We start from the raw sequence: 288,358 nt of genomic DNA on the forward strand, positions 1-288,358 counted from the left end.
ACTGAATTCAGGCAAGGGCCATAGGCAGTGAGAGCTGCCAGGCCTGTTGTGCATTGTTTCAGGCCTCTTGTGCACCGGCTGGCCCGTATGCACTGCACACGGGGCAGGCCGATGCACAACAGGCCTGTCAGCTTTCGCTGCCTACGACCCTGGCCTGAATTTAGTGCACACAGGACAATCCAGTGCACAAGAGGTCTGAAAGGGCAGTTTTCACTGCTGAGATCCTCTTTTGAGTGCGCCCGATTTCAGAACCACTCAGCAGGGTTGGGCCTAGCTCACCAGGCACTTCCGAGATCGGGCGCATTCAGGACTCCTCGTGTCACAGAACTGCGCCTCCAAGGAATTCCATGGAGTTTTTTTCAACTCTGTAGAATTCCGCAGAGTTAGACTCCGTCAACTCCGCACAGGCCTAGATTTATACTCAGAAACCCTACAAGTAGATTAGGAAGGGCTAGATAGGTCTAACTAGACTTACTTAAGAACAGCAGCAATTTCTGAGTTATGAGATTACTGGAAGTGGAGTCTTGACAGCAGTTAAGAGACGTACAAGGGGAAAAGCAGCAGACCCAGACTGGATTCCAAATGAGTTTATATGCTGATGCCTGAGGTAGTGATCCCGGCCTGGCTTAAGTTGTTTAATGCTATCTTGCGGGAGCGCTCACCTATACAAAGATCTTGGAATTCCACTGATTTTAAAACCTGGTAAAAATACCACACAGTGTCAGTCATATCGACTGATATCACTATTAAACCGTGATTATAAGGTCTTTACAAGTACCCTAGCTGTTCACTTAGGTAAAGTGGTAGGCAGCAAAATAAATGAGGATCAGAAGGGCTTTCTACCTGGGAGACATATGAGAAAATGATTCACTCCTTGAAAGGATCTCTCAACTTAGCTAAAACCCTAGGAGCCACCCTGACAGTTGTAACCCTTGACGTGGCCAAGACTTTTGACTGCATCAATTGGAAATACCTAGCTGGTGTGCTGAAGAATTTTGGAATAGGAGAAGAGTTCCTGAATGTATTGAGTAAGATTTATTGTATGCCATGTGCCCAGGTTTTGGTTAATGACATCCTCACCACACAATTTAAAACAGGAAGACGGACTAGGCAGGGTTGTCCTCTGTTACTCATTCACTTTGGCTTGTATATTGAGACTTTGATTCAAAGCCTGAGACTAAACAGGGAAATTAATCTGTTAGTGGTAGGTGATTTCTCTAGGAAAATAGCATTATATGCAGACAACTTGGTGTTTTACCCCTCAGATGCTGAGCATGCTATCCCGTTATTAATGGCAGAAGCAAAGCCGTTCGGGTGAGTTATCTGACTACAAGATAAATGAAGCAAAAACAGGGATAATGGTTTGGAATCAGGATTGGAAGCTAGTCAAACTTTGAGAGGGATGCAATATCTGCGACTTGGAGAAGGTTCCACTAATGAATATCGAGAAAGTGTATCAGGAGGTTGATAAGACCTTAACAAGATAGAAGAATTTTCTCCTTACTCTATATGGCCAAGTAAACCTGGTTAAAATAACTATTCATCCTAAATTAGCTTATCTGTTTGACAATATCCTGCTAAGCTTTGACAAGAAATTCCTTAGGAAGATACAGGGGTGAATCACATCTTTTATATGGGCTGGTAAAGGGATCAGGCTCTCCTGGAAGAAGTTGAGAAGGAAGGTGGGGAAAGGTAGATTGTGTCTTCCAGATATTCAATTGTTCTGTTGGGCCTACCAATTGAAGAACAACAGGATGCTCTTTCTTCAACCAGACAGGTCTTTAGTGATTCTTATGTACAGTGCTATGCTGATTAATTTTCAGTAGGAAGGCTTCTTGTATAAGTTTGGTACCCCCAAATTATTTAAAAAGGTGTGCCTGACATGCTTGAGGGCAGCGGCTAAAGTGTGATATAGGGTCAGGTCTCTTCTGGTAATTCTGTTTTATAGTAAGCTGTCACCAGTATGGGATTCTCCAGGGACCCCGGAATGCTTATTGGATCACTTGGCAAGGCCCCTAACGGGATGCAGAATAACCTACTGTGGATTAACTTTTCCTGGGACACCTCAAGGGAACTGACAAATGGGAAGCTTTCAAGGTTTAAGTTTTTTCAGCTGAGTGCACGGTTTACGACTCAAGGATGGACTGAGATTGAGTTGAGTCCTATGAAAAAGGATCTTCAGGAACCTAAGGCAAAAATAAAGTTCTTAACTATATTTTTCCAGGCTTCTTAAATGTGTCTAGATGACACTGCAATTGTATTCTTTTTGAGCACAGGAATCGCTTGCCAGATAGTCGGGATGAAAAGAACAGGGACAGATTCAGGACACACTACATGCAATTGTACTGTAAACTATGGTCACTAATAAAACCTATAAAACTGTTCTTGAATAGATATTTTAAACTATCTTAAACTCTCATTATTGTCTCCTATAAAGTTAACCTGTGATTAGTGAAGTTTGTCCTACAGCTTATTTTATACCTAACAGCCACCCCAAAGATCCAAAAACCAACAGTGGGCCCAGTAATAGGGTGGCATAATTATATGACTAGTGTTTAGAGAGGATATGCTGCCCCACTGGAAAAGTCAGTGGTGCATGGAAAGGTAGCCACAGGTGTGGAATGACAAACAGCACAGCAGTGCCTCCCAAAAATCTTTTCCAGTGGTACTTGAAGTGAGACTGGAGGGGTAGGAGTTTCAGAATATAAAAGTGACTTTAGTGACTGATAACAAAGCAGTTGTACATGTGATTTACAGATTGATGTCCAAGAATTAAAGTGTTCTGAGACTGCTGGGAGAGCTAGTTCTGATGAGGTTTGAATGGAACACTCTGTTTAAAGCAAGGCATTTGTTGGACTGGACAATGAGGTGGCTGACAAAATAGGCGAAGCTCTGTAGTTTGACCCCCAGACCAAACTAGAGAGGCTTAATTAAGAGTTCCAAAGGATTTCTGGGAGATTGCAATGTGGGAGCTATTCATCTGGTGGAAAACGATGAGGACATACAGGATGGGATGGACAGAGTTCTTATAGTCAAGTGAATTAAGATGGCAGAAAGAGGGCAGGGTTTGGAAGAGAGAAGAACTTATTTTATTAACTTTGCAATGGGTAACTGGTAAAGGTTTTGGTGCTGGTGACAGTTGGTAGGAAGATGGCAGGAATTGTGTTCTATGGGAAGATGTTGTGGGGGTATGATTCTTGTGGGGAGGAGCTGCCATGAAAGATTTCACAAGGATGGGCTAGGGGAAAAAGGTACAATGATGAAACTGAGAAAGCCAGTTATGTTAAGAGTGTTGAGGATTCCGGTGAACCAGGTAAGATTCCAAAGTGTATCTACTTGGGAAAGTATTCTGCTTGGGACACTGATCATGATATTGTTTTTTGGGGCATTCGGAGTATCAAAACTGGTGTGGACAAGAAGTGACTAGGGCTTAGATATTACGTGATATGCAACAAACAGTGATTGGGCCTTCAGTTAAGAAAGAGCAAGATGGATCAGAAAGGTAAAGGGGTGGTAATATGGTTGAAAAGTTCATGGTAGCAGAGGGGTTACTCAGAACACTGGCATTGCAGGGTTTTGAGGTAGTGTTGCTCAGGGATGGGCCATTGTTTTGACATGGGAATGAGGCAAGACATTTTGGTCAGGCATTGCCAGGAGTAATGAGATGATGTCTATCAGGTGAGGTGGAAACCTCTTGGAATTTGGGATGCATTTATTCAGGATTAGTGCAGTGACTGAAGGATACCATATGTGGATGAGTGTCCAAAAGCAGAAAGGTCTAGGGACATAGAAGGTTGATTGTATGTGGGGCACATGGGGCAGGGAGATTGCAGGATTTAGTATAGGTGTGAAAGTTGTTCTTTTATCCAACAGCTGATGATGACGAGAAAGGTAAAACAGCAAGTTTAGATAGGTGTGCATTAGATTGGACAATGGGCAGGTTAACAGGCCAGGAGAGTAACAGTGAGGTGGCTTGGTTTAGGTGAAGTGAGATGGGGGCAGTTGATGTCCATGCTTTAGGACAGAGGTCTTCAAACTGGGGGGCGGGCCCCCCTAGGCAGGCCTCAAGTGATCCCAGGGGGGGTGCCAAACACTGGCCAAAAGTAGCATTGTACAGATAACAGACCTTTGTTTTAAGCAGAAACCTGTTATTGCATTTTTAAAAAGGTAACAGTACTTAACTGCAATGTTTAAATAGGTCTAGACATATTTATTCATTGGCATCTTTGTAAAACAATTGTGAAAAATTCTGAGGGGGGCTCAATGATTTTTTTTTCTGAACGGGGGCGCAGCATTAAAAGTTTTGGAGACCACTGCTTTAGGATCTCAGAGGGAAATAGCTGCTACCTGATGCAGTGGTGTTGCACCTTTGGGAAAATTACTTGCTGCAGTCCACGTGGTTGGAACAGATTACCATGATGAAATAAGATATTGGTAGCTTGAGGGACAGGTAGGTTGGGATAGTTTTGTGCTGCACCCAGTTACTGCCAAGAAGAGTGTGCTGAGGGACCAAGAATCTTGCAGTGATAAACAGGGCATGGAAAGATGCCAAGAGGGGGTTTCTAAGGCTACAGTGGTTAAGGTGATCAGGCATAATGAGATAGTTTATGAGAGCCTGGTGGTGTGATGGCATGATGGGGTACACCTTTCATTGCTGAGGAACAAGTTATATTTAGAAACACTACAAAGGCATAGGAGTGGATGAATGAGTTGTGCAGCATGAGGAAGGGGGGCAGAAATAATACAGCAGAGGAGGGATTCACTGATGGTGTTTGATGAGGCAAAGTCAAAGAGATGGATAAGCCAGAGAAAGGGGGGCAGAGAAAGTAGGTGAGGAGAGAGGAAGAAAAAAAGAAATGAGAAGGTCCAGTTCAAGGATGGGCAGTCAACACAGCACAAATATTTTTATTTTTATTCATTGAACAATACAAAGAATGGTTTAAAAAGACGTACACTGTACAGTCTCTCTTATAGAATTGCATGAAACAAAATGACAGCTTAATACTTATACTTCTCACATGAGACAGTCCAACATAGAACAAGTTACATAGAGTCAGATCCACAGTGACCTTGGAAATCTTAAGTATCATTCCGGCATTATTGGGTGATCCTTAACCATCATATCTATTCTATAATATTTACACCAGAGACCCCAGATCTTGGCATATTTCCTTGGACAACCCCTAGTGTTATATGTGACCTTTTCTACGACCAGGTAGAGATCCACCTCCCTCCGCCCTTCCTCTAAAGTGGGAGTATCCAATGCTCCCCACTATTTGGCTAAACCATTCTTTGACACTACCAGACTGAGATTGCAAAAGAGAAGTTGGGCTCTCGGGATATCTACATCAGTAGGGTTACCAAGGAGTATGTGCTTGGGGTCCGCCGGTATGGGTGTATTGAGGATCTTGCCCAGCTCTTCCACAATTGCATTCCAATATGTACAGTGGGGCAATCCCAGAGTGTATGAAAGAATGAACCCCTATGTTTCCCACATTTCAAGCAATTTGCTGTCTCAGCCCTTCCAAATTTGTGTAGGCAATCCTGATCATAGCTGACCTATGAAGGATCTTGTATTGTATTAATCGGAGAATTAATTTAATCGCTACTTCCCTCAGCTCACCATGCATGTCTCAATTGTATGTACTTGAAATATTGTGCAGCACCGAGCTGATAGTCCTGCTGGAGGGAGCTGAAAGGAATTAGCCCTCCATTTTCAATAAGATCTCCCAGTTTGGAAATCCTGAGGAGGTCCCAAGCTTTATAGCCTTTCAATTTACCTATCTCCTTAAACCTTGCCCCTTACCACAGCGGGGTCTCCTGGGTGCATCTCTCCTCTCATCCCAGACATCTCCTTGTCTTTTTCCAAACTTCATTGACCACCCACATTACAGGTAGCAGTCTCATCACTCCTTTACTTCCATATATGTAATGGAAGTATGGTTTGTTGCAAAACTGGAGAAGTACCAGGAAATAGGTGGGATGGTCTTCAGGTTAGTATCCCCAATCATTAATGACAACTAAATAGGCTGCTCAGAAATATGCCCAGGTGTCAGGGAGGGCAATATCCCAATTTTATTGATTCCACTGTAGGGTTTGCATTGCTACTCTGGAATGGCCTCCATCCTATAGCAACCTACACAACTCCTCATTTATTTTCGAAAAAAATACTCATCTGGGATAGGATAATAATTATTTTGCAGTACGTATAGGGATTTTGGTCTGGTAATCATCTTGAAAATTGCTGCTAACCCCAGCAGTGTCAGTGGTAGCTTTTGCCACTGGTCAACATCTGCCTGGAACTCTACCAGCTCTCTGCGCAAGTTGCGGTCTTGTTCTCTAGGGTGACAAAGATGCCAAGATACTTAAATCTCTCCCTCGTGATCTGCAGTCTTCTAGGCAGATCTTCTAAGTCTTGTTCTTCTCTCAGTGGATAAATAGCAGATTTGACCCAGCTGATGGTGTACCCAGAATGAGCCCCGTAGTCATCAAACACCTGAATATCATTGGGATAGTCTCTCTTGGGGGGGTCACATAGAGAAGGGTATCATTTGTGTATAGCAAAATAGGTTCATCCTTGCTTGACTCTTTCTCTGCTCGTAAGCCCCTTATAACAGGGTGCGCCCTAAACAGACAGGCCAACGGTTCTAAGACTAAGGCATCTGGACCCGGGATAAAGAGCAGCTCTGTCTGGTACCTCGTCCAATGTGAAATTCAGTCAACAAACTCAATTTACTCTGACTGTGGCTATCTGGTCACTGTATTCCAATCTTATCTACTCACGAAATGTCGGCCCAAAACTGCACCTTGTGAGTACCCGCATCAAAAAGGGATTGACTACATGGAATGCTTCCTCCGTATCCAATGTGAGGACTACATGTGGATCTTTTCTAGTTCTGACTGTCTCTAACCAGTTGTACAACCTATGCAAGTTAAGTCTAGCAGATTTTCTTGGCATAAAGCCAGATTGGTCTTTGGGGATCAAAGGGGACATAACAGACACTAACCTCATAGCCAGTACATTTGCTAATATTTTAGTCTCCTCATTGAAAAGTGAGATTGGGTTATAGGAGCCACAATGCGTGACTGGTTTGCCTGGCTTGTGTATAAGAACAATTGTAGCCATCTGTAAGTCAGTTGGCAATCTCCCCTCCTGTCTGGCCACAATGCGTGACTGGTTTGCCTGGCTTCTGTATAAGAACAATTGTAGCCCTCTGCAAGTCAAGTGGCAATCTCCCCTTCTGTCTAGCCTCTTTATTCACTTGTAGAAGGTAGGGAGCAAGGGTTTGGGCATTTGCTCTTAAAGCTGGCATTCCATATGGCCTGGGACTATGCTCGACCTAAGTTGTGCAAACACCTCTGTTATCTCTGAGAGAGTGATGTATTTTTCCTGATTTTTACAGTCATCTAGTGGGTGGGGTGCCATTGGCATGGCCACCAAGTAGACCTCCATCTGAGGAGCTTCTGCTAGTGGAGGTGCCTCATAAAGTACTGCAAAATATTGAGCGAATGCTTGAGCAATCTCTATGTCGTTGTCATGGACTATATTAGCATCAACTACTATGCTATGCATCCAAAGTGTCTCTACCTCTTTATGCCGTAGCCATGCCAGCAATCTACCCGCCTTTACTCCTGCATCATGAGTCAATGCTGCATGGCCAGAATTTGTGCTCTAACTTCCTTATCTGCCGGAGCGCGATATTCCTACCGAAGGACTGCCAGGGTGTGGCAAGTCAGTGGGTCTAGTTCAGTAACAGTATGTTCTTGAATGGCTATCAGTCTCGGTTCTATGTCTTCCATTTCTTGTGTTCTTTTTTCTGTTTGTGTGCTATAATATTCTGGGCTCTATCCCACACATGAAAATCTTAAGCCATAATGTTGGGGATTGTTGGCATTGTTTAGGGGAACGGGAAGACGGAATGTGGGGCAGGCGATGTTTAGGGGTGGGGCTGGGTTAGTAGCATATTGTTAGAGGTCTGTTTTAGGTATATTAGCATGTACAGCTCAGACGAATGAGTTAAAGTTGCCTACCTTGCTCCCTATATAAGTGTCCTTTTGCAGACGACATAAAAGAGTAGTGTAATGTTCTTTTTTCAGTTTTTTAATGTTACTGTAAATTCTTTAGAGTGGGCCAGTGTGTACTACCTTACCATCCTTTTTCTCGCACTTTGGCTACCTTTATGAAGGGAGCAAATGAGAGCTACAATCCATTTTTCAGAATTTCAACTTGCCTATAAATTGTTACTGTAAGTGTTATTTTGTTATAATATGTCTTTCAAATATACTAAAATTGTACTGCATACATGGTGTTTTCAATTGGTATTTTCTGTTCTTAATTTGGTGGCATCATATTTACACTTTTTTATGAGCAGTGTTTGGGGGAAGTGTGTTTTTATGTGTAGAAACTTTCACAAGGCAACTCACTAAATCACACTCTCAGACTAAACCAATAAATCTCACTACTTAGGATCTATTTCGCTTTACTGAAACCCTCAGTTATAACGGCACAGTACCACTAATGCTCCATATTTCTTAACACTCACTTCATTACTCAAACAATCATTAGCAGACTCTATCACCATCACTGAAATCCTTGTTTGTGAGCATATTTTTCATTCAGCACCTCACTGATGCACAAACTATCTGGATTCCTTAGCATGCATGCTCACCTTCACCGAACTCCTAAACCACACTCCCAACATTATTCTACCTTTTCGTTCATGAATACTTCCCCTCTGTGACTCGTCTGCATAAGTCAACACTACACAGTCCCTTTTTTGTGAGGCTTTCTGCCTCTTTCATGGACAATAGATATTCGAGGATCCCAAGAGTGCCTGTATCTACACAGATGAGCACCCAAGATCAGACTTATACTTGCCCAAGGAGGGGTTCAGAAAGATCCTTTAAGTGACCAAATGACTTACTTGCCTTAGGTAGTGTGGAGGAGGCGTCTTTGGTGAACAAGCGTTGACAAACTTTAATTGGTCTGACTTGTCTTGTATCTCAAAGTATTCCTTTATTGATTGGCGAGTTCGTAATGGGAGAATGAAAGAATGAGTCAATAGATTGATGAATACGTGAGTGAGTGATTAGGTGACAGGATTGGCACATTTTTAAATATCTGGGTGCATGCATGGCTGAATGGAAGAAGAAATGCATGGAAGAGAGCAGTGAGCAGCATCAGTGGGGTGGGAGCTTCATGTCATCAGTGGTACCCTGGCTCGTCCCAAAACCATGCCCTTCGTAATCCATCATTTTGTCCATTCATCATGCCAGGCACTCACTCACCCGTTCATCTAGCATGCCCTCACATAATCAGCCAGACATCTTCCTATGTATTTACTCATCTGTTAATCCATTATTGCTCTCAGTCTCACACCGATTCACTCGTTCATCCACCTTTTGATTTTTTTTTCTCTCATTCCCTCACTCATCAGTCCACACATATACACACCCTCTCTCTTCACTGCTTTGGCATACTATTGAATATTGTATCGTACAGGAATTAATGTTAATTAACAGTTTCCCATTAGTGCCTTGTACACCCAGAATGAGAGGCTAATGTTATAAATTCCAAAATAAAGTTTTTATAGTATGAGTTTGCAAAAACCTATCCAGGGGAAGACTCTATTTGACATCTGCTGAAGAGCTGGCAGGGTTGCATACATTTTAAGGCCCCATTTTTGGAGCTCATAAATTGGATTTTGGGCATATAGTTGGATCTCCTGGTTGCTTCAGAATAAGACACGTCATGTTTGTGGGTTTAACTTTTTCTGCCTATCCTTTGTGGAAATCTCTGTTTGTCATTTCTGCTCTCTTGTTTTTGTAAATGCAAGGCCTCGGTGCACACTGTTCGAGTATGGCATGCACGGCCATTTATTCCACGTCAAGATGCATATAGACGTCTGTCTTCCAGACAATTGAGGAGATATGATATTTTCATGTTTGATATCTAATAGTTATGTGATAGAACTTACCTAATTACAGGCATATTTGTATGCTTAATGCACCAATCTCTACATATTCTGCTATTTTTGGGGCTTTTTTCACCAATAAATCTCTGCAGGTTGAACTACCAGTATTCATCCCAAAATTAATAATTCAGATATGTGCGGTAACAGATGTTACATATATAAATTTTTCAGCCCTCTCTCAATGAGATCTAACGTGTCTTTACATATTTATTTATTATTAGCGTTGTAGAGAGCTTCTCCTTGCCTTTCTGTTACTTCAATGCACTGAGCATATTTGAGTTCTTGAAGCACAATGGAAAGCACTTGAGGTGCTGAGACAGGAAACCTGCTGGCGCCATCTGTCTTATGTTCCTCTGCATAGAAGGATATCTGAGACTGTATTGAAAGTAGCTAAGTCAAGAAGTCTTGCATTTAAAAGTACAGGGGACTAGATGGGAGACAGTAACTTGGTATCTGACTGAAAAGTGAGATTGCTAAGAAGGAAGGGTGGGAGTGTGAGCGGCCTCGCTGCTCACAGCAGAAGGGGGAAGTGAAAGAAGTTGAAGATACAAATAGAAGCACTGATGCTTGGTTCTATCGCACTAGATGACATCATGTCCAGAAGTCACTCAGAGAACTTGGCAAAAAGACTCAGTTGATGGGTAGAGCGAGCAGAAGGGAGTGCAGGGCGCTGTGTCTCCAACACCTGAGGTCCTAGGGCCAATCTTTGGCAACTACTAGGCAACTGCATTGCAGATTTGAAAACTAACCTGCACATACCACTCGCAGGGTAGAGGGAGAGAAATAAAGGCCCAGATTTAAGAGGGCCTTGTGCCTCCTTTTGCCACATTAGGGTCATGTTTTTACGCTAATGTGGTCCAAAGAGGCCAAAATCGCAGTGCCAAATTGACAAAGAAGCGCAATGCATGCATTGTGCCACTTTGAAAACCCTTGCGCCACCTTATGCCTGTGCCAGGCATAATGTATGCAAGGGAGGCGTTCCCCCGTTAGAGGGACCAAAAAAATGGAGCAAAGAAATCTAAAAGATTTCTTTGCACCATTTCTTTTGGTATTTTTAACGCCTGCTCATAGCAGGCATTAAAAGGAGGCACAACATTGGTTAGAATCGGCCTCTATGTACTGTTCAGGGTTAGCGCCAAATTTTTGGCACTGTCCCTGAATAGTACATCAATAAGGAAAAAAATTCTGATGCAATTGCCTCCTACCCTGCAACATGGTGCCCCGTACTTTAAATACGGCACACACATAGTGGCAATTGGGGGGCACTATGGGGCACTAGGAAAGTGGCCCTGCACTGGGTGCAGCTCCACTTTTCTTAAATCTGCCTCAAACTTAATTGATCCCTTTGTATTTTGGCCCATTACTTTGCACCATCAACCCTTAGATTATTGAATAAAATCGATATACCAAGGGTTTACTTTTCATCTCTATCCCTCACCTCCTGAAATGATCTGACATATGGTGAAAATATCTTAGGTATAATACTGTGATACCCTGACCTGATACTTGCCTTGTCCTTTATGTTTTATTGAGAGATGTTGTAGGACCACCTACACCCAAGTCTGCAAAGCGGAATACCTCAGTTAATGTAACTTTACAAAATACTTTTGCTATGTCTCTGACATTCTTTTATGCAAAATAAAACCCTCTTTTTTTTCAGAATTCCAGTGTCAGCTCTTTCTTTACTCTAATAAGTACTGTGAGGAAAAGCTGACACACTAGGACATCTGCGTATATAGTAGCTACTTCTAGGGGGGTAGTTTCACTTATCTTTACTGTCCCAGGCCCTTTGACATTCTTCCAGTATGACCCAGGCAGAAACCTATGTGTGTGACCTTTTTCTGACCTGGTCACTCCAAAATCATCTTTGGTTCAGTGGCAATTAAAGATGTTTGTCTAAAACGCGCCCCTGAGGTCAAGCATGAATCATGAGCATTTGATTTGGACGACTCTCCTGTGGCAGCGAAGACATGAAACCCTGTTCTTCATAATTTTGAATGAGCCTGGTTGGTGACACTTCTTCACAGGCACACGGGTTCTAGCATGCATTCATGAGCTAACTAGTTGAATTATTGGGGTTATATTGCATTGTTTAGCCGCACCACAAAGGATATGATAGTGGCTGTAATCTATGAATTCCCGATGTAAACTGATTCGAGAATGAGATAACTTGGTGCAACAAGGCACAGCAGTGACATCCCTTAACACATTCCAGTATGTTATGTGTAGAATAGTGACACTGGTGCAGATTTGCAAAGCAGCACAGGTACTAGGATGATAGAAGGCATAGCATTGCTTCCTTACTCTTCATTAGAGACAAACTCCATGACTGCATAATTCATTTGGTAAAGATTTCCTGAAATGCATCTCATTATTAGGTGTTGTTGGTATAACAATAAAAAGGACATTCCAACCATGCCCTTTCACTTTGATGTCACACCCGGATCCAAGCATCTTGCAGGGTGGCTATTCAGATCTGCCATTGATCAATTCCCTCAACTCTCATGAATTTAGCCTTTTGATAGTTGTCTTCTAACTATTTATACGTGTACAGTCATTAGTGTTCTACTAAAAGGCATTGTCCAATAACTACTTCTAATGTAGCATGAATTATAATACTTCCACATGACTGTTAGTGGCTGTTAATGCTGTCACTAAGCCTAGTGAAAGCATCTAAACTGAATAAATTGCTCCTTGTATTTGTGGCTTCCGATGGTGCGATCTCTGTTTTTCTCTTCTTGAGAGGAGACATGAGTTGGAAGGATAATTTATGGTTAGAACAGATCAGCAAGTCCTTGTTCCCTAGATCACATATCTTCTAGAATGATGCACACTCACGGCAAAGACCAATTCTCAAAAGAGATATTTTAGTGGTAGAGTTTTATGTAATGTTCACTCCAGCTAAATCCCTCATTTTAATGTTCTACCATGCTATTTTTCTGATATTAATGGAGCTCTTCTCTTTTAGCCCCTTCTCAGGTACATGGGGAAATAGTGAATGGGACAAGGATTATCATTTTTCAGTGTTTAGACCATCTGACTCCCACTATTTTCCTACTTGTCCCTAGATCTAATCTTTCAGCAGTGGTATGGAATGAAAACAATGTAATCTATTCTGTATTAACCCTAGGTCCCACACAAGGGAGAGCACCTTTTGCATCACCCCAGTGTTACCTACCATGTTATATGGCAAAGCAGTCACCCCAATATTTTGCAGTCTTGATATAAAATCTGCATTCCCAAATACCATCAAACATGCTGTCAGATAGTACTAAAGTATGTTTGCATGTTGAATCAGTATTAACTTGAAATTGTGACAACCATGATATATGTTTTCTTATCACTGTTCTCAGAAGTTTAGTTAATCGCCTCAGTATTTTAGAACCGTACATCACTTGGATGATCACTAGTCAATTCTGGCTGGATGGGTCTAAGCATTTTATCATGTACAGTCTGAAAAACACGGACTAATGGCAGACCAATGTGTTGAAACACTGCTACTGATTGTTTAAATTTTCACCTGATCTCGCTTATTCATTCTTCGATTGTTTGCTCTGTCCCAGTTCCTCCTGTTGCTCACTTCTTTTTCTTTCAAGTAGACACTGTCTTTGGCTTTCTGATAACCCTCAACTGCCCGGCATGCAACTATCCGCAACCATCTAATTCTGGTATACATTTTTCTTAGATTACCAGGATATTTGTGTGTAATCTCATAGGCTCCCTTCCATGTCCACATGTCAGCAACTTAGTCACCATGTCATACTGGCTCTCATGTCATCACCTGTACATGAGCCAAGATTCAAATGCTCTCTTTAACATAGGGTGACCTCGGATTGTGACTCATGGGACAGGAGTGAGATTGGATGTGGTGTACTGCTAAATTAGATTCATATTTGTAGTCCTTTCACATATTGGTGGGCACTTCTATAGCTGATTTTACTTGACTTGCAGAAATAAAGCAGCTACACAATAGTGATAAGTTAGACCTGTCAGCCTTAGGGTGGTTGCTCACCCAAACGTTTTGCCCTCTTTGCCTCACTTTTGCTGATCTGTTTGTGTTGGCCTTAGGACTCTGGGCACTTTACCACTGTTAACAAGTGCTAAAGTGCATGTTGCCACTCCCCTAAAACATGGCTATATTGGTGTACCCACAATTGGTAGATTTAATTTACTTTTAAGCCCCTAGTAAAGTGCACTACATATGCCAGGACCTGTTACATTAATGCTGCTAGTAGGCCTGCAGCACTGATTGTGCAACCCACTTAAGTAGCCCTAGAAAAATGTGTAAGGACTGCCACTGTAGAACCAGTGTGTTCAGCTAGACTGCCATGTCGACTTGTTATCTATAACCCCTTGCTAAGCCTTAAACTCCCCTTTGATAAAATATGTCATCCCTGAGTTAAGTCCTAGGTAGCCCAGAGGACAGGCTGCTATGTGATTAAGAGGCAGGACATATACTCCTAAGTTTTACATGTTCTGGTAGAGAAACATTCCCAAGTTCGTTTCTCACTACTATATGGCATACCCCTCATATAGGTTAACATTGGGGATTCCTTATTACATTTAATAAAGTGTAATTAATGATTGAGAAGGAGTATACCTGTCATGTGTAGGACCTATTAAATTGTAATGAGAAATCCTCTTTAATGGTAAAGTCAGAGTTACTGTTACAAGTTTGAAAATGGCACTTTTAAAATGTTTGCATTTTCCTGCTCTTAGCTCTGTGTGCCTGTCTCCAATACACTGGGCTGGGCTGTCTGGACTGGCATGACAGCTGATTTCCTGCATTCCCTCTAGACAGCCTCACAGAAAAAAAGGGTAGGTGTGACTGAGTGGCCATCTGAATGTCGATGGGTTATCGTGGGTAGGAAAGGAGGGAGGAGCTGACGCACCTGAATAGATAGTCACCTACTCCCACATACAGGACTGCTTAACTCTCTAGTGAGTCGGCAACCAGAGCAGGAAGGGAGGACCTCTATGCACCACTTCAGTGACCCCTCTTTGAAGTCAACAACCACTTCAAAGGTACTACTGGGTATAAGAACCGGACATTTGACCCTATCAAACCAGAACCATGGACTGCTGCTCTGGAAGAATTGTTTTTCTGATGTGCTGCCCTGCTTCCTGCTGCTCTCTGCCCTGCTGAGGAAAGACTGGACCCATCTCACTTGAACTCACAGTGGCTCCAAGGGCTTGCTGGCTTGCCTCCTGTTCTTTTGAAAAGTCTCAGCGAAACAAAAGACTTCCAATACATCTGCTACAGCTCCTGGACTTGTCTTCAACCTGCTCTTTACCCCCAAGAGGCACCCCTCCAGTCCTGACCATGGCCTTTAAAAGTGGTTTTGTGGCTCCTGAAATCAAGATTTTGGGTTCTTCATGACTGCGAACAGGCGCGCACGCACCAGACCCGTGCTGCTTGCACGAAGAATCAGCGCAAGCAACCGCAAGTTCATTTCTTCGCACAGCCAGCATCACTGCTCGTGACCGTGAGGCTGCAGTTCAACCATCTGTGACGCCCAGCCAGCTCCTTGTGCTCGAGGACCACAGCCAGCAACGCTCTCCTTGCACCCAGCAAACTTGTCTGGGACTGAATCCGATCATGCTCCATCGTAGTTGGCCGGAACATTTGGAGATCACCTGGTCTAGTGCGACCAATTAGCCCTGTTTGGTACTGTATGCCTTTAAGCACTAAAGGGCAGTTTTATCTTTAACAAGTGATGGAAACGTGTAGATCTGGTGGATTCCACACCAACGTCACGATCTATATCCATGTGCTTACATACTTGCTTGTAGAATGTGCAATTAATGTTAGCCCGCAGCAGAGTATAAGTCTTTGTGTTCAGGTTATACTAGAAAATTACCATTTAACAATATAATAATTGGCAGTTGTGGGATTTTTTGCATAAATTCGGCCCTGACCTAGCACCTGGTAGACATTTTGCTGCTGGTGAAACTAAATTAGGATCTAAATTAACAGGAATGAGGGTGCCGGATGCAGACAGAAATATGACATGAAATTAAAATCATAGCTTCTTTTTTATGAAAGGCACATTTAACAGTGTGGTTTACTAGTTTTTTTATCTATATTTTTTTCAATAAGTAGCATCAAGCAAATCTAGTACATCATGATACATAAGTGTGCAGGAAGTTTACACTCCAAAATCTGTCCTTTGAAAAATAATTAAATCGGTATTTTAAGTGTAACACTCACCTGTCTGCTACAGTGAGGGAGTGAATGTTACATAAGCAGTGCTTAATTTGAGCTAGTGTTTTCAGGTGGCAAACCTGCATTGATTTTGGGGTATCAGCACTTATTTTTGCCCAACTATCTTTCATCCAGAGCAGGAGACCGAAAAACACAAAAGGAGAAGGGCTAAGGAAAAGACATAAAAACAGTGACAGTGGTAGAAAGTAGAGATAAAATGACCATGCAAGAGTCAGATAAAGGGGCAGTCGTGCCTGGTGGTGGACTAAGAGGTATGAGGTACAATCAAGACTATGTAGCCTTGGTATTCAGCACCCCAACCATCGAATGCGCCGGACATTGGCGTCTGTGCACAACCTTGGGCCTTGGCCCTTTTCGTTTTATAAGTTAAGCACTGCAAACAAGCTTCTATTCTACTAGTTATGAACTCTAAGTCAATACCTCATACATTCTGGAACACACCAATACCTGGCACACAAACCGACCACATCAGGAGGAACCTGATCACTTCCTAGCTCTGTTCACTTCCTTTGGAGACTTCTGTATTGAATTAAAAAATGAACACTTTAACAAGCTTTCTCAAAGAGTATGGAACTTGACCTCAAGTCTTCCATCAGAATAATCCTCTCAATATTATGACTTTGAATACTCTATTTGACTGAACGATTCAGCAACGCCCTAAACCCTACAACTACTTGAAGACAGGGTTTGCACTGACTTTGTATAAGTGCACTTTTCAATTTGTTACTTTTTAGTTTATTTCAATGTGATGGCATAGGTCTTTCCTTTTGCTATTGGAGTGAGGATATTGCAGCTCACTTTCAACGAAAACCATAAATGTACTCCTAGAAAATGCTTTGTTGCCCTTTCAGTTTATTATGTGCTACATAAAATCACTAATAAATGAAATAAAAATCAATCAAATCCCAATTCTCAGTGTTCCAAAATGTTTTTGAACTTCTTAGGAGAGCTCTTAAACTTCCAGCCTTTCCTTAGGACATGCGTTGGTCAATACCCATTGCCAACCTGCAATGTTTTAGAACATTAGCGCTCCCTACTCCTGTGTGGTATCTGTTTCTGCAATCATACGGACCATTCATCAAGGGCACCTGATATTCTTAGAACTATCAATTTCATGTAGTGATCTGCCTTTCACCACCTTACAACATGTAGTTTGTTTCACCCTTGCCATCCGCTGACCTCTATACGTTTCAACACCACCAGGTGATGTGTATAAACGTCCTTTCTTCAACCTTCCGCTTCAGATAGCAACAGTCTTTTACCAGCCCCATTTGTTAAATTTTAACACCCATGCTAAGAGCTTATGCACCTTGGGTCAAATGTACAAAAATTAGGAATTGAGATTTCCAAACTGCAATTCGGACCAAATTGCTATCAGGAAATCGCAATTCCTAATGTACTAAGGACTTATTCTTAAAATAGTGATCCTTAGTGGGGACACAGATTGACCTAACTCATGAATATTAATGAGAGAGGTTGCAATTTGTGATCCACTAGACATTGCTGCCATCAGAAGGAGGGTGCGCTGCTGCACCATGCCTCTTATTGCTTTTAAATAAAGCATTTTTTAAAGAAACGCAACCTGTTTTCCTTAATCTATTCCGTGCTGACGATGGCTCAGAGCAGTCCACAGTAATAGTCGGCATGTGCTGAAGACGGCTCCAAGCTGTCCTCGCACCCAACCATGGGAGAAGCGCTGGTGCCCCCCTAAGTGGGAGTCCCTTCAAAAGACCCCCACCAGGGATGGCAGCGGGTGCGCCTCCACCCCCACCCCAAACCCCCCAGCATCATCAGTGCGTGCACAGCATGCAGCTGAAATAACAAGCTGCTGGGGAGAGAGGATGAAATCAAGTCCTTCTCCCGAGGAGATGAAGGGGTTTAGTGGAAAGAGTTTTTCCTTTCCCCCTCTCTCTGTATGTATGGAATTCCTGCTCCACAATCGCAGGTGGGGCTGTGGTTGTGGATTAGGAATCCAATCCACTAGACCATCAGGGCTTTTTGTATTGTTTGGGAAGCGGCTCCATGGGCAAGGGTTACTTCCCTGGGGGTACTGTTTGCATCCATGCTTCAACCCCCACCCCCCTGGGAATTAGACTGGTTGTTGTTGTTGTTGTTTCTGGATGGTCTGCTTCTGGGGGGGGGGGAGGGAGGTCGATACTCACTGCACACCAGGGATTATATTTATAAGTTGTGGGGGGGAGCAACCACTTAGGCAAGGGTCGCTCCACTTGGGGGCAATATTAGCCCTTTATTTTGGCAAATATTTTGGCAGTTTTTGATTAACCAGATTAGCCAAATTTGTAGATCGATCTATCCCCAAGGGGGAGCAGAAAGCCACTGTACTCTAGGGATCATTTTTTGTGAATTTCATGGAGCGGTGCATTTGGAAAGAGTCGCTCCCCCTTTTTTGGCAAATATTTTGCCCTCTTCTGCCTCCCTTGGGGCAGATCAGTCATATTTTTAGGCCTATCTGCACCCAAGATAGGTTGACAGCCACTAGACACCAGAAATAAATCTTTGTGTAATTACAGGAGCAGCCCCTTTGGCAAGGGTTACTCCCCTTTTATTTTGGCAAATATTTTGTCACCTCTTGGGGGCAGATTGCCCATAAGTTTAGACCTATCTACCCTCAAGTGGGGCAGAAAGCCACTAGACACCAGGGAAATGAATATCTGTTTGTTGGGGTGCGGCCGCATGGCCAAGGATAGCTCCCCTTTTTTAAGGCAATGTTTTTGTCATTTTCTGTCCCCCCCTAACCGGGGGCAGATCTGCCTTTTGTTTTAGGTTCATCTGCCTGCAAGAGGGGCAGAAGTCCACTAGGCAGCAGGGAAAGTTTCTGTGTGTGTGTGTGTGTGTGTCTGTGTGTCGGTGTGTGAAGGGGAGTTCTGCTGATGGTATGTGTGTACTGGTGTTTGGCTTGCTGTGTGTGTACTGGCATTTGGTTGGTGGTGTGTGTGGACTGCCATTTGGCTGACGGTGTATTTGAACTAGGGATTTAGTTGGTGGTGTGTGTGGACTGGCTTCTATCTAACGATATGTGTGACAAGCATTTTGATGGTGGTGTGTGTGAAGTGGTGTTTGACTGGGGTAAAGGTCACTCCCCTCAATTTCATGCCTTTGGTTTGTGCTCCCCTCGAAGGCAGATTGGACATTTGAGATGCTGATCTGCCCCAAGGGCAAACTTCATAGTGTTTTATAATGTTAACTATTTTATTTCTTTTCATAATTTGTGATCCCAATGTTATATTTCTCCCTTTTATTCCAGTGCAAAGTTTTTCATTTCTTTGGTAGCAGCTGCTGCTTGAGGTTTCAGCACTGGTAGATCTGCAGTTTGTGGAGTTGCATGTGTTTGGTAAGAAAACATTTTTTGTAGTGTGTACTTCAAGTTCATATTCTTGCCCTGCATGAATGTGTTTTCTGGTGTAATAGTAGCAGCATATTTTGTTTCTGTTTTATCATGTCATATTCTCCTTGTATTTGTGCAAGATGTTTATTGTGTTGTTTTGTGTGTAGTTTTATTTTGTTTTTCCTTTCTAGTAGGATATTGTAGGTGCTTGCTGTGTCTGTGCAGAGTAGGTGCAGGTGATCCTCAGTCTAGCTGTCTCTAGCAAGCGAGTGGTATTGTTTTTGAGTATGTAGGTCTTTCACCTCTGAACCCAAGGAGATCACCTGCGGTGTCCCAGGGCTCGTCCCTCAGCCCCAAGCTCTTCAATGCATTTATGACCCCGCTGGCCAACATTGTCGGATCCCACAGTCTCAACATCAATTCCTACACAGGTGACACCCAACTTATCCTCTTACTCACCGATGACCCCTCCACCACCAGAACCAACTTCCACAGATGCATGACTAGCATCGCTGACTGGATGAAGAACAACTGCCTGCAGCTGAACACAGACAAGACAAAAGGGTTTATCTTTGGCAATAGCAGCAAAACATGAATCGTCTCCTGGTGGCTATTGGTCATAGGACCTGCACCCACTCCCTCCGACCATACCAGAATCCTCAGAATCATAATTTACAATAAGCTCACCATGAAATCATTGAATAATGTTGTCTCCTCTGCTTGCTTCCTCACTTTGTGCATGCTAATTAAAATCTTCAAGTGGCTGCCACTACACATGAGATGCACCATGACACAGGCCCTCATCACCAGCTGAGGGGACTACAGAAACACACTCTGTGTATGAATCACCACACATCTCCTACAGATACTTCAGACCATACAGAGCACTGCAGCTAGACTGATCCTTGGCCTTCCCCGACAAACCAACATCACACCCCTTCTCAGGCAACTCCACTGGCTCCCCATCCAGAAGAGATGCCAATTCAAGCTGCTGACCCATACACACAAGGCTCTACACAAGCAAGGACCTTCATATATTAACCACTGCCTGAACATCTACCAGCCGTCGAGAAGACTACACTCTGCCTCCCTTTTACTTGCCCATACTCCCTGCATCTACTGAAGCAAAAGTCAAGGATGCTCCTTCTCTGACATTGCAGCAAAAACCTGGAACAGCCTCCCAATTCACCTTCAGACTATCACCTCACTTCCGGAATTCCCAATGGCACTCAAGACCTAGCTGTTGAAAGTGCTGAACTCTGGGTTGCCCCAAACATGGTGCAGCCTGTGTTGCCCGCCTTAACTGTGTCACAGGGTGTACAGTGAATACTGGAAATGTTTTACCTATAAATTTCTTTCAATTGTTTATGGACAATTTATTTTTGAATGGGATTGTTGACCAGACTAATTTTTATACTAAATAGTATTTGAGGGACAAACTTAAGCCCCACGTTAGAGCTAGCCAGTAGACTCCTACAAATCTAGGTAAGTTGAAGCAGTTCATTTAACGTCGCTGTCTTCATATTGGTCTGCTAGTCCCTTGATGGCAACTGCTATATTTCCTGCAACAATGAGTCATGATTGGTGTTTGCTCCTGCTTCAGATGCTGCATTTTGTTGATAATCCTTCAGCACTGCCACAAAATCACCCTGATCATGACCCTGTCTTCAAGATTCGGCCTGTCCTCGATCATTTTGTAAATCACTTTTACAGAGATCTATGTTCCGGGGAACGAAATAGCCGTGGATGAGTCTTTGGTCCTGTTCAAGGGCCATTTGGTTTTTAGACAGTACATTCCTAATAAGAGGGCATGTTATGGAATTAAGATGTATATGTCTGTCTGAGAATAGGACTGGATATGGTTATAACGTTGGGGTGTATACTGGTAGGGATTGTTCTATTGACCCCCCTGGTTGTTTGTCCACCTTTGGAGTCTGTGAGAAAATTTTGCGGGAACTTGGTAGAATACTTTTTAACAAAGGTCTCCATTTATACACTGACAACTTCTACAACGATGTGCAATCATTCAATGAATTGTTTAAAGTGGACAGTGTTGCTAATGGCACATTTTGCTGTAACTTTAACGTTTACACTAAAGAACTTCTATGTGAAAAACTTCAGAGGGGACAGTGCAGTTTTTAGCTTAGTGATGAACTTCTAGCTGTGAAATTTGCAGGCAGGAGAGATGTCCACATGCTGACAACCATTCATGAAGAAAGTACTTTGCCTGTGAATGTTTGGGGTCAGGTTGCTGAAGCGTGCAAACCTTTATGAATTTTAGGATACAGTAAGCACATGGGTGGTGATGACAAAGTAGATCAGAGGTTGGAGCCTTACACTGCTGTTCATAAGGCTTACATTTGGTATAAGAAGTTGGCTATCCATTTGTTCCATTTAGCAACCTTCCATTTTTGTGTTGTAGTCAAGGATTGTTCTCCAGATTTAAAGATGACTTTTGTTCAGTGTCAGCAGTCTGTGACAGGTAGCCATGTTGAAGTGGAAGAGGCAAGTGTTCATGGAGTTTGAATGGTAGAGGATGTGGCCAGATTGAAAGATTGCCACTTTGCTGATTATATTCCTCCCATAACAAAAAAATCACTTTCCCTCTAGGAGATGTAGAGTCTGTGATCGAAGAGGCATGCAGAAGGAGAATCATATGTACTGCCCCAAGTGTAATTCTAATCCTGGGCTATGTGTGCCCGCATGATTTAAATTGTACCTTATGCAACAAACTTATTGAGATCAACCGTGAGCGTAAAAGTGAACTGTGTGGTCTGTCATTTTATATACTTTGTTCAGTTTCATAGTTGGCAGTAGTTTGATGTATTTCGTTTGACCTGTTGTGTTTGTAGTATTTGTTTTTTAAATGTGATCCCGGTGAGTGTGGACTGGCTCCTGGCTGGCAGTGTGCGTAGACTGGCATGTGGCTGGCTGTAAGTATGGACTGGCCCCTGGCTGGCAGTGTGTGTGGACTGATGCTTGGCATGTGGTGTGTGTGGAATGACATCTGGCTGGCAGTGTGTGTAGACTGGTGACTGCTTGTCGGTGTACATGGACTGGCGCTTGGCTGGAGGTGCATGGACTGGCGTTTGGCTGGTGATGTGAGTAGACTAACACTTGGCTGGCAATGTGCATGGAAGGCACTAGTCTGGCGGTGTGTGTGGACTAGCATTTGCCTGGCAGTGTGCATGGACTGCCGCTTGGTTGGCAGTGCGCTAGGCTGGTGATGTGCGTGGGCTGGCACTTGGCTGGTTTTGTGCGTGGACTGGCACTTAGGTGGCGGCGTGTGAGCTGGCATTTGGCTGGGTGTGTGTAGTGACTTGCTGCTAGTCACTACACACACATTACCAGCCAAACACCAGTCCATACACTCCATCAGCTGCCAGCTGGTCAGATTGCTGTGCCAGTCATGTGGGCATATGAAAGTGATGGGCCCTTGAATGAGGCTGTCTGTTGATATGAGTGTTGTAAAGTGCTGGGAGGATGAAAGGTGCATGAATGGCTTGTAAAGTGCTTGGTCCCTTGTCATGGCTTTACAGCCCACTAGCTGTGAGTCATTGGCTCAGTTTTTTACTTTAATTATTAACAGTCTATTTCAATTTTGTGAAATATCTTGCTAAGAAAATTTACATTTTGAACCTTTCACTCACCCTTTTGCCAAATCCAACTTGTATGTCTGTGTACTTGAGGAATAGATGGGCCATTTCCTGTCGGGCCTCTAAGCCTACCCACACAAGTGAGGTGCCATTTTTATCAGAACTCTTTGGGGAATGCTGGGTAAAAGGACGTTTGTGCCTCCCAACAGATTCCAGAGCTTTCCATTACAGAAATGCAAGAAAAATGTGTTTTTTAGTCAAAGCTTGAGGTTTGCAAAGGAGTCTGATTAATACACCCTGGTGAGAGCTATGCAAGTCACCCCATCCTGGATTCCTTTAGGTGTCTGCTTTTCAAAAAAGTATAGGTTTGGCAGGTTTCTCATGGTGCCTCCTGAGCCAAGGCCTATAATCCACAGATGGGCTCATTGTAAAAAACCAGAAGGGTCAGTTTTCAGTGGAAAAATGTGATGTGTATATGTTGGGTTTTGGGCTGTTTCATGTTGCATGCGCTAAGCCTACCCACAAAAGTAGTGTAACAATTTTATCAAAAGACTTAGGGAATGCTGGGTGGAAGGAAGTTTGTAGCTCCCACAGATTACAGGACTTTCCATCATGAGATGCGAGGAAAAAGTGTTTTTAGTCAAAGTTTGAGGTTTGCAAAGACTTCTAAGTAATGTAACCTGGTGAGAGCCACACGAGTCTCCCTTTGTTAGATTTCTCTAGGTGTCTAGTGTTCAAACATGTATAGGTCTGCAAGGTTTCTTCATGTGCTGGCTGAGCTAAAGCCCAAACTCTTCAGCTAGGAGCATTGCAAAAAAGGGCCGGTTTTCAGGTGAAAAATGTGATGTGTCCACATTGCATTTTAGGATGCTTCCTTTCTCACTGACATTAAGCGTACTCACACAAGTGAGGTACCATTTTTATCAGAAGGAGCGAATGTTGAGTTGAAGGAGGTTTGTGGCTCCCTGCAGATTCCAGAACTTTCCAACACACAAATGTGAAGGAAAAGTGTTTTTGTAATAGTTTGATGGTTGCAAAGGATTCTGGGTAACATAGCCTAGTGGGAGCCACATAGGTCACCCACCCTAGATTCCTCTAGGTGTCTAGTTTTCATAAAATGCATTAGGTTTCCCCAGTTACCATCTGAGCTAGGGACAAAATTTCACAGCTAGGCACATTGCCAAAAAAGGGCCAGTTTTTCATTGAAAAATGTGATGTGTCTATGTTGCATTCTGGGCCGTTTCCTGTTGCATGCCCTAGGCCTACCCACACAAGTGAGGTAGCATTTTCATCAAAAGATTTAAGGGATTGCTAGGTGGAAGGACGTCTGTGGCTCCCCTCAGATTCCAGAAGTTTTCATCACACAAATGTGAGAAAATGTCTTTTTTGTCAAAGTTTGAGGTTTGCAAAGTATCTGGATAGTACAACCTAAAGAAAGCCACATACATCACTCCATCCTGGATTCCTAAAGGGTTTTCGTTTTTAAAAATGAATAGGTTTGCTAGGTTTCCCTAGGTGCCGGCTGAGCTAGGGCCCAAAATGCACAGCTAGCCCCATTGCAAAAAAGGGTCCGTTATCTATGGAAAAATGTGATGTGTCCATGTTGTGTTTTGAATCTTTAAGGAAAACGGGATACGTTTACAAAAACAAAGAAAATTAAACTTTAATTTTCATTTTTTACGAGTAGGCAGTTATTTGAAAATATATTATTTTTACATTCTCAAAGGGAAAGTGGTCCCTTAGAATGGGCTACAACCTTCTTTGAGGAGATGGTAAAATATAAATGTTTTGCAACTGGAGTTTGGTTGCAAAACATTGATACATACCACTGAGAATCAGTATTTGGAATGTATGCCTGAAACGTGTTCCTTTGAAGCACTGGTTCACAATGCCAAATTGCGATTCAGTAACAAGTTACTGATCGCAGTTTGGCTTTTGTATGTTTAAAAATGCTTTTTTGCAGTCGCAAATGGCCCGATTCTGCTAATTGGGCCATTTGCTACCTCCACATAAGCTTTGTACATGTGGCCTTGTTACCTATATCATAAAGGGCCTGATTTAGTGTTAGGTGAGTAGAACACTCTCACAAATGTGCCAGGTATCCCGTCCGTTGTATTACAAGTGCTTTTCATCCTATGCCATTTTTAATAGGGTAGATGATCTGTCATGTTTGTGACAAGTGTCTCATGCTTCAAACTCCAAATCAGCCCCATAAGTTTATTTGTACACTCTTGTAGACAGGCCTTTGGTCACAGCAACACCTGTGAACAACATTGGAATGTTGGAGCTCCAGGCTTCTACTGGCCGAAAGTGGTGAATTAAATCCCACAGCACTCCATTGTTTTCAATGGATATCCCAACATTCTAATGTTCTAATGTTTGAGAAAGTTGTGATGCAAAGGGAAACTGAGTTAATCAGGTCTGGCTAAGGAGGACAGTAACAGATTTAAACCTAAACAACTATCCTAGTAGTATGAGAATTAGGTTGACCTCTTCTGCTTTTTTTTGTGATGCTTGTTGTTTATTGGTGTAACATTCACTTCCATTAATTTTTTTTTAACCTTTTTTGCTATGCGGAACCTATTTCGCCAAATATTGTGATAGAGTTGTGGATCTGGTTTTCGGTTGTTATGAAACACCACACAGAGATGAAAGAAGCCAATAAAACAATGTAATGAGGGTATATCGTTAGTTTCAATACTGGTGTCCTCTGCCTACATACTTGGCTCTGTACTATGACAGAGTGGTTGTGCTACATATATGGCTGCTGCCATTTACAGAAAAACTATAGGCTCATAAGGGTCGAGCACGCAAGCGCTCTGGTCCCTGTGGTAATCTCTCTGTGGGCTTTTAGCCACACTCATGTCACGCCCATCAGTTTTGTTGGTTTGTGGGCTTGCCTTTTAAAATTAGCTTGATTTCATTTGTGGAAGGCATGCATACGTCATGCCTTTTCCTGTGTTCAGCCGTCCTCAAGAGCACAGGTAAACTACTGAAAACATATGAGGCTCCATGTTTTCCGCATGGCTTCTGGACTACTTTTTCTTTTTTTTCCCACGCAGCGTGATCTCACTGAGCAGTGGTCGAGTACTTTGCATGATATTGACCCTGTTACATGATAATTGCATAACTTCTGATACGTTTGACTGTGAGCGAACATCTGTTTCCTTTGGTGTGCTCCTTCATACCGATACTCATGACATGGTGCTTTAAAATGGCTCGCTTATGTAAAACTGTATTACTTTTCATTTTCAATTTATGTGGCAAGAAAAGTCTGGTGAGTACTTTACAACGCTAATAACTCTAACTCGAACAAATGTTCCTTCCTTGCTTGCTTGTGCCCTAACCCCCTCACACTTCCCTGCATGGCCCGTCCATCCACACCCTCCTTCATCGCTGCTTTCCCTCTCCGTCCATCATTGCTTCTTTTATTTTGCATCTTCAGTGTTACAGGCACATGAATTTATGGGAGGGGCCAAATTATGATCTGTGGCAGATTTCATTGAATTTAATAATCTTCTTAATGTTTTTTATTTTGTTTCCTTTTTTGTTTAGCCATCAACCGAGTGTACATCGAATACCTTGTTTTGGTACTCAGTAAAGCATTGATAATGATTTTCTGCGAGAAAACATAATAATTGCATTTAAGATAGCACAAGAGTAAAAAAGACCTCTTTTTTAGTTATCAGAGCTTAATTCATGTGAAACTCGGTGTCCACATTATATTGAGTAATTCAAATTATTGTTTAATGTTGTAAACACTTTAATATAATTTAGTCATGGCCTGTGACGAAACAGCATGTGATAGCTTTTTAAATTTCTGCGATTTCGTCAGTTGTTGCTTAACATTCGGCCCTTGACCTCAGATAGCGAGAAATAAGTTCACTGCATGTCTGGTCTGAAGCTGAACAATCCCTCTCCAGAAACTGGATCAACTACACACACGAGTTAACACTCCCTTCATTGAAAATCCCATTAATGTATTTTTTGCCCGATTAATTGCTTTCATTGTTACAATGGAAGCAACAGACCATGTGGGTTGTGAAGCAGCTTGGCAATCTCCTATTGTGAGGCAGTAACATTAAAATAATACTTTGCATGCACTTTATTACTAGGCCTCATTCGGTGTTTGTCAATTAAAAAATGGCAATACTATTTTGAGCCATATATACCACATTGACAGTTATCAGACTGCCCGGATGCGTGCAGCATGTCACTCCTCTGTAAGAGTGCAGATAAATAGAAAATATGAATTTAGAGGAACTTTCTGGCCTTAGGATGAGAGAGCAGTTTGTTTTCAAACTACTTGCTGGCTTGCATCATTTGCAGAGTATCTGCGAACCAGTGAAAGTTTTAGGGTCCCAGACTAGCTTTAGGTAGTGCACTTTGGGGGCATGGAAATCTCAGAGAGAGGTATGGTAGAAGTCAGCGAAAGGCTGAAGTTTGGTGGCAGATAGTTTAGTTCTACTGGGGAAGTTGCAATCATCTACAAAAATTCGATCAAATGCCTTACCCAACCCATTGCTGTACCTGACAGTGAGAGTTTATTATTTTCCTTAGAAATCAGCGCTACGTTTACATTCTCTGGAGTTCTGATATATCGTCCTTCTGGTCCATATGGGAAGTTCCTACAGGCTCTCCCAGAACTGGTTGTGGATTTTGCATTCAGATACCCTAACTTGGGTGATTTCAATATCCATATAGACGCGGTTCATAATACAGCTAGTAAAACTCTTCTGATGTATCTGGCAGCCTTAGACCTTGCACAGTTGATCACTGGCCCTACTCATATCAAAGGTCACACTATTGACTTAGTGTTTAGTAACCTCAGAATTTTAGCTGCACAACCCCCCCTTCCCTTGGTCTGGTCGGATAATTTCTTAATTCCATTTAAGATCCAGCTTACATTATCTTCACCATCCTATTAACCACCTAGGAAACTGACTTTGCGTCAGTGGTCTAAACTTAATCGTAGGGATTGATTAGACACACTAAAACATACTTGTACTTTTCCAATAGAATCTTGTTCAGCAGAAAAATTTGGTAATTGGATTTCTAATTCTTTAGATATATTACCGACCAAGACAGTGGTCAAAAACATTGGTCAGAAGAAACCACCTTGATTTGCCCCACAGCTTCGTCATTTAAAAAAAGTGTGTAAAAAACTGGAGAGGAAATGGAGGAAAACTTACAATGATATCTACAAATCAGAATATAGAAAAGCGATTAGATCGTACCATATGGAAATTAAATCCCTGAAGGCAGCCTATTACGCCTCTAGAATAGAACAATCCTCCAACTCCACTAAGGAGATTTTCTCTATATTTAAGGAAATGACTCTGGAAACTGTTGCTACCAACCTAATGGAAGCATCCAAAGAACACAGCAATAATCTGGCGTGTTTTTTCCAAAAGAAAATCCTTAATATTCAGACAACTTTCCCTAATAAGCCAGTTCAAGAGCCTAAAAAGACATCTCATGCTGAATACCACCACCTTAGACCCACTCTCTCAGTCGTTCAGCCGATGACAGGAGAACTACTCGGAGATTATTTGTTAAGAATAAAATCAGGATCACCTTTGGATCCTGCTCCTCTATCCGTATTAGGTCAAGGTATGGATGTTATAGCTCTGATTCTAACTAGTATTCTTAACAACTCTTTCACAGTTGGTAAACTACCACAAACCTGGAAGCATGCTATTATCAAACCACTATTGAAAAAAACCTATGTTGAATGCATCTTTACTAAGCAATTATAGACCTATTGCTCTTCTTCCTATAGCATCCAAAATAGCTGAAAACATGTCAATAAACAAGTTACAGGTTTCTTGGAAGAACATAAGCTCCTACATCCCACCCAGCTGGGCTCCAGACCCCAACATAGCACGGAAACTGCCCTTTTGGCAGTGACAGAAGAAACTCGACAACGGTTAGATATGGGTGGCTATGCGGCAATCATTTTATTAGACTTCAGTGTGGCATTTGACACAGTGGATCGTAAAATCCTTCTTCAAAGAATGACCCAAGCGGGATTTGAAGGCACTATTTTTAATTGGCTCTCTTCCTTTTTGGAAGATAGGTCTTTCCAGGTTTTGGATAGGTCTTTCTTCTCGGACATCTATCCTCTTAACTGCAGGGCTCCTCAGGGCTCTTACCTGAGCCCCACTCTTTTTAACATTTATATGTCCCCTCTGGCAAAGATTGTCGAACCCTATGGTTTATCCTTTAAATCTTATGCTGACGATACTCCACAAGGGTATGAAAGCAGTCGCCGACTGGATGAGAGATAGCCGTCTGAAGCTCAACACCGACAAGACAGAAATCCTCATCCTCGGGACCTCCCCCTCAGCCTGGAACGACTCATGGTGGCCAACCTCCCTCGGAACCCCACCGACCACGCCCGCAACTTGAGATTCATCCTCGACTCCGCACTCTCCATGGACAGACAAGTCAACGCCGTCACCTCCTCCTGCTACAACACCCTCCGCACCCTCCGCAGGATCTACAAGTGGATCCCGACCGACACCAGGAAGACAGTAACCCACGCCCTCGTCAGCAGCAGACTGGACTACGGCAACGCACTCTAAGCAGGAATCCCAGCGAAACACCTACAACGCCTCCAACGCATCCAAAACGCCTCAGCCCGACTCATCACCAACGCACCCCGCCACAGCCACATCACCCCTCACCTCAAAGGACTCCACTGGCTCCCCGTCAACAAAAGGGTCACCTTCAAGCTCCTCACCCACGCACACAAGGCACTTCACAACGCCGGCCCCTCCTACCTCAACGACAGACTCAACTTCTACACTCCGAACCGCCAACTGCGCTCCGCGAGCCTCGCCCTCGCCAACGTCCCCTGCATCCAACGAACCACCTCCGGCGGCAGATCCTTCACCTACCTCGCCGCCAAGACCTGGAACACGCTCCCTACCTACCTCCGACATTCCCAAGACCTACTCGCCTTCAGAAGACTACTCAAGACCTGACTCTTCGAGCAGTAGCAATCCTCCCCCCCCCCCAGCGCCTTGGAACCCTAACGGGTAAGTAGTGCGCTCTATAAATATCTGTGATTGATTGATTGATACTCAGTTGGTTTAATCTTTTACCACCAATGTAAACTCTGATCAGGTCGTGCTATCTTCCTGTCTCTCAGACATTGGCAGTTGAATGTCAGACAGCAAGCTTAAACTAAATGATGAGAAAATGGAAGTAATGTTGGTCGGTAACTTTTCGCTATTTAAATTTCCCATTTCAATCCCAGAAGAACTGAATGAGCTTCCCCCTCCGAAGGAAACTATAAAAAGTTTAGGGGTATGGCTGGACTCTCGTCTATCAATGGAACAGCATGCAAAAAAACTGGTGGCCACCTGCTTCAATCTTCTAAGAATCCTTAGAAAATTTTTCAAATCTCTTCCCTTCCCCGCCAAAAGACTTATCATTCAGGCCCCTATACTATCTCGTCTTGACTATGGGAATGTCCTACTTGTGCACTGAGGAGATTGGAAAACGGGGCAGCCCGACTACACATGGACATCCCCAGAACTTTATTGGCCATACCAGCCTTAGCCTCCCTTCACTGGCTTCCTATCAAGCAAAGGATCAATTTGAAAGCTATGTGTTTGGTGCACCAAGCTCTTCATAATAAGGGTCTGGCTTTTCTCAAACAAATGATCACACCCTATATTCCTTGGAGATCCCTCAGATCCTCATCCACTGCCCTAATTAACACCTGTCGGGTTAAGAAAGTAAAATGGGGAGGTAGATCCTTCGCGTTTAGAGCAGCTAACATATGGAACTCCCTCCCCCTGGCACTCCGAATAGACAACTCCGAATTATCCTTTCAGGGTAAATTGAAGACTCTATTCTTTCCAGCATGAATTCCACTTTGGTTCTTCTGGCTCCTTTTTAGCTCTGGGAGGCCTTTGGGTAGCCATGTGCTTTATAAATCTATTAAACTAAACTAAACTAATTGCATGTTTGCCAATGCATTTAACTGCAAGCACACTTCTTTTTCCTTTTGTGTCTCTCCTTCACGCTTATGGCAGCCGTGGCATTTTGAATCGGCTTGTTTATGTCAACTGTTTTACTTTTCATTTTCAATTTAAGTGACAAGAAAAGTCCAGTTAGGAATTTACAACGCTAATATTTCTAATTCGAGCAAACGCCAGACCCATTGCATTGCAAATGCTTGTTTTCAGAATTCTTATTGCACATCATGGCATTTTTGGGAAATGTATCTGCAGAAAAGAACAAATCATAGTTTATGTTTACAATAGCTCATGGTTAAAAGGGGGATACAGATTTGGAAGCGAAGCGAAAACACATTAACACTGAAACATGGATAGTGTAAAGAATTTCAAAATGAAAATAATTCCTGGTCTTTTTATTTACAGCATTAAAATGGCTGAACAAATTGGTGCCATAAAATGATACTATTTTAAGGGAGTCCAATTTTTCGGATGCTTTATCTTTTTAATAACATATATGAAAAGTAAAAGATAGGCATGGGGTGCAATGTAGCCTGTCCCCTCAAACTCTAAACTTTGTCAGAAGCCCCATTTTCTGTATGCCTGAAAGTTTTTCACTGTCGCTGAGAAAGAGTTCGGTGAAACTACCAAGAGCAAACATGACATCAGCAGATATTTGATTGCAGATTGGCAGACAACAAGTTATGAAGAAACAGAGCAACAGGCCACTCAGGCGCCCAGTACAATTATGAAAAGAAAGCTATAAAGCAACATTTTTATTTGGCTTGGAAACTAGTAGTCTGGCCAAAGAGTGAGCACAGATGTCAGTTCACTGAGCACAAAGATCGGATTTTCAGATATTTAGACTTTGCTCAGGCCAGCTGGTTTTGACCGTTGTCTTATATCCACGATGTTAATTGGGTCAAAGATAAGGCAGAGCTCAGCAGATACAGTCAGGGTAAAACTCATTACTAAATTCAGATAAAAACATCGAAACCTCTATCAACTGGGGCCCTCATTATGTGTCCCCCGTTACATCTTCATAGAAGACACCAGGGCTGGAATTAGCAATTCTAGGTAGTATCTCGCTGTGAGTTCCCGAAGTTTACGAATTACTTCCCTGGAATGAGGAATGCATTCCAGCCTCGGAATACCTGGTGCAATTCAGTGTTTTCCCACCTGCAGCGGACCTAAATCTGCAAAATTTACCACCTTCTTGAGCAGGTGGGATATGCTGTGAACCCTTTTCTTGACTAAGGGGGTAGGATAAATGGGGTTTGAAGGTGTGGTGAGAGGGTAGTTTTTCCTCTTACTTCAAATGGGGTTGGGAAAACACAGAAGGGTGGGAATGGACCACTGCAGGAGCCTGAGCCCAGAATTCTCAAATTACAGGTCTGGGGTTTGCAGACATGAAAATGATGGACTCGGAGGTACTTGAAAAACCATAGTTGCTTAAAGGGGTATCTGCTCTGTCAGTCCTGCTCAATATATAATTAAGGACATAGCAGCATCCACTACTGCCCTGTGCTTTTCAGGAGTGCAAAACCACAGAGATAATGCACTTCTTATTGACCATGTAGTTGCGTGTACTTTCTATCAGTTTATCATCCCTGAAATTGAAAATGTGAGTTCTTTTTCTGCACCCCGCATTCTCTCACCATACTCAATGGATGTGCACGTCCCGCGGCTCTCTCATCATGCGCAATTATACACAACTCAACATTAACATGCAAGGAACCCAAGATGTCACCTTCGTCCTGATGAAGCAGAAAATGAAGGTTTTCATTTATTGACGCTTAAACGTAGTGCTGCAATAATCATGTGTGACTTTAACCAAACTAATAAAGATTGTACGGAGACAAAATGTGCCCTCAGAGTAGTTCGCCAACATTTATAAGCGTGCTTTATATAACGTGATGTATTAGAATTGCACTAATCCGACATAATCATAAACGTGTGCTACGATTTGCTTGCTTGAAATGTTTTAGCTTAGCATAACTTTAGTGGAGGCTTCGGCCTAGTTGCCTGGTCTCACGGTTTAGATGCTCGTATTTTTCCAATGTGCTAATAAACGTGTATTTTTGCTTGAAGCTGTACTTTTCCACTGAGATCGTTCACATGCTTATCTTAAGGTTTCGTGCCAGCCTGGCATACTTCTCTCTTTACTCCAAGGTCAATCTGCAGGTGCGGACAATGGAAGCTCTGAAAGTGAGTTAATTGGTATAAAATGTTGCAACTTGCGTACTCGTCTCCAAGGATAATGTATGCTTAAGTAAAAGCTTGAGAACTGTTGTTTTTGATTGGACAATTTGAAGTCAACCTATGAACCCTCCAATGGAAGACCCTACTGGATTTGAACTGTTGTCTATTTAAACCAGGTGCACGAGGAAAAAGTAGCCATTACCAGCCATTGCAGCCATTACTAGCCCGATACCCGCCATTTTGCAGAACATTGCAGTTATGGCCCACCTTGCTGCGACGCCATTTTGAAAGCGACTTTGATGCTTTCTCTAATCGAGAGAAAGAGACTTTAAATGATTCTTGCCCTAGAGACTTTAACTTTAATCCCTTGCATGAAGTAGTAGTTTTACCTTGCCGCCGTGAGGCAATTGCCCCGTCCACCTTGCCCCTTTGCCCCGTCCCATGCTGATCGAGAAACGGTACCTGTGAGACGAAGACTTCCTTGTATGCTGATCGTAATTGGTAAATATGAAAGAAATTGTACAATTGCATTGTGTTTCTTTTAGGTAACCAACTGCTGATTTTTGATAAGAGCCCTAGTTAGGAGTTTTTCTAAATTAATGTTGCTAAATTGTTTTTGCATGAAGTCCCACATGCCGATGCTAATTTGAGGTTAGATGAGGATTCCTTTTGTTGCACGATGCAATTTGAGACCTTGTTATGCTGACTAAATGTATGCAATTAGCTCATTACAGATTATAGTTTTAGTGATTTGCATTGCTATTATCGAATGCCTTGTTATTCAAATGCTGCATAGATTGCACCTGTTTCGCCGTATGGACAGCTATTAATGTTCATTTACGTTTATCATCTGGTGTTGAGACACATCTATATTGTGCTAGCTTTGTTAATATAGGGAAATAAATTCACTAACTTTGAATAAACTGGTGTGGTTATTTCCTGACTGAAAGGTCAGGGTTCGCCGAAATGTATTCTGGATTAATAGTTAAGTGTTATGTTGATCAAGGTATTGCTTATGTTCGTTATTGATTATTGATTTAATGAAATTGACCGATTAAGGGTTCCGAGGGTCCCACTTAGCCAAAAGATTCATCGGCCTAAAGAGCGTCCAAATACAGGTAAACTATTAGTACGGAACGCTCTATCAGTAGATGGTAGCAGAGGACGGTTTCGCCTTTTGGGACCCTGTACTCTTAAAGTACATGGTGTTGAATTAACGGTTACGCCCTTTGAGACCCCACTCGAGAAGTTGAATTAGATTTTTCTTGGATAAAACTGATTGGGAAAATGATGATGGGCTAGGTCCACCGCGACTTTCCCGGGATCTCGGAGCTTGCGAATGGAGAGAATGGAGGTGTGGAATCGGCGTTGGCGGTACTAGTGATGGTATGAGTGAAGTTAGGATTTTGCGCTTGCACAGCTTATTGCCACAGAGTGTGTGAAAAGGTTGCGAGGATTTTTCTTTTTCAGAGAATAGCGGAGGTGCGACTCCGAGTGTAGAAGTAGAGAAGTCGTTGAACTTCATAGAAGATAGCGGAGGTGCGACTCCGAGTGTGAGAGTAGGGAAGTCGTCGAACTTCATGTGCATGTGGCGCTTTGTGCATAAAAAGGTCCACGTGGTTGTTGTTGTTGAGACGGGCCCTGCGAGGTCAAGAGACTCCGGAGTATGTTGTTTTATGTTGTGGTCTGGGCGGTTTAGTAGGTTGATCGGGCGTGGTCAACGAGTCGGTACGTGTGTTAAGGGAGTGAAAGAAACTTCGACTTCGGGCTTTGACAAAATTCTAAGTGCACTAGAATAGATCATTGACAAGTTGAGAGTAGGTCTGCGGGTCAGATTTGCTTGCGAAAGTGGGGACCGAGAAAGATGGAATAACTGCTGAGGCTAGTGAAAAATCCCTAAGGTCCTGAAGCGGTTGTGTTACCCTTCCTGTAGTAAACCGACAGATCTGTTTTATATTTTTGGTAGCTCGCGATACATGCAAGAAGTTGTTACGAAAAGAGCTGAGTGAAGGAGGACTAGCCGCGAGGCTTTGTCAGCCGCAGTGTGTGTGAGTGTGACGTCACTAGGAGCCGCGCTGGGATAGGTTGGTTGCAGAGAAGGGTCGCGCACGGATTGGACGCAGTCCGTGGGGCTCGATTGGAAGGGGAAAGGCAAGCGAAGAGTATTCCGGGAATTAAAGTCACCTATTGATTACAAACTTTGTGAAATAAAAGACGAGAAAATGAAATTTTTTAAAGCATTAAAGAGTGCGATGAAGGGGGAGTCTTACATTAAAGCGAGCGTAGGAGAGGAGACGCCGCCCGAAGGCACACCAGCTTACACTGTAATGGAGGAAAAAGGGGTAGCTCCGTGCCTTTGGCTAAAGCAATGGCACAAGCTGACAGAGAAACATGGGAGCGTAGCGTTCCCGATCCACGGGACATTCAATATAAGGATTCTAGAGAATTTGAGATTCGCGATGTACGACATGAAGGTGCCTCCAAGGCCAGCCCAGTTTGAGGCTCTAGCAATTTGGGAACTAATGGCTAGACAGTAGCAGCAAAATAAGTTCGAGACCAGGATAAGGAAGGTAGAAAAGACACTAGCGGACGCTAGGTGGGATAATGCACAGAAGGTGTGGAGGTCAGATGTATTGCAGGGGATAAAATTGTTTCCCGCAATTACTAAGGAAGAAGAGGAGACAGGTAAGAAAGCTACCTGTAAGACAAACAGGAGGTGTTCCAGGATAGAGAGGACGAGGAAAAGTTGAGAAGAGAAGAGGAGTTAGAGGATGAGGAGTTAATAATGCAATTGCTGAACGACCGTCCACCACCTTATGCGGAGAGTGGACAAGGTCCAAGTACCAGTTCTGCCCCTCCGGCACCGGTACAGAACAGTGAAACTCAGAGTTCAGGAGCATCATCGGGGTCTAAGGACCCGAGTTTACTGTTCACCCCGCAGATACCGCAGGTGAGGAGAATATATCCAGATGTGCCCATGTTGAAACCAGCAGAAGATTATCAGCCGCAGATCCCAACATACTACAGCAGTGACAACAGTACGGGAATGATTCTAGATCCAACCGTAATGGGAGTACAGAATGGTCACAATCCAACATTGGTACAAGCTGAATCAACCCAGTTTCTGATGCCTCAAAAGCAGATGCAGGGGGGAAACGCACATGCTCAGATGACGGGGAGTCAGATGGGCATGCCGGCAATGATGACCCATAGTGTGGGAATGAACATGCCTCAGAACATGGGAAATAGACAAAACCCAGATGCGATATCGCTACCCATTACTGTAGGTCCACCGGTACCTCTGTACAGTCAGCCTAACTTAGGTATGAGCGGTCAGGGATCAATGCTGCAGAATGGGACCGAAAGGAGGTGCATAGAAAACACTCCAGGGATAACCCCTATAGCGGCTCAGCCAACTGGATCTGGATCCTTGATGGAGTTTAGTCCCATATGTGCTCAGTCAACACTGGTGAGGTCGAGTCCCCCACTGGTGATACCGCTGTCATCGAATACTGAAAAGTTGCCGCAACCATCAATGGCAGTCGATGTGAACGCTACACTTATGGGGTTGAATGCGCAACAGCTGACACAGTGGTTCAACAGTCTGAATTCCACACAAAGCTCAGCCAGTGGGAAGGGAGAAGACTATCTGAATAGGGTCAGGTTGAACATGGAAGCACAAGAATTGGTGGAAGGGACTATGGGTGTGAATAGGTTAGAGTCCTACTCGGAAGAAGAGCTGAGGTATCTATGTCCCAGGATTACGAGGGAAGTGAACAAAGTACATAAAAGCTTGCAGGAAATAGCTGACAAAAACGGGGTCGATATAGACAAGACAAAACACTTGAGCAGGAGCTATAGGTTGGATTTCGGGACCACAGATTTTGAACACATGAGGTCAGCAGGCATGAAGGCCCACCTTAGAGAGTTGTTGCATAGTGCACAAGTGTGGAGGTGCTTAGACAAATGGGAAAGCAGATGGGTAAAGAGAAAGGAAAAGAGGAAAGACAGTGTCTCAGAGCCCAACGAGAAAAGACCACAGAGTAGTGATGCAGTAACCATGTTACCAATGAGGGAGACAGCAGGGGGAAAGTTAATACATGTACCATGGCACAGAAGCGACATTCAGTCTTTTACGGATGATTTTCCCAAACTGAGAGAGAAACCGATTGAATGGTATCAGCAGACTGACAGGTTTGTGAAGCTTGCAAAATGTCTCTGGGAAGACCTGAACACTCTCTTTGAGATTGTGGTTCCGGCAGATTTGTGGGAGGATTGCAAAAGAGCTGTAGGTTGGCCGACAAGTGAACCAGAGAGAGACAGGGATACGGGTGCACCATCACCTATGGTGATGAGCCTGTACTATAAGGTGATTGAGCATTTGAAGACGAAGGTGGCCGCGAAAAATGTGGATTGGCAGAAGATCGATCGAACTGCCCAAGAGGCTAAAGAGTCGATTCATAGTTACTATGAGAGGTTGTTGAAGGCGTTTAAGAACTACAGCGGCACGGAAACAATAGAGGCGAAGGACATGCTTCATTTTGTGTTTAGATTTGTGGAAGGGCTGAGACCAGAGATAAGCCAGATGATAAAGTCGCATTTGATTTGTTGGCAGTCGAAACCTATTGATGAGGTGTTGAATTATGCGAAATACTGTAGCGACGAAATTGAAGTGAAACAGAAAAAGTTGAAGGAGAAAGTGATGATGATGCAACTTAAAGCAGCTCAGACAGGTCTGCAAGGTTTGCAAGGGTTGTAAGGGTTCCAACAGCAGGTACCGCAGCCGCAGCCGCAGTTGCAGGGAAACATGGCGTTTCAGCCACAGGCCAGAGGCAGAGGCAGAGGAGGTTTTGTGAATAATGGTCCGGATTTGAACACTGTTGTGAATGGTGTGCAGGCAATGAAGAAGGTGATGCCGTGTCACGTGTGCGGAATTGTCGGACATTGGAAACGCGAGTGCCCGATGGTGGTGCAGGAAGGTGCAAGTGCAGGTGTTGGTCAGCAAAACAATGATGTCAATGCATTTCAGACAATGAGGGGACCGAAAATGAGAGGTCCAAACCCAAATTTTCAGACCATAAATCAGTTGCAGGGATTACAGCCCATGCAGCCGCAGCAAATGCAGATGCCCCGTATGCAGATGACGCAAATGCAGCCAATGCAACAGCAGTTTCCCATGGTACCTAATCAGCAAATGCAAAGACCTTTGACACCAATGAGTCAGCAGCAAGTGATGGTTCATCCACAGGTCTCGGGTCAGGTAATGAGTACAAATGGCACCGTACAACAGTTCCCATTACACAGTGAGAGTGGAATAAACAATGTATGGGAGAGTGAAAGTTCAGGAGAGGAAGGAGATTGTGTGCTTGCAGCATCCTTGGAAGTTGATCAAAAGGGTCCGTACGTGGAGGGAAGAGTAATGGGTCATCGTGTCTCATTCCTGGTTGACACAGGAGCAACACGTTCAACTGTTAAGAGCATTGAAGTACCAAATTTGCACTCTCAGGGAGGACAGTTCAAGTGGTGGGAGTAGCAAACAGGTACCTGACGAACCCAATAACAGATCCGGTACCAGTCAGCATCGGTAACTATCAAGGGGTACATCAGTTTGTGGTATGTGACTCAAGCCCGATAGCACTGTTAGGGAGAGACTTGTTGTGCAAATTGGGTTGTTCGATTATGTGTTCGAACGAGGGAATAAAAATTCAGACGAGCAGTGATGGGGAAGAAGAGGACAGTGTAGAGGGGGATGAGATGGAAACTGTCGATGAAGAGTATCCTCTGATTTGCCTTTTCCCGATGATAACTGAAGAAGATATTCCAGCCGAATTACGGGAAACAGTCGGAAAGGAAGTGTGGGATATGACAGGGAAAGAGGTGGGATTGATGAAAGGAGTGGAACCAGTGAAAGTGACTGTAAAGCCCAATGCAACTTTTCCCCAGACCCCACAATACCACATGGCACAAGACACCCTCATGAAAGTTGCCCAACTTATTGACGAATTTGTAAAGCAGGGAGTACTGAAAGAAGTGTTGAGCAGTCCATGTAATTCACCAATCATGGGACTAATAAAGCCGAGTGGAAAGGTCCGAATTGTGCAGGACTTGAGGAAAATAAATGACATCATAGTCAAGTGTTGCCCTGTCGTACCAAATCCAGCTGTGATAATGTTTCAAGTCCCTTGCGATGCCGAGTGGTTCTCAGTTATCGACTTGTCACAAGCATTCTTTTCGGTGCCTCTTCATGAGGATAGCCAATTTCTCTTTTGTTTCAAATTCTTAGACAGAGTTTACAGTTGGTGTCGAATTCCTCAAGGGTTTTCTGAGTCACCGTCAATATTCAATCAGATTCTAAAGAAAGACTTGGAAGCATTAGAATTGCCATTCGAGTCAACCCTAGTACAGTACATTGATGACTTACTGATTGCATCAAAGACAGAAAGTGGCTGCACAGCCGATACCATTGCTCTGTTGAACCATTTAGGAAGGAATGGGCATAAGGTGTCTCCTTCCAAATTGCAGTTCTGTCAGAAGAAAGTGAAATACTTGGGTCACCAGATAGAGAAAGGGTCACGGAGAATAATGAAGGAAAGAATAACAAGTGTACTTCAAATGAGTCCACCAAAGACAAGGAGGGAGGTGAGGAAGTTTTTGGGAATGGTGGGCTACTGTCGCCAGTGGATTCCCAACTTCTCAACTCTAGCAAAGCCTTTACTGAAGCTGACCCAGAAGGATGCCTTGGATCAAATTGAGCTGAAAGGAGATGAGATGGATGCTTTTGTTGAATTGAAAGAATGCATGTGCAGGGCTCCAGCTTTAGGTATGCCTGACTACACAAAGCCTTTCACATTGTTTTGTCATGAACGTGATGCATGTTCTTTGTCTGTCTTGACTCAAGCCCATGGTGGCATAAATAGACCAGTAGCGTATTTTTCAGCTACTTTGGATCCGGTCGCAGCAGCACTTCCAGGGTGTTTGCGCGCCGTAGTAGCAGTTGGTATCAGCCTCACTCAGAGTGAAGGAATAGTGATGGGACACCCAGTAACAGTCATGGTCCCTCACTCAGTTGAGATACTTTTGACCCGCTCCCGGACGCAACACATGACTGGAGCAAGACTCACAAGGTATGAAACGATAATTCTGGGCTCACCGAATGTGCAGCTGAAAAGGTGCACTACGTTGAATCCAGCAACCTTGCTCCCTGGAGAAATTGCTGAAATTGAGAACGCTGAAGACGTCGAGCATGACTGCCTTCAGGTGACTGAATTTTGCACAAAACCTCGACCTGACATTAAGGATACTAAGCTTGATGAAAATGACCAAATTGTTTTCGTTGATGGTTCATGTCTAAGAGATGGGATGGGAATTTTGAAAGCAGGATATGCCGTATGTACTGTAACAGGTGTCTTGGAAGCGGGGTGGCTTCAAGGAGTCTATTCTGCACAAGTAGCAGAACTTGTAGCCCTTACAAGAGCATGTCAACTGTCTGCATTGATGAAAGTCACCATTTACACTGATAGTCAGTACGGGTTTGGGATTGTGCATGACTTTGGACAACTATGGTCACAGAGAGGTTTCCTGACTTCTTCAGGATCCCCAGTGAAAAACGGGGAGAGAATAAGGGAATTGTTACACGCCATTCAAATGCCAGCCGAAGTTGCAGTGGTAAAGTGTAGTGCTCATACAAAAGGACAGGACTATGTTTCTCTGGGAAATGCATATGCGGATCAAGTTGCAAGATTTTGTGCCTTGAACTGTATATTACTCAGAGATGAATGGAATTCGATAAGCGAACCAGAACTCGAACCAGCTGAAGCATTTGCCTTGAAGGTTGTAGATACAATAGATGAATTAAAAGCATTACAGAATAACGTCAGGGAGGATGAAAGAGAGTCCTGGATTAAATCACAATGTATAAAGAGACCAGATGAGTTATGGGTTTCAAATGAGGGAAAATGTGTTTTGCCAAATAGTCTCTTATCACAGCTTGCGCGGTTCTATCATGGGCAAGCTCACTTAGGGAGAGATGCCATGATAAGATTGTTCAAAACTGATTGGTTTAACCACAGATTTCGTCAAGCTGCAGAAGCAGTTTGCCATCGATGCATCACTTGCCAGCAGATGAACCCAGGAAAGGGAACAGTTGTGAACGCGAGCCACATTGGCAGGGCCAGTGGCCCGTTTAGTCGAATGCAGATAGATTTCATTGAGATGCCTGTGCATGGAGGTCTGAAGTATGTGTTGGTGATTGTGTGCATTTTTAGTCACTGGATTGAGGCATACCCCACACGTAGAAATGACAGCCTTACAGTTGCGAAACTATTGTTGAGGGAGTTGATACCACGTTTCGGATTCCCGATCTCTTTAGAATCAGATAGGGGAAGTCACTTCAATAACGAGGTGATAAAGTTACTTTGCAAAGCGCTGAACATTGAGCAAAAACTGCATTGTAGCTATCGCCCTGAAGCCTCAGGACTGGTGGAGCAGATGAATGGTACACTGAAATCAAGAATGGCGAAAATATGTGCATCGACAAATTTGAAATGGCCTGACGCATTGCCCTTAGTGCTAATGTCAATGAGAAACACCCCCGATAGAAAGACTGGATTGTCTCCGCACGAAATTCTCATGGGCAGGGCTATGAGACTTCCTGCAGTTCCTGCAAACGCGCTTTTGAATAGTACACATGATATGGTGTTAGACTACTGCAAGGGTCTGGCTGACGTGGTTCGCTCTTTCTCTCACCAGGTGGAAGCAACCACCTTGCCACCGATCCAAGGTCCAGGACACGCACTGAAAGCAGGTGACTGGGTCGTGGTAAAGAAGCACGTGAGGAAGTCATGTCTGGAACCCCGTTGGAAAGGCCCTTTCCAAGTGATCCTGATGACAACTACCGCTGTGAAGTGTGCGGGGGTTCCCAACTGGATTCACGCCAGTCACACAAAGAAAGTGTTGTGTCCCACAGATGAGGAAGTTGAAGCGCTAAAACTGCCAGTGCCTGATAGAACAGTGCTGAGTGCTGAGACAGAGCAAAACCGAACTGAAAGCGAACAGGCAGGAACGGAAGAGAGAGAGATATTCTCTGAGGACGAAGAGACCAACTCACTTGGGGAAGACCAAGGAGAAAGTTCAGACAGCGACGAAGCAGCTGAAGGTGACAAAGAGCCTGAAGCAGCTGAGGGTAGCAAAGAGCCTGAAGCAGCTGAAGGTGACAAGGAACCTGAAGCAGCCGAAAGTGATAAAGAGCCTGAAGAAAGTAACGGTGACGAAGGGCTCGAAAAAGGTGAAAAAGCAGGAGAGCCTGATCAGAGGAGGGCTTTCCCAGAAGCAGACGATACAGAAAAAGAAAAAGAGAACGTGATTGATTCCCCAGAAGGAGGGGACAAGGCAGAACAGAACGAAAAGGTTCAAGCTTCCTCAGAAAAGATCGCAGGTCCATCAAATGGACATGGTGCAAAGAGGAGACTAAGCATATCACCAATAAAACAAAGGACTAAAGAAAGTTTGAACGACGGAGAAAGGCCAAAAGTGAAAGAGAAAAGAAAAGAAGTAACTGTCGTGGTACCATCCCCGAGTGAAGAAAAAGACTTGACAAAAGTGGAAAGTACCAGCGAAGCAGAATCGAAAAGGAAAAGGATACCGAACAGAAGATATTCCGGTCCTGAATGGGCATATGTAGTTCATGACGATTGGACTAACGAGTTTGTATCTCTTAGCCTCGAGAACGAAGAAGAAGAGATACCAATAGAAAAGAAACGTTTCATGGACTCTGTCGATTGAAAGGGGTAATAAATGATATTGCTTGCTACAATCCAACGTGATACAAACAACCAGCTGAGACATTGCTAAACCAGATGAGACTTTTGCTGAACTGATAAAAGACTGAGTTATTGCAAATTTGAGACAAATGCTGCTAACCGATAAATGACTGGCCTCTTGGAGAAAACTGTGTGAACATTGCGCTCGTTCAGCTTTGTAACTGAATTGCTAAATAGTTTTTTTATAGGTGCTTCTAGCTCTCTGATTCTATACAGATCATGACGCAAAACAGTAGAAAGAAATATTGTAAATATGCGTGTATAGGCTTGATAATTGCATGTGTACTAATAATAATGGCAATAGTGCTTACAATGCATGGAAAGGGTGAGGATGAGAGAATTGATGCTTCTACTTTTGCTCCTGTTACTGTCACTGAACTAACTGCACTGAAAAGACTAGAATTAGATGAGAGACACTTGCATGATAAGAAAGAGCTTTCATATAATGTTTTCTATCGCTTGCTAACAGAATATGTTGAGACTATGGATGCGAAAGATTGTTATGTATGTACACAGATACCGACATCAGTAAAGGAAGGGGTGACTTATCACCACATGCCTCTTACATACGGGATTACATGTAGTATAGTAATGTCTAGATTTTATGGTCAAACTAACATACAGTATTTTTACTCAAATTATGATGTTACCTTTGCATATGTTCCTATAATAGCGCAGCTAAGCCAGATTGCTAAAGGTTGGGATGCTAAAATAATGAGGGAATTTTTCGAGCCAATGCAACCTTTTGAAATGGCTCACGCTCATAGGGAAAACCTTACCTGCTCGCTCTCTGCAGTAGAAATAAGCTTTTTAGATCGCACAGATGATAGAAGAGCACAAATGAAGGCGAAATTAGAAAAAGAGCTACATAAGAGGACTTCAGTAGACAATTATGATTTTGTCGCAATAAAGACACAAGGGAGAATAGCTTTAGATGCTTGGCATGTAGGGAAATTTTGTATATATCGAGGTGAATCTTATTATGACAACATTTTCGTAGGAGCGAGTGAGTGTAAACATACGTTTATCTTTAAGGCCAAATGGACATTCATGATGAACGGACTTGACCCTGTCATACCAGGTGTATATTACATTTGTGGGTATAATGCCTATTATCGTCTTCCAAAGGGATGGTGGGGGAGATGTTATTTGGGTATAGTGTTCCCAAAGGTTTATCAACTGGATGACCTATCGATGATTCAAAAGACATCTGGATCCCATCGTATCCAGAAAAGAGAGACCGCAGCTGCTGTGGTGGGAGATATATTTGGAGCCATGATTCCTTCATTAGGAGTTGTGTTGAATTCCATTAAAATAAGAAAATTGTCTACTATAGTGGATAACATGTTGACAAAGTTTTCAGGTGCTATAATCCTGATAGATGCTGAACTTGCAGTGGAAAGAGCTATGACTCTTCAAAACAGGCTTGCCTTAGACATTCTTTTAGCAAAGGATGGCGGCGTTTGCAAAATGCTTGGTGCACGACACTGTTGTACGTATATTCCAGACAATAGTGTGAAGATTAAAACTATGCTTGCTAATCTAACAAAAGAAAGTGCAGATTTGAAGGAACTGAAAGAACCAGGAGTGTGGGAGAAGGTTGGAAAAGGACTTGCTTCAGTGGGAAATTTGATTGGGGGCATTTGGAATGGAATATTGCTAAAAATAATACAGGGAATTCTAATAGTTCTAATTTGCATTTTTGGAATTTGGGGAATAAAAAGGGGAATAATAATGATAATGGAAAGAATTAAGAGGAGGAAGGAAGAGAAAATGATTAAAAGAATGGCAGAAGAATACAAAGCGAAAACTAGGGGAATTAAAAGGAAAAGAGAACTGACAGAATTTTAATGGAATAAAATTTGTGGGAATAGTTTGTGTGATGACAAGTAGTCATCAGAGGAGGGATTGATGAAGCAGAAAATGAAGGTTTTCATTTATTGACGCTTAAACGTAGTGCTGCAATAATCATGTGTGACTTTAACCAAACTAATAAAGATTGTACGGGGACAAAATGTGCCCTCAGAGTAGTTCGCCAACATTTATAAGCGTGCTTTATATAACGTGATGTATTAGAATTGCACTAATCCGACATAATCATAAACGTGTGCTACGATTTGCTTGCTTGAAATGTTTTAGCTTAGCATAACTTTAGTGGAGGCTTCGGCCTAGTTGCCTGGTCTCACGGTTTAGATGCTCGTATTTTTCCAATGTGCTAATAAACGTGTATTTTTGCTTGAAGCTGTACTTTTCCACTGAGATCGTTCACATGCTTATCTTAAGGTTTCGTGCCAGCCTGGCATACTTCTCTCTTTACTCCAAGGTCAATCTGCAGGTGCGGACAATGGAAGCTCTGAAAGTGAGTTAATTGGTATAAAATGTTGCAACTTGCGTACTCGTCTCCAAGGATAATGTATGCTTAAGTAAAAGCTTGAGAACTGTTGTTTTTGATTGGACAATTTGAAGTCAACCTATGAACCCTCCAATGGAAGACCCTACTGGATTTGAACTGTTGTCTATTTAAACCAGGTGCACGAGGAAAAAGTAGCCATTACCAGCCATTGCAGCCATTACTAGCCCGATACCCGCCATTTTGCAGAACATTGCAGTTATGGCCCACCTTGCTGCGACGCCATTTTGAAAGCGACTTTGATGCTTTCTCTAATCGAGAGAAAGAGACTTTAAATGATTCTTGCCCTAGAGACTTTAACTTTAATCCCTTGCATGAAGTAGTAGTTTTACCTTGCCGCCGTGAGGCAATTGCCCCGTCCACCTTGCCCCTTTGCCCCGTCCCATGCTGATCGAGAAACGGTACCTGTGAGACGAAGACTTCCTTGTATGCTGATCGTAATTGGTAAATATGAAAGAAATTGTACAATTGCATTGTGTTTCTTTTAGGTAACCAACTGCTGATTTTTGATAAGAGCCCTAGTTAGGAGTTTTTCTAAATTAATGTTGCTAAATTGTTTTTGCATGAAGTCCCACATGCCAATGCTAATTTGAGGTTAGATAAGGATTCCTTTTGTTGCACGATGCAATTTGAGACCTTGTTATGCTGACTAAATGTATGCAATTAGCTCATTACAGATTATAGTTTTAGTGATTTGCATTGCTATTATCGAATGCCTTGTTATTCAAATGCTGCATAGATTGCACCTGTTTCGCCGTTATGGACAGCTATTAATGTTCATTTACGTTTATCATCTGGTGTTGAGACACATCTATATTGTGCTAGCTTTGTTAATATAGGGAAATAAATTCACTAACTTTGAATAAACTGGTGTGGTTATTTCCTGACTGAAAGGTCAGGGTTCGCCGAAATGTATTCTGGATTAATAGTTAAGTGTTATGTTGATCAAGGTATTGCTTATGTTCGTTATTGATTATTGATTTAATGAAATTGACCGATTAAGGGTGCCGAGGGTCCCACTTAGCCAAAAGATTCATCGGCCTAAAGAGCGTCCAAATACAGGTAAACTATTAGTACGGAACGCTCTATCAGTCCAACCCTACTTCGATTTAATTGAATATTGGATAGGAAGTCAATTTATGATTCAAGGCGCTTTCTAGACTGAAAACAACCAAGGTGTTTAGATTTGAAAAGCCATATCTTCCAGTCTGTTTATGGTTTGGTGTGTTATCCATTTTTTGAACCCAGGTGCCATAACTATTAGATATTGAAAACGTATACAATCTTCTTCAGAAATACATTATTTTTATAAGAGTAGAATAACATTTATCAGTTTTATAATTTCCTCGTCCTGTGTGTGAGGGTCAATAGTATTGAGACTAAGAGGTATAAGATAATGGCGTGACTGTTAACATAGTACATCGAAATTGGCATAAGGAGCAGGTGTGCTGTTGTCTGATCAGGTCAATCCAACCTTCTCCTGTCGATAACACAGAGTAAAACTAAAGCAAAATACTTAAAGATAATGCAGTGTATGCGACGGCAAAGGGAGGGTTTTGTGCCACAGGGCATTCCTCTTCATAGACGCCATGGCCACTCTCAGCTGTTGAATTAGACATGAAGGGCAGCAGTGAGCATGCGTGCTCGAAAAGTCTTAATAATGGTGTGGCATAAATATCTAGTACAGATGGCACACGGCGGTCGAGCGTTCAGAGATGGGTATCCAGATTAGCTCCCATCAAGAAGTGTATTTCAAGGCAAAATTTGCACTTAAATATTCTAAAAAAACATACGTTTTGAAGGAGCACTCGATACAATCCAGTACTACCTTCACTATGGTAAGCAAGCCATAGTTTGGTGTTTATGCTCTGCAGGGAATCTGGCACGGCTGGGCATTTTCATAAAAATGCCCACAATATGTCAAGAATTGCCACTAGTATGTCAGAGGCGCATTTCATCAAACAAGAGATGATTAAAGATTAGATGACCCCTATTTCGAGATGCAAAAAGTCATTGACGGAGTCGAAGGTGTGACAGGGAACTTGAGTGACCGCGGTTGGGGGAGACAGATATGGCTGAAAGTCCAGGAAGTATGACAGGGATGGGGAATGATAGATAACAAGCGCTGGAAGCGTGACATGAATGCGGACGGTGATAGCAAGAGGTAGGGTGAGAGGATGGGGATGTTGATGGGGAAGCTGACAGGAACGGAAAGATGACACGGATGGGAAGAATGGATGACAGTGATTGAGAAGGTTGAGGGTGAAAAGGAGCGTGACATGGAGGGGGGCGGTGATAGGGTTTTCTCTGTGATGAGGGCTGGGTGTTGAAAAGTAAGCGCGATGGTGACAGGGACTTGTAAAGCGCCAGGGACTGGGAGTGTGACAGGGGGTGGGAGTATGACAGTGACTGGAGGGTGACAGGGACTGGGAGTGTGACAGTGACTGGAGGGTGACAGGGACTGGGAGTGTGACAGCGACTGGGAGTGTGACAGGGGCTGGAGGGTGACAGGGACTGGTAGTGTGACAGCGACTGGGATTGTGTCAGGGGCTGGGAGGGTGAGAGGGACTGGGAGTGTGACGGGCTGGGAGGGTGAGAGGGACTGGGATGGTGACAGGGAATGGGATGATGACTAGACTTTGGAGGGAATTATAGATGGGGAACATGATAGGCAAGGGGAAGGTAACAGGGACAGTGAGGGTGGCATGGAAGGGGTGCATGACAGGGACCGGAAATGTGACGGTGATGGGAAGGGTTAGAGGGTCGGGGCTGGCGACAGCAATGGGAGGGTTACAGGCACTGGGAGAGTGGCAGGGATTGGAAGGTGAGAGTAACAGGTAAGATGACAGTGATGGTGAGAGTGGGGAGAGTTAAAAGGATGACCGTGGTAGTAAGGGTGACATGGATGAGTAAGGTAACGGATTGGGACAGGAACAGGGTCTGGAAGGGTGACAGAGAAGGGAACAGCCATAGACATACGAAGGGGGACAGAATGGGAGAAGTGTCAGGAGGACAGGAAGGGTGATGGGACAGTAAGGGTGCAGTGAGTGGAAAAGTGGTGGAGGCAGGTTTCACAGGGATAAGGAGGGTGGAATAGAATGTGACAGGCACTGTAGAAATGCTGGCATGGGTATGATGAAGGGGGATGGGGAAACAGTGAGTGTGGAGAGAACTAGGATTGTGAGAGGGGGTGACAGGGATGGCAAAGGTGACACGGATCTTCATGGTTACAGGGACATGCAAAGTGACAAAGATTGGTAGAGGCTACAGTACGGTCACTCTCTGCTGACCTCGGTTTGATTCCTGCATGTCCAATATCACATCTCCTCTGAGAAGAAAAATTACCTGAGCGCTTCCTCTGTGACTGCCACCCCACCACTGCTAAAATGCCAACTTTTATCTCGAGGTATTGCACACACTTCTTCCCCCACCTCATTCAGTTTTCGCCTGTCCCTTATGCTCCTGGCCGCACCTCAGGAGCTACTCACCTGACTCCATACCATTGATTCCACCCACGTCTCTGTTGCACCTCATTCACCACTCACTAGCACCTACACTACTACACCCACCATAGCCACATCAAATCTTCCCCTACCTCTATCATTATCCATCTGCCCATAAAAACCACCACCAAGCCATCATTGCCAGTTAGAATGCCACATCCCTGCCCACACTCTAGGGACTGCTTAGTTGCCCCATGATTGTATGACAGAATATTGAGGAGAACAATATTTAAATACACAAATGTTGGCAAAAACATACTGTTGACAAAAATATTGTAATCCTATACAACTATTGAAATAAAAAAATAAAAACATAGACAATATTATGACTATGTTAACTATATACAGTACTGCACACATATAAATAAATAATTGACAAACCCAAATATTGTTATCAAATTAATTTAATAAATGTAACTTTATTAAATACTAATTTAAAACACTGTCATATCAAACTACACATTACAGTATATAATCGTATTCAACATTTTGACACAAAATAAAATATTTCTATTATAAAAAATACACTGAAGTAAAATTAAACTACATTAACATAAAATAACGTTAAAAACATTAAACTAACCAACACAAATAATATACTTATATATATATATATATATATATATATATATATACATTAACTAGACATGAATAACCTTTGGTAAATAGCCCCCTTAGTAAATACAGCTAGTTATGATTTTATGATTAGCTCAAGTAACTATAACTTGTGCCCTAAGGTAACTATAACTCGTGCTTCCCCACATGCGCTGTTTTTTTATCAATAATTTTACTGCAAATGTTACATTGATATTATCAATGAGGTTATAAAATATGTCATAAGCGATGTAATATGTGTGTAATTAGTAGTGCATTTGAAGGCGCGGGTTATAGTTATCTTAGGGGCTATATTTAAAAAATCAGTGGGGAGCCTTTGAGGAGCCCTTTGGGCCACAGGGATTACCACCACCACAGGGCTTCAGTTATTAATTAGGGTGGGGGTGGCCACATGGACCGTCCCAGGGACCACCACCTCTCCAGGGCTATATTTGAATCTTTGGGGGGCCATGCGGATCCCTCTGGCCCTGGGGACCACCACCTCGCCGGGGCTATTTTCTAAAACATGTTTTACTATAACATTTTGCCTAAGAAAGGTGGTGGTGCCTGGGGTGCAGGGAGGTATTTTTATTATGCATAGTTCTGAGGACGTGGTGGTCCCCAGGGCTTTATATGCCCTAGGTGCGGGGGCCACATTTGCCCCCTCCTATTTTTACCTGCAATGTCCCCAGGACCTGGTCCACTCTGGGGCTGAAGCATTTACAACACGGGAGACTCAGTTTTTTTTTAAAATCACAGCGAGATCCATGGATCCAGATGTGGATTTGTCAGTGATTTAAAAAAAATGCTTTTAAGCCTTGGGGGAGGTGTGAGTTCCAGGGGTACCCCTGGACCAATGCTAGTAGCGTAGTGTATGCTTACCCTGCTCTTTTTACTTTTTTAGGTTTAAGATCTTATTTATTGATTTTAAAGATTGAGAACAATACAATGTCACCCACCTATAACCATTGGCCGGTGGTGAGGGGAAATATGAAAGAGGAGGGATGGAGAGGATGGGGAGAGGCTCCCTGTGTTGACAATCTATTGTCATTATTCATAGGGTCCAGCCCAGGTGCTTATTATCAGGGAGTTGTTTGTCAGGGGTTGGTCCGCTGGTTCATTTAGGAGGATCTATTGTCTCTGTCAGTCGTAGGATGCATAAGTAGGTTGGGCAGGTTAGTTTTCTAAATTCCTCTGACATGTATCTAATAGCCAGGCCCCATGTCTTAACAAACAGGGGCCGCGTTCCAGTCCCTGCCGCTGTCAGTTTTTCCATGCCCATGAGGGCCAAAAGCTTATATAGCCAGTCAATGAGAGTGGGAATGGTCTCCAAGCTCCAGCTCGCCAGCAATACTTGTTTAGCAGCACCCAGGGCCAGCGTAATAGCCCTATCCCTAGCAGAGCGAAGCAGGTAAGTTTAGGGGTTGGGAAGGCCCATCAGGATATAACTAGGGAACTGTGGTATGTTAGTGTCATATATTTCATCTACTATTAGGAGAATCGCGCTCCAAAAGGAGGCGATTTTTGGGCAGTGCCACACTATGTGAGTGAGTGTGCGTTCCCGCCCGCATCCGCGCCAGCACCTGTCATCTCTACACGCCCCCATTTAGCCATCTGCGCAGGTGTATAATACCTGTAGTAGGCTATTTTCAGAAACGGTGGCTGTGACACGGGCTGTCACTTGTGCCCTGCGTAGAACATCTCGCCACTCTCGATCTGTGAATGTGCGCTCGCATTCCGACTCCCATCTGTGCCTCGCTGGTGTTGGGAAATATCAGACAGGAGTCGCTTGTCTGTTTCTCTAGTTAGGAGCCACTGTTTAAAGCGTGTTAGGGGTCGACTCACATGCATGCGTATTGCAGAGGAGGTCACCCAGTGGTGAACGGCCAGTTATTGCCAGTATGTGGTTTCAGAGAGACCATATTCTGCTTGGAGACTGTTAAAGTCCAATGCACCCTTCTTATTGAAGAGGTCACCAATCCTCTTGCACTGCGAGTCCTGCCACAGTAGGGAATCAAGCTTGCTGAGCACAGGGGTAAAGTCTAGGTTACTAATAAGCAGCGTCAGGGGGTAAATCGACGTGGACAGCCCTTTTGCTATCTGCACCTTGACCCATGCACCCAGTGTAGCCCGCAAGACAGGTGAAACTTATACCCCTGGTGGTAGGTGTCTCCTGGGTACCCATGGCACCTCCCAGGTGCAAACTCCTGCTTTGTCAATAAAGCGCCAGTATTTTTCCATCAGAAGTCGGGCCCATTCGACCATGTAGCGTAGCTGAGCTGCATAGTAATAGCTAAGCAGGTGCGGGACGCCCAGCCCTTCCTCCATCTGTGGTAGGTATGCCTGGGCCTTCGACATTCTTGCCCTCTTGCGACTCCAAATATACTCCCATCTAAGTGCCTGCCGTTTGTCTAGAAGGTTGGGAGGCGGTTGTACTGGCCGGGTCTGCTTAAGATAAAGGCCCTCATTCCAACCCTGGCGGTCTCTGACCGCCAGGGCGGAGGGCAGCGGAAGCACCGCCAACAGGCTGGCAGTGCTTCCTGGGCTATTCTGACCGCGGCGGTAAAGCCGCGGTCAGAAAAGGGGAACCGGCGGTTTCCCGCCGGTTTTCCCCTGGCCCAGGGAATGGATTCCGACCCCCTTCCCGCCAGCCTATTTCTGGCGGTTTTCACCGCCAGAACCAGGCTGGCGGGAACGGGTGTCGTGGGGCCCCCTAACAGGGCCCCACAAAGATTTTCACTGTCTGCTTAGCAGACAGTGAAAATCGCGACGGGTGCCACTGCACCCGTCGCACCCCTGCAACTCCGCCGGCTCCATTCGGAGCCGGCTTCATTGTTGCAGGGGCTTTCCCGCTGGGCCGGCGGGCGCTCTTTTGGAGGGCGCCCGCCGGCCCAGCGGGAAAGTTGGAATGGCCGCCGTGGTCTTTTGACCGCGGGGCGGTCATTCGGCGGTGACCGCATGGCGGGCGGCGACTGCCGCCCGCTGCGGTCAGAATCACCTCCAAAGTATTTTAGGCAGAAGAGTCATCCTAATCGCTGCTAAGCGACCTAGCCATGAGAGGCCGTAAGCCCTCCATTTTGTCAATTCAGTGCATGCAATATCTAGTATCCTCTTATAGTTATATGCTGCAGTCGCCTCAGGCGTGGAATGTATTCTCAGGCCCAGATACGTGATTTCTTGTGTGGTCCACAGAAAGGGAAGACTCGCCTCTAGGGTTCTCTCCACCTCAAGGATAGTTAATTTTTAGTATTGATGATTTAGTGAGATTGGTTTTAAAGCCCGAGACTTTGCTAAATGCCGTCAGTTCCGCCATGACCCCAGCGAAGGAGGTTTGACGTTCGGATAGGTGAAGCAGCACATCGTCTGCGTATAGAACTAGTTTATGCGCTCTACCACCCATCGGCAGGCTGGATATATCTGGATAGTTGCGTGTACACTCTTCGAAGGGCTGCATATACAGGGCAAATAGTAATGGCGAGAGGGGGCAGCCCTGTTGCGTGCACAGTGAGATGGGGAATTGCTGGGACATCTCTCCATTCACAGATACCATGCCTCTAGGTTTATCGTAATTGCAGCCGAGTCCAAGATGCTGTAGAACTGCATGGAGATACTGCCAGTGAACCCGATCAAACGCATTCTTTGCATGAATGGAGAGGAGAAGGGCTGGAATTTGGGCGCAGTGTACCTTGTCCAGCAGGTGACATTGGCCCTCATTACAACCCTGGCGGTCGGTGGTAAAGCGGCGGTAAGACCGCCAACAGGCTGGAGGTAAAAAAAAAAAGGAATCACGACCATGGCGGAAACCGCTAACATAGACAGCCACTTCAACACTCTTACCGCCACGGCGGTACAAACAAACAGCATGGCGGTCACTGCCAACAGACAGACGGAAGACAATGTACTGCCCACACCATTATGAGAGGCCAATCCGCCACCTTTTCCGGGGCGGATTCAACGCAAACAAAAACACGGCGGAAACTGGACTTGGAAGGGAAAACTCTCACCTCTACACACCCCACGAAGAACCAGGAAGCCATGGAGCCGGAACGTCAAATTCTACCTGCCATTGTCTTCCTGCTCCTCTACCAGGAGCATGACCGACGGTAATGACGACATCGGTGAGTACTGCACCTAGGACACAGAGGAGGGGGAGGGAAAAGAGAGTGACACACACACGCAACACCCCCATCCCCACCCTCACCCACTACAACACACACACACCAGTATATGCTGAAACATTACATTTACACCCCCCAACCGCCCCTGGAAGAACGCAAGGACAAAAAGAAATGATTTGAACGATTGTAATCTGGAAAAATCCATTACTCAAAAATATATATACACTATTAACAAATATGTACACCAAGAATTCAAGTCCATGTACTGCACCTATAGAGACTGTGGACCACTGGGCCCAAAATGCATGGGTGAGGCCCACACTCAATACCCGATCTAAACGTAGAGAACACTGCAGGGGCATCAGATTGAAATAAAACAGGCACCTCAGGGGGAAGGGAAGGGGCACCTCGGCCGGATGAGTACACAACACCAGCTCCACGAGGGGGCTCCATGCCCATTGATGTATCCTGGGGAGTGCAATGCCACAGTCTCTCAAGTCTCTCCAGTGGGTGGGTTGCCCACTGCTTTATCCCGGTTGGAATGCAAAGCCATAGTCTCTCAAGTTTCTCCAGTGGGTGGGTTGCCCACTGCTTTATCCTGGGGAGTGCAAAGCCACAGTCTCTCAAGTCTTTTCAGTGGGTGGTTTGCCCACTGCTTAATCCTAGGGAGTGCAAAGCCACAGTTTCTCAAGTCTCTCAAGTGGGTGGTTTGCCCACTGCTTTATCCTGGGAAGTGCAAAGCCACAGTCTCTCAAGTGGGTGGTTTGCCCACTGCTTTATCCTGGGGAGTGCAAAGCCACAGTCTCTCAAGTCTCTCAAGTGGATGGTTTTCCCACTGCTTTATCCTGGGGAGTGCAAAGCGGCAGTCTCTCAAGTGGATAACAGTCTCCACTGGTTCTGGAGGGGGCTTTGTGCCCAGAGTGCTTCATCCTGCCAAGGACTGAGGTAGTGGATGTGATTCTCCACTGGTTCTGGTGGGGGCTTTGTGCCCAGAGTGCTTCATCCTGCCAAGGACAGAGGTAGTGGATGTGATTCTCTTAGTGGATGTCATTCTCCACTGGTTCTGGAGGGGGCTTTGTGCCCAGAGTGCTTCATCCTGCCAAGGACTGAGGTAGTGGATGCCTTTCTCCACTGGTTCTGGAGGGGGCTTTGTGCCCAGAGTGCTTCATCCTGCCAAGGACTGAGGTAGTGGATGCCTTTCTCCACTGGTTCTGGAGGGGACTTTGTGCCCAGAGTGCTTCATCCTGACAAGGACTGAGGTAGTGGATGTGATTCTCCACTGGTTCTGGAGGGGGCTTTGTGCCCAGAGTGCTTCATCCTGACAAGGACTGAGGTAGTGGATCTGACACTCCACTGACGGTGGGCCAACATGGAAGCTGTCCAGGCCCCTGGAAATGACCACCAGCCTCGTACGACTGACCACAGGGGATAGCAGCCATGTCTGCGGTGGTGCCACTGGCACAGGATGTGGCGCGGCCGCTGGCGGTTATGGCGGCGGCCTCAGTGGCGGCAGTGCTTGCGGCGCTCATTGGGCAGCAGTGCTGGTGGGGGGCTCACTGAGCGTGCTGCTGGCGGCGGTGTCCTGGGCGGTGGTTCTGGTGGGGGGCTCACTGAATGTGCTGCTGGTGGCGGTGGCCGTGGCGGCGGTGCATGTGGCGGTGCCGGTGGCGGTCTTGTCCGCTGTGCAGGTTGGCGGTGACTTCCCTTTCTTTCTCTGACCCTTCCCCACCTTGGATGGTGGTGCAGCTGTCTTGCCACTCCCAACTGTTGTCCTGGCAAAGCCCTTGGTGGCAGGTGTTTTGGCCTTCTCCCTCCGGGCTGTGGCCAACTTCTTTTGTTTTTGAGGTGGGGGAATGTCCTTGGCCTGGCTCCTTGGGACATTGGCTGCCCTGCTGCTTGGCGCACTCCAGAAGCTGGTTACTGCTGGCACCACTGTTCCAGGTGATGTGGTGGCTGAGGTGCTGGGTTGGGACCTGAAAAGGCGGGTCCTAGTTGACAGAAGGGGTGGGGGAGGTGTAGGGAAGAGGTCATGGTTTGACAGGAAAAGTTTTTTAGACACACTGGGACGGGTAGATGGAGGGGGTTTGGGAGTGGAGGAAGAGGAAGTGGTTGTAGGAGGTGTTTGTTTGCTGACTTTGGGTGAAGGTGCATAAGCTGGAGGCTGTCGTGAGGTGGATGGCTGTTGGGTGGGTGTGTGACTGCGTTTGTGTACTTTGGGAGGTGGGCTCACAGACACACTGGGAGAGGACACAGGGGATGTGTGAATGGTAGTGGGGGTGGTGAGTGCACGTGAGCGGTGTGTGGTGATGGGCGTGCTGGTGATGGACGTAGTGGCTGAAGATGTAGTGCATGCAGGTGTGAGTGGAGACATGACAGGGAGGGAGGAGGGACACGTGGAGGAGGGGGACGCAGTGGAGGCAGTGGCTGTTAGTATGTCTGCATGGGTATGATGCTTGTGTGAGTGCCTGTGGGATGTGTGGTGCTTATGTTTGCCAGAGCTACCCTTGTGTGTTGAGGTGTGTGCATGCTGGTCTGGTAGTGTACTTGGGATAGGCTGAGGTACTGGGGATTGGGTCTGGGTGGAGGAAGTTGGAGGGGGGAGGCTGGACATAGGGACAATGGCTGCCATCAGTGCTGAGGCCAGAGTCTGAAAAGCTCGCTGTTGGGCTGCCTGACCAGAATGAATGCCCTCCAGGTATGCATTTGTCTGTTGCAACTGCCTCTCTACACCCTGGATGGCATTCAGAATGGTAGACTGCCCAACAGTGAGGGATCTGAGGAGGTCAATGGCCTCCTCACTGAGGGCAGCAGGGCTGACAGGGGCAGGGACTGAGGTGCCTGGGGCGAAGGAGATGCCCACCCTCCTGGGTGAACGGCCACGGGGCACACGCTGAAGCCCTGCTGGGAAGACTGTGCTGGTAAGGGGGGTGGTGGCTGTACCTGTAGATGCGGTGGGCACAGAGGGGCCCGCCACCGCAAGGGAGCTCCCATCAGAGGAGGAGTTGGTGTCGCTGGTCTCAGCTCCTGTCCCCGCCGTGGAGCTCCCCTCGCCCTGCGTCCCACTGATGGATTCAGAGACCGAAGTCTCGCCCTCCAGGGCCATGTGGGATGCAGCTCCCTCTTGCTCTGGTGGCACTGCTCCTCTGCCTGATGATGCTAATGCACACAAGAACAGGGAGACCACACAAAGGGGGGAAAGAATGTAGAAAGACATGTTCAGTGCATGCAATACCGCTACCGTTGGCGGACACTACAGACACAGCAGCCCTCTGCACTACGTCATGCACTTAGAGTTCCCTAATTAATCACAGGGCCATGGGGTACAAGTCCTATGCCCGATTGCTGCACACATGGAAGTCACAGGAGCTTGACTAGGGGTAGATGGCTCTTAACATTGGGTGGGTGGGGTGCCACATAACTTGCTTCACAAAGGGACCTTGCCTACAAAACTCGCCCTGGCCTAGGGGAACCCACTGCCCACCTCCCCCACCCAGACACCTCCCATGCGCACTGAATCAGATGAATGTGACTGTACTCACCCTCTTGTGGCTTCTGTGATGCCCAAAAGTGCCCAACCAACTCTGGATACGCCACCGCAAGGATCCAAAACATCAGGGGGGTCATGGTGTGATGGGCACCCCTCCCACATTGAGAGGCCATCCCCAGCTGGGCCTATGCCATCTTCTTGCTCCAGCGGTGAATGTTCTCCCATCTTTTCCGGCAGTGGGTGCTTCGTCTGTGGTGGACCCCCCGGGTCCGGACTTCCTTGGCGATGGCACGCCAAATATCCTTCTTCTGGTGGGCGCTGACCTACAGGAATAGTACAGGGGAAAAGGAAAAACTATAACCGTCCAGACCATCACAGCCATTGGCCCACGTTTCCACACTTGCCCTGACGCACATCCACTCACCGTCGTTTCATGCACGCCTCATTCCCCCCATCCACAGCACTCCAAACAGGCATTGCCCATACAGCATGCTCACAGTGTACTCACCTGTTTGTCTGGAGGACCGTAGAGTAGCGTGTACTGGGGGAGGACCCCATCCACTAGTTTGTCCAACTCCTCCGATGTGAAGGCAGGGGCCCTTTCCCCGACACTTGAGTCATTGTCGCTTCCAGACTGAGGTCACAGCAGCACTTGCTGTGTAGGTCCTCTCCTGTTGAAGATCAGGTATCAAGTGAGTGAACAGAGTGAAAATGACGGTCACGTCCGCAGCGGTGCGTACCGTCACCGCCGCCGTATATCGTCATTGGCTCCTGGGACCCATAGGGTCCACTGTTAACCAATGCAGGATTGTGCCGCGGTCTTCGACCACTACCGCGACAGTGTACAACGCCAGCGCAGTTACCTCATATCCCATTGTCCCACATTGCAGGTCAGGCAGCCGCCATTTCAGGAGGCCAAACGGCATTAATTTTAAATGCGTCACACATATCTAGGCCTTGCATACACACTAATACAGGCACATAGCGGATTGACAAATGTGTGCAATAAAGTAGTTTTTTCGTACCTCAGTGTTGGCTGACCCTCTGATCGCTGTTCTCATCCATAGAGCATGTCCGCTGGGGCAGGTGAGGAGATGGCGGCATCCTCCGGTGTACAGACCGCTGGTGGACCTGTCGACAATGGAAGAGCGACATGTAATAGTCCCCTACAGACTTAATTGTGCCACAATCCATGAACTGTGTGCCCAGTTGGAGCCAGACCTGATGTCAGCTATCCGCCATCCCACAGGAATCCCCCCTCTACTGCAGGTCCTGTCAGTACTCCATTTCCTGGCAAGTGGTTCCTTTCAAACAACAGTGGACATTGCATCAGGGATATCCCAGCCTATGTTCTCCGTCGTGTTGTCCAGAGTGTTGTCTGCCCTGCTGAAACACATGCCCAGCGACATCGTTTTCGCACAGGTGGAGGATTTGCCTACAGTGAAAGGTGACTTCTATGCCATGGGACATATCCCCAACATCATAGGTGCCATTGATGGGACACATGTGGCCTTGGTCCCCCCCGCAGGAGTGAACAGGTGTACAGAAACCGTAAGAGTTACCATTTAATGAATGTGCAGATGGTGTGTTTGGCCGACCAGTACATCTCCCATGTGAACAGCAAGTTCCCTGGCTCAGTGCATGACGCTTACATTCTAAGGAATAGCAGCATCCCTTATGTGATAGGGCAACTCCAGAGGCACCATGTGTGGCTATTAGGTGAGGACATGGACCCTATACAGTGTGAATAGTTGTCTGGGTCTGGGGGTGTCCCTAAGGGTCAGTGTGTGTCTAACAGTTGTCCCTCAACATTTGCAGGTGACTCTGGCTATCCCAACCTGTCATGGCTACTGACCCTAGTGAGGAATCCCAGGACAAGGGCAGAGGATCGCTACAATGAGGCACATGGGCGAACTAGGAGGGTTATAGAGAGGACCTTCGGCCTCCTGAAGGCTAGGTTCAGGTGCCTCCAAATGACAGGTGGTTCCCTATACTACTCACCAAAGAAGGTGTGCCAGATCATTGTGGCCTACTGTTTGCTGACAACTTGGAGGATGGTCCAGATGGAGGTCTTGTGGCAGCTGTGGAGCCTGTGGACAGTGCAGAAGAGGAGGCATAAGAAGAGGACATAGACAACAGAAACACTTTGATCCTTCATTACTTCCAGTGAGACACAGGTAAGAAGACCTCACTGCCTCCTAAATCTGATGAAATTGTTCAACCTCTCATCTGTCTGTCACTTTCACCCAGTGTATGGACCCTTATTTGTCACTTTCCCATTCGATTTCACAGTTTTGGGTCCCACTGTGTGACCTCTGCTATGTTACCTCATGGACTAGAGCTGTGTGACATAGGTATGTTGACAATACAATGGACATTGGTATTTTCCTTAGTTATAGCTAATACACATTTGTGAAAGTACAGACTGACTCCAGATTGTTTTGTGATTAAAGGGTGTTTATTTAAGTGCAAAATAGTGGAGGGGGTTGTAAAATGGTCAGGGGTGATGGTGGAGGAATGTCCATGGCAGAGTCCAGTCTATTTGTCTCACAGGTGCATTGTCCAAAGGGGTATAGGAAGTGGATTTAGGGCAGTTTAAGTATGGACAGGGTGACAAAGTGGGACAGAAGGATGACAATCAGGGTGGTCTCATTTCTTGGCGGGGGTCTTGGCATTGTTCTCTGTCTTTGTCCTAGGTCTCAGGGACCGTTTGCAGGGTGGTTCTCCATCTCCAGTGGGTGGGGTGCTGGTGTCGTGGTCCTGTGGTGGTGCCTCCTGTCCACTTGCGCCGGCGGAGGTGGTGGGCAGTTCATCGTCCAGGCTAGTGTCAGGAGCCCCTTGTACCACAGTGTTCCTCCTGGTTTTCACGAGGTCCTTCAGCACCCCTACAATGGTGCCCAGGGTGGTATTGATGGACTTGAGTTCCTCCCTGGACCCCAAATACTGTTCCTCCTGCAGCCGCTGGGTCTCCTGAAACTTGGCCAGTACCGTTGCCATCGTCTTCTGGGAGTGATGTTAGGCTCCCATGATGTTGGAGAGGGCCTCATGGAGAGTGGGTTCCCTGGGCCTGTCCTCCCCCTGTCGCACAGCAGCCCTCCCAGTTCCCCTGTGTTCCTGGGTCTCTGTCCCCTGAACCATGTGCCCACTACCACTGCCCCTAGGTCCATCCTGTTGTTGGGGTGGTGGGTTAGCTTGGGTTCCCTGTAGTGGTGAACACACTGCTGCTTGACGTGTCCTGGGGACAGAGGTATGGGCCCGCTGGGTGGGTGCTGTGCTGGTGTTTCCTGAGGGGGGAGGCTCTGTGGTGGCCTGTAACTGTGTCCGAGGTCCCAGATGGGCCGGGCTGGTCATCTAGATCCAGTTGGACAGAGCTGCTGTCATCACTGTGGGCTTCTTCTGTGGGTGGAGTGGACATGTCTGGAACCTTTTGTCCGGTGACGTTGGGTAGGGGTCCTGCAGGGCTGTAAATGCATAGTTTTAGTATCTGTGTGTGCCATGGTGTGCAATGGGTGGGTGACCCTGTACCCCAGTGCTTCCATTCTTGTGTAGGACCTTGTGTGATCATTGTTTAGGGGTCTGTGTGGGTATGTGTAGTGGACATGCATTGGTGATGGGTGTCCATCCTTTGTTGTTGCATGCAGGGCTTGGTGTTGGGATGTGTGGTTTGTGATAGTGGGACATATGTGAGGAGTTGGAGTGATGGGGGTGAGGGTGGGGGTATGTGATAGCATGCAGGTAGGGTGGGGGATGAAGTAGTTAAAGATTTAACTTACCAGAGTCCATTCCTCCAGCTACTCCTGCAAGGCCCTCAGGATGCCAAGTATAGCCAAGACCTGCTCCTCCCATGTTGTTAGTTGTGGGGGAGGAGGTTGGGGTCCTCCGCCAGTCGTCTGAACTGCAATGTGGCGTCTAGAGACCACAGAACGCACCTTCCCCCGTAGGTCGTTCCACCTCTTCCTGATGTCATCCCGTGTTCTTGGGTGCTGTCCCACTGCGTTGACCCTGTCCACGATTCTGCGCCATAGCTCCATCTTCCTAGCTATGGTGATGTGCTGCACCTGTGATCTGAATAGCTGTGGCTCTACCCGGATGATTTCCTCCACCATGACCCTGAGCTCCTCCTCAGAAAACCTGGGGTGTCTTTGCGGTGCCATGGGGTGTTGTGGGTGATGTGTGAGGTGGTGTGTGTTGTGATGTGTGGGGTGTGCCTCTGTATGCTGGTGTTGTCTTTGGTTTGCTGTCTCTCTGGCCTTCTTCGGATTTTTGGGTAGTAAGGGTCTGTGGGAAATGTGGGTGTGTGATTTATATTGTATTGGGTGTGTGGGAGTGGTGTGTGTTTGTGTATCAGGTGTGTGTATTTTGAATTGTCCAATGTGGTTGTGTTTTGTAAGAGTGTGTGTATTTTGAGCGCGGCGGTGTGTACCGCCAATGGATTACCGCGGTTGAAAGACCGCTACGTGGATTCGTTGGTCGTGACAGTGTGGGCGTATTCCTGTTGGCGTGATGGTGGAGGTTTTGTTATCGCCAGTTTATCACTGACCTTTGGTGTGGCGGACTTGTGTGGGTGTCTAGATTTTGGCAGTTTCTGAGCAGTGGGTTGTAATAGCTGTAGCTGAATTCCGCGGCCGCGGTGGTGTGTTGGCGGTCTTCTGCACGGCGGTAAGCGGCTTTTACTGCCAATGTTGTAATGAGTGCCATAGTATTTTAGTATTATCGCTACATGAGCGTTCTGGGATGAACCCAGTTTGGTCTGGAACAACCAGGCCCTGCATGTATGGGTTCAACCAATGGGCCAAAATTCCCATAAAGATCTTAGAGTCTACACGTAGTGTAATGGGTCGATAGGAGGAGCACAGGTGTGGGTCCTTTCCTGGCTTAAGAATAATGGTCACCACTCCCAGTTGCATCATGGGGGGAAGGGGGTGGGTTATGCTCAGCGCATTGTACAACCAAGCTAGCACTGGAAATAGCTGGGTGCTGAAGAATTTATAGAATTCTGCTCCAAAGCCGTCTGCACCTGGCGCTTTACCTGGTTGCAGACGGTGTATGGCCGCAAGGAGCTCCGTGGGCGTGACATCCCTTTCCAGTAATCCACTGTCCACTAGGGGGCTTTGGGTCAGGGGGACAGAGTCCAAATAGTCCTCCACTCCATACACATCAAGTTCTTCTGCGGTATATAAGTCGGAGTAGAACTGCTCAAACTTTTGGAGAATTAGCTCTTCCTGTCACGTCCAAGTGCTGTCAGGCAGCAGCAACTCCACCACTCCTCGTCCTGTGGCCCGTGCATGGAGTCGGTGGGCCAATAAGGGGCCTGTCTTGTTACCCCCGGCCTAAAATTTCTGCTAAGTCCGTAGTAGGGCATACTCCGCCTTATCCTCATTTAGAGCACATAGCTGATTTCAGAGAGTGGTGAGTTGCCTCCTCACTACCAGAGACCCAGTCCAGCTATGGGTGACATCCAAGGTCCTTATGTCATCCTCTAGCTGCTGACGCTTCTCCTGTCAGGCAATGTTTAATCTTGCCGCTATTGCTATGAACTGACCCCTAATAACTGCTTTAAGGGCTTCCCATAAGGTCATAATACTGATCTTGGGAGTGTCATTTGTTTCTAAGTAATGATTTATCGTGGTCTTGATTTCCACTAAGGTGTCCTCATATGTTAAGAGTCTTGTGTTAAGATGCCAGCGCTTGCACTTGTGGTGTGAGGGGAAGGGGCGAGCGACAATGTGAGCAGGGAGTGGTCTGATATGGAGGACACCCTTTCGTATTCTTGGTAACCATATTGGTAATGTTGGGGGTAATGAGGAAGATGTCAATGCGTGCATAGGTTTGGTGCGCAGCTGAGAAGGAGGAGTACGCCCTCTCCGTCGGGTGCTGCCTGCGCCAAACATCAGTTAGCCCTGCCTCCCCCACCCACTTCTAAAAGTCCTTTGGGAAAGCTCCTGTCTGACCATATCTCTGAACAGATCTGTCGAGCTGGGGGTCCATAATCAGGTTAAAATTCCCCCCACCCCACCACAATGTCCTCGTCTGAGGTAGTCAGAACCCTCGCCAGGGCTTCTCTTAGGAAACGTTCCTGCTGGTCATTCGGCCCATAAATATGAGCTACTGTCAACCCATGCCCCCGGACATCTATATGACGGGAGAGAAGCCTCCTAGGGATCTCAGCTTGTATACTAAGTACCCTCCCCTTTGAGTTTGTGGCCAAAAGGATTGCTACTCCTGCCCGTCTCTCAGAGCTTGAAGAATGGAACTGTACGTCAAACCAGCGTGACCTCAGCCTCTTCCAGTCTGGGCGGATTAGATGAGTTTCCTGTAGCAGACAAAAATCAGCCCTCATGTCTCTGAGCTGCAACATCAGAGCATGTCGCTTCACTGCTGCATTAAGGCCACGGGCATTTAGACAAAGGATAGTGATCATGAGGGGGATGGGGGGATGTCGCTGTGGTGTCTGTTAAACTGCCCACCCAGTAGAAAGGAGACCCCAGTATGTGGACCAGTATATGACAAAGAAGGGGGTGTCGCCTCATCAGGATCAAGGTGGGGGGAACAGGTGGAGAGAAAACAATCAACAGGGGATAAACTTTAAAGGTGCTCCCCACTTTGGAACTAGCATGGGGGGGCCTGGTCTTCATTCCGTCGTCAGATGACCACTACTCCTGAAGGGGTCAGAGCTCCGCCACACGGCTGTCACACGGCTGTCTTTATTCAATGGTCTCTTTTGCCTTTACCAGATCTCGCTCTGCTTCATCCATCTGTCCAGCGGACCGCCATCTCTAGTCAAAGAAAGAGCTTGATATAGTTTATCATTGGTCTGAGTCAACTTCTGAGACGCTATCATGACTGCGTAAGCTTTTTAGCAATGCTGCCCTCTCTTTTTGTCTCTCCGCCATTGTGGGTTTATGAGATTTTCCCTGTCGGGCCTGGGTTTTTTAGTGCCCCCCATTAATTTGTACCAGTCGTTCTCACACAATTGGCTGCTGGGCTTGATCACCGAGGCACGGCGGCATTCCCTCCATGCCCTGCAAGTTTCATTTTGACAGACAAAGTGGATTCGAAAGGGATGGCCCCATTTATATCTAATTCCACTTTCTCTAAAGAAGTCCGTTACAGGTCGGAGTGCTCTGTGGTGCTGCAGCATCAACATCAACATGTCCTGGAATAGGCCTACTCGGTGGTCCTCAAATTCAATCGTTGTTTGGTCTTGTACCACTGCCATTATGGTCTCCCTTTGTTTATAGTGGTGCAGGCAGGTAAATTTGTCCTGGACTTGACCTGGTGAGCGGGCAGGCTGGCCTACTCTATGCGTTCTGTCAAGTTTCACAGTCTGATCTTTCAGTGTCAGAGCTACATGTTGAAAAAATGCGTACCACAAAGTTCTCTAGGGCTCCTGTCACCGCTTGCGCTGGTACGCCCTCTATGCAGATAGTGTAGCATCAATCTATTCTCCAGGTCCTCAATCTGATACTGCAGTTCTTAGTTCTTGTCCTGTAGAGTAAGGAGTTCCCTCCACTGGCAGTCTAGTTCTTCCTCTCGCGCTTCGTGGGTTCGTTTTAGTGTGTCTATTTGTCCCAGGTCTACAACCTCTCTTTTGAGTTCTTTGACCTCTGCTGCTATTTCCTGTTTCAAGTTGGCAAAATTCTCACGAAGGGACCCAAATAGCTGCTCAATGAATGTTCTTGTCTGAGGCGCTTCTCTGTCTCCCGACGCTCCCGGTTCCATCATGTCTCCACCCTCCGGCGCCGGGGTCCCCAATGGAAGTGCCTTCTTGGCGGGAGTTTTATTAAAGAAGTCTTTGAGGGAGCCTTCCTTTTTATTGTGCCCCTGGGACGCATCTCTGCCGGCCCGTGAGCATAAACCAGCCTTATTGGGATTGTAGCCCTTCAGGTGTGTCTTCAGTCTGTTGGTTGTCTCTCTAATGCTGCTAGTACCAGAGCCGTCAAGGCCAAAATCAGGCGTGGCACCCCAGTCCCATGGGGCGCCCAGGATAGGCCTCCGCGTCTGACTGATCACAATATCTCCGGTGGGGTCCTGTGGGGTCCCGTGTGCCACTTCTTAGGAGTCACCCTTTCACCTGGAGGGGTACCGTCCCCGTAGCGTGTGAGCTGCAAGGCACATGCTATTATTACAATGCTACGTAGGGCCCTGCTCTCCAGGCACTAGATGCCCCTGCCTGCCTTTAGGCCTGCAGGTCTCCAGTGTTGGGTGTTTGGGTCTATTGAGTGTCCTGTCCGTTGGTCGCAGCCAGTGCTCTCTTCTTGTTTCCTGGGTTCCGTCCGCTACCGCAGGTCAGGTGTTGGTGTTATGTTACCCAGGGATTTCTCTATTCCGTTCAAAGGCCTCTCCGTTCGTGGCCTGACACACCAGCAATCGACGAGGTCCCAGGGCCAGGGGGCGTCTACTTGTCATCCTCCCCTTGCCTCCCCATGGCCCTCAGGCTCCTGGCGTTCTTCAGCCCGATCGGAAAGCTGTGCTGTTGTTGGGTGCCGGTCCACCTCTGTGGCCGCGCAAAGCGGTTGCCTTTGCTCCTTGTCCCACGCAGCCCCTGTGCTGCGGGGTACTCCTGGGTCCCATGGGGCCTCCCGGCTGTCCCTCTCCTCTTCGGGCCCTGGCCTGCTTCCTCTACCTGCTCTGGTCTCCGCTGTCTGCTGGTGCCTTTTTGTCAGCTGCTCAGGCGTCTTCAGGTCTCTGCCCTGCTAGGCCCATCCTGCCATCTCCTCTGGCCTAGCGCAGCTCTGATACTCCTCCGTGAATCCCTCTGGTCCCCCACACGCCTGACTGGCCGTCAGGGGGCCCGGGCCTTGCTGCTCCTCTTTGTCTGGTGGGGCTTCACCGTCCCCCATGCCACTCGCAGCCTGCGGCCTGTTTCGGGGTAGTACCCAGCCTCCCACCAGGCTCGGTAGCCTCCACGGTGCCAGGAGATGCCACCTGCGCCGATGGGCTGCGTGCCAGGGCGCTCGATCTGGTATCCTCCGGAGACAACAGCGGAGCTCCGAAAAAAGGCTCCTACACGACAGCCATCTTAGCCACGCCCCTTTTACTTTTTTAAAAACTTTTTTTGTGGGACTTGGCTGAAGCTGAATCCCAAATTGCCTGCCAGCAACTCTTATCTGAAGTTTTGGTAGCCAATCAGATCTCAGCAGGAGATCTCCCTAGATCCACAGCCCTAGACATACACATTTCTTTTCCCTTTAATATCTCAAAAACCACTGAATGGATTTACACCAAATTAAAAAAGGGTGATCCGCTGACCAAAAGCTACCTTTTTCCCAAAGTTCGTGTGTGTTCAGGCATGTCTAAAGAGACTATGAGAATGAACATAGGAAACACACTGTTTTTATTCCCCCTTTTTCTCGGCCACTGCTTCACGGATCATCCTGAAACTTTCCATGCACAACAAGACCGAACTTGACACTTTTTTTTGAATTTTTTTTTAAGATTTGTCATATGGTACCAAAGATATATACGAAGTCAAAAAAAAAAATTTCTGTGGAAACTAGGTCCTAACTATAACTACCCACTGGCAACTGCCGGTAGGTAATATATATATATGTTTTACATACTAGTGGTCGCCAGCAGGTAGTTATAGTTAGGACCATGTTTCCATAGAAAAGGTGTTTTTTGACTTTCCTATATCTTTGGCACTGTTTGACGAATCTTCATGAAATTTTCCCAAAAAAAGTGCCTCTGTGATTCTTGTTGTGCATAGAAAGTTTCAGGGTGATCCGTCAAGCGGTGGCTGAGATCAAGGGAGGGCTAAAAAGCTGCATGTCCCATGTTAATTCCCATAGGACCTTTGAACATGACTACAGCCCGAACCACTGGGTGGAATTACACCAAATTTGGCAAAAAGTTAGCTGTTGGTACTCAGATTGTGCTTTTGGTTATTTGGTGTAAATCCATCAAGTAGTTTAGCAGAAATAAAATTAAATCCAAATTTATATGTCCCTGGTCACAACTACTTTGCCAATAATAATGAGCTCGAGCACGAAGCTGAAACTTCAAACCAGGAAGTGTGGGCAGCCATCTTGGAACTCAGCTTCAGCCGAGTCCCACAAAAAAGTTAAAAAAAAGACAAAATGCTAGGATAGACTCACCCTGACCCCTTAGCTCTGGTGCTGGGGTACTAGATGGACACATCTAACCCCAGAGCCAAAAACATTTTAAAAAACATTTTCCCATGAATTTGCCACAATATTTAAAAATATGGATTTTTTTTTCAAAAAAAGCACAGGCTTTTGCTCTTGTTTTTTACAAGCCCCTGGGTGGACCAGGTCCCATGGGTATTCACAGCGCTTTAAATGGAAAAATAGAAGTGCAGGTACTCTGTACCAGAGTACCTGCTTGTTTCTGAGAAGTGCCGGTACTCTCCAATTAAAAGTATTACGTTTTTCTTGAGATGTGCCGGTACTCTCCCTCTCAAAATAAAAAAGTGCCGGTACTCAATACCGGAGAGTACCGGCCCATTTAAAGCACTGGGTATTCATATTTTTTATGCAGCTGGGTTGCCCGGCCCCCTCTACGCAGCCCCGGGAACTGCTGGTTCCTTGGAGCACTTGTGAAAATGTAATGCAAGGAGGTCGCCTGGCTCCCCCACATTCCTGCGGACCATCACCACCCAGGGCACAAAAGTAAGATTGAATGCGGGAGGCTGCCCGGTCCCCCCGTAGCCCCAGAGACTGCCACCTCCCCGGGGCACTAACAAAGTCTGAATGAGGGGGGACCACCCGGCCACCCTGCAGCTTCGTAGACCGCCACCTCCCCTTGGCACTTGGGAAAATGTAATTAGGGAGCCATCTGCCCCCCCACAGCCCCGGGGACAACCACCTCCCTGGAGCACATATATTAAAGTGAGATCAGGGGCTGCGTGGTCCCACTCGCAGCCTGGAGCATCTTGCCACCTCCCCAGGGCACAAAACTGAGCTTGAATATGGGATCCCTGTAACCTTTGTTTTTTTTATTGAATATGAATATATATATCTCAAATGACATCACTGATGACATTATCCAGTGACCGTTTTCTAAAAGTTTATGAGTGTTACGAAGGTACTTCAAAAGTTAAAATAGTATACTTTTTGTACGAATAATGAGTGATACTATTTATAAGATATATTACGTGAGTGGCTGTTTGACTATATGTATCTGTGTGTGAGTGGGAATGCCTGTATGGGTGTGTGAGTGTGTGTCCCTGTATGGGTGTATAAGTAGGTATGCGAGTAGTTGTGTGGGTGAATGAGTGGCTGTGTGAGCCTACCTATAATGTCTCTGTAACCTTTGGTTTCATAGAAAATAAATTAGCCAATTAAAATCAGCTTCCTAATGCCAACTCAGGCACCCTTGCGCCATTGTGCAAGGATGCCGGCATTGTGGGGATGATTGTTTATGTGCAGGAATGGATACCTTCCTGCACATAAAAAATAATTAATGGCAATTAAAAACAAGGCGAAATAAAAGCATTTCTCCTTGTTGCGGCACTCTATTGCTACCGAAGAGGAGGCGTTTGTTTTTGGTGCTCTCTAAGGTTTATAATTTCTCGTAAATCTGGGGCAGCGTCAAAAAGCAATAGGTATTGCGTGGGTGCGCCCATAGCAACACCCACAGCATGCACCTTTGCTGCAGAACTCTGCGTGGTGCGGCCCAAGTTTACACGGTGGCGTAAAGCCACGAAAAGTGGCTTAACGCCACCTTGTAAATATAGAGCAGGGCAGAGTGCCACTGGAGTGTCACTAAAAATGACGCTCTGGTGGCCAAGGGCCTCGTAAATGAGTCCCACAGTGCATTAGACAGCATCTATTTTAAAACGCAACCAATTAATTTACAAAAATGAAGTCACCAGCATGAAGACTGGACCAACTCTAGCCTTTAAATTGTTTGCATCTTAATCTGAGAATATGCAATTTTTATGTTTGAAATGTTACCTGGACACCGACCAGGTGTCAGGGATGACCAGGGAAATGACAAAAACAACAAATCAATTTTTGCTACAGGTGGCATAAAGACTAAAATATAAATGCCGTCCCTTGTTCAAAAGTACCTGGAGAAAAATCTCATAGCATTTAGGTAATTATTAAAAACAACCTACATGTCTTTTGGCAATAAAGTCGAAACGTTGATCTAGATTAGAAGTCTTCAAACCGTGGAATGCGCCCCTCTGGATGGGCCATGGGTGTGTTTCCAGGGGTCATGCAAATGGCTTTTCAACTACATGTATATGAGGACAGCCTGGAAATGTGAAAGACGTGTTTCTAGGCTGTCTTCAGTTATATGCAGCAGTTAAAGTCCATAAAAAAGTGTGAGGAGGTACTACTGAGTGGCATTAGGCAGGGTCTGTGAGTGCCAAAGATATAGCTAAAAAGAAGAAAAGATTCAGCATTTTATTGTTTTTTCACCTTTGAGTGAAAAAACTGCATATGAAAACATGTACAAACCTCAAATGAAAAATAAATCCAAGTTATACTAATCAATGGAAAATATAATCTTTTACTTTGTGAATACTCAGTTGGCTAATATGATCACTGCAGATGTCTTCATCTGTGACCAAAGAGTCACAGAAATTATTCCTGATCGGTGCATTGAGAAATAGTGACTTGTTTATAGTGCTACAAGGTCCCAGTCTCTGACAGAAAGCACTGTGAATATCATTATTTGAAAATTGTATCACACTGTATAAAACAAGCAGCTGCAAAATGCTGTTTAAGATAAAAACAAGTGCTTTGAAAATATACATTGTATTCACAAGCATTCAGACTATATCTAGTATAAATATTTGGTGTGTCCATCAAAAAGGTGCACTGCTTTTAATGGACACATATATTACCTCTCAAAAAGAATGGATATTTGTCACCATGAAACTGAGTGACTCAATTAATTAAAACCTACACTGGCTCCAAAGGAGACTTTATATTTGGTGATTGACCAAGGCACACAAGCGGGTACCTTGCTGAAGATGAATGTTTCTTCTTTAGTTCTCCACTATCTGCTTTACAGCACAGGAGCCCACCCCTCCCCCCACCCTCTGTGACTGGTCACTGGACCCGAGTTATGGCAGTCTTACTATGAAAAAGACCATGGGGTGCATTTTCCTTACCAGTATTAGGGCCCAGGGCACCTTTGTTGCGCACAGAACAGGGACCAAGCAACAGAGAGTGGGTTTAGCTACATGTACATTTTTGGGTATTTTTACACCAAGCAGTTGAAGGCCTGCTTTGGACATCTGGCCTAGAAACTATGGCCCTGTTGAGTCAGCAGAATAGGCAGCCTGTTTTTGCAGAGCTCTAGGTATCATTGGTTCTGTAGCTGTACTGGAGGCCCAGGGCATACTTCCTGTGTTGGTGTTTATTCGAGCCATGGAGCAATGGCCCAAGGGAGGGGCAAAATGAAGCAGAAGAGACAACTTTATTTGGACATCAGAGGGATGAAGGAGGAGGTGTGGTGAGAGATGAGAGTGAGAGGGATGGTGTGGGATGGGAGCCCATGTTGTTAACATAGGTCAGAGACGACAGCAAGACAGTAGCTATCATTAGTGAAACTGGTGTAGTGTCACTTTTGCCTATGGCCCACTGCAATTATGAATGTTTTGCAATAAAAAGTGGGCATTGGGGCTCTTTTTCCTTCCTAGCAATAGGGCAGATAGCACCCTTGGCGCAAAAAAGAAAGCATCATGAAGTAGCTATTTTTTTTCAGAAAGAGACTGGGCTTGTTTTGAAATTGAATTGATGGTCAGACATGGTGGGGAAGAAGTGAATGAAGAGGAGATAGTCTATTTCTCCGGGCTATAGCCATCATTGGTGGAGCAGGCAAAGTTGCATTGGGGTCTACAGCACCCCAGTTATGGGGAGTAGTGTTTTTGGTTTATTCTGTTCTTTTTTGGTGCTGTTGCTTTTTTATAAGTCACATATTTTGTGTGAATTATGAGCTACAGAAAAGCACTCCTGAAATGATCTCAGGGTCCGTGCTCCCTGCGATCATCCCCACCTCTCCCCTTCTCTCTACCCAAATCCTTGCAATCAAGTTGTGGAGTGGAGGGCCAACTTTAAAACATTTGGCTTAGGGGGGCTCAGTGCAAAAAAGTTTGAAGACTTCTGGTCTAGATAATATAACCATATATTAGGTGTGCATATTCTAGTTTCTGGTAGGAATGTACTCATGTTGCTGTTTAGTAATTTACTTTCTGTAGAATTGAATCAAAAATGGTTTGTGTACATTTTAATACCTTTTTATAGTCAAGGCAACAGATAAAAGTCAAATTTTAGTCAAAATAAATATTAATTAAGACAAAAGTTATTAACAGGTTAGTCACTGACAAATGATTCAACTTGCTCAGCTTAAAACAATAGTAATACATTCCAAATTTACAATAAGCTCTCTAAAACTTGTGAGATCTGGTTAGATCAGGCATGCCCCATTATTTTACAGTAAATTTAGCAACCCTGACAAGCTATCACCTATACCAGTGGTTCCCAAACTGTGCGCCGCGGCACCCCGGTGCGCCATTAGAAGTTGCCAGGGGCGCCACGTGCATTTTGGAAACATGACAGGAACAATTTAAAAGATTTATGTGCAGTTTATAAATTATCTCTTAGGACGAGGTAAACAGTCTTTTGCCGTGAGTAACTCATTTGGCATTTCATGTGGGGGAATTACACAAGCCCCACCTGATAACATCTTGCATCTGGAGCATGGTTTCACTCAGCGTGATTACGTTATCAGAGCCTTCTCTTCTAAGGAGTGCAGCAATTGCGAAGACAGCAGTGTGATCAGGCCATGCTCATTGAAGTGCACACATCCAACAGTGCGCACATCCGACGTGTTTCCCTGAAGTTCCTTGTCGAATTTAGGAAAATCAGGTAAGTATTATTACAATAATTAGGAGAATCTAGAGTGAGAGATAGGGCACGACAGGACCGGAGATTTCAGGAATGCTCAGAAAATTCTCCTAACCAGCACCGGTGTGGTAATTAAATCGGGCTCCTCTTATCCTGCACTGCATCTAGGCGACTTTGATAACAGTGTTTACAGAGTCTTATAAACGACAGAATTATTTACAATGATCCAGTTTCTGCTTCACAAAACCATTCCCCTGGGAGCCCCCATCCAAAAAACAGGAAAATTGTTTATTTGGAATGAACTGAGTTAATTTGCTAGGAGAAGTCAGGGTCAAGTTATGTGCACTCCACGGCCTTGCAGGGGAGATTTATGATGCACCATTGATGTTAAAGAAAATTCTTAATTTTTGTAGCATGTGCTAAATACAATCACATTTTACATATTTACATTTTTATTACTAAATGGTTTGCGCCCAAAAAAAGAGACAGTAGTATGAACTTTTATGTAACAGGGCTATTTTTACTGATTTTAAGTATAACTACTGGAGCACATGATCTGTTTCCATGCCTCTGCATTTATTTTGTTGAACTACAAAAAACAGAAATGAGTTATTTCAGTGTGGGCCAATCTGGTTGGTCATGACGCCCTTTTCTCATTATAAAGCACACCTTTCCTTTTTTCCCCATTTGTGTTTAAAAAATGCTATTTAAATTGTCCAAAATAAATTATAGGCCGACAGTCCTCCCTCACTTGCATGCCCAAATCAGATTACTTACTGAGTCTTGCTGCCAAGGAAAGGCAATTTTCGTTGGGAGGCCAGAAAAACGGCTATGGGAGGTACAGACCGAGTGGAACTTGGAAAGCACAGTTTTCAAAAGCTGAAGTCTTTGAAATAATTTAGAAACTGCAGATTGTGAGTGTGAATGACAGTGCTTAATTTGTAAATAAAAATGTGCTGGTGCCCAAAGCCCTCCTCTTAAACATCTGGCTGCTGCAATTAAATGTGGGAAAATTGAATACTGAGGCAGTGTAATCCTGAAGCCATCTCAAGCCTCTTCAATGATTTTAAAGCCACTACCTGCCCCTTCAGCTCACTCTTGCAGCTTTCTTTTTTCTCCCATTGTGACATTATTTTGTTTTTCTCTTTTCCTCAGTCTTTCCCATATGTGTCTTATGTGTCGTTTGCTCGCAGTAAATGCTTGAGGCAGAAAAATAAGTGCCGGCCCTCAAAAATAAGTGCTGGTGCTGTGCACCGGAAACAAGCACAGATGAATGATCAAGTACTGTTGCTAATTCATGGAAACATTTTTGGCCTTTAATATTGTATTGTTTCTGACTTAACTGAATTGAAAAAAATTCTTTAAGTAAACAACTTACATTTTTATTTTGTTACCAATACCTTCATCGCCTTCATCCCAATTATTTGGAGGGAGAAAAATTGAAGTACTCCCGAGGCTGGGCTTACATCGCCTACCCGAATAAAAGTGACATAATGGGGAGCCGCGGGCAATGGCCAATATAGGTGAAGGGAGCCGCGGGTCGAAACAGTTTGGAACCCCTGACCTATACTACAAAATTCACAATATATAGGACAGTTAGCTAATCGGAGGGAAACAAAACGTCCACAATGTAGCCAGGAGTTACATGAGTAAATTATCTCTTAACAATAAACACATATCAACAATTTATTTTTCTGTGCACACACCCAGAAGACAGAACATTGTTCTAAGAAAAATGATACTATATTGCCCCAAGCTCACTCTCCAAACAGTGCCCATCAAGCTATACAGTATAAAATTAAGATTTCCCTGAGCAGCCTTAATAACACTCATCTATATGTCGGCATGAGCTTATTTCTCTTTTTTTTAATTTATGGCAAAGTTCGAGATCAGTCCCTATTTTAAGAAGAGTCACCACTGTTAACCAAAACCTACCACATTCTTGTTCTAGACTCAGAAGCCAAGGGTTTCACCAAAATATTGCTAGGTGATCGTCAGACCTGGACAGAAACAAGAACTTTCCTCCCTGTGCACCAAACAAGCTTTGAGGCTGGTTTAGAAACCACTCATAACATTTCCGCCGTGCAAACTGCAGTCAGAAGGACAATCTGTTATCTCCATAACTATCTAGTCTTGCAGACTCCAGCCAGAAAGGCAATTTATAAATTCTGTACTGAATTACATGCCACATGCATGCTTTGCAGATTTCCTCAGAATTTGACATCAGTCAAACTTTATTTTAAAAAGCATCTTATTTAATTTGATAAATCCTTTTAAGGGCTGCAGTTAGATTATGTACTGGTACCCGGGTAAGAGGATTTTTTTTTTTAATGGTGAAGGGAATGCTTGACATAATCTCAGCCGCTAGTAATACCTCAAGCTACATTCCAACCCATCTTTTTATCCACCTTGATTTTGTGCTAGCGTAGCTGGCCACTAACTCAGGCAGACACAGTCTTGGTGTGCTCGTGGTCCCAGGCTTAACGTCTATTCACCTTCTGACGCACATGTCATATCAAACCAAGTAATATTACATATTTGGGGGAAACACACCTACGCCCCCTCCCTGGGATTGCACTTTGATTCTACCCCTCGTGAAACAACATTACAATTTTCCTTTGCCATAGGATAGAAAGAAAACCTAATTTGAAAACAAAAGTCAATAGCTCAACAGTCAACTAGGGTGAAGAAAATATGTAGAGTTGGTGAGTGGGGTCACCAGGGTGATCAAACGACTAGCCCCACAAGTCACTCATGCTCAATCAATCAGGAAGTCAGCATATTGCCAAGACGGACCTAAGTTGGATTTCAGGTGTTACCGACCATGGTCATTCCTCGCTGAGGATTCAACAGTGGAACCTTCTGCTCGTAGGAGCCCAGTTGCTGTTTGGCTGGACTCTTTGGACCTAGGCATAGAGGTTGGTGTTGGGGTGTCCGGCCTGAATGGAGGTTCTGGGACACCGCAGGTGATCTGACTACTTGAGTCCTCACAACCTTGCAGACCTCTCCAGGGTATATCGTCCAACAGGTCGGCAGACACCTTGTCATTGGATGACTGACTTCACACCCTTTTGATTTAGGAAATGTTCCTGATGAGAACCTCTGTTCTTCTCTCAGCATTCACAATGGTGCTTTTGACTGCACTAACGGTCCACTGTTCAGCTTCAAAGGGGGGTGAACTTCACACCTTGGTAGCGATCTTTAACGAGCACTGTGTCTCTTATCTGTGTGGTGCTTTGCTTCACTTGCTGTCGTAACGAGGCATACTCATTGTTGTACGCACTTCTTGACTTTGAACGATTTGGGGGAATGGAGTCATTTGCAGTCCTTCCAAAACACCGTTGGCTTGGGGCAATGCCGGTGGTGGAGTGAGGTGCAAGTCAGTACTCCCGAAGGAAGTTGCAAATGGCTCTTTAGAAGCTCCGTGCCTCCTCTACTGCAATGTGGACGATTTTTGTCAGAGTTCATACAAAATGTTCAACTTCTCCATTTGCTTGGGGCCGGCGGGGTGTGATTCAACAGTGTTTTGAGTTCTGAGACCAGAGATACTCAGCCCACTTATGACTTTTTAAATGGGGCCTTTTGTCTGTACAAATTTCTCACACTGACAGTGGGTGGGCAACATTTTTTCCATCTTTGGGATAACTTCTGATGTGGATGTGGTCAGAACGATTTCCACCTCCGGATATCAAGAGAAATCATCAACCACAATGAGAATATGGGAGCCATCAGGAAGACTCCTAAAGTCTGTACTGAGACATTGCCAAGCTGCTGGACACCCAGAGGCATTGCCAGTCTCCTGACAGAGTTGCTTGGATGGAAAGCTGTAGGCAGTTGTGTTGTTGGTCACTTCTACTACATCTGAGAGTGACAAGGGAATGAGCCTCACTCTTTCCACACTAGTCAAACACATTCCTCTGTCTCTTGGGCTTCTTGGGCTTCAGAGGGTTAACTGGGTGAGAGTGGTGAGACAGAAATTCTGCAAGGTTGTGCTTGCCATGCTGGTATTCAACAGTGAAACTAAAATCATGCAGGTGCAGGATCCAGTTTTTCATTTGTGGGAGTAGTTTGGATGAGGATCTGTTAAATAAGGGTATCAGTGATGTGTAGTCTGTGAGAATAGTGAATGGTTGACCCTACAGGTATTTGTAGAAATTCACCCCAGTGAATTGTGATGGCTTCTTGTTTGATTTGAGAGTACATTTGTTCAGTCGGCATGAGAGTTCTACTCACATAGGCGACTGGGGTCCCTCTCCACTCCCGTTTATTGGGCCGGCACTGCTCCTAAGTTGAAAGGGCTGGCATCCATTGCCAGTTGGCATTCCTGCTTGGGATCAAAGTACACAAGCGTTGTTATTGCAGACAGGGCTTCCTTAGTCTACTTGACTGCCTGATTTTGTTCTTCACCTCACACCCAGGGGCTGGTGGTCTTAGTCAGGTCTCAGAAAAGGCCAGTAATATCTGACAAGTTCTTCATGAAACGCTTGCAGTAAGTCACCATGGCTAAGACACCTGACACAGTTGATGGGGCTGGAGAATCCTGAGTATCTTTGACCTTCGCCGGTGTCAGGAAATATCCCTCGGTCAGAGAACCGGTAGGCAAAGAAGCAGATGTCATGCCTCATGAACTCGCACTTTTATCTGTGGAGAGGCAGGCCATGCTCTTTCAGCCTGGTGAATACACCTCGGAGGCCTTCGGCCTGGTGAATACAGCTCAGAGGCAAGTGAGGTGGCTCTCCAGTGTTGGGGAATGCACTAGAATGTCATCGCTCACGTTCAGTACACCAGGGAGTCTGCTCAGGCCGTCTTTAATTATGAGCTGGAAAATGTCGGCGGCACAGGATATGCCAAAGTTCATCCAAGTGTATACCCAGAGGCCGTGTGAGTGAAGAATGTTGGGATTGACCAGGATGTAGTGGGATCTGGTGGTAGCCAGACCGAAGGTTCATGTTAGAAAACTACTTAGAACCAGAGTGTTTGTCAATGATGTAATCTATGGTTGGGGTAAAATACTGCTCATGCCTGATGGCTAGATTTGGTATCACCGCAAATGCGCACAGCAGGTTGCTTTGATTTCTTCACAGCCATAATGGGGGAGACCCGGGATAGGGGATAGTCACCCTCTCAATGATGCCAGACTGTTCTAGAGGTTGCAACTCACATTCAACTTTGGGGCGCTGGTGGAAGGCAATTTGCCAGGGTCAAAGTGCAATGAGGGCGACATAGTCATCAATATGCAGGCGGATGGACTAGCCTACCAGTTACCCTATGACATCATAGAGGGATGCAACTTCACAGATCAGTTTGTCGAGGTTGGTGGCAGGTACACTGAATACAAACTGGACCAAGTTGAGCTCCAGGGCAGTTTGGCAGCCGAGGAGAAAGCCAGACCCTATATGGGAGATGTATACTTTGGTGTTTAGGTTTGTGGAGTCATGGATGATATTTGCAGTGGACATGCCTTCTAGTTGTAGAGGCGAGAGGTTGCTGAAGGAGTAGACCTAAACTCTCCTGGCATATAGAGCTGGTGGGTTTGACATTTCGTGGTATATTTCGGCAGCCATGATGTTTATGGTGGATCCAGTGTCTTTGATGGCTGAAATGGGTTGCCCTTTCACTGCTAAAAGACATGTAGGGATTTGATGCTGTGTGTTGTGGCAGGGAATAATCGCTTTAACTACGTGAACCACCTTCTGGTCATCGTTGTCCATGTCACTGTCTGTCAAGACTGTTGGGTGGGTGGTAACAGCTCGGACTGACTTCTTAGAATTCGTTAACACTGGTCTTGGAGTGGAGTTGCACTATTTGGAGAAGTTATTTAGCCTGCCTCAAGTGCAGTAGGTCTTCCCTTGTGCATGGCAGTCATCTGTTTGGGGTAAGAAAGCACCACATGATCTGCGCAGCTGGTTTCTGGGTTTTGGTCTTGGGCATTCAGGCTTGGATTGCTGATTGCCCTGGTGCATGGCATTGACAGGCTCAACTTTAACAGTAGACTGCTACCCTGACTCCATATGAGCTGCACGTGCTTTAGACAGTTCCTTAGATCGTCCCAAGGTTAGGATATCTCTCATGGCTATGTTCGGTTCTTGGAGGATACGTTGAGGAGTTTGGAGGACCAACACCCATGTATAAATTGTGCTCTTACTTCATCTTCCTCATCCGAAAGTGTGCAGGTGCTCCATAGTTCTTTCAGGCGGCAGTAGAAAACATCAGCCGATTCATCTGATTGTTGGCGCGTTTGTCACAGCTGAAAGCGTTCATAATCAGGGTGGGTGAAAGGCTCAAAGTGCGCAGGGATGGTGTTTTTCAGAGTTTTGTATGTGTGCGATGATCCTGCTTCGACAACCATCTTGGAGATTTGTGGATGTCCACCTAACCTAAGAGTAGGAGCAGGGGCGTATCCTATCAGAGGCACCATCTATGGCGTCAAAGTAGGTCTCCAGGTGACTAAACAGTTGAAGGGCAGGGATGGTAGACATGACAAAGTCCTTAGGCAGTGCACTGGTGGGACAAGCAGGTGGCTGGTATGCCACTCACAGCAGCAAGGTGACAGTCATGGGGCCGGGTGTGAGGCCTACCTTTGAAGGCTGGAGTAGACACCCTGGTACTACCTTGTAGCCTGGCATAGGTACTCCTCAGTGAGGAGCCAGGAGCTGGGGTTGGCTGGCTGAGGTTGTGACCAGGAATGATGAGCAGGGAGGGTCTTCTGCCAGGTCGAACCAACAGCAGACCGATCACATGCAATACTGGAGTAGGCAGGCATGCATTTTGGGCTTGGGTGCCTGGTGATGGAGATGCAGCAGTCAGGTGGGTGTTGCAGGCGATGGAGTGAAGTCGGTCACACCCTCAGGAAAAGATGGGGGTGAGCAGGTAGGCCACATCAGGCATTGCGAGTTGCTGGAGGTGGGTGGCAACTGCCGTGCTGGTGATGGGGCTGAATTCCATGTAACTGGTGGTAGGCCACAATGGGCTGCTTACACATGGTAGGCACTAGATGGCTGGTCTTCTGCTAGAGTTGGGTTGTGGCAGAGGTGCAGGTGCAGGTGATGGGGCCAGACAGTAAGCAGCAGGTGGCTGTGCAGGGATGGATGAGGCATCACTGTAGCAGGGACGATGAGGTGATGCAGAGGCATGCGTGGGGGGTTGCGTGGCCTCACCACCGGTATAGCATTGAACTGGCGTAGATGGCCAATAACTCAGGTAGACACAATGATGGTATGCTCATGGGCATGCTTAGTAACCTCACCCATTTCCTGGCTTAACTTTCATTCACCTTCTGATACACGTCAGATAAATCAATTAACATTAAATATTCGGGGGAAACACCCCTGTTGCCCCTCCCTGGGATCACCCCTTGGTACCACCACTCGTGGGACAACACTACACTCGCCACCTCACATAGAAACCAGGCATTTACAAACCAGCTAGGAATTGCTCCAATAAGAACAGTCAGGCCTGAACTGCCAGGTTAGGTTCCCTTCAAGCGAGGAGAAAGTCTGTGGGCCAGTGGATCTCAGAAAACTGATGGGGTTATTACCTGCTTACAAGTGAGCTATTTCATATAGATGAGCCAGTCTGGAAAAGATGTCAGACCTGCCACAAACCACAGCAGGAGTAATTTAGGCAGGGCCCCTACTTGGTTCTCTTCAGGGGCAGCTGGTGACTTTTCAAAGTGGTGGGGCAAGTGCAGCACGTAAAAGTTATATAATTTTCTTTAGCTCGGACATGCCTAAATTTGTATTGAAGAGGTGATCAAGGCACGTTCTATTTATAGGTACTTTTTATTTATATAGAATGTGCGCCAACCAACTTTGCAATACAAATTCAACTTAAAAAAAATATATAAACATAAAGAAAAATATCCTTACTTTGATGAGTTGATCCTCCGAACTTGCGCTGCCAGGCATAGATGTGCCTGCTGGGAAACAGCATCCCAACCAATCCAAGAACTGCTGTCATGTTTTTTTAATACCAAACAGCATAAGAGCAGTGCCAAGATTGGCTGGGTCAGGGAAACACAATTCTCTGTCGGAGACTGATGGTGCTGTGTGGAAGTTCTTCCAGCTCCCACATTGCGTTGGTTATGTAGGCCAGAACTGCATATGTCAGGCTGGCCACAGCAAAAAACACAGCCAATCTGACATGTGCAGTTAACAGTCTCATTCAATCCTCACCATGTTGCTCAGTAGCCCCCCTCTACCCTACAGGAAACAAACATATCAGGATATGGAGTCTGTCTGGGGTGTAGTGGCTCATAGTAGGGGGTCAATATCCCCAAGCTCCTGTGGATGATCTGCCCCTGGTTCTCTTTATTGTATGCTAAATGTGTCGATAAAGTTGGCAGGCAATAATTACAATGTATAGAGCATTGACAAAGGTGAATAATAGGCAACAGGATAGAAATTAAGAAATGATGTTGTAAAAATATTTGCATATATCTGGGTTTGGGAACTCTCACGAGAGTCCCTCAAACACACTTTTAAAAAATAGAGGGCCTCATTCTGACTTTGGCGGGCGGCGGAGGCCGCCCGCCAAAGTACCGCCGTCAGAATACCGCTGCGCGGTCAAAAGACCGCTGCGGTAAATCTGAGTTTCCCGCTGGGCTGGCGGGCGACCGCCAGAAGGCCGCCCGCCAGCCCAGCGGGAAACCCCCTTCCACGAGGATGCCGGCTCCGAATGGAGCCGGCGGAGTGGAAAGGGTGCGACGGGTGCAGTTGCACCCGTCGCGATTTTCAGTGACTGCTATGCAGACACTGAAAATCTTGGTGGGGCCCTGTTAGGGGGCCCCTGCAGTGCCCATGCCATTGGCATGGGCACTGCAGGGGCCCCAAGGGGCCCCACGACACCCGTTACCGCCAACCAGGTTCTGGCGGTCAAAACCGCCAGAACCAGGCTGGCGGTAAGGGGGTCGGAATCCCCATGGCGGCGCTGCCTGCAGCGCCGCCATGGAGGATTCCTCAGGCCAGGGGAAAACCGGCGGGAAACCGCTGGTTTCCCTTTTCTGACCGCGGCTTTACCGCCGCGGTCAGAATTGGCCTGGATGCACACCAGCCTGTTGGCAGTGCATCCGCGGTCCCCGGCCCTGGCGGTCCATGACCGCCAGGGTCGTAATGACCCCCAGAGTGTTCTGATTGGTCCAGGGAGCTTTTTACCCCTTGAGCCATTCCAATCCAGCTGGAGTCAGACTCCTGGGGGAGCAAGCGCTCTCACTGGCTGCCAGAACATGAGAAAAATGTTGCAAGCAGCCATTACAGGCCTTGGGGACGTAGTCCCCTATTCTGAAGTAAAAAAAAAATAATATAAGTAGTCAGGGTAGGGATACCCTGCCCCACTAGGGCTGTAGGGAGATGACCTAGAGGGCCACCAGAGGCCAAAATAAAAATGTTTTACATTTTTGCCTCTATCCAGTGGGGCTCCCAGTGATCACAGCAAAACAAAAAAACAGGAAAGTTGCAGCTGCGATTGCTTTACTATTTTGAGGGGGGCATCCGTGGGGTCTCTTTTCCCAAGCAGATTTGGTCCCCATGGACCCCATCCCCTAGGAATAAGTCTTAAAAAAATGGTAGGGGGTGTGCAACCCTCTCCCTGAGCATTTATAGGCTTAAGTAACCCATTCCCTAGGGCCAGTGCATGTAAACAAATGAGGAGGTGGTGTAGTGTGCTCCCCCATAGCATTTGTAAGCCCCGGAGGCCCCATCTCCAGGGGCTGATTCCTTTAAAAAAGATAGGAGGGTCTCCTGAGCAGATGGTGGCCCCAGGGCCTATGGATGTAAATAAAGGGCACAGGGGCCTCTGTCCCTGGGCCAAAATTAACTTTAAAGGGAGGGGATTGAGCAGCCCCCCTCCCTGACCTGGGGACCACTCCCCCCCCACCCCCGGGGAGGTAGCTGGGGTCCCAAGGGCCTAATATGGGCAGCAAACATCTTTGTTTCCGCCTGGCAGGAGAATTTTTAAATATCTCACCAAATGGAGCAAATGTACCTTCCCTGCCTTCAGCAGCAGGGGCAGGGAAGGCAGGTCTGCTCCAAGATGGCAGAAGATTTTAATATGCTCCTACTGGCTGGGAGCGGACTTTTTCCCTGCCTACACTCCTGCAGGCAGCAGATCATAAGCCAGGCCTTGCAGCCAACCCCCGCCATGCATGGGCGAAGGCTGTGTGTAGCTTTGCATTAGCTGTCCACTGGGGGGATGGATGCTGTGGCCAACCTCATGTTGCATGACCAAAGGAAAGTTTGTGCATGGTGTGGGGTTTGCTGTCCCTTAGGGGTTGGCAGAAGAACCTGACCGTAGACCAGGCCTTGCGGCCAACTCCCCTCCGCACACAGCCAAAGGCCATGTATGAAGGATTTTGGCTTTACATATTTTAACAAATTATTGCTTTACATAAAAAAACTGATATTCACTGAAAAAACAAAGGTTATACTGTAGTGACATTATAGTTTGGAATTGTTATTACAATTTAATATACATTACAAAAGACCTAGAAATTCATTGAAAAGCCAATAGTTGAAGTGAGGTAGTTAGGAATTTTAATTATATTCCAATTTGCATTTAAAAAAAATTAGAAATTCACATCCATAGGTTGAGTGTGATAAAGAGATTTATATTGTTTTTTTTTTAAATTACCATTCATTGAAAAAAACAAAGATTAAAAGGACATTAGGTGAACATTTCAGTGCCAATGTAATGTTTTGATTTAAAAAAAATACACAGAAATTCACTAGTTACAGTTAGCAGAGCGGAGATAACTGTAACTTGTGCTCCCTGCCATGCACTGCTTATGACCTCATGAATTTCATAATTCATGACTTTCTATGACATTGTTTATGACATCACTGATGACATCTCAAGTGACATAATTTATGACATCACTGATGACATAATCCAAGAAACTTTTGTACACATTACTCTATAATGGAGTATAGCATTAAAGCTTTGAAAGTAGGTACCAAAGAGCTCAGAATATTATTAATCATCATTAATGTAAACACATATATACTCCCTTTAAGTGAAGAATGCTTGTGTGATATACACCATTGACCTTATACCATACACTACATGGCTAGCTGAGTCCATATGAACAATCAACCACACTTATATGGGTAAACCTACTGCATGATGTGTTTAATCTGTATACAAATGTTAAAAGAAAACCTAGTTTCTCAAGATACTGAACTTCCCATACATAACTAATGCCCTACTTTGGACAGCCTTTACCTGTATCAACCCCTTCACAGTCAGGAGAAAAGTGGATATGACTAGAAAAGTGGCTACTGTAAACAATCCTTACTCTATGGAGAGAGTTTACTCTGTACCACACTGTTTGCAGACAGTGAAACTCTCATGAGTAATACCCCAAAAAGTGTTAGAAAGTGTCTACTAAGAGCAGTGTTCACTCTATGCAAAAGTTGTTCCAAGGGAGGATATTCACTTAAAATATCCAAGGTCTGAGGGTTCTATAGGTCATACTACCCACAGCCATCATACAGTGGTGGAACCTTTTCAGATAGACCATCTTCTGAAGCTAATCAAACACATGTACATAGGTAAATAACTGGTGAGCACAGTCTTCTATCATATGTAGAAATTGTCATGCTGAGACGGTTTTGTCAAAATACTCAAGGCTGCTTACAATCCTTAGCATCTACTACGTAGAATCTTTGCCCTGTTGGAAACAAAAATTCTGCAAAACCAAAAAACCTTGTGTGTAACATATTGGACACACAGCATAAACAGTCACTTGCACACAGAGTTATTCATGAATACAAAGACTTATAACATGTTCAATATCTCTACACACATATAATGCATTAGGAACGTGTTTTGTAAACACACCCATTAACCTGTTCTGTGCCTTGGACGAGATGATCTCGTCCAAGGCTACAGTTCCCCTGTGCCTTGGACGAGATCATCTCGTCCATGGCACAGGGGAACTTGGGGGCGCGCTAGCGCGCCCCCCGTGCACCCCCCTTCCCCCCCCAGGCGGGGATGGAAGGGGAAGACCTTCCCCTTCCACCCCCGCCCCCCCCCACGGCAATCCGATGACGTCAGCGCGCGCTCAGCGCGCTGACGTCATCGAGTGTTGCCGGCGCGCTGGAAGCCATTTGCTTCCAGCGCGTCTTCGGAGCAGGAGCTCTAAGGTGAGTCCTCTCCGTTTTTGGGGGGCGGGGGGTTTGAGAAAACAGACATGGGGGGAAAGGAAAGGGTTTTTCCTTTCCCCCTGTGTCTGTTTTCTCAAGATTCCTGCTCCACGATCGCGGGCAGGGCCCGCGATCGTGGAGCAGGAATCTCCACTAGCCACCAGGGATTTTCTGTTTGACTAAATTTGGGGGCGACCCCTTGGGCAAGGGTCGCCCCCCCGGGGGCAATTTTTATTTGGATTTCGCCCCCCCCCTGGGGGCAGATCGGCCGTTTTTTCGGCGGATCTGCTCCCAGGGGGGGGGCGAAAACCACTAGACACCAGGGATGTATTGTTTTATGTTTGTTTTTGGGGGCGACCCCTTGGGCAAGGGTCGCCCCCCCCGGGGGCAATTTTTATTTGTATTTCGCCCCCCCCTGGGGGCAGATCGGCCGTTTTTTCGGCGGATCTGCCCCCAGGGGGGGGCGAAAACCACTAGACACCAGGGATATCGTTTTTTGTGTGTGTTTTTGGGGGCGACCCCTTGGGCAAGGGTCGCCCCCCCCCCGGGGGCAATTTTTATTTGTATTTCGCCCCCCCCTGGGGGCAGATTCGCCGATTTTTCGGCGGATCTGCCCCCAGGGGGGGGCGAAAACCACTAGACACCAGGGATATATTTTTTTATGTTTGTTTTTGGGGGCGACCCCTTGGGCAAGGGTCGCCCCCCCCCCGGGGCAATTTTTATTTGTATTTGGCCCCCCCCTGGGGGCAGATCGGCCGTTTTTTCGGCGGATCTGCCCCCAGGGGGGGGCGAAAACCACTAGACACCAGGGATATCGTTTTTTGTGTGTGTTTTTGGGGGCGACCCCTTGGGGAAGGGTCGCCCCCTGAAAGGGGGCACAGAGGTGTTGCCCATTTCTGCCCCCCTTGGGGTCCGATTGGCCAATTCTTTTACGCCCATCTACCCCGAGGGGGGCAGGATCCACTTAGGTACCAGGGACAACTTCTAAGTTCTTGGTGGTGGGGTGTTTGTCAACTGGCAAAGTATTTGTATTTGTGATTATAACAATTTATTTCTTCTTTTTCTTCTAGTTCAACGCTTTTGCTTCCTTTGCTGTGGATCTTTGAGGTTTTGGCAGTAGTTGTCCAGTGGTTTGCATAGTTGCATGTTTTAGGTAAGTGAACGCAATTTACTCCAAAGGAGTATTGTTGACATGTTTGTAGGTGGTGTACTAAATGCAGTATTGTGTGTTTGACATTGTCCTTAGATTTGAGCACAGTGGTGTTTGTGTTGTCATATGTCTAAATTGCTTTTTTCTTTTTTCTTTTTAGTGGGATATCATTGGTGATTGCAGAGTAGTTGCTTGGTGAGTAGCTATTTCAGGCAACTGTGTGGTATAGTTTTTTGTAGTACATAACTCTTTGTGATAAAGCTACACTTTGTTCATTACTTATTTTAGTGCTAGTTGTTGTTGGCAATCCATTTGTTGTTAGGATCATGGCTAGCCGCAAAGTGACCGCTCAGCAGGTTGTTCGCATGCTCTTTGAGTCGTCTTCAGACCATGATTACGACACTGACTCTGCATCTGAGGCAGAGGAGGAAGCAGGAGATTCTGGAAGTGAGTTTTCTGTCCAAGAGCATTCTTCTGATGAGGAAGCTACTCTCAGTGCAGATGAAGGGCCTGTGTTAGAGGAGGACATTGATGTGCCAAGAGTGCAGCAGCCTGGGGCTGCAGGGTTTCCCATTGGAAGACCTGACACCTGGATTGCCCCAAACATGGAGCAGCCACAGTTACCTGCATTTACTGGTCTCCCAGGGTGTAGAGTTAATACGGAAAACTTTCTGCCTGTCCAATTCTTTCACTTGTTTATGGACGATGTATTTTTGGAAGAGATTGTGGAGCAGACAAATGTGTATGCAGAGCAATATTTGCGGGACAACGCTGCCAGACTTAAGCCTCAGTCTAGAGCTACTCATTGGGTTCCCACATATCTGGAAGAGATGAAAAGGTTTTTAGGTTTGACTTTTTTGATGGGGTTGATCAGGAAGCCGTCACTGGCTTCTTATTGGTCTACTAGTCCCTTGATGGCAACTGCTATATTTCCTGCAACTATGACACGTAATCGGTATTTGCTTCTTCTTCGTATGCTGCATTTTGTAGACAATGCTTTAGCCTTGCCACGAGATCACCCTGATTGTGACCGCCTTTTTAAGATTAGGCCTGTCCTTGATCATTTTGTGGATCGGTTTTCAGAGGTCTATGTTCCAGGCAAAGAGATAAGTGTGGACGAGTCTTTGGTCCTTTTCAAGGGGCGTTTAGTTTTTAAGCAGTACATCCCTAGTAAGAGGGCACGGTATGGGATTAAATTGTATCTGCTGTCAGAAAGCAGTACAGGATATGTTTATAATTTCCGGGTCTACACTGGTAGGGATTCCAGTATTGACCCTCCTGGTTGTCCGGCCACTTTTGGAGTTAGCGGAAAAATTGTGTGGGAACTTGCTAGACGGCTGTTTAACAAAGGTCACCATTTGTACGTAGATAATTTCTACACTGGAGTGCAGTTGTTCAAGGAGTTGTTTAGGGTGGACACTGTTGCTTGTGGCACAATCCGTTCTAACCGCAAAGGCTATCCAAGGGAGCTTGTCTGTAAAAAACTTGAGAGGGGACAGTGCAGTGCCTTGCGGAATAATGAGCTGTTAGCTATGAAATTTTCAGACAGGAGGGATGTGTACATGCTATCGACCATCCACGATGAGAGTACTTCCCCTGTGGCTGTTTGGGGTCAGGTTGCGGAAGTGCGCAAACCTGCGTGCATTTTGGACTACAATAGGCACATGGGTGGTGTTGATAGAGTAGATCAGAGGTTGGAACCTTACACTGCTCTTCGTAAGTCGTATGTGTGGTATAAAAAGTTGGCCCTACATTTATTTCATTTGGCAACTTTTAATGCCTTTATTGTATACAAGGATTGTTCACCTGAGTCAAGGATGACTTTTGTTAAATTTCAGGAGTCGGTGATAGAAAGCCTTATTGTGGTGGAACCGGCAAGAGTTCCTAGAGTAGAAGTGGTGGAGGATGTGGCTAGATTGAAAGATCGGCACTTTCCAGATCACATTCCTCCCACTCCCAAAAAAGACATGCCCACAAAGAAATGTAGAGTATGTGCCCGGAGATCAATCCGGAGGGAGAGCCGGATGTACTGCCCCGAATGCCCTTCAAAGCCTGGGCTGTGTGTGCCCAGCTGTTTTAGAAGTTACCACACAAGGAAAAACTTTTGGGAAATACCGTGAGCGTAAGCTGTCTGTTTTATATTTTCATATGTTTCACGGTTGGCATCTGTCGTGTATTTAGTTTGAGGTTTTGTGTTTGTAGTTTAGTGCCTATTTTATAATTAGTAGTTTATTTGTTGTTTATAAATTAAAAAAAGTGATTGCGGTGTGCGTGGGGTGGCGCTTGGCTGGCGGTGTGCGTGGGGTGGCGCTTGGCTGGCGGTGTGCGTGGGGTGGCGCTTGGCTGGCGGTGCCAGCCAAACGGCAGTCCACTCTCCCATCAGCTGGTGTGATTCTTGTATCAGGCATGTGGGCGTATGTAAGTGATGGGCCCTTGAGTGGCGCGGTCTGTCGATGTGAGTGTTGTAATGTGCTGGGCCCGTGGCTGGCGGTGTGAATGGTCTTGTGCGTGTCATGTATGAAAGGTGTGTGAATGGACTGTAAAGCGGTTGGTGCCTTGTCGCGGCTTTACAGCTCACGAGCTGTGAGTCATTGGTTCACTTTTTTGCCTTTCAGTTATTAGCAGTGCATTTCATTTTTGTGAAATCTCTTGTTAATAAAATTTGATCCACTGAACCATCACTCACCCTCGTGCCAAATCCAACCAGTATGTGTTGTAAAAAATGACAAAACCTGCTCCGCTGTAATCAGGCGTCGCAGCACACCTGTGACACGCTAGGTGCCTCGGGTGGGACCCCGATGATGAAGCATGCCACCAACTTGGTTGGTGGGTGAGGGGTCTTCTTCACATAACCTAAGTGTGTTTCTTTTCACTATTTTAGTGTTTGGCACATCACGGACGTATGTGCACACATCAAAATGATATATTGCAAAAATACCTCTCCCTTCTATCTCTTCAGGTTTTGGGCCTTATTCTGTTGCAGGCACCTGGCCCACCCACACAAGTGAGGTATCATTTTTATCGGGAGACTTGGGGGAATGGTGGGTGGAAGGAAATTTGTGGCTCCTCTCAGATTCCAGAACTTTCTGCCACAGAAATGAGAGGAAAAAGTGTTTTTTTGGCCAAATTTTGAGGTTTGCAAAGGATTCTGGGTAACAAAACCTGGTCCGAGCCCCGCAAGTCACCCCTCCTTGGATTCCCCTAGGTCTCTAGTTTTCAGAAATGCACAGGTTTGGTAGGTTTCCCTAGGTGCCGGCTGAGCTACAGGCCAAAATCCACAGGTAGGCACTGTTTTCTTCAAAAATTTTGGTTGTGTCCACGTTGCGCTTTGGGGCGTTTCCTGTCGCGGGCGCTAGGCCTACCCACGCAAGTGAGGTATCATTTTTATCGGGAGACGTGGGGGAACGCTGGGTGGAAGGAAATTTGTGGCTCCTCTCAGATTCCAGAACTTTCTGCCACAGAAATGTGAGGAACATGTGTTTTTTTAGCCAATTTTTTAGGTTTGCAAAGGATTCTGGGTAACAGAACCAGGTCCGAGCCCCGCCAGTCACCCCTCCTTGGATTCCCCTAGGTCTCTAGTTTTCAGAAATGTACAGGTTTGGTAGGTTTCCCTAGGTGGCGGCTGAGCTAGAGGCCAAAATCTACAGGTAGTCACTTTGCTAAAAACAGCTCTGTTTTCTGTGATATGTCCACGTTGTGTTTTGGGGCATATCCTGTCGCGGGCGCTAGGCCTACCCACGCAAGTGAGGTATCATTTTTATCGGGAGACGTGGGGGAACGCTGGGTGGAAGGAAATTTGTGGCTCCTCTCAGATTCCAGAACTTTCTGCCACAGAAATGTGAGGAACATGTGTTTTTTTAGCCAATTTTTTAGGTTTGCAAAGGATTCTGGGTAACAGAACCAGGTCCGAGCCCCGCCAGTCACCCCTCCTTGGATTCCCCTAGGTCTCTAGTTTTCAGAAATGTACAGGTTTGGTAGGTTTCCCTAGGTGGCGGCTGAGCTAGAGGCCAAAATCTACAGGTAGTCACTTTGCTAAAAACAGCTCTGTTTTCTGTGATATGTCCACGTTGTGTTTTGGGGCATATCCTGTCGCGGGCGCTAGGCCTACCCATGCAAGTGAGGTATCATTTTTATCGGGAGACGTGGGGGAACGCTGGGTGGAAGGAAATTTGTGGCTCCTCTCAGATTCCAGAACTTTCTGCCACAGAAATGTGAGGAACATGTGTTTTTTTAGCCAATTTTTGAGGTTTGCAAAGGATTCTGGGTAACAGAACCAGGTCCGAGCCCCGCCAGTCACCCCTCCTTGGATTCCCCTAGGTCTCTAGTTTTCAGAAATGTACAGGTTTGGTAGGTTTCCCTAGGTGGCGGCTGAGCTAGAGGCCAAAATCTACAGGTAGTCACTTTGCTAAAAACAGCTCTGTTTTCTGTGATATGTCCACGTTGTGTTTTGGGGCATATCCTGTCGCGGGCGCTAGGCCTACCCACGCAAGTGAGGTATCATTTTTATCGGGAGACGTGGGGGAACGCTGGGTGGAAGGAAATTTGTGGCTCCTCTCAGATTCCAGAACTTTCTGCCACAGAAATGTGAGGAACATGTGTTTTTTTAGCCAATTTTTTAGGTTTGCAAAGGATTCTGGGTAACAGAACCAGGTCCGAGCCCCGCCAGTCACCCCTCCTTGGATTCCCCTAGGTCTCTAGTTTTCAGAAATGTACAGGTTTGGTAGGTTTCCCTAGGTGGCGGCTGAGCTAGAGGCCAAAATCTACAGGTAGTCACTTTGCTAAAAACAGCTCTGTTTTCTGTGATATGTCCACGTTGTGTTTTGGGGCATATCTTGTCGCGGGCGCTAGGCCTACCGACGCAAGTGAGGTATCATTTTTATCGGGAGACGTGGGGGAACGCTGGGTGGAAGGAAATTTGTGGCTCCTCTCAGATTCCAGAACTTTCTGCCACAGAAATGTGAGGAACATGTGTTTTTTTAGCCAATTTTTTAGGTTTGCAAAGGATTCTGGGTAACAGAACCAGGTCCGAGCCCCGCCAGTCACCCCACCTTGGATTCCCCTAGGTCTCTAGTTTTCAGAAATGTACAGGTTTGGTAGGTTTCCCTAGGTGGCGGCTGAGCTAGAGGCCAAAATCTACAGGTAGTCACTTTGCTAAAAACAGCTCTGTTTTCTGTGATATGTCCACGTTGTGTTTTGGGGCATATCCTGTCGCGGGCGCTAGGCCTACCCACGCAAGTGAGGTATCATTTTTATCGGGAGACGTGGGGGAACGCTGGGTGGAAGGAAATTTGTGGCTCCTCTCAGATTCCAGAACTTTCTGCCACAGAAATGTGAGGAACATGTGTTTTTTTAGCCAATTTTTTAGGTTTGCAAAGGATTCTGGGTAACAGAACCAGGTCCGAGCCCCGCCAGTCACCCCACCTTGGATTCCCCTAGGTCTCTAGTTTTCAGAAATGTACAGGTTTGGTAGGTTTCCCTAGGTGGCGGCTGAGCTAGAGGCCAAAATCTACAGGTAGTCACTTTGCTAAAAACAGCTCTGTTTTCTGTGATATGTCCACGTTGTGTTTTGGGGCATATCCTGTCGCGGGCGCTAGGCCTACCCACGCAAGTGAGGTATCATTTTTATCGGGAGACGTGGGGGAACGCTGGGTGGAAGGAAATTTGTGGCTCCTCTCAGATTCCAGAACTTTCTGCCACAGAAATGTGAGGAACATGTGTTTTTTTAGCCAATTTTTTAGGTTTGCAAAGGATTCTGGGTAACAGAACCAGGTCCGAGCCCCGCCAGTCACCCCTCCTTGGATTCCCCTAGGTCTCTAGTTTTCAGAAATGTACAGGTTTGGTAGGTTTCCCTAGGTGGCGGCTGAGCTAGAGGCCAAAATCTACAGGTAGTCACTTTGCTAAAAACAGCTCTGTTTTCTGTGATATGTCCACGTTGTGTTTTGGGGCATATCCTGTAGCGGGCGCTAGGCCTACCCACACAAGTGAGGTATCGTTTTTATCGGGAGACGTGGGGGAACGCTGGGTGGAAGGAAATTTGTGGCTCCTCTCAGATTCCAGAACTTTCTGCCACAGAAATGTGTGGAACATGTGTTTTTTTAGCTAAATTTTGAGGTTTGCAAAGGATTCTGGGTAACAGAACCTGGTCCGAGCTACACAAGTCACCCCTCCTTGGATTCCCCTAGGTCTCTAGTTTTCAGAAATGCACAGGTTTGGTAGGTTTCCCTAGGTGGCGGCTGAGCTAGAGGCCAAAATCTACAGGTAGTCACTTTGCTAAAAACAGCTCTGTTTTCTGTGATGTGTCCACGTTGTGTTTTGGGGCATATCCTGTCGCGGGCGCTAGGCCTACCCACACAAGTGAGGTACCATTTTTATCGGGAGACTTGGGGGAACATAGATTAGCAAAACAAGTACTATTGCCCCTTGTCTTTCTCTACATTTTTTCCTTCCAAATATAGGAGTGTGTGTGAAAAAGACATCTATTTGAGAAATTCCCTGTAATTCACGTGCTACTATGGTCACCCCGGAATTCAGAGATGTGCAAATAACCACTGCTCCTCAACACCTTATCTTGTGCCCTTTTTGGAAATGCAAAGGTTTTCTTGATAGCAATTTTTTACTCCTTATATTTCAGCAAATGAATTGCTGTATACCCGGTATAGAATGAAAACGCACTGCAGGGTGCAGCTCATTTATTGGCTCTGGGTTCCTCGGGTTCTTGATGAACCTACAAACCCTATATATCCCCGCAACCAGAGGAGTCCAGCAGACGTAACGGTATATTGCTTTCGATAATCTGACATTGCAGGGAAAAGTTACAGAGTAAAACGTAGAGAAAAATTTATGTTTTTTTCACCTCAATTTCAATATTTTTCTTTTTCAGCTGTTATTTTCTGTAGGAAACCCTTGTAGGATCTACACAAATGACCCCTTGCTGAATTAAGAATTTTGTCTACTTTTCAGAAATGTTTAGGTTTCTGGGATCCAGCATTGGTTTCATGACCATTCCTGTCACTGACTGGAAGGAGGCTGAAAGCACAAAAAATTGCACAAATGGGGTATGCCCCAGTAAAATGCCACAATTGTGTTGAAAAATTGGGTTTTCTGATTCAAGTCTGCCTGTTCCTGAAAGCTGGGAAGCTGCTGAGTTTAGCACCACAAACCCTTTGTTGATGCCATTTTCAGGGGAAAAACCACAAGCCTCCTTCTGCAGCCACTTTTTCCAATTTTTTTGAAAAAAACGAAAATGTCACTGTATTTTGGCCAATTTCTTGGCCTCCTTCAGGGGAACCCACAAAGTCTGGGTACCTTTAGAATCCCTAGGATGTTGGAAAAAAAGGACGCAAATTTGGCTTGGTTAGCTTATGTGGACAAAAAGTTATGAGGGCCTAAGCGCGAACTGCCCCGAATAGGCAAAAAAAGGCCTGGCACAGGAGGGGGAAAAGGCCTGGCAGCGAAGGGGTTAACAGGACACAGCCTGTATAAAATTAGGTAGAGAAGTAATATAGTACGTACCAGCCACTATGTAAAATAAACTAACACACTCACTGGATAAGGTCATCAGTGATGTCATGTGAGCTGTCATCAGTGATGTCATATGATGTCATAGAACATATCATGAGTGATGTAATATGTGAGGTCATAAGCAGTGCATGGTGGAGGCGTACGTTATAGTTAGCTCTGCTAACTATAGCTGGGAAATGTCTATGGTTTTTGAGTTCAAAACGTTGCTTGCCACTAAATTTTCACCTTACCATAACACTACTTTAACCTTGATGATTGGTCAAGGAGGTGCAAAGAAAAAAGTGGGCTCTCAAAACACATTTTTCACCAAATGCATTCTCCATAGACTTTGTATTCATGCATAGCACCCACATGGGTGAATGGATTTCCATGTAATTTGGCAGGATTATAGATTATGGTGTACAGACAATCCTTTTGATTATTAGAGGTAAGTAGGATACATTATAATGGCATTTAAAAGTTATAAGGCATTTACACTTGGTGAATTTGGTGCCTTTAATAGCTTCACGAACTGTTGTGGTATTTCGCAAAAGTACCACAATGCACAGTGATGACAAGGCATTATGTAATAGGCTAATGACTGCCTTAACAAAAGTTAATGGCATTGTGTTGTTTTAATTACACTGCGGCTGTGTAGTGCGTTAGAGCCTTAGATATAAGTATTAGGTCTGATATGTTTTCCCTACCTATTCCCACTTTATTAAAATGGTTATAGGGTGAGGCAAATTATTTAAAGTTTTTTATATATTGAAAAACAATGTAGAGTACCACAGTACTTCCTAAGAAGAGCTGTGCTACTTGAAAAAAAATACATATATGTGAAGAAAAAAAAAATACACTGTGTTACACTGTATTTCTTAAATATATTGTAGAACAGTGTATTTTCTGTTTTTTAAAATATTAAACTCTTTACAAAAAAGTCTATGGAGTACCCCAGTAATACCTACCTATTCCCATCTGTGCCACTTCACTCTACGTCACTCCACTATATTCCACTGCACTGTATGCTAACCTACTGTATGCCACTTCACTCTACACTACGCCACTGTACACCACTCCACTCCAGCGTACTTTATTATGTTTTATGCCCCTCAATTCTATGACACTCAAGTGTACTCCTCTCCACTGTATGCTCATCCACTCTACCCCACTCAGCTCTATGCTAGTCCACTGTAAGTAACTCCATTCTATGCAGCTACACTCTACGTTAATCCACTCTATGCTACTCAACTCTATGCCACTCCAGTGTAACCCACTCCACTGTATGCTATTCCACTGTATGGCGCTCCACTCTACACCAGTCCACTGTATGCCACTCCACTGTACACTATCAAACTATTCCAATCTATGCCTCTCCACTTAACACTATTACACTGTAGCCACTGCACCCTACCCCACTCCACTCTACAACACTCCACTCTATGCTATTCCACTCTGCAACACTGCATTCTATGCCAGTTCACTGTGCACCACTTTACTCTACAACACTCCACTCTACACTATCCCACTCTATGCCACTCTAGTCTACGCCACTCCACTGTACGTCACTCTACTGTTCACTGTTCTACTGTATGACACTCCACTATAAGCCACTGCACTCTACAGCAATCCACTCTACATCGCTCAAATTTACACCACTGTACTCCACACTATTCCACTGTATGACACTTCATTCTCCACTCTAGTCAACAACACACACTTGTACACCACTAAACTACACTGTTCCAATGTACGCAACTCCAGTCTATGCCACTCTATGCTATTCCATTCTACGCACTCCACTCTATGCACTCCACTGTGCACCAGTCGACTCTTCTCTATGTCACTCCACTCTACACTACTCCACTTTACACCATTACAATATACCTCACTCCACTCAAAGCCACTCTACTCTACACTATGGTACTGTATGCTATTGCACTCTATGTCACTCCACTCTATGCCACTACACCATAGGATATTCCATTCCACACCATTTCACTGTGTGCCACTTTATGTTATTTCACTCAATGCCACTCTAGTCTATACCACTCCACTGTATGCCACTACAATCTACGCTATCTCACTTTATGCTAATCCACTTTACGCATCTCCACCATACGCCACTTTTGTCTAGCTATTCCACTGTATGCCAATCCACTGTAGCCACTCCACTGTATGCTATTCCACTCTACACCACTCCATGGTACACCACTCCGCTTCACACCACTCCACTCCACGCCATTCCAATCTATGGTATTCCACACTATGCCACTACACTGTGTACTATACAACTCTACACAACAACACTGTAAGCCACTCCAATCTACACCACTCCAGCCTATACCGCTTCACTGTACACTGTTAACAGTACCAGACTCCACTCTCTCTACACCACTAAAGTTATTGTCACTACACCACTGTACTCTATGCTGTTCCACTGTACACAACTCCACTCTAGGCTATTCCACTCTATGACACTCCAGTCTATGCTATTTAACTGTACACAACTTCACTCTTAGCCACTACACTCTACCCTACTCCACTGTATGCTATTCCACTCTTCTCCGCTCCAGTCAATGCCATTCCACCATGTACCCCTACACTCCACGTACTTCACTGTAAGCTATTTCACTTTATGTGGTCATAGTGGTAGCCACACTACCGTAACAATAAAAACTTTATCCACTACATCAACTAAAACTCTCTGCTCTACCATACAATATGTCATCACAAATAATGTGTTTTGCAATGTCATAAGTTTTGTTGCAAATTCTATTATTTTAGATGATACTGTATAAGTGATATAATATGAAAGGGTATAAGTAGTGCATGGCGAAGGCACGAGTTATAGTTAATGTGGTGTAGCTACCGAGTTCAATGCAGAGGAAGTAGATCCTTGTCACTCCATTCATTGTTGAATTATTATGCTACAGCAATGTTTTATACCATTCATTTAGTTACTGTAGCCAGGGTGACGCAATGAATTGATTTGTTTGGGTGATATGTTTTGTGATGTCCCTACTAAGTTCACCCTTACATCAATGATCTGATATTCATTAGAATTAATTATATGAATTGGCTTGATTGAGTCTGGTAATTTCCAAAGAAAGGATCGGACTAAAGTCGAAACTCAATATTAGAGATTTACATTAGGTCGAATTTATATCCATGTCATCATGTTTTCACTTGAGTAGTTATATACGGAAGAAAAGATTGCCCTCAGATTATGTCATGTATTCAGGTTATATTTAAATGTACACTGGTGATAATATACAGCCATGTGATCGAGACCTGTAGAGGTTGAAATGCATCTGTTTCTCTACCTCTAGAATAAAGGTCCTTAATATCATCAGCTTGGGTGTAGTTCATATTCCTTCTGATTCCATTAAGGAGCAAGGGGGAGTTAGTACATATTGGGCAGGATTTGAGACACCCAGAGTATGAGAAGTGAAAATATATAGGGCCATATTTATACTTTTTGACGCACAACTGCGCCAACGTAGTTGTGCGTCAAAAATGTTAACGCCGGCTAACGCCATTCCAAAGCGCCATGCGGGCTCCTTATTTATTGAATGACGTTAGCCGGCGCAGCTCACTGGTGTGCGTCAAAAAAAATGACCCACACCAGGAAGCGCCGGCGTAGGGGAAAATGGAGCTTGGGCGTCAAAAAATGGGGCAAGTCAGGTCTGAGGCAAAATATTGGCCTCAACCCGATTTGCGCCATTTTTTTTTACTCCCAACCCCCATTGAAATGAATCCTGTCTTAGCACAGACAGGAGTCATGCCCCCTTGCCCAATGGCCAGGGCCAGGGGACTTATGTCCCCTGGGCATGGCCATTGGGCATAGTGGCATGTAGGGGGTCACCAATCAGGCCCCCCTATGCCACAAAAAAAAAAAAAAATTACTTACCTGAACTTATCTTAAGTTCCCTGGGATAGGTCCCTCCATCCCTGGGCGTCCTCCTGGGGTGGGCAAGGGTGGCAGGGGGTGTCCCTGGGGGCATGGGAGGGCACCTCTGGGCTCCTTCCGAACCCACAGGTCCCTTAACACCTGCCCTGACCAGGCGTTAAAAAATGACGCAAAAACGGCTGGACGTCATTTTTTCAGGCCCGCCCACTCCCGTGCGTCATTTTTGCACGGGAGTTTAAATAAGGCGCACATGCCTTAGAGTCATTTTTTAGAAGGGAACGCCTACCTTGCATATCATTAACGCAAGGTAGGTGTCCACGCTAAAAAATGATGCAAACTCCAAGATCTTTGGCGCTAGACGGGTCTAACGCCAAAGTATAAATATGGAGTTAGCTTTGCGTCGGATTTGCATAAAAAAAACCAACGCAAATACGGCGCAAACAGAGTATAAATATGCCCCATATTCTTTTATTTACACAGTGGCAGTCACCACTATGTAGTTATAGTTAGGTCAGACTTTCCGTAAGAAGAGCGTTTGTTTGTTGTGCTAATAACTCTGGTGCCATTCCAAAAAAAAGTTCATCCACCTCACCTCACACTGGACAATGTGGGGCTATTTGTCAAGAAATTTCCATCAGGAGTGTTAGACAACAATACAGAAAAAAGGGTGGAACAGAAATACGCCAAAATCGACAGAAAGCTAGATCTTCACCCAGAAAGCAGACTTTTTTTATTTAGTATAAATCTATACAGCCATTTTTTTTAGAACTGAAGATTCAAATAACAGAGATATCTGGACAGTTGGTGCCCAGATATGCTTTGATTGGCCACTTTAAAGGGGACTAGTCAATCTTAAGTGGTTGTTCACAACCTGAAAAATATGTAGTAGTAGCCATTACAGTACTCAGGGACATGGTCCATGTGCCCTGAAAATATATTTATAACAAGTAAATGGTGGTATGGTGAGCACACTTAGACCCCAAAGGGAATGTGTAGGTGGGGTCCCAAAGTGACCAAACCCACCCTTTGATTGCCTGGCACAAACATTGACAGCATGTTGTGGTAATCATTACAGGACTCTTTGGCATGCTCCCCATTAAAATGCATTGTAGTGAAAGCTTGTCTGTTTTTGAGGGTCAGAAAAAGGAGCACATATACAAAGGGTGATAACAGATTTTAGTCACAATATAAATCATTTGTTGGTGGTACCATTATAATTTGAGGAATTGTGGTGTATTCTAAGGTGATTGTAAAATGCTGATCTTCTGCTCGGATTTGATGAACCATGTCTTACAGAAAGTTAGTTTCTCTCATAATTGTCCCATGGAGTTTAGGGACTGTGCTCCAGATGATAAAACACATATTTTCTGTTAATTCACACTTCTTCAGACACATGAGAATAAAGTCTGACACACTGAGTAAAATATGTACTTCTAGGAGCAGGTGCAGCCTATCAGTGGATTCCCCAATGTTCTACTGCAGCCTTCTATAGTGTTCTAATGAACTACAGCACATGCATTCTTATATATGATGAAAGTGTGCCACACCTGTAGGAGGCTGGACTGGCTTGTAGTGAGTACCAAGGGGTACTTACACCTTGCACCAGGCCCAGGTATCCCTTATTAGTGTAGAGGGGTGTCTAGCAGCTTAGGCTGATAGAAAAGGTAGCTTAGCAGAGCAGCTTAGGCTGAACTAGGAGACGAGTGAAGCTCCTACAGTACCACTAGTGTCATATGCACAATATCATAAGAAAACACAATACACAGATATACTAAAAATAAAGGTACTTTATTTTTATGACAATATGCCAAAAGTATCTCAGTGAGTACCCTCAGTATGAGGATAGCAAATATACACAAGATATATGTACACAATACCAAAATATGCAGTAATAGCAATAGAAAACAGTGCAAACAATGTATAGTCACAATAGAATGCAATGGGGGCACATAGGGATAGGGGCAACACAAACCATATACTCTAGAAGTGGAATGCGAACCACAAATGGACCCCAAACCTATGTGACCTCGTAGAGGGTCGCTGGGACTGTAAGGAAACAGTGAGGGTTAGCAAAGTAGCCCACCTCAAGACCCTGAAAAGTGGGTGCAAAGTGCACCTAAGTTCCCCAAAGAGCACAGAAGTCGTGATATGGGAATTCTGCAGGAAAGACCAACACCAGCAATGCAACAACAATGGATTTCCAGACAAGAGTACCTGTGGAACAAGGGGACCAAGTCCAAAAGTCACGATCAAGTCGGGAGTGGGCAGATGCCCAGGAAATGCCAGCTGTGGATGCAAAGATGCTGCCACCGGATGGTAGAAGCTGAGGATTCTGCACGAACGACAAGGGCTAGAAACTTCCCCTTTGGAGGATGGATATCCCACGTTGGGAAGAGTCGTGCAATAGTGTTTTCCCGCAGAAAGACCACAAACAAGCCTTGCTAGCTGCAAGGGTCGCGGTTAGGGTTTTTGGATGCTGCTGTGGTCCAGGAGGGACCAGGATATTGCCAATTGTGTGAGGAGACAGAGGAGGCGCCCAGCAAGAGAGGGAGCCCACTCAGAAGCAAGCAGCACCCGCAGAAGTGCCGGAACAGGCACTACAAAGTGGAGTGAATCGGTGCTCACCCGAAGTTGCACAAGAGAGTCCCACGCCGCCGGAGGACAACTCAGGAGGTCGTGCAACTTCTGAGGAAGTCCTTTGTTCTGCCTTCCTGGGCCAAGCCTGGCTGGACCCCAGGAGGGCAGAAACCTGTCTGAGGGGTTGGCAGCAGCTGCAGTGAAACAAAGGGAAAGGCAGTTTGGCAGTACCCGGGTCTGTGCTAGAGACCCGGGTAATCATGGGATTGTCTCCCCAATACCAGGATGGCATTGGTGGGGCAATTCCATGATCTTAGACATGTTACATGGCCATATTCGGAGTTACCATTGTGAAGCTATACATAGGTAGTGACCTATGTATAGTGCACGCGTGTAATGGTGTCCCCGCACTCACAAAGCCTGGGGAATTGGCCCTGAACAATGTGGGGGCACCTTGGCTATTGCCAGGGTGCCCTCACACTAAGTAACCTAGCACCCAACCTTTACCAGGTAAAGGTTAGACATATAGGTGACTTATAAGTTACTTAAGTGCAGTGTAAAATGGCTGTGAAATAACGTGGACGTTATTTCACTCAGGCTGCAGTGGCAGGCCTGTGTAAGAATTGTCAGAGCTCCCTATGGGTGGCAAAAGAAATGCTGCAGCCAATAGGGATCTCCTGGAACCCCAATACCCTGGGTACCTCAGTACCATATACTAGGGAATTGTAAGGGTGTTACAGTATGCCAATTTAAATTGGTGAAATTGGTCACTAGCCTGTTAGTGACAATTTGGAAAGGAATGAGAGAGCATAACCACTGAGGTTCTGGTTAGCAGAGCCTCAGTGAGACAGTTAGGCATCACACAGGGAACACATACATATAGGTCACAAACTTATGAGCACTGGAGTCCTGACTAGCAGGGTCCCAGTGACACATAACAAACATACTGAAAACATAGGGTTTTCACTATGAGCACTGGGCCCTGGCTGGCAGGATCCCAGTGAGACAGTGAAAACACCCTGACATACACTCACAAACAGGCCAAAAGTGGGGGTAACAAGGCTAGAAAGAGGCTACTTTCTCACACAACCCCCCCCCCCCCCCAAACGAAGGACAATAAGGCTAACCTTGGCCAGTTGAGACTTTATTGTCTAAGTGGTGATAAGTAGAGAGTAGCTCTGCAATAGACTGGTTACTCCCTTTATCATCCACTATATGGTTACTTCCCTGTGGGGCTGTAAACCACCCTGTTTGAAGTTTTTTAGCTAAGCAACAATGTGAAGATATATTTTCAGAGTTTTTATCAGTAAGTTTTAGTTTAGAGCAGTGGGAATTGTCCACTGAACCTATTTGTAGTGATGAAAATGCCAGACAGGGATGCTGTCTCAGTAAAGCCATGGCTGGGCAAAAACTTTGTCCATATGGCTGGAAGAGAGAACAGAGATGCTGTTTCTCTTTAGTTGGAGCAGGGCAGGGATGCTGTCCTATGAGCTCCACACTAGGGCAGGGATGCTGTCCTAAGTGTTGTGAGGCAGTGCAGTGTTTCTGCACTAAAGTTTCTCTGGGAGGGTTGGAGGGAAGCTTTATGTTAACTAAAATGGTGCTCTTTTTCTCACCAATGTTAGTTATCCCACAGAGAGGTACTTCCACCTCAGGGAGTACAGCTATGCCAGCTGATGTTTCCCTTGGAACAGGTGCTACCCCAGGAGAGGTTTCTCCCACCACAGGAATGGTATCCTGAATGGCAGGGTGGTTAGGGGATACTGTGATACCCTTTTTACCTGTTGATGAGAGGGATCCTGAGTTTTCAGGCCTTCTCTCCTTTGCTTTTTCATTTCAGTAGAAATGAGAGGGAACAATTCCTCTGGGATGCCCAGCATGGCTGCATGGGCATAAAACTCTACCTCAGCCCAACCTGAGGCCTCTAGATCATTACCTAAGAGACAGTCTACAGGTAAGCTAGGTGATACCATTACCTGCTTAGGGCCAGTAACTCCACCCCAACTAAACTGAATTATAGCTAAGGGAAGAAACTTAGTGGAGTTATGGACATCAATAATCTTATACTGTTGTCCAATGATGTGTTGTTCAGGAGGCACTAGGTTTTCAGTCACCAAAGTAATACTGGCACCTGTGTCCCTGTAGGCCAAGGCCTCAACACCATTTATTGAAACTGTCTGCCTGTACTTATCCATTGTAAGGGGACAAGCAGCCAGTGTGGCAAGGCCAATGCCAGTAGGTGTGACAGAAACTGTCTTGGGACTGACTACCCCAGTTTCTATGATTGACCCATAAGTGAACCCAACTACACCCTTAGTTTGACTGTTACCAGCAGTCCCACCACTAGTACCACTACTGCTAGGGGCACTAGAGCTTGATGTATTAGTGGTGGTAGGCTCAGGGGGTTTACCTGGACAGGACTTATCCCCTGGCCTATGGCCTCTGTTTTTACACACAAAGCACCAAGGCTTTTTAATGTGTGCAGGTTGTGAAGAAGAGGAAGAATTTGTTTTATCCCCACCCCCGAAGAGTGTTTAAGATTTGAAGTGGGTTCCTTGGTTTTACCCTTATCCCCATGCTTATCTTGAGATTTCTCACCATCTTTCTTCTTGCCATCCTTGTCACCACCTGTATGAACTTTTCTGTTCACTCTTGTTCTGACCCATTTGTCCGCCTTCTTTCCCAATTCTTGGGGAGAGGTCAGATCTGAGTCCACTAGATACTGGTGCAACAAATCAGACACACAATTATTAAGAATATGCTCTCTCAGGATTATGTTATACAGGCTTTCATAGTCAGAAACTTTACTGCCATGTAACCACCCCTCCAAGGCCTTCACTGAATGGTCAACAAAGTCTACCCAGTCTTGTGAAGACTCCTTTTTGGTTTCTCTGAACTTGATCCTGTACTGTTCAGTGGTTAAGCCATAACCATCTAGGAGTGCATTCTTAAGAACTGTAAAATTATTGGCATCACTTTCCTTTACAGTAAGGAGCCTATCCCTACCCTTTCCACTGAAAGATAGCCATAGGATAGCAGCCCACTGCCTTTGAGGGACCTCCTGTACAACACAGGCCCTCTCAAGTGCAGCAAACCACTTGTTAATGTCATCCCCCTCCTTGTAAGGGGGAACTATCTTGTGCAGATTCCTAGAATCATGCTCTTTTGCAGGATGACGATTTGGAATACTGCTGCTGCCACCATGGGTTTCAAAACCCAATTTCTGTCTTTCTCTTTCTATCTCCAAGGACTGCCTATCTAAATCCAGCTGTCGCTTCTTGAGCTTCAGCCTGGATTGTTCCACTCTCAATCTATTGAGCTCCCTTTCTAACACTCTGTCATCAGGGTGGGTGGGTAGGGCATGTCTTGAAACAGAGGAATGGTGAGAATGAACAGAAGGAGACCTGGCCCTAACAGATGGCACACTAACATTCTGGCCTACAGAAGTGACACTTTTACTGTGATGAGAAACAACACTATTACTGTGATGTGAAGCAACACTCTTACTGTGATGTGAATTTACATCAGTACCAGTTATGCTAGGTGGCCTTCCAAGGGGCAGGTTGGAAAGATTCCCTCCCAAATCTTTTGCTAGGGGTGCCCCAGAATTAGAGTGGGAACCATCAGTTAATTTCTCACCAGAAGCGCCAACAAAAGTCTTGTCTTGCTCAACTAGCATGTTAACTAATAGCTCTCTAGAGGGATTCTTCCCTACCCCTAAACCTCTTTCTACACAGAGACTCATTGCTGCCTTCCAGCTAAGGTGATCATAAGCAGTCTTGGACAGATCAACAGTTTGGCCTGTGCCAGACATTATAGAAAGTGTTTTAAGGGATAGAAAAAGAAAGAAAATGTTTTCAGAACTTTTTAAAGAACAGGAAAAAAAAACTTTTAAAACTTTTTAAGAACTTTTTGAAAGTTTAGAGGTACTTTTCAGCACTTTAGAAAACAAGTGAGAGAAGAAAAGCAAAACTTTTTGGTTAGGTGTACATACACTGAACTTGTTTTGTATATTTTTCTCTTATGAAAAGTACAATGACAAAAGTGGTAAGTAGTTGCAAAGTACTTATCCCACCGCTGCACAACCAATGTAGGAGGCTGGACTGGCTTGTAGTGAGTAGCAAGGGGTACTTACACCTTGCACCAGGCCCAGGTATCCCTTATTAGTGTAGAGGGGTGTCTAGCAGCTTAGGCTGATAGAAAAGGTAGCTTAGCAGAGCAGCTTAGGCTGAACTAGGAGACAAGTGAAGCTCCTACAGTACCACTAGTGTCATATGCACAATATCATAAGAAAACACAATACACAGATATACTAAAAATAAAGGTACTTTATTTTTATTACAATATGCCAAAAGTATCTCAGTGAGTACCCTCAGTATGAGGATAGCAAATATACACAAGATATATGTACACAATACCAAAATATGCAGTAATAGCAATAGAAAACAGTGTAAACAATGTATAGTCACAATAGAATGCAATGGGGGCACATAGGGATAGGGGCAACACAAACCATATACTCTAGAAGTGGAATGCGAACCACGAATGGACCCCAAACCTATGTGACCTCGTAGAGAGTCGCTGGGACTGTAAGGAAACAGTGAGGGTTAGCAAAATAGCCCACCCCAAGACCCTGAAAAGTGGGTGCAAAGTGCACCTAAGTTCCCCAAAGAGCACAGAAGTCATGATAGGGGAATTCTGCAGGAAAGACCAACACCAGCAATGCAACAATGATGGATTTCCAGACGAGAGTACCTGTGGAACAAGGGGACCAAGTCCAAAAGTCACGATCAAGTCGGGAGTGGGCAGATGCCCAGGAAATGCCAGCTGTGGATGCAAAGAAGCTGCCACCGGATGGTAGAAGCTGAGGATTCCGCATGAACGACAAGGGCTAGAAACTTCCCCTTTGGAGGATGGATGTCCCACGTCGTGAAGAGTCGTGCAGAAGTGTTTTCCCGCAGAAAGACCGCCAACAAGCCTTGCTAGCTGCAAGGGTTGCTGTTAGGGTTTTTGGATGCTGCTGTGGCCCAGGAGGGACCAGGATGTCGCCAATTGCGTGTGGAGACAGAAGGGGCTCCCAGCAAGAGAAGGAGCCCACTCAGAAGCAAGCAGCACCCGCAGAAGTGCCAGAACAGGCACTACAAAGTGGAGTGAATCAGTGCTCACCCGAAGTTGCACAAGAGAGTCCCACGCCGCCGGAGGACAACTCAAGAGGTCGTGCAATGCTGGTTAGAGTGCCGGGGACCCAGGCTTGGGTGTGCACGAAGGAAATCCTCGGTGAGTGCACAGGAGCCGGAGTAGCTGCAAAACACACGGTTCCCAGTAATGGAGTCTGGCGTGGGGAGGCAAGGACTTACCTCCACCAAACTTGGACTGAAGAGTCACTGGACTGTGGGAGTCACTTGGACAGAGTTGCTAAGTTCAAGGGACCTCGCTCGTCGTGCTGAGAGGAGACCCAGAGGACCGGTGATGCAGTTCTTTGGTGCCTGCGGTTGCAGGGGGAAGATTTCGTCGACCCACGGGAGATTTCTTCGGAGCTTCTAGTGCAGAGAGGAGGCAGACTACCCCCACAGCATGCACCACCAGGAAAACAGTCGAGAAGGCGGCAGGATCAGCGTTACAATGTGGCAGTAGTCGTCTTTGCTACTTTGTTGCAGTTTTGCAGGCTTCCAGCGCGGTCAGCAGTCGATTCCTTGGCAGAAGGTGAAGAGAGAGAGGCAGAGGAACTCTGATGAGCTCTTGCATTCGTTATCTAAAGAATTCCCCAAAGCAGAGACCCTAAATAGCCAGAAAAGGAGGTTTGGCTACTTAGGAGAGAGGATAGGCTAGCAACACCTGAAGGAGCTTATCAGAAGGAGTCTCTGACGTCACCTGCTGGCACTGGCCACTCAGAGCAGTCCAGTGTGCCAGCAGCACCTCTGTTTCCAAGATGGCAGAGGTCTGGAGCACACTGGAGGAGCTCTGGGCACCTCCCAGGGGAGGTGCAGGTCAGGGGAGTGGTCACTCCCCTTTCCTTTGTCCAGTTTTGCGCCAGAGCAGGGCTGAGGGATCCCTGAACCGGTGTAGGCTGGCTTATGCAGAGATGGGCACCATCTGTGCCCATCAAAGCATTTCCAGAGGCTGGGGGAGGCTACTCCTCCCCAGCCCTGACACCTTATTCCAAAGGGAGAGGGTGTAACAGCCTCTCTCTGAGGAAGTCCTTTGTTCTACCTTCCTGGGCCAAGCCTGGCTGGACCCCAGGAGGGCAGAAACCTGTCTGAGGGGTTGGCAGCAGCTGCAGTGAAACCCCGGGAAAGGCAGTTTGGCAGTACCCGGGTCTGTGCTAGAGACCCGGGCAATCATGGGATTGTCTCCCCAATACCAGGATGGCATTGGTGGGGCAATTCCATGATCTTAGACATGTTACATGGCCATATTCGGAGTTACCATTGTGAAGCTATACATAGATAGTGACCTATGTATAGTGCACGCGTGTAATGGTGTCCCCGCACTCACAAAGTCCGGGGAATTGGCCCTGAACAATGTGGGGGCACCTTGGCTATTGCCAGGGTGCCCACACACTAAGTAACTTAGCACCCAACCTTTACCAGGTAAAGATTAGACATATAGGTGACTTATAAGTTACTTAAGTGCAGTGTAAAATGGCTGTGAAATAACGTGGACGTTATTTTACTCAGGCTGCAGTGGCAGGCCTGTGTAAGATTTGTCAGAGCTCCCTATGGGTGGCAAAAGAAATGCTGCAGCCCATAGGGATCTCCTGGAACCCCAATACCCTGGGTACCTCAGTACCATATACTAGGGAATTATAAGGGTGTTCCAGTATGCCAATGTAAATTGGTGAAATTGGTCACTAGCCTGTTAGTGACAATTTGGAAAGGAATGAGAGAGCATAACCACTGAGGTACTGGTTAGCAGAGCCTCAGTGAGACAGTTAGGCATCACACAGGGAACACATACATATAGGTCACAAACTTATGAGCACTGGGGTTCTGACTAGCAGGGTCGCAGTGACACATAACAAACATACTGAAAACATAGGGTTTTCACTATGAGCACTGGGCCCTGGCTGGCAGGATCCCAGTGAGACAGTGAAAACACCCTGACATACACTCACAAACAGGCCAAAAGTGGGGGCAACAAGGCTAGAAAGAGGCTACTTTCTCACAACACCCGAAGCCATCTTGATGGAATAAAACCTGTGAAACTGAAAGCAGGTCCTACAGAGCATACTGCAGTAAATGAAAAAATGAGGGTGCTTGATAACAAAAGAGTCTCCAAGAATGCCACCTGAGACAAAAGAGCCCATGTGCAGCCTAAATCTAGCCAAAATGATAGAAGTGAGTAAAATGCTTAAATTCTTTGTGCAACAAATAATCAAGTTATTAATTGTCTAAAAAAATAGCAACGGGTTAAAAAAGCCCTTCATCACTATCTTCCAAAAATGCATATGCATTTTAGCTTTCTAGAGCACTAACCATAATTTATGTAAGAAAAATACTCATTGTGTTAATTATTAAAGAAAATGCTTTATGTTTTACAGTTTTGATTACATCCAGACGGCTTCTGGTGTGCCACACATTTTTCATAAATACAGAATGTTAACACACTAGTTGTCCATTAGAACACTGTGGGGAAGAAGGTGGCAGGGACACAGACTTGGACAGTGGAGGGCAGGGTGTAGGGAGGAGGGCACAGACAGCAAGCTAACCATGCTTGACAGGTGAGAGGAGCTGTGACAGCACAATGGACCACAACGGGCCCACTGGAGGGACAGAGCAAAGACCATTGAGGGGCAGGAGGGAGGGGCAGTGGCAGCATAAAAGATCATGGAGGACAGAGGAGATGGGTAGGCTGCATAGACTCTGTCAAGGAGGGAAGGACAGAGGTGGCCGCGACAGCAGGCTGACCATGTAGGGCATGCAGTAGTGGTAGTGGCAGCACAATAGACCACACAGGGCAGGTGGAAAGGCAATGGCAGCACAACAGACCATGGAGACCCCAGTAAACAGGCGGAAAGTGGCAGGGACAGAGAGAACAAGCTAACCATGGAAGACCAGTTGCAGCATTTCAGGTTATTCAGGGCAGACAAGAGATGGCAGGGGCATGAATTTGAAACAAGACAGGGCAGGGAGAAGGAGGAAAGGAACAGCAAACTAAGCATAGAGGCAAGGGGGGGTGGGGTAGTAGCAGCACAAAATACCACGCAGGGTAGGAGGGATGGGACAAGGACAGACTTGGAGAAAGTTAGACAGGAAGGAGGGAAGTAGGGGCAGTAAGCTGACCATGAGGAAAGACCTGCATGAGCAGTTGCAGGACAACGCACCATGAAGGGCAGAAGGAGGGGCTGCAGCCAACACACAGAGAAATGGGGGAGGACTGAACGGGACAGGAGCAAGGGTACCAAGCTGACCACATAGAGCATGCCAGTCGGGACAGCAAGTTGTCCACTGATGACTGATGAGATGGAGCAGGGGCATGAAGATGGTGAAAGGAGGTCAGGCACGAAGAGGGCAGGGCAGCACTCTGACCACAACTAGCAGGCCTTCATATTCTTAGTCAGCACAATGGACTTTGGAGGGCAGGAGGTAGGGGCAAAGGCATGTACACTGAGAACAAAGGGCTGAAGGGGAGCATGGGCCTGGGCAGAAATGTAACCATAGAGGGTAGGCTGCAATGGGTGGGCAAAAGTCTGAAGGATGTGCGCAGTGGGAGAGTTAGTTGAATATGTTAAAAACCTACAAATGCACTGAAAAAAACACAAAAAAATGTTAAAAATATGTTATAGTCAGGTTTACTAATAAGATCTCCTCTAAAATTAGAAACCCCAGAAACACACTGAAATATCAAAGGTTAAAGTGACGTTATATTTAGGTATGGTAATAAGATCTTAGCTTACGTTAAAACAAACCTTAGAAAAGCATAAGCAAAGGAAAGGTTAAAGTAGTGTTATAGTTATGTGTTAAATTGAGCATAAAACTAAACTTAAAAAAAAAAAAAAACACTGAAATTTGCCAGTTGTAGTACAGTGAGCTAACTATAAATGCACCCTTGCCACGCGCTGCTAATGACCTCATATATTACATCACCCATGCCGTGTTAAATGACGTCATTGCTGACATCACTGATTAAATCTCAAATTGCATAATTGATGACATCACTCATCCCATCATCTAGTAATTGTGACAGTTTGTTATATGTTTACTTTTTTTTTTAACAAACTGAATTGGCTTTGACATGGTATAGAATACGAGCATTGAAATACAAAATTGTCAAACAATCTCACAATCAGTTCAAAACCAGTTTAGTATAGTTGCGCTTGCCCCCGCCAATGAACTGTGCCCCATAGCCCAATGGCTTGCATCTCATGCGAGGTATTCAATCTACTCATGGGTGGCTCCCCACCCTCAACTAGCGGTCTGCTGGTAGCAGTACGTACTAATTGCAGCAACATACTCGTTTGCACTGCTTCTGACATAGTGACAATAGAAGTAATATGTAATATATGAATCAAGCTCATTGGGGAGCCAGGCGACAAGGCGGTCAGGAGCTTTCAAAGCATCTACCAGTACTTCCCAGGCCCTTGCTGCATCTAGTGTTCCCAGACCTCATCGGGCCTCTCAGAGCAGCACCTCAATCTCATAACTCCTCCCACCTCTCCAATTCTTTTCTCCAAGTCGTGACTTCCAGTGTCTAGTGAGCTCTTTTTTTCGCCAAGAGGAAAGCTAGGTCTTGGAATTTACAGGTGATCTTGGTTTTAGGAGGGTGTGGGTACCAGCTTAAAAGGCAGTGTTACACAGGACCTTGCTTTCTACTATCTCTGTGAGAGTCCATTTGGTGTCCTGCCAATATTCAATAAGCATCTGGTGCATCTAGAATAAATCCAGAACATGTGAATGAAGTTGGACCCTGTTTCTCTACAGTAAGGACAGTGTGCCTCCTCTGTTGCAAACTGCAGATTGATCCTATTGGGTGCAAAGTACGCCTTGTGCAATACATAAAAGTTGATCAGTTTGAATCTAGTGTTTCTAGAGACCTCTAGACCCCCAGGTCATCTTTCAAAGAGCATTCAAGGGTAGTGACATGCCTCCTCTAATCATTCTATATAAACATGTAACAGGCTTGCATGTGCCCAACGAGGTAACCAAGTATTGACAGCTCTTGGTCTGGGAAGGTTCTACCAGGCCCATTTACCATAACTTAAGGATAACAGTAGTCACCACCCTATGCACGTGGCCCTGTGGAAGAGCAAAGCCCGAGCGAAACCCCTTTGAATGGGAGGAGGGATCCCCCCTTCAAATAACCCCCCAATGGTCATTGGACTAGTAGCCACCCATTCCTACAGTGTCCTCCGGTCACCCCCCTGTGGCAGAACCTCCAGCAACCATAGTGGTAAATCTGCCGTATATGGAAACTTCACTCGTAGTTTCTGAAGGCACGTGTTCCAGGATTTTTTCAGGACACTAACTTCTGGGGTGGGGGTGCTGTGGGTTGTTGAACTCTAATGATTGTTCGGGCCAGTAGGCACAGATCAGGCACATCTAGGCCCAGTTCTCATACAGGAGATAGTTGCCCTGCCATCCATTATATCAGCCACTGGAACTGAGCAGCGCGATAGTATATTTCATAATCAGGGTCGCCAGTCCCCCGTCCTCCACTAGTCTTTATAAGGTATGTTATGCTACATGCCTGCGATCCGAATTGCGAAGGCAATTTGTAATTTGCGACTCCAGCTCCCAGAACATTGCCGGGGCATCCAGACCAGTAGTACCACGAAGTAATAGAGCTGCCGAGGAGGAACAACCATTTTCAATAAGGTGACAGCGAGAGTGACCTCCAGAACTCAAAGCTCGGTTTCACTCCTTATAGTGTGCCAAACCATTCCAGTAGCTTGTGAGCACTTCTAAGTGCCCCTGATGTGCCCTGCAGGAATATCAGGAGATCATCTGCATAAAGGCAACATAAGACACCTTGGTGCCCACTAGTATACGATGATAAGGGTTTCCCATTCTAGCATAGCCAGCCAAGGGCTCCATTGCAATGGCAAAAAGTGGAGGAAATAAGGGGCAACCCTGTCTAGTCCCACACTCCACTCGGTTGCTTTTGGATATCATCCCACCCGTGCAGACCCGGGCTGCGGGGTTGGTATATAATAACCTAGTCCAGGCCACGAAGCTCTGTCCCAGGTCAAAGCACTCTATCACCCTATACAAGAAATCCCATTCAAGATAATCAAAAGCCTTTTCGATGCCTATAACAAAAATTGCTGCCTCCTCTTTATTATAGGTCTTGAATTCTACTCGGTATTTTGTATTCAATGTTCAACATCAACAGAGGTTTATATGGCCACTTATCTTGGACAGATCTCCCAGGCTTCAACAGGATCACCACAAGGTCCTCCCGCATTGTCATTGGTAGCAACACTGACTCTGGGGACATTATTAAGGTCCACAAGCCTACGGCCAAGACCTATACATAAGCAGAATAAATTCCGCTGGGATCCTGTCTTTACCCAGGGTTTTGTTCCTAGCTAGTTTTTTTATGGCCGCCCAGACTTTAGTCAGGGTTATGGCACCCCCTTGTTCTCCCGCCACCTCTCAAAAGACCTGCAGTAGCACCATACCCGCTAAAAAGTCCTCAGTATCCTCTACTGATTGGTTCACTGTTCTACGATTCAAGTCTGCATTATATCTGTGGAATTCCTGATTAATGTCCTCTTACCTGTATAAGTGAAGTCCATGATCTGGCTCCAACTCTACTATCATCAAGCACCTATTCACAGGATTTGCTAGTCATGTTAATAGGGGGCCAGTACAGTCTTTCTCCGCATGTTCTCGCTTCATATAGTTCCTGTAATCAAAACATCTAAGCCTTTCTACCTGTTCAGCCACCTTTTCTTTTGCCTCTAATAGCTCTGCTGCAAGGCCGTTGACCCAGCCTGCACTCTTCTATGCTCTGCAGCATTTCCTCAGAGGTAAGGACCTCGGTCAGCAGGGTGTGGCGCAATCCCATCTACTTCATCATGCACCAACCTCTGATCACACTCTTAGATGCATCCCATTCCTCCTTGGGAGAAGATGCAGTATCCGCATTATCTTCAAAGTACTGCCCAATGCTATGGTAAACAGGGTCCTCAGGATTCTGGTTTCAGTCCCCAGGTGGGAACCCTCCCCCACCACATCTTCAGCAACAGTGGGTTATGGTCTGATATAGTTTTATCAAGGTATTCAGTATGAGGAACATGATTGTGTATATCTGGAGTGCATAAGAACGGGTCTAATCGCCCATGTAGGTTGTGTAGTGGCGAGAAGAAGCAGTAGTACCAATCTCCTGGGTGATGTGCATGCCATGAATCAATCAGACCCCATACTTGCTTCCAGGCAGTGAAGATGCTAGCCAGTTTGTTCATCGGAGAGTCCAGCAGTGGGGGATGTGAGCGATCTAATCTAGTGTTTGCTATGCAATTGAAGGTTCTACCCCAGTATGATGGAACCCGCTAAGTGAGAGGCAAGTTTACCTGTTAATACAGCCAGAAAAGTCACTTGGTCTGTATTGGGGCCATAAATACTCCCAAACGCTATGTTGCGGCCATCCCACCGACCAGTCACCACCACTTATCTCCCTGCCAGGTCTATCAGGTGTCCTGTGTGTTGGAAGGGGACTCTCTGACGTATCCACACTAGAACACCTGGCATATGCTGAGTATGTAGTGTAATATGCTTGCCACCTCCATCCATGCTGTAATGCTGTCCCTTATCTACAAGATAAGTTTCCTGCAGGAGAACTATCTGGGTCCCACATCTCTGCAAGTAGGAGAAGACCTTATATATTTTGCCCATGGTATGCATCCCCCTGGCATTTCAAGATACTACTGTGTAAGCTCTAGGGGTCGTCATTGCCTGTCAGTGATAGTGTCAGCAGCCGAGGGTCATCCTCCAGCGATCAAGCCAAGAGCTATACACAAGGGTAAAAACTATGTACCCCACCCCAACTTCTAAACAGTAAAATCTCCAACTCCCGCACCCATGGATGAGTAGGCTCGTGTCCCCCATTCAGACTCACAATCGAAATGCAAACAAATGTGGGAGAACCAGCTGAATCTGTACTGTAATTTAGGGTTGTGGCCAAATAGATGTTCCAAAACATCTCACCCCATCCAGGTGTTCACAAGTTGACTGGCGTCGTATACCACAAGCCACAGTTAACATGACAGCATTAAGTGTAGGTTACAGTGGATAAGAAAATAAGAAAAAAAAAGGAACCATAAAAAAGGCAAATATAGCTGCCTCCCCCAAGAGAATGCAAAAATTCTTGCATTTGAACACCAGCTTCAGGTGAGGTCATCTACCATCCTTGGTGTTACTATGGACATTTCAGAATCAGAGTCTGGTGCAGAGTCCCGGGCATCATCCTCACAGCATGAAGTGGAGAGGCTCGTCACACTCCTGCTCATAGCTGCCATCACTTCCAGCGCTCGTTGTTGGTCCCTCTAGGCTTCTGCCTCCACCTCTGTGCTGCACACTTCTCCGTTTAGGATTGCACCTGGGCAGCTCTCGGCTGGGGCCTGACTGTGGGTGTGAGTACAACCAGTTACACCCCTCCTGCGGTGTCCTGAAACACTGGGTGTCCTCTGGAGTCACAACTTTCAGTCTTGCTGGGATCATCATAGCATACTGCAGGCCAAGTTGGCGTAGGTGCTGTTTCATATCAATGAAAGTAGAACTCTGTTTTTGTGTAGCTTTCGAGAAGTTCGGGAATATTGTGACTCTTCTGTTATCTACTGTAATATCATCTTTTTGCCAAGCTTGATCCAAGACATGATCACGGTTTTTATAGTGGAGTATTCGTACCACCACTAGTCACGGATGGGGCGCCCGGTGGTGGTGGGTGTGCTGGCACTCCATGTCTTTAAGTAGGTTAACATGTTCCCTCCTTCTATGCACTTGGGAAGAACAACGATGTGGACATTGTTCCTGCGTGATCTATTTTCCACATCCTCAGCTCTAGAGTCCAAGGCATGGACCCTGTCCTCCATATGTGAGAGTCTCTCTAAGAGTGTCTTCACTTTAGGAGGGATGTTCGAGAGGGTTGTCTACGACGTCATTACCCTTTCAGCCAGGTGCCTGTGGTCGCCATTAAGAATGCTCAGTCAATTTTTGTTTCCAGCACCTCTCTAGAGGCGGGGATCATCTGCAGGATATCTTTGAGTGTGGGACCTTCCAGGTGGTCCAACCTCTGTAACACAGGGGCAGCTATAGCTCCAGGTTCAGGAGTAACGGATGAGTCTGAGTCCCCCACTCCCATAGTCCTCTTTCTGGCAGCCTTCCCCATCATAGGTAGCCCAGACAGGTCCGTGGCTGGGTTAACAGAGGCTAGCTCCTGTCACCCTCTCGTGTCACAAATGTGTCTACAGTAAACACTGTTCCAGAGGAGAGTTTGAGTCTGAGCAGTGGGAATAGCCCTGGTCTCCGGCACTTCTCAGTTCCAGGAAGTATGCAGGTCCCCTCCATATGTCCAAGATGAGGTATAACAGTACTCTCATATGTTCATTTCCGCCATCAGGGGTCAGGCAACTGGATCCTAAATAGGACACTCAGTGTTGCGCGGGGGATCCCTGCAGTGATCATTCCCTCAGGGCAGGGTGGCAGGCTCTCAGCTCAGTCATCGTTCTTTGTACTATGCAGGGTTAAGCCCCTCTGTCCTCCTCGGGCCTTGTCCTCATATGTCCAGTATTTTGGAGAGGGCAAATCCAAGACCGTATGTTGTTCTTTCAGTGTGATCTGGGGTGTCGGCGCACTCCACGCTTGTAACAAGGACTGCGGGCTCAAGGAGAGCAGGGGCCCCTGTGTGGGCAAGGGGAGGGTCGATTTGATGGTATTCCCCCTGCCTCTTGTCATTTATTTGAGGGGGGTTCAATTCACAGATAGCACTGTCAAGTTCCCCTGTTGCTGTGGTGAGGAAAGGATAAACACCTTTCCCTGAAGGGGGTACAGCACTTCACTGGTGTCCTCAGGGATCCCCCCTTATTAGTCCTGGGGGGGATATGGTGCTATGGTCTTGTGTGGGGGAGATGCGATAGCGAAGGGCCATAGCCTAAGTCAGCGAACCCCTTCCGTCACAGCTGCAGGTACCCCCAACTCCCCACTCCCCGATGTACTGCTCCACTGTGCTTCCCAGCATGTAGTATTCAGTCATATGGTCCCTATCAGTGCGCCTAGATTGCTGCCCAACAGCATACTGTTGGCTCCTAATTTGCACTCAGAGCGCTCCGAGCGCCAGTGTGCTCCCAGGTTCCCCGCAATGTTCAGCTCTTCTTCAGCATGCCTCCACCACGGCACTCATGACCAAGCGCAGCCTTCCACACTCACCGCAACAAACAGTGTGTCAACCCACTGCTCCGGTCATCTCAGAGTTCTCATTACACCCAGTGTCAGCTTTCAGCTCGGTCACCGAACACCAAGGTCCAGCCAGCATCTTGCTGTCCTCCCCTCATGGCTCTCTGTGAGAGGCTGGTTTTCTTGGGCAGTATTCTCATCATCACTACACCCACTCCATTTCTGGGTGCTCTAGAGGCTCTCCTGAAGCTTTTCGGGACCCCTTTCAGGGATTGAGTTGCAGGACATTAATGGATGGGGTAGTGGCAAACAGGAGCTCAGATTCCTACATCCGCTGCCATCTACGACTGGCAACGATCCCTACTGTATGTTTTCATACTAGAAGGCATCAGCTAGCTACATAGGCCCAACTTGTACCACCCCAGTAGTGCTAATAGGTGTAACCTTTTGGAACATGCAGGAAATAAAGCATGGGTACTCACAAACATTTTCCCTGGGGCCTAAATGTATTGCCTGTAGCATGCCTGAAGGCTGAATTAATGCCAGCAAGGTGAAGATCCTAGAATGTGTAAGATGGATGTAGAAGAAGTGAAGCATGTTCATGGTGAGGGCAGTGAGTTTTGGAGTCATGTTGAGGGCCAGATCATATCCTTCCCATTCCTTTGTCCTCTTAATTGCAATTATGTGGATAAGGGGGAGAGCCACAAAAGGGTTGAGTCAGATGCCTGGCCATGGCTCTACTCAAAGTCCTCTTTGCTCCTGGAGCCCATAATGAGCCGAGCCTTATGTCTGCCACCCATATCTCATGCACCAAGAACAAAAGACAAAACATTACCTTTTGATGTAAAATGTGACAGGGAAATTGATACCATCTAGATGCTGAATTGTATATTGTGAAACTAGAAAATCTTGGATCAATCCCAGTGTCCCCACTTGACCTATTTCTGCGATGTTTGGCAATAGTTATCTTTCATTTAGCCTCCTTTTCATTCATTATTTCTTATGATAGCACCTTAAATTACATGAGATCAGGAAGTACAAAACCTTCTGTTGGGATCGAGTTACAAAAACTACAATGTTATGCCAAGTATAATAACAACCTGGGCCACCCAGAGGGTGCACATGAAAAATGACTTGTCTCTTCACTGAAGTCACTGTTGGAAGGCATGAATGTTTCTATGTTCATGTTTGAAAACTAGCACTAACCAGCACAAACCACAGCAAAGACCTCTTCACCATCATGAAGGAGTTCACCAACCCCACAGCCACCAAAAACAACATCACTCCCTCCCAGGAACCCTGCAACAACCTTGTGGACTTCTTCCACGACAAGATCTCAGCTATCTACGAAAACTTCGAACGCCAACCCCCCACCACAGACAGCATGAACCAGCTCAAATGCACAAACACGAACTCTGCACATCCTCTCACCCACTGGGAAATCCTCACCATAGAAGACACTATGTCCATCATGAACTCCATACACTCGGACGCACCCCTGGACCCTTGCCCCCCACGTCTTCAACCTCAGAAGCAAGACAATCAGCAACAAGCTCAGGAAGGTTCTGAATACCTTCATCACCGTGACCTCCTTCCCAGAAGTCTGGAAACACACTGAAGTAAACCCCCTCCTGAAAAAACTACCCGCCGACCCAAAAATGACATGGACTTTGAGGGAAACATCAGCCCTCATCTTCCTGGACCGGTCCACCACGTTTGACACCTTCTCCCACCACATCCTGATCAACAGACTCCACCACATCGGGATTCAAGGAAACATCCTAAAATGATTAGCTTCATACCTCACTTTCAGAACCCAGAGCATCAGTCACCCATCTTTCACTTCAGAGCCCAAGAAGATCACCTGTGGAGTCCCCCAAGGATTGTCCCGCAGCCCGGCCCTCTTACCACCTATATGACCGCCCTGGCCGTCACCGTGAGATCACATGGACTCAACATCATCTCCTATGACTATGACACACAAGACATCCTCTCACTGTCCAAAGATCCCTCCACCTCAAAAGCTAACTTCCACAATTACATGATGAACATAGCAGACTGGAAACAGCACCTTGCCATGGACTAACACATGGTGGCCCGCAGAGCTCAGCACACCCTCTGCCCCAACAGACCACCCCACTAACCTCGACCCCAACCTGGATAGCAAGGTATCCATGAAGAAACAAGTTGACACAGTCTCATACATCTGCTTCCACACCCTTTGCATGCTCACAAGATCTTCATGTGGCTCTAGATACCAGAATGACCATCACGCAGGCCCTCATCACCAGTACACTGGACTACGAAAACACGCTCTACATAGGAATCACAGCACGCCTCCTGAAGTTACTCCAGACAGTACAGAACTCAGCAGCAAGACTCGCACCTGACCTCCCCAGAAAGACCCACATCACACCTGATGTAAAAAAACTACACTGACTCCCAATTCAGAAGAGATGCCAGTTCAAGATGCTGACCCACGCCTACAAGGTCCTGCACAATGAAGGGCCAGCATACATCAACAAATGCCTGACCTTTCACCAACTGACCAGACACTCCTGATCAGCAACCCTTTCCCTCACAGACACCCCATAGATCCATTGAGCCAACAACGCAGGACACTGCTTCTTACACCTGGTAGACAAGGCTTGGGACAACCTCCCTCTGCCCCTCAGGACTGCACTGTCACTTTAGCGATTCAGAAGAGAACTAAAGACCAGGATGTTGGAATGGTCATTCCTCCACGCAGCAGCATAGAGCTCCAGTGCCTCGAGACCCTCATGGGTGATTTGCCACGGTCTATAAATGTTTAATTGCTTGATTGATCACTTCTAATTAAGGCTTTTCAATGCAGTGATATAATCTAATGTACTAAGGTGAAAGGCTTCTTCATGTTAAATGTATTCATCCTTTATTCATTTTGAAAAATTTTCATCATATATTTCCAATTGACAATCGCTTTAAAAATAAATGTGTTCCTAAAATTAAGTGCTGACGTACACCTTCTTTGTTTCTTTTTCTTTACTTTGGTTAATGTGTAAATAAATGCTTACCTGTTTTCTGATTTCTGATTGTTAGTGGTATGTCAAGTAAACAACAGCCCTGATCTGCTATTCATCAAGGTGCACCATGTAAAGTTCAGGAGGGTGCAAGTAGCCCTTGGGCCATTCTTTAAGTATCCCTAAAATGCCCTCCCTTTTCTGGTATATAGGCGTGTAATAAACATGTAAATATATGATAGACTATCTTCAAAATTCAAAACAAGTGTATGGTATTACCATACGGAAGCCTTTGAACTTAGTACAAGGTTTAGGTCAGTTTACCCACAAAGAAAGTACCCTATATCTCCTACTCTGCTCCTAGCTGCATCGAAAAGTGATAAAGCATTTCTGAACTGTAATCTACTTTTCTTTACCGTGGTAACGGAGGAAGCTACGCTATGGAGACATGGCTGAGACACGCTGAGATGCGACAGCAGGAGGACGCAGAAACCCACTGTGACCCCGGGGGACTTGGAACCGGTCACGGGTTTTGGGTTGTGGTGCAGTTGTGGTGAACGGGGGGTACCAACGAGACACTGCCCGAGACGCTGCCCGCCCGCTCATCGTTTCTGCGTGCCTGCGGCTGTTGTGGACCTTAGGGGATGCCACGGAGGCTGCGGCACTGCAGAACTGCTGGCAGAGTATATTGGCCACCCCTTTACTGCCGGGGTGGCTTGGACTGTGGGGCAAGGGGGGGCTTGGCAAAAAATGATTCTCTGTCCCCCTGCGCTCCCTGGTTGGCCCCATCCAGCTCCAAGCCCCCCCCCCCTCGCCTGAGCGGATCCAGTGCGCGGCTTGTTAGCTGAGGGAGAGGCTGATGGCAGACAGCTGACAGATGCCTGCTATCGAGGCCCTAGGGGGGCATAGTTAGACACCCAACAGAAAGTGGACACAAGGAGGGAACAAGGAAAGGAAGTGAAAGACCACCATGCAGCCCTGTTCCAGCTGAAGCCGCAGTTATGTGTAGCTGGAGGCAAGAGTCTGTGAGATTGTGAGTTTACGAGCGCGGTGGGCTTAGTCGTCTGCCGTGGACTGTGTGCCCCGACTCCCTTGCAGATGCAGCCCAGCTAGGTACTGGGTGCGGCTTGCCGGGGGGAGCCCAGTGACACCCCCTCTCCTCAGCCTGTAGCCCAACTTATAGCTCAGCCAAACCAAGAAAAGCTCAGTAAACCAAGCAAACCAAGCATAGCTCAGCAAACTAAGCAACACTAAGCAAAGCTCAGTAGACCAAGCCACACTAAGCAAAGCTCCGCAATTCTAGCTAATCCAAGCGAGTAAGCAAGCAATTATGTTATATTGACTATTTGGCCACATTTCCAACCGTCAAGTTATATTCCTTCCTGCCAGAAGCCCTATTAGAATCTCAAGTTTTCAAGTATATTGGGAGTGGCCTAGTAAAATCATTATGTTGCGGAATAAGGTAGCTGCGTAGCTTCACCTCTGATCACATCACTGTGGGCCTTCTTGATTTCTGGGACTACTTTGGGGTAATGAATAGGATAATTAAGCACCAAGCCCTTGCCCCCCCATTTTGACCCAGGCTTTTGACCTTAGAGGGGGATCAGTGGATGAAAGAGACCACCCTCCGACAGTACCACTCTCCCCTATCATTAACATCTTGGAGAGCAGAGCCATAAATGAGATGGTGGGGGAGTCCAAAGAGTGTGGCTGTATGGGAGCATCAGGGTGGGCAGTGCCCTCTGTAAGTAGTCAGGGATCATTTTCATTCCAGTCAGACATGTTGAACAGCTTGACCAATCAGCAATTCATGCATCGCCGGGCCAGCTTAAATAATCCAATCAGTAAAGAGGAGGAAACTTTGATTTTAGCCGAAAAAAGGGATCCTCAGTTCCCCGTAAGGAACCACAGATCCAGATTTCATTTTTTCCCTGCCCTCAGTCCAAGAAATGTAGAATTAGAAGGGGCATCTATAAGCGCATCCAAGAAAGGCTGGGGTCTAGGGATTACCCCTCAGGTTAATGATGGTCCACAGGAAAACCCAGGGGTAATTGAAAGAAGTGAGAGCAAGGAGTTTGCAGCCACCTCAATGCCAGCAACAGATAAATGGGCTGCAATTTTGAATTCAATGCAGACAACAGTAACAGCCCTACATTTTAATTTCCATAAAATGGACATCCAGGTGGGTCTGCTAAATACATTGGCTGTGTTTTTGGCAGGAATTGATGGCAAGCTACAAGCACTAAATTCACTGATAACAAGGGTACAAAAAAATCAACTCAAGGACTTTACGATTTTTTCCTGTAAGGAGGTAGTACATTGTTTGCTACAAATGCCAGCAACCCTCGAAGAAATCCTGAAAGAGATTCACACCAATGTAACAAGGCGGAGGCCCCCCTGCCCCTGGGTCTGTCTGCAACTTCCCAAGTTCTAGCGATCTCGGAGTTGAATCAACATAGCTTGCCCGGATCTCTAGCTAGAAGAACATGTAATAAACAGGGAAGTGACACTAGATCAACAGCCTTAGCTAGCCAAGAAGGCGCCCTGGAACACTTTATTCAATCGGCAGACCTTATGGAATCGGAAAGGCATCTCCACCAACATTTGACAAAGAGAGAGCAGAAACACGCAAGGAAGTGTGGTGGGAAGAACACTCAGATGCCCCCCACAGAGGCAGCACAGAAACATTAACCTGCAAAGTACAGGATGATGACATGGGGATAACTTCCCCAGGCCCTTCACAAAAGACAATATCCCCCTGGAGGCCTTTGACCCCTGCCCGGGCAATGGAAGGGCCAGATTTAGGAGGTACTGATAGGTCTTTTCAGGATCTGCAAGCAATTATTCTAACACAAGCTTTCGAGGGCAACCAGAACGAGGCTGGGTGCCTCATGGGTAGGCAAGTAGTGACAGCATCCAGGTTAGGAGGGATTGATGCCACAGTACGGAACCGTCTACCGAAGACAGATTGAACAGGAACGCCCATAGAGCAATTTAGCCTGGTAAATAATGCAAATCAGTTCATTCTGGCCCAAAGTCTCCAGTTGCTATGGATCCCAGAATATAAGTCTAGAGGTCCCCAAGATATGCTCAATCGTTCCACTGTTCTCAAACTAATAAATGCTCTCCCAGGCCTGGATCTGGTGGCTTCAGATTATATTGTATACAAGCCCAGGGCAGTCAACAATCGGACCCAACTGTGGTAGTATTTGCATCACCGGATCTCCCAATCCTAATTTTGGAAAGGAAAAATATCCTAAAAGACTGGTGAATTGAGGTTATTTCATACGCACGGGAAAGATACCTGCATTTGCTACTTCAGGATTGTCTTTCAAAAAAGAAGGAAGTAATGCCTTGGTCAGTTTTACGAAGGGCAAATGGGAAGTCCAATACCGGTGAATTTGCTAAAGAAGTGACAGGAGAAGGGATGACAGTTCAATTAGATTTTAAAATAGAAATACAGGAAGAAGAGGGCCAAAGAAGGATCTTAGCCAGACATCCTTTGACAAAAGGCCAGCCCCATGATAAATGGTCCTGGCTTCCGACAGCGCTAGACTCTAGATTATCCCCAAAAAGCTGAACGATAGCCCAGCGACTTCCTCATTTGCAAGGTTCATTGAGTATTTGTTCTTGGAACATAGGGTGCCTTCAGTCCAAGTTGGAAGACCCAGAGGTTATCCAGTTTCTGGGTTATTTTGATATTATAATGCTGCAGGAAACATGGGCACTTGTGAGCCTCCCTTTAATCGGGTACAAGTAATTTAGCAAGCCAGCAGAAAAATATAACACATTTGGAAGGGCAAAAGGAGGCTTAGAAACCTATATCAGCCCCAGTTTATGGCTAAAATGTCAGGACCACAGAGAGGAGATCAGCCGTTCCTGCTGGTTCGCCTGCATGGCTGGGCAAAAAATACATGTGATCCTCTGATTTTGATTAATGTTTATGTCAATCCTAAAAAGAAAAAGATGGAAGCTAATAAACTCCTAGATCATCTGCCCTGCATAGGCAACTATGCATATTGGTTTGTCTCAGGTGACTTTAATCTTAATCTATTTCACTCACCAAGTGAGGATCATGTGCAAATAGCGGTCCCATTGCTCATTCAAAACTTGCCTTCCCAGAGAAAGAAAGATAAAATCGGTGATAACTTCATTAGGAGCTGTGAGTTAGCAGGCCTTTTTGCATTGAATGGGTGTCTGCCGTCAAATATTCTGCCTGCTTGGGCAAGAGCCTCAGAAAAGGTGGTTTCATACCTAGACTATACCCTGGTAAATGCTCTTTTTAATTATTTTGTGAGTGATTTTAGAATACAAGACTATCCAGGAAGCAACCATAACCCCCAAATAATCACAGTTCAGAGCAAAGCACATATCCAGGAAGAAACAATTCTCCTAAAGGGGGAGCTCCGCTCTGAAAATTTAAAGAGACTAAAATGGAGTTCTTCTTTGGCCAAAGCACAAGCGGAGGAAGCAGTCGAGATCCTGGAAAAAATGGCCAACGAATCTTTGAATGCAGTTGCTACATGAGAATCATTCTAAAAAAATCTTATTAACCAATCTTCGGCGAAGGGTAGGTCTAGGGATGCATACCTGGGACACAGTAACAGCATACTTATGCCACGTGCAGTACGGCTGAGAAAACCAGCAGTGAATAGGCTCTTGAGGCAACGGCGGAAACATCCGGAAGATGGATCAATTCTAAAATCGCTACAGATGGAAAAGAAGCCTCTAAAAATTTACATTTGGCTCTTTAAAAATCAAAAAAGGAAACGCTGTGGCAAAACTACATCATGCATTGGCATCCGTGACCTTTAGACGCTTCTGGAGATTGGTCAATAACATTGAAAAAGGCACCAGGGCCGCCAATAATGCAAATATCAACAAGGAGTCATGGGTGGGATACCTCAAATTTCACTTTAAGGAATCATGCTCGGCATATGCTGGCCCAGCTCAATGGGAGAGGGGCCCTGGTTGGTCTGAGGCCCAGGAGCCCATTATGTTTAACCCACACAAAATAACAAAAATAATTGAACAATCACGTACAGCTTGATCACCTGGCCTTAATGGTTTAAACCAGGCCCTGTTTAAACAGCTTATAACGAGATGGGTAGCTTTTTTACTGTAATGTTTAATAATATCCTGGCAACAGATACAATTCCGGACAGTTGGAAGGGCTCAATAATCCATCCTATATATAAGGGAGGGAAAGTCTCCCAACCATCTAAATATTGTCTAATTGCTCTTTTGGATGTGGACCTCAAATACTTCTCTATACGACTTTTGCAGCATTTAGAACGGTGGGCCTCAGATAATGGTATGCTCCCCATTAACTAAGATCAGGCCACTTTAACCAACCTTATGGCACTTAGTTTATTAATTAATAGAGCAAAGGCTACAGGGACACCTCTTTACATGTGTTTTGTAGACTTTAAAGCTGCATTTGACTGTGCTCCTCGAAACAAGCTGTGGGCAAAATTACAGCAGTGGGGGCTCCCGGCAAACTTACTGAACACCATTATTATGCACTACTCAAACAACAGGGTAAAAATCAAACTCGGGGATGGTTCTTCTCTATCCAAGTCTATTAAGACCGCAACTGAACTGAAACAGGGCGGTGTTTTAGCTCTACTTCTTTTCAACCTATATATAGCAGACCTATCTCCATTCTTAGATAACAAGCCAGGCCACCCCCCCTACTGTTGGCGGCCGCCAAATATCCAACCTACTTTATGCAGATCATTTGTTGTTTAGCAACTCTAGAGTAGGTTTACAGAAACTGCTGGACAGTTTGGGAAGATATAAGCAGGCCAATGAGTTAGAAATAAATCAAGGTAAAAGGAAAATAATCCCCCTCAACTGCAAACCCACTTTACACCGTAAGTGGTATTTGAATGAGTGTCATCTTGAGGAAGTGGCACCATACACATATCTGGGGGTCAGGATCAACTGAAAAGGTACGTTTGCAGGCCATAGAGAAGTAATCAGGGAGAAGGCCCAAGCCTTAAATTGTGCATTTGGGAATCTAGCAAAATCAGTCCTTTGGCGTCCTCTGAAGCCGATGACCATGGTTATGAGAGCTAAATTACTACAAACACTTTCTTATGGTACAGAAATAATGAGGGGGGCAGAGGTGGCCTTGTTAGATAAGTTACTAGTGAAATCATATAAACAAGTCTTTCGGCTACCTAGTTTGGCCTCTCCAGCTCAAGTTTGATTAAAATTATCCTTAGTAAAGCAATCACTGGCCAGGCCGGCAGCATTTATTAAGGGTTGCTATAAATTACGTCTTGCTACTAAGGGAACCCTAGCTAATTTAGTCTGGCAGGAAATCAGCCTTGAAAGGGGTGATAGCAGCTTCAAGGAGCATTTAGAAAAAAGCATAGCACAGCTGGAGCTGGGTGATCTATAGGGTAATGCATTGCCGACCCCACCTTTAGGAAAGCAGTAAATAAATCAGTTAACATTCTAAGCTGGCTAGGAGTTATGGAAGAGCTATCCAAACAGTCACATGAATGGTTGGTTCTAAATTCATATTAAATAGGTATGGAATCACCCATTCTGTCTGCTCCTCTATCCCTGAGATTTGACCAGAGCCTTTTACGACCGAGGCTGAGTTTTTCAACCCTTGATTTCCTACCTAAATGGAAAAAGAAGGCTGAGATACAATCCCAGGATTGTAGGTTATGCCATCAGACTAGGGAGACATTGACCCATGTGGTGTGTATATGTCCAGTCCTCCAAAGCCAGAGAAGGGAACTACTGAGAAGGGAAATCAATGCCCTATGAGTTCGATCATATAGGCCAGTGGTCATGACAGCACTTGACCCAAGCAATGAAATGTTAAACATTAGATTAGTTCAGTTTCTGAGAATTTTTGCTTCTCTGGTCACCTCTCCCTGCTCCCGCTAAGGAAGGAGCAGGGGAAGTTGTCACAGAAATCTGCATTTTGTGTTTAAGGCCAAGGGAATAGGGTATGTTTGCTTGCCCAACAACCTTTTCTATGTCAAGGTAAGCGAGGGATATAGATGTTTTTTAGATAAATGTAGGTAAAGTGGGGTAAATAACCCACTCAATACCTGCCCCCAGCCCTGTAGGAATTTTGAAGCATCTAAGTAAAGGCTAGGCTGTATTCTTATTAATAATGTTTCGGGGCATCAGGGCTTTTACCATGATTGTGTTCTTTATCATGGTCACCTATTGTTTTAATGTTGGGTGGCTTTGTTATCTGTGTATCACACTTTATTATTGTCAGCATAACAGCCTTGCTTGCCAAGGGCAAGGATTTAAAGACTGGATGGGTGGGTTATTGGTCAAGAATATTTAGGGTACGGACAAATAGGCCTGGACCAAATAAGATATGTAATGATGTGATGGACAGGGGGATCTCTGCTTAAGAATTGCTCCCCAGATTTAGGTGTTTTTAATATGAGGTATTTTATTATGATTGTGTCACATCATCTTAGTATGTGTATGTTTACTTGACACTCTTGCACTTGCACTTTATCTAGCATAAGAGTTTTGTATGTTAATCGAAGACGGTTATGGGCGAATGGGTAAGAATACGCTCGTATTATTAACCTAGTCTGTCTTTTCTAGATGTTTTATGGTTTTTATTAGCTAATAAAGTATCTTTTGCATTTCATTTTTACTCTGCATTAGCGTAAATAGCACAATTCTAACATTTGCTACACCTACACACAGTTCCCATGAAACTACCCAATCAGGTTAAAGTGAAATGATACTATTTTGGTCTCATTAGCCTCTCCTGATTGTCCACAAAACAGCTTCTCTCAGCATCCTTTAAACCTACATTACCTGCAACAAAATAAGATACATGAACTGACTTGTACTCTGCAGGTGTACTGTTGCAACCAATTATAACATTCTATGATTATAACAGTAAAAGAAAACATTTCATACGAGAAAGAGAGCAAAAGAACATCACGTTTGTTGATTAGAACTTCAGCGTCACTTAAAAAGAAAATGCACATGTCATAAAGCATGATGGCAACCAACGTTAGCCATTATAAACATAGGCCTGTATTAGCTATGGTCAATCTAAATGTGAATAAAATCACAGTTAATAACATTTGTGTGTTCATTCGTTAATGTCAATCTAATGCATGATGTTAAATATGAAAAAAACTTCACTTGTGTGGTGTGTTGTACCACCATTGCCATCCTGCCTTCCCTGTATTGTCATTGTGTTGGCCCTGCACCCTCCCCACTGCCCTCATTCCTCTTAGTTCTGGCCCTACTTCATAATTTCTGCCTTCCATCATCCTTTGAGCATACCCCCCTCCCCTTCAACTTGTCTACCAAGGTGTGTTGTGCTGCCACTTCCCCTCCCACCTGCCCAGGATGGCCAGCTTGCTGTGCCTGAGCACCTCCTGTGTTTCATTTGCTGTCCATCTGTTTGCCACTATCCCCTCCCTCCTGTGCTCCATGGTCGTTCCTGATCCAATGCCATTCCAGCCTGCCCTGTATGATCAACTTGCTGCTCCTGCCTCATTACCCCTCCTCACTACCCTCTGTTGTCTTTGTGTGTGCCTTTACCCTCTCAGTTCTGCCCTACATGGTCCATTGACCTGCCACTGCTCATTTGCTTCCCCTGCGTGGTCTGTTGTGCTGCCACTGCCCCTTCCACCTGCCCTGTATGGTCAGCTTGCTGGTTCTCTCCCCTCCCCTTGCCCTCCTGTGCCTAAATCCGTGGCCCTACCCCATCCTTTCTGCCCTCCATGGTCCATTGTGTTGCTACTACCCCTTTCGCTTGCCCTGCATTGTCTCCTGTGCTGCCATCATTCCTCCTACCTGTCTGCGTGGTCAGCTTTTTGACACTGTACCTGACTACCTCCGCACTGCCCTCCACTATCTGAGACTGTGCCCCTACCCCCATCCTCCTGCCCTCTATGGTCAGGCCATTGCCCCCTCCCTCGTTCCTGCTCTCCATGGTCCATTGTGCTGCTACCGCCACTCCCACCGGCCTCCTCTGCACGGCCATTTTGCTGTCCTTGCCCCCCTCCCCTGCCCTCCGTTGTTTGTGTGCGTGCCCCCACTCCTTCCCTTCTGCCATCCATGGCCCGTCGTGCTGCCATTTCCCTCCTGTCTGCTCTATGGTCTATTGTGCTGCCTCCAACTCTGCTGCCTGCCATATGTGGTCAGCTTTCGGCCTCTGCCTCCTTTCTTCTTCCTTCCATTGTCTGAGTCTGTACCTCCGACCCTCCATGGTCTGTTGTGCTGCCAATGCCCCTCCCTCTGCTCATCATTATTGTTATGCTGCCATAGCCTCTCTCACCTGTCCTGCATTGTTGGCTTGCTCTCCTTGCCCCCTCTCACTGTCACTGACCTCCCCCCTTCTCCCATATTCAGCTTGCTGCCTGTGACCCGATCCCTCCACTCTGCCCACTGTTGTCTGAGTACATGTCCCTGACCCCTCCCTCTCCACAGTGTTGTAATGAACAAGTAATGAACATCTAGAGTATTAATATTCAGTATTTATGACAAAAGTGTGTTACACCTGAAGTCATCTTGATTGAATAAAACTGTAATACCTAGAGCATTTCCCTTAGCATTTAACAATATTCGGGGCATATTTATACTCTGTTTGCGCTGAATTAGCATCTTTTTTTTAACGTTAATTCAGCGCAATGCCAGCGCCATATTTATATTTGGGGCTAGACCCGTCTAGTGCCAAAATATTGGTGTTAACATAATTTTTCAGGAGTGTGAAACCTCCTTGCGCCAATGAGATGCAAGGTAGGCATTGGCGTCCAAAAAATCACTCAAACACTATTGCGCCATATTTAACCACCCGTGCAAAAATTATGCAAGGATAGGAGGCGGACCAAAAAAATTACGTTAACACCGATTTGTGTCAAAATGTAACACCTGGGTCAGGGCAGGAGTTCAAATGAGGCAAACACATCACTACTTAAGGGGAACACACAGACGCAGCATTACAATGCACAGGAGAAGATGGAGGTGATACAGATACATCTTGCTAGATGGCGCAGAGGACAGCAACAAGATGTCAAAATATGGTGAGACTGTAATGTTTGAACAGACCACTAACACAACTCAGTATGAGAGTTGCAATGGCTGGATGGAGCATGTGTGACAAGGTGCGGACATCATTGGTGACAATGCTCAACATGATTAGCCCAGGTATGACAAGCAATGGGAGAAATGGAGCCTATGCAGTACATCCCTGGAAATCACTCCTGCCACTGCCATGGGGCCCAATCCTGTCACAGGGTACACATGACCTCACACTTTGCACGGACATGTCTATGGAATGCACATCAGAATGGATGGGAACATAGGCAGGTAAGACTGCAGGTCAACAACAAAGTAATTTTAATTACAATGCAAAATGTTATGAATTTCAACAGTCTATTGTGTTCAATGCATGATATGGTTGGAATGTAGGCAGTGTCAATCACAGTATGTACCAAATATGTACACATGTCAGACATATGTTCAGTCCACACCCAAAACATCCATATACTCAAGATCAACAGATGGAGACAGTTGTCTGATAACATTTGCCAGATTGCAATCATCAGCCATCAACAACAATGCCTGAGCTGTGTATGTTGCCTGAAACGTGATGCTCTACAACTACACACAGCACATAAGTTAACACAATTCACAATCACATACCATGACTCTTGCATAGTACTGACTGCCATACATATGTGGGTACACTGTTGTCACACATACATACATATGCATGACATGTATACATGAGCATGCTGTAGATTCTGTAGCACACACATTGGTGTAACAGACCAATCTCACACAAATTACATTGTACAATGGACTACCACATGTGGACATGAACAAAATGCCATACTGCAGCCCAGCACATTTATTTTGTATGTTGATACAGGGTGCATCCATTAACAAATTACAAAACACGCAATTAGAAAAAGAGTTTAAAAAAATGACCCAAATGTGTCGGAAATATCTGCAAACTAAAAGTACATGACCCATGGGCCCTTAGCGTGATTTCCACCTTCGCACTCATCATAATGCTGATTTACTGTTAAATTGATACATAAGGGTAATGTGTCAATATAAATAGACGCACAAAAGTAATGCTTCAGAAATACTCACGTACATATCAGATACGTAAAAAAATACATGCATAATATAAAACGTGATGCAGGGGCACAGGAAGTGATGTAATAGGATACCCTGTTTACTGGCATGGTACACTGGGTGTACTTTCACTTTCTCTTTACAGTCTGTGCCTCTTTTGACTGTGTGGTTGTGTCTTGGAGTTAGTGGTGTCTTCTTGCTCTTATTGTATCTTGTGGTGTCCCTCCTGTTGTATTTTCTTTTGTATTTGATTGTTATTTGTGCCAGTGTCTGTGAATTTGTCTGTCTACTGTATTTGACCTTGTACCTGTGCTATGGGGTGTCTGTCTGGGTTAGTTCTATAGGTGGGTTAGTTGGGTTAGTGATTTTTTAGGTGTTACGTTTCCTTTCATTATTTCTGTTTATTACTACTACATTTTACTTTTTTGCAACCTGTACCGTACTGCAATGTCTGGCAGGGGTAGGCAGACCAAAATGGGGGAGGAGGAGCTGGGAGGCTTCATTTGGCTGGTAGCCTACTACCTCCCATTGATGCTAGAGATGGGTGGCTGTGTGATCCAGGGCTACCATACAGAGGTGAGGCGGCTGCAGTGGAGCAAGGTGCTCCACCACCTGAAGAGGGTGTACCACAGTAGTCACAACGACCACTAGCTCAAGAATCGCTGGGCTGATGGGCTGATCTGGTGGCTAGGGAGCAGGATCTCTGGACCATCTTGGTGTGATGATTGGTGGTCCTGTTGGTGAGTACCCCATTGGCAAACTAAGTACTGTTCACTACACTTGAATGACAGTAGCAGATGTGTTGGCGTGCTGCATGCAATGCTTGTGGACAGGTTGCATGCAACCAGAATGAAGTGTCACTGTGCCAGTATAGACATGGGCTTCACATATCCTACCAAATTTACCAATCCAAGTCAGATGTTAGGTGAGTCATGCACATCCATCACTAAGTCACACATTTCAGGGGCCATGGCAACATCTGTGCCCCAGCATTGTGTCACATATGATAAGCCAAGACACCGCCAGCATACCATATGTAAGTGGATTGTGATAACAAAGTGCGACAATCCAGATATGGTGCAACAGATTTTCACATACATCATCCCTGCCATTATGTTTACAAAGGGGGCATACCCGCCTTAGGGGGCTCATGCAAAGGGGCATTGATGCCATCACTCAAATGGAACACATCAGTCATAGATTACTCAATGCATGACAATTGCAGACTAACTATTTAGCCACTTGTCCTCCACAAAGTGCCTCTGTGTGCCTTGCAGGCCAAGCCAGAATACCTGAGTCAATTGTCTTGCAGGGTACAAGGGTACTGTATTTTATCTGCCACCCAACTCCCCCTCACTCCATGGAGTTCCATCTTCTACTGATTGGCCACAAATGGTTGTTGCAGGGTGTAGCACTACATGAGTCTCAGGTACAGTGTAAGAGTGAAAATGTATGGGTCTCATTCACCTGAGTGTCAGTCTCATTGTGAGTTTGCAGTAGTGTGTCTGTTGCACTGTCCACAACCTGGATAATTACCTCACTCCTCTGAAATAGTACATACTGCCATATGTTGTCCACTAGTAGTGACAGTGCTGTGATACTAACCATGGTTTTCCATCCATATATTTCAGATGGACCTCCCACCTACACCATAGACGAAGTGGCAAGATTTGAGGACCCAGATGTATCCAGTAAGTGTGATTTTGTCTGTCCTGTGTAGTGTTGAAGTATTTTGTGTGAGTGAGTCATGAGGTTTGCACCCAATGCTAGAAGTGATAAGCGGTAAAATGATCAGAAATCAAAGTAGGCTGGATGGTGACACTGTGTAACTCAAGTGGTTCCCCATGCACGTGCAGAGAGTCATATCTTGTGAGGCCTCTTGTGCTTAATGGCCGGCATTGTGTAAACAAGGTGATGACAAGCTACGTGAAGCTCCATCTGTGACTTAGATGTGCACCGTTGTGTATATAATGGCACCTGAACACACCGTTATCCCTACAACACAGTGATGCACCATTTTGTGGACAAATTGGTGCATCCCTATATTGTTATGTACATGTAGGATTGGGTGGCCAATTGTCCCCCAGCATGGTGCCACTAATTTTGTACTCCACGTGCGTGACACTTAGATGGAATGTAATAGGCGTGCATGCAGGTCAAGTCCAATTGTGTACCGGCATGGTTGTTGATGTGTGAGGAATGGTATTGGCTAATCATGTATTGATTTGTGTCTACACCTGGACACATGAATGTAGAAGTGATAGACCTATGGATATCAGCTTCACTTTTGTCATCACCTAACATATGGCCACCTCCTGACTCCATGTATGAGTGGGCATGCATTGGTGGATGATCTGGACAGTTGAGATGTTGATCTGCATGGCCATATTCCCTGTGGCACACGGGCTGGGAACAACACATTTGTAGGTAGATGTGATGCTCACAGTGTAGGTGACAGTCATTTTGATCAGGCTAGCAGGTGTACCTATCAACACTGAACACTTATGGTTACCAACAGCATCCCATACTCCCAATAACAGATGCAAGTTTCTGGTGATGTATGTTAGAAAATGTAACACTTATGAAGAGGAATAGTGGCCCTGATCAATGTGAATTTGACGCTCACTTAGCATTGTTACACATGGTTCACATTCTAAGCAGATCTAATTTGGTTTGTTTCCTAATCTCGTGGGTGGCTATGGTGTCAAGGAAATGGTTCTAAGGCAGCATCATCGTTTCATCCATCTGGGCCATTGTATCATCCAGAATGTGAGTAGGAGTGCATGTGCAAATCGATGTAGATAGCAAGCTAATTTACTGTACATACTCCAGACAATGCTGTCACTGATGGTTGCCTGTCTCATTTTAACAGCTGCCAACATGAATAATGACCTACTCTGTGCCTTTCAAAAGAGGGCAGTGCGCTATAGGCACATATTGGCAGTGGAATCTGGGTTTAGGAGGATGGCACGCTGCTATCGCTCTGATCAATCCACTGGTGAGTGGCGGGCACTCAGCTAAGTGGGACCCGCACTGCCAACACAGTCAGGACCAAGCACCACAGCTGTGCATGGGCCCACAGCTGTCAACATAAATATTGCTCCAGCTGCTGCACCCTCTAGTACCATCACACAACGAACCACACCTGGTGCCATGGAGATGAGTGTCATCACTGATTTACAGAGGGATGTACAACAGGTCCTTCAAAAGTTGTACTCCATTGAAAAGGAGGTGGCAAAGAATACAAAGGCCCTCAAGAACAGTTGTAGGTTAGAGTAGGTTAGTGGCTTAGTTAGGATAAGAAGGTTTGCAGTGGATTTTCTACATTTTATGTTTTACTATGTGGGTGGGTGGGATGGGTGATGTTGGGGCTTTTATGTGTTTATTAAAAATAAAATAGAAAAATATACCAAACAAATATATATTTGTTTAGTCATAGTTAGTGAATGTGTAGTTTATTGTATATTGTCCTGCATGTGTCCTGTGATATAAGGGGGTGGGTGGTGAATGTTTAGAATGTGTAGTTAAGTGTGTGAGGTAAGTGTACCTTAGAGTAGTTAGGGTCTGTTGTGGGTTATGTATAGTTCGAATAGGTGTTAATACCTTTTTTTAATTTATTTCATTATCATAATAAATAATATTGGGTACTCCCTTACTTCATGTGTCATATGCTTGGGGTCTTCCCATGGGTGTACAGTGAAAATTGTGTGTTGTCCTGGGGACTCTGTCCTGCATCCAAATCCCTCTCTTGACATGTTCAACACATCCTTATGACTGAGCTGTCACATTGGCAGCTACAACACATCTACCTACCTGTGCACCTGCGATCCAGTGTACCCACCACTCAAGCTGACTATGTTGACCATATACAGGACAGGATAGGTGTGGGAATTCAGCTGACATTGTATGGGTTATGTTTTGGAATGTTGGGCACATTTCACAACAGCCAACATCTCATTCCTATCCTGCTAAACTGAATAGTGGCAATAATAGATGAGTTTGTGTTCCTCTGTTTCACACCAATGTGTTCTACTGGTACTCCGTGCAGGAGAACATAAATTGCCAATTGAAAAGTTAGGGTGTGAGAAAACAGGGCTGATTGCAGAGGCCCCCTGACTTTTTGTCCCTATTTTTCACTTTTTGGGGTGTTTTCCTGACTCTGATGGTGCCCTGGGTACTGCTAACCAGTCCCAGGGCCTGTGCGCTGTGTAAAATCGGTACGCAAAGTAGGCTAATTATAATTGGCTAAGTCAACCTACCTATAAGTCCTTAGTATATTGTAGGGCGTGTAGGTTTAGGGACCCCAGCATAGGTGGTGTTCCCATTGGTGAACGACTGAGGTGCCCAGTGTCATTTTAAAGGCAGGCCTGCCTTTCTGGCTGCTTTTAAATAAAAGTTACATGTAAATTTGACTTTGGAATTAAAAGTAGTTCCAAAGTCTTAAACTACCTTATTTTACATATGTCACCCCTAAGGTGTGCCCTATGTGCCCCTAGGGCTGGGTGCCATGTAATTATAAGCAGGGACCTTATAAAACTAGTGTTATAAGCCCTGGTGAAGTAAAACAGCCAAATTCGGGAAGGACATTTGGAGCAACCCAGTAAGACTTTCACGTCCTGCAAACCCAGACAATTAGGTGCCCCCTTGATTAAATTAGGAGAGGGGTGTGTTTAGAATTTTTAGCCACACCAGTGGGAGGGGCTCAGCCAGATGTAACCTACAAAAATCACTTTCAGCCATGATGGATTTTTGAGGAATGTTGCTCCCTGGGATTGTTTTTTGCCACACTTCCCAGGAAGTGATCATCAGAGGAGGAAGGACCCTGCCCCTGATTGGAGAACCAGCACCCCCTGTTTTTCATCCAGGAGCAAGGATAAAACTGGCAGACCTTCACCTACACCTCAGTTCCCTACCAGATCCCTATCAGATTCCAACAAGGAAGAACTACTGAAGAAGAAGGACAGCCCTGCTGGACCCCTGGCCTGCACCTGGACACTGCACTCTGGAGGACTGCACCAGCTGCACACTTGGGCTTCACCACAAGAAGGACTTTGCCTGGCCTCAAATGGTTCAAAGAGGGACTCCCTGTTTGCTACAAGTGAAAACTTGCTAACCAGAGTCTCCTGCACCAACTCCTGAAGAAACCAACCAGCTGACCACTGTCCAGTGGCAAAAAAGGAGTTTGCGCTAGGTGCATTCTGGGAGTTGTAGTCCGCACCCTCAAGGAGCATCTCAGAGCTTCTGGAACCTTGGGGTGAACTGGTGACCTCAAAAGAACCATAAAAGTACATCTGGAAGAAGATCCAGAAGTTTGGAGAAGTTTGGAGAACTTTTGGAAAAAAGCTCCATAGAGGGACCGAACCGCCGCAGCAACTCTAGCCGGCTTGCCTCAACCGGGACCCGGCCTGACTTGCCGGTAAAGAAAATCTCCAAAAAAGTGACTAAGTCCGAACGTAGGAAGTTGACTGGCACGTCCCAGGCAGTGTATCCGAAGAGGGCTCCAAGGATGTCACATCAAGATTCAGGTTTGCCCCGGTCGAAGGATTTTCCGAAGGTAAAAATTGCCACCAAGGGCTCCTGTGACGCGTACCTGAGCAAGAGTTCCAGGAGGTCGGATTGGACTGGCAGGTTCGTCCCACTGAAGAAAATCTCCAGAAAAACGACTAAGTCCTAAGGTAAACTTTTGACCGAGGCCTCCCGCGGGCTGTAGCCAAGCTGGGCTCCATTGCTGTCGGCCTTAAACTTTGACTTTGCACCAGTCGAGGTGCAACAAGATGACCAGATTGGCGCTTTTTGTTTCTATGTGCTAGCAAGCATTAATTCTTTAAAAATTCATATCTCCGGTTCCCCATCTCTGATTTTATTTGTTTTGGTGTAATTTTAAACCTAAAAATATTTGCTATTTTTATACATTGATATTGGATTTCTAAACTGTTCCCTGTGTTTTATTTAATTACTGTTTTGTGATATTTGAATGCTTTACGCTGTGTCTCCTAAGTTAAGCCTTGTCGCTCGTTGCCAAGCCACCGAGGGTTGAGCTAGGTTTAACTTACTGAGACCTAACTGGACCTAAGTGTAGGTACTTACCTGCCCTTAGCAAGAACCCATTTTCCAACATAGGGACAATAGCAGTCCATAGCAGAAAGGTCAACAGTGTGTTGAGGAAGAGTGCAGCACTGCCCATGTGGCATGGGCTGGTGCTACCGGGAACTTCTACGGGTGAAGATGATCTGTTCCACATCTTCCTCCTCCAAAGTGTGTGGTGCCTCCTCTAACCTTGATGGTGGTAGTGGGGAGGTAGAGGGGCTACACACACGTCAGTGGTGCAGATGTGGAGTCCCAATTCCTGCAGCTGTCATATGTGGCACTACATATGGCATCACTGCAGCAAGGAGAAGCTGCTGGTTTTTAAGTATAGCTGCAACATCCCTGTGGTAGGCAGTTATGTCTGCCCTGAAGGAGACCCTTTGCGGGTGCATATTGTCTATTTTGTCCTCAAGCACGTTGCTGCCAGTTTGGGAGGGCAGTTGTTGTGGCCTCTCCCTCATGGTAGCAGCTATGTCTCTCTGACACCCCTGGACTCCACGCATTGGGGAGTGTGTGCGTCGGTTGGCTGCGGTCTGTTCTGTTGACGTGACCATGCACGTCCACATTCCCTCAAGGCTGGCTGCCATTGTTTGCACCCCCACCCACACCTCCTTGGCCAGCTCCCGCTGGACTCCTACCACTGTCCTCTCAAAGCTGGTGCCTGGGTACTCAGAGTCCTCTGCTGTGTCGGTGCTGGCAGGTCGCACTATTGGGATGCTAAGTGGGGCCTGTGGGGCATCTGCTACTTCAATACTCCCCCTTGCAACTGGAGGTGCAGTCTGCAGGTTTACAAGGACTTCTTGGAGGGTCTCTTGGCTGAAATTTGCCAGATGGTCATCCAGGTCATCAGGGTACTCCAGGACAGGCAGATCCACAGGAGAGCCAACATCCTCTGCAATGAGATGGTGTAAAATCAGTTTATCTGTGTGGGGCAGTTAAGAAGTCACGTCACAGACTTGATATTTGAGGCTCATTGTCATATTAGGCCCGTGTTGATGTAAATGTGGTGCAGCACGGTGCTGAGCAAAAATAATCAGCGCCGCACTGCGTCACTTTGGTAACAAAAGGATGCACCGTATGTAAGTGAATACGGAGCACCCCTGTGTAGTCACCCATGCTGGTGCAAGATTCAGCTGCCAGCGTCATCGGATGTATGCATTGAGGGGTGTGACTGTTTATGTGCATGCAGGTGTCCCTTCCTGCACATTAAGAATCACTAATGGTGCTTTGGCACTTCTGTATAAGCTGTAGAATGCAGCACACACAGAAGAGACAAATCATCATTTACATATGGTTGCTTATGTGCATGAAGGAACACCTTCCCGCTCATAAACAATCATTTCTGGCATTTTTCCCTTCCTATGCATGCTGCAGAATGCAGCATACATTGGAAAAGGAGAAAAAAAGGAGGTATACATTTATTCCTCCTCGTTGCACACTGCTAATGCCACCACTGGGGCTGGTGTTAGAGTTTTGGCCCTACCTTAAGCTTACAATATTCCATTTATCTGAGGCACCACCGACCGGGGGGGGCCAGACCTGAGCAGCGGGCGCTTCAAAGCGCGCCGGGTAGCCCCGTGGCACGGGACGTGGGCGGGTCGCGCCCAGGCAAAGCCCGGACCAAGGGCAGGCCCGTCCATGCCCGTTGGAGCCCGAAGGAGGCTGGGCTTGGCCAACCCCTTAACAATAAACACAAGAGACAACGGGGTCTTGGAGAAAGGAACAGGACACATAAGTGAGAGAGTTTTTTTATTTTGATTTTTTATACAATATATGACTTAATTTTATGGACAAGGTGGTTTGTATTGACGGCCTCCGACTGAGACTGTGTACATTTAATTTGCATAACTAGATACCTATCAGGGGTTGGGCTGGGTCTTGTGTAATACTACATGAGGGATCTTGTTGGTCGGTAAATTAACTTAATTTGTATATCTTTCTGTACGCTATTCCCTACAAAGGGAAATTTTTATAGCTTTACATACGACACATTCTCCCCTCTAAAAAGGTCTATTTGTTGCCATCTAAATCATGGGCAAAAGAAAGCATTCAATGCTGAATCCTCCCCCAAACGCAAAAGATAGCACCTCCATATTAAAATATATTTCAGGAGCGATGGGGGTGATAGACAAGCAAATTTCCAATGTTGAAGAAGAACTGCTGACTTCTAGTGACTACACCATTCGCCCACCAAAGAATTTAGAGACACAGGATGGCTGTAATGATTGTAATAATAGGGGTATCAGTGCAGAGGTAAGAGAGAATCAGGGAAGTAAAAATGATAAAAATGGGTGTATCCAAAATATCTTGGACCTAATTTACATCCTGGATGATTCCTCACCCTCACCTAAGCACCAAGGAAACCCTTGATAGGAAGAGAAGATAACTCCACTAATAAAAACTTATGAAAGAGCTAGTAACTATCCCCGGAAAGCAGCCATCAAAGAAAGTAACCCGGAGGAAAATCCTAAATAAACCAGCTGATACAACCCAAAGCCTTCTTGTTAATATCTATGAATTAGTAAACGCCCTGAAATCCTCGATTTGGGCCTCATTGGACTCCCTTTCAGAACGCCTAAGAGTGGTAGAGAGTAATCTTGAAGCAGGCCTAGTAATCATGAAGTCTCTACAGCCTAAGGATTTACATCCCTTGAGGAAAGGTTCTAGTGCACCACCTCCAATTACAAACTCGAGTAACTCACAACCCGCAATACAAAATAGAAAAACTTCTATTGAACCGTACTCGACCCCAAATCTTATGAGTAACCTATAATCGTCAACACTAGTACCAACCACCAGACATACATATGTAAAAACGTTGAATAGTGTTCCCCCTACAGACAGGATAATTCAGTCTCCTACAAACTTAGCGGGGGAACAACACATAAGAAGGAGAACTACTGAGCCTTCGCACATACCAAGCGACTTCTTACATCTCCCCCCAGAGGCGACACCATACGTAGTTGTCCTGGCTAATGTTCCCCTTGTGGCTAACCAGCAACGGGAAACATGGACAGCCCTGAGGAATAAGTCCCTTAATTGTATGTGACGACGTATGGATCCCGGAATGGTGGGGCCCCTTTTTGATGATATTAAAATGGTTAGGAGAACTAAGTGGATAGGTAGCAGCCAGAAAGCACTGGAGGGAGATTGTGTGGTTCTTTCGTTTAAATCCCCAGACCTAGTGGAGAGAGTTATTTGTGAACTTGGGGCAAGGCACGTTACCCATCATGGTATTTTGTTATTACCTTTGAGATTTTTTTTAAAAAGCTTTGCGGGACAAAATTTTAACATTGCCCGACCACCACATAAAATAGTCTTACCCAGTCCTGATCCTATTCTTTCCTGCAACAGATTTCAAGCCCTTTCAATGCTAGAAGATTTAGATTGACTCAGTAGGGCGAAGAAAGAGATATCTAATGAGATGGCATTGGAAACGAATATAGAAGGGGGGCAGATAAGGCCGAAAGACCCGCTTATGACATCAACTTATATAACTCATAGTGGCATACCCCCCCTGACTATAAATAACGCACAGCGACAGAATCAACAGACATTAGAAATAGTTTTGCTTTATTGGAATGTGGCAGGTCTAAGTAATAAGCTTAGGAACGTGCCCTGGATGAACTTTATTGAAGAGTTTTCCTTTTTATGCCTCTAGGAAACTTGGCTTTTAAATCATATTCATATAAATGTATATAAAACATATCATACACCAGCGGTACCCACAGGACATGGTAGGCCTAAAGGGGGCTTATGTACATATATTTCAAATAAGCTTTCCCTAAAAAACTTAAATATGCAAATCTCAAAAGTATATTATCAAGTGATTGTGTGTGATTTAGATCAGAAGATCCAGCTAGTGATTATTAATTTTATAAAAATGCACCACCGGGAGAGGTCTCTATTATCTTAACACAGTTGGGAGAGGAGCTAGAGAGAATCTGCACAAAATCTAGGCGGGAAAGTGTCATCTTATGGGGTGGCGACTTCAATGTTCATCTCTGTAAAGAAACCTCTGAGAAGGTGTGTGGCTGGGATGAGAAAGACATTGGCTTGAGGCCTCATTTTACACATAATATTCAAGGTGACGCGATGAATATACTGGCGCATAAATTTAACTTGTCCTTTGTAAATGCAATTTACTCTGATGATCCGCAGTTTAAACCAACTTTTAATGAGGGGGTGTGGATACAGTGATTGATTATGTTTTAATGCCTACTCACTTCGCACATTACCTCACCAAATATTCACTCTGTGATATTTCAATAAGTGACCATTTCCCGCAGAGCTTAAAGGTCTCATTAACATCCTCTACACTTGCACAGGAGGATAAAGTTGTCTTGGTGAATGACATTGAATTAGCCTTGCGTAATGGATACTCACTACGATGGTCCCAAATAGAGCCAAAGGACCTCCTGAAACAGTTAATCTGTGAATATAAGCAAGCATTTGCAGACTGCCTCGGCGATTACATAGATCCAGCAAAATGCCTAAGTGCTTTTTCTTTGATCGTGCAAGGTGTGAAAGAAGTTCTTACTAATAAAACGGGAATGATGGGACAGAAGAGAAAAACAGGCTGGTTTGACCTTGACTGCACAAAAGCACATAAGAGAATAAAAAAGGCCCTAAGTGCCCCAACAAGATGTATGACTGAGATACACACACGGAGGCAGGAATATACTGCGGCCATTAAAAAAAGGAAAACCACCCTGAAAGAAAATACCTGGGAAACCTTACATAAAGCTAGTCTCACAAAAGATAATACCCTCTTTTGGAAAACAATAAACACTCCTACGCTAGGGGCGAGACATGATCCCAGAATGGAAATTGCAATAACAGAAGGGGATTGGATTGGTTACTTCTCCAAGATATGAAGCTCAGCTCCTGACATAGAGCTACTAGATTCCCCAACAAGCCATACCATTCAGAAAAATCCACGTATGATTATAACACCCCAGTTTAGCTTGGAGGAAGTAGTAGAAGCCATACATTCAAGTAAAGCGGGGAAAGCACCGGACCCTGATGGTGTTTCTGTAGATTTATATAAGGCAAATATACAAGTATGGGGACCTTTACTGACGCAGGTACTGAGGGCTTGCTGTAATCAAGGACCACCACCATCTTGGCTAGATTCCATCATCATTCCCATATACAAAAAAGGTGACCGTCTCAACCCAGCCTGCTACAGACCTATCTCTTTATTTGATACATCAGCTAAAATAGCTGAGAGAGTCATCTTGAACAGATTGCAGTCCTGGGCTGAGGAAAAATAATATCCTAACTGAATTACAGTATGGTTTCCGCACAGGAATAGGTACGGTGGAACAAGGACTGAATTTAAGTATCATAATTGGGAAATATACAAAGGTTAGGGAGGGCAACCTGTATTTGGCCTTTATAGATCTATCCTCAGCATTTGACTGCGTAGTTCATGAGAAATTATGGGAAATTCTAAGCAGTATAGGGATAGAATTGACAATAATACAGTTCATATGGGAACTGTATTCAGGGAGCAGAGCGAGGGTGAGACATGGGATAAGAGGGGAATGTACTAGGCCTTTTGGTATACACAGAGGAGTATGTCAAGGCTGTGTATTAGCTCCATTCTTGTTCTCAATATATATAAACAAGCTGGAACGAGAATTACCAAGTAAATGTAAAGATCTTCCTCAACCTGTATAACACACATGACAGACCTGGGCCTTACTGTCAACCGCTTGAAAACCTTTATAATGAACTGTGGTAGGAAATCAAGTAAGACCCATGATATCACCATGTAAGGCGGAAAGATTGACATAACTTCAACATTTTCTTATGTGGGCATAATATTTGTTTAACAAGGTTCCTGGGCACGGTGTGTAAAAACCAAGAAATTACAGATCACAAAGACAACGACGGCCCTGAAGATTTTCTCAAAAAGGTTAGGGGTGATCACTCCACAGAATATGTTAAAGGTCTATAGAGCCAAATGTATCCCATCCACCATGTATGGGGCGGGCGTCTGGGGGTATACCAACTGCAACCTGATCCAAACAGTGTAAAATGACTTTCTGAGACATTTGTTAAGGTACCAAACGGCACTTCATCATTCATTAGTCACGCAGAACTAGGGGCCATCCTAGTCGACCTAATAAAGATACAGCCAATATTATTATGGCAGGAAATTTGGACTTCAGAACACACTGGCCTAAATAGGGCAGTTTTACGGGATTGCATGGCATCAGCTTATTCTCTAAGAGCCCCATGGTTGAGGTATATTATGACTTTTTTTTCAAAAACATGGGCCATAAAGAATACTACGCAAACCCAGAATTATTGGAGAGATTGACCAGGAAAGAACTAAGGTCCCTGTCCTTGAAGTATCTAGAAGATCAGAAGTGGACAGTAAAGGCAAAAAAACATAGTGTCATGTCTAACCAATTGATTCTGTCTACGGAGGACATGCAGCCTTACCTGGTAAATGTAGTAAAACATCGACATCGTTTTGTTCTTACTAGGTTAAGCCTAGATACGTTCCACCGTCTAGTAACCTTTCCGACTATGAATGACTGGAGTACAATATTAGGGGCCTGTCCTTGTGATACAAAGTGAGTACAAAGTACAATACATGTGGTTCTTTTTTGCAAATTTTATGGAAAACAGAGAAAGCGTCTTTTAATGCCTTTTTAAGATCTATCCATGTGTGACAGTGTCGCATTGCTTATCTTAATCTACAGATGTTACCTTCTATTGAAATATGTGGAATTTTAGCAAATTTTCTATGTTCTATAATAACTGTAATAAAGTCTCTTGGTGGACTGGCAACATGATAATTTGGCCATCTAAACATTCATTATTGATTAATTAATATGTTACTGCATTTTAATCCCCTGTATTTATTGCTATGCCAAAACTACGTTTTTATAATGTAAGATTTGTTTTATGTGCTGCTTTCATGACTTGCTGAAAAGTCGAATACATTTTATTCTATCTATCTAGTATGTCAGATTTTAGTCTCACATTTTGCGTTACTTATACATTTGTTATTTCAAGTTTGTAATACTTCTGCTTATATGCTTCTACCTAATTGCTTCAGTATAGCTTTAATTTCATTTTAATTTCTGGATTTTTTTATATTTGTTAACAGAGGAAAATGTGATAGCTTCTTGTTATTTTAAGTTGTAAGCGGCTGCTTCTGATTCCAGAATGCTAGGGCTGGGAATCATAAAAATTGCAGTAGGGAGTTGGACAAGGTTGTGTGCTCCTCTGTATTGATGTTTTTATTCAGAATAAACTTATACTTAAAGACACCTGTGTGTCTTTACTCTCTCATTTTAGCTTCTGGAACACCCCCCTTAATCTGTATGAGAAATGTATGAGCAAAAACAGTTTTCTCTGAAACATGGTTTATCAAATCCCAGCATAGGATCAGCATTTTACGCTGGCTAAAATCACCTTAGAACACACCACAATTCATTCCTAAAATAAATATGGGACCACTAACAAATGATTACTATTCTAACTAAAATCAGTTACTATCCTTTCTATCTGCTCCTTTTTGTGACCCACCAAAACATTCTTTCATTATAATGCATGACAGTGGGAACCAAAACCCAGAGTCCTGTAATGCTATCAAAGATGTGACCAGTCAAGTTAGGAAGTGTTACTTTTGGGCACCCCACATGCCCTTTGGGATCTCAGTGTGCTCACCATGCCAACGCACATATATTCTTAATTTTCAAGATGCGAAGACCATGTCCCTGAGTCTTGCAATGGCTGCCTCAAAATGTTGTTCAGGTTGTAATCAACGAACCACAATTAAAAGGACGGTGTTTGAACCATGCAAGATTTGGTGCAAATCTTAAGTCTCAGTAATACACAAACAGATGAATCTTTGAAGCAAATTGAGGCTTACCATCAACAGCTCAATAGCATGTCAATAACAGTGAAGCACAATTTGCCCCGTAAGAATGATAGAAAGTGATAGGCTTGCAAACCATGAAGGTTTAGGAGCAGATTAGCAAAATACAAACTCAAGTCAGTCAAATTAGTGTGGAATAAATACTAATTTAGTTACAGCATATGTCAAATTAGTGGAAGAAAGGCAGAATAGCAAATATAAAGCCAAGTTATTTAAGGGTTATGGAAGGCAAATCATAAAACATTCAGTTTCCCTGGAGGGAAATTCCCTTGTGCTCAGCTAAGATTTCTGGAGTAAAGTCAGGGAAGTTTAAGCAGCATGTGTCAGCAAAATAAAGCCTCTAAGGCAGACCCAACCAAGAGTTCCAATTAAGAAATGAGAAAATAATTTGCTTGAGATATTACCTCTATAAGCAGGAGTAAAAGAAACATGGAGTCTCAAGAATGACAAAAGGATGACCGCCTTCAAAGGTAGACATGAGCAAGTCTAACTAACTAGGTCAGTGGAACGTATTAGAACATAATTCTCCACAGAATAAACCGTCCCATGGTTGCCACAGAGAAGGAACCAATGAAAACGAAACATTTACGAAACTCTTGGTGCTTGCTCTTTTATTTTGAGTCGTAGAATGGAACTCTTTCAGCTCTGTGGCCTTCATAGATATTTCACAAGGGAGGCTTCATCTCCACAGGTTCTTTCATGCACAGGTGCTAAGATTTACTGTCCAGTCTGTTGAAAATATACATTAATTGGCCGTCACCCACAATCTAACAATTACAGTATAGTTTAATGAAAACGCAGTTGAATCTTGTCTTCTAGAACAAGAGAAAATAACAGGCTGAAATACAACATTTAATTTAACATTGGTCTTTTCAGAGCGAGGCCTACATTGACTATGGCTAACTTAAGGTGAGCAAACTTTAACTATAGTTAATTATTATGAAACAAATGACTCATTATGGTCAAACCAAATCTAAAATCACATTGAAATGTGACCAAGCAAAGGTTATAGGTGATATGGAATAATTTATAGGCAAACAAAACTGCTAATAGTGATGATGCATCACCAGAATTGACTAGTCCACTTTAAAGTGGCCAATAAGAGCATGTCTGAACACCAACTGTCCAGCTATCTCTATTTTCTAACATTAAGTTCTCGAAATAGCTGAACAGAATTATAGCAAATCAAAAGTGCATGTTTTTTGGGTATACATCTAGGTTTCTGCCAACTTTGGTGTAATTCTGTTAATCCTTTTTTCTGAATTGTTGTCAAGTAAGGAGTTAAGGTGGATGGTATTTTTGGGAACGTTTCATACAAATTTGTCAAACTGTGAGTTATTAGTGAAAGAAAAAACGTTCATCCTATGGTAACTAGGTCCTAACTATAACTACACAGTAGCATCTGCCACTTTGTAATATGCCTTTCCAAAGAAAATATACAAACGACACTCCATTGCGGTGAAAGGTGCTTATTTCTCATGTTTACAATGACACATTTCCGCTATGACAGCTTTTCTCAAGTGCACGGTTAACGGGCTGTGAACAACATATAATTCTACTAATTCATGTAGAGAACAGACTTTCATAATCAATGAGAATCTTGAATACATTAGGGTCTCCATTAAGGAATGGAACTGTAGAAATCATATTTGTCATATTTGTAGATAACATATTACAAGACTAATTAATAAGTACGACTTTGAATTTGAAAAAGTTATTAACATTTGGCAAGAACTGCAGTTCTTCATAGGGCGAGGGTAAATAGTACTTATTTGTCCCAGTATCCCCAATTAATCTCAGCATAAAACTATAATATATCTCCTCTGTACATATGTGCTGCATTATTAACGCAACATGACGCCATGATGAGGAGTCAAAACAACTAAACACTATGGACTGTTCATTATACATGACCCCATTGCCTGTTACAGGACTGTAGATTAAGAAAAATAGACTCCAGGTGAGTAATCAGGGGTCTGCAGGCACAGCTGGGCGGGTCTCGCTAACAGCTACATGGAGACTATATGAATTCATAGGTCATCCTTTGTGGAGGGGTGCAATAGTTACATGCGCTGAAACGTCATGTGCTTTTATAGTTGCTACGTCGTTGAATAGATTCAGGTGCACTAAGCCAATAACCCTCAGCTAAGATGATGAGCAACGCGATCCAAGCTATCAGGCCCATAATGAGGTGTTTGATTGCTGATTGGCACAGACCCAGCCACGTGGTCTTTAAGAAAGCCAAAAGAAACTGGTCTGGAATGACTCAAAGGATGATTATGTAAGCTGATTGAGCACAAAGATCAAACAATTTACACTTTGCTCAAGGCAGCTGAATTTTGCTGGTGTTTCTTGTCCAAATGCCAAATGGGTCAAAGGGAACTCGGTGCTAATCACATCTTTCTGTGGTAAAATAAACTATGAAATATAACAGACATATGTGCTCTGGATGAATGTTCAAGCTCCACCCCACGAGCATGGTTAGTACACACCAATGCTTTGTACTTTGTAGACTACCCCTAAATAAAAAAATTAAAAAAACTTTGTTGTTAAAGCTGTAAATGTGCATGTGTGTTGAGTCTCAAAACACGTTCCCTCTGCAGCGGAAAAAATGCACTTCATTTTAAACAACTTTCCACTCTTCAGACGAGCCCACCTTTTCTCCAGCACTTCACAATCTTTTCTACTATTTTCTTGCACTTCTATCAATGAGTTATAATTTACTGCAAAGTACTTTACTGCCTTCTCTGTAAATCAATCAGGGTTTACCTCTCCTTTCTTCTCAGATAACATCTTACCCTCATTTTACCTCCAGTTCTTCCTGCACAATCTTCCCTTTCAACTAAACATGAATAAACCTCACTCACCAATCAACCAACCCCACCTGTGCTCCCAAATAGCTTTTCCCTCCTAATCTCTAAAACGCTGTCTCCACACACACTCGCCCATATATTTCACCTACACCTCTAGGCCCAGATTAGGAAGGCCTAGCGTGTCCTTGCGCCACATTAGCGTACATTTTTTGTGATGCTAATGTGGGCCAAGAGGCCAAATTCAACACGCCATATTTACAAGGTGGAGCAATGCATGCATTGTGCCACTTTGTAACCCCTTGCATCACATTATGCCTGCACCAGGCATAATGCATGCAAGGGGGAGTCCCCTTGTTAGGGGAACTGCAGAAATGGCGCAGTGGAATCTAGGAGTTTCCACTGCACCATTTTAGCAGCTATTTTTAACGCCTGTACAGACCAGGTGTTAAAAGGGCGCATACAATTATTTTCAATGGGCCCCTATGTACTCTGTACGATGGCGCCAATCCTGCACAGTACATCATTAGCGTCAAAGATTTTGATGCTATTGCCCTTGACCTGCGCCATATATTAAATATGGAGCGCACATGGTGGCAGTTGGGGGTGCTAAGGGGCGCAAGAGAAGTGGAGTTGCATTGGATGCAGTGCCACTTGTCTTAAATTCAGGCCATAATCTCAATCATCTGGTATTTGTCTTCCCAATCTCAAAACTGCTAGAATTGCAGTATTAAAAATCCTTCTTCTGATCACTTGGTTTTCTCAAGCATTAGACCCATCTCCTTCTTGTCCCATTCTCTAAACCCTCTAAAGACTGCTCTTTACTGGACTACCCCAGTGCCTCAACACCAACAGTGTGTGCAATTTCCTGTTTTCAGGCACCGCTAAATATACTCACCCTTCTTGCAGTTCTTAATGTTTTTCTACCACCACGTCTGTGAGCCATCCTCATTTGCTTGATCCTTCTCTCATCATCATTAGTGTGGGTATTGTGTTAGAGTTTGTGCACGAGGCAAGCTTTTCCATCAATTGCTGTGGGTACAATGATGGATATTTAAAAGGTTATGGCCTCCTCATAAGACTGTTTTTGAGTCAGGAGACCAATAATTTGGAGTCATATCATACAAACGATTCACATTGTGATTACAAATTGTGTATTTACGTAAAGGTGCCCCTCAGTTTAATACTTCTCATATGTGTAGATAAGAAGGGTGCTAGTGTAAGGCCTCGGAAGTCCATTTTATGGCACATATGTGGTGGCGCGTAAGATGGTGCACACAACTTTGGAAGCACAGATTTTTGTAGATATGTGGTGCTTTTAAGACAACACCCACAATGTAGTTTATGGGCCCTTTTCAAGAGGGTCACATACAAAGGTTTGTTATGTTTTGGGAAATGTAATCAGTGGCTCTTTGAGTTTGGGGAATCATTTTAAAAACTAGCATTTGCGATGCAATGAGTCTTGCGTTTGCTTGAGTTAGAGCTATTAGTGTTGTAAATTCGTAACTGGACTTTTCTTGCCACATAAACTGAAAATCAAAAGTAAAACAGTTGAAAGAAGCAAGCCGATTCACAGTGCCACTGCCACTGCAAGTTATTGGCTCTCTGCCTGAATGTGTAGAAAGGATCCCGGCAAGAGTGAAAGGCAAACCAAAACTGGAGGAGGGGCCATCACACGCTGTAACAGGAAGAAGAGTGATGTAGTGTGATGGCCAAAATTAAAATGTTCACAAAGGAGGGACATTTCAGAAAATGCACCAATAAAAATGAAGCATTTAAGACAAGCACAACAACAAATGAATAGCAAGAGTGGGCATGGTTAAAAGCGCACAGAGGGAGGACAACAGACTGGAGCGCTTGCTCACTCGACCAATTTTCAGTGAGTACTGTACTAGAGATTCCAAAAATAGGTAAGCAGAACATTTCACCTTGAAATCATGGAAACTTTAAAACCACCACACAGAAAGAAATGCCTGGAATTACAAACAAGCATTGACAAAGCCAATAGGTCTGGCTTTTGTAAGATGAAAAGATGTTCACAATGCTTCAGTAACACATAACAATCACAGTATATCAAATTTTCATAACACAAAGAACAGGTACGAAAGCTGTGACAGCAGTAACAGTAAAAGCTTCACACGCACATACAGAACTGATACAATACAAGTTATAGCAGCGCACCCTTACACACATACCTGCAAGTACACATATTCTTGCAAATGCACACAGAACAGGTGCAAAAGTACTGCAGGCCTTCCCCCCACAAAGTAATGGTACAGGCAGCTTAATGCATGCTTCTTGCATGCAGAACTGGTACAACACAGCAGCAGTACATGTTTCCTGCCACACACAAAACATGCACAGAATGCTCAGAAGCAGTGCAAACGTATGTGAAATACACAGAACTGTAACTGCACGGAACGCAGCAGTCCCATACTTCTTCATACACACATAAAACAAGTGCAACATGTACAGCGAAAATTCAGGATTCTTAGGACAAAACTATAACTGTACTGGCAGCACAATACACGCTTCTTTATACACACTCACACATATAGAGAACAGGTACAACTTGTTCAAGCTTCACTGACATACCCTGAACAGGCAGCAGCAGTGTTTCCTTTTGGGGTGGGGCGTGTGGTTGCATGTGTGTAGTTAGTGATGCAATGGTGTCTGATTGTATGTTATGCCGTTAAAGTGTGTATTTGTTTGTTAATGTCAAAGCATGCATGTTGCTGTGAGATGTGTGAATGTTGTTGCAAGATGTGCATGTGTTATCGTGAGTGCGATCGAAAGATGGGGTGTATAGGTTTTGTTTTAATGATTTGGTACTACTTGCTTGTAGAATGATGGTGTGTCAGATGGTGTGTGGGTGCCATGGTGTATTTATTTTTTGTTATGATACAAAGTTTGACGGTGTGTGATGCAGGTGCTTTGCATGCTTGCGTATGTATGGTGGTTTGTGTGTGTAAAGGTGTGTCCGTGTTGTGTGTTTTAGTTGTAGGTAGTGTGTGTCTGTGTTTGTGTGGTGAAAAATAAAGAAATAGAGAGTGATATGCAGTGTGCTGATGTGTGTATATGTGTGTGTAAGAGAGAGAGAGAAAGAAGGCAGGACGTTAGCAGCACTTGGGAAAAAAGCACACCTTCTCAAGTAGAGTAAGTCCATTGAGAGAAAGATTACACATAAGAAAAACACAACTGCAATTGTCAATAAGTGTAGCTGCTGCTTTCAAGAGGCCCAGTCAGTGAAGTGATTTATTAGCGCAGAGAAAAGTTTAAAGCATTACTTGTTAAAGACCAAATTCAGGCACTGAAAATTCAATCTCTGGAATAAAAGGCAATGTTTAATTAAGATATGTAACTGTGTTTGTCTTAAATCAAGTGTACTATTCCTCTCATCAGGACTACCCCAAACCTATGGTTATATCTGACTCTGATGGGGTGCCTATGTTCGACCCTTCTCATATTCACCATCCTAATTCTACAGAGTGGCTTCCCACTGATCATGTGGGTGATTACGTTTTCTCCAGATTACGTACGCCACTGGACAAACCATCTATATACAAATTAAGATCGGAATGTCCCTGTCCTTCTTTATCCCACAAAATTATGCTCACTTCTTTCATTGATCCTGCAATTGTTACGTTCTTTTCCAAATTCGTCGAAAGGTGTAGACAAAGCTTGGTCCTCCTGTCAGGACAAACTTTTAGACGTGGTTCGTCCTCTCACACGTATTTTTGATCTGGCGGAATCAGCCAGACTGGATAATGCTTCTATAGATTCTGAGGAACTGTCTCTTTGGGTTAAAACAAAAAGATGCGTCCAGTGATCAAACTCAGGTCGTTCAATCAGTTTGTAGTATTCTGTCATTTCAAGATGGAAACAATCTTGCATCTCAGAGACTCCCTTCTCCAAAATGACTGGATGGCTCGTTTAGATTTACAAGATGTCTATCTATCCGTACCTATTCATCCAAATTACACAAAATTTCTACAATTTCAGTGGCTAGGCCAATTCTTTCACTTCACGTCCCTTCCTTTCAGACTTTCTTCAGCTCCCTGGTGTTTTATCAAATTAATGAAGCCAGTTGTACCCTATCTCAGAGCTCAGGGTGTAAGACTTTTCATTTACCTGGACGATATCCTTCTAATGAACCAGAATGCCCAATCTCTTCAATCCCAGACTTACCTGCTCTCTCCTAAACGATCTTGGTGTTGTTCTCAACAAAGAGAAATCTGACTCACCTCAGTGTCTTTAATAAAATTAAGACTTTCCTTCATAAACTACTAGGAAAATGTACATTAGCCATGTAACAGGGGTGATGTCCCAGGCGATAACCAAACCGCCACAAGGAGGGACAAACATAAAACATTTACCAATGATGACAAAGGATTTTTTAAGGGAAAGCCCATGAACGAGTGAGCGTGATGGGTGTGAGGTGGGCGTGGCTAAAAGCCAAAATAGATAACTACACATCCGGAAAATGCTCAAACTAACAAGGCGGTGTTACTGCTACTTTGAATTTAGCTACAGCTCCTGTTGTAAATTGATATTTTTGGCAAACATTTATGTTTATTTTTCAGCAACCTATGCAGTCTCATGATAGTCGACATACTTCGTATGTAAACTACCAAAGTATCAGTCAAAAGTATCATGAAACAGAATATCAATAAACAAAGGTAAGCATATCGAAATATTCCTACATATACCATATACTTAATTCATCCAAAATATTAAACGATAATATAATTTAAAATCAATAATTTTAATTAGAACTACATTAAATAGATAAATACATATTATTAAAAACAACAATATAAATTAAAGTGCACATTTTAATTAGTAATGCATTAAAAATATACATACATATTTTATGTGTGTGTCTGTGTGTATATATATATATATATATTATTATTTTTTCTACAAAAAGCAATCTACAAACAATAATTAAACAATTTGAAAAAATATTAACAATAAATTTAAATAAAAAATTAACAAGCTAATGTAGTATAACTATATATGAAACTTAATTTAAAAATTACAATAATGTAAACATAGTTTTAAGTAATAATATGAACTAGATATAAAAATAATATACATAAATACACTTTAAAAATATAAAACAATGTTTAAACCATGAAAAATACAAGACAAAAACACAAAAACTAAAAATAAAATTAACAAAAATATTACCAAAATCTTCTGTCATGTTTCAATTAAAAAATAAAATTATAAAATAAAAAAAATAACATTTAAATAAAAAATGACTTATTGCAGATAAATAATATAAACATTAGAGAAAAAACATAATAATTAAATAGTAACATACATTGAAAGGAAACAACACTAGCAGAAATGCTGGACTTCAAAGGAGTCTGATTTACTATTCTGATCCCAATTTAAGCCAAAGTGGGGACACTGTTGGACTTCAGAGGAGATAGATTTAGTGGCAGATTTAGGACTTAGTGCAGCGCCATTTTTCAAGCACCCCTGAGCTCCCCCCTAATGACACCTTGTGTGCCCCATATTTAATATGCAGCGCACCATGGCGGTTGTTAGGGAACTAGCATCATAATTTTTGATGCTAGTTCGGCGCTTTGCAGTATTAGCGTTAAAAATGTTGATGCTAATCCTGCAAAGCCCATTGAGGGCCCTTAGAAACAATGGTGTGCCTCCTGTTAATGCCTGTTCTTAGCAGGCATTAAAAGTGCCGGAAAAACTGGAGCAAAGAAATCTTTTCGATTTCTTTGCACCATTTTTTAGCCCACCTAATGGGTGAAGGCATAATGTAGCTCAAAGGGTTACAAAGTGACGCAATCCATGCATTAGTGTAAAAAAATGATGCTAATGTGGCTCAAGGAGGCGTTAGGGGCTCTTAAATCTTTTGCACAATATTCACCTTCACAAATTAGGAGCACCTATCAACACAAGTATAATCTTTTTCCTTTGATAAAATGTAATGAAGAAACATAACAATAGCAATAAATCACTATTGATGCTACATAGATTGTATATTTATAATTATTTATTTATTAGATTACTGTGGAAGCCTAGGTGTACTCTGACCATTAATTTACTTTCGTTCTGTTCTCCCAGCATTATTGACTATAATGTTGTTATTATTCCCAAATTGTAGGTATATTAACATTGGAGGATCACTATTTGCTTATATGTGTATTTTCGAGCTAGCCCACTTGGGCATTATTTTGAATCTATGTAATTATACTTTTGACTCAATTATGTGACTCATGCAGCAGTGATGGGATATACCATGGATCATTATGTATAATTTTGTAAATATATGCCATTTAGGGGGTTTGATATTGTGACAACAGGTTGAATATCTCTATTTGGAATGTAATACTTTGTTTTTTTGACAGATCAAAATGGCGCCCGCAATTACATCTTGCTTGTAACTACGTTAGATTAGTCCTTTTATGATGTTTATTGCACTATATGTTGCTGGGATAGGCTGAACTCTTGTTACCCGTGAGAAAGACCATTTGGCTAAAATGCATTGGGACAAGCCATTACAATAAATGGTGTTAAGCACTGCAGGAGTGTCTCTGAGGAGTTACTCTTACTGGGGAACTTGTGAGTGTGTGATTTTTCATGTATGTATATATATATATATATATATATATATATATATATATACACACATATATAGCTATATATATAGATGTATACATATAGATAGATAGATATATAAACATTGAAAAACGCAAAGGTTACAGGGGCGTTATAGTTAGGCTCACATTTTAATTTTAAACATACCAAACCATAGAAATTCACCTGTTATAGTTAGAGTTATTTCCAGTAACTATAACTCATGCCCTAATGTAACTATAACTTGCGCCCCCACCATGCAGTGTTTTTTCATAAAACATTTACTGCAGATATTACATTGATATTATCAATGATATTATCAAAGATGTCCTAAGGGCCATAATTTGTGGGGTAATTAGCATTGCATGGCGAGGGCGCAAGTTATAGTTACATTAGGGCGTGAGTTATGTTTTTTTAAGTGAATTTCTATGTTTTTTTAATTCTATTTCCTAACATTAACAACCTTGTAACCTTTTTAAAAAAAATCTGTTTATTAAACATAGTAAACAAGCAGCAGTACGTTACATCATTAATGGTTTTGCAATCTGTCTACCCGCATATGTTGTTATGTGCAATGCGGTTGCATTTTGACGTACTGGAGAGAAACTTATAACTGTACAACTTGTGAATAAGATCACATTAGATACAAAGAATATATAAGCTGGCAACTAAGGTGGTACTGGCAACATTTGCCTGAGCATTGAGGGTGGCACATCCGCTATACGTGTGAGTTGTGTAGCAGGGGCCAGGACTAGGGCGGTGGGGTGCTCTGTACAATGAGTGAAGGGGACGAGTCAGCACACCAGTTCCAGGGGAACACTGATGGGGGAAGCTTATTCAGCCTTACGCTGTTGCATTGCAGGTGGGCGTGAAGGTGTTAGGGCTGAGTATTTGAATGTCGCCTGGGGAATAGGTAATGTGGAGGTTGAGCGAGGGTTTTTACCCCTGGGTGCCATCGGGTTCAGGGGGATATGTGTCGTCCCTGGCTTCTATGCTTACCACAAAGTTATCCCAGATTTCAACACCGCCCTGTATCAGTCCCTTTTGCTGTAGCTGGCGTAAAGTCTGAGCTTCTGCTTGCGCGCAACTATGCAGGTCGCAGAGCCAGGCGGAATATGGTTGGGCGTGTGGGGCCTTCCAGTGCGTGGCAATCAGGCCCTTGTAAGCCACAAATGCAAGGTCTATGAATCTGTGAAGGTGTTTGTCACCTTTGGCACGCTGGCGTATACCGAGTAAGCATGAATCCGGTGTGGGCGCAAGAGCATGAGCGACTATGTCTGCCCTGGAGTCAGTGATACGTTGCCAGGCCGTGTTTACTGAATGGCAGCTCCAGACCATGTGGTAGAAGTCTGCTGCTGGGGTAGCACACCTAGGGCACACTGGGTTTGAATTCGGGTATATTTTATTAATGCGAGCCAGGGAAAGATAGGAGTGATGAATATAGTTGAATTGGGTGTACCTCAATCTAGTGTTGCGGGATACGTGCTTGATCGCGGTGAGAGCTGCGGCCCAGGATTTCTGAGATAATGGTGTGGGAAGGACGGCATCCCAGCAGGATTTGGCCTGTGTCAAGTCCGAGAAAGCCTCCGTGAGGAGCACTTTATATAGTTTAGTTATGATGCCTTTTGTGTTGCCTATAGTGAGGATTGAAGTGAGCAGTTGGGATTCACGTGGATCAGCATTGCCGGGCCCCCAAAGGTTGTTGAATAGCTTTTTGATTGCACTGTATGGCAGGAAGGCCCCGGAATGAATGACCTCGTCAGTCACTAGCTCCTCAAAAGTGCGTGCTGTGGAGCTTGAGTAAAAATCCCTGGCTTTTAGTAGTCTCATATCGCGAGTGTCATGATGTAGTGAGAGTTTTTGGGCTCCCGGTAGCTGAGTCAGTGGTAGCAAGGGGGAATAAAAAGGCAGGGGGGTTTTGCCTTGGATGTATCTACGCCAGCAAAATCTAGCTGCGTCTAACAGTATAGACTTTTTCAGTGGGCGGGGAGGGCAAGCCAATAGTGAGGTTAGAAATTAATGTGGTGCTGTGTGTTTTGCTTTGCTTTCTGGTAGGGGGGGTTCGTTGAGCCACATAGTCGGCCATTGCAGCTGTGCAGCAGTGTAAAATAGTTCAAAATTTGGCATGCCCAGTCCACCTGCCTCTTGTGGGTATTGTGTTATGGATAAAGCTACTCTGCGCCTGTTTTTGCCCCAGAGCAGGTCAGTCAGTATAGAGTGCAGCTTATAGAAGAACAAGCGTGGCAGAAGTATCGGCAGTGCGGTGAAGTAATATAGAAACCTCAGGAGGATGAGCATTTTGGCTATGGCTACCTGACCCATAGGGGATAGGGGGAGCGAGCTCCAGAACGTCAGTGAGCCTCGGGTAGATCTAAGTACTCTGTCAAGAAAGATTGCCCTCTTTCAGGTCAGCTATGGAATGGTAGATTTGTATGCCTAAGTATTTAAAGGTTGTATGCGACCATGGTAGTTGGTATTGAGGCAGTGCCGTGTGCGCATCATTTTCTAGCTATGGGAGAGAGGGGGAAGATACTTGATTTGGACCAGTTGATTCGCAGACCAGAGGCGAGTGCAAAGGTGTCCAGTATTGTCATCACCTCTGCTATGGAAGTGGTGTGATTGCGCAGATATATTAAAGCGTCGTCTGCATAGAGGGATATGATGTGGTGTGTGTTGGACTCTGGGATGCCCCATATGTTGGTGTAACTGCGGAGCTAGATTGCTAGCGGTTCCATGACTATTGCAAATAGTAAGTGAAATAGCGGGCAACCTTGCCTAGTGCCTCTGCCTATTGGGAATGCTTCTGAAATAACTTGTCCTGTTTTGACCCGAGCTGTGGGTTTGTAGTATAGTGTTTTAATCCATCTGATGAAGCTGTGTCCGAATCCTAATGCGCCAAGTGTGCGCTTGAGGAAATCCCAGCTCAGTGTGTTGAACGCTTTTTCTATGTCTGTCAACATCTGGGCAGTGCGCACTCTACGGGTGACTGGAATGCAAAAACTCAGCACTTATGAGATAACGTAATTCATGCATTATGTTGATATGCTGTTGTTTAACTTTTTGCATTGCAGAGTTTAATCCTGAAGCCTTATATTCAAGGTGCTTGTAAATACTGTTCATTTGCAATGTATTGCTGTAGGCTTTCAGAGTGTGTCAGGGTGTGGTCCCTTTCCAGGGCCTTCTAGAAACTTCCTCTGCAGCATGACTGGGTGTGGTTTGTGGGCTGGGCCAAGTCTCTATATAAGGGAGCCAGCCCAGCTCCACGTGCTCACTATTCGAGGTCCCGGTGCAGAGCAGCAGCAACTTCGTGAGCTCCTGTTCCGGAGGCCTACTTTGATCTTACAGGCCTTGCCCTTTCACTTTGGCGGTGATTCTTATTCTGGGCGGTAAGACGGAGGTCGGGCTGGGCCCCCGATCCCGTTCTCGAAGACTTTCAAGTTCTTGTGCCTAACTTGCATGATAAAACAATTTTGCTCTTGTGCGTGTGAATGTGCGATTGATGTTTTATGTCATTTACATGCTTACACTCGAATCGGAAAGACGCGCGATTCTTTACTCGTGTACAACTCTTGATATTCATTGTGCGCTACCATTTTATGGTATTTACAAGGTAGCATTCGAATCGGCAAGAAGCGTGATTCATTTCTTCTGCTCAATTCATGTTATTCATTGTACACTACCATTTCATGGCATTCACATGGTGGCATCCGAATCGGCAAGACGCGCAATTCATTTCTTGTGCTTAATCCATGCAAATTATTGTTCGCTACCATTTCATGACATTTACAAGGTGGCATTCGAATCGGCAAGACGCGGGATTAATTTCTTGTGCTTAATTCATGTTATTCATTGAGAGCTACCATTTCATGGCATTCACAAGGTGGCATTCGAATCAGCAAGACGCGCGATTCATTTCTTGTGCTTAATTCATGTTATTCATTGAGCGCTACCATTTCATGGCATTCACATGGTGGCATTCGAATCGGCAAGCCGCGCGATTCATTTCTTGTGCTTAATTCATGATATTCATTGTGTGTTACCATTTCATGGCATTGACACAGTGGCATTCGAATCGGCAAGACGTGCGATTCATTTCTTGTGCTTAACTCATGTTATTCATTGTGCGCTACCATTTCATGGCATTTACACGGTGGCATTTGAATCGGCAAGACGAGCGATTCATTTCTTGTGCTTAATTCACGTTATTCATTGTGCGCTACCATTTCATGGCATTCACATGGTGACATTCGAATTGGCAAGACGCGCGGTTCATTTCTTGTGCTTAATTCATGATGTTCTTTGTGCGCAACCATTTCATGGCATTTACATATTCTTGTGAAAATCAACAATGTGCGCAATTCATGTTTATGCATTTTAAAAAACGAAGTGTTAAGTTCAAGATGTTACATTCTATGTACATGATAAGTCTTTAGTACAATTCCTATTGTTTTTCCAGGGAATGTTTGGATGGCCTTTTATCCTCATGTAATGAGGCAGTGCTTGTTCTGTGACATTGTTCTAGAAGGTTCTTGTATTCCTAGAACAGTATGTTTCAATTCATGAAAATTCCATATGAAATATTGTACTTACCATTCTTGATTCTTTTCCAGGTACCTATATTTCTTGAGGCCTAATTAGAGTCTAGTTCTAGGCCATTCATGTTTCCTCAGTCTAAGTATTATTTCATGTTCCGAGTATCACAGAACTCTAGAATCAACAGAGTATTATTTCATGTTCCGAGTATCACAGAACTTTAGACTCCACAGAGTATGATTTCATGTTCCGAGTATCACAGAACTCTAGACTCAACAGAGTGTTATTTCATGTTCCGAGTATCACAGAACTCTAGACTCAACAGTGTGTTATTTCATGTTCTGAGTATCACTGAACTCTAGACTCAACAGAGTGTTATTTCATGTTCCGAGTATCACTGAACTCTAGACTCAACAGAGTGTTATTTCATGTTCCGAGTATCACTGAACTCTAGACTCAACAGAGTGTTATTTCATGTTCCGAGTATCACAGAACTCTAGACTCAATAGAGTGTTATTTCATGTTCCAAGTATCATTGAACCCTAGATTCAACAGAGAGTTTTTATGAATCTATATGTGGTTTGATTCTGATGTTATGTTGTTTAAACTTTTGTTACCTACAGGTCTCCTTCCCAGCTATTCCCTTCCTAATCCCCTTTTCCCCATTTGGACTCTCTTAGACTCTGTGACATTCTAATCAGAGTATTGGAGCTGTCTTGTGGTGGACATGTTGGGAACGTGCGCAGACCCCGAGGATCTGGTGACTCTGACAATGTCTAGGGATAGTGCCACCGCTTCTGCCTCTGTGACATTATGCATTATGCGGAGAAATCTTCTGATATTTAAGAAGGTGCTTCTGCCTGGGATACATCCGGACTGATCAGAGTGTATTAAATTTGGTAGGTAGGGGAGCAGCCTGTTTGCTAGGATTTTCCCTAGAAGTTTGCAGTCCGAATTTAGTAGGGAGAGTGGCCTATATGATCTGACATCAAGAGGGTCACGGCCTGTCTTTGGGAGCACGACTATCAGGGCTTTGCGCATAGAGTCAGGTAATTGCATCTTGTCACATGCTTCATTGAACACTTCTAGAGGTGCAGGAGGTGGGAAGCATGAGAGTTAAAATATTCTACTGGCAGGCCATCTGAGCCAGGGGTTTTGCTCCGTGCCATTTGTGACAGCGCTAGTCGTATTTCATCTATGGTAATGGCTCCTTCCAGTGTGTCTGCGTTTTCAGTGATTTGTTGGTTTTGGGGGACTAGTGACAGTAGTTCGGCCAGTTGCTGTTCAGTTGGTGGGGGAGGAGGTGTATATAAGGAGCGGTAGTATGTAAAAAAGGCTTCATTAATTTCTACCTGAGTATTGATGATGTTACCTGAGTGCAATCGGATTGCACCTATAGGTGAGGATTGCGATGGTTGGCGAATCAGCCATGCTAATAGTCTTCCTGATGTGTCTCCCTCTGTGTGTTGTTGCGCCATGAAATGTCTGTAATCATGCTTACATAGCCTGGTGTCTGCCTCCCTCTGGTTGGCCCTTAGTGTGTTCAGATCCTCTAACGGGGTCTCATTTCTGTAGACCGCTACTTCCGCACTGCTTAGTTTAGTCTCCAGTGCCTGCAGTTCTTTAGTGAGTGTCTGTCTTACCCCCACTGAGGCCGCGAGACAATGTCCCCGTATCACGGCTTTGTGGGCGTCCCACGCGAAAGCGCGGGACGGGCTTGTGTTCTTATTCAGGGAGAAATAATCGGCTAGGCACTTGGCCAATTCGGTGTGGAAGGGAGGGTCTGTGAGAGCTTCTGTCTGCAGTCGCCATGTTGGTATGCGGGTGTGAGTGCGGCCCCACAACAGAGTCGCGTACAACGGACTATGATCTGAAATGGTGCGGGCTAGGTACTCGGATGTGCTTACTTTCTGGATTGCAGCCGCTGATGCGAAGAGCATATCTATTCTGGTGTGTAGGCTGTGGACTGAGGAGTAAAAAGAATATTCACGGTGTGTGGGGTGCCCAGTTCTCCAGATGTCCCTCAAGCCGTTATTGAGGGCCCAATTTGCTAGGTCGGATGAAGCACGCTTGGACGGAGCAGTGTCGAGCGGGGGAAACGATCGGTCTATGTGGGTGTCTAGGACGCAGTTAAAGTCCCCATCCCATATGCAGTCTACTGCTGGGTCGCTAAGGTTCCTGGTAGTGAGTGTACTTAGAAAGTCACGTTGATTTGTATTAGTGGTATATAGCGCCACCAATGCTAGAGGGGAGCCATCAAGGACACCCTCCAGTATCACGTATCTACCATTAGGGTCACACTGCGTACGGGACATAATAAATGGGACCCCCGGGGCAATCCAGATCGCCACCCCCCGGGCGTATGACGAGGATGCGGTTCCGTGTAGTTGCCCTTTCCACTTCACTCGTGTGCTTTCCAGTGTAGACTTAGATAGATGTGTTTCCTGCAGCATGGCTAGGTGTATCTGGTGCCTTCTAAGATATGTGTAGACCCGTTGTCTCTTGCGCTGTGATGCCATACCTCTTATATTCCAAGTGAGTACATTATATTTAGGGATATATTGTTGAGTTTGGGAGGCCATGTGGTGTTGTGGGTTTAGTTAAAGTGGCGCGTGGTCCCTACCGCAGTCAAATTGGTGATTTGCCATTTGGTCTCTTGAATTAGCCAGTTTATGCCCTTAGTGCTGTTGAGCATGTTTTCATTGGTATTACAAATGTGACGTGCGTTTCTGTAAACGTGGACCCTATTAAACAGTGTGGGTGAGGCCCATAGTGTGATAATACAATCAATAACAAAATATAACATTAACTTTAGTTGTAGCAAGATGTAAGAGGTTACGTCAGTTGCCAACTTGGGAAAACAGTCCATAAGGAGCAGGGGGTGCTTAAGGTAGGTGGAGCCAAGTCATTGGGGTGCCCGGCCCGTGACACTCTAGATGCTAGGTCCTCTGCCCAGGACCTGAATTGTCTAATCTGCAGTAGCTTGGGGTGATAATGGGATTTTGGTTCTCCCATTAGTTCTTGGGTGACAAGACGAGGCAGGCCTTGCCATTATAGTTTAGACACGATGCAAGGCACTGGGGTGGGTAGATCCTGATTATTTAGCAAATGTCGTCTGCTGTGTGTGGCGTGAGGGTAGGGCCCCGGACAGAATCAGCAAAATCTGAGTTTGCGTCTTGGTCTGGTTCACCATCAGTTTGAATGGACAGCGTTGTAGGTAATGTGTTGACGAATCGGGATGTAGCCTGCAGGAGGAGGGAGCGCTCTGTTTGAGACTGTTTGGGTGTGGGTTTAGTGCCTTGTTTTTTGCGTTGCCTGCGTCTTGCCTTGGAGGAAGACCACTTTTCCACAGAGTCGTTTGCGTCAGTCGGATCGGCCAGGCCCTTAGCGTGCAACCAGGTCCAGGCATCGTCTGGAGTTGTGAAAAAGAGTACACGGGAGTCATCATATACGCGGAGTCTGGCCGGGAACAGCAGCGCGTATTTGATGTTGTGCTCGCAAAGACGTTCTTTAACCCGATAAAAAGAGCTGCGTTTCTTCTGAACTTCCGTGGTGAAGTCTGGGTAGGCTGTGATCTCTGCTTTTTCAAAGCGTATAGGACCTGATTTGCGGAATACCTGTAGGATGAGGTCTCTGTCCCGTTAATTAAGAAGCCTTGCTATTGGCGGGAGAGGCTGCGCACCAGGTGGAGGGGGTCTGCCCGGGACCCTGTGGGCACGTTCTATGGAAAAGAACTTTGGGATATTGTCTTTTAGTATGGTTTCCGTGAGCCATTGTTCTATGAAGAGTTATGTGCAGGGGCCTTCAGCGCGTTTGGGGAACGACACTAAGCGGATGTTATTGCGTCGTGATCTTCCTTCTGCATCTTCAGCTCTGCGTTTTAGGTCATCCACTTCAGCAGTCAGGTGAATCATCTGTGATTGCAGGTCTTTCACATTCAAGGGAAGGGATACTGTGTCCTTTTCTAGTTCCTCCACCCTATCAGCCAATACGTGTTGGTCTACTCGCAGTATGTTGATGTCTGCTGCAACTGATCCTATTTTGGCTTCCAGGGTGGACTTGGTGTCTAGAATAGCTTGTAATTTGTTTTCGAATTGTGCTGTGTGGGAGTGTAGAGTGAGTTACAGCTTCTGCAGAGCCTGGTGCGTGGCGGTGTGGTCTCCGGGAGGAGGGGGGCACTGGAATCCTTGTTCCCCGGGGGTGCCCATGAGGTTTTCGGTTTGCCCATTTGGTGTCTGGGGTGCCATGGGATGGCTGGTGATGTGTGCCCAGTTTGGTGCAATGTAGAATGAGTAATACTGTTAGGAAGCTATGGCGCTATGTTGATATGACTCCAGTTACGTAACAGTGAGTGCCAGGCGTTGAACAGTCACCACGCTAATGTTGACGGAGCGTCTTGTAAAGGCCGGGAGCGGATTTCTTGATGTCGTGAGGTGAGGCAGGGATATTGGTGTTGATGTGCCACTCAATCCGGTTCCGGGTCTCCGGCAGTATGTTGGTTCTCTGCCCAATACCACAACTGTGCACCCAGCTCACTACTTGTATGTTGGGCGACTTCGTTGCACGCGCGGGGCTGCACGGGTGTCCCCATCCGGCACGGTATTGCGGTACTGGTGTGGTGTGGGTATGGGAGGTGCTGTGTATTATCGAAGTTGGGGTCCCCTAGGCACGGCAGTTCAAATTGCAGCAGGCCCGATAGCCAATCAGAGCATAAGTGGGACACAGAAGGAGAGGTGAGCAGGGCCACAGTAATATATTGCTACCTTGTACGGCATGCAGTTATTAAATTCCAGAAGATAGATATTTGTGATGGTCCGGGGGGTAGAAGGGTCTCTGCTGCATTTCCGTGTAGCCCCTGACAAGTCTGTGTGCCCTGGCCAGGGGGAGGCCTGGGCCCCGCGTCCACGCGCGACTCGGCTTGCGTTGCCGAAGAGAAATTAGTCTTTATAGCATGCATGGCGCCGATCTCCTGTAGGTGCTTGGGACCAGGTGGGAGGCTTCCTCGCACTACGTTGACAGTATATGTTGTCTCACTTGTGGCAGCGCCACCCTCGAGTTTAGGCCACGCACCACGGTCCCCAGCCTCAGCGTCCGCGACGTGCAGCCAAGCGAGGCGCCCCAGCCCTCCTCTGCTCCTGCCGATGCCGTTGACTTTCCCTTCGATAAGCGAAGTTAGGGTCCAGTCATCAACAGCGTCCTTTGATCTCGTGGGCTGCCGGCAGAGCACGACCGCAAGCCGGGCCCAGCACCCCACCGCCTCCGCGCCGCAGGGAAGGAAGCCCAGTCGCAGCCCCAGTGAGCGCTCACCTCTGCTGCGGGCTCCGAGCCCAGGTCCAAGTCCCAGGAGGCTTGTGCAAGTGCGCCTGTGCCCCACGCGCCCTCGCGGAGCCTCAGTGCACTGGAGGTGGAGCCGGTCCGCGGCTCGGGACGGCACCCCAGTAGGCCGCCTGCACAGTCGTCAGTCTGGGCAAACAGCAGCCGCAACACGTCTCAGCGGGCAGCGTCGTCCTTCAACTCGGAGCCACCGCTTCTTTTGGGGGTCCTGGGCGGCGGGTGGGTCGGCGCCTACCTCAAAGAGGACAGTGGGCGCCGCAGGCAGGATTATTAACAGGGTCGGGAGCGGAGCTGCGATTTATGCTGCCGCTCCGGTCACCATGTTGGCCACGCCCCCCAACAACCTTGTAACCTTTGTTTTTTTCAGTGAATTTCTATGCTTTTTTAACGTAAAGTAATTTTCATGACTATACGTTATCCAACCACCATTGTGCACAGCCTTCGGCCTTACCTGTGGCAATTGGCCGCAGGGTCTGGCTTGTGGCCAGGTAACCACCCAACCCCATGCTGTGCGCGGCCTTCAGGGCGGCCCACCTCCCCAGGAGCATCTCGCTACGGGAACCACATCCCCCGGGGTTACCTAAATATTTTCTTTTTGGGAGGGGGACTGGGTGACCTCTCTCTCCAGGGCTGATCTCATGCCCGGGGGACTCCATTCCCTGGACCCAGCCATGTGACCTGGGTGGCCCTCAATGCCGTTATTCGCTCCATGAGGGGGGCCACGCAGCCCCTATCCAATGAGCACTACCGCAGGGAAGTGGTGGTCCCCAGGGCTCTGGGGTCCGGAGTCACTCTATTATTGTTGATGTGTGGCCCCAGCACTGTATTTGGGAGCCCTGAGGACGTGGTGGTCAGCAGGGCTGCAGTGTGGGGGGGGGGGGGGCGCCTTGCACTCTGCACTGTATTTGAATTGAGCCCTTGGGAGGTGGTGGTCCCTGGGGATGCAGGGGTCTGAGCAGTCGCCCCGCATTGATAATTTGGGCCTCACAGAAACAAGCACACAAGCCCACGCTTCTTATTTGATTTTAAATGTTAGGTGGATCCGCAGATCCACCATGACGCCTGCCCCAAATGTATAAAAAAATGCTTTTTATCTTTGGGGGGTCCCTCTGGGACCCCAGTACCAGAGCTAAGGGGTCAGGGTGTCCCTACCCTGGGCCTTTTTGTTTGTATTCATCTTTTTTCAGGGACTCTGCTGAAGACGAGCCCCAAGATGGCTGCCTACACTTCCTTGTTGAAATGTTGTTAGCCAATCAGATCTCAGCACGAGATCGGGAGGATTTGCGAAGCCTTTCCATCCCTATATATGTAAATTTGTTTTTTAATTGCTTGCTAAAAACTGCTGAATGAATTTACACCAAACAACAAAACGGCTGCTTTCTGGACCAATAGGTACCTTTCTACTAAATTTGATGTTATTTCGTCCAGTGGTTCGAGAGCTATAGCTGTTCAAAATCCCTATGAAAAATGAATGGGGAAAAAGTGTCACCCCAATACTTTCCAGACAGAAGCTGAAGTAAGAGTCCTATTTTTTTTTGGGGGGCGGGGCGGAAAGTTCGTGAAGATTCATCAAACGGTGCCAAAGTTATTAGCAAAACAAGAAAACACTTTTACCATAACAACAGGTCTTAACTATAACTACATAGTGGTGACTGCTGCTAGGTAATAATACTTGTATGTAGTATTTAATATGTGCTCTGGGGTCCCTCCAGCAGGTGGGACTATTCAGTGCTTATGACTTTGATGAGGATTCCCCTGGAAGGATTACAACTAAGCAACTTTTCCTTCTTCTTCGCTCTACTTCACTTCACAAGAGCCCCTCCACATCGCTCTATTATGAAAAGGGGCATGGGGCCCATGATCCTTGGTGGCATTTGGCCCCTGGTCACCCTTGCTGCACTAGATGTGTCTGTGTGTTTTTTAAATACAAAGTGGCAGAAAGCTTGCTTTGGGCATCAGGAGTAGGAGTGATGACCTTCAGCAATGGTCAGAGTAGACAGCCTGCTTTGCAGAACTGGGCTACAGCTGCATTAATACTGTTGTTTACAGTCCTTTCTTATTTGCATTAAAGTATCAGTGCATACTTGCAATGCTAGTGTTGCTTTGGGCAGGGTTCTGAGTGGCCCACTGCATCATAATTGTGATTGTCTTAATTTTAAAAGGGGGCATGGAGGCTCATTTTCTGCGCTAGCATTAGGGCAGAGAGCACCTTTGCTCAAAAAGTGAGGGCAAATTAAAGGAACTCCTTTCTTTTCACAGAGGGACAGACAGCCTGTTTCAAGATTGAAGTGATGGTCCAGCATGGTGTGGAAAGGGTGAAAGCAGAAGAAGAGATCTCGGGCCACAGCTTTTATTAGTATAGCAGCTGTCATTAGTGCAGCAGCTGCAGGAGTGTAAGGACTTCATAGCTCCCCAATTAATGGTGAGTAGAGCTTTTGGTCAATCCTGCTTTTGTTTGATGATTCGCTCTTTTATAGATCTTCCATTTAGTGTGGATTATGAGCTACAGAAAAGCGCCTCAAAAAGATCTAATAATCCCGGCTCCTCCAATCAGCCATGCCCATCCCACTCCTTCAATCTCTGCCATAAAGTTTTGGAGGGGGGCCTGACTTCAAGAAAATTACTTAGGGGGGGTTCAGCACAAAAACGTGTGAAGACCTCTGCCTAGGCTGACAGATGAGGAAGCAGGCTGGACAAACTGTATCAGAGTATAAATGGTTAGTGTGTGTACCCTCAGAAAACACAACCTCAGTGCAGTAGCAGTATGAGTCGTATTTAACCTCACCTAAAGTGTCCAAAAGGAAAATGTAGCTTCAGATATGTTGGGTTGTATTCACGAAGTACAGGATAATTAAAAAGTAAGTCTGCCATCTTTTCTAATGAATAATACCAGAGTGCAATCTTATCTAGGTATTAGTGGTGTTACAGTGACCCATAACATTGAAAAGGTATTCTTATCTCCCAGCAAGAGACATATAAGAAATGGTTTATGTCACTGAAATGCCTCAGATGCAGAGAGGATACATGGCATGAATAATTGATTGAAATTAACTATATGGCTAGATTTAAGTGGAGCAGTGCCTTATTCCGATTGATTGTCCCTGGGTCTGAAATACACCTATCACTGACTAAATATTTATTCACTAAGAACCATGTTGCACATGTGCAGCAGCACCTCCAAAGGGTTTGTGGTTTAAAGATTTCACTGTGTACAGCCCAGATCCTGGTTCTGACTCAATAATTGTTGCCAGAATCAGAATCTGGCGGAATCCCCTTCATTTACTGCACCGACTGAATGCAACACAGGGTATTGTGTGACAGTAAGAGAGCACAACAGTGACAGTGTGCAACTGTAAAACAGCAAAGGGCAGTATTGAATGTAACAGTGCACAGGGCAGTGTGTGACAGTAAGAGAAAACAGCCTAGTGTATCACTGTAGGAAACCACAAGGCAGTGCACGACATTAAGAGAGCACAGTGCAGCATATGACTCAGAAAGTAATGGCAGCGTATAACTGTAAGAGATCACAGAACGTATGTGACTGTAGAAGACCACAAGGGTAATGAATGACTGCAAAAGAGCATAGGGCTTGACTGTAAGAAGACACGGCATTTCAAGACTATATGGGAGCATATGGCAGTATATGGCTGAAAGCACAGAACAGTGTATGGCCCCATGATAGCACAGATAAATGTGTGGTTGTAGCTTCACAGGACAGTGTATTAGTATAGGTGATCACAAAGAAAGAGAAAAATCAAAATAATTATTGAGAAAGGGCACATTTCATTGTATGTCTCTAACAAAGATCAGTGCAAATGACAATAGAAGGACACAGAGCACTCAATGACAGTAAGAGAGAAGAGAACATTGTATGGCTGCGAGTACATAGGTCATCATTACGACTCTCGCGGTCAAAGGATCGGCACACTCGTGTTGGCGGTCAGACCGCCGCACTCCAGGTGGTCTGACCGCCACATTACGAGCCTGGCAGCTGGATTGCCAGTGGACCGTCGTCACTGCTGGGAACAAGTTTCCTGATGGGCTGACGATGGTCAGACTCATGGTCAGCCGCAGCTGCGCTGAACTTAGCACTGACATGCTGATCACAACTCCTGTTTCCACCAGTCTTTTTATGGGGGGGACCCTGGCATGAAAAGGCTGGTGGAAGCACAGCCCTGGGGGCCACAGGGGGCTCTACTCTGCCCATGCTCTAGGCATGTGCAGTGCAGGGATCCCCCTGCCTAGAACCCTCGGAATGCACACTGTCTGCTGTGCAGACAGTGCACATTCTGAGAGTGCTGGTGTGCTGTGGTATTGGCCTCGCTCCCTTAAGAGCAATACCGTAGCAGTGTGCCCGCCGGTCAGCCCAACAGGAATGCCATAATACAATGTCCCCATTGGTCAGCCCAGCAGGAACATTGTAGTGCCATGGGGGGGATGCCACAGGCATGATGGCAGCATCCTCCCTGAAGTTTTGGCGGTTCCGCAGTGTGACCACCAAAGTCGTAATGACCCCCAAAGTGCGTGACTGTAAGATACAAGGCAGTGTTTCTCTGTAAGAGAGCAAAGGGCAGAGTAATAGCCTAGGAGGGGACAGAGGAGTGTTTGACTGCAAGATACAATCAGGCAGTAAATTCTATAAAACAACAAAGTTCAGGATACAGCTGTAAGAGATTACACAGTGGTGCATGGCTGTAAGAGAGCACAGGCGTTGCAGTAGTACATGGAATAATGCAATAGTGTATCACTAAAAGAGAGCACAAAACAGTACATTAGAATACAAAACATGAGTAGAGTATAACTATGAACCATTCCAGGGCAATATAGATTGTAAAGTACATGACACTGCAAAACTGAAGAGAACACAGAGCAGTGCATACCTAATAAAACAGCACAGAATAGTTTATACTGGTAGGGGAATACAGAGCAGTGTATGAATGTAATAGCGCACAAGGCAGTGTATATAAAAAAATCTCAGGGTAGCCTAGATTGTAAATGAGCACAGGACGGTGGTATGTTTAGCAATACTACATAGAGTGGTTGTAAGAATTCTGACACATGATCATCAATGCTCCTGGACACAAAATCGTGCCTTGTTTAGTGTTTGGCTTTCAGGGTACTCTGCCAGAAACCTGGTTTGCCTTCACTAGTTAGAGTTTGGCAGACTTTCATGTTTCCACCAGTGGCTCCCCCACTGGTTCAACTGGCAGAGCCCTTACACTGATTGCCAGAAGTACTTTGGGACATTGAAGTAAGTACCTCAAACTATCCGCCCTTTTTAGGGTCGGTGTTCTAATGTCCTTTTGTTCCATTCGGGGCAACCAGGAAAAGCATGATGATTTGAAGCAGAAAAAAGTGACTACTTCATCGTGGGAGAAAACTCCCAAGGGTGAGGGACTCATAGATTATTCATTTTTGTAAACAAAATTTCAGTGCCTTTAGGCGAGGAACTGTAACTATGGTTCCTATGAAGGCACAGACATCTCTGCCGGGCAGGGGTATATCCCACCAGGATGTAAATGACCCACACTGTTCTTACACTGTACTTCTTACTATACAAAGAGCACACACATAACACTCCAAGATTAAATATGAGGTGTAAGAGTGTGAGCGCGTCTGCCCTTTTTTTGGTCTCTTATTATTTAGTTTATAAGGGGACGCATTGGAGGTTCATGGACCTTTTGACTACTCTTAGAGTGGTTCCACCATAAATCTTACATTTGATGCAAATACATCAACATAATCAATAAACAACATAACATTTTCTTTGGAGTCATTAATCTTCACACACCATGACCAATTTGGACACGAATAATCACACCTTTGTGTAAAAGTTAGAATGTTTATTTCCCTGTATTAACAATGCTAATATCACGTAAATTAGTCTCAAAACAAGTGGTAAACATACATAAACAACACCGGTTGACCAAATATTCAAGAGAATCTCAATTTAGCTAACGCATTGACAGTTAAGCATTCTAGGGTTACAATACAAATTAAGAGCAAGAACAACTGTACAACAGAAATAGCATACATCTAGATTCAGCAAATGAACAACATCAGCTCTTTTAGTAATACTTTGTTAACATTTCTGGGTCTCCCTCACTAGCCTTCAGATTAGAATAACATGTTTGGGCTTCATGCAAAACAATTTTAGTCAAAGTTATTTTGGAAAACATCTAACTATGGCTCTATCAAAATAGCAGTTGGTACCTACAAACAAAGAACATAACCTACAACAAGAACAATAGCATTTTGTTATACCTCTCGTCATATGAATCAGTAAGCTGCAATTATCTTCGTCATTTGGACGTCAGTTCGGTCAGCATCAACAACGGACAGTGAAAGGTGATGGTTCAGACACAGGAGTCTCTAAACAATCTTTGAACCATTTAAGAAGCAATGTCTAAGGGATCAGCATTCAGCATCTGAAATTTAAGCAATAAAGTTAAAGATGGAAATAAATCATCAGGAACTGTTCAGCTCCTCAAACAGAGCCTCTCCTTCATCTGTGCAGCCTAAGGAGCTTTCCACATCGCCACTGGTCAGAAAATCGTATTTTTACAATTAGCCCAATAGAAACAAAAAAAAACAAGTCTAAGACAGAAAAAAAACTGTCTTTTACATGTCGATGACTGGCTCCCCTTCTCCTGTTCCCATCGTCAGACTCGTCAGGTAACTTTCTTGTATCCATCCGTACTCCAGTCAGTGCATCTATGGTTAGCTCCTGGGAACATCACCGTCTCACACATCAAACTCTACAATGTAACAACTACTAATATAAGACATTCTAGCAAGCATTTCACATGAGAAAGTTAAAGATGTCTGCTCATGTTTGGTAAACATAGTGTGAACAATACATGAATTGATTTCTCTCGACATACATTCCCACGATTTTGTTAGACAGTGCAGCTTAATATGAGACTATGCAGACTAGGCGCAAACCTCGCTAACTTAAGGCATACAGTTAATAAAACAAATACATATTATGTAATCATTAATATAACACACTACTACAGTCTTTTTAATACATGTACTTCAATTAATAATATTATTCATTTAATAAAAGCATTACCTATGATGACGACCAATCAAGTGGGCAAATTTTACAAGTCGCACATTTATTTTCTATTTTAGTCAAATTCAATGCAAATTCTTAATCCATGATACATACACTTCATTAGTAATAAATTTAGCGTTCACAGTCACTCCTCTGATGACTAAATATGTCATCACAGGAAACATCCCCAACCACGACTCCTGAGCAACGAAGTCGTGAACAACGAAAGCGGACCAATGCTTTTGTTAACCACGACTTCATTGTCTGTGCCTTAACCACGCATGTGCTGAAAAACACACATGCTTGGTTAAGGCACAAACGAAGGGAGTGGGCTTTGTCAGAGGATGCAATCAGGTAAGTGGGCCTGGGGCCGTTTTAGGGGCAGGGTGGGGGGTCGGGCAGTTTGGGTTTTAGGGGGGTGGGGGTCATTGTAGTTTTAGGGGCGGGGTGGGGGGTCGGTATTTTTAGTTTTAAGGGGTGGGGTCGGGGTAGTTTAGTTTTTGGGGGGAAGGGTAGTTTAGGTTTTAGGAGGGGTGTGGGGTTGCAGTAGTTTTAGGGGTGGGGTGGGGGTTGGGGTATTTTTAGTTTTTAGGGGTGGGGGTTGGGGTAGTTTAGGTTTTGGGGGTGGGGGTCACGGTAGTTTTAGTGATGGGTGGGAGATTGGGGGATTTTTAGTTTTTAGGGGTGGGGGCGGGGTAGTTTAGGTTTTGGGGGTCACTGTAATTTTAGGGGCGGTGGTGGGGGATCAGGGTATTTTTTGTTTTTAGGGGCGGGGTGGGGGGTATGGGTCATTTTAGGGGCAAGGGTGGGGGGTCGGTATTTTTAATTTTTAGGGGTGGGGGTGGGGGTAGTTTAGGTTTTAGGGGGTATGGGTCACTGTAGTTTTAGGGGCATGGTGGGAGGTCGCTGTAGTTTTAGAGGCGGGACGTGGGTTGGGGTATTTTCAGATTTTAGGGGTGGGGTCAGGGTAGTTTAGATTTTAGGGGGTGGGGGGTCACAGTACATTTAGGGGCAGGGTGGGGGATCGGAGTATTTTAAATTTTTAGGGGTGGGGTGGGGGGTCGGGGTAGTTTTAGGGGCAGGGATGGGGTGTTGGGTATTTTTAATTTTTAGGGGGTGGAGGGTCACAGTAGATTTAGGGGCAGTGGGTAGTTTAAGTTTTTTAGGTGGGGGTTGGGGTAGAGGTAGAATTGTTTTTAGAGGCGGGTGGGGGTTGGGGTACGATTGTTTTAGGGGTGGGGGGTCAGGGTCGGGGGAGTCACATGCTGGAACCACACATGACATTCCACGCATGCCTTTACCAGGAATGCCTTTACAATGAAAAATCGTTGATAAGGCATTTGTGGTAAAGGCATTCTTGGTAACAATGCGTTGTTTTTCCGACCGCGTTGTTTAGGCATGCGTGGTTCCAGCATTTGTGGTTCCAACTCCTATTCTGTCATCACACTTCACATCATTCCATATAAATTTTTGTTCACCTAAAATTTTCTTTCCCGGTAACTTTTATTTCTTCTGTCCCTTTTCGAATTCTGCCTAAATAATCTTTCCATTTTAATTTCTTCCTGTGACGGGGTAAACCCGATCACCGCAAGACGGGAGGCCGGAGTTGACGTGTCGGGCTCCTCTGACACGTCATCTCCGCGTTTCCCTGTTACCGGGGAAACGCGTCCCGAGCGAGGCCGGCGTCAGGACGTTGCCGGGGAAACCTGGATAGGTTTCCCGACCCCGGATTGGCCAGAGAGGGACGGCGTCGCGAATGAAAAGCCGGTGGAGCCGGCGAGGAGAAAAGAGGAGGAAGAGACCGGAGACGACGGAGAAGAAGACGGAGACGACGGCGAACGGAGGGAGACCGAGGCAAAGGACCCGACGGCAAGCGCGGCGAGAGACCAAGAGAAGGAATACCACCTGGAGGACGGAGAGCTGGAACCAGGAAGCCGTATCGACCCCTACCTCAGCGAGGACCACCTCAACGCCCGCCACGGCCCCGGAGGGTCGTGGCTCACGAAGGTACGGTCCTTCTGGACAAATAAAGGGTGCACGGCAGGGAAGGGGACTGGGGAAGGAAACTAGGGAAGGGGTAGAGGGTGAATGGGGAAAAGAGGTGGGAGGGCACAAAAGAAGCACTAGGGACACAATAACACACTAGTAAAATTAATAATAAGCACTTCCCTCTATTCCGCACAGACACCACCCCCTCCCCTCTGTTATCCACCCCAGTCTGATAAATTTAATAAGAAAGACGTATCTCTTAACGTCCCACTTACCCTCGTTTTCCTTATTTCCCTTTCCGATATCCTCATGGGACGTCCGCGAGACTGACAGTACCTCCACCTAAAAGAGAAGAAAGGGGAAAACACATCAGTGACAAGAAGAACTTCGCGAGAGACTAAGAGCAACAACAGAACGAACTTTCACTTGATTTATCCTTTTGTTTAGAAAACAATAAACACTTACCTGAGCACCATAACTTCTTGTTTTAGTTGTCCTCATCTTGTTCGGTCTGTCACAGTGGTGTCAGAAGGGGGATCCTTAGGGGCCCTACGACAACCGAACAGAGTACACAATGAGTGACAACCCTTCCCTTGAGGATATGATCAAACAGCTAGCAGAAGGACAAAGACATTTGCAGCTGGTATGGGAGGCTCACCAAAGGGAAGCAAAAGAGGACAGAGAGGCTTTACAATCGGCCTTGAAAAGCCAGGCCACCATTCTGGCAAATAACCAGCTGGTACACGAAACGGCCATGACAAAATTAACCGAGACCATTGCCGCTAGTAAAGTCCACCCGAACGTTCCCAGCTCAGTATTGCAGAAATATCAAGAGGGAGAAGACCCAGAGTCTTTCTTTACTAACTTTGAAAGAGTGGCGTCGTCAGCTCAATGGCCTGAAGAACGCTGGGGACAATATGTTGCTCCATTACTAACTGGCCTCTTACAAGCAGCCTATCAGGCTGCTAATCCCGGAGGCCTCACACCCTACAAGGATATAAAATCCAGTATTTTGGAACGTGTCGGGCATGATACTGAATACTACCGGATGAAATTCCGCAAGGTCAAGTGGGGACCAAATGAGGACCCCGGACCTTTTATTTCCGGGTAAAAGATTTGGCTTTAAAATGGTTGGGGCCTATTGGCGATAGCCGTGAAGAAGTGATACAAATAATTATACTGGAACAGTACTTGGATGCTCTACCCTTAGCCACAAAACACTGGATACGACAGCATCCAAAAGTAGACACTAACACAGCAATTGATTTGGCCTGCGCGTATCATCGCTCCTCCGACATAAGAAATATACCACCACGGCCCAATATAAAATCAGTCTTGCCACCTGTAAAAACCCTCCCAAAGAATCCACTGGACAATACCGTTTCCCGTAGAATCCCGGAAGGCCCCCCTATACAGGGACCCCAATGTTACCACTGCGGAGAATGGGGACATATCGCCCGTATGTGTCCTCAGAAACACGAAGGAGGTGAGCCGATGGAAATAGGGGTTACCAGGCGTAGGGTCCTATGTACAGGGAAAGGTAACCACAAGTTCAAGCAGACTGTAAAAATCAATGGACGGTATGTGTGTGCCCTCGTCGACTCCGGGTGCAGCCAGTCTGTAATAAGGGAAGACCTGATAACCACTCTGGGTTCCGAAACGAGACAGTGGGTACATATTTGTTGTGTTCACGGGGACAAGGAGCAATATCCGTTAAAAATACTACAGATAGAATGGGGGCCCTACCGGGATAGTCTCCCGATGGGGATAATGCCAAAATTGATCGAGGATTGTATCGTGGGAACAGATTACCTTCACTTTCAAGAACTATTGGATCAGGTTAGAGACTCTAAAATCTCACAGGACTGGTGGGCTGAAGCCCCGTTTTCAGGAAGTCCAATTGAATGTCCAATAACCCGTAGAAAACTGACCCGAAGGGACAAAAGAATAGAAAGAGAACAGTTCCGAAATAATACTAGTCAGGACACCATAAGAGGAGTGGTAGCAGAATTCCACGAGGCACCTGTCAGTTTTGCTCAACAACAGAGAGAAGATCCCTCCCTATCTCACGCCTGGAGAACCTCAGTGTCAGAGGAAATGGATGAGGTGGGTCCCTACTTCCTAATCAAAAATAATCTCTTGTACCGAGTAAACACCACACGTACCGGGGAAAAAAGAAAACAACTCATAGTACCTGAATACTATAGGGATCACATCCTTACGCTCGCTCATAATCATCCGGGAGGGGGACACTTTGGGAGAGACAAAACGGAAGAATATCTCCTCAGACGATTTTACTGGCCTGGTGTTTTTGCCAACATAAGAAAATATTGTGCGCAATGTCCCAGGTGTCAACTGACGGAACCAGGTAAACCAAAAAAAGCACCACTCATACCCCTTCCCATCATAGATGTTCCGTTTAGACGGATAGGGATGGATTTGGTTGGACCCTTGGTTCCTTCTTCAAAAGGACACACTTACATACTGGTCATAGTTGATTATGCTACCCGATACCCAGAGGCTATTCCCCTAACCAGTATGACAACAAAGACCGTAGCCCAGGCGATGATAACGGTGTTTTCGCTTCTTGGTTTCCCTCAGGAAATACTCACAGATCAGGGCACTCCCTTTACGTCCACCTTGATGAAACAAGTGTGTAAAACGTTAGGCATATCTCAGATCAAAACATCCGTTTATCATCCTCAAACCGATGGTTTGGTCGAACGATATAATCGTACGATCAAAACGTTACTTCGAAAGATTGTGCACGACACAGGGAGAGACTGGGATCAGAAATTACCGTTGGTGTTATACGCGATCCGAACGCACGAACAGGCTTCCACGGGGCATAGCCCATTCGAGCTAGTGTTCGGGCGACAACCACGTTCCCTTCTGGACATGGCGGTAGAGGCCTGGGAGGAAGAAGCCATGGAGGGAGGGACTCCTTTGTTGGAGTATGCTCATAACTTGAGAACGCATTTACAGGGATTATGGGACGAAGTAAAAGACAATATGGAACAGGCTCAAAGAACCCAAAAGCATCATTATGATAAGGGGAGTAAGTTAAGAGTTTTCCAACCCGATGAACAGGTCTTAATCATGCGACCCACATCCGAACATAAATTGCTGGCGAAATGGCAAGGCCCCCATAGAATCATCCGAGCCGTCTCCCCTGTAACTTACCTAGTGGAAATAACAACCAACCCCAGGAAAACCCAAATATATCATGTCAATCTTTTAAAGAAGTGGGAGACACCCGAGACACCCAACACTACCCCAAGAATAGTTAGCCTTCTGTACCCGAGTAAGGAATTGAAGATTGAATTTTGCCCTACCACCCTAGCCAAGGGGACAACCCTACCCACTATAGACGAAGCATTAACGGAAGCGGAAAAGAGGCAGGTATACCGCTTGTTACAGCAATATCACCAATTGTTTTCAGAAGACCCCGGTAGAACCACACTAATCCGACATAAGATACGAACAAAACCCGACACAGTAGTTCGGGTCAGACCATATCGCATCCCAGCAGCAAGGAAGCAGGTTATAGAAAATGAAATACAGAAAATGTTGACCCTAGGAGTAATAGAGCCCTCTACCAGTCCCTGGTGTTCACCCGTAGTTCTTGTACCAAAACCTGACGGTACGGTCAGGTTCTGCATAGACTTCCGGAAACTTAATGAGAACTCATTATTTGACACGTATCCAATCCCTAGGGTGGACGATGTCCTAGAGAAACTAGGAAAGGCGAAATATATGTCCACAATAGATTTAACCAAAGGATATTGGCAGATACCCTTAGCCCCCGAAGATAAAGAAAAAACGGCATTTTCTACCCAGTCCGGGCTGTATCATTTTACTGTATTACCTTTTGGGCTACATGGGGCACCGGCCACTTTCCAAAGGTTAATGGATAACATATTAAAACCATACCCTGCTTTTTCAGCAGCCTACCTGGATGATGTAGTTGTTTTTAGCGATACCTGGGTAAACCATCTGGACCATCTAAGCCAAGTTTTTAATGCACTCACCGAGGCTGGGTTGACAGCCAATCCCAAGAAATGTGTTATCGGGAAAACCGACATTTCATATCTGGGATACAGAATCAGTCAGGGAACACTTCAACCCCAAGCCCAGAAGGTGGACGCGATCTTACATGCCCCTCTCCCGAAAACTAAAAAAGACTTACGCTCTTTCTTAGGCCTAGTAGGATATTATCGGCGTTTCATACCTCACTATTCCACTCTAGCCGCTCCCCTTACGGATCTTCTGTCCAAATCTCATCCAAATCAGCTATTACCTTTCTCTGCTATTCAAACTTCCAGTTTTGAACGCTTGAGGAACTCTTTAACCAAAGAACCCATATTGTTATGCCCGGATTTTTCAAAACCCTTTCACCTTTACACTGATGCCTCCGATGTGGGACTCGGGGGGGTTCTGACACAGCCGGGAACGGAGGGACTCGATCATCCCGTTGTGTATATCAGCCGCAAACTGGGTCTTCGGGAACGTCGTTTCCCCATAATAGAAAGGGAGTGTTTGGCCATTAAATGGGCCGTGGATTGTCTACAGTATTACCTGTTGGGCCGGCCTTTTGTACTTTTTACGGATCACGCCCCCCTCACTTGGCTTGCCGCTCATAAAGATACGAATGCCCGGATTCTCAGGTGGTTCCTTGAACTTCAACCATTCTCCTTTCAGGTCCGACATGTTCCTGGGAGTTCGCAAGTCCCTGCTGATTATCTCTCTCGCTTCCCGGTTTCCGATTCGGTCCTGGAACAGGACCTGTCTTGGGAAGGGGTATGTGACGGGGTAAACCAGATCACCGCAAGACGGGAGGCCGGAGTTGACGTGTCGGGCTCCTCTGACACGTCATCTCCGCGTTTCCCTGTTACCGGGGAAACGCGTCCCGAGCGAGGCCGGCGTCAGGACGTTGCCGGGGAAACCTGGATAGGTTTCCCGACCCCGGATTGGCCAGAGAGGGACGGCGTCGCGAATGAAAAGCCGGTGGAGCCGGCGAGGAGAAAAGAGGAGGAAGAGACCGGAGACGACGGAGAAGAAGACGGAGACGACGGCGAACGGAGGGAGACCGAGGCAAAGGACCCGACGGCAAGCGCGGCGAGAGACCAAGAGAAGGAATACCACCTGGAGGACGGAGAGCTGGAACCAGGAAGCCGTATCGACCCCTACCTCAGCGAGGACCACCTCAACGCCCGCCACGGCCCCGGAGGGTCGTGGCTCACGAAGGTACGGTCCTTCTGGACAAATAAAGGGTGCACGGCAGGGAAGGGGACTGGGGAAGGAAACTAGGGAAGGGGTAGAGGGTGAATGGGGAAAAGAGGTGGGAGGGCACAAAAGAAGCACTAGGGACACAATAACACACTAGTAAAATTAATAATAAGCACTTCCCTCTATTCCGCACAGACACCACCCCCTCCCCTCTGTTATCCACCCCAGTCTGATAAATTTAATAAGAATGACGTATCTCTTAACGTCCCACTTACCCTCGTTTTCCTTATTTCCCTTTCCGATATCCTCATGGGACGTCCGCGAGACTGACAGTACCTCCACCTAAAAGAGAAGAAAGGGGAAAACACATCAGTGACAAGAAGAACTTCGCGAGAGACTAAGAGCAACAACAGAACGAACTTTCACTTGATTTATCCTTTTGTTTAGAAAACAATAAACACTTACCTGAGCACCATAACTTCTTGTTTTAGTTGTCCTCATCTTGTTCGGTCTGTCACACTTCCCTCCTCTGATAATTTTTTAATTTCCTCATTTTAATCACATGATACATTTTATACAAATCGCATTAATCAATATTATCTGTAATATTTTCAATATTATCCGGTTCCCTAGGTTGCCAAGCCAATTTTCCACAGAATCAAAACCTTTGCTCACATTTTCTCAAACTCCAGGTTCTTTTAGCTCTTTCATATCAGCACTATCATTAGTTAGATTGTTTATAAGGCCTCCTATTTCTTTACTATTGTTAGGTATATATGAGCAACAATGTTGCGAGTTCAGCATTTTACAAACTCCGCCTTCCGTTGCCAAATGGATGTATAATGGAAGGCAGTTCCGAAGAGTCATAGATCTTACCGCAGCCATTTCTGTATCCATTAGGATCATGGCTCCTGAAAGATTTGTCAGCATGTTATCCACAATAGTAGACAGCTTTCAAATTTTTTAAGAATTCAGAATAACTCCCACTGAAGAAATCATAGCTCCTAATATGTCTCCAAATATGCCAGAATATGATTGTCGCTTTTGTCTAACATGATGTAATTCAGTCATCTTAGGTATTTTATTCAAGTTCTCAAGTTGATAAACCTTTAGGAAAACTATCCCCAAGTAACATGTGCCATGCCATCCTCTTGGAAGATGGTAATACGCATTTGGTCCACAGATGTAATAAACTCCTGGAATTGCTGGATCCTGTCCATTTAACATGAACGTCCATTTACTCTGAAACAAAAACACATGTCTACATTCACTTGTTTCCACAAACAACATGTCAGTTCTAGATTTAGGCTTATATAGACAAAGCTTTCCTACGTGTTGTGCATCTAAAGCTAATTTCCCTTGTGTTTTTATGTCACTAAATGCATAATCATTCCTAAATGTCCTTTTCTCTAAACCCTTTTCTAATTTCTCCTTTAATGCTTTTCTCCTGTGAGCTGTCTGATCTAAAAAACTATTTTCTATAGGTGTGAGCAAGCATGTGAGATTATTCCTGTGAGTGTAAGCCATGCCAAATGTTAATGTAGGTTCAAAGAATCCTCTCACTAATTCTATGTTGTTTTCCTGAGCTACTTTACTCAGGTACTTAATGATAGGAACAAACGAAAATACTACATCGTGGTTTGAATAGAAGTACTGAATGTGCTACTGGTTATAAATTCTTGTTAGTAAAAGAATATAACTTATTCCATAAGTAAGGGGCAAACTATGGCAAGTAACTCCTTCCTCCACTGATGAAGGAATCTGTGTTCAAACATAACAATCTCTCGCATCCATCGTCTCAACATACTCACGCAATAAGCGATAGGAGACATTAGAAGAAAGTTCTCCTTGGGTACTGTCCATGTGCAAATATTTCTCAGTCATCCTAAACCTATCTAGTTCTGTGAGTGCAGTAGTTGTCTCTAAAGCTGAAGTATGGTTGACCACAATCTTGTCAAGAAGAGTCATACTCACAATCAACACCAGACACAATATCAAAATTACAATTGCCAAACCTATGTATTTACAGCACCTATTCTTCCTACCATGTTGATTATGGTTACTCATGATCTGTAAAAATCAGAAAGTAGAAGAGAAAATTAAAACTAGGCAGCAAAATTAAAAACAAAAATCTTCAATCTTCCTTAGCAGGTATTTACAGCTTCCAGTCTTTCTTCCAGGGCAGTAGGTAGCTTGCCAAAATCAGTTTAGCAGCTTGTCAATTCAGGTTATTTAAAGTATTTTCCAGTTACTTTCAAAAGTCTCTTTTGCACTTTTCTCAGGTTCACAATTTTTACACAGTTAAGTTAATTGATCTTTTTCATGTGCCAAAATATTGACCTGGAACTTCTCGATCAAAACAAAAAGACAAATATTCACTCTGCCATTCACTTGTCTTTGCATACGCCCATTCAGGACCTGCGTACCTTGAATTTGCAATTCTCTTTCTTTTCAATCTTCGATCTCCATTTAACTCTTCATCACTCCCATCTTCTCTCCTTGTTGTGTCTATTTCCTCTTCGATTGTTGTCACTATAATTGCTTTTTTTTTCTTGGCTTCTGATTTCAGCCACTTATCTCCTTTAAGTGGACATTTCGTCAGTGCTCTTTTCAGTGTTGGACTTGTAACTTTTCTTTGTTCTGCAGGATTTTCTCTTGACATACCTGCAACTGGTTCAGGAGGAGTCAGATTGTTTTGGCTTTGATCCACCTCAAGTCCTTCCACCTCGGGGTCTTCAGTTTGCTTCTTATGTCTTTCAAGAACGTCTGCTTCTGGGAGAGCCCTCCTCTGACTAGAGTCTACTGCTACCTCAGTCGAGGTCTGTTCACTGTAACTTTCCTGTAGGTCTTCCACTTCTTCTCTCACAGGAGTGTTTGCACTGGTCTCAGTCTGCTCACATTCAGTCTCTGATTCTCCTGCTTCTTTCTCTGAGTCTGGGTTTCGCCTGGAAGTAGTTGGTAGTCTCAACAACTCTTCTTCATTGTCCAATGAACAGGGTACTTTCCGAGTATGGCTGGCAAGAACTCCAGCACACTTCACAGCTGTAGTAGAAACCAGTACTACTTAGTAAGGGCCTTTCCACCGAGGCTCCAAACAAGTCTTCCTCATGTGTTTTCTGATCATTACCCAATCTTCAGCTTTCAGGTTATGGCTTTGGTCTTGAGACGGTTGCAGTGTGGTGGCTTCCACCTGATAAGAGAAAGAGCGAACCACATCAACCAGTGCTTTGCAGTAATCCAACACCATATCAACAGTTATGTTCAAAAGGGCATTTAAGGGAACCGCTGGCAACCTCATTGCTCTGCCCATGAAGATTTCATGCGGCGACAGTCCAGTCTTCCTGTCGGGTATGTTTCTTATACTCATCAGAAATAACTGCAGTGAGTCGGGCCGTTTCAGATTCATGGACGCACACATCTTTGCAGTTCTTGACTTCAGGGTACCATTCATCTGCTCAGCAAGTCCTGAGGCTTCAGGGAGGTAGCTACAATGCAACTTCTGCTCAATGTTTAAAGCTGAACATAGTAATTTAATTACTTCATTGTTGAAGTGACTTCCTCTATTTGATTCTAAAGAGACTGGAAACCCAACATGATGTATCAGTTTCCTAGCCAGTAATTTTTCTACTGTGAGGCTGTAATTTCTTTGTGTAGGGTAAGCTGCAATCCAGTGGCTTAAGATACAAACAATCACCAGCACATATCTCAATCCTCCTCACACACAGGCATCTCAATAAAATCCATCTGCATTCTGATAAATTGATCGCCTGCTCTTCCAATGTGGCTCATGCTTACCACAGTCCCTTTACCCATGTTCATCTGCTTACAGATGATGCATTGATGGCAAATTGCTTTGGCAACCTGTCTAAACTTTGGATTGAACCAGAACTGCTTGAATGTTTGAATCATCGCATCCCTTCCAACATTTGCTTGACCATGATAATACCTAGCCATTTAAGTCTACAAACTGTCAGGCAGAACCACTTGTCCCTCCCCGGATACCCATACGTCATCCTCATGTTGAACACATTTTAACTTTATCCAGTTTCTTTTTTCATCTCTGCTAACATTATCCTGAAGTGCCTTCAATTCTTCCCAAAGTATCTATGACATGTAATACACATTTCCTCTTCTTCAGATAACAGTTCCCATTTATCTTTGAATGATATACAGTTCAATGCGTAAAACCTTGCGACTTGGTCCGCATATACATTTCCCATTGAGACAAAATCTTTTGATTCCAGGTGTGCACTACATTTCACCACAGCAATCTTTTCTGCATTTGGATAGCTTGTAACAAGTCATGGATTATTTCACCATTTCTAACCGGTGAACCAGAAGATGGCAGGAAACCTCTCTTTGACCATAGCTGGCCAAAGTAATGGACTATTCCAAATCCGTACTGGCTGTCTCTATGGATAGTAACTTTAAGCTGTGCAGAAACATGGCAGGCTCTCTTAAGGGGTAACAATTCAGCCACTTGTGCAGAATACACTCCTTGGAGCCAGGATGCTTTGAGCATACCAGATATTGTGCACACAGGATATCCTGCTCTGAGTGGTCCCATGTTATCTCTTAAACAGGAACCATCAACAGAAATAATTTGGTTATTTTCCTCCAATCAAGTATCTTGGATATCAGGTCTCGGTTTGGTGCATAAATCAATAACCTCCAGACAGTCATGTTCAACTTCTTTCAATTTGTCAGCCTCAATGTTCTCTTTTGGAAGTAAAGTGCTGGATTGAGCACTGTACACCTTTTCAGGGATACGTTAGGTGACCCCACAGTCTCATACTGGGTCAACTTAGCATTTGACTGGTGTTGGGTCTTTGTTCTGGTGAGTAAAACTTCAATGGAGTGAGGGACCATAACAGTTAAAGGATGTCCCATCACAATGCTCTCACTCTGAGTGAGGCTTATTCCAACCACGGCAACTGTGTGTAAACAGCCAGGTAAAGCTGTTGCAATTGGGTCCAAAGTAGCTGAAAAATATGCTACTGGCGGTCTACACCACCATGGAGTTGGATCAAAACAGACAAAGAATATGCATCACGCTCATGACAAAACAACTTGAAGGATTTTGCACAGACTCTCTTTCAACTGAGTAAAGGCTTCATACAGGCTTGGTCTAACACTAAGGGAACAGTATCTTCTTTATGAGTCAGCTTCTACAATGGCTTTGAAATGACTGGAAAGTTGGGAATCTACTGACGACAATAGCTCACCATACCCAAATCATCCTGACATCTCTCTGTGTCGCTGGGGGATTCATCTGCGACATGGCTGTGACCCTTTCTCTAGAAATGTTCCTAATTCCTTTTTCAATTAGGTGTCCCAAATATTTCACTTCTTTCTGACAGTACTGTAATTTTGATGGGGACACTTTATGTCCATTCTTCCCTAAGTGATTCAGTAAGGCAATAGTATCATACTTGCATGCCTCTTTTGTCTATGATGCAACTAACAGATCCTCAGTGTGCTTTACCAATGTCGATTGGAAAGGCATTTCCAATGACTCCAAATTATTTTTCAGGGCCTGGTTGAAAATGGACGGTGACTCTGAAAACCCTTGTGGAATTTTGCACCATCAGTAGACTTGATCCAAAAATCTGAAACAGAAAAGGAATTGGCTATCCTCATGAAGAGAAACGAATGCTTGTGACAGGTCTATTTTGGTGAATCATTACGCATCACATGGGATCTGAAACAATATCACAGCTGGATTTAACACCACAGGATAACATTAATCACAATAACATTTACTTTTCACAAATCATTAACAATTCGGAATTTCCCACATGACTTTCGCAGTCCCATTATCGGTGAATTACATGGGCTGCTCAACACTTCTTTTAAAACACCTTTGTTTACAAATTCTGCAATTATGGCTGCAATCCCTTCAATCGTGTCCTCTGTCATTTGGTATTGGGGAATCTAGGGGAAAATCACATTTGGCTTAACTGGGACCTTAGCTGGCACAACTCCTTTGATTAGACCAATGTAATTTCCTGTAAAATCCAGCACTTTCATTTTAACTGTTCCCTGTAAGTCAGAAGGAAGATCTCTCACTGCGAAAACTAGAAAGAAACTGATCAAAGAGTACTCCTCATTCACTATGTCACAATCTGATTCTGTGGACAAGTCATCTTCATCATTACTGTTTGTCTGAATGGCAATTCCATCATTTCAGCAAGTAATTGAACATCTTGTTTGACGTAGCAAGTCTCTTCCTAGTAAGGATACTGGACTCAAGTCACAAACTATGAATTTGTGTAATCCTTTAAAGTTTCCAATCTTAACCTGAACTGGTTCTGTAATCGGGTTTGTCAAATATTGGTTTGCAACTCCTACAATCTGCACTGTTTTCCCTGAAATGGGCTAGTTTGGAACATCTTCAGTTCTCACTGCAGAGTTTGTAGCTCCTCTGTTGTCTAGGAATGTGACCTTGTGACCCATCACTTTTCCCTTCATGTACGGACCCTTTTGATCTACTTCTAGTGAAGCTGCTAAAATGCATTCCTCCTCATCCGAACTCTCACTCCTCCAATCATCATTCACTTCATCCTCACTGTGTAATGGAAATTAGTGTACTGTGTTGTTACTCTGATTAAACCTTTGACCTGTGACCTGCTGAGGAAGCATCACCTGCTGCTACTCCATTGGGGCTTGAGATATTTGAATTTGCTGTTGTGGTACCATTTGAACTTGAGGTTGCATTTGCTGCGACTGGGGGATCTGCAAACGTGGCATCTGCATTTGTTGCATAGGCTGAAAACCTTGTACCTGATTCACATTACTTTGGAAATCGTGGATTGTGACCTCTCATTCTCAGTCCTCTCATATTTGGGAAAGAATTGATTTTGTTTGTTTGCTGAACAACACCTTCCTGACCTAACATCGAACACTTCCCTTTCCAATGTCCGAGGCCTCCGCAAGTGTGACATTGCAACAGTCTCTTCATTCCTTGCACATCGTTCTGAACAACCACAGAATTCAAATCAGGACTAAAGTTCACATTTACAATTCCATCACGACCTCTACCTTTCGCCAGGTTCTGCAACCACATGTTTCCCTGCTTCTGCTGTGGAAAACTTCCTTGCATTCCTGTCTGTGCCACTTTAATCTGCATCACCATTGCCTTCTCCTTCAACTTTCTTTGCTTCAATTCAATCTCGTCACCACAGTACTTTGAATACTGCAATACTTCATCAATCGGCTTAGCTTGCCAACAAATCAAATGACTCTTAATCATCTGGCTAATTTCAGGTCTCAATCCTTCAATAAATCTGAACACAAAATGAATCATGTCTTTCGGCTCAATTGTTTCTGTGCCACTGTAATGTTTGAAAGCCTGTTTGACTCCTTCGCTTCGTGCGCTGTCCTGTCTATTCTCTGCCCGTCAGTGTTTTTGGGTGAAATTCTCATTTTCAAAAATTCAGTCACCTTGTGGTAATATTTCATTACATCAGGAGACGGTGAATCTGTTGCTGGATCTCTCTGGGGTGCTCTTGTCGGCCAATCTATACTACTCTTGCACTCAACCCATTAGTCTGCTGGAACCACTATTTCTAACAGGGTGTTCAAATCCTCCCACAGACATTTTGTGAGTTTCCCAAACCTATCTATTTGCTGGTACCACTCTACTGGCTTCTCTCTCAACCTGGGATAATCATTTGTAAATGACAAAATGTCAGCTCTGCTCCAAGGGACATGGACAAAATTCCCTCCGGGAATCTCTCTCATTGGTAAGATTTTCATTGGATCCTCAACCTGCTGAACGTATTAACGTAACCTGCAGTAAGTATTTTTTTTAGAATGCCTTTCTTCTTTTCTCTTTTCTTCACCCATCTGCCATCCCATTTATCTAATGCTCCCCATGTTTGAATGCTCTGTATTAATTCCCTAACGTGAATTATAATTTCCTGGACTCTCATGTTCTCAAAATCCTTGGAGTTTAAATCTAACCTGTAACTCCTCTTCAAATGCTTTGTTTACTCAATTTCCATGTCATATTTTTCTGCTAGGTCTGCCAATTTCTGATGTACTATTCCTGCTTTGTTAGTAATTCACTTGCACAAATAACGTAACTCATCTTCTCGGAAAGAGTCAATTCCGTCAAACCATATCGTTCCCTCAATTAGGTCTCTGCCTCTAATCTAAGCCTGGACAAATTCAGGGCACTTCCTCTGCTGGAATCACCTTGGGTGCTACTCAACTTCTCTATCCATTTGGTTAACTGCTGAGCTGTCAAACCTTGAAATGTAATGTTGCAATTGCTCAGAACGGGCACTTGCTGTAACTTTAGGCCTGGGGTTTTTGGTGTCACCATGCTTGGATTCGGACATGTCTCGAATCTTCCTTGACTATTTGGAGGAGTTCTAAAAGAACCCACATCTATTAATGGACCTCTTCCATCAAATGGCGATCTCATGGTGGGGGGGTCATCATTTTTGCACTTTCTTCAAATCTTTCCCTCGCTACGCTTGGGTTCAGGATTTTCTGCTCACGGCTTTTATTGTTTCCCTGGGCAAACAACAGTATGACTGGACCTATGGTAACTGGTACTTACACTGCATCTAGACTTCATCTGGCATTTGGGTCTCTCGGGTGCATTACTCCTCTATTTTGACATATCAATGCAGACATTTCAGTCTGTGATCCTATTGGGATCGTCTGCATCGGGGGCATCAGATTCAGGGTAGACTCTATCTGAACTAAAGTCAGCTTCTGGTAAACTTGTCCTATTGGCATTATTAGGTTTGTTTCAGTATCTTTAACGGGTACATCTTGATAAATTCTGGGTATCCACATCTGCAGCATAGGCCTCTGAATTGCAGAAGTGGCTGGAATATTATGATTAACCTGTATCTGGCTCTGTGTAGAGTCAGTGGGTACTGGAGCTGTAGGGTCTACAATGGTGCGTGAACTTCTCTCATGTGCTGCATATGGTGGGGGACGATTTCTCAGTAACTACAAAATAAACTCATCTGACTCTTCATCGTGTGTTAAAGACTTCCTAGACTCTCTGGATTTCTGCTCTTTGTCATCTGAAGGATATGAATCCCTCTTTTTAGTTCTTAGTTTTTGCCTCATTCCCGGAGACAGCTTAATTCCCTGCAAAGTCTCAGTTCTCCAGAATTTTTGCTCACTATCCCATCTAGCCTCTGCTGGAGTCTTCTCAGCTTTCCTCATTCGTCTCTCAAATTTCAGTTGCCGTTTCTATCAAGCCACTAGTTCCCACATTGCTAATACTTCAAATTGTGCAGGTCTTGGAGGAGGTTTCAAATTCTCTAAAATCCTCAAATGAAAGGTTCCATGGGCAGGGAACGCTAAGCTCCCATCTCTCTCTATCTCTTTGCACCATTGTTTCAAACAAAGACATGGTGCAGCACCTTGTTGTTCGAATAGAATATAGGCGGTTCTACCTTCTGGCTGTGTAATTTCTCCTATTCTAGTTGGAATGAACATATCTCCTCTTAGGGCACTCTTTAAGGCTTTGAAAAATTTCATTTCTGTAGTTAACACTACTTTCAATCAAATCAGGAAGTGACTTTCAATCCCAAAATCCTTTTCACCAACCTTCACAACCAATTACGCTTCACAGTTGTCCACCAATCTGTTCCTGACCCTTCTCACTAATCAGCCCATCACAGCGCAGCTCCAATAATATCACACTCACACGTACTGCAGCTGACAAAGCCTTTCGGCTTGCCCTCCTCAGCTCAAATTCATGCAAAACTAAATGCAAATATAATATTCTCCAAAAACGCAGCAGCAGGATACAGATCAACACACCTAACCCAAAAGTCCCTAAGATATAGAAAAAATTATTTATATGTTCTTCTTTGTGTGCACTCAAACTAGCACCTGCTGCCAAGGTGTAGCCCTTTAAACTAAAGGGAAAATACAATTTAGAACAATGGTAGTGCACCACCACCTATAATATTAAATGTCCAATTCTTTAATTTGAGATTATGCAAATCTTCTTTTTATTCTTTTTTTCTCTTATCCAACAGTACATGAATTCATAACAGCAACAGCCAACACATTTCGTCCTTTCACATAGGACTTCTTCAGGGCTGCACATATAACACATATTCAATAAACACATAACAATACAAAATATCCACAAATAAACTATTACATAAAAGGACAATAGATCATACATTTGGGTGACATTTAGAAATGAGGATTGTTCTATTTAAATAGGTGATACAATGTTTTTCCCTCACACCAGATATATACCTTGGAAGTACTAATGGCTTATGAAAAACAACATGATGAATCAAATTTGAAGTCAATTGATTAGGTATGTGTAAGGAAGTATGTTCTGATAATTAATTATAAATTGGCAGATATATATATACATATATATAAGGGGTGGTGCTTTCACAATTATATAATTATGCGTTATGGATAATTGGTTTCAAACTATCATTGGTAAATGGATTGTGCTTTGTTTATGCTGGGTGTAATTAGTAACACTTAGAATGATGATGGTTTGTTTTTAGATAATTGGTTTTAAACTATCATTGGTAAATTGATTGTTCTATATTAATGTTGGGTGTAATTAGTAATACTTAAAATAACGATTTTTTTTAGATATATTTTATAAATATATAATTTGCATTGATGTTATTTGTGATAATTGTTGATGATGTTATAATAATTTGTATATTTGTCAGTGTATGTTTTTATATGTATTTTTATTATTTGGATATTAGTGTTTTTTTAGGATAATTACAGCAGTCCCTTGTCAGTTTTAGTGTAGGGTATACATTTATGTATTTATTATATTGTTATGATCTATTGTCCTTTTATGTAATAGTGTACTTGTGGATATTTTGTATTGTTATGTGTTTATTGAATGTGTGTTATATGTGCAGCCCTGAAGAAGTCCTATGTGAAAGCATGAAACGCATTGGCTGTTGCTGTTATGAATTTATGTACTGTTGGATACGTGAAAAAAGAATAAAAAGAAGATTTGCATAATCTCAAATTAAAGAATTGGACATTTAATATTATTGGTGGTGGTGCACTACCATTGTTCTAAATGCAAATATTGCGAGCACTAAATAAAGACAAAACCTAATTTTTCTATTTAGTACAGGTAGGGTAACACACTTGCTTCAGAAACCTTACTGATTTTTTACTGTGGCATTTTGCTCTAACAGATACTCCTTCTATCTCAGTTTCCCTGACTCATAAGCAAAAGTCGACCAGCAGATTTTACTTGCAACTGATCATTGGGTCTATCCTGGTGCATGTAGGACTCACCAAATCTCAGTTGAAAACCTATCACTCACTTTAATATGCACTCTTGCCTTTTCAACCACACCCGATTGACCTATTAAACAGAAAATTACAACATAAACCAAGTGTCTCATACACTTATTCAGTACTCCAAAGTCTTAAACCACGCAGGGTCCGTATACCAACAACCATGTGGACAATTTTTGCGCACAAAGCACCACACACATTTAACATTCTACGACTTCCCTACTCTCACACTTTGGTGTACCCAAACTCCCTAAACAACTTCATTTGGAGTAAGCAAACTCCCTAAACACTCTCATACATCACAATTCACCTGCAATTTGCTTAAGCTGTGCAAGCGCAAAACATATTTCATTCACAGTGTCACTAGAACCCCGAGAACATCCTCAAGCAAGTGGAGGCAAGCTCCAAGGTTTTGGGAGAGTCATGGTAGGTTCTTAGGGGGACATAATCTTTTTACTTTGTGTCATTGAATCTGGGAATCTCAATCTTTATTAACTCCTCGACCCACTCTATGAATTATGTTGATCTCTTAGAGAGACTACCCATCAGATTCTTCTTAGCACAATCAGGGGAAAAAGAAGACTAACCATCCAATTCTTCTACCAACTCAGGTAAAATGGACTTTACGATGACTTCTCAAGGAGACGAACCATCCTACTCTTTTACCTATCTCTAAACTTTATGATGGACTCCTAAGGAGACTAACCACCCTGCTCTGTTACCACCTCTGTAAGCGCATCTGTCTTTATTTGGTCTGTTATTATATAGTTTATAAGGGGACATGTTAGAGGTTTGATGGACCTTTTGACTACGCTTAAAGTGATTCCATCATAGATCTCAAATTTAATACAAATACAGCAACAAAATCAATAAACAACATCAAATATTCTTTGGAGTCAGTAATCTTTACACACCATGACCCATTTGGACACGAATAACCACACCTTTATGTAAAAGTTAGAATGTTTATTTCCCTATATTAACAATGCTAATATCAAGTAAATTAGTCTCAAAACCAAGTGGTAAACAGACATAAACAACACCGGTTGACCAAATCTTCTATAGAACCTCAATGTAGCTAACGCGTTAACTGTTAAGCATTCAAGTGTTACAGTATAAATTAAGAGCATGAACAACAGCGCAAAAGAAAGAGCATACATCTAGATTCAGCAAATGAACAACATCAGCTCTTTTAGTATTACTTTGTTAACATTTCTGGGTCTCCCTAACTAGCCTTCAGATTAGAATAGCATGTTTGGGCTTCATGCAAAACAATTTTAGGCCAAAGTTAATTTGGAAAACTATGGCTCTATCAAAATAGCGGTTGGTACCTAGAAACAAAGAACATAAGCTAGAACAAGAACAATAGCATTTTGTAATACCGCTCCTCATATGGATCAGCAAGCGGTGATTATCTTCGTCAGTTGGACATCAGTTCGGTCAGCATCAGCAACGGGCAGTGAAAGAGGATGGTTCAGACACATGGGTCTCTAAACGATCTCTGAACCATTTAGTAAGCAATATCTAAGGGATCAGCATTCAGCATCCAAATGTAAGCAATAAAGTTAAAGATGGAAATAAATCTTCAGGAACTGTTCAGCATCTCAAACAGAATAGAATGAGCCTCTCCTCCCTCTGTGCAGTTGGGCTAAGTTAAGGTCATCTACAGAGCTTCCCACATCGCCATTGGTCGGAAAATCGTAGGTTTACAATTAGCCCACTAGAAATAAAAACCCAAATCTAAGATATAACTAAACTGTTTTTCACATGTCGATGATTGGCTTCTCTTCTCCTGTTCCCACCGTCAGACTCGTCAGGGAACCTTTTTGTATCCATCCGTACTCCAGTCAGTGCATCCATTGTTAGCTCCTGGGAACATCGCTGTAGCAACTACTAATACAAGACATTCTAGCAAGCAGTCCTCATGAGAAAGTTGAAGACATCTGCTAACATTTGGTCAACACAGTGTGAATATGAATTGATTTCTCTCGACATACATTCCCACTATTTTGTTAGATAGTGCAGCTTAATAGGAGGCTTTGTAGACTAGGCTCAAACTTCGTTAACTTAAGGCCTACAGTTAATAAAGCAGATACATAACATGTAATCATTAATATAGCACACTACTACAATATTCTTAATACATGTACTTCAATTAATAATATTATTAATCTAATAAAAGCATTACGTATATAATGACTGCCACTCAAGTGGGCACATTTTACAAGTTGCACATTATTTTCAAATTCTATGCAAATTCTTAACCCATGATACATAAAATGTATTAGTAATAAATTCAGCGTTCACAAGAGTACACTGAAATGTCTGAAATTATGATTTATAAAGCAGTTGATGGCAATATATGGAAAGCCCAAGCACACACATCTTTCAAGGGGCCTCTTGCCACTCCTGCGCAGCCTACTGCACTTTTATTGCATGAATTTTCAGCTCATAGATACAGTGTTAAATGTAACACTACATGCACCACCATGCATTGAGCCACCAGGTAAAAAGCCAGAACTTGGCAAGTGAGTCGTACTTGACTAAAAGCCACTTTGAAATGATGTGAAGCTGCACTAGCACCACATGTTATTTTGCAAACTTTAGCTTGAGAGCTCATATTTTGCAGTGTGTGCCTCAGTCTTTCTTTGTTAGGTGCTTTAAACTTGGTGTCGGCATTTGTGTTTTTAGGATATGTATAGTGCGTTTGTGAAGGGTAGAAGTGAGTGGACAAAACCTCCCAAACTCTTTCAGAGAGAACCATGCACATCATTTAGGAGTCTCCAGGGGACAGGGGTCACAACTGCGACCCCTGCATTGCCCATTGCGACCCCTCCCACTGCCTTTGCGACCCCTGGCCTCAAAGGTGTCAAAATCAGTGTCAAGAACACTGGGGCGGCTTCGCATTCAGTGCTGTCTGGTCGTTTTTCATTATACTAATAGTGAATAATATTTTATTATTTACTATTAACACAATAAAAAGTGGAGCACACCTAGGACCTTTGATGGCGACTGTGGAAAGTAAAATTGGTTTTAAATGTATGGTATATGCGTGCTTGCAGACAAGAGTGTGTTTAAGTGAGAAAGTGTGCGTATGTGTGACCAAGTGTGTCTATATGAGTAAGCATGTGTGTGTTACTGAAAGTCAGTAAGAGTCAACTTATAGGTAGTGAGTGAAATTTAGGCCCAGTTTTCTATTCTTTGATGTAAAGGCAATGCTGCACCAAAGTTACTGTGCTGTTGTTAACGCATCCCGCCCTAGGTAATTTACTTAGTCTGGGACTCGTTTTAGGCCAATGAATCTTTTGACCCTGATTGGAGACACCTTAAGACGAGATAACTACTCAGCATATCAATCAATAAATTAATAGTCTCATCAATATTCACAATAATAAATCAATCAAATTAGTTAATCACTTCAATATGAATTTGAAGCACAACGCTACCTTTCAGCCATGATTAACCACACAAATTTAGTAAAATGTATGATATTTATTCCCTATTGGTTGCACTCTACTAGCAAGTTTATTAGTCTCAACACCAGAAAACACATCAACAATGTTATAATATGGCAACTCGAATAAGATTTAAGCAAAGCAAAGATTATAAACATTAGAACAAAACACGGCGCCAACATGTATCTATTTACCGGAGTATCATTAGCGCATCTGTTCGACACAGCAAAGATTCTGTCATTTTGTCTGATTGCACCCAATATTAGTGATCGCCTCGCCTACCCTCGAATTAGCATCAGCATGTTGGGCTTCATGCAAAACAATTTAGTAACACAAATTTGGAAAATGTTTGACTATGGTCTCTGTCAAAAGCAGTTGGTACCTAGAAAGGAAAGGCAAGCAGACATTTTCATCATCATATAGTTACCCTCCGTAATGGGTCATCATACAGAGTCAGTCTTCGTCCTCAGGACAGTAGTCGATTCGCCATCCGCCAGGATAGAACAGCATAGTCTCAGAAACTAGGGCAGAAAGTTCTTCCGTCTTAAGGAGGAGAAGAACTTAATATTGGGCAAAGCAAGGTGAGGATGGTTTGAAGAGTCAAAGCTGCAAAGACGGAATGCCAGAGTAACAGCAGGGGTGTCTCTCTAATGGCTGATGTCTCCTTGTAATGCGCGCTGAATTGAATTTGCCAGACAAATCTCTAATTTCCCATTGGTCGGTAGTTGGTGCACCACTACTCTCTATCCAATAGTTGTGTGGTCACCTTACTAGAATTTTCACCCAAGACAGTTCTCATACAGTTCATTGGCTCCTGTGAATTACGTCTTCATCGGGTGAGATGGCAGGTAGAAAAAGTTACACGCACAACTCCAGTCAGTAGCTCCATTGTCTTTACCAGTTCAGGTGACCTTGTACCTGTTGCAAATTACACTGTTGCATTAAACAAGAATGTCTCCTTGAGCAAGTCGGGTCTCATGAGAAAGAATTTACTACAGCTACACACATCTCTAGCTCCTGGAAAAGTACAGCTTTGTGTCCTTCAGGAAGACAGCACAGTGCACGTAAGAAAACACATTTAATATGAGACCAGGCAGCTAGGCCCAGACTCTTGCTAACTAAGGCCTAATGATTTATTCAGCAAAACCTTAACCTATAATTCTAAAATGCTAAACAGATTTCATACATTAGTACATTAACAATTCATTATTAATCAATTTCATCAATCATCGTACACATTGGTGGCCACTCCCCGAGGGCACATTTCAAATGCGTATATTAAAACATATTAATGCGTTTTCTATGCAGCTTCATTACACATTATGTTGCAAGCAGTTCATGTTAATTTTGATTATAAAAGCTACACTCCAACAATCCCTCCTCTGATGACTCTTGTCATCACACAATTCCTTCCTTAACAACCTCTTCACTTCTTGAACTCCTTCATCTCAATTTCTTCACTTTGTTTTGCCTTTTCATATTTTGCTCTGAACATTTTCTCCCTTTTCTTTTCTTCCCTCCTTTCTTAATGTTTTCCCAAATTTGCTTTAATCCTGTTCCTACCTTTGCATGATAACCACAGCCCAAATAAACAGGCCAGAATAATCCCTATCCCCTGTATCAATTTTCCCAGTAACCCATGCCAAAGACTACTAAATCAACTTCCCACACTAGCAAGTCCTTTTCCAACCTTTTCCCAAACTCCTGGTTCCTTCAAGTCTGCACTATCTCTTGTTAAGTTAGTAAGCATACTTCTAATCTCATTACTATTGTCAGGTATGTAGGCACAGCAGTGACGCTCATTAAACATCTTACAGACTCCGCCACTTTTCGCTAAAAGAATGTCTAAAGCAATCCTGTTTTGAAGAGTCATAGCCCTCTCCGCAGCAAGTTCAGTGTCCATCAGGAGTATAGCCCCTGTGAAGTTTGTCAACATGTTATCTACAATAGTAGACAACTTTCAAATCTTTATGGAGTACAAGACAACTCCTATTGAAGGAATTATCGCTCCAAATATGTCTCCTACTACACCAGCAGCAGTTTCTCTCTTTTGTCTAGCACAAAGTAATTCTGTCACTTTCCGAAATTTCTTTAAGTCATCTAGCTGGTAAATCTTTGGGAAAACTATCCCCAAGTAACATGTCCCATACCATCCCTTTGGAATGCGGTAATAAGCATTAAGTCCACAAATATAGTAAACCCCTGGGATCGCTTCATCCATTCCATTTAGCATGAACGCCCATTTATTCTGAAACAAAAACACATGCTTACACTCGTTCCCACAAACACATTGTCATAATATGACTTGGGGCGTGTTATGCAAAGCCTACCTACATATTTCGCATCTAAAGCTAGCTTCCCTTGCTCTTTAATCCCATTGTTGCTATTACTAAGAAATGATCGTTGCTGCAAGCCCTTTTCTAATTTCCCTTTTAAAACCCTCCTTCTATCTTCAGTGTGATCTAGAAAGCTTTTCTCTACGGGTATAAGCAAGCATGTCAAGTAATTGCGGTATGCATATGATGTACTAATCGCTACTCTAGGTTCAAAGAACCCTTTAATTAGTTTTATGGCATAATACTTAGCTACACTATTCAGGTTTTCTATGATAGGCACATAAGAGAACACAAGGTCGTACTTTGAGTAAAAATAGTCCTCTTCTTCTTGGTTATAGAAACGCGTTAGTAGCAGACTGCAACTAATCCCATAGGTTAATGGCAAACTGTGATATGTAACTCCCTCTTGGACTGAAAGAAGAATTTGTGTACACACATAACAAGCCTTTGCATCCATAGTGTCAACATACTCACTCAGCAAGTGATAGAAAACGTTAGTAGACAGCTCCCCTTTTGTATTAGTTTCGTCATGTAGATACCTTGTATCTTGCTCAAACTTCTCCCAAGGTGTTAGTGTAGCGGTCTCAGAAACTGTAGCATTGTTAGCTTCATTCTCATCCACCAATCGCATCTCCACAAACAAAGCTATAATGAATATCACACACACAACACCGAAAGCAACACCCAAATATTTACAATGCTTATTCCAATCAATGTCATCTCCCGAGCTAGACATGATCTGTAAAGAATCAGGAAGTAAAGTGCTACATATGTAAGCAACAAATCAACTGAGGACGGTTAAAGCTTTTTTCTCTTTTTTTTTTTATTACAGCAAGGCTATGCAAAGTTTCTCTTTAGCTAGCATTTACAGCTCTCTCATTCACTCCCAGGGTCCTTTGTCAATCCAGTTAGCAGCTTGTCACAATCAGTTTTTTCAAAAGTCAATTCAGGTTACTAGCGACGCATCAGGTAATTTATCAGTCTCTGTTTTCAAGTTTCTTTAATTCAGTTTCAGCTTAACACAGTCTCTTTATCTCATGGCTGAACTCAGGTACCATAGTACTGACCTGGAACTTCTCAATCAAAGCAGAATGCTATGAACTCTCGTTGCCACTCAGCTGACGTTGCATATGCCCATTCGGGACCAGCGTATCTTCTGTTTGCTATTCTCTTTCTTTTCAACTTGCGGTCGCCTTGCAATTCTCCTTCGCTCAGGTCTTCTTTTCTTGTTTTATCTATCTCCTCCTCAATTGTCTCGTCAATGACCACTTTTCCTTTTGCTACCCGCGACTCTGGCCACTTATCTCCTTTAAGTGTCCCTTTATCATTCGGCCTTTCTGGTTGCTGTTCAGTACCTTCCTCTTGTGCTATGGTGTTTTCTCTTGTTGGACTCAGGCTCAGGCCTGGATACTCGGACCTCCTTCTGTCTCAACTCCTTCGCCTTCTGGGTCTGTCAAGGGTTCGACTTCAAACCCATATCCGTCTTCTTCTGGGAGAACCTCTCTCTGGGTCGGTTCTCCTGGTGCCTCAGTTGAGATAGGCCCACCGTCACCCCTCTGGATCTCATTTACTGTTTGAGTGACCAGGCCGTCCTCAACAGGCTCTCCTCCAGCCTCAGTTCCCCTTTGATTACTCTCCGGCCCTGAGACTTCAATTTCTGTAGCCGTTATTTTCGATAACTCAATTCGCTCATCAGTTGGACACGTCACCTTCTTTGTGTGACTGGCATGGATCCAATTTGGAATTCCCGCACACTTCACAGCAGTGGTAGTCGTTAGTATCACTTGATACGGCCCCTTCCAGCGTGGCTCCAAACACAACTTCCTCACGTGTTTCTTGACAACAACCCAGTCACCAGCTTTCAGGTTGTGACCTGGATCATTTATCGGTGGCAGTGTGGTTGCTTCCACCTGGTGAGAGAAAGAGTGGACCATGTCAGCCAGACCCTTGCAGTAGTCCAACACCATATCATCTGTGATATTCACAAGAGCATTTGCAGGCACTGTGGGCAATCGCATAGCTCCGCCCATGAGAATTTCATGAGGAGACAGTCCTGTTTTCTTGTTGGGTGTGTTTCTCATTGACATCAACACTAAGGGCAATGCATCCGGCCATTTCAAATTTGTAGCTGCACACATTTTTGCCATCTTAGACTTCAGAATACCATTCATTTGTTCCGCTAGTCCTGATGCTTCAGGGCGGCAACTGCAATGCAACTGCTGCTCAATGTTCAGTGCGGCACACAAGAGCTTAACCACCTCATTGTTGAAGTGACTTCCTCTATCTGATTCTAAATAGATCGGAAACCCGAAACGTGGTATCAATTCCCTGAGCAGCAACTTTGCTACTGTGAGACTATCATTCCTACGTGTAGGGTAAGCTTCAATCCAGTGACTAAAGATGCACACAATCACCAATACGTATCTCAGACCTCCACACACAGGCATCTCGATAAAATCCAATTGCATCCTGCTAAATGGACCTCCAGCTCTCCCAATGTGTCTCAAATTCACCACTGTCCCTTTCCCCGCATTCATCTGCTGACAGATGATGCACCTGTTGCAAATCACTTCTGCGGCTTGCCTGAATTTTGGGTTAAACAAATCAATTTTGAACAACCTGATCATTGCATCTCTCCCAATATGTGCTTGACCATGGTAAAACCTCGCAAACTGTGACAAAAGACTGTTTGGCAAAACCATTTTCCCTTTGTCTGAAACCCACAAATCATCTGGTCTTTGTACACACTGCATTTTAAGTCAAGAGCGCTTCTCTTCTCTGCTGGCACGTCCCTGCAGCAATTTTAATTCTTCCATCGTGTCAACCACCCTTAGTGCGTAACCTGTACATGTCTCATTTTCTGTTTCAGGTAACAATTCCCACTGATCCTTGAACGATATACAGTTCAATGCGCAAAACCTTGCGACTTGATCTGCATATCCATTTCCCATTGACACAAAGTCTTGTGATTTTACATAAGCATTGCATTTCACCACGGCAATTTCAAGAGGTAACTGAATCGTGTGCAACAATTCCTTAATTCTTTCGCCATTTTTCACTGGAGAACCAGAAGAGGTCATAAAACCCCTCTGGGACCATAACTGCCCACAATCATGTACAATCCCAAATCCGTATCTGCTATCGGTATAGATAGTCACTTTCAATTTGTCAGTGGCATGGCATGCCCTAGTAAGAGCAATCAATTTAGCCACTTGAGCAGAGTACACCCTTTCAAGCCAAGATGCTTCTAGAATACCAGTGATTGTACACACAGAGTATCCGGCTCTAGGTACTCCAACTGAGTCTCTCAGACAAGAGCCATCAACAAAGATAATGTAATTATTTTCTTCCAATTGGATGTCTTTGATATCGGGTCTCGGTTTGGTGCACAGTTCTGTTACCTCAAGACAATCATGTTCTACCTCTTCGGCATCATCAACATCTGTATTTTCATTGGGAAGCAGAGTTGCCGGGTTCAATACAGTACAACGTTTGAGTGACACGTTTGGTGACCCCAATATAATGTCTCATACTTGGTCAATCTAGCATTTGTCATGTGCTGGATCTTAGTTCGGGTCAATAGTATTTCAACTGAGTGTGGAACCATTACTATTAAGGGATGTCCCATCACTATGCCTTCGCATTGAGTGAGGCTTTGACCAACTGCTGCAACTGCACGCAGACAACCCGGTAAGGCTGCTGCGACTGGGTCCAAAGTAGCTGAAAAATATACTACTGGTTGGTTTGCACCTCCATGGACCCGGGTCAGGACAGACAAAGAACAAGCATCACGTTCATGACAAAACAGGACAAAAGGCTTTGTATAATCCGTCATACCTAAAGCTGGAGCCCTGCACATACACTCGCTCAACTCAATGAATGACCTCACCTATTGCTCGGACATAGTTAGGGTATCTGGGCCATCCTTAACCTCTTTAGCTGTCAGTCTCACCAAGGGCTTGGAGATAATGGAGAAATTCGGGATCAACTGACAACAGTAGCCCACCATTCCCAGAAACATCCTGACATCTCTCCTGGATGTCGGTGGATTCATCTGTAATATGGCAGTCACTCTTTCCTTAGATATCTTCCTCGACCCTCTCTCAATCAAATGGCCTAGATACTTCACCTCTTTCTGACAGTACTGCAACTTCTTCGGGACACCTTGTGTCCATTCTTTCCCAAGTGATTCAATAGGGCAATAGTGTCGTACTTGTAATCATCTCTTGTTTTGGAGGCAATCAACAAATCGTCGATGTACTGTACTAGAGTCGATTGGAAAGGCAGTTCCAATGACTCCAAATCTTTCTTCAGAATTTGGTTGAAGATAGATGGTGACTCTGAAAACCCCTGAGGAATTCGACACCAACTGTAAACCTTGTCCAGGAATTTGAAACTGAAGAGAAATTGGCTGTCCTCATGAAGAGGCACAGAAAAGAATGCTCGGGACAAGTCAACGACTGAGAACCATTCTGCGTAGCATGGAACTTGAAACATGATCACAGCTGGATTTGGCACTATCGGGCAACACTTCACCACTATATCAATGATCTTTCTCAAGTCTTGAACAATTCGGACTTTCCCACAGGGCTTCCTCAGACCCATTATAGGTGAGTTACATGGGCTTCTCAATACTTCCTTCAAAACTCCCTGCTTCACAAAATCTGCAATTATCTGCGTCACCTGTATAAGGACATCCTGTGCCATGTGGTACTGCAGTACCTGGGGAAACACCGCATTTGGCTTCACGTCTACTTTGACTGGTTCTACTCCTTTTATCAACCCTACTTCTTTTCCTGTCAAGTCCCACACCTTCTCTGTGACTGTCCCCAGCAGGTCTGCGGGCAAATCAGTCATCGTGAACATCAGGAAGAAACCTATCAAGGGGTACTCTTCATCTGTAGTCTCTGATTCTGGCTGTGAAATCTGACCATCATCTCCCTCGTCATCACTGTTTGTCTGCACCTCTATTCCCTCATTCGAACAGGTGATAGAACACCTCGTCTTACACAGTAAGTCTCTTCCCAGTAGGGACACAGGACTGGAATCACAGACTACAAACCTGTGTAATCCCTGAAAGGTACCAATTTCGACTTGAACTGGATCTGTGATCAGATTGATCAGGAGCTTGTTTGCCACTCCCACTACTTTCATTGGACGTCCTGAAAGGGGCAATTTCGGAACCTCTGCACTCCTGACTGTAGAGCGTGTAGCTCCTGTGTCAACCAAAAATGAGACCTTATGACCCATCACCTTCCCTTGCACATAGGGTCCACTCTGATCTACTTCTAGGTACGCTGCAAGCCTGCACTCCTCACTATTTGAACTGTCATCCGACCATTCATTGTTTATTCCATTCTCACCACGCAATGGGAACTGTTGTGCTGTGTTATTTTGACCCATTCCTTGACTTGTGACTTGTTGAGGAAGAACACCTGTTGCTGTCCCATTGGCGCTAAGGGCAACTGCATTTGCTGTCTAGGTACCACTGGAATCTGCTGTTGCACTTGCTGCATCTGCACTGGTTGCATACGTGGCATCTGTACCTGTTGCATGGGTTGGAGACCCTGCATTTGAACCATGTTATTCTGGAAATTTGAATTAGGACCCCTCATTCTTGGTCCTTTAACATTTTGAAATGCGCTGACATCATTGCTTTGTTGAACAACACCCTCCTGCACCATCATCGGGCACTCCCGCTTCCAATGTCCCATGCCCCCACACGCATGGCATGGTAACACCTTCTTCATCCCTTGCACGTCATTTTGTACCACAATGGTATTCAAATCCAGACCACGGTTCACAAAACCTCATCGACCTCTGCCTCTCGTTTGCGTCTGAAACATTCTGTTTCCCTGTGGTTGTTGTACCATCTGTTGTACTCCCTTTCCCTGCATCCCTGCTTGCGCTGCCTTAATTTGCATCACCATCACCTTCTCCTTCAACTTTCTCTGCTTCAACTCAATCTCATCACTACAGTATTTCGCATATTGTAACACCTCATCAATCGGCTTTGCTTGCCAACAAATCAAATGATTCTTGATCATCTGGCTAATTTCTGGTCTCAGCCCTTCAAAGAACCTAAACACAGGGTGATTCATGTCTTTCGGCTCTATTACTTCCATGCCACTGTAATGCTTGAATACTATCAACAACCTCTCATAGTAAGCATTATCGACTCTTTGACCTCTTGTGCCGTTCGATCAATCCTTTGCCAATCAATATTCTGCGGCAACACTTTCTGCTTCAAGAACTCAATGACCTTATGGTAATACTTCATTACCTCTGGAGAGGGTGCTCCAGTAGCCCTCTCCCTTGCCGGTTCTGCGGTTGGCCAGTCAACACTTCTCTTGCATTCAAGCCACAAATCAGCAGGAACGATGATCTCAAACAATGAATTCAAGTCTTCCCAAAGACACTTTGCAAGCTTCACAAACCTGTCTGTCTGCTGATACCACTCTATCGGCTTCTCCCTCAGCCTGGGGAAGTCATTGGTGAATGACAGAATGTCACCCCTGGACCATGGTACATGAACAAGAACCCCTCCAGCCGTTTCTCTCAAGGGTAACATCTTTATGGTACCGGTATCTGGCACCAGGTTTGCCTGCGGCTGTTGTTGCTCCAAGAAGTCACTTTTCCTTTTGTCTCTCTTCTGTGCCCATCTGCCTTCCCACTTCTCTAAGGCTCCCCAAACCTGCGCGCTCTGTAAAAAATGTTTAAGGTGTGCTTTTATCCCAGTAGACCTCATGTGATCAAAGTCTTTAGGTTCAAAGTCTAATCTGTAACTCCTCTTTAGATGCTTAGCACTGTCCAAGTCTATGCCGTATTTGTCTGCTAGATTCGCCAACCTCTGGTGCACCTTGCTCACTTCTTTAGTTATTTTTGGACAAAGGTACCTCAATTCTGCTTCAGTGTATACGACTCTAGCCTATTCACTCCCATGCTTCCTTCAACTAACTCGGCTGCTTCCACACCCAACCTGACAAAATTCAGGTATTCCTCTCTCTCTGACCACTCTGCTGTAGCAGGGGTAGTCTGCGGTGAACCCAGCTTGTCTAACCACTTGTTCAGCTGTTCCGCTGTCAAACTTTACAACGAGATATTCCCAGCTTGCACCATCGGTAATTGTGACGTATTTGCACTCAGTACCTGTGGAGTCAGTAGACCCAACCCTTCTTGTCTCATTGTCTCTAAAGGAACCCCAATCGGACTAAGGTCCAACAAGGATCTAGACCTCTCTGCTGTCTGTTCTCCCGGTGTCATCCATTGAGAGTTTCCTGTGAACCCTCCTCTTAGCACCTCTTGAGTCATTACCCCTTGGTCACATACACTAGGCTTTGCCTGTAATCGGCAAGGATTTGGCAGCTGGCGTCTGCCTGTTCCCCAGACCCTGGGGAGCATTAGCTCCCACCATCTGATTCATTATGGCTGCTGTGACTGACTGCGGTCCTGTGACCGGAGCGTAATTCAGAACCATCTGTTGCTGCGGTTGGGGCAGCAGAAGTGGAGTTGGCTCCATCTGCACCAACTTTGATCTTGCATATGCTTGATCGGGCGGCACCATCAAATTCGTATTGGTCTGTAATACTGGGACATCGGGGTAGAGCCTCTGAACCGGTGGTGGCTGCAACTGCGTCTGCATTGCTGACGCAGTGGATGCACTGACACTATTCTGCACTGGAGCTGGTGTTGCAACTGCATTTACCGGAGCTGTATGCGCTGTTCCCTGATTCTCCGATGAACTTACAGGATCTGCACTAGTACTTGGTCTGTTGTCATTCATGGCATATGGTGGTGGACGATCATGTAACAACTGATTAAGGAACTCATCGTCATCTGAGTCATCTGCATCTGCCCAAGACTTGTTATTCCCTTTCCCTCTGCTAGAACCCTTGTCTGTTTTACAAGTGGCCTTTCTTCCCTGTGTGTCGGCTTCTTTAGTTATTGCGGGAAACATTCTGACTCCATCTATTATTTCTCTTCTCCACATTCTGGTCTCGCTATCCCACCTAGCCTCCGCTAGTGTCTTTTCTGCTTTTCTCATTCTCCTTTCAAACTTTTGCTGCCTTTGTCGTATGGCCATTAATTCCCAGATTGCTAGCGTCTCAAACTGTGCGAGCCTCGGAGGCGGCTTTTGCTTGATTAACGCCTTCCGTAAATTCTATAGAACCCCTATTTTGAACGTCCCATTCTCTGGAAACGCTAAACACCCATCTCTCTCTGTCAATTTGCACCATTGCTTTAGCCAAAGACATGGCGCGACTCCCTTCTCCTCCATTACGGCATAAGCCGGAGTATCCTCTGGCGGGGTAGGCTCCCCCACACTCGCGGTAATGTACACATCTCCCCTCAAATTGCTCCTTAGAGTCTTGAAGGACTTCATTTTTGCGTCTCTTATTTCGTTTATCAGTCAGGAAGTGACTTTAATTCCCAGAACACCCTTTATCTTCCTTTCCAACCAATTGCCTCTCACGGAGGGCTGCCAATCCGTGCGCGACCCGTCTCACTAACTGACCTATCCCAGCGCAGCTCCAATGACGTCACACTCACGCTCACTGCGGCTGACATAGTCCTGTGGCTTGTCTTCCTTCCTCTCTATTGACGCAAAAACTAATGCAATATATTGCGAGCACCTTAACAACAAAACTCAAATTTGCCGGTTTACTACAGGAAGGGTAACACAATCGCTTCAGAACTTTACAGAGATTTCACTTGAAGCCTCGGCCGCTACTCTCTCCTTCTCAGATCCCGCATTCGCAAGCAGAATTCGACCCACAAATTCTACTCTCGACTTGTCAATGGTTCGTCCTAGTGCACTTTAGAACTTACCAAATCTCCATCGAAGGTTTTCATTCACTCACTTTGACTCAAACTCGACTCCTCAATCACACCCGATTGACCTATAAAACCGCGCAAATTACAACACAAACCAAGCGTCTCATACACTTATCAATATACTCTGGAGTCTTAGACCACGCAGGGTCCGTACATCACCAACAACCACGTGGACAATTTTTTTGAGCACAAAGCGCCACACTCACATGAAGTTCGCCGACTTCCCTACTCTCATACTGCAGAGTACGCCCACTCCTACTAAAACATCACCTGGCCTAAAAATTCTCACAGACTTCACAATTCACCTGCGGTATGCATAAGCTGTGCAAGCGCAAATCCTACTTCACTCATACCATCACTAGAATGCCGAGAACATACCTAACTCACTTCAGCAAGCTCCGGGGTCCCGGGAAAGTCATTTGGGGCTTAGGGGAACCTCATCTTTCCACTTTGCATCGTCTCAAAAACAATCCTAAAACAATGGACCCTCGTCTTAGGGCCGCAAAGGGCCGAAACTGTCCTCTGCTACCAGAACTGTTAACGTGTCCCGCCCTAGGTAATTTACTTAGTCTGGGACTCGTTTTAGGCCAATGAATCTTTTGACCCTGATTGGAGACACCTTAAGACGAGATAACTACTCAGCATATCAATCAATAAATTAATAGTCTCATCAATATTCACAATAATAAATCAATCAAATTAGTTGATCACTTCAATGTGAATTTGAAGCGCGACGTGACCATTCAGCCATGAATAACCACACGAATTTAGTAAAACTTATGATATTTATTCCCTATTGGTTACACTCTACTAGCAGGTTTATTAGTCTCAACAACAGAAAACACATCAACAATGTTATATAATGGCAACTCGAATAAGATTTAAGCAAAGCGAAGATTATAAATATTAGAACAAAACACAGCGTCAACATGTATCAATTTAGCAGAGTATCATTAGCGCATCTGTTCAACACAGCAAAGATTCGGTAATTTTGTCTGATTGCACCCAATATTAGTGATCGCCTTGCCTACCCTGGAATTAGCACCAACATGTTGGGCTTCATGCAAAACAATTTAGTAACACAAATTTGGAAAATGTTTGACTATGGTCTCTGTCAAAAGCAGTTGGTACCTAGAAAGGAAAGGCAAGCAGACAGTTACAATTTTCATCATCATATAGTTACCCTCTGTAATGGGTCAGCATACAGAGTCACTCTTCGTCCTCAGGACAGTAGTCGATTCGCCATCCGCCAGGATAGAACAGCAAAGTCTCAGAAACTAGGGCAGAAAGTTCTTCCCTCTTAAGGAGGAGAAGAACTTAATATTGGGCAAAGCAAGGTGAGGATGGTTTGAAGAGTCAAAGCAGCAAAGACGGAATGCCAGAGTAACAGCAGGGGTGTCCCTCTAATGGCTGATGTCTCCTTGTAATGCGACGTTAAATTGAATTTGCCAGACAAATCTCTAATTTCCCATTGGTTGGTAGTTGGTGCACCACTATCTCTATCCAATAGTTGTGTGGTCACTTTACTAGAATTTTCACCTAAGACAGTTCTCATACAGTTCATTGGCTCCTGTGATTTACGTCTTTATCGGGTGAGATGGCAGGTAGAAAAAGTTACACGCACAACTCCAGTCAGTAGCTCCATTGTCTTTACCAGTTCAGGCGACCTTGTACCTGTTGCGAATTACACTGTTGCATTAAACAAGAATGTCTCCTTGAGCAAGTTGGGTCTCATGAGAAAGAATTTACTACAGCTACACACATCTCTAGCTCCTGGAAAAGTACAGCTTTGTGTCCTTCAGGAAGACAGCACAGTGCACGTTAGAAAACACATTTAATATGAGACCAGGCAGCTAGGCCCAAACTCTTGCTAACTAAGGCCTAATGATTTATTCAGCAAAACCTTAACCTATAATCTAAAATGCTAAACAAAATCATACATTAATACATTAACAATTCATTATTAATCAGTGTCATCAATCATCGTATACATTGGTGGCCACTCCCCATGGGCACATTTCAAATGCGTATATTAAAACATATTAATGCGTTTTCTATGCAGCTTCATTACACATTATGTTGCAAGCAGTTCATGTTAATTTTGATTATAAAAGCTGCACTCCTACACTGTCTTGCGTCAAAGGGAGAGATAAAAAATGTGCCTTAACTAATAAGATATAGTGCATTCTTTCTCTCACCATGCGCCGGCACATTTTCAACAGCCATGCATCAACACACACACCCTAGGGCCATATCGAAAGGGTGCGTGCATTCTCTGAAGCATAGCTTTTGTACTTAAAGGGGTTCCTTAAAGTGCAAAAACTTTGTTTTAGGACTTGTTCCACTTTGTATGTGTAATCTACACGCAAAGTTAGAAAAAAAGAGGAGGAATGTAAAGATTTTTCCACGTTACGCCAGTCTCATGAGTTTGGAGCAAATTCCTGTTTATCAATGTCTGTAGATAGGGATTTGTGTGAAAACATTTAGGTAGTTGCATGGGCACATCCAGCACCACCCAGGGAATGCACCCTTGATACAAAATAATGCGAAGCAGCGCATTGTGCCCTTGCGTTACTTTGGGATACTGTTCAACGCAAATCCTCAATTGTTGTGATGTTAGGGTCGTGTGATATAGCTTTCTGAATAAAATCTGGGTCAGGGGTCATATGATGTCACTTCCTGTGATATAAAGGGGCATATTTATACTTGTTTTGCACCAAATTTGCATTATTTTTTCTACGCAAATTCGGTGCAAAACTAACTCCATATTTATACTTTGGCGCTAGACCTGTCTACCCCCGTTATCAAATGAAAACAGTGCCCCCAGGATCTAGCCCAACTGGGTGCTTTTCTAAAAACAAGAGTGGGAGCCTGTGCTTGTTTTTTTTTTTTAGTTTTTACCATGGAGTCGCAATTCAGCTGCACAAATTCAAAGAAAAATGCTTTTTAGAGCTGATGGGGTCCCTTTGGGACCCCAGCCCCACAGCTAAGGGATCAGGGTGTTCATACCCTGGCCCCTTTTTTATTTTTTATTCTTTTTTTGGGGGGCTCGATGGCTGCCAACACTTTCTGATTTGAAGTGTTGGCAGCCAATCAGATCTCAAGACGAAATCGGGAGGGGTCACAAATCCTTCACGTTCCTAGATATAAAAATTTGTTTTTTCTTAAATTTCTCAAAAACTACTGAACAGATATATGACAAATGACAAAAGGGGCTTTTTATGGACCAAGAGCTACCTTTCTGACAAATTTGGTGTAATTCCGTCCAGTGGTTTTTGCGTTATTGCTCTTCCATTTTTCCCATGGGAATTAACATTAGAAATGCTCTAAATTTCACCCCCCTTTCTCTCAGCCCCTGCTTGACGGATCACCCCGAAACTTTCCAGACAGCAGCTAGGGTGACTGTTGAATTTTTGGGGGAAAATTTCGTAAAGATTTGTCAAGCGGTGCTAAAGATATAGGCACATGAAAAACAGCTTTTTCTATAGAAACTAGGTCCTAACCATAACTACCTAGTGGCGACTGCCACTAAGTAATACATAGAAACATACACATATCCATAATCTATATACACAAACTTTCCCCTACACATGCAAATACATACATATATACATTTGATTGAAGTAAAATATACAATTGTTAAACAGGCCTAAAGTGTATGTTTATATTTTAAGATAAAATAGTTATTATATGTATTTGTACAAAGAAATACACATATCTAGATGCTGTCCTATGTATACTAATAATTCCTTCATTTCATGTGCAGCAAACCGCTAATTGCACTTTTACAGGGATCAGTAGACAATCTTGACTAGAGGATAAGATTTTATGGTAACTGGCGATTAGTGCTATCTTGTTGTTGTGTAAATAGAGTTCCAAGGAAAAGGGAGAAGTCATAAAATCATATGTGTGTTCTGCAAGGCTTCAAAGCAATCTCAGATGCCAACATTTTAATTAGTTTATTAAAACTGATGGATGGATGTCAGCTAGATAATCTGCTTCATCAAGTTTAAGGAAGAATTCACCTTGGCCTCAGCAATGCAAGCTTGTCTCACAAACGAACAACAGGAACAGCAAGGACATCAGTAGTGATCACGCACACAGAGACACATACACAAGCAAACTCACACAGACACCACAGATGTAGCACAGGTGCAGTAGGGCATGTTCCTTTCGTATAGTATAGGTGCAACCTGTACAGTAAAAGCGCTGGCTTCATTCACAGTCACAAAATTGGTTCAGCAAAGTCTGCAGCAGTGTGGTTGCATCTCACACTGACTCCCATCTCACCCATGTGGTAGTGCAGGAAATGGACCTTCCACATGTGAGCTATAGAGATCATCCTGAGACCTACTCAAATTAGGCCGATGACACACAGTGAAGCTTGGGATGGATACTGCAGAAGAAAACAGCAGTGAGCAGGAGAGACAGACAGCCTGAGGGAGGGGGACACACATATAAAGCAAAGGTGGCTAAGGTGTCTTTCGGAGGCAGATTGCGGTACAGATACTGCTGCAGCGGGGGCGACCATGCAAAATGAATTGAGCCTGCATTGGGGAAGAATTTACACACAGCACCTATTTAATATACAATATTTGCAGGAATTTACTTTCGCCTCAGGCCTGGCACTTGGCTCATTCAGACGAATACGCAGAGATAGTCATACCATGGGTCCATCCAGTTACAGACTGTACTCACATGAATCAGCTACTGCGCCAGGGGCACATGTGCTCTCAGGGGCCCCACAACCAATGTACAATAAGCACTTTCCCCATCTATCACACAATAGATTAGAGTTCTCCCCAACTAATCTAAGTTCGCTATTCTAAATCAAGGTCACCACAATTTCCCATCACTAATATGATAAATTAGCACATACTTGATTAATTTTGTATGTCTTAGTGCCTCAGTGGTGGTGCTCCTCGCCGTAATTAGCAGGCACAGGACTAGGAGTTTGCAAAAAGTAATTATGCACCTACAATTGTGGACAATTGTGAAATTGAAGTTTAAGAGTAGCAGGCGGGGCTTCCTTATTTTCATACCACAAGTCAATGCTTAGGTAAAACTGTCCTGGTTGCCATTCCTGTCATCCTTGACCAAAAAACATGGATGATGAGGAGGAGAGACTTGCTTCCACACAAGACATCTTTTACTCGCTTAGGAACTGGATGTCCAGCTTGCAGCGAATGCCAACTGGCAGTCCATGCACTCACACAGACCATTTAAAGGTGCAGGAGGGAAACTGCAGGGAGATTGCCATGAGTAAAGAGCTGACATTTTTTGTGATGGGTGCTGGTGGGCTGGAGCTCATGGTTAGATTTGCAAACAAGACTGGTGGGTGGCAAGGGCAGAAGGTCTTTGTGAGTTAGCAGCCAAGGTTGGGACTCATCTTTGGATGGGATTGGTGGATTTGCAATACTGGCTGTGATTATTGGCACCAACCTTGCAGTAAGTTGACAGGACTCAAATACCACCAGAGTGCTATTACCTTGAACGGGCTTTCATTTTTATTAAACTACGAGAGTTATGCAGTTTGTAAAGTTCCTGTATGTTATTGAAACAATAGTTGAGAGCTCTGAAACTACTCAAATGCGCACACCACTTCAAAGGACTAATAACCAGAGTCGGATTGGGGCCAAACATAGGCCCGGGCACCCAAAAAACAAGTGGTCCACGTTTGTAGATTGTGCCTTTTAGTGAAGCATTGCTTGGTTAGTATCAAGGCGATAATTGTGGGAGAATATTACCTTAAATAAACCCTTTTACAGCTTGCAGAGTCAGTAACAAAGAGAAGGACGGAAAACTCCCTTATTCCATTCCATCCCACCCAATGCTCTCGACACTCATCTTCGAGTCCGTGGTTATATACTTAGCTCATAAATCTGAGTCCCCTGGTGGCCATTAGGCTTGAAAGTTCCTGGTCATTTGCGGGCGAAAGGAAGAAAATCACTTCACATAATCTCACCTTTATTGCTCCATACACAAATATAATACATCAAATTTAAGACCACCAAAAAGTAATTAGATTTTTAGCATCTTTGTTTTTATCAAATAGCATTTATGGACCGCTGTGTAGGAGATTAGTAGCAAGGCAGTGAAGTGAGACTTATAACCCTTTCCAATGAGATAAGGAAAATTAACAAAGAACAGGGGAAAAAAAATAATTTAGCTCTAGCTTAATACAGAAAACATCACATTAACTGAATACAAATAATATCTTGACAGGAATTTCATATTACCCTTCATACATGTACATCCTGTTGAAGGCAACAAACGATGAGCCGAAACTTGGTTCTGTTGGACATAATTCGAAACTGTAGTGAACTAAAGCAATAAGGTCACATTCCTTTGGATTTTGATTGGATGTGTTTGTTGGTGCTATGATAAAGGGACAGTGATGTGTTTGGTGAGGAAGAATAAAGTGAGCTGCATTCACTGGTGTACTTGAGTCAAAAGGCAAATCGTTGTTGAAAGAGGCAAAAAAAACAGAAAGGAAAGGTGATTAAAGTTTGAATTGTTTAACGTGCATTCCACAGAATTGTCTGCCGTTTTGCAGCAATGTAACAGATGTTTTTTATTTCGTGCTGTGTTTGCTGCTCTCAGAAAGAGAGAAAGATGAATAGTTCAGTCTTCCCTTTTGAAAATGAAACATGCCTTGCCCATGAGCTTCAACCACATGCATGCAGCTCTATTATTAATTATTGGCATGATTGTTGCACTTGGAAAACCCACAATTATTATTCACTGTGTTGTTTTAACTATTACACTGCATAGCTCAGTCTGAATCGTGTTCAATTACACTCATTTTGTAAGAAAGGAATTTATTTTCTATTGGTTTTTCAAGAAACGAGTACATGATTTCTCGGACAATCCTAAATACTTTCTGGGGGACCGTCGTTTGACAAAGGTAATAGAAATGCTGGCCTAGGGCTGTAAGTCACAGCAAATACTTTGCTGGTGGTACCTTTTTGACAAAGCCTCTTCATTAGGTGGCAAAACTGCAAAGAACTATAAAGATTTGGTTGGCTTTTCCCTTATTGCTAGATTTAAGATAGGTCGTGTAGAAAAGATACCTCACTTGAATGCAGAGCAAACTTCAAACCCTCTTGATATTGATAACCATGCCAACGTGTGAGGGGAACATGAAGCATCTTCCGTGGCTAGAGATCCCTGTTATGCCCTAGGGATCGGTTGGAGGAGGCACACTGCATGCTGTGGCTTCACCAGACGGGCCATTGTCATTCAGTATGTGGCAAATGGCCGGTCGACAGTCGATGTTAGGTTGAGAAGGGGCTGCAGCCTCTTCAAGATCAGAGAACCATCAGGAGCAGGCACCAACCCTGACGAAAGTACAGGAGAAAACAGGGGGTCCACACTTGGCTTATGGTATTGGACCTTGGACACCATCTGAATGCCTTACTTCCCAATCTGACCCTGTTAATTACAGAATCCTTTCAGAGTCTTTTGCAAACTTGTGGACCGACCAGTGACAGTTTGTGGTGCCTCCTGGCCCCTCCCCCCACCACCCTACGGCAAAAATACTTTAGCTTGTGGGACTACCACCTCTCTGAGTCTACAATAAGCTGGGGGCATGTGGCCCCCTCAATCCCCTAGGGATCACCACCCCCCCCTGCCAAAAATGTTTTTGATAGGTGGAGGAGGCCCAATGTCCTCCCACACAGCCCCGGGGACCACCACCTCCATAAATTATGAGCTGGGGGCAGCGTGGCCCCATGCTCCGGGGATCATTCCTCCGGGCACATACTACATAAAGTAAAAGGGGTCTGTTTCAGACCCTGGTTAGTCCTGGGGATCACCACTTCCCTGGGAGGTGGAGGTTGCAGCCAAGCCACAGCAAACACTCTGCTGTTTGACATCAGTACCTGTCAATTAGGTCTTGCTGTCAAACAGTGGAGCTTTTATCTCTGTCCCCTGCATGTGTGCAGGGAACAGAGATACATTGCTACAGCAAGCACTGAGCTTCTGTTAAAAGCAGCTCCTTGCTTGCTGAAGCAGTTCATCTCTGTTCCCTGCACATATGCAGCTCCATGCTTGCTGAAGCAATGACACTACAAGGTAAGCCTTAAGGCAGTGGTTCCCAACCTTTTGACTTCTGTGGACCCCCACTTTATCAGCACTGGAACCCAGGGACCCCCAATGAATCATTATTGGAATCCGGGGACACCACAGTGAGTCATTACTGAAAGCTGGGGACCTACTCTGTTAATATTATTACATTTTCTAATCAGTCATGGACCCCCTGAGGATGCTTCGTGGACCCCCACGGGTCCCGGACCACAGGTTGGGAACCACTGCCTTAAGGCTTACCTTGCGGTATCAGATAGCCTGAAAAATGCATTTTCATAAATAAAAATTAAACAAATAAATAAATAAGTATACAGGGACTATGGGGTCCCAGATAGCCTGTAAAGGGTGTTTTCATAATTAATAAATAAATAAATACATAGGGACCACAGGGGAGCCCTTGAGGGCTCCCTTGCAGTCCCAGATAGTCCATAAAGGGCTTAAAAAATGAGAAAAAGAGAAAGCAATAGCTCGGTGTGAAGGTCGCAGTCCTTCATGCTCAGCATTCAGGATTTTAGTCCAGCTGGATTCGCTTCTCTCTTTTATTTTTAAGTACAAATTATTTAATTTCGAAAAATTACAGAGATATTTTTTTATTTTAAATTGTGTAGAAATATCTCATTCGAATGATATCATACATCAAAGCCTAAAAAAATGTGCTTTCTCTCCCTGTCACGTTCTCTCTCTCTCTCTCTGTCTCGCTTTCAGTCAATTTCTCCCCCTCAGACACGTACGCACCCACTCACAGACTCACTCAGACACTCACACACCCATGCAGACCCTCTCAGATAGTTACGTACCCACTCACAGACCCACTCACTCACAGACCCGCGCACACACTGATGCACCAACTAAACTACTGATGTATGAACTCTCACACCCAGACAGACACTCTCACAGCTACTCTCACCCCCATATACACCCTCTCACACCTATTCTCACACCCAGTGAGGCTGCGGCCAACACCCGCTGTGCACACCCAAAGGGCCCTGTTCAGCATGGTGTTGGGTGGTTACAGGGCTGACTGCAGGGTCTGGCTGCAGGCCAGGGCTTGCGGGCAACCTTTGCTGCACATGGTTGAAGACTGTGCACATTGCAAGGTTGGGCGCTTATAGGGGGTTGGCCTCAGGGCCTGGCTGCAGGCCAAGTCCTGTGGCCAACCACTGCTGCACACAGTCTTCGGCAGTGCGCGGCAGTGGTTGAACGTATAGTAATAAAAAATACTATACCTTAAAAAAAAACTTAGAAATACATTGAAAAAAACAAAGGCTACAGGGACCTTATAGTTAGGAAATAGAATTTGTTTAAAATGTAGTAGTTCACTTAAAAAAAAAGAAAAGTTACAGGGACTTATTGTTAGGCTCACATTTTAAACGTACAAAACCATAGAAATTCACCAGTTATAGTCATAGTTACCTCAACTAACTATAGCTCGTGCCCTAAGGTAACTGTAACTCGCGCTCTCGTCATGCACTGCTAATTAAGCCACAAATTACGGGACTCATGACATCTTTGATACCATCATTGATAATATCAATGTAATATTTGCAGTAAAGTTTTTGACGAAAAAACTGTGCATGGCGGGGTCACGAATTATAGTTACCTTAAGGGCACGAGTTATAGTTGAGGTAACTCTAACTATAACTGGTGAATTTCTATGGTTTTGAACATTTAAAACGTGAGCCTAACTATAACGTCCCTGTAACCTTTGTTTTTTTAGGTGAATATATATATGTCATATATTATTCTACAATTTACAAGTTCATAGGTCATTGCAAAGTTTCTATATAAGTTCCTTGATTAGATGCTTATGAGTCTCTGTTGTTATTTTATCTATCACGATCTGTAAATATTATCTTAGCTATTTATCTAAAGGATTTCACTATTGAAATATTGAGGAAAGATAAAATACTGTTATAAAAGTGCACAAATAAATTAACTTTAAATACTGTAACTCTTGAAAGCCTGTGTTTATGCAATACTACTTAAACTCTCAATATATTATATTCCTTACACATTTATTCACTTGATTATGTAATCATGTATCTATACTACTCTAATCCTACTGTACAAGTGAAAAAAAAAACATTTTACTCTCTTGGAAGCTTTACTGTCTGACCATAACCCTATACCTCTATCAATCTCTCCTCTATCTCCATTCTCTGACTCATCCCAAACCCCACTTAACTACTATGATCTCCCTAATAACTTTCTACAGACTCTTACATTCTCCACTTCTCCTTTACTCATCCCAAACCTCATCTTACTACTATAATCTCCCAATTAACACTTCTGGAATCTTCCCTCCTTTATCCCTTCATTGTTCTATTCAAATCAACTAACAGACTTATGTCCTCTCCTCAAATGAACTCATACCTCCCTATACTAATACTAATTCCATACTAATGCTAATGACATGCCCCATACTAACCCACCACTAATCCTTTTGGGTGTCAGAGTGGCGTGCTACTCTCAGAAAAGCACTTTGATTTCTCGTCAGGGGTAGTAAGCGCTGTAGAAATACAATTACAATAACCAGCTTCTGGCTCCTGTAATCAGTTCGATGTTTGGAGTCAGGAAAACATTTCTTAGAGAGATACTTAGGGGCATATTTATACTCTGTTTGCACTGAATTAGTGTCATTTTTTTTACTCTAATTCAGTGCAAAACTAACTCCATATTTATACTTTGGTGCTAGACCTGTCTAGCACCAAATGTATGGAGTTAAAGTCATTTTTTGGAAGTGGAAACCTACTTTGCCTTAATGAGATGCAAGGTAGGCGTTCCCGTGCAAAACATGACTCTATGGCCTTAACGCCATATATATACTCCCATGCAAAAATGGTGCACGGGAGGGAGGAGGGGTCAACAAATTTTGCAAAGCTTGGTTTGCCCCGTTTTTTAACTCCTGGGTCAGGGCAGGCGTTAGGGGACCTGTGGCCTTATTTCCATGGTGGAACACCATGGAACAAGCCCGCAGGTGTCCTCCCCAGGCCCCAGGGGCACCCCACCCACACCAGAGGAACTGCGGAGGATGGGGGACCCCATCCTAGGTAAGTACAGATAAGTACAGGTAAGTATTGCTTTTTATTTTTTAAGTGCCATAGGGGTCCCTGTAATGGGCCCCCATACATGGCACAGGGTGCAATAATCATGCCCAGGGGACCCTTGTCCCCTGTGCTGGCCATTGGGGTGCTGGGCATGACTCCTGCCTTTTCTAAGGCAGGAGTCATGTGGCATGGTAGGTTTAGCACCATAAAATGACGCTAATCTGGTTAGAGTCATTTTTTTTATTTCAAACTGCCTAAAGTCATTTTTTGGTGCTAAACCCCCTTCTTCTATACCGCCGGCCCCACCCGACTAAAGTCATTTTTTTTTTACTCTAGCCTACCCTTTTCACCGGATTGCACCATTCCATAAATATGGTGCCCGGCTGGTGCACAGAAATGGTGCAAGCCGGTGCTAAACTTTTTGGTGCAAGGCCATAATTTCCAAGAGAATGCACCAACATCCTTTATGTGAACTATAGTCAACAGCTTCCTAAACTCTACTGTTAGGGCACATTTAGACCTTGCAGTTCTTAAAGGCATGCATTCAGTAGCACATGACAATGAAGTAACAGTCCTCCTTCACTCTCAGAACCCAGCTTCACCCCCAAACATTCATTGACTTTACATCTGCCTTTAAATCTGTATGTTACATCCCTATCTTTTGACTAAATTACAAGTCAAAACTCACAAGGGAAGACGCGATCGAGGTTAGGATTGTATTTCCTTTTGTGCAGAACACATACTGCCACATAATCAACTAGTATCCAGAGAAGTAAAACAAAATTATTGGAGTAACCTCCCAAGAGCATCAGCCTTGAGGTAAACAGCACAGAAAGAAACATGGCACCAGAGATACATCTACCAGCATGAGAAGTGCATGGAAACGTAACATAGCAAAACATGAAATGTACCAAGGACACAAACCAGCCACCACATCCATCATTGCCATGTCACAGCACTCTTATAACCTCTCCTATGGATAATATCACAACACTTACAGATAGAAATTGTCAATTAAGTACCAATCATTAAAAGGAACCCTGGTCTGTAAGGCAACACCAGTGATAACAACTACTACCCTATACTATGACAGCAGAAGGTTCCAGCACCTTTGCTATAAGAAAGTGCTAATCGGGGGGAAAACACAAGTACCACAAGGAGAAATCCCACTGTCAATTCACTAGACCGTTAAATTACTTTGCAGAAGATAACACCTACAAAGAGGACACTAGCCATGATTCTCAAACCATTGCCCACCCAGAAAATCTATATTATATCAAGCTCACATTCCCAAAAATGATGGCTCCACAAATACGTGCACCCCCCATAATTTAAGCTATCAGAGAGGATACAGTACAGACATGAAATACCCTTCAACTATAACATGACAACTGATCTCAAACTAAATCACAAATGCCAGCCTAAATGAACCCACCCTTCACCTGCAACTGGGTAACATCAAGTGAGTCAAAGAGAACTGATGCATTACACATAACAGGATGGCAAACCACAAGGTAAAGACACAACTACATCCAAAAGCAAAAGTCTCCATGAGAAACAAAGCACTCAAAGAAAAGGAAAATCATTAAGTAGCTGAGGGTCTTCAACAACTGCAGTCTTTCTAGTATCCATGGGCAGCCACAAACACCACTTACGCCTACTAACAGAACACTGCTTCATAGGGTAGTACCTTCAAAACCATGTGACTACAGCCTAAATTACAGTGTATGGGAATGCCACTGGTAGGCCATGACTGCTAAAGACAATATCATCAGTAATACAAAATATGGGGATACGTACATGCTGAATATAAATTGTTCACTCTACAAGGAGTCAGTCTCATAGCACTCTTCCAGTGCAGGAAGATGTAACTGTTAAAAGACAGAAATAACCAGGACACTGAAGCACCCTCCTCAAATACTTATGGGCACATCCCCAGCAACATGGTAGCCAACTGTTGTCAGTCACATCTGAAGATCACATAGCTGCAGGTTGTGAAGGTATGATGAGGTTAGCTCCACAGTAGGTAACCCAATATGCCACTTGCCATGCCAGTCTCCGAGGGCAAAACTAGAATGGTGCCCTTCGCAGAGATACAAGCAACCCATCTAAGCCCATTGCCATCCTGACATTTTAAATAACATGTTCACATGCCTTACGAACCTGATCTGGAATGTAGGCTAATCTGTGTTATATTTGTTCATCAACAAGTCAATATTTACCTAGAACCAGAATCTGAGCATGAATATGGAACTTGCTTCCTAGCTTGCAATATCCTAAATAATGCTGTGCGTGTGGGTCCTCTAAGCTCATCATGATATAGCATCTGTGAGATGTTCCCATTCCTCAACAAGCAGGGTAAACATTGTTGCAGAGGTCACATGATTCATTCACCACCGAGTTGGAATACCAAGAGAGGACCCACTGTACTTTTTGATTTCAAAAAGCTTTACTGAGTTTTACAAGAACTAATATAAAGCAAGACAAAAAAGAACAACGAAAATGTATAACAATCAGGGTTATCATGAATACATTTAAGATGTAGGTGTCGTAACATTGCGGTCATAAACAGTTAGCGTAGGCAGTCTAGATAGTTGGACAACATAATGTGAAATCACAATAACTCAAGTAGGTAATCAAATAAGCCATTAAACAATTAATAATAAAAATAAACAATGAAGAACACCAACTTAATAAGGAAAGAATCGATTGTCAGATTCTGGAGCAACAGTGTGGAGGATATGGGCAATGTTACTAGTACAACCACTATATATGCTTCCCAGGATCAACTCCTCTGGAATCAAGGTGAAGATTATTCACAAGAGCTTAATGTTAGCTATAACGTTGTCCAGTGGTGCACCACCTCAGTCTTGATTTTGCTTTCCAGGGGAAAGTCTGTAAGGATATATTGTTAGCCCCCTGATAAAAGAGATCCAATTTTTCCACACTGCTGATATGAGAGCTGCTATATTTTTCCAGTTACAAAAGACAAATTTACGCACCACTGTGTTTGTCCTCCTCTTTTGTTATGTGTGGATGAAGGGGGCCTGTAAGTAAAAACAAGAATCCTTCATGTGCCTGAAATCAGAATTGGGTTCTGATTAACTCAAAGACAACCTCCCAAAACTTTGACACGAATGGGCAATAAATAAGCATGTGGGTTAGGTTTCTAGCACCTTGGCTGTAGTTCCAACAAGTGTTTTGTTTTCTATTTTTAGCTTATGTAGCTGAGTTGGGGTCCAGAAATCTCTATGAATTAACCTGAATTTAGTTTGGCCCAGTATTGGAGTGATCTTACGTTAGAAGGGAGATTGTAGAATTTTTGGCCAGATCTTGGCATTCTTGGGTGCTAAGCCCTCTCCAACCCATTGATCGTGGACCCCTTTCAATAGTTTAAAGGAGCAGTAATCCGGGCAGTGGAATGTGTGACGGGGCTATGCATGAGGGCCCCTGCACTGCCCATGCCAAGTGTAGGAGCCCCCAGTGGCCCCCTGACACCCCCATTCCGCCAGCCTCGTTATGGCAGTGTAAACCGGCATGGACAGGCTGGCAGATGGAGACCCCTAATCCCCAGGGCAGCGCTGCTTGCAGCGCTGCTTGCAGCGCTGCCCTGGTGGATTACAACCGCTGGGGCCTCCAGGCTGGCAGCAGCCTGGCGGTGTCAACTGTTGGACCGTGACAGCTCCACCACGGTCATGACCTATCGGTCGGACCGCCACTTTGGCCGGGGTCTGACCGCAACCGTGACCCTGGTGGTCTGGTGACCTCCAGGGTCATAATGAGGCCTTTTGGGTCTGGACCTGAATAGGGTACGAGCGAAAAGAGGCAGTGATGGTTCTTTGTCCAAGAAGGTTAATTTCCAAATGCATTCTGTAAGCTTAAGGAAATTATAAAAGCCACTATTATTCAGGGTAAATTCTTGTTGGATATTAGCAAAGTTTATAGGGTGTTTGTTCGAGCCCAGTTGATTAATGTTGAAGATTCCTTCATATGCCCAGTCTGATTATTGAATCCGTTGGTCATTCAGTTTAATCTTGGAGCTATCCCATGTGGAAGCTAAATTTGAGGTGCAGATTTTGTTATCTAGTAGGGAGTCAATCTATAATATGGCTGTTTTTTGTTGTTCATAATATACTTTGAGTACAATAGAGTAACTTTGTTCATGGAGAGAAATTAAGTAAGATTTCCTAGAGGAATAATAGAATTTTCAATTTCTAGACACATGAGGTGATACTCCTCTCTCTGGATTAGCCAATGGATACCTTTTTGGATTGAAAGGCTGTTTGGCAGGCTTTAAGGTTAGATATGTTAACTCCTCCTAGTGTTTTGGGTAGTGTCAGATTTTATAAGGTAATTCTGGGTTTTTACCCTGCCATAGGAATTTGTTAATGAGACCATCTATATTTCTCAAAAACTCTCCAGAGACTGTGAATGGTAACATACTGATCAGATAATTTATTATGGGCACAGTAATGATCTTCTTTACTGTCTCTATCCTTTCCTACCATGTCAGGAATTTAGGAGACCAGCCCTCCAGCAGATCTGTAATTTCTTGAGGATTAACACTCCATTAATCCTAAAGGCCTCATTTAGATCTTGGCAGATGGAATACTCTGCCACAAACGTGACGGATATCCCGTCCGGGGTATTATGATCTCCATAGAATATGATGAGATCGTAAGACGGCAGACAGGATATCAGTCACATTTGTGATGGAGTATTCCCCTCCACCAGGAACTAAATCACACCCTAAGTGAGTACATTTCGTTATTGGAGAATTCCGGGTCAAGATATCTGATGCGGTGTGGTTGCCAGGCTACTCCTGCGAAGTGCCTCTGGGAAGGAAACCCTGCTTAAAATAACACATTATTGGTATTATACACAGGCACGGCTGACAAGTGGAAATGAGAAGAAGATGGCAGATGCTGGCACAAATGCGGCTAGTCAGGCACACTGATTCACCTACAATGACACTGCCAAAAATTGCACCACTACTGGGCTGACATATTAGTGGAAATTGACAACATGCATGACACTGATATACCCCGATTTCCCAGTTATATCTTGCCAGGAATCCCCAGTGCATTGACTTATCCACTTTGCACAAACAAGGGGAAGGCAATTACACTAGCACTCTGTGCAGCCAAGCAATTTTTCCTGTTGAAATGAGGCACAGCAACGGTACTAACCCACCCTGACTAAGAAGAAGGGTTACTTCCCTCCAGGCTGAATGGACTATTGTGTGCCTTGGCGCTCCACCTTCCTATTGTCCCTTGATGGTTTTCCTCTTTTGTAAAACGTGTAATACTTTTTTATATTTATGTTTTTTAAGGAGGAGTGGTAGTGTTTTTTTTTTTTTGTTCTTGGGTACACAGACACATTTTTACAGATTAGGATTATATACAATAAAATTAATTGGAATACATATATATTGTTTTTTCAAATGTTTTTTATGCTCCTGTAGATAAGGGGATTGTCAGAGTTGCTGTGTGGTGTTTTAGCAGAGAACCCACAAGAGAGTGACTATTCCCAGAGACTCAATGATGGGTCATAGAAAATGCAGGGTGGCAGTACTGATTCATAATACTTTACCTGTTAAGGTCCTCGTCACCTGATCGAACCAGGGAGGCAGATATATTTTCACTAAATGTAGACTGCAGAATGCACACATAAGCTTGGGGGCCAGTTTGTGCCCCAGTAGCCGAAAAATCAGACATCATGGGCAGGCAAACCTGATTGATCATCTAATTTGGAGGGTCTAAAGTCTTGGTAGTATAAGATTGGAATGTGACGATCAATCCCATTCTGGACAGGTCAGAGAAGCTGACTTATGGCATAATAGAAATAGCTGTATCTTGAAAGACATCATTCAGGACAACCCACTGGTCGCACCACGGAGACTGTCACACCTGAGAGAATGTGACCATACATTTACTTTGTGCACACATGGCTCATGCACGCTTATGGACTACATCCTGATGACATCTAACCTGAGGAGACAACTAACTCCGTCTCTATGATATCAGGAGGGTTTTCAGACCATAAGGCCATAGAGGTGAACTTTGATTTACAACTATTGGTTCCACCCACTATCCCCTGGGGGAGGAATGTCTCTCAATATAAGAAACCTAAATATAAATAGCATCTATGCCCCATGTACGTCAACTCTTAGTTGATAACAAAGTGTCAGTAACATCAGCTCAGAACCTATGGGGAACAGAGAATGCATGTATCTGTAGGGTGTTAGTGAAATACTCGGCCATGAATAGAGACTGGAAACATTTTCAAAATTGCAATGGGAAAGTTGTATATGCAAGATTCTCTCTCCCCAACCCCCTCCAGCAACCCCTCCACCCACTGTGTACGCAATATCCCTGACTTAAAACGTGTTACAAGCGTTGATAGCAGCTAAATGCAATTGAAACATGATTTATACGAAGCAAGTGGGATCGGCACACTTTCAACTCCAATGGCATTACAAAGGGAGAGAAAGTGGGAAGATTGTTGTCAGCCCAATTCAGGCAAACCGAACCAGCAAGGGCAATAACTGCAATAAAAAATCGCAATGCAGATAAACTGATAAACCTGATAGAGACCCTCACTGAATTTCAGGACTATTATGAACGGTTATATGTCTCACAGGGTTCTGATCATGTAATGGCAGAGTCAGCTTTCATGTAGGAGGGTGATCTGCCAACCCCATGTCTGTCAAGTGAATGATCAGGAAAGATGCAAACTGCTAACTTGGAAGAAGAAAGAACAACCGCAATAGATATAATGGCATTGGGTGTAGCTCCTGGGGAGAATGTCATACCCATAGAAATTTATAAAAACACTAAACAAGTTACAGTATCACTATTGACATCTGTCTTTAGAGAATTACTGGGCAAAGGTCACCCACTGAGGTCAACACCAGAGTTAGAATGTAATTGATTACCAAACCAGGCAGGGACCCATTATAGTGTTCCAACTACCAACCAATCTCACTTATCAGTGCTGATGCCACAATACTGGCAGATCTACTGCCAAGCCAGTTGCAAAAATGTTTTTTCTTCTAATGCATCTTGTGCGGATACGTGTCATACCAGATCATTCCTCCATTAACCACTTGAGGACCCTGTCTGTGTTTTGTGGCAGGCTTGCCATGACACAGATGACAAGGTTTTATTATCTGAAGATACCGAAAAGGCATTTGATCAGGTATAGTGAGGATGCCTATTTGGCATGATAGAAACCATAGGGATGGGCTATTTTTATTCACGCAAGAAGTCGTAGATCTCACTAAGCGGAAAGACCTTCACATTACGGGCATATCGACGGGGGCAGGGGAATATAATATGATATATTATGCGGATTATATTTTGTTGACATTATCCAGCCCACAGATTTCGGCTATGATCTTAATGGGCAAGATGAATTATTTTTCGAATTTATCAGGGTCTCAAATTTATTGGTCCAAATGTGAAGCAGGCCAAGCACCCCAAACTCCACAAAGGCACTCTTAGTCTGCCTGCACTTTAAGTGGAAACATTCTCAAGTGAAATATTTAGAGTCACTTTATAAACCAGGGACTCACAAACATGGTTCAGAAAAATATTTTGCATCGGGTCGAGAAAACAAAATCGGATTTTAAGAGGTGGTATGGCTTAAAACTATCAGTATGGTCAAAAGTATAGATTATAAAAACGATAATTGCCCTGAGATTTAATTAACTCTGTTGAATGCTGCCATTAATGATTGCCAAATCTACCTTCCATGAGCCGAAAAGTGATATTACCACCCTCATTTGGGGAGGAGAGTAACCCTCACTGAAAAGGTCAGAATTAAACACAACCGTGACATCGGCGACTTACGGTTACCACACATAGAATGCTCAGGGTTGGCAAACCAACTGCCACACTCTATACATTATCAAAATACATTGGGAAGCATTTACCAACGAGGAAGTAGCAATTTACTATGTATTCCAGTAATCATCCCCTGTGCAAACAAACTCTATACGCCATTCCTCGCACCACGAATAACGAAGGGCACATAAACTGACGAAAACCTTTAAGTCTTTTCATTTAAAAGCCCCTCTAAGGGGGAAAAGTGCAATTCAGAGTTCTGGGGTCGAAACCACTTGCTCCATTCGGAAGGCATGTAAAATCGATCACAATGGAGACATTCTCTAGGACACCACGACAATTTCATTCACGGGCCATACACGCTCACATAACTTGCACTCTCAAAAATTGAGACACCTCAAACAGACCCAATCCCTGAAGATGGTATTAAGGAACTCGCCTATGAATCTTCTCCAGTACTCGACTTTACGATACCTACACATATACAAAGATTACTGAGGGACAATTTCTGACATATACTCCATTCTAATTTGTGGCGCTTTTTCACGTGAGACTACAGAAACACTTTAGACATGATAGGAAACACGGATACAAACGTATTTTCAAGAAGGGGACTGGGAGACTATACTGGAAGAACATGACAAGGGATTAAGGGAAGCCCGTTTCAAATTTAACATACCCCACCGTTGTCATTGGACACCTGCAAAATGGCAGGAAGCTAAAATGAGCCGAGATTCTTCTTGAAGAAGATTCAGACAGGGGATCTCAGACATAGTCCCCATTCTGTGGGAATGCCAGACATTAGAAAAAACTGGTCACATATTTGGAATGCTATATGAGTGCTGTGGCTCCTGGTGACAGACCTCAAGGCTAGGTTGGTGATCCTTCTTGAGACCACTGACTTATCCCTAATGACCTTTCAAATGAAAAAATAGAAATTCACTGCCTTGGAAATGTCAAATTTGGGAGTCCTGCAGCTATGGCAAAGCCACAATCCTGAGCTTTCAAATAGGGTTGGGTTTATGCATGAAATTGCAGCATTCGAAATACTAATCTACAAGATCAAAGACAGAGTAATAGAATTTGAAGATAAATGGGTTATCTTTCTGTTGCATCTTCTTATTGGGAGATAGAGGCAATCACTGCCCTCAGGTTGTGATTGGAATTCAAAGAACCTCAAAAGTATTGGAGTAACTAACAGCCACAACAAGAGAATTATGAAGTCAAGGAGATATAGTGCATTGTCGAGAAAAGGAGAGGAGCTAGGAACTAAATATTAAAGGAATGGACCCTTTCAAGCATGACTGTGAAACCTTTCGGTAGACAAGTGGTTAAGTTGGGAGGTTTGACCGCCCTCCCCCTCCCACTATTATAAGAAAGGCACAAGACAGTGAATAAGTCACTTATTGGGATTTCTGTAGATACCACCTGTTTTGTAATAGCTTCAATAACAGGGACGGAATTGTGGGGTGCGCCTCAATTTACCCTCTGGGTTCATAAGAGCCTTCATGAAGGGGGTGGGATAATGTTATAGTTAATACACTTACAAACGAGTGCCTGCAGATATAATTGCTTTTCCATTTTTTGGAAAATTGCCACAATTGGACCTAGCTATGTCCACCTTAACGATCATCTGGCACTCCAAGTGTATTGTAATGCATTCTTATGTTATAATGTTCTGGAAAATGTACTATAAATGAAACACACACAGCTACTACGTTGGTTCCCTGAAAGAAACAAATATCGACCACATAAGACCTGTCTTAAAAGACATACATGAGCTATCTTGGGCAGCAAGACTGAAAATGAAAAATTGTTACTTGGCATAAAAAGCCATTCACGAGAAAAACCCTCCAAATCTATTGTTTTACTGTGTCAAAAACCCTGTGAGGACTGAGTAGCATAGTCTCTCTCTTTCTTGACTTTGAGAAGCCCTTGGTTTATGATACCCTTTCTCTGGTGTTGCTTACAGTTTTTATAATTTCTACTCGAACTATCAAAACAACAGAGTACTTTTCCAACCCATCTCTCTTTCAGAAAATCTCTAAAAACTCCCCAGATCTACCTTAACTGGGATTGTAATTTGCTATCACTGTCACTTGTAAAAACACTAATGCCATGTGGTGTAGTCTGCACTATATAAAATTGCACATCAGCAGGCAGTGCTCCTATCAGCAACTCAGTTGGACTTGGGTTTATTAATTGTTTCCGCCTGAAGAGTAGCCTAATTCCAATCTGAAGGCAGAAAGATGAAGCGAATCTCAACTGTGTACAAATTTCCCTGGAAATTTTACCCAGTTTGTGTGCCTCATTCTTGGCCTCACTTCAGCCACAGCAATGCTGCAGTGATCATGAATGGGTTTAGTGATGTGACTGTGGAGACTAGTGTCAGTGGAAAGAGGCACTAACAGTGGTGAAACTGGTGGCAGTATCCAGGAGACTCCAGAGGGAACTTAGTACTGTCTGGGCATCCTTAAGCAACTTAGAGACATGTATAGTCTTTACTACATATCTGCGAGCAGTATGCCCGTGAGGCCAGTTCCTCTTGCATCTTGTCCCATTGGTGTGTTGTCCACCTAACGAACCTAAAAAAGCAGTAACAGAAAACCCTAATATGAACAGAGTCCTTAATGTAACCTGAATGCAGCAATGAAGCATATCATGTGTAGAGGGCAGTAGAGTCTCCTCCAACTAGTGTGGTGTTTCCAAAGGTCAAAAGAAGGACAGTGGTGTCTACCACCACTTTATTACAAAACATGCTTTGAATCATTATACAACTGTTTGCAAAAGTCCACAGGTTTCCAGAGCTGCAAGAGAAAGGTACAGAAGCACAGACAGGCAATAAAGAGGAGCAATAATATGTAATTGTTAAGTGCAAGGTTCAATTGGTTAAAGGGGTCACAGAGATAAGTTTTGGACTCAAACATTTCCCAATTAGTTGCATGTTATAGAATTTCCTACGAACTTTAATATTAACTAGGTTGCCATCAGTGGGACTGAGTGCTGGCTAGTGTCCACTTAGGGCTGACACTTCATTAGTGGACAGGGGATGGCGCTCAGTAAAAAAATTGCTAACTTTAAAGTCCAGTACTCGAACAACCTATGCGCAGCACATATGTCCTAGATATCTTTCAGGTGCTTCTAACTTTCTCCTAGTGTCTCTCTTACCGAACTGAGTCACTGGCTTATCTATGGCTTTTACCCGATGGTCCGGACTTAAAGTGGGAGGTGTGGAGGCTGGCCCCTATTGTATCAGCTGATAAAATAGGGCAAGTACTCTCTAACATCAACACTATTTTGTAAGTGAAAGAAACATAGTCACCGCGAACAACAACATATAAAGTGCACGTGTACTTTATGAGTGTTGTTTGATGGGCATGACAAATTTATGAATATTGGAAAAACGAAGTCACAAAGTTTAGAACATCACAGCTTGCCAACAGTCCAGTTGTGCATATGCAAATGAAGATACGACTCAGGCGGAAGAAATTTAGGTTAAACTTAAAGTTTATGTCCACAGCATCTTGAATATAACAGAGCTTTACAGTTATCCGCTGAAACTGCAACTCTGAACGTTAGTTGTAGCAGAAGTCACTGCCTCGAGTGAACTGGCAAGCACCGAATTACAACCATTAGCTTGACTTGCATCGCTTCAGTCTTCTGGCCCTCTCATGAGTCACCCCAGATAACCCCGCTAACGAGGATGTGAACTACTTTTACACACTCGTGACAAGTTGGTTTAGGCCCAGAATATACAGGAGAGAATCCTTTTTTTCATAGTTTGGCACGACAGCCCAAGCGCCGCCGACAATTTTGTGTGCTTCACTTGAGCTAGGTTGTGGCTCCACCCACCTGTTGGGAGACGGAGTACGGTTTGGTTGAGCAATCGTATTCTGTCCACACAAAAAAGTACGTGCCCTCCACGTAGCTGTGACTATTTTTTTTTTTTTAGCTGCTTGGCTCTGTGTACTGAGACTTACTTTGTCAGGAGAGAGCCCCACATTTTCCCTGCTACTCTACTAAAGGAGATGAAATGGTAACATGTTCCCATAAGTGTGATCCGTTGACAGAAAAAAAACACAATGTACCCTTGCAACCAGTCTTGATTTAAAGGCTGTTAACAGCCCTTATCCCAGGCTGAGCGCATGGTACTCCCAGAATTTTTCGGATAGATATATTTTTGAAAATACCTCAGTCTCTTTTTGTCAAGACCTTAAAAAGCCCGGGATTTTTCACTGCATCCACTGAAGTGCTCTTCGAGCTTGGGAGACAAGCGTTTTTTACTAAAGTGTTGCGCGGGTTCTTGCATGGTACAATACAACTCAAAACATTGCGTCAGTTTACTTACCATCAAAATTCCAGCAGATACAGCACACATTTGGGCAGTGCGTCACGAGCCCTTGGTCTTATTCACTCGTCCCATATTAAGGTGAACAGGGGCATTCGAGGGTAATTGCAGACAACAAAGCAACACAGACAAAAGCCATAACAAATAACAACAACAATTTACAGCGCTCCTTCAACTGTGCCTCTTATAGTTCCCAAAAAGAAGAGGTATTATGTTCTCCATGAGATACTTTTCCTCAAAAGCAGATTTTTACAACACTAGCACTCTGGATAGTCAATGTGAGAGAGGCGTCCAGCAAGACCACATCTTTTTTTTCAACTTTGGATTTTATGATGTCTGAATTCCCTACGAGAAGCCATAAGTCTCATTGCGAGGTTCCTTGTAGTCACTCCAAGGGACTCCACCTGCTAAAAGCAGGTGAAGTCTCGGGGTGAAGGGATAAATGGGGAATAACTAGGGACCAGAATTCCTGATTTTCCTGGAAATTCCTTTATCTCTCAGCCGAGTCTAAGGCTCCTAAGCACACAGCCCAGTAACTCCCCAGCCCAGAGTAACCAATGCTCCCAATATTGAAAAGTCTGGTGGGGAACAGAGTTACCAGGCATAATTACACAGCACTCATAATGAGGCTGCCAGTGTCTAAATTCCAGATGTTGTAGTGACAGAAACAAAATAACTTCAGTCTTGGTGTCACAGAGTTTAAACTGGCTGATCAGCCACGCTTCAAGCTTGTCAAGACACTTCAAGGGCCTAATGTTGCCGTCTTTTAGTAGAAATAAGGTCCACACTTAAGTCCATAACTCCTGAATATCAAGAAATATATTAAAAAACACTTCAAAAGGGTCGAAATTGTCATTTTTGAACAGTAATTTTAGCAGAATTGGATGACCCACTGCGTCATATGTTGCATAAAGGTGCAGAAAAACGAGACAAAGTGAACTACCTAATCAACAGCCTCCAGCAGATGGCTCCATTGCCACCTGCAGGCAGTAACCTTACGACAAAGCTACAAATGGCCACAACAGTAGGCTTTTTAAATGGCATGTTTTAAAGAGAACGTGAGGCTCAAGAAAAAATATAAATTTGCCTCTGCCTTTCTTCCTCATGTTTTTTTATTATGGGAGAAACATGGCAGAAAAACCAAAAGGGTTTGTAGATGATCTAAGAGGATTTCTAGATGCCGTATATTACCCTGGAGGGGATGCATGAAGGGACTAGGGCAGCATTAAATTTGATTATATCTATAGAAAAATAAGAATTTCAAACAATAACTATAATAATAAGAAAGGTACTAAGTTTAGCATATCTTTTAAGTCATCAATCACCAACTATCCACAATACTTGATCTTTTGTGGTAACTTTCACAAATCTCGGTCTTTCTCAATGGCGATACTATAAATACACATGTGCTGATTCTGTTCACTGGTGTCTTCCACAGATCACCTTGGGTGTACACCCTCCTCATTTCTTTCTCTATTTCCTTGATGGAGATTAACTTGTTGATATCAAATATATTATATCTAGAAGCATGCTTCAGTTGGTTCTTAATACATTTTCAATATTAATAACATCTACTTGTGGTATCAGGATGTATCCTATCACGGAGCCTTCTTTTAATCTTACGACACTTATATCGCTACTACTATGCCGATATATTGTGTGGCATTTCATGTTTAGGCTATTATTGTTGTTATTAGCGGGAAAGTAGGTACAAACAAATTATCTAACATTTATTTTTATCAGCCTTGATAAAGTCCCGTGCAGGACGAAACACGTGTCGGCTGAATCTGGAAGAACTGGACAATTTCTACTTCTATTTGGATGAAGTTAATTCTTTCCGCTTCTCAATTCTCAGAGTGGATTATTTTCATCCCCCTAACCATCTCTTTCCTTTTATTGGACTTTGAATGATCATAATAGGGGACAAACCACTCTTTTGATGACTGAATGCTCAATTTTGTTCAATGTCGGTTAAATGTCTGTATATATGTATAAGTTATCTGTTATGAGATTGTACTTTTTGTTGTCAACTTTCTATGGAAATAACTTTTTCTCGCATCAAATTTAATGTTTAAAATTTACTTATTAAATTTATCATTTTTTGCTCTTCTGAACTTTTTTAACGATCACATTTTGCACTGATACCTCTTTAGTGGAAATTTATATTATGTTTTTCTTATATGACTAAGTGTGCAATGATTATTTGACAATAGAGGGATACTACTCTGTGTGTGCTCCATTCTTATTTTTCTATAGATTTAACATGTTGGTACGGGTATTCCCTGTCCCGATACACATGCTGGACAACAGGCATGTTTTGTATGTATGAGCACCTAAACAATACTCGATATTATAGGAATGTGCGGCCATTTTTAGGCTTTTTTGTTGTCCAAATCCTCCAATGATAAAAAATTAAATTTGATTAACACTGGATGAAAATCATTTGATAATACTGCGATGTTACAAAGACAAATGGGGTCATTACGAGTTTGGTGGTCCTAGGACCGCCATGTTGGCGGTGGCAGCCGTACCGTCAACAGACTGGCTGAGAAGACCACCATATTATGACCTTGGCGGTATTCCCAACAGAATACAGCCAAAGCATCACTAGCACTGCCACAGCGGTCTGGTCACCACGGACGACGGTAGCCACCTGCAGGACAAGGGGGACCATGTTTCCACCGGACAGATTACGAAGTTGCACACCGCTAAGGTTTCCACCCTGGTCGCACCACCACGGAAACCCAGGCAGAAACCAACTGCATAAAAGGAGACACCCAACTTCAGGAAGCCAAACTCGTCCGGAGCCGCCATGAAACCAGAACTACACGTCTTTCCGCTGCTCCTGCTCGCACAAAGACTTTGGAATTTGCGATGACGACAGCAACCATAAGTACACACACTTACCTGCAGTGCTTAATTGGAAATAAAAATATGTTGGTGCCCAAAGCCCTCCTCTGAAACATGCGGCTGCTGCAATTAAATGTGGGAACACAGAATACTGAGGCAGCGTAATGCTGAAGCCATCTTGGGCCTCTTCAATCCATCTGAAGCCACCCTCTGCCCCTTCAGCTCACTCTAGCAGCTTTCTACGTTCTCCTTTTGTGACGCTTTTTCATTTTATCCTTCCTCCGTCTTTCCCATATGTGTCATTTGCTCGCAGAAAATGCTCAAGGCAGAAGAATAAGCACTGGCCCTCAAAAATAAGTGCCAGTGCTCAGCACCGGAAACAACAAGCAAAAATGAAGCACTGCTTACCTGTAACTGTTGGATATTGACAATATTTGTACACACACACACAACATACATTTAGGAAGGGAGTGCGAGAGTGATACTCACACGTAACTGCACATAGACATGCACACCCACAGACAGCCACACACACACTCGCATTACACAATAAACACTGTACGGCCAACTCACACACACACACAAACATCACAAACACACACAAGTATGCACGGAAACACTGCACAGGCCCTCCCTCACACAGTAACACACAACAGGTCCCAAAAACAACATAACCGCACCAGGGACAGATCACACAGACCTCACAACATAACACCAACAGGCAAAAACGCTTACAAATACACAATCATACTACCTACCGATTGACCTACAAAGAACTCCATGTCCAATATCTCCTGCACACAATGCTCACACACTCAATGCACACAAAGACACACAACACACCAACAAACACATCACAACACTAACAACACACAATACCAACTAACAAATCCCTTTAACACACAAATGTCCATCACACAACACATACCCTACCACTTTCGGACAAAATCACTGGACACAACCTCACATACTGCCTAAACAACACACGTAGCCCAAGCAGAGCACACACACACATACAGACACACAAGTAATGTCAGCCAGGAACAACTACATACTAGATAAAGAAATGCATGACAAAGATGTAATGAGGAAACCAACACCTGGTTGGTATAAGTTATTATTACAACCATGAAAAAACAAAGGCCATAGGCCAATCCTTCTAGAAAAAGTCACAATTCACACAGTGCACATAAGTGTGCCCCAAACTTGACTCCTGACTGCCATGAAGCTTCCACAGGTAGGAGCATCTATGGGGCAGGCAGGCACCCCAGGGGTTATCTGGGGTGGGTGGGTTTGGCTTTTGGAGGTGGGCCTTTGGTGTCTGGCTTGGGGGGTTTGGGCTTGGAGTTAGGTTTAGGGGAGGGTTGGCTTTTTTTGGAGGAGGATGAGACTTCTTGGCAGGGGCATGGGAACTTGCAGGGGCAAGGGAGGTCTTGGAGGTTGAAGGGCCAGACTTAGGGAGGGACCCAGCACTTTTAGGGATATCATAAGTTGGAGAGGAGTAGGGAAAAGGGCTAACTCCGTAAGGAATGCTTTCTTAGCCACATGTGGACGGTCATAGCAAAAGAGTTTGGGAGTTAAGGGAGTGGTTGTCTGAAGTGTTGGTGTAGACGTCTTGGGTGCATGTATGTGTGAAGTATGCTTGTGGGTGGTGGGTCTCTGTTGGGTGGGTGAGTGTGGGCGTTTATGTGTCTTGGGAGGATGGGGGTGGAGGTGCTGGGAAATGCCGTTGTGGGTAGGTGAGTGTCTGTTGGGATGATGACTGCAGGTATAGTGGATGTGCTGCATGTAAGCATGTCTGTGGGTGCAGTATCTGCAGATGTGGTGAGTGGGGTGGATGTCTGAGGGTCTGCTGTGATGCTGTCTTTGGGTAAGGTAGGTGTAGGGGCTGGATCTGTGAATGTTGGTGTGTGTGCAGGTGTATGTTGCTTGTGTGCATATTCTGGTGTGCCTTGTGGTGCTTGTGTCTGGCTGACCTACCCTTGGATGTTGAGGTGGATGCATGCTTCTCTGTCTGTGTGCTTTGGCAGGTTCGGGGAAGAGGGGTTTGGGATTGGGAAGAGGAAGAGGAAGGTGGAGGGGGGATGGAAGACAAGGGGTGACTGGCTGTCGTCCGTGTGTGGAGGCCAGAGCCTGAAAGGATCTCTGTAGGCCAGCCAGTGCACAGTGAATGCCCTCCGGGAATGCCTTACTCTGTTGGACTTGAGTTGCCAGTCCCTGGATAGCACTCATAATGATCGACTGACACACAGAGTTCGACCTCAGGAGGTCAATAGCCTCCTCACTGAGGGCAACAGGGCTGACTGGGGCAGGAGCAGATGTGCCTGCAGCAAGGGAGACCCCCACCCTCTTGGGTGAGCGGGCACGGCCTACTGGGATGGGAGCTACAAGGAGGGCAGCGGTAGTAAGGGAGGTGGCTGACAGAGATGGTGGTGGGGTGGTCCCAGATGGGTCCTCCACCACCAAGGAGTGTCCACTTTAGGAGGATTCGGATGATGATGAGGTGGATCCTGTCTCCCCGTGGCACTCCCCTTGCCATCTGGGCCAGTGGGTCCCTTGGTGTTGGTGGTATCAGCACTCCTGGTCCAGTGGCCAGCAGCATTCCCACTCGGCTGTGTCCTGTCTCCTTCACCTGCCAATGCTGATGCAGAGAAAGAGAGAGAGAGAGAGCGAGAGAGAGAGAGAGGGTCATCAAAGTCTTAACATACACATGCATTACATCATACACAACAGTAACATCACATCTATGTCTTAGAAAGCCCCGCGTAGGAACTATTTAGAGCCTACATCATGTCACAACCACATACTTCCAACATTCCCATATGACCACAGTGTCACCCACAACATAAGCCAACTTTCTGACCACTACATCACCATCCCATCAATTCAGCAGTAAGTCAAAAAGATCATGCACAAGATGAATTGGCTGCAGCTAAAGTCTCTCCCCATTCAGATAATCACAGTGTATCACCAAATCATGCCAAGGAAATGCAGTGTACCGACAACACAATATCATGCCTTCCCCTACTCCACACTTGTCCATTCCACCAGTAGTCATGTTCTGTGAAAGTAAACTCATCCCACTTTAAATACAACACAGCATCCTGCTTTGCAAACACATACCTATCTTGTGAATCTGTCCATATCTTTCACAATGTCAAATACCTCAGATGAAGACACTACATACGGCATACCCAAATGGTGTGCCTCACAAAATGGCATAGCATGTCATTGAAACATCAATCTAAATTCTATAAAAAGATTTGTAAAGAGTATCTGGGCCCACTTATCTAACTCATTGACACATAGACAACAATTCTATGTCCTGCAATAGGTGCCACTTAGCACACAGGATACAACCACATGGAGCATGCCAACACCTCCAGTACAATGGGCATCAAACAATGTGCATGAAGGCCACATACTATTCCACTATACATGCTGATTAGAAACCTCTACATGACAACATCTAAACACCGATATCACTGACAACTGTCCTGATGTGAATCTTAATACCTTTGTACAGAACTAAAAGTTACATAACCAATAATTATGTGACCATAAATGAAACATATGCCTAAAATCAAGCAAATTGAATGACAACATACCCCAAAACACAAACTTGTGTTTATCAAATGAAAGGCCTACTCAACTACTAAGTGAGGAAGAAATGAACAGATCCATTACTACAGCAGTCCAATCAGCCTTAGATTAGCAAAGGTAAGTCTGGCAAATAATAGGTTCAACAGAACAATAGGTGCAAAGTATCTATTGACACATGATGTAGGCACAAAATTGTTTATGTTGCAACTATCTAGGTATGGCATTGCCCTATGTAGCATGGACAATATACATAGGCTACGGGATGTGGATCTGCAGCCTAGCCACTTACCTTCTCAACACCATATACATTATAAGAAAATACATCAGAACACGTCAATGTTATGTCTTGAAATATGAATGTAATATTCCCAACATGATTTTCAAAATGTAGGATGTCCACCCTGATTAATATCCACCTTTCCCAATCCATTAATCTGACAAGACAACGGGGGCATGTCCTCAATCCTCATAGGGAGTGTAGTAAGTTGGACATAGCTAAATCCTGACTGGGATGACAGACTCACTTGAAGTTTCCTTCTATTTCAGTACACACGATTACTTGGCCCTGTAACTCATCTGTCAGACCCAATGTTGCACATAGAGCAAAATCCAGTAGAATAGGACTGATCAGGGACCAAAGAGCTGTACAACTTACTATTTGGGTAAATGGACTTGGGAACACTAGGTGGGAAGGATGACACAGCAGGTTACACATATGAATGGCTGAGTAGAGTTACACATGTGACAGAGTCACATGTGCATCTCCACATGCAGTCATATTATTTGGTTGACATAGGTGATTAACATGTCCCCATACACATTACAATGGCCACATCTGTGTTTTAATGTTGGCAAATGTCTTCCCATGAGACACAGTACCTGTAACACTTACCAAATTGTAACAGCTGAGATACTTAGACATCATACACTTAACTGGCAAGGCATGTAAATGGGTTCTGTTGGTACTTACCCCCGTGTGGCTGCTGTGCTGCCCTCAAACGACCATCCACCTCAGGGTAGGTCACCATCAAAATGCAGGCCATTAGGGGGTTCAAGTTCCGGCAGGCACCCCCTCCTTCATTGGGAAGAAATCCCAAGCTGGGACGCTGTGGTCTTCCGGGCCCAGCGTCTCAGGTCCTCCCACTGCATCCTACAGTGAGTGCTGTGCCGGCTGTGGACCCCCAGGGACAGCACTTACATGGTGATGGCATGCCAGGTTCCCTTTTTTGATGAGCGTTGACCTGCATGAATCACACAGACAAAAGGAAAAAGTGTTACGACTCTGTTGCCCCATTTCTAGGGGGTGCTGTAAGGGGACTGTCGAAGACTGGGAATCACCTTGAACACTTATCTAGCTTCCCTTGCTGCCTCCCATTTGTTTCTCTTTTTGCCAGGGTATGCTTTTGCAGTATTACATTTGCTTCCTGTGACTGCAAATCCCATAATGCACAGCCTGGTAGTCAGGAAAGCCTGGTTTCTGTTTCCCATTGTTTTTCATGGGAGAAGTCCAGTTGCTCCTTTTCACCGGATCCTCTCCTCCAGGACTAGCGAGTGTATGAAACTAAACACACCTGAGACCTCTCCTGTGCAGCCCAGTCATGTGATTCGATCCTGGGGTTTTCTGCAGCTTGAAGTCCTAGTCCTGCCTTTGCTTCAGCCTGAGCCTGTTCCAAGTTCCTGCCTCTGTCTCTTAGTTTGTCCCTTCTGTTTCTGTTTCCTCTCGGTATTTGTGGCAATTCCAGCCCCCATCCTTGTCTAGTGTTATACGTTGTCTTTCGTGCCTATCGATGACAGTGTGCTACTGCTTTTTTTCCAGGAATCGCCACTATGTTTCCAGCTAGACCCACAAGAGCTTGTCTTGTGTATGTAAGTACTATCCTTGTTTGTGCTCTAGGGTCCAGAGACAGAATCACTTCTGCTGCCTTCTTTCTATGGGGCTGGCAGGGTGACTATCTATAAGAGCAAACTGCACAGAGGCATTGACATTCCCTGTCACTGTGGGAGGTTCTGTGCCCTACTCTGTGTACAACCCCATCGTGTTTGTCCATTAGTAATCCGTTTCCTGTTTGTTCACACAAGGGTTGCTCTGCTTTTACTTTCCTGTTTCCTGTGCCTGTCTATAGCTGTCCTTTACGTACATGACTTTAGCTGCTCTTCTGCCCCAGCACACTATCTCTTTAGGATAGTCGGTGACCTAAAGGGGTGTCCCAACAAAAGTCCTGATCAGACCTGCCCGAATCCGTGACAAAAAGTCATGTCCACATGCAACATACCAGCACAAGTGGACAGAACACTTCAGTGACAGCAAGGAGGCAACCATTCCCATACTCTCTGTTCACATTCATGCATTATTTAGCATCTGCATTCATCAATATCTTTACTACTTTACATTTCAGGTACATCATCATACACCACACCTTTCACACATTGGTATACCATTCGACTCACCTTCTCCGCTGGTGCACCATATAGCTGGTCATAAAGAGGTAGGACCTCATCCACAAGCTTGTCCACCTCTTCAGCTGTGAAGGCTGGAGCCGTATCACCTGCAGGACGTGGCACGATTGCTCCCAGAGGAAGTATTCAGCAGCACAGGCAGTGGAGGTCTTGCTGGCAGCAGTGTCAGGAGTTAAGTGAACAATACTGCAGAAGATGGCAGTCACGCCTGCTGCGTACAGGACCGTCACCCCCGCGGAAATCGCCATTGGCCCAAATTCACCAAAGGCAGCAATGTGTTCCAGTGATAACTTGCACCACGGTTGTGACCGCCTACCACCATGATGACTTCCTCCAGCAGACTTAGGTCACTTCCACATGTCCAGTAGAGAAGGTAGACAGCTGCCATTTTGTGCACATTTCATGTATGGAAGAGTTTTGTAATCTGCTTCATAAACTATGCCCTATGTTGTGCAGTATATCTATAAGAACTGCCAACCTGTTTAGTCTATTTGTGCATGTGAGCAGTAAAAGCTGTGTAACTGAAGGACATGTGGTGATAGCAATGTACACCTAGTCTCAGGATCGTATGTTTGCTGTCAATGTTGATAATGTGTAACAATACATGTACGACATGTCAAGCTGGTTGTACTAGCAAACAAATGCCGTAACAGATTAATATGTATGTGTAGTACATTAGGTACTTCAGAGAATGTGCACCAAAGAGAGTGTCATCGGATGCATAGCTATGTGTTGTACTGTAGATGTCAGAGGGTGTAACCGACCCCGAGAGCAGATATGTGTGACTTGTATATGGACATTCGCACAATGTGTGCGTGTTGCATGTCACATACTATTTTACATGTTTTCACATAGTTACGGTGCTGTGAGGAGAGAAAGACAACCACCAGTGTACCATCCACTTGTAGACTTCAACACCATGGAGGAAAGTCATACTATCCAGACATATTGGCTGAATTGGCATACTGTCATGGATCTTTGTATTCACATGGAGCCAGGTCTGATGCCTGTCATTCACAATCCCTAATGCATAGCTCCCATCGTTCAAGTCATGTCAGTGCTACAGTGCTACACTTTCTGGCCACTGGGTCATTTCAGAATACAGTGGCCCTAACTGCAAGGATGTCTCAGCCCATGTTCAGTCAGGTTTTGAAGGATCTAGTGTGCAGTATTGAAACACCTGGACAGCTACCTCAGGTTTCCCCAACATGCGGATTTGGCCTAAGTGAAGGCAGAGTTTTATGCTATGGGACACATTCCACATGTGGTTGGAGCCAATGATAGCACCCATGTAGCCTTGGTTCCCTCCAGTGTCAATGAACAGGTGTATAGGAGCAGGAAAAACTACCACTCCATAAAAGTTCAAATGGTGTGTCTGGCAGACAAGTACATTTCACAAGTCAGTGCTAAGTATCTAGGATCAGTCCATAATTCCTTCATCATGTGTAACAGCAATGTCCCACTGCTGAGTACACAAGTCCATTCAGAGAGGGTCTGGCTGGTTGGTAAGTTACAATTGTAATGTGTGTTTGCAAAATATGTCTCCTGCCATCACAGCGTTGCATGTCCCACATATATGCTTGTGTTGTTCTACCAAATTGCTTACAGGTTAATGTGACTATTCTAACCGTCCTTGGTTGCTGACACCAGTGAGGTACCCAACCAGGCCAGGGGAAGTCCGCTATAGTGAGGCCCACAAGAGGACAAGGCGTATCATGGAGCGGACATTTGGGCTCCTGAAATAAGATTTAGGTGCTTGGGCATTTCAGGAGGAGCCCTCCTCTCCTCACCAAACAAGGTATGTCATGCCTGCTGCATGCTCTACAATCTTGCCTTGAGACGTGAGATAAGATTTATACCAGATGAAAGGGAGGCAGCAGAACCTGTAGGTGGTAATGCAGATTTACCAAGTGATGAAGAGCCAGAGGAAGATAAAGCAGTAGACTCCAGGGCAGATCTCATCAATCAGTACTTCAACTGACTAAAAGGTATGTGGTGTTTACTTAATGTTGTGATTCACTTTAGTAACCTGAAGTTGATGGGTAGCATGTCCCCTCCTATTTTGCATCATCTGTGGAGTTGAATGTAGCTTAAATGCCTATGAGTGAGTTGTGCATGCAGAAAGATAATTTGTAGTTTTTTTTTTACAGGACAGCGTGGTCTACAGTATCATGTTTTGTTATAGCAGGTGCAAAGTCACACTTGTGGACATGACTCCTTTGATTTGAGGAATGTTTTCTGCTATGTCCTATCCCTTATCTCTGTCAGTCACAGATTTTCTGAGTTCCTGTTTGTCTCATCAACCTTGGCAAGTGACAGACAGTGTCAGAAGTAGATGGGAATTTCAGGCAGACATGAGAAGTGGACATGGCTGAAAGAATAGTGTAACTAACATTGTTAGACTGTCAGGACACTGGGTTGATAATGTGTTTTCCCGTCAAGTTCACCTGTAGTGTACAGGATGCAGTCACATTGTGTCATTTGTGTCTCCATATGTGTCTGGCTCATGTGTAAAAGTAGCACCATAACCTCTCCCATCACAATGGTTTCTGTTGTATGTATTCTTACTTAAACGTAGCTGACAGTGTGTTCCTACTTTGCAGACTAATTTGCATGTCACTGTGGACTGACATAGGTGAGTGACAGGCTTACAAGTATGTGACCAATGTAAGTGAGAGATCCCTGGATTGGGAACATCAGTACTGATACCTGTCTGTACAATAACATGTGGATATTTGGAAGCTATGGTATGGCTATGCAATGAGGCTTTAGCAGGTGATACAAAGGACTGATCTGTGTTCCTCCTGCCTTGTAGGGAGACTAACATGACTCAAACTTCTATATCCTATGGTTTAGCATTGTGTGACACCTTAGCAATGCTCTATGTGGTGTTTGCATGTCTACCAATAAAGGTGTATAGATGTAGCATACAGCAGTTTTTGATTCTATTCATGTTTGAATCCTTAGATAATGAGTCTACCACTGGTAGAGTCCATGTGTGATGTCCATTACCCAAGTTGCGCTATACAGAGGTACATATTGATAGGAGAGTTGCCATGGATAACAGTTGTACATGGTTGATAAATTACATATACACAGGACCTGTGGTCAAGGGTGATTTATTGTAAACATTAAAACAACAAGAGTGACTAGTAACTAACAAAAACACATAATTAACAGTGAGGGTTCAGACATGGGGGCTGGAATCATGAGGGCACCTGCTACACCATTAGGATACACAGGTCCAGTGTCTTTGCAAAACGGGAAAATAGAGTTTGGTTACAGAACAGTCAACAGGGTGTATCTGTGGCACACAAGGGGAACACGTCCGGAGAGGCTCACTTCTTGGCTGTGCTTTTGGTCTTGGTATCTGCTTTTCCTGGATGTCTGGGTGGGCGTCCACGTTTGTGAGGGGTTCTTCAGCTACAGAGAGTGGGGTGTCTGAGGCATGTCCTTCCCCTGGCAGGGCCTCAATTCCACTAGCAGCCGCAGATGTTGAAAGGCCTGAACAGTCATTACTAGTGGAAGAGGCCTGATGTTGTGTTGCAGACCTACTCAGGGTAGTGTTGATGTACCTCAGCACCCCATCAATAGAAGCCAGGATGGCACTTTGGGGCATATTTATTTTTGTTTTACCCCAAATTTGAATAATTTTTTAATGCAAATTCAGTGCAAAACTAACTCTACATTTATACTTTGGCGCTAGACCCGTCTAGTGCCAAATTTATGGAGTTAAAGTCATTTTTTGGATGTGGAAACCAACTTTGCATCAATGAGATGCAAAGTAGGCGTTCCCGTGCAAACAATGCCTATATGGCATTAGCGACAAATTTATCCCCGTGCTAAAATCACGCACGGAAGGGAGGAGGGTTCACAAAATGGTGCAAAGCTTGCTTTGCACCATTTTTTAATGCCTGGGTCAGGGCTGGCGTTAGGGGACCTGTGGGCACACATGGATGGAACTGTCCTTGGAACACAGGTTGGGGTGAATGGTTGTCTGTGATGTAGATGCAACAGGGGTGGGAGGAGTGGATGTGGGCAGGGTGAGGCTGACAGTTGTTGACTGACAAGGTGTCCCTGATGGGCCAGGTTCGTCGTCAATGTCAATGTACAGACATCCAGGGGTGTTGTCCTCACTGGGGCCTTCATCCTGAGGGGAGGTGCCAGTCTCTGCTATCCTGTCCATGGTGCACTGGCAAGAATATCTGTGGGAGAAGTGGAACACAGTGTTCGAGTTAAATTGGGGATATTGTTGCAGTTGTGTGAGATGCAGAAAGTGCCTTAACATGATCCCCAGCAATGACATTGACAACTGCTTCACAGCATAACTTGATACTACATAAAACTCTGTGACTTCAATTCCATACTCCATGTTTAGAGTTATTAGATTAGGTTGGTAGTGATTGTACTGCTGACGCCATCTGGTGTTGTCTGATTACATCTGACATGGCTCCCTAGTGAACTGTGTGGCATGATAGCACAAATGAGGGCTGTACAATGCACATTAGTTTCATTGTAGGGACACAGTATGTGAGTAAGCAATAGACATTGACCTGTATCTGGGTGTCCTTCATGTGCATCGACTAAACCATCAGTCTTTCCAACCAAATATGAGTACCTTTCTAGCCTAGGAATCTTTGATCTGAGGCCATTATGAATGGGCACTCAGATATAGATGTGTTTTGCTTGGAATGATAGTGTGAGTGAGCCAATGCATTGCTGTCATTGCCATATACTGTTCCACGCTGGGACATTCAAGATGGTTTAGATGGGAAATTAGTTTAACATGCATGACGCCTAATATTTGGTGCACTCTTCAGGTTTTCACAGTGATGGGATACTGCATTCTGGGAGTTGTAGTGCTATTATTAGCCAGTACTTCATATGCCATTTCCAAGGGCTGTGGGGCCAGGTGAGTTTAGTTGACATGTGGCATGCAACAGAGGGGTATTTGGCACAGAGGGGTGGTGGGTGGTTTTGTAATTGATGGGGGTAAAGGTGGTGAGGGAGCATGCAAGACAAACACTTTGGTGACATGAATGTTGTGGGGACTTACCAGACTCCACTCCCCCAGGTTTACCTGTCAGGCCCCCAGGATGCAGTATGTCCAAGACCTTCTCCTCCCAAGATGTGAAAGTAGGAGGAGGAGGTGGGGGCCCATTGCCAGTCTTCAGTGCTGCCAGCTGGTGCTTGGATGCCATGGACCGTATCTTCCCTCTGAGGTCGTTCCACCTCTTCCTGATGTCCTCCCTTGTGCGTGGATAGGTGCCTACAGCATTGACCCTGTCAACTATTCTTTGCCACAACTCCATTTTCCTGGCTATTGATGTTTGCTGGACCTGTGCTCCGAACAGGTGTGGCTCTACCCTGATAATTTCATCCACCATGACCGTCAACTCTTCATCCATGAAACGTGGGTGCTTTTGTGGGGACATGGTAGTGGTGGTAAAGACGGTGAGGTGGAAAAAATGTTAGTGATGGGGTGTGGGTGCTGTAATGGGAGAGGTTGACGATTGTTGTGTATTGTGTGGGTTGAAAAATTGTGTGTTGTGTATGTGGGATGGGTGCTGTGTGAAATGTGTAGGAGTGCCTGTTTTTGTTTAGCTAGTTCTTTTCATTTTTGGTAGTCTCTGGCTGTGAGTGGCGTTCTGGTTGCAGAGGATTGTGGGTCGTGTAGGGGTGTGTTATACAGTGCAGTGAATAGGTGTGTCAGGTGTATGGATGTATGTCAGGTGTGGGGTGTGCAAACTATCCAACGTGGTGTTGTGTTCAGTGTGATGTGAGTTGGGACCGCCGCTGTTCACACCACCAATGGTTTCCGCCATGGAAAAACTGCTGTCGTGATTTGTGGATCGTAATCTGATGGGAGGATTTTTGTCGAGCTGTCGGTGCTGGTCATGGAATCACCTCTTTTCTGTTGTACAGTGTCCTGGCTGTTTTGGAAATTTAGCTGTTTTTTGGCAGACTTCACAGTGTTACTTTTAATGCGGCGGTCAGATGATTGCCAACATGGCGGTCTTTTAATGACCTTCGCCGCACCAGTCTTGCCAAAAGACTGCCAGACTCGCAATGAGGTCCAAAATCTTTATGTTAAGCCAAGTGAGCAATGCAACCAACTACTTCATGGCCCATAGTTTTGCTATTTTTCTGTATTAAATACGTGCATAAATTGATAAATGGAAGCACTTCCAAGAGGTTATTCATTTTCATAAATTCCCTCTTCCTCATCTAGCTATACATAAGTGCCATGTAGTTTGTCTGAGGTATATTGTATGTCACTGCACTGCCACTTCCTATCTTCAGTTATATTTAAAGCAGAAGCCACAAGAGATTCTTCTTTCTTTACACTGATGTGTTTTATTTGCATGAGGGCATCTTTTCTGATATTATGAATATGTGAGTTTGCAGAAATCAAACACAGTTTAACAAATATTAAACTCAAAATAAAAAATTATACGTAACATAGTTTAATACGTTTAATATGCATTGTCACAACCTCCCACAGTTTCCCAGCAATTCTTTTTTTTTTTTTTTTTATATAGGCAACATATTTTGTGTTCTGTTTGAACATGATGCACAACATCAACCCACAAGGAAAAATTCTTCTTTGCAAGATATCAATGTAATGTTTAATCAGCCTGGTACGGATAGCCATTTGTCCATCCTAGGCACCTATAAATTGTTCGACTGTATTATGAAAATAGTAATCAGCTTCCAGGGCATCAAGGCTATCGGATGCCAGATTAGACCGGATAATCCTTTTGCTTTTCCTTATCTCTGCAATCAGTTTACAACAGGGTCGGGACAAATCCTCATTAGTCGAGTGTGAGTCATACTGTGAGAAGAGTGGCTATCCACCAGGAGTGGAGAGTGGAAGTTTAACAACTAGAGAGAACGCCCTAAGGCCGCTGGTGCGAGAGAAAATCTGTCATGTTAAATATTAAATAAACAAACACATCTTAAGAAATGGGGAGAGAAGCGGGGCCTCAACGGAATAGGTGTTGAAAGCGAAAAGAGAGAGAAGGAGGACATAAAAGGACTAAAGACATTATTCTCATCTTTACATCTGGCCTTCCCATTTTTTTGCATGTGTGTGTGTTTGCGCGTGTGTGTGTGTGAGGCAGAACACACACACACATACATATACACACACTCACATTTATAAGACTACATATATAAAATTAGCTATGGCTTGACCTCCCACCCTACACCCCAAGCCGCCCCACCCACCTCTCTCTGCTCCCCACTCCTCTCTCTGCTGGGAGCAGACAATGGACTGTGTTGCCTGACAGTAACAGATAAAATACTTGAATTATTTCATACTTTGTAGGCCTCTTTAACTTATGGTTCCTTAGGTGATCTGGCTTTTTCCCCAAAAACCGTGACATTTATTTAATAATCTGACCTTTGTCCCAAAAACCGGGACATTTATTTAAAATTAAGAGAAGCGTCGGGACACCGGGACAGTTCTCTAAAATCCGGGACTGTCTGGGGAAATCCGGGACGTCTGGTCACCCTAAAACATGATGAACTCTTCGTGACAAACACTAAGAGGGGCTCAGAAATTCCTGCCACCCTCAGCATCACTGCTGACCCATACCTATGTCACCTGCATATTAATCTGTTTTCGTTGCACTATGATTGCAGCTAACAGCCAATGTTTGGTCTCTCGTTTTAATGGCAGCTGAGTTCTCTGATCTGTTACCAGTGTTCAGTGACCCAAGGAGTAGTGCCCTGAATAGGGTTCACCTGCACTGCAGAAATTGCTAGTCTGTGCTATGATTCTAAAATTCATTAACGTTATATGACATAAACAGATTTCTAGTGGCTAGTCCGTGCTAAGATTCTAAAAATCACTAAGGTTATGTGAGGTAAACAGATTCCTATCAGCGTTATTAGAATTTCTCAACATCATAAGGTATTTGCACTATATATAAACTTGTCAGCAGTAAATTGTATAGTGTTTGATTTCAGTGCCGAATTGATCCATATCATCTTTTATAATTTGTTTCGCTTGCTATTTCAGCAATTATTGCTTCAATACTCCTGATATAACCGACATCATTTAAATATAGATGTGAAATGCGATTTTCTGCCAAAAGTGTTGGTTCCTAACACTGCAAACTGAGCCATAAATTTCTGCTAGACTGAATATATTGAAATGCTCATCTGAATATACATCCACAATGAATATGTTGCATTTCACTACAAACAGGTAGGGGCGCAAAATGAGGGTGTGCATTGCACACCAACTAAGCTGTTAAACTGGGCGTGCAAACTATTGGTGCTTAATTTGTACCGGGTCTCAGAATGGGTTAAATAATGACACTAGAACATCCTATTCCTCATTCTGAAAAGAACTAACATGCCATTTGCTCCTGCTATTTGCGTCCAATTTGCTGTACTCTTTTCGGGTGAACAATAGTTTGTTCCCAAACGAGATTACCTGCCCCATTGTGATCAGGCCTGGCCTTCTATATGTAGACATCCTAGTGGGAAAAGGTACTTTCACGTAGCATTTGTTTAAGAAGTATTTGCTCAGTTCATTAAAATGTGTACTTGACCAATGAAGAGTCACTAAGATGCATCCTAACAGTTCATGAAGTAGGACCATGATGCAGCTGAATTAATCCACCAGTGAAATCTGTAGTGTTTTGGGGAATTGGGCAAGATACATTTAAGGGCCACTTGTTCGGAAATACAACTTTAATACGTTTTAAATGAATCGCAGTTTTATTACGAACCTACAAGTCCGTTCTGAAAAATCAATGAAACAGATTTCTCTGAACCAACTTCCCTGCTTTCTAGATGTTATGAAATGTGCTTGTACAAATATTTGTACCATTTAAGAGCCGCAAGCCAGTTGTACTCAGTGATTTCGTTGTTTTAAGCCCTGAAAACTGATAAATTACAGGGTTTGCAACTGCTAAATCACTTTTTTAGGTTGCAAACTAATTTTATAATTTAGAAATATTTGTCCGCACCACAAAGAGCGTTTAGAAATGATTATCGATAAGCAATTAGTAAAGAGTGTGTTTTTCTTTTGGGTGTTCCTTCCAAATTGCAAATTGCTAACATATGTATCAATGGTTTTCTATCACAAACCATTGTTCAGTTTTCCAAGTTGACACAATAACTGATTTGCAAAGGGGAAGGTGTCATAATTGTCCACATCGCCTTTGAGAATTAAGGTGGCAACTTCGTAGGGGTAGTTTTTACAATGGAATCACATGGATGGTGGTCAGTTGTTCCCTGCAGGTCACTATCTCTGTGATAGTACCCAATTATAGGGTGTTGCAAATGGAGGCATTCCTAATGAATATTAGAAAGGTCATTTTGGAATCCCTGAAAATTACCTATTTCGTGACCTATTAGCACATAGGTAGGGTGACCAGATGTCCCAGATTTCCCCGGACAGTCATGGTTTTCAGAGGACTGCCCCAGTGTCTTGGCGCTTTTGTTCATTTTAAATACAGGTCCCGGTTTTTGGGGAAAAGGTCAGGTCTACCTGTGAATGCTTTTGTTAATTTTAAATAAATGTCCAGGTTTTTGGGACAAAGGTCAGATCAACCTGCGAGTCAGAAGTGAAAGGTATGCTCTCCTTTCACATGCAGCTCTAGTCTTAAATAATTGAAGAAGTAATTTATTGGTTTCTATATATATATATATATATACACATACACACGTATACACACACACATTTACAGGACAGGCTAGATATAAAAGTGAGACTAAAGGCTTTAGTCCTACTTTTATGTCTGACCTGTCCCGGATTTTTCTTTTCAAAATCTGGTCACCTTATATATAGGTTAGTTCAAAACAACAGATTAGATTAAAAAAATCGGTGAACAATCTGCGACCACTTGTTGTGAATGCAGTTTTAGCACGCCTAGTCTCTTGACTGATTAATGCAGAAATTTCACATACAGTTTGGATACATTTGATTCAAATACTTACTTTACTTGTAGTGTACCTGAGGTGGCTGGAGAGATCTTATCCTTGTTCTTGACCTTGGCTTCTGTTGGAAGAATAGAGGAAACCATAGGCCTGTCAGAAGGTTTTGGGAGGCACAGACGTTAGTTACAGGGGCCCTTCTCTGGTTTTTTGGTAGCATGAGCATATGTGGTAACCTGTGTCTGGTGCACATGCCTCATTTTGAATATTTTGCAAACGTAGGTGAAGCCTTATTTGTGACCTATAAATACATTTCACAGTTGTAGCGCCAGAGCCTGAAAAATACATGGCCTGAGGCAAACTGCTCCAGCTGTTTCCTACATATGACAACTCTGGCAGAGCAGTGGGTTTCTGAGCATGGAACAGTTACACAACACGCACTGTGCTATCTGCAGTTACAAGTGAGATGTCATAATCAGCAAGCTTGCCTGCTGCCTCTGGCTTCAGGGATCACTGGATCCCTGCTCAGATTGTAAAATTTTGCCTTTAGAAAAATGACTTCCCACCTCATGCACCATGTCCTATGAAATACCGTTGCCTTTGACTGTGGCTTTCCCCCATGACATCAGCAGGCTACATCTCATCTGCTGTTTCTTCAGCACTCCCTCTTTCTGTGACTTTCAGAACTTTTACCGAATCACCTTCGCTGAACTCCTTTCATATCTTTTACAGACCTCGATCAGCTTCCACAGCATTTGAATCATCTGTCCCACTTTAATGTTGGTTGTGTCTGAGGAATGGCATAACAGCAGCACAAATACGTGAACGCAAGCACCAGATAAAGGAACACACTCAGGGCTCAAGTTATACTGAAAGGCTTTGGTTGGATAAAAGAGTGATTTGTTCATTATATAGGCATTTTTCGGTCACTTGAGAGGCCAAAGGCGCCTTTGAGGTGGACGAAAATGCATCTACTGTTTGTTACACTTGACTGGTAGAGTGCTGGTTAATGTCTTGTTATTAATAGGCCTGTAATGGTATCCTGTATGGGAAGTGAGTCACCACACAATTATATGAGAAGTTTAAAATGAAAGAGTTTGAGAGCTAGGATTGGAGTTTTCCTATACTGACCAGTAGTTTTTGTAGCTTGTGCCCCACATGAATTATGCATTAGGAAAAGTCTGGTCTTATTTCAATTCCAAATTCAAGATATTTAGTCAATATCCGTTTTTCCTTGAGAAAAACGGAGGTACCAGTGTTGGATGTCTGCCCACAGAAAGCTCTCCCATGCTATCTGTTTTTTTCAAAGGGTAAATGATCGAGAATGGAGCCCTTCTAGGTAGGATGTTCCTACTTTGAGAGCAGAGCCTGCATTTGGATCATAGAAGAGTACCATCTGGTCAACTAGCACAAGGTGATGCAGACAGCTTTTTATTAGATTCTTCTAGCAATTGCTAGACAGTGTAGTTCTTGAAGGTAGTACTTTTGAGGTTGCATAATCTAGGGTTTACCTCTTTCAGGCACACTGGATAGTTCACCGGTTAGATATCTAGGTTACCGAATGTGCAGCTTACAGTAGTCAGTGTGTGACAGAATAAAGCTCTTAAGCTCTTGTCCTTGAGGGAGATTCCCAAAGAAGGAAAAACTTTTGAAGGATTCTCTTGGCAAAGAGGACAGTTTGGGCACATGACTAACCTGAGTTTTGTTTGAGAGACTGGAGTGCATGAACACCTCCAAGGTCTTTGCTATTGGAGAGGGGCTCCAAGTCTATTAGGCCTGATAGTGAAGATGCCATATTTTTGCTGTGCTGCACGGCTAGGTATTTCCATTTTGAGGAGCTGCGTTTCAAGTGGTTTTATACCATCCAAATGTCTACTACTTGAAGTCATTGATTGAGTTCTGATGATCCCAGGATTGAGTGAATTCCATGTTTCCAGACTGGGCATGACCAATGAGAAAGGACACATACCAGCGAATAACAAGCGGGATCAAGCCCATCATACTGAGCTATGAGCACCTCCGGCGACATGGTAGCCGGAAGTCACAGTGATGCCTCAGTTAATGAAATGCTGGTGAACAGAAACTCTGAACCTGAAAGGCTGGATAGGCCTTTGTCCACTGCTGGGTCACCATTGGAGGGAAAGCTTGGTCCTGACACAGAGGTCGCCATCATCCAGTAGTTTTGGTAACAGTTCCTGAGGGAGATTGAAGATGATTCAGAGTGACCACAGAGGAAACCTGAGGGACATGCTACAGGACGTAAAAGATCTAATCACCAGATTCAACCAAAACCTGAATGAGAAATCATTGGAGGTCCATCATGCAGGCAACAGGCTACTGGCCCTGGAGAACCAATACTGACCTCAATCTTAGACAGAAGGACAGTGAGAATAGTAACAACATCAGAATTCGAGGCCTTCAGGGTGCGGTAGAAGGCAATGACATCCACGCCTATATCCAGAAACTACTCCTCTAAGAAATATTGAGAAAGCGAAATATGCAATATTTAGAGAATTGGAGAAGATGGGTGCAGCTGACTTGACTCTGGAAGAGAGAGATGGGCATCCAATACTTGCAGCAGCTTTCTCAATATTAACGGTTGGTACCTGCTGCAACCACCCGCATTGAAGACTCTCGCTGGTATGTGTTCTAGTGCCTGAAAATCACATTAGGGGACACACATTCTCACTCGTGCTTGCTAACTTATTTTTGGTGAGCCGTGCATGAGAAGAAACTCTGCCACATGGCAGTTGGCTGAGTTTTTGCAGGACTCCATGCTCCAAGTGGAGTGGGCAAAACTCTGCGAACTCTGCTGACAGAGCAGAATTTTTCACCCACCCCTAGCTTATTCCTGGTCAGCTGTGGCTGGGGCAGCACTGAACTGCTGTTCCATATCCCAGAGGGTGCCCAAAGAAAATAGTAGACTATTTTTCTGCTTTCGTTGAACACTGAAAAAACATTTGACGGGCCGGCTAAACACACAAGGCAGGGGTATTTCAGAAATTAGAACGGGGACTCTGCGTTCTTACCTGGATTCTGGCGATCTACCAGATGCCTAGATCATAGGAAAGCTTGAACGGTACTGCCTAATGACCTATAATAACAGAGAGCAGCATCAGACATGGTTGTCCCCATTGCCAGACATTTTACTCTCACACTTTAATCCTTGATAAATGCAATGTGATGGAGTGAGGATATTGCAGCAGAAACAGTCAGTAAGATACTTTCAAAATAACTTTATTTGCTACAATAGTATGCTTTCCTAGACTGATCCGCTCAACACAGTGCCTCTGGTACTCTAGGAATTGTGTTTATTCCAAGTTGTCTCCAAATTTAAAATGAATACCACTTCATTCATTCTCCTCCACAAAAAGCGGAACACCTTCACCAAATTGTACACCAACTATAAAATATTTGGGGATACTAATATGCTGTACCACCAATCTGTTTGTGACACTAAATTACTCTAAACTCTTAAAAGATACACAATAAGATTTCAGTGAGTGTACACAAAACAATTCCTCTGGCTGGTAGGTGAGATCTGTGTTGGTTAGATGAGGATTCTACCCTATATTCTTTTTTCACTCCAAAAACGTTCCACCCGGGCTCTCCTTAACCTAGAAGCAACACTAGTTATTGATAAACTCCTGCTTATGGCAAGGGAACCCCCCCCCCCCCAACTCATCACCAACAAGGACCTTGTTCTGCTTGACAGCACAAAAATACAAACATAGTGCATATTACAGCCTCTTTCCAGTCTGCCCACCTTAGATTTATAGTGCAGTGGGTAAAGAAAGAAACAGCTAACCAGTGGGGTGTTATGGATAATTTATTACTGGGGCACCCCTCAGGCAGTTTCCCTGGGTTTGGAAATCACAGAGAAGCTATGGCATGTGCTCATTATCAGTGGCCAGGGTGACAATGGCAGTATGGGGAAAAATCTGCCTGAGACTAGGTTTTATATCCTTTCCCTCCCCATTCATGACTATCGGATTTCATGGCAGCTAATGGGAAATCGAGCTTTTGACTATTGAGGCAAAGGAGATACTTCACAAAGGGCTCTTGAGAAAACTGATTAAACTCTTTGAGGACCTCTGGTGCTAGTTTGTTTTTCTCAAGACTGAGAGATTTGCCTACACTCGAGTCAGGGACTGGGTTTTAAGTCTTACCATGAAAAAATGGGACTCACATCCATCACAGGGCTTATGAAATTGAAATGGTTTAAGGATGACCCAAACAACAGAGACCCGATCACCATATTTTATTGATTTCTCACAGATTTCCCCCCTCACGATAAGACATCTGGCAAAAAAGGTGGGAGAAGGAGCTCAGATGGAATTTTTCACACAATAGCAGGGGAAATTCTACGATAAGGCAAGGTAATTTTCACTAGACAGCTACAAGAAACCCAGTATGTAATTATGACTTATCAGTAGAGGATGCCCTATAGAGTCGGAAATGGGATGCATTCAGAGGCACTATGTGATCGAGAGGATGTTGGGCTGTGGCCACCTTACTACATATCTTTTGTGCGGTTGTCCCAAGTTAGGTAGTTACTGGGAGCTGGTGAAAACCAACAGAGCGTTTGATATTGAGATAGCAAAAAAGACCCAACTGTTGTCCTACTGGACCTGTCCAGCGCTGGTCCAAGCTTTGGCCATTATTAATTGACAAAGGGCTCCATCCTGCCCTGGTTACTTTCATGTTATTCTTTCATCCAAATGTAACTGTTAATACTTATATTCGGACCGAAAGGTGAGTGCACCAAGTCTTTTGGTCTCAAAAGAGGAGTCTGCTTGGGTTGCATCTTCTTGCCAATCTTATTTATTCTTTACATTAATGATTTGACCCATTATTTAACTCTGTGTGGGCAGGATTTACCACAGAATGTTAATTTACAGGTTTCAGCACTACTTTATCCAACAATGCTGTGTTGTGGGCATAGATATGGAAATCAACTACATTAAATCCCATATTATGACACATGGTCCCAAGAGACAAAGCTTGCAACAAATGTATATCAACTCCCATGCAATTTCAGTAGTGACTAACTTTCTTTACTTGGGGGTTTGCTTTGACTTCTCCGGACTTTGGCATTTCAGTTTGGTTACCAAGCGCCTTACTTTTTTCCAATCAATTGGTACTCTTTTAATTTGATTCCTATGGTGGGGTGTCAGCCAATAGGAGTTTTTCTGGAAATTTATGAACCAAAATATGTCCTAGTTATAAGTTATGGCGCAAGAGGTTCGGCTATACCAATGTAGCCTGTGTCCAAATTGAAAAAAAACATTTTTGCTCCAAACTCCTCTCCCAAGCGCACTTGTTCTCTGCATTTTGTTTACCATTAGGAACTATTGTTAACCTATCTTGAGGATCCCATCAAATGTTCTATTTTGATGCTCTGGTTTTCTGTATGGAATAATCCTCAAGCAATTCCAAACCATTAAATGATCAAGGACTGCTCAGCTGCGATCTGGGGCTGAATGTCGGATGGTTTTCGTGTGTCAAACATTATTTCTCTCAACTGGGTAGGCCATCCCTCTTCACCAGTCCCAATAGTGTGACCAAGTCTGACAAATCTTGGCTGAAGCACGCCGTTTTGGAAGCCAGGAGCTTAAAGAGATTTTGGGGAAATTGTAAAGCCCACCTACAAGCAGTACGTTCTTTTGCAAATCACTTTTGGCATGGGATGTATCTATTGTACACCACTAGTCAATGGGAGGGGTTCCGGTTGATGGGGTTTAGAACAGACTCCATACCTAGTTTGCTCTGTTGTCCCCTGGGATGGGATGATGTAAGTTTTATTCTCCTGTCCTTGAGACCATCTCTCTTCTCAAAGTTTATTACATTGTATTTTCTTCTGCAAATATTATATCAAGTATACTACGCTTTATTTCTTGCCTATTTAAAAATCCTATAACTTCGTATTATGCAGCCCAGCCATTCTTTTTCTTCAGACACTTCAGAACTTCGAAACCTGTTTTGTAGTAGGATCTTTTTTAAAGTATAGTTCGATATCATATAACGATGCATTTGTGATGTTTCAATGGTATGGTCCTATGCTATTTGTACTTTTATAATTACAATTTTTTAATCGAATGACGTAGTTTGATTGATTGTAGTCCTAATGGGCAGACCTTTTCTGTCCAGCACAACTACGAATTAACCAAGATAGAAGCAAATGGCTATGGAGTTGTTGGTAGTGGTGCAGGTGATACTGGCAATTGGGGGAGAGCTTAACTGCCAGTGCTCTCAACCTGTATCAATAAGATTAGATATGGGTTTTACTAGCCATGGAAAAATGATATCGTCACTCAGTAACAGACTCAAATCCCACGAAACAAGCAGGCACCGCCTTCTACGACTTTTAGAATTTGACCACAAGATGTTTTCTTGCCCAAAGTGTCTTAAAGAACTATACATCATACCAGATGGCATATCCTATGTCCTCCAACCCCATAAATCGTAGGCGCCCCCGAGGCCCCACCATCTCTCAAGGGGCAATGTGGGAAGTGAAAAAGCATTGAGTTTTTCGCAGTTGGGATTGCCCTCTGCAATCAAAAAACATTCAGCGAAAGTGAATTGGGGACCGAGGTGGAGAGAAGTGTGGGGGGAGGCGGCAGGGGGTGGCTAAGCCTGATGACAGATAGAGTAAGAGGAGGAGGTCAACCCAGAGTCTATAATGTTCTTAGGATGATATCAGACCGACTTAGCCCTGATTCAGTGTTTTTTTCTGGGACAAAAACCTGTCTGTTTTTCTGAGAGGAGGTGCTGTTGTTAGAGGATCTCGAGGATTTGAATTTCAGCTGTATTTTCAAGAAGATTCCCCATAAATGGTGCGTTTAGTATTGGGGTGCCCTTTACAAGTTCCGTCCTTGCTTAATTAGTATACACTTCATGTAAGATGTAGTTACTATAATGCGGAACACTCTATTTGGGAGGGATGAGTTGAAAGGTATGGACAGTATGGCAGCTGGTTATGCAAGGAGGATGTTTTGGAATACATTAAAGTGGGATGGGGCAGTTTGTGATCTGAAGATAGAGATAGCCTCAATAAGTACAGTAGGGTCTTCTACAGAGAGTAAGTTCATTATGCACAGTGTTGAATGGATAGCTTTTAGAGGTAGAGATTGAGTGGAAAGGGGTTGCGATCACCGTTTGTTTTTGATTAGAATTTAATTTCCCGGTGGTTAGGTTTTTCAATGAAGTGATCCACCGTAGCATTGCAGAGTTCCTCACAGTGACTCACCCAGATCTTTTCCCTAGTAAACTAATTAGAAGCTGGACACATCTCTTAGGTCATTCCAAAGGCATCAGACCAGATCCTACCCTCCCGCTCACTCATTAATTTGTCCATTTCTCCCTACAAAAGGCTGAGCCAGGGCACATCAACACTACAGCAACAGCAGGCGAGGACTGCCTCAAATTATTTCTGTTTGCTTTATGCTACCATGTTGTGAATGCTTCACCGGAAATAGGGAATTACCATTTCACATTTCTCTTAGCATTGTTCCTCTCATGAGCAACAAGTTCAATGGTGGAAATGTAAATTTCAGGGGGGTGGGCTATCAGTGATTTATTCTTATGGTGTATAATTCTTTCAAAGCATTGTTGGGTCATTTTGTTGTAGAAAAAAACATATTGCATCCAACCTTGCTTACAAAAGTGAATACAAGCAATATGACAGGCTGTTAAAATTCATGAAAAAGGGAACCAACACAACGTTAGATGTCATTAGTCCGGCAACAGGGAAGAAGAAAGGACGGTGTGTGTGGCGGGGGGGAGGGGGTAACCACAGAATTCCTTTCCAGCCATAGCTTTGGTTAGAGAGACAAATTTAATGTGCAGGGACTTAGTAGTTCTACAAAGATGATGTGCCTGCGGAATCATCTCTTGCAGTGGCAGCTACAGAAGGAAGTTGGGAGTCCATGGCAGTCTATAGAAGTGCTTTTACTGCTACACCATGCCTCATGTACTAGGAATGGTACATTAACCATGATCTTCCTGGACTACATGAACTTTAGGCGCCTTGATTACTGGAGATGTGCATTTTTCTGTGTATATGTTTGGGCTTGGCTGGTTAGTGCGTCTATCCTCGCCAATCAGTGTAGATTAAGGGCCAAAGTGACTATGCCCCTGAGCTATGCTTATATCAAACAAACATGAGCAATCAGCAGCATAACATTTTCTATCTGACGCTAAGGTTTTTTGGGTCAATTTTTCACATGGGAGGTACGAGCACTGCCTTGCACCATCTGTGCCGAAGAATCTATGCAAAGCGACCTACTGCTCTCATGCAAAGTCCCACTAAGTCGTGCAAAGCCAAATATGTGCATAAAAACAGAGCACAGTAGATGCAATAAATGTGGGCTAACCCACCAGAGTGATATAAAAGAGCACTTTGGCAAAACCTGTACATTATTGTCATATGACTATTTAGGCAAGTCAGAAGACGTGTCACATGACCTTGACAAAGACCACAGAGGTGGTGGACACGTTGTTAGTGTAGGTTTTCCACCATTATTTCTGCACACTATCTTTGCACTTTAGCACTTTTTGCAGAGGAGAAGAAATTAAAATAAGTTGTGTATCTTTACCACGCCTGCAATTTGTGGGTCTTGGGAGCGCAAGGATTTTACATGCTTTCCAGGTGTTTTCTTTTTTACTATTGTGAAATAAATGCCATGCTATATGCAAGCGCATTGCATTGTGGCATATTAGGCTAGTTTGATGCCCACTATGCTTCCAATTTTGTTTAAACCTCAGTGCAATGTCTCAAGCTGAAATTATATTTTACATTATTAACTAACGTGCTTGGGCATTGCATTTGCATCGTTTTAATTCGGGCAATATATCAAGTAGATAGGGTGTTGCCTTTTACATTTCTATAATTGGACCACCTGCATAGCTCTCAGCTGTTCTGATTGTACATCCAGTATTGAATTGTTGGGTAAATATGGATTTAATATAGAAAATCATTAGAACGACTGATGATTAATTGATGGACACATGGAAAATCACATACGTTGTGACTCAAATAATGCTAAGGAGTTTTCAAAATAAGAATTATAACCCCAAATAAGTATAACTTGAAAATGAGATTGTCATATTGGAACGTTGTACAACACTTACTGTACACTTAGCCAGAATTGCATTAAAATGCACCAGTACAGAATACAGTGTCACCGTATGTTGACAACAAGTCAAAGGTTACGTGATGTGACTTCCTATAATGTCATTGGGTGAATGATCCTCTGATATCACTTACTGTGATGTCATTTATAGGTCAAAGACGTGTTATGTCATGTCCGCCACACCTGGTATTTTGGTGAATTGCTGTCCGTGCATAGGACCTTACTTATTTAGGTTGAGCAGGAGTCCATTGTGTGGCCTGGGCGCTAGTGCTCCAAACCACGTTGTGGAAGGATCTATCACATGGTTGCATCTATACCCACCCTCTAATAATTTTCCAACTCTGCTGCTGCTCACTGGAATCTGCCTCATCTTATCAATGATGAGACTAAGGGCCAGATGTATCAAAGGGTTCTACCCATTCTGTGTCTATGGGAAAATGCTTTAGTACGTATGGCCCTAAGTGTGTCAAGGCGTAGTCTTTCTTGATTTGATTCTTTGTCTGTCTGAAGTAGGGACGAATCCCTCATGAAGCCACAGTGCCTTTCCACTATAATTGTACTTGTGAAAGACAGGTGTCCACAGAAAGGGTCACAGTACTCTGACGCCAGCAGCACAAAACCAATAGTAAGAATGGAGAAGGAAGCCACAGAAACCAAGGATGAACAGGATCCTTAAACAATGCTTTTCCCTGAGGAACTCAAGATAGAGTAATGATTCTGGACAACAGGACTCCAGCAAACTTGAAAAGTCACAGAAAGGATTACTAATAGGCACACAAATAGAGACCTGAGGGGCACTGAACCCACCGAAAATTAGCAGAGGTATGTTGTGGTGTAGCAACAAGAGAAGAAGGCAATCCTTAAAAGTAGACTAACAGAAAAAGGAAATGGCACAAAGAATCACATCAAAACGCCCAAATTAATTGTAATAAGGAGATCAAGAAATTATAACTTCATATTGGAGGAAAAAAAGGAATAAAAAATCATAGGCTGGAATAGGTTATAGAGACCCTTTAAAATGATCCTGAGGAGACGGCATACATGAGAAGCAACAGGTAAGTTAAATATTCCAATTAGTAGTATGCTAATTAGAGCATTTTAAAGCAGGACTCAGGCACTTTATGATTGCTCAACATTTTAAAGGCAGTAAAATATAGGCCCTGATTCTAAGCTTGGCGGGCGGCGGTAGCCGCCAGCCAAGCGGGAACCGCCAGAAGACCATACCGCGGTCAAAAGACCGCGGCGGTCATTCTGGGTTTCCCACTGGGCTGGCGGGCGACCGCCGAAAGTCCGCCCGCCAGCCCAGCGGGAAACACCCTTCCCACGAGGACGGCGGCTCAGAATGGAGCCGGCGGAGTGGGAAGGTGCGACGGGTGCAGTTGCACCCGTCGCGAATTTCAGTGTCTGCAAAGCAGACACTGAAATTCTTTGTGGGGCCCTCTTACGGGGGCCCCTGCAGTGCCCATGCCATTGGCGTGGGCACTGCAGGGGCCACCAGGGGCCCCACGGCACCCCATACCGCCATCCTGTTCCCGGCGGGCGAACTGCCAGGAACAGGATGGCGGTATGCGGTGTCAGAATCCCCATGGCGGCGCAGCAAGCTGCGCCGCCATGGCGGATTTCCATGGACAGCGGAAAGTCGGCGGTACACCGCCGGCTTTCCGCTTCTGGCCGCGGCTGTACCGCCGCGGTCAGAATGCCCGGCGGAGCACCGCCAGCCTGTTGGCGGTGCTACCGCCAACCTCCGCCATGGCGGTATTTACCGCCAGGGTCAGAATGACCCCCATAGTGTCCTGCAAAAGCTGAACAATTCGTGGTGGCCACACAAAAAATATAGGGGCAGATTTACAAAAACATGGTGCATCGGTCCCGATGCACAACTTTTCTTGTATCCCCCGCCACCACCTAAGGACACCATGGTTGCACCATATTTATAATACGGCACACCATGACAGTCGTTAGCACAGTAGCATCAAAAATGTTGACGATATAGTGGCGCTTTGCTGCACTAGTGTAAAAAATGATGACGCCGGTGCAGCAAAGCACAGGGAGGTCCATGGGTGTGTCATTTTAACGCCTGCCATGGGCAGGCGTTAATAATGGCGCAGTGAAATGTTGTAAATTTCACTGCCCCATTTTTTTTGCCCTCCCTGCTTGTGAACACCTCCCTTGCATACATTTTGCCTGGCGCAGATGTTACAAAGTGGTGCAGTGCAAGCATTGCGCCACTTTGCAGATATGGCGAGTGGAAATGGCCTCCTTAACGCCACATAAGCGTAAAACAAAATTATGTTTGTGTGGCGCAGGGAGGTGCAAGGGGCTTGTAAATATGCCCTATAGCGTCCTGCAAAAGCTGAACAATTTGTGGTGGCCACACAGAAAAGGTGGATTTCTTATACATGCCACTCCCAGCCTAGAGCTAGGGTAGACTAATCAATCCCTTGATAGGCTTCCCTGCTCCTACAATGTAACTTGACATTCCATCACTTCTGCAGTGGCACTTGTCTTTTCAATGCCCAGCTGAACCTGTCTGTGCCCCTCTGTCAACATCTTTCCTACCCACTAACCTAGTGGTTCCCAAACAGTTTTGACCTGCTTCTCCCCAGACCTACTGACCATTGGTCACGGCTCCTCATTATGTTACTTTTGTTTGGTGGGTTGAGGGATGTAAGCCCAGCCTCGAGAGTACTTCCAAATTTCTCCTTGAAAATAATTGGGATGAAGCCAATGAAGGTATTATAATCATAGATGTAACAAAACAAAACTATAACAGTTGTTTAATAAAAAAAAAAACCTTTAACTGGTTAAGTAAGAAACCATACTTTTCAGCAGAAGAGTCTGCTTATGGAATTTTTTTTATCGTTTTTATTTTAAAAAAATGCCTGTTGGAGGAGGTCACATTTTCTGTTGTTGGTAATTAGAGTGAGGGAAGAGTCTGTGTGACATTTTCCAGAGGTGCCCCTTCCCATAATGCAAATGCCATATGTAAAAGTATTTATTTTGCCAATCTTAGAATGACAGAATGACAGGTGACCTCTTAAGGAATCAGAAATATAATCTGCCAACTATTTTGTGATCTCTGCACCAATCTAAGTCTCAGAACCACCTTAATGGTATTGTAAGTGGAGATAAGTTGCTGTCTCGTCATTTATTAGAGCTGCAGCACACCACCACGATGTGATGGCAGGATCTCACAGGGAAGGTAGGAACAGACTTATGCCAGGAACCATATACTTGCTATGTGATGACAGGAACATGGAAACGTGAACCACACTAGTTGTATAATATGGGTCTCAACATAAGAAAATCACACCAGCTATGGATTCATTTAAAAAAATGGCATGTAGGTGTCTTTGGACCAATTTAACTGTTAGGTCACATTTGCATGTCGCACTCACCCATATACAGCTGAGTGTCTCTGAGAGATACATTGGGGCCCGCAGGTCACACTCAGGCACACAGACAACTGGATCACACAGATTATTCAGACAGATGGCTTACTCACATACACTTGGGACAGTTAGGCCACATATAATAGGGCTGCTGGATTAAACACGTTCATTTGAGCAGCCTGGTCGAAAACAAGAGGACCATCAGAGGGACAAACACGTACTCGCACAGGCATGATCAAAACATTGTAAGAACATAAACTCACTGATAGGGAAGCTGGTTAACACAACTGCATATTGGAACAACAACGTCTATAGGGTGAAAGGTATGCCATCACACAATTACGAATCTGCACAAAAGGTACCAGAGCAAAAGATCCTGTGTGTGCACACACATGCACACTTTATACATACACTTTGCAAGCTGCTCTCTGAAAGTAACATTGTGTGCAAGATTAGTTCTAGAGTTCACAATAACCAAAACGTTCACTTAGTTCGATCGGGAGCTGAGGGCCTGGTCTACTCACCCGGAGCTTATGCTTACTTGGCAACTGCTAAAAAAACACATCTTTGCTGCTAAATTAAGAGCAACGTTTTCAGCCTATCCTGCCATGGATTCCGCCATCTTCTAACGGAAGTGAGCTATGCCAAATGTCAAAATAGGTATCCCGGAGCAGTGAGAACTGGCGTGTCAGACATGCCTGGGGACTGGAGGAGGAGCACTGGAGGTCTGAACTGTTACTCTGTTGACTCATCATTGATGGCCTGGGATTTAATTGTCTATAATACTGCTCTATCTGGCTGCCACAGAAGCAGCCAGTTACATGGCCAGATCAGGGTGGAACATAATTACAGGGCTGGCTTTTTGTTTTGTCCACGTAATTGGATAGGAGGTCAATGTGATGCGAGCAGATTCAGGTGTTAGTAGGTCATTCTGCGACTGTCTTGTGCTGGGCCCTCAGAGTATATCCCTTTCTGCTGCCCTGCCGGCTGGAACATGCTCAAAGCTGCTATTATCACAGGTGAGTTTCACGTGGCATTTCAGAGTGCCCAACACTGGACATTCAGAGAATTCTATAATTAAAAAAAAAAAGTTCTCTGTGATTCTGGATACGGGTTAATGCACTTATATCTGATTGGGTATTGTTTTCAGGCAATCTGTCACCGCGGCGCCCCTGGCTACGTAAGACGGTGCACCAGGAAACCACAGCGCACAGATTGAGAACCACTGCATTAACCTATCCATGGGTGATCCTCCATAGAGGCAGACCTCCCAGCTCTTTTCTCACCAGTTAAAGCTCACTGTCAATGATGCAATTAATGGGCATCTTGGTACTGAGAATGTCATTCATCTGGGCAAGTACCCTCTCTCATTCTGGGATTCCCAAGGCCATGGAGTGGAAAATGCCTTTCCAATGGACTTGCTTTACCCTGCTGACCTGTCCTGGCAAATACTGTTCTGGGGAAACCTGCATTCCACCACACTGTGGAACTGTGCATTCATTGTTTTGTGAAAACTGCATTCCACCACAATGATTTGGCTGGCACAGGTATCCCTCAGAATAGTGACAGGGACCTCATTCACCTGTGGGGCAACTAGCCCTAACTTGCTCACATTATGCATCCTAATAGGCAGAACAGAAGCCATTGGCAGCTGTCAGTATCAATCATTATCAGGGGCCATGCTCCTGGCCATCCACTGTCAAATGAAGGTTCACTCTTTGGGTAGGCCTTACTTCCAGCTGGGAGGCTGGCAAGAAATTGCCCAACTGCTTCTGAAGTTTCTATGGCCTCTAAGGTTTCTCAGAGTGGAGGCCTGTCCCCTCAGGCAGCGGATACCCTCCTTTGACTCTTACCTCGGCCATCTGAGGGGTGTAATGCTGAGAATGAACATGTGTTTGTCAGTCCAGGACTTTTGGGGGAAACGCATTCCCCTTCAAGGGTGACACACTCGATCTGTGTCATGTAGGGGTCTGCCTGGGGCAGGTCTCTTGCCCTCTGTCTCTGTGACAGATTAGCAGCACATCCAGGTCAAAAGTGGCCTTAATAGAGTCTTTCTTGGGGGGGTTCCTCTCTCAGAGCACTTAACCCTTGATCCACTGGTCCTCTCACTGTTTGTGGCATCTACATTCTATCCATTACTGTTTTTCTGGGCCTCCGTACACTAGGTTACAGGGCTGCATCCCTAGAAATCTGTGTTTTTGGAGCACACTGGGCAGCTGCCCTTCCCAGTTCATTGCTCAATGCTGGGAGTACATTGCCAAGGATGCAATCAATCAGCATCTCGGGTCTAACAATGACCTTCTTCTGAGCAAGAACCCTCTCCAGTTCTAGGGGGAAACGTCCTCAACCACAAGATGTAAACAATACGGACGTTTCCCAAGCAAGCGTAACCACGCTTGCCTAAAGAACGCATGGCTGTTTCATTCTAGGAATACCAGGGCAATAGTGTAGAAAAAATCCTGCCCAGGGGCCTGCCTTACTCTAAAGGCCTGTGTCGGCAGATACTGTTCTGGGGAAACCAGACATTCCGCCACCATGGTTTGGCTGGCACAGGTATCCCTCAGAGCATGTGACAGGAATCCTAATCACAGTAACCTCATGGAAGGGACAGCTTCCACCCTCAGCGATCACCTGCTCACCTTCTGAGTCGACCACCCAGCTAAGAGGTAGTAGGACATGCTCTGTGCTCTCCTGCAGGCAATACCCTTCCTGCTGGGCTACGTGGTTCATCTCTTTGGAGCGTCTACCTATGGGAGATTCCTGCGGCATACAGAATCCCTCTTCTTCAGCCCGGACTGGAGACAGCCATAACACCAGGATGGGTAAAAGGGTGCCTTGTGCTCCCACCCATTAATAAACTTCCTCTCCCTTGCTGAGAAGATTTCCCCTTCCCTCTTCAGAGGGAAACCTGAGCCACCATCCTGTAGTCTCCACAGCTACCTTCTTTGATACTATGGTGCTGACTCTCTGGGCTTGGTGTCTATTAGGTGCTAATGCAACTTAGTAAAATAATTACTTAAAATGTGCTTATTCAAAACCAAATTTTGCAGACCATCGTAACCTTTTACTTTGCTGCCCTTCACCCAGCCAACAAGAATCCACAAAAATCTGCCTAAGACTGGTGTGCCTGCTTCTGTCTGTCCCCGAACATCAGGTGATACTACTTGGCAGTCAGGTTAAACTTATAGAAAAGAGCTTCCTTTATGGGGGCATAGGTCATCTGGCCAGCTATATCTAGGGCCAATAAGGTGTCCCTTCCAGCCATGGGCATGTGTTTCCGCATGCTAGCCCGGCCCAACCCTCCCATTGGACTGTGCATATGCAGGGCTTCCTCTTGTGCTTCAAACCACTTGTCTAGGCCACACTTCTTCACATAGCTGGGCACAGGTCTCTGGGAATGTGGACTATTTTACCTCTCCTGGGCACTTCTGTGTCACTACCACCATTATTACTCAACTAACTAAGAGGCCCTTTTGGACATCAAACCCAAATCTCACTGGCTCATCTCATAGACCAGCATGACTTAGTTGTTTAATTATTTTTCTAGCTGACCCATTTCTCGAGATGCAGTATTACAGTGCTACAGAAGAGAGCTTAAACTGACAATGAAAATAGCTTCTAGGTTCTAGTCCCCAGAAGAACATGTTAACTTTAAGTTTCTACATGTCCTATTTTTAAATACTGTGTACCCTGCCTGGTGGGCTACATGGCTTACAGCGGTAGGCCTGAAGCCATTTGTGCTCTGCCAATGTGGTGGATAGCACAATGGGTGCTGCAATCCACTAGTGACATTTAACATACCAGAACTGAATGCAACTTGTACCATATACTAGGGACATATAACTAAGTTAAACAGGACTTATAGGTAAATTAAATATACTGATTAGAAATATGCCAATTCACCCATGTTAAAAGAAGGAGCACAGGCAATTTATATTGGATAGCAGGGGTAAAGTGCATAGAATTCTAAAACCAGCCCAAATATATGATTCAAAAAGAGCTAAAAAATGCAGGGTGACCACAAAAAAATGTGTATTTCTTACACCTACAGTATGAGTTGGCCATTAATTCTGGGTGTCCTAATCCTGTTTTACAGATTTGAGGGGTATAGTGATAGCAGGACATATTCAGAGGTATCCCACATACACCCATATGGAATCACTCAATTTCTACATTTTTCTGTCTCACAACCCTTTTTATGGTAACACATCAAAATTACTACTAATCCTGTAATTGCTATTTTGGTAGAGATTAGGAGATTTTGCCCAGAAAAATAATTTCAGTTTACTCATAACGAGGGCCTAAACCTGTAAACTCAAGTCTTCATTTTGAGCTTTTTCCAGCTTGCCTTCCTGGAAGACACCCTCATGGCCATCATCAATTTTTCAGGCCTGATCTTCAACACTGCAGTCACAATTATAATCCATATTATCCAGGGTTATTCTTGTATCCATATCTACTATAAAGAACATTTAAGGACAAAAGCTGATTTAAGTGTTTCTTTTGTCTTACAACTGTTCTACATTTTGTAGCTGAGATGTTTTCTTCTAGTTTTCAAAAAGATCCTGGGGCCAAATGTTGTTCCCGTCATTCTGTGCCCTCCAGCAGCGGTGGTGTTTTAATAAATCATAGTGTTGGCGCCTTCTCTATCACAGATCCAAAGTACACGAGTGCTTCAAGTAAATGATTATTGCATTCTATGTATGAAAAATGACAATACTCTGGGCTCTCTTTCCCTGACACAGAATAGGAGTGCACCATTAATTTTATCATATAAAAGAAAGTACAATTTTAGTGTCAAATTTAGCCCAGTGTTTTAAACTCGACCCTCAAGTCCAGTCTGAATGCTTTTTTACAAAAAAGGTGTGGAGCTCTGTGTCATGGATCCACCAAGCCCGAATTTTGGCTGTGGAATTGCTCCAGGTCAGCTGGAGAATCCTTTCCAGGATGCACAAATCCTCACTCACTGAGGTGGCATGCTTCATCATCAGGTTCCGCTCCTTGTTGGGTGCTGCAATGCCCAACGAGCCCCACTTGGGAGCACTTTGTCATAAATCTTTTCTCTGTCTGTTGGTAAGGAGATTATACCACCATAAACCGAAAACTTTTCATTGTACAAAGGGTCATTATGGGTGGTATATTGGAAAAGGATGGTGATTTAAAATTAACTAGGTGCACCTTGAATTGCTTTTTATTCTAATTGTCTGCCCTGTTAAGGTTAAAATCAGAAGGAAATCATGGGATTATGATGGTTTCAGAATTTTTTATGTAATCAACATGTTTCTTGCCACGTTTGCTAAGCCATGGATCTCTGGCAATCATTCAGGACTAGAAACATCAATGCATAATCTACTAAAGTAACCAACATAGAGCTGTGTGATTGGTACCCACCAAAGTTGACTCAAATGAGAATACTGAATTATGGCTATCTAACTTACTCCCTTGTTTTGGAGATAGCTTTCTTTGGAAGGCTGTGACCTTGATCATTTGAGAAACAGTAGGCTGCTTACTGAGACTTCCCAATCGAATAATAAGTCACCAGGATGTCTTCCCTTCAAAAACTTCTGAAGGGCCCGACCTCCTGGAGATCCAAGTCACACCCTCCCATAGAAAGCTACCACCAAAACAGGATAGTAAGATAAATAGCTATAATTCAATATTCAGTGCAAGGAAATGTGTTTTAATTACTGTGGAATAATCTCTTTACCATCAAGAATAGAAAAGATTCCTGGCAAAGTGCCCCCAGGTGGGACCGCCCAAAAAAGAGCATAACCCTATGATGAAGCATGCCATCTCCGTGGGTGGGGGTTTGTGCATCCTGTAAAGAATGCTCCGGCTGATCTGAAGGGATTCTATGCCCAAATTCCACTTTATTTAAGGGCGGTGGTGTGCTGGACCGTTATTCTTCTAAATCCCCCATTCTTTTCCTTTCCAGTCTAAAAGCTAAGTGCCCTAATAAATTTAGTTCTAGATATAATGGTGGTAGAAAAATACCTGTATCTCTTCAAACTTTTCCGACCTTATCTCCAGATGTGAAATGGATAAACTTCATAATTACATAGGGAACCTTTTGGGAATTGTTTCTGTTGTGATATGTCTAAAAAATACAAATGAATGCTCGACCAGGGGGGCTCTTTTGTCTTGCCCTCTCTTTGTGCGGGAAAGTTGGGTGTAGAAATTAGCGTTCTGGAGACAAGAAGATGAAACCACGTAAATTCAATCCACAAAGACAGGTGCCCATGACTCCACAGCCTACTCTGCAGAACTCCTGGCCAGCTTCCCTAAGTACTTTTAGCCGGGATTTCAATCTGAATGCAGGAGCAGAACGTCGAACCCAATGGATAACACTCATTCAAATCCAGTTCCACACTACCGACTTTGACTAGCATCTTGGTAACACGCATTTGCTGATTTTCCTTGAACAGTTCTAAAATTAGAATCTTTCACAGAAATAACATTCAAAGACCCAGACTCATGTGAAATATTGACGGTTGCCAAAGCATTGGAAGAATTTTATAGAGCCATGTTTCTAGTAACAATTGAGTGTTCAATGCCTTTGACAATGTTAGTAACCTCAAAAAAGTTGGATTCCTAGAACTTAAAGGTTGCTCCTGTATATTTTTAGATGAGCAACTATAGACAAATTGGTCTCTGCTATGTGTGAAGCCAGTTACCAAAATTACAAGTTGAGGCAAAAAGCCTTAATACAGAAATAAAACTTCTACACTTTCTCCAGGATAGTGTTTACACCTGAAAAAGTTTATTTGTTTAGAAAAACACCAGGCTACCTTCAAAACATATTTTTGAGCATAGAAATCGCCTCCACATATTCTTCCCACGTACCAAATTAACCTGGTGGAGCATCAATCGCAGGTAAGTTGTTGACTATTTGTTTGCTATCTTGACCCAGATGACTAAATAAAAGCACAATTTGACATTTAACACCCTCAATTGCAACCAAATAGTTCTCGAGTGTTCAAAACTATTGTTTTAATTTAATCTGTATTTCCCTGGATGGTGTAAAAAGGCATAAATTGCACTGACTTGAGGCCATGAAAAGAGATAAAACTATGGGCAGCAACAAGTGAAATATAAATACAGCAAGCAGTTCTTATCAATAATCCAAGACACAGAACAAAATACTTTTGAAGAAGAGCAACACTAGTACTTGGTGTGCTTACTTGTAATCTGCTAACACATTGCTGTTATTTTGAGCTGGCAGTAAACCTTCCTTGTAATTGCCATTTGTAAAACAAATTATTTGGTAACTGGAAATGTGGCATGAATCAGGGTCTAATAAATCACATGACAATCAGTGGTTGATTTCTCAATCCCAGACGGCCGTTGTTGACCTTCACCCAATATGAACCCATTGACGTGTGACGTCACGCACGCATTTTGATATGCGTACTGATGACTTGGAGTGTGGATGTGTGTGAGGCAACAGAGAAACAGAAACACGTGCAATCCATGTGCTTGCCATGAGCAAGTGATAGCTTAGGTGCTCATGTTTGCCTGGAGACAGGAGAACCAGTGCTTGTCCTTAGGTCAAATGATCAAATGATGAAGCCGTGCATTTGTGCTGTTGACATTGGTTGCCATCGATGCAGATGACAGCGTGACCCTACAAAAATCCTGTGACCTCTGACACCTCCCAGCAGTGGGAGAAGCGACCACTGTGGGGACCAGCCATGCCAACGAAATTCCAAAAGTACCTCAAGGCAGACACAGACCACAGAGTTGACAATCCATTGCACATGGATTGAGTTGAATTTTGTTGGTGAGCTCCCACTCCAAGGCCAATTATAGCCAAATGTAGAAGCGGGGATTCTGGAGACAAGTACACAAAACAAAAGAAAGTTAATCCTCAAAGACAGGAGCGCACAAGGGAACCCCCTTCCTCACACAAAGTCCTAGCCCACCTGCCCTAAGTACAGTCAGCCAGGATTTCAAACTAAATGCAGGAGCAGAGTATGGAGGCCAATATGAATAAATACATGGTAAGAGGCAATAAAGTATAAGTAAACACAGTATGCAAGTACAGTTGTGACACACTATTACATTATACACAAACTATACTAAACTGTGCCTGGCCCTCCATCCTGTAACTAACTGTGAGTGACTTACCCTTGTGCTAAACAAAACACAACCAAGAGGGTGTTAGCTGTGGATTAATGGAAGCTCTCTTTGTCAAGACAGCAGCCCATGTCAGATCAGTTGGAGTCAATGCCATGAGAAGCGTTGAATCCTCTCTTGTGTACAAACAATATAGAGCAGCCATTTCTTCCAAATACCTGTCAAAAGTTGGAACATAGTTGTGCTATCAACGTCAGTGTGTTTTCCAGTGATTTCAATTTCTGATGAGGCTTGCCAATTAATCTGTGTGAGGTGTGGGTGAGAGGGCGCAGCACAGACCAGTGACCACAGTATAGCTTGAATAAGGCCACTTTATTGAAGCAGTTGCAAATCGACAGCTGAATACAATCTCCCAAGGCATTTGCTGTAGTGAACATCTTATTGCCTACTTCCGATCCTCCCGCCCACCCCTAAGTATCACCAATAACTCCCCAACTTTGTTGAGCGACCCTGTACCCATTAGTTACCTCCTCAACATCTTGTATTTGAGAACCTTCTACCCAAACCTTCCTGTCTTATGCAACTGTCAACCTACCCTCCACCCGCCTTCCAACTGTATTGCCCACCCTGTCAATAAAACCAATTAAACGATGACAACTTCCTGTAACTCTGTGTAAGACGTTTTTCTGTTTACCCGCTAGCTTTTTAGTACTCTGTGTCAGAAGACCGAACTCCTAATGCCTTTGTTTAACATACTCTTACTTAAAAGTGCAAATCCATTCACATGAGTAATAAATGCACTCCGCCCCTTGAAAAAAGTGTTTCCTCATATTTCAAATCCACATGGCAAATTCTCCCTATCCCATTTTCTCTGCAAAATGTTTTGAACTCCCTATTTACTTTTCTCGTTGCTTTGCCAATTGCCACTGGCTTGTCTGCTCCTCTCCATACCGGTCTAAGAACCAAATCAGTCCACATTATGGACGTTCCTGACTATCTCACCATAATTTCTTTAAATTCCTCTTTTATTTCCTTTATTAATGTCAAACTTATGGGGGAAAACAATTTCTTTTCCCCAGAAATAAGTGACCAGTAAATTTGGACAACCCTCCCGATCCAGCCTCCTGCCTGATATCAGCAAAGACTCCTTCCACAACATCCCACCATTTCCTGAATACCTCACCCGAGCCTTCGATGCATCAAATTTTAACGGAGAGACATGTCTACTTGCTGTTGCCTGTTTATGGGCCCATTTGACAAATGAGTGTCCAACTATCCAACTAGTGAAGTCCTCTCTTTCTGGGCCTGGAACTTACCTGAAACAAACCAGACAACATAACAGTTGTTACAACTTCTTTTAACACTGCTGTTCCCCTTCTGTAATGTATCTTTTGTAAAAAATGTGATGTCCAATGCCCCAACTGCTTAATCTTGTTCCCTGACCATCCTCACCTGAGTACCTCCATTGCTGCTCCTGTGCGGAAGGAATGCATTCCATAGTCCACCCCTGGCACCCCCAAGTAGTTCAAAGTTGTCCTTAATATGGCCAAGAACTGAAAAACCGTCACCCATCTCGATGGATAAATGCCAGCGCAATCGTCCTTTTCTTTACTACCTGCCCCACCAAAATATGGGATGCATACTCTTCACCTGCTCAACCCGAAGAACAAATGTGTTCCCCTTCACCTTCTGATTGTTCTTGGATCTTCACAACTTTATATCCAAACCCCTAGTCACCCTCTCTACATTCTCTCCATCGAGGTGCGGCTTACCTCTCCTGCTCAGAAGTTCAGATACTCAAAAACTTCTAAAAAACATCCACAACATCAATGTGGAGAAAAGAAACACCACTGACTCCTCGGCACATGTATGTTGAAGGGCGTCAAGTACTTAGCGCATCATAGCGCAAGACAATGGCTTCCTCAACTTGCCCCTATTTCCAAGTTCTCTTGTCCAACCTTCCGACATTCGACCTCCAAGCTCACCTGCTAATGGCGCATAACTCCATAACAGCTTTCCTACAATAGCAATGCCTATCAACTTCCTTGCAATAGTCTCTTTTGATGAACACTTTTCAATCATGTCCATGATGAATTCAACCATGTCTTCAGTCTGTCCCTTCCCTTCCTCCTATGCCATGCTTCTGATGTCAAGAATTTCCACCATGTCAAATAGTACAGGGGCTTCTTTACATGCCCCATAGCGCCAACGGAGAGTCACTTTTTGTGACGCTCTGGTGGCCCTGTGCATTACGCATACTTACAAGGCAGCGTTAAGCCACTTTTGTGGCTTAACACCACCTTATAAATATGCCCCCTATAATGCAGTTTTCTGCATCAGAGGGGCGTGCAATGGGTGTTGCGTGGGCATTCCACCGCAACACCCATTGCTTTTGATGCTGCTCCAGATTAACCAGAATCTGTAAATCTGTGTCACTGACAAAAACTAATGCCACCACAGGGGTGGCATTAGCATGGTGCAACGAGGAGTCATGCTTTCATTTCTACTCGTTTTTGCTTTTTCTATGTGTGCTGCAATCTGCAGCACACATAGAAAGAGCAAAACCACCATGAATGGTTTCTTTATGTGCAGGAAAGGACTCCCTCAATGCAGACACCCTTGCAATAATGGCCAAGGGTGCCTCCGTTGGCAGCTAAATTTAATGCCGGTGGAGGGGAAAACACAGGGGTGCACCATATTTTTGTAAATACGGTGCATACCTGCATTTCAAAACTGATACAGCACAGCCCCTGCTAATTTTGGCACATCTCCGCGCTGCACCAGTTTGTTATAAATCTGGCCCATAATTTCTTGGTGGACTGTGCTAGAGATCTCAGCACTAACAATATCATTATTACTCTCATAGTGCCCATAAATATGCCATCATCATAGTCTTCTCATCTGCGCTCACGTCAAGTCCAGAATCTCCTCCACTTTAAAGTAAACAAAGTATCCACAATATCAGTGTCAATGCCCAGGACATGTTCATCAGAACACAATGCTGCATTGCAAGCAATCTAGTACAAATTCCCTCAACAGGTGCAAAACTTTGACATCCCTAGCTGAATGCTGGTTCAGAGTATCCACCATGGCCCTGTTGTCTGTATTAAACAAGACCTTCTTGTTAGCACATCCCCCCCAAGAGAGCCAGCGCTACCACTAGTAGGAAGAACTCAAGGAAGGCTATATTACTGTCCCTGTTTGTCCAGGCCACCTGTCACCCCCTCATTTTCATTGCCAATACAAAAGGAAACCAACACCTCTGGCTGCACCAGATAATAACTGAACATGGGAGAAGAGACAAGATAGCCACCTGAGCAGATGTGCCACTCTATAGTCCAGCGGATGTTTATTCTAGGACCCCTCCTCTCTGCCGCATCCATCACCATCTGGGGGTGAACAATGACTAAAGGTGTGACCCTCGACCATGGGAATGATTTACTGGAGTGTTGTGCCCATTGTAGTTAATCTGCTGCCTGCGAGTGAGTGTAACGAGGCGCAGGCGTGCGGGCTGGCAATCGGTGCCTAGCAGCAATAGAGACACAGAGAGGCGTGGCCGGGAACTGTGGGGCTACGCTACAGCTAGAGATCACATTTTGGGGGAGTGACGATTGGAGGCCTGCTGTCTGCAAGGGGAGTACCTGGAACGGTATAAGGGGCCAAGAGGTGGCCCCACAGGAGACCAGAGGTGAGCATGCAGCCAAAGAATGAATAGGAGAAACAGCGTGTGTGGGGCCTGGCAGATGGCGGCTTGATGACACTTTGCACGGAGGGGTAGTGATCGAGGCCCTTTCCTCTTCCTGTAGACTTCCCCCCAGTGACGACAAGCTGTGAATGAAGCAGAACCCAGCCAATAATGATCGACTTACTGGGAGAGCTGCTGCAGTGGTTCTGGGCCCATCTGAAGGAGAGAAATGGTCAACTGAAGCCTGGAGGTGAGAGCTGTGGACTGACCACCTCAGGGGGGGAGGGGGAATTGTTGTTTGCTCCATCTGTGAGACCCAGCAGAAGACAGTCCGATGGAACTCCTGCAGTGTGATGGGGCGCTCATGCCCCCCCTTTCTGAGAAAATCCTCCAGGAATCAGCAGTTGATGGGTGAGGGCAGCCCTACACTCCTTGTGAGTCTTGCTGTGGGGGACTTGGGGTCTGTGGACCTGTGGTGACTGCTCAAAAGGGCCTGCCCCGGATACCCCACAGGGGGACTAGCACAAAACTATCCCAGGAGACGGGAACCCACACAGAGATACCCCTGGAGGGCTCCCCTGCATTTTACCCGCTCCTCTGTAGAACAGGGTGGTGCTAACCGCACAAACACTGGGGACCTGGACTGGCGGCCACTGCACCGATTGCCCCATAGGTGCCATCCCCTTCCCATCTTATCTACCCTTAGTGCATACCATGGCATGCACCCAGGAGAACCTGAAGTGAGCACAGCAGGGGCTGACTCAGCTCACCTTAAGGTGCGGTACTACAACAAGGTTGCTATAGAGTGCATGGGCCTGTAAGTGACAGTGCTGTGTCACAGAGCATGGATGGCACCTGAACCCAAGGGGGGGGGGGCAATGCCTCAAAAGCGTGTCATCCAACTAAGGAGGGGTTGGCTAAGATGGCCCAAAGTTCAACTATTGGTGAGGAGTCAGTTTTGGGGGACATCAAAAACTTGATACTGGACGGCAGCATAGATGGGGTGGTTACGCTATGATATGGACCAGATGAGTGGGTGTGTGAAAGACTTGGACACACGTGGTGATGATACAGATGAAATACTGGGGGCCCATAACAGCCAAATGTTAGACCAGAAGAGGTGTCTGCAAAATTGGAGGACTTAGAAGTTAGGGCCAGGTGCAATAATGTACATATAGTAGGCTTGCCAGAAGTGACAGAGTCCACACCAGTGGAACAGTTCTTGGAATCTAGGTTGCCCACTGTTCTGCCAGGAATGGAGAGTGAGGGGGCATTACAGGTGGACATGGCCCACAGAACTCCGGGCGGTAAGCCAAAGCCTAGCATACCACCATATATGCTCATTGCTAGGATGCTGAGCTATAAAGCATAAAATGGACATGCAGTGGCTCTACAGCAGGATGACAAGGATTTTAATGGGAACAGGATTTCCTTTTACCCTGAATATGGTGTGGCAACCAGAAAAACACAGAGGTTGTTCATGGAAGTGAAAAGGAAAGTGATTGATCATGGAGTAGCCTATGCATTACTGCCCCTTGCATGTTTCCGAGTGCACTTCCAGTGAAAAATACATTTCTTTAACCAGGCAGAGGACGACATGCAGTTCATGAAGAGCCACATACCGGCAGAGCAGAGGAGGGCACACATTCATGGTAGGGGAAATATTTAGTAAGTATGTGGTAGGTTTACAGTACTGCTGAATGTAGGGAAGATCTGTCTTTTTGGCATGGTTACCCCCTCTTTTAGCCTGCTATGAGTATGCTTTGACTGTTTTCACTGGGATCCTGCTAACTAGGACCCCAGTGATTGTGCTCTCTCCCTCTAAATTTGGTTGCTTAGTACTTTGCACATCCCACAATTGGCATACTCGTGACCCCATATAAGTCCCTAGTATATGGTACCCAGGTACCCAGGGCATTGGGACGACAGGGGTTCCACATGGGCTGCAGCATGTATTGTGCCACCCATGTGGCCCATGCAAAATGTGTCTGCAGGTCTACTATTGCAGCCTGTGTGAAAAAGTGCATGCACCTTTTCACTACAGGTCACTAAACCAGGTCACTGCAAGTCACCCCTATGGTAGGCCCTCCTAGCCCAGAGGGCAGGGTGCAGGTCACTGTGTGTGAGGGCACCCCTGCATGAGCAGAGGTGCCCCTATGAACTCCAGCTCCATTACACTGGATTTTGTAAGTGCAGGGAAGCCAGTTTTCCTGTGTACCGGACACGGATCACTACCTGTGTTTAGCTATAATGGTAACTCCAAACCTGGGCATGTTTGGTATCAAACATGTCAGAATCATACCCCAATATTGTTGTCAGTATTGGTTGTATGATTCCATGCACTCTGGGGGCTCCTTAGAGGACCACCCAGTATTGCTCCTACAAGTCTTAAAGGGTTTTGCAAGCAGCCCACGCTTCTGCCACCCTCCAGATGGGTTTCTGCCCTCCTGTTGCTTGACCAGCTCAAGCAGGGGAAGGCAGAACAAAGGATTTCCTGTGGGAGAGGGAGGCAACACCCTCTCCCCCCTGGAAATAGGTGTTAGATGGCTTAGGAGGGGTAGCCTCCCCAAGCCACCGGTAAGCTTTGAAGGGCACATTTGGTGCCCTCCTTGCATAAACCAGTTTGCACCAGACCAGGGACCCCAGGTTCCTGCTCTGGTGTGAAACTGGACAAAATCACAGGGGAGTGACCACACCCCTGTCCTTCACCACCCCAGGGGTAGTGCCCAAGAGCTCCCTCAGGTGTCCACTTGGTTCTGCCATCTTTAATCCAAGATGCGGAGCTGCCCCTGGGAGCATCTGTGTGGTCAAGTCAGGTGGGAGATGTCACAGCCTCCTCCTGATAGGTGGTCACCCTGCTAGGTGACCAATCCTCTTTCCCGGGCTATGAGGGTCTCCCTCTTGGGTGGGTCCTCAGATTCCAGCAGGGATCCTCTGCAACATTTACTTCATCATCTGGTTACTGAAACTGCAACTGGACTCTTCAGAGGACAATATTCTGCAACTTCGGTGACAACTCCCCTTTGCAACATTGTTTCTCTGGCTCTTCAACATTTCCTCTGGCTGTGCATCCTCTGAGGTCGACGAGACTCCAGCCTGCAACAAGAAGTATGAAGGATTCTCCCTTGGAGTGAAGGAATCACTCCCCTGCATCTAAGGCACCAACTGCAACAACAACTGGCTCTACTCCGGAACTGCATGGATCCTGCATCACAGGTTATAGTCTGGAGTGGTCCCCTTGGTCCTCTTCGCCAGCTAGCCAACTTGGGAGATGGTGGGCTCTTTTCTGTCCTTGCAGGACAGTACCCCTATGCACGGCAACTCTTGCAGCTACCAAAGCTTGTTTGCTCCTCCTCCAAGGGATCTTCAAACTTCATGTAGCCCCAACCCCCAGCACTTATTCCTGCCAAACACAGTCTCCTTTCTGCTGCTCAAGCGACTTGGAACTCCTCCTGAGGTGTGCTGTCTGGGCCTCACTGTGACTGCTGTGCCTGCTGCCAGTGGTTGCCTGTGGGGACTCCCAACTGCTGAGGGTCGCCACAGACTCCCCACCTTGGGTCGAGTCCCCTGGGCCTTGCTTGTCCTCTTCAGCCTTGCAACTCATCTTCTTTTGCATTTGCCAAGGTTTGTTGGTGGTTCTCCAGCACCACAGACCAACTGAAACCCAACAGACGACGTGAGACATCACTTGCATCACTTCAGGGACTCTTCTTCAGCTCCAGTGCTGTACAATTGGTCTTCTTCATCTCCCATCGACCTGGGCTTGCATCCACAGGGGTGTGGGTAGTGGCTGCTGCCACAACCGGACACTCCATCACAAAATGGACATGGACCCCTTTTTTTTCAGGTACTCTTCTGGCAGAGCCCACCTTTGGGTTTTTCCAGCCTTGTTTGGGTCTTGCACAACCCTTTTCCAAAATGCTCCTGTTAGCTGGTACTCACATCTTGGGCTTCCTACTTCCTCCAGCTCCCTTCTAACTATTCCACATCCTTGGGTGGGGGACTGTATCTCACATTCACTTTCTAGGGCCCTCGCTATTCTCTATTACTTTTACCAATGCTTATTGCTTTTTATGCTCTTTACTGATTGTTAAAATGTACATGATAGTGTGTTTACTTACCTCCAGTTGAGGGACTGCCTAATAGTATTCTAGTATTTATGTTACACTAATAAAGTACCTTTATTTTTGTAACACTGTGTGGTTCTTTCATGTGTGATAATTCTGTGTGACTATAGTGGTATTGCACAAGCTTTGTATGTCTCCTAGATAAGTCTTGGCTGCTCATCCACAGATACTTTTAGAGAGCCCTGGCTTCCTAGACACTACCTACACTTCACTAATAAGGGATACCTGGATCTGGTATAAGGTGATAACACCATAGGTGCTCACCACACATCAGGCCAGCTTCCTACACTGAACACATATGCACCCAACATTGCACGTTGCAGGCGTTTTTTGAAGGAGTGGTACACCTCTTTACACCAAATGCACACTATGATATCATCTGAATGGGTGACTGTAACTGTGTGCTAGGTAGTAATCTGGATAGTTCCAGGCCCACTGCTAGACCATTGGGCAGGTCATGTAGGGCGCTATTAGAGGGCATGGACACGCTAAAATTACTAGAATTGTAGAGGGCGCTGCACAGTCAGACTAGAGATTACTCTTTTTATTCCCCACTGCACGGGACCTTTTCCAGAATAGCCTATATGTTTATTCATCCAGAACAGGTCGGACACTTTTGAGCAGTCCATTATCTGGACAGGCCTCTCTTGGACCTGCCCAATTGCTTTGGAGTTGTAGAGCCACCAGGCTGATGTGCCACAGTAACATTTCAAGCCCCAAGCGCTGCATAATCAAGCATTTTGAGACAACATTAGAGAGGCGGTGTGGGAATTTTTTGCTGTAAATACAGAGACGGTGTCCTCTGCCAGAGTGGTGTGGGAAGCCTTTGACTATACAGTGACAATACAGGGGAAGTATATGGCCATGACATACGGGGTGTGGATATCACTGGGGCACACAATCACCAAAGTGGAACAACAGAAAGCAGATATAGACAGACAGACACTTAGGGGGTGATTCTGACCGCGGCGGACGGCGGTCGCCGCCCGCCAAGCGGTTCCCGCCGAAAGACCGCTCCGCGGTCAAAAGACCGCAGCAGTCATTCTGGCTTTCCCACTGGGCTGGCGGGCGACAGCCGAAAGTCCGCCCGCCAGCCCAGCGGGAAACACCCTTCCCACGAGGAAGCCGGCTCAGAATGGAGCCGGCGGAGTGGGAAGGTGCGACGGGTGCAGTTGCACCCGTCGCGAATTTCAGTGTCTGCAAAGCAGACACTGAAATTCTTTGTGGGGCCCTGTTACGGGGGCCCCTGCAGTGCCCATGCCATTGGCATGGGCACTGCAGGGGCCCCCAGGGGCCCCACGACACCCCATACCGCCATCCTGTTCATGGCGGGTGAACCGCGAGGAACAGGATGGCGGTATGGGCTGTCAGAATCCCCATGGCGATGCAGCAAGCTGCGCCGCCATGGCGGATTCCCATGGGCAGCGGAAAGTCAGCGGTACACCGCCGGCTTTCCGCTTCTGGCCGCGGCTGTACCGCCGCGGTCAGAATGCCCGGCGGAGCACCGCCAGCCTGTTGGCGGTGCTACCGGCAACCTCCGCCATGGCGGTAATTACCGCCAGGGTCAGAATGACCCCCTTAGCCTGTAATCTGTGTTGTAATTCCTAAGTTGCATCAGTAAGTGATGCAACTGGGGAAACATGACACAAATTACATGCTGAGTTGGATAAGGCTTGGACACATTAGGGAAATATGAATAGAAAGCATACACAGAAGCACAACCTGAGCAGGGAGATCAACCTGGCTAATTATTGGCATGGTTAGTTAACAGGGAGAAGAGCTGGAATGCTGTTGAGTCCGTTTAAAGATGTGAATGGAGAAAACCCTCACAGCTCAGGCTGATATCCTTGGATGGTTTCCTGAATTTTATACAGCGCTATATGAGTACCAGGGTCAGAGTGATGAGGAAGGAATAGATGCAATCTTAAATGAAGTGCACCTACCACAGGTAGATGAGGACAAGAGGGCTCTATTGAATGCCCCAGTAAAATAAGCAGACATCAGGTGGGCCATCAAGCATATGAATACGGGAAAGACTCCGGGTAAAGACGGATTCTCTGTTGAGTTCCATCAAACATACATAGATTTACTGTGAGTACCACTGCTGGCTATGTATGAGAAGGCCTTTGCGTCTGGTGTGTTACCGGCATTAATGTGGGAGGTGAACATAGTGGTTCTGCCTAAGCCAGGGAGGGACTCCGGACTGCAAATCTTATCGCACATTATCAATGATCAATGTTGACGATAAGAAATTGGGGAAAATACTGTCCATACAACTGGTGAATGAAGCAAATGGCATTATACACACTGATCAGAAAGGGTTTGTGGGCAGCCACACTACTCCCACTAATGTATGGAAGGCATTCCTAATCATAGAACAGGCCATGAAAGGGGAGGAACCCGATGCTATTGCCAGTTTGGATGCCCACAAAGCTTTCCATACTGTTAACTGGATATTTATGAATCATGTGCTGCCACATTATGCTCTGGGTGTGGCCTACTTGAGATGGGTGAAAATACATTACACTGCCAGCAAGGCAAGAGTGAAAGTGGGCAGTAGAGTCTCAGACAGCTGGTCAGTAGAGAGAGTGACCCGCCAGGGGTCCCCTCTATCACCACTGATGTTCGCCTTAGCCATTGAGCCGTTAGTTCAAATGATATGTGTTAAGACACAATGACAATGATATGGTTGTATGCTGATGACATATTGTTAACCATCAGGGATCCGGTGGTTGCATGGCATACAGTTCACAACACAATAACCGAGGAGGGGGTACACTCTGGGTTCTGGCTGAATGTAACTCTGTGTTATATCACATACAAGTGGCTCTGGCCATGAGTACTGCCCTACCCAATATAAAGGTCCAGACAACTCCAGTGAAGTATCTGGGTGTGTATTTGAGCTCAAATGCGACTGAAACTTAAGACTCTAATCTGGGTGCTTTGCTGGTGGGCCTGGAACGGAGTGTGCGTAGGTGGTCACAATTCCAGATGCCTCTCCTGGGGCGCAGAGCTATAAGTAAGATGATCATGTTGCCTCGTGTACTATCTGTGCTACAACATATGCCAATGCGCATACCAAAATAGTGTTTTAGCTGGCTGGATGAGTTACTGTGATTACTTTACTGGGTTGAGGAGGGCACGGTTCCATTTAGAAGTTCTGAAACCTCTGTGGGATAGCGGAGGGCTGCAGGCATCGAACTTCAGGACTTGTTACTGGGCAGCGCACCTACCGCATACTGAACTCGGATTCTGGGGCTGGGGGGCACTGACCCTGTCTTTGGGATTAAGGCAGTCCAACCATGGGCAATACTTGCATTACCCCTAGTCCCTTGTAAGAAAAGGGCATCCTTGCCAGTGCAGATCAAGACACTGATGGATATATGGGGCATGCATCAAAGAGTGAAGGGTAAGAGTATATATACATGCATCAGCTGGTCCCTTGGTATACTTAGATTAGCCCTACACTGCCTATATTCCTAAGGTGTAGGTGAGAGGTAGATATCATGTGAAGACTAGGTGACCTGTATGAGGATGGTCAGGTGATGGATTATGCTGCTTCTGCACCTGGTGGGGAGTCGCTGGTGGATGCTTCTTGACGTATGCTGATCTGGCAGCAACTATTCGCAAAGGCTTGCACGGAGTTCCCACAAGAGCCAGAAACACACATCCTAAATCATACACTCTCTGACATGGGTGAAGAGTACAAACTCATTACTAGGATCTATGCATTATGGATACTTCATGCTTCTGTTACACAGAAGTCACAATGGGAAGGAGCTCTAGGTGTGGAAATGAGAAAACGTGACTGGGTATCCATGTTAGGCAACTGGAGAAAAATCACTTGCAATGCATGCCTGAAATTGATAAACTATAAACGATCCGTAGGGATTTTTTCGCACCGCAGTGGTTGCACAGGCAATTGTGGGAACTGGTGAGATGGGTATGAGTTAAGTGTGGAGTGCGACACAGATCGGTATACTGCGGGACGGGTCCAGGGGGTAAAATGGAATGGGAATTAGTGGAAGTCCGTTACAGTGAGGAAATGGAGGACCATGTATTGGGGTGAGATGCAGAATCTGCAGATGATTGATTGGTAGACATGCAAATTGTGTTGATACAGTGTAATGTGTTCTAATGTTGCTCTCTATGTTATTCATACTATCCCAATGCCATAAACAAACTAATGGTGAAACATGTTTGATGTCATGCTCTACTCTTTTTGATTAGGAAATGGGGTGTAGGATGTTGAAAATGTGAATACATTGTAATGCTGAATACTTGCTAAAACTGGTAAAATAAATATTAAAAAATAAATAACAGAACATTCGATTCTGCCTCCTCCCTCAAACCATTCAACAAATTGTCATTGAAATGTGACAAGAAACTATGCCACATCCTTAAATCGCCCTTGCCACCTGGTGTCAAACTCACTCAGTGATGTGGCAGTGTCAGACCTCACAGGGCCAAACCAAGGCACCTACAAAATGTTCTGCCCGCCTTTACCTCCCTACATGTGAAATTCAGATGCCCTAATAACATCTGCACCTCTTTCACTTGAACCTCCTTTTTTGCCAACATTTACTTAATCAAGTGAATCATGCCCGGCTTGTTCTCCTTCGGCAATCTCGCTTCCATAATTACAGAGTCAATTTCAGTGCCAACAAATGTCAAGCCCATCATCAGCCCAACTGTTTTGTCCTCAGCCAAGGAAAACCCCAAGTGACCCATGAGCTCTTTCTTTAAAACTTTTCAACATGCACTGACAGTCTGCAGAGCCGGCTGACCCAACAAAAAAGAAATCGTCTAGGTAATGTGTAACAGTCTTTGTCCTGTGCTAAGGAAGAAGAGCCACTGCAGAAAAGTGATGAACTTCTCAAACAGTAGTGCTTTGTCAACAAACTACTGGCCCTCAAATAGAATTCCCAATACCCAAAGTCTGAGGGATGTACAGACAGACGGCCGATTGTATGTCACTCTTAGCCATGTAGGCCTCAGCTCCCACTTGGCGCACCAGGTCAATATCTGTGTAGACTATGTCCTCTGAAATATAGTCATTGACTGACTCTCCGTCATTCCACAACAGCTGTTGAGTCAGACGAGACTCCACTTTGTCTTTCTTCAGTACATCTCCTATTTGTGACACTATCAACCAATCCATGGGGCACTCATCATACAACCCTGACATCCTGTCTTCCCATACCTCCTTCATTAGTTTGTCCCAAACCACCTGAGTGTGGTGTTTAACTGACTTCAAATTGTGTGTATGTCCATGTCCTGTGCCTTGGACCCTCATACCCCAAATTGAAACCAATATAAAGACCTGATAACAATTACTTTGCCACATCCTGTTTGACTTACCCCTGCAGCCAGTACTCATCTGTCTGTCTTAACCAATGTATGAGCCTTTACCTGCAGGTTCAGCCGATCTTCCACCTCCCTGCTCAGAGGCATATGCTGAGACTAAGGCCCTCCCTGTGACCCTTGGGCACTGCTTGAGGTAACTTCACACTGAGTAAGCAAGTGATGTGTTGCACATCTTGAGCACTCATGGTGGAATTTGCAGTAATTCCTGCTGCAGAATCCCCTATTAAATGCCCAGCAATCCTCCCCCCACGACTTGGTTGGCCCCTGCCTCTTCCACCCTCACCACCCCGAGTGGGACCCCGCTGAAAGGGCTTCCCAAAAACATGGAAGCCCATGCAGGGCGGCAGGGTGGGGGGAACCTTCTTTAATGATGTAGTTTTGCTTTGTTTGCTGGAGGGAACTGAGCGCGGGTATATGTCATTGTTGCAGTTGTTATAGTTTACATATTGAAAGGGTACTAGCTTTTGATTACCATGCTGCCCAATCCAGCCTGGTTAAGGGTGTGTGAGATATGTTTGGCATGGTCAGTAGCGTTGTTCCCCACAGGCAACAACGGCCTTATAGGGCCACACCATAAATGAACAATGGCTAAAGAATACACCTAAGCTATCCCACTCCTTTCATGGAATGTCAATGGGCGAGGGGTCAAAATCAAATGAGGGGTGGTGCTCCAGTATATTAAACAGCACTCCCCTGATGTGATCCTCTTACTAGAGACTCACTTTAAAGGTAACGCTTGTAAGGCCATGGACCGATGGGGGTATAAAATGGTGGTCCAGGTTGGGTTCACCACCAGTGCCAGAGGGACGGGAATACTACTTAAGAAATGCTACCTCTAATGATACATCAGACTTGGACTGATCCGCTGGGTAGATATGCTGCTCTGGTGGGGATGTGGGAGGGTGAATTGGTGAATATCCTCTTCTTATACATCCCACCAACCAGGAAATGGGCCCCCCTTCCAGAGCTGGGTAAACTCTTGCTTGGGCTCCCAGAGGGGGAACTACTAATGGGAGAGGATTTTAATGACACTTTGTGATCACTGGGATCAATTGCACCTGTGACAGGTGACCCCCTTCCACACCCAGCTAACTACCTTTCTTTCTGCCATGGGACTTGTGGATATTTGGCAGACCCATAACCCAGGGATGCAACACTTTTCTTTCCAAACAGGAGCCCACAGTAGTCTCTCCCATATTGACCTTGTCCTCACACTGGCGGACCGTGTTTCCCACTTTCGGGATGTGCACCATATGGCTAGGTGAATATCAGAACACTCCCCTGCCTGAGCAATCTATGGCCGGGGCAAGGTGCAAACTCATACCACCCTCAGTATCAGCCCGTGGTGTCTTTAGATCCCAGGCTTTAGAGAAGACCTGGTAAAAGCTAGAGAACAATACTTTAAAGCTAATGAGGCCTAAGTAGAGTCCTCACAAACCCTGTGGGAGGCTTATAAAGTACTGAATAAGGGCCATACATTGTTACTCACAGTGGGACACAAAAACGAGACACGTGCTGTGCTGGAGATACTTGAAAGGGATATTCTTGCCTTAGAGTCGCAGCTCAGGGCAGACACCACCATGAACAAAAGATATACATTGGGCCTCAAACAACAAGAGTATAGGGACTCAGTGACAAATGCAGCCAAAAACAGCTACCGTGTAATGCAATATCGAGTATATGAGGCAGGGGATAAAGCATTGAAGCGCCTAGTGTGGATAGACAAAAGGGAGAGGACCAGCCGATGAGTCCCTCCGGACAGAGGGGAGTGACCCTGTAATAGACCTCCAAGAAATTGCTAATACCTTCACAGATTAATATGCCTGCCTCTGCCCCCTGGACTGTACTGCGACAGCGGATGACTCCCCCGATCTCCTACGATATTTGCAACTTCCGACACTGTCAGTGGAAGACAGGTCATTCAGAGATAGTGATCTCATACAGGAGGAAATAGCCTCAGCGATTCGTACAATAATATCAGGGAACACAGTGTGGCACAGTGAACTCCGCATGGAATTGTTTAAACTTACCATAACCCTGGTAACACTGTATCTCCTAGAGATGGAGAGTTGTGAAAAGGCTATTCTCTCCAGAAACCAGACATTGGCCTCTATCATTGTTATACACAAGGGTACCACTGGAACATTGCTCTTCCTACAGACCAATCTCCCTTATCAGTGCAGAGGCCAAGATTCTGACCAAACTACTGGCTTATAAAGATAATCATCAAACTAATCCATCTTGATCAATCTGGCTTTATGCCAGGCAGAAACACAGCTCTGAATTTCCGTTGATTCCACAGAATATTGGGACACGTGGAAGAATCCATGAGGATGCATTAATCCTCTCAATGGATGCTTGCATGGCCTTTGACACCATCAAATGGCCATACTTCTTCGCAGTGTTAGAACGCATTCGCTTGGGCCCCAAATTTCTTGCCTGGGTGTTGCTGTTGTATGCTGAAACCCTGGTGCAGGTGGTTGTAAATGCTAGAACCTCTCATGTATTCCTTCTCAGGAGAGGGACCAGAAAAGGTTGCCTGCTATCACCACTAATATTTGCTCCCATACTGGAACCACTAGCAGCTTGGGTCCGTGGGGATCCCCAGATCCGCGGACTGTGGTGGCCAGAGGAGCGGGAAGACAGAATATCCCTCTATACCAGTAACATTCTTCTATACATGTCGTCACCACATTCCTCCATTTATAAACTGCTAGATACCCTCAATAGTTTAGGTACACACTCAGTCTATACATTTAATTGGTCTAAATCTATAGTATATGTTCTTCATGGGCAAGCGCCAAATCTGCCACCAAACTTTGAGGCATGAGCCGCGTTTGTTGGGTTCCACTATCTTGGGGTCTATGTAACCACTGATCTTATTCTATGCAGCTAACCTGCTGGGCCCCTTATGTCTCATTGGAGGCATACAGCACTAGAGTACACTTCCACTCTCTCTGCTAGGGTGGGCGGCCTTGTTTAAAATGGTGACACTCCCAATATTCCTCTACATGTTGCAAAATACAGCTTACCCAGTCCCCTTAGCCTACTTTAAGACCATTGAGAGCAAAGTTAGAGCTCTCTTGTGGGACACAAGTTGTGTCCCATGTATAGCATATAATAAATTGACATGTGACTGGTACAATGGAGGGATATCCCTACCAGATATTGTAATGCTATCTATATTTAACCACCAATTTCATCTTGTCCACTGACTTCATTTTGTGCTTAGCTTACCTTCAAATGCCGTCACATTGGCGGGTCAGGTATTTTTCCACACACAGCTTGTTTTCTACTTTGAACGTGTTTTTGCTTTTCTCACCAAAGAAGGGAACATATCATGGGGGGTGCAACAGTGATAAGAGTGTACCAGGATGGGAATGTTTATAGCAGAGAAGGATATGGCTCTGTCTTGGAAATGCACATTTGGATCTGGCCAACTGTGTGTGTGTTTTCAATACAGACCAAGTACAGCCAGTGCTTGAATTTCACAACTTACTTGACCGGAGGGGAAAGGTTACCAGAACTCTCCTCTAGGGATTGTTTAAGGTATATCAGTTCGGGAAGCTTGACGCTGAGGTAGAAGGAGCTGTCTTGAACGCAGACGCACGGTTCAGGAAAGACCCCATGTTGGGAAAACCTCCTGCCTCAGCTGTCCAAGGTTCCTCGGCTTGATGATGCTGGCAAGGATAAAGAGTTTGATTCCCACCCATAGTGATGCATTTTTAATTCTTAATTTTCTAGCTTTGCTGTACGCATGCATAAATACATGCAAATATATATATTCATAAATAATAAATAAATATATATATGTATATATTTATAAATAAATATATATATATATATATTCCTTTGCATACATATTCATTGTTGATATATTGCACATTTTCTGCTTATTATTATTCAAATGCTGTAATTATTTTAGGATCTGCACGTGTTTCGCTACATTCAAGTTAAATGCTCACGTTAATATTTTTGTGTATTCTAGTTTGAGACCTGGGAAGACCTTAAATAAATTCTTTACTCAGACTAAGAGTGCTGCATTCTATTTATTCTTTAGCCCCATTACTACTTAATTTGAAGCTAAGCAGAACAATTTGGCGTAGTCGGCAGGATACAAAGTAAAAGATTTCACGTTCAAAAATATTTGCCAAAAAGTCAAAAGTAGTTTCCCTGGTTCCAAATGACATACCAGGATGAAAAAAAGCACCCTATGATGTTCTTGCGAATAAATGGTCTTCTGAATCAGGATTATGTGAAAATTGGGACGGATGTCTTATCGATGCTGAGCCAAAAACTGTTTTACTCTGTTTACAGAAAGTGGCAATAGATCGGGGATGTGATTTGTCTATTTTAGGCAGACAAGGCTGGATCCTGTTATCTGCTTGTAGAAAAATCCATGAACGGTATGTACAGATAGAACAAGAAAACCAGCAATTAGAGAGGCAGCTAGTTGAAGCTAAGAATAACGTAACCATGCTGTCTTGTCAAAGTAAGTTATTGCAAGACAAAGCGGATACTTATCAATCTGTTGCTATAAAGGCAGCTGTTTGCGTTGCCAAATACAGATATTGGAAACATAGGGGTAGAGTCAGCCAAAAGAAAGTTAATTTAGCTATTGCTAAAGCAGGGTTCAATTGGGATCCAGAAATCTGATACGCTAATATCTGGGACTCCATCGATTTTTTCGATTCCAGTGATGAGTTAGTTAAAAAAGGTGGGGGCCAGTTAAGCCAGACAAACAGAAAGTGGTTCATGCACAGCCTATATTTAGATGGAAAATACAGGGCACCCCACAAAACCTGGGGGGTTAAGATGTACTCCCTAGAAGATTATACACAACAGGAATTCAATGATATCATAGACAGATTCCAGCAAAGATCTGGAGAAACATTATTTACATGGATGGTGTGGTTATTTGACACATGAGCCTCTGGAGTAATGTTAGATATCAGAGACGCTCCTAAGTTTTGCACTGTTAGCACTGACCCCATAATACAGGAGCAGTTTAGGGGTTATCAGGGTAACAAACAGATCACCATATTACAGCTAGCTGTTGTGGGTTGTGACCATAAGTATCCTACAGAATCAGGCTGGCCACAAAACAACAAGCCCTGGTACACCTTAAGAGATGCTATGCAGAGAATTAAGGAGGAGGGAATAAAAACTGCTAGTTTCCTGGGTGATGCTCACAATCTGTTAGATGGACTGCTCATGTCAGTAGGAAATAAAATTATTGCCCTTGCTCCTCCAGCTTACAAGCAGATTATAAGGAGTTTCCTAATTAATCAGACAAGACAGGTGTTAAAAGATGTACTGGAGGCAGTTCATGAGTTAGGAGAGCTTGAAGACTGGACAAAACCTGAGAGAGTCTCGATCTCTGAGTGTTGCACGATAATAAAAGAGTATCTAGGAGAGACATGTTTATGACATTACTGAAGGATGGTGTCAACAAGGAGCAGATTGATGGGCTAGATTACAAAGGTTTATGGGAGATGTACCATAAGCAAGCGCTGGACAGAAAGGAGGGCAGTAGAAAAGTGAATAAGCAGGATAACAACAAGTGAATCGGGGCTGGCACAGATGCAGGAGGAAAGAAAAGTGAGGTAGAAAAATGTTTCTTCATGAGGGAAAGAGAAGGAAGATTTGGACAGCGATTGGTTAACTGCTGAAAACAGGCAAGGAGAGAGCATATATACAGACCTGACTTGGCCAAAAGTTGACAGGTTAAAATCAGATTAGGAAATAAGCAAGCTCCAGTACAGGCATGGGCGCATAAAGATAACAGACCCCATGTTGGTTTAGACATTCACTAGAAGCACAAAAATGTTCAATGTGTTCGGGCCTTAGTCGACACCGGAGCGGAGGCCTCTTCAATTTATGGAAATCCCAAAACATTTACAGGTCAGCTCTACACCATCCAGGGTTGGGTGGAAAGCAAACCTCCACAGTGCAGACTACTGTTCAAATGAAAATAGGGAGAACATCAAAAACACAATCTACTGTTTTGATTGTGCCCCTCTTAGAGTGTATAATGGGAGCTGACATTCTGAAGGGGATGACTTTATACTTGGATGATGGTTGTTATCAGTTTAGATCAAAGAGATACATTTCAGTGGCTAAGGGCGAGGGTTGGTCATCTGAAGATACCCCCAGTGAAGGTGCCTCCAGCAAAATAAGTGGTTTGTTTGAAACAATACCGAACTCCGGGAGGGCATGAGGAAATAAGTGAGACTATACAGGAGTTGATGGAGGCAGGCGTGGCTCCAGTCACCACTGAGTGGAACAATCCTTTGTGGCCCGTGCGCTGATCAGATGGGCGCTATAGACTGACAATTGATTACCGCAAATTGAACAAATATACGCCCCTTTTGAATGCTGCAGTCCTCGACACCATCACTTTGATTGAGAGAATACAAAAACATAAAGGGACCTGGTACGCAACCATTGATATTGCCAATATTTTCCTTTCTATACCATTGGACCCTGAGAGTTATGAGCAATTCAGTTTCTTGTGGAATGGCAGACAATTCTGATTGCTAAGACTCCCCCCAGGATATTTACATAGCCATACCGCCCCACCATCTGTCACTGGCTAGTGGCAAAACACCTGGATGAAGTATCTGTCATTCCAGGGGTACAACTGTCTCATTACATCGATGATGTGATGATTCAGGGAGAGAAACAAGAACAGTTAGTCATGGTTGTGGAACTCATGCAGAGCAAATGGTAGATGATTAATCCACATAAGACACAAGGACCCTCTCAAAATGTGAACTTTCTAGGAATCCAGTAGAATCAGGGACATAGAGAAGTGTTGTGACAGGCAAAACAAAAGATATTAGAATTTACCACTCCCCATAATAAGCAGGAGACTTAGCGATTCATTTGACTCATTGGTTTTTGGAGACAGCATGGACCTCACTTGAGTCAGATTTTAGCTGCTTTGTACCAAGTGACAAGAAAGAAACATGAGTTTGGATGGGGAGAGCAGCAGCAGCAGTGTATGTTTGATTAGGGAAAGGAGGAGATTCAGCAGGCTTTAGACTTATGGCAAGTACAGGAAGGGGACATTGAGTTACTTGTAACTGTTCAGGGGCAAAGTGCAATTTGGAGCATATAGCAAAAACAGGGAAGAAAGAGGGTGCCCCTGGGTTTCTGGACCAAAAAGCTACCAGATGCTGGAGAGCAATATACTCCCTTTGAAAAACAGTTACTTGAATGTTACTGAGCTCTAGTGGATAACGAGCAACCGACCCTAGGTCATATTGTGATTCTGAGACATGAGATTCCAATAATGCAGTGGCTGAGGGCCTGAGTGGGGCTAGCAGGGACAGCAGCCCTGCATGAACAGGTGGCACAGGCCCCTGTGCAGGATGATGAGAGTGTGCCAGAGGTACAGGAGATAAAACAGTAACTTGTCAGGTAGGGTGAGCCATTTGAATCCTTGTCCCCTGTGGGTAGGAAGCATGTATGGTTTACCAATGGTTTAGCCAAGTACGTGGGGGCCAAAAGACATTGGAAGGCAGTGTCAGAAACCCAGGCACCAAGAAGTTGTTATCCACTACAGGAAAAGGGAAGAGTAGTCCATAGGCAGAATTGTATGCTGTATATAAGGCACTGAAACAAGTATTGCCTGGGACCTGTCACATTTTTTACTGATTCTTGGTCTACCGCCCAAAGGTTAGCCACCTGCCTTCCCACATGGCATGCACATAACTGGCAAATACATTTTAAGGAGGTGTGGGGCATAGAAATGTGGCAAGAAAATTGTGAAATGCTAAAGCAAAGTACCATTACTGTGTATCATGTAGATGCCCACTATCCCACTGACTCACTAGAACAATCGCTTAGTTCCCTTGCAGAGGACAAAGCCAAAATCTCATAGGCAGAAGTGGCGACACAGGATTCTGACTTGGTGGGGATGGCTATTGGGCATACCAAAAATGTGGACATCTGAGAGAGAAGGCTACTAACAGGTGGGCAGAGATTAGAGGGATGCACATTTCCCTAGATTTGATAAAAACAATGATCATGCAGTGTCCAAGTTGTCAACACACACAAAAGAGATCTGCCCCACAAACTGTCAAAGGTCAGTTGGGGAGAGGGATGTTGCTTAGGCAGATATGGCAGATTGATTACATTGGGCCACTACCCACAAGTCGTGAGTGTCAATATGCTTGCACAGTAGTGGACAGTTATCCTTGTTTCCTGATTGCTGGCCCTTGCAAATGTGCCACTCAGTTTAATACCATCAAAACTCTGGACTTGATAATGTTGTATTATGGAGTCCTACATCAAGTCCAGAGTGATACATCAAGTTCAGAGTGACAACGGATCACATTTTAAAGGAATATTGGTGCAAGATTATTGTTCACAATAAAATAATGAGTGGATTTATCATATTCCATATTATTCACAAGCTGAAGGACTGATTGAGAGAATGAACGGCTTTCTGAAAGCCCAATTACAAAAATTATCAGATAGAACTTGAGAAACTGAAGACAGCATTTAAATGAAGCCCTTCAGAGTTTTAACAACAGACCATTTACAAATGCAGAGACCCCTTCAATGAGAATGTTGATCCCAGCTTTACAGATACAACCTCGTGTAGCGACCAACACCATTATGTATTGGGAAATAAAACCAGGAACTTTAGCTCCTTACCGAGCCGCATCAGAATCTGCAAGTCTTGATCTACATGCCTTAAAAACCTACCAATTGGAACCAAGAAACATGGCACTTCTCGAAAGAGGTGTTGGAATTAAAATTCCCCCGGAGAATTTTGGATTGATTGCTCCCAGATCTGGGTTGGCACCGAAAATAATTCAGGTCTTGGGGAGAGGGATTGATACAGACTACCAAGGAGAATTAAAATCCTTGCAAAGTGGAGACACTGACTGGATAATACAACCTGGAGACAGAATTGCGCAGATTGTAATTATCCCAGTGTATGGAGGAATTGTGAAATAGGATCTGCCCCAGCCCTTCTTACAGTGTAAGGGGAGGGAGGTTTTGGCTCAACTGACAAAAACCCTGGTGCTAAGGTGAGGGTAGAATTCCTAAATCGTCTTCCTGAACCAGCAGAAATCATAGCAAAGGGCAAAGGCAATGTCCTGTTAGTCATGAAACCAGGCCACAAGAAATGGAAATAAATACCAGCGGATAAATATTATTTGTGGGAATGATCACACTTTTACAGATCATATTAAGAGGTGTCTTTGTGCTAGCTGTTCTATGTGGTCTCCCTTCAAGTGTGTGTCTGTGTATGTGGGAGTGGGATCAGGAGGGACCGAAGGTCCCTAGCTCCGAAATGATTGACCGACCACGGAGATCAACACCTTTACTGCACGTGACCGAAAAGGTTTGGACCCATCTGGCACGAGCCATGCTCAACAGATTGTACTTCTGTATGTCCAACATGAAAAGTACTGTTGATGTTATATCAATGTGCCTAGTCGCCATACCAACTCCTGCCAGTGTTTTGCTGCAAATATTTATTCTTTAATGCCTCCAAAAAGATGGAACATTTGAAGAAAGTGACGTGTTGTCACACTTATTCTTGTATGAATACTGCAGGTTTTGCCAAGAGGTAAAGGATGAGAAATGGGATAACCTAACCCATGTGATTACTTACAATATTACTACCAATGATGTCTGCTACAACTTAACTTGTGACTCTCACAAAATCCAAAAATGTGCTTAAAGGCACCTAGAGACAACAGCGGGCCTCCTCAAGAGATCCTGTGGGAACAACGAGTACTGTGTCAGCATAGAAATGATAAAACTTGCAAGAATATGGACAATAGCATGTTTTGCCAACATATTGTGACCTCTGCTAGCCATATCAAGCATGTCAAACTACCAGTGGGGTGATTGTTCTCTTGTGGAAATATCACTTATACATACATTCCTGTCAATATAACAAGTGGACCGTGTGCTTTTACTTGGTTAGGACTCATGTTGTTTCTATTTCACTCTGCACATACTCGCTATCCAAGGGAAACAGTTCAATTAAGCAAAGATTGTGACTCTGAAATTCGGTTATCTAAATCAGAATATGTGAGTTTAAGCATTTCTGTAGTAGAAGTTAAAGGATTAGCTGTTAAAATACTCGAGTTATTAACAAGTTAGCATGTGTGATGGTTAAGAACGGAAAAGTTTGATCCACATGGTAGTGCATTTTTAATTCGTAATTAT

The sequence above is a fragment of the Pleurodeles waltl genome, chromosome 6 (genome assembly GCF_031143425.1).
Source record: "Pleurodeles waltl isolate 20211129_DDA chromosome 6, aPleWal1.hap1.20221129, whole genome shotgun sequence".
Taxonomy (NCBI): domain Eukaryota; kingdom Metazoa; phylum Chordata; class Amphibia; order Caudata; family Salamandridae; genus Pleurodeles; species Pleurodeles waltl.